Below are 271,878 nucleotides of genomic sequence, written 5' to 3' on the forward strand. Positions count from 1 at the left end.
GAACGAGTGCATCAAGTCACGTCACACGTGACACATGAGCGCTATCTGTCAGTTATCTTGGAAAATGAAGCGCGCGCGCCCTGCGCACCCGTCTCGGAGTTGATAAGGTGTAGAACGCAAGGCGACGGGTAGGTGCCACCACCGTGTCGTCTTAGCAAAGCGTTGGAAACACTTGCCTTTTCGTGCAAGCGTTGCATAGCCAGCGCAGCGTGATGAAGGCTACGATTTTTAAAATTACTTATGTATGCCCTTTCTAGTAAGAGACACACATACAGAATATTGACGTTTTATGGTGATTATGAGAGACGTCACAGTGGAGGGCTCCGGAAATTTCGACCACCTGGTGTTCTTTAACGTGCACTCAAATCTGAGCACACGGGCCTACAACATTTCCGCCTCCATCGGAAATGCAGCCGCCGCAGCCGGGATTTGATCCCGCGACCTGCGGGGTCAGCAGCCGAGTACCACTAGACCACCACTGCGGGGCATTTTTATAAATTTATTCACAAGACATTTGCAAAAGTGTCATGAAATATAGATATATCAAAGATCTAGTAGGAAGTGAAATGCCCGCCGTTTTCTAACGCCTTATTGACGCGTGTGGGCATTGACTCGTACACAAAGATTTAATAAAGTCCGGTCGACCACGCAGGCTTTCCCATTCTTGTGCGATCGCTTGCCACGGCCGTGCGGCCGCGGTTGGCGCATGTGGACACCCGTTTCTTCAACGTGCCCCAGACATTTTCGATGGGATTCAAGTCGGCGTCACATGGAGGCCACTGTTATGCCAGCGAGTCTTCGTCAAACGTCCGTGCCTCTGGAAAAGGCAATCTGGGTCAAGGCCAGTCCGCCTGGCGCGATCACCTCGACGGCGTGAACACGCGCGGCGCCCCTCTGGCCCAGGTGCAGTGAGTCAGCGGCGCACGTGACAGCGAGCCGGCGGCCGCGTGTCGGGTGGTCTGACGCATGGCGCGGCGACCCCCATTGGCGGAATCTGCCCGGACGACCAGCGGCGCTTCTGATTGGACATTTTGGTTGGACCCGGTGTAAATAAAAGAAGCCCTGCGGCGCGTCGCGATCGGGAGGTCCTACGAGAGAGGAGTCCCCGTGTCGGAGTGCCGACATGTGTGTGAGTCAGCGGTCTTAGGCGAAAGGCTGAACTATGTGTTAGAGAGAAGAGCTCGGCTCTTCGAGTCTCTGTCGGCCCCAGTGCCGAAATTGTAACGCCTCTGTATATATGCTGTACATAAACCTTGTTTGACTCACCGTCGTCTCGTCCGCTCGTCTGAACAGCTCTGCGCAGAAGCAGTCGCGAGCTGAGAAACATACGCTACCAAACGGCTGGTGACCTTCCCGGCGGAGTCGGAAGCAGTGGCGCCTCCGGGGCCGTGTTGGCGTCGCCGTCGTTCGCAACAGTGGTGGCTTCGGCGGGATCGATCCGTCGTTCTCAACAGTGGTTGGCAGCTGCGGGATCGGCCCTGCCTTCGCAACAGTGGTTGGCAGCTGCGGGATCGGCCGGCGTCAGCGACATCGATGCGGTGAGTGCCTGATGTTTTCCCCTCAGTTCACCAGACTACTCTAGCTCAGGTTGTAGTAGTTTAGAGAAGGGCTGTGTGAAGCATTGAAGTGAGCTTTGATCGTTTCAAGCCAAGTCGAAGCGCTTTGAAACCAAAGTTAATGCGGAGGGGGTAAACACGGGAGTGTGAAAAATTGCTTGCGCGTCTTGCTAGTAGGCTTATAGTGGGTACGGCAAGTAGATTCTTAACAGGGGCAAACAGCAAGAGGCTAGTGTGAACGATGGAGAACCTTAAAGTGAAGGAACTCATCGAAATTTGTGAGGAACTCGGCATTACTTTGGGCCGTGCGAAACGAAAGCAAGCGATCCTTGAGATCATGAAGGATGAGGGAGTGTCGGCTGAGGAAGTCGATGAGGCCTGGGTGGATATCAAAGCACGCCGTGAGGAGGCTGAAAGGCGAGAAGTAGAAGCTCGCGAACGTGAGGAGGCTGAAAGGCGCGAAGCTCGCGAACGTGAAGAGGCTGAAAGGCGAGAAGCTCGCGAACGTGAAGAAGCTGAAAGGCGCGAACGTCGCGAGCGCGAGGAGGCCGAGAGACAGGAGCGCCTCGAGATGAAACGAATAGAATTGGCAATCCTACAGTGTTCGCAGGCGCCTAGCGCAGCTTCTCCGACGATTCAGGTCAGCAGTATTAGAATTCGGGATCAACTGCCACCGTTCGTAGTAGGCGAGGACATGGCGAAGTATCTCGTCAAGTTTGAACACGTCTGTAAGCGAAATGCTTTGGAGCGGTCTCTTTGGGCGCAGAACCTGTTAGCTCTTCTTCCCGGCGAAGTGTCCGACGCGATAACTTGCTTGTCGAGGGAAGCGTTTGAGAGCTATGACGAGGTTAAGGAAGTGCTCTTGAGACGTTATAAGTTGTCACCCGAGGCTTTCAGGCAAAGGTTCCGGTATGCTGAAAAGGGGAATGAGTCACACGTTGACTTCGCGTTTCGTCTTAAAGCCGATTTGATTGAATGGCTTAAGGGCGAAGGTGTTTATGACGACCGCGATAAAGTGGTGGAATGCGTTGCATTGGAGCAATTCTACCGCTGCATCGAGGAGGATGTCAAACTTTGGCTGCAGGACAGACTTGGGGACGTACAGTTAAACAAGGCAGCTGAGTTAGCTGAGGAGTATTATACTCGCCGAAAGTTGCATAGCAGGGCAGCGCGCGTTGAAAAGGATGAAAGGAAAGAGGGCTTTTCAAGGAAACCTGATCAACGGAAACCCGCTCCGCACCGTAATTTCAAGAAGGACCCGTCTCTTACGAAGGACAGTGTAGGGGAAGGGCAAACAGAAGCGGAGAAATCGAGTGAGGTTTCTACCACACAGGCATTAGAACCGGAAAACAAACGGAAGTCGCTAATCTGCTACAACTGTAAAAAGGAAGGGCACATCGCGAGAAACTGTCAGGAAAAGTTTGCCTTCGCAACGATCCGAGAATCAGAAAAAAACATGCGGTTGTTGGAGCCGTATCTCCAAGAAATTAGGGTCAATGAGAAAACGTGCCGAGCACTTAGAGACTCAGCGGCAACCATGGACGTTGTCCATCCTTCATTGGTGTCTCCGGATGACTTCACAGGAGAATGCGCGTGGATCAGGCAAGTCGCCGAGGAGCAGAGTGTTCGCTTACCAATCGCCACCGTTGTCATTGAAGGCCCGTTCGGTAAGCTTTGCACCGAAGCGGCTGTGTCTGCCGCGCTGAATGGTCGTTTTTCTTATCTTTTCTCCAACAACTCGGAGCAGCTTCTCAAAGAGCAGGGCAAATCGTTCTTCCCCAACTTAGCGTGCATGGCTCTCACGCGATCGCAAGCGCGGAAGCTATCGCGGCAGCTTGACTTGGTTCCATGCGGTGAACTCTCAAGTGACCTTGTCGGCGGGTCGACGGAACCCCAGAAAGGAAATTTTCCGCATGAGTCATGTGAGCAGTCACGCGAGCGGCCCATCGCGGGAGCGGCCGGCGCGGTATGCGCTGGGGGAGACGACGTGGCGCCATTGAGTCAGAGCGAGAGGGTTGCAACGCTCTCGCCTGTAGCGGAAAGTTGGAGCGAGCTGCCGAGAGTTGATCGAGAGACGCTCATTCGAGGGCAGAGTGAGGATCTCTCGATTGAAGCGCTAGTGGAAAGCCAAATTGAAGCGCTCGTGGAAAGCCAGAAAAACGCGGCAAAAGTGCTGTCGAAGGAGCACTACGAGAAATCGGGGAAGAAGCGCGCTTTTGAAGTTGATAATCAGGTAATGCGGCTGCAGCCACCAAAAAGGAACAAGCTTGAGGTTGATTGGGAAGGGCCCGCCAAAGTATTATCGAAGCCTTGCGATACAACTTATGAGGTGCAAGTAGGAAGGCGGCAGAACAAAATTTACAACTTGATAAAACCCAATGTTCAACATCAAGCGGTCGTAAATCAGCTGTTGAAGGCTTCAGAGGAAGAGGAAGCAGAAAATTTGAGTTCTAGTGAGGTGATCGAAGGGGGATCGAAAGTAATCCGGGAGCAGATAAACCTAGAGCCTATCTTAAGTGAAGGAGGACCTGAGAAAGAGGACCTGAGAAAGATTGTTTCCGAGTTTGGGTATGTGTTGTCGGACCGTCCCGGAGACACGACGGTGATCGAACACGATATCGAGCTAAGCGGTGAGGAGTCAATCAGTAGCAAGCCGTATCGTTGTTCCCCTGTGCAACGTCGAAAGTGTGAGCCGCTCTTGGTGCCGCATAGGTATCGTCGCCTAAAAGTGGCCGGTTACTGAAGTGGAGCATGTTGCTCCACAGCGCAACTTTGACGTTCGCTATTAAAAAAAAAATAAAGGAAAGGTAAACGCTAAGGCAGGTGCATTGAGCAGTGAGTTCCAGCTAGTAACTTCTCAACCTTTCTATTTCTCGCTGGCGATTCGGGGCAAAATTTTTACCTCATCACGACCTGGGCTGAGCGCTCTCGTTCAGAGTGATCTCAAGGGGCCAACTTTGTGGTATTCTAATTCGTTACGTTGTTGTACGTGGGAAAAAAAAATTGAGTTGTCGTTTTAAGAGTCTTTTGTCCCACATGTGCCTCTTGATGTAGAGGGAACAAAATTCCGATAAACACGTAGATAGGTATATGTTGTACTATACTTTGTCTGGTGTTCTGTCGGGTGACCGAGGGCACTTGCTTGTGTCGTGTGTTGTCTGTTGTCGAACCGTTCTTAGCAAGTTGCAGAACCATCGACAAGTGCTGAAACCGAAGATGGTCAGAAGAGACGAGTGAAGCTGGTCGACAAGTTGTGGCGACAAGCCCGTGGAGCTGGGATCCGTCGTCAAAAATGGGATGTGTTCCCGGAACAGTTTGGAGCTGTATTCTCCACATGGCCCTGGAGGTGAACCTGGAGGGACCTGGCGAACGAGCGCACCTGACATCCGAGCCCCGTGGAAGCAGCTCGTCTTTCCGGTGCATTGTCTGGCGGCGGGGGTGCTGTTATGCCAGCGAGTCTTCGTCAAACGTCCGTGCCTCTGGAAAAGGCAATCTGGGTCAAGGCCAGTCCGCCTGGCGCGATCACCTCGACGGCGTGAACACGCGCGGCGCCCCTCTGGCCCAGGTGCAGTGAGTCAGCGGCGCACGTGACAGCGAGCCGGCGGCCGCGTGTCGGGTGGTCTGACGCATGGCGCGGCGACCCCCATTGGCGGAATCTGCCCGGACGACCAGCGGCGCTTCTGATTGGACATTTTGGTTGGACCCGGTGTAAATAAAAGAAGCCCTGCGGCGCGTCGCGATCGGGAGGTCCTACGAGAGAGGAGTCCCCGTGTCGGAGTGCCGACATGTGTGTGAGTCAGCGGTCTTAGGCGAAAGGCTGAACTATGTGTTAGAGAGAAGAGCTCGGCTCTTCGAGTCTCTGTCGGCCCCAGTGCCGAAATTGTAACGCCTCTGTATATATGCTGTACATAAACCTTGTTTGACTCACCGTCGTCTCGTCCGCTCGTCTGAACAGCTCTGCGCAGAAGCAGTCGCGAGCTGAGAAACATACGCTACCAAACGGCTGGTGACCTTCCCAGCGGAGTCGGAAGCAGTGGCGCCTCCGGGGCCGTGTTGGCGTCGCCGTCGTTCGCAACAGTGGTGGCTTCGGCGGGATCGATCCGTCGTTCTCAACAGTGGTTGGCAGCTGCGGGATCGGCCCTGCCTTCGCAACACCACTCAAGCTGACAAACAGCATGTTCTTCTAGCAATGACTGGACGACACGTGCTTTATGTACCGGGCTGTGGTCGTGTTGAAAAAAAGTAGCAGCCGTCGCTGAAGGGACCATCCAGCACATACGGAAGGAGGTGTCTGGTGATGACGTCGCAGTACCGTGATGCAGTGAAGGGCCCTTCCAGACGCACAAGGGGACCAAGGCCATCTTTGCTTATTGCTCCCCACACGCTCAGGGAACAGCGTCCACTGGATAGAACACTCTGTGTGTAATTAGGCAGATATCTGCAAGCAATAGCATACAACTAGGTTCCAGCGGTGCGTCTAAAACTGCTGATAGTCCCCTTGTGTGTGAACTTTATACTGCCATTATAAGTTTGCAGTAGAGAAACTGCGAACATCATTAGATGGACCCACTTAAACACTCACTCAGGACAATTCATAATAAGGTCATCTTTCAACCTGCTAGCCGTGTCGATACACTTAAGTATTCTTTATTCCCCATGGTGTTGTGACTGGGGGAATTTGTCGGGCCTTGAGCCATCCAAGGGTCAGGGCGAAGACGGGCCGAGGAGCCGGAGCTGATAACTTGAACGATTTATTTACACTATTTTACATGATGTTGAAGGTAGCGTGTTACATGGAGTAAGCATCATACTAGATGATGGAAGGAAGCTCTCTCCCCGAGCGTCCTGCGCTCGCGTTTTTATGCCCCCGAAGAGAGAAAGTCACACCGCCTCCTTCCCAACCTGGGAAGGGAGGAGAGGCCCGCCCAGTTCGCTGCCCGGCGAGGGTGTAACACACACAATACACGACACCACTGGCACAGTGCGAGAACGGGGAGTCGGACGCGCCGAGATGACTCTTCGAGGAAACATCGCTCGGGAAAGGCGCCATGGAACGTGAGGAATGTCCCCGAAGATGAATACAAAGCGCTCGGCTCATTGTCCGCTGAATGTTGACGACCCAAGCAATGACCACTCCCTCTAGGCAGCCCAGACAGCGAACAGCCCCCCCCCCGGTAATCTGTCGGTCGTGCGTGCCCAAAGGGCTTTTTGGCAAGACGAGCCGACGACTCCAAGGAATTCGCAGTACTACTGCTGTGTTGTTGCCGATTCTGGACGTCTCAGGACGCGCTGCGAAGCCGGAACCATTCCACGCGTCCAAGCGGCGCCCAGACATGGGGGCCGATCACAACAGCTCGTCCGCCGCCGGGAAAAAGGACTCGTAGATGGGCAGCCCAACGCTGCACCTTGAAGAGGCCTGGCAGCGCAGCAGCTCTGGAACGGCTGCGGCTCAGGTTTTCTCTCTCGCTCAAGTGGGGTCAGCAGGTCCGTAAGTAGTACTCTCCGTCGAAGGGGCCCCCGCAGGTCGAAGGCTGGGACTGACATTAGTGATCAAATCCGCACAGTACCCAAGCAGCGACAAGGCGGTACACCACCCCTCCCGAGATATGCCAGGCTACTGAACTCTTAGCCCGTTGTCGGCATAAAAGCAGCCACACTAGAACGTTGCCTGGAACGTCCCCAAACAAAGCAATATGGCAACGCTCCTAAAGTTTTGAAGAATTTACCTTAAATAAATTGCACTCAAGCCGCAAGTCGCATAGCCTTGAGGCAAATGGCGAGTGAGAAGTGAGAAGGTCGGGAAACTCAACTAACAAATTATATCCCTTTCTCAACGTCTGGCCGTGGCAGGCAGACTAAGTAACAGGTTCACCATGCAGTAAAGGTTAAAAAAAAATCCAAAACGAAAAGATACACGGAATGACATAACAAAATAAAAAACCCGGGCTGTCGTAACTCAATCGGAATGCGCTTGCTCCTTATCACAGGAAGCCTCGGCTGAGAGCATCAGCATTTCCATTATCCCGCCCCTTTTTGTAGCGGATCTCAAAATTATGTTCTTGCAGTGCCAAACTCCATCTCAGTAGGCGGCCATTTTTAGGCGACATATTCCGAAGCCATGACAAGGGACAGTGATCTGTCTCGACAAGAAAGGGCGAGCCGGCCAAGTAGCACCGAAGCTTGTAAATAGCCCACACTAAGCATGCACACTCTTTCTCTGAGGTGCTATAAGCCTCCTCACGTGTGGAAAGCTTACGACTAATGAAAAGCACGGGGTGCTCCTCTCTACTTTCATCTCGCTGACTCAGAACAGCCCCAAGACCCCTTTCACTAGCGTCGCACTGAAGTACAAAAGGTCGGTTATAATCCGGAGCTCGTAAAATCGGTTGAGACGTCAGTGCTGCTTTCAAAGCCTGGAACGAACTTTCCCTTAACTCGTCCCACTGGACTTTAACGGGCTCTCCCTTCCTTAAACTGTCGGTCAGAGGACTGGCGATCTGTGAATATTTGGGGATATAGTGTTGGTAATATCCAGTGAGGCCTAGAAAGGCCCTGATATCAGTTTTAGTGACAGGTCGGGGATAGTTCTCGATGGCGGCAAGTTTTACCTCGTGGGGCCGCCGGCATCCTCGCCCAACAATGTGCCCTAGATACTCTACTTCCGCCTGTCCCAATTGACACTTTTCTGCTTTAACAGTGAGGCCCGCGTTCCTTAAGCGCGTCAAGACGTCCCGCAAGTGGCTCAGGTGTTTTTCCCAGCTGTCCGAAAACACTGCAATATCATCTAGATAAGGAACAGCGTAGTTCTCTGCTCCCGCCAGCACACGATCCATGAGCCGTGAAAAGCAAAAGGGCGCGTTTTTGAGCCCAAAACTCATGACCAGGGGTCGGAAAGTGCCCAAGGGGGAGATAAACGCTGCGTATTTACTGGCTCGTTCGGTCATAGGCACCTGCCAGTAGCCGCGTGTGAGGTCTAGCGAGGAGACGTACTGAGCCCTGCTAACAGTTTCCACTCTCTCCTCTACGTTGGGAATAGGGTACAGCTGGTCTCGCGTGACGGCATTCAGTTTCCGATAATCGATGCAGGGTCTCGGTTCCTTCCCGGGTGCTTCCACCAGTATTAGAGGGGAGGTGTACTCACTCTCCGACGGGACGATGACACCAATTTCCAACATTCTTTGAATCTCGCGTGCGAGAATTTCCCTTTGCCTGGGTGACACGCGATAAGGCCGTGAAAGAATGGGTTCATTAGAAGTTAGTTCAATGTCGTGCTCAACTAAATCGGTTCTTCCTGGCCGGTCAACGAAAGCTCCCTCAAACTCGCGCAGTAGGTTCTCCAGTTCTCTTTTCTGTTCTGCATTCAAATTCGAGTTACTGGTGACCGTGTCTAGCAAGATGTCGAGGGACTGAGAATCAGAAGCCTGCCCGGGAAAAGGAAAATCTGTCTCTAATTCTTCCGGAACGTTAAGCGCGAGTTGAACTACTGCTGACCGCTGGTGGTAAGGTTTCATCAAGTTTGAATGGTAAATCTTTACCTCTTTCCGCCTTCCCGGTAGTTTGACCACATAATTGGTGTCCGACAACTTCTGCATAACCTTCGCAGGGCCCTCCCACTGAACCGCGAGCTTGTTCGCTTTAGATGATGCTAAAAGCATCACCTGATCTCCTTCTGAAAACGAACGTTGACGTGCGTTCTTATCGTACAGACGTTTTGCTTTAAGCTGCGCCATTGTCATGTTCGCCTCAACGAGTTCTCTGCAGGTCTGAAGTCGCCCGAGTAAGCCCAACACATACTCGATCACAGTGGGATCCTCACCCCTCCCTTCCCAAGATTCTCGCAGCATGCGAAGTGGGGTCCTTAGAGATCTCCCATACACTAGCTCAGCGGGACTAAAGCCGGTGGCCTCGTGCGGCACAGACCTCAGGGCAAACATGGTGGCTGGCAAGCATGCTTCCCAATCTTTCCGATTCTCGTAGCACAATGCCCGTAATACCCTTTTGAGAACCGAGTGCCATGCTTCTACTGAATTGCTCTGAGGATGTCTGACGGAACTGTGTATTATCCTAATGCCACACCTCTCCAAGAATGTGGTAGTTAGTGCGCTAGTAAACACACTGCCCTGGTCGCTCTGTAACTCTGACGGGAAGCCTACTCTCGAAAACACTGAAAGCAAAGCATCCACTATTTCTACAGATGACTGCTCCTTCAAGGGAACCGCCTCCGGGAATTTTGTGGCAGGACATATCAAGGTTAAGATGTAGCGGTACCCTGACTTTGTCACAGGCAGGGGGCCCACAACGTCCACGACAAGGCGGCGGAAAGGTTCACTAATGAGTGGCACCAACTTTAAGGGCGCTTTCTGCTGGTCGTGTGCTTTGCCTATTCTTTGGCACACATCGCAGGATTGCACATACCTCTCGGTATCCTTGAAACAATTGGGCCAATAAAACTCCCTAAGTAGACGAGTCTTCGTTTTCTTTTTGCCAAGATGGCCCGACCACCCGCCACCGTGACACAGCTCCAGTACTTTGGCTCGGTATTTCTGTGGAACCACTAATTGATCATAGTGCACCCCCTTCGAGTCTTTGTACTGACGGTACAAAATTCCGGCGCGGCGGTGCAAAAAGACGTTCTTCCGCGCCAACCCCTCCTCCACCATATCGCTCAACTTTTGCAGCGTTTTATCCTCGGCCTGTTCCGCAGCGATAACCTCCGGGCTTACTTTCGATAGCTCCAAGAACCCGCCCATGCAAGGTAGCACGGAAAGAAGGTTAACTTCCTCGCTGGCCTCACTGGAACTCTTAAAGCTGCTTTCGCCATCGCTCGGGACGTTCTCCTGATTCGCGTCTGCCCCTGTTTCGTCGGGGGCCTGTGCCTCTCTATTTTGGGAACTGCCGAGCTCCTTTGCGATCTCCTTTGCCTTAGACCGCGTTAGAGCATGTACAGTGTGTTCTCCAAAGCTCAGACCTTTCTTTCTTAACAGGTCCTCCGAGTGGTTAGAAAAAAGGTAACCGTACTGCTTCGGCAAACTTTGTGACACGGCAGCCTCTGTTTCCAGTTCTCCGAAGGGACCCTTGATGAGGACTTTGGCCACTGGCAGACACACACTGTCTTCCTGCGCTACCTGTCTGATCCACGCGCAGTCTCCGGTGAACCCATCCGCGGGCACGTAAGATGGGTGTATTACATCCATAGTGGCCGCAGAATCGCGTAGAACCCGGCAATTTTGCCCATTGACAGTCATCTCTCTTAAGTACGGTTCAAGTAACCTCATGTTCTCATCAGTATGGTTAAAAAGGGAGAAAACGAGTTTTTCCTTACGGCAACCCACTGCTAAGTGCCCCGGTTCATTACATCGATAGCACACAATGGGTTTCTTTGCCTCAAATGCTCTGTCGCGATTCTTATCCTGTTCTTTCTCTTTGCCAGCGCGTCCACTCATGGTCGATTCCCCGTGCGTGTCTTTTTCATTCGTCCCTCCTGGTGCAATAGGGGCATAACTGTTGCGCTCAGACTGCTTAGAATTCTCACGGTATGGTTTCTTTGCGGGTTTGTTGCGCTCTCTTATTTCCTCACGCCTCATGGTGTACTCTTCAGCCAGTTCTGCGGTACGCTCCAAATTCTTTTCCCCGGGCTGATCTAATACCCATAAGCGTGCTTCGTCACTTAGAACGTTCAGGAATTGCTCCGTGCAAATCAACTCGACTACCTTGTCATGGTCTCCAAAAGCTCCCTCGCCCTTAAGCCACTCGGTGAGATTGCACCTCAGACTGTATGCAAAATCGGCAAATGATTCACTGCTACGTTTGCTACTATTTCTGAAACGTCGTCGGAAAGCTTCAGCAGACAGCCGATACCTCTTTAGTAGCGCACGCTTTACAATATCGTAGTCATTCGCCTCATCTCGCGGCAAACGAGCCAGTACATCCGCTGCCTCGCATGGAAGCACGGTCAAGAGCATTTGTGCCCATAACTCACGCTCAAACTTGCCTTCGCAACTTCTCTCAAAATTGACCAAAAATAACCCGATATCCTCTCCCATCTTAAAAGGATTCAGGAGGTCTTTTATTTTTGGTGCCTTGCTTACTGGAGCATTGAGTGTTGCGCCTCCTGAGGTAGTTGCCCGAGCTATTTCTAAGTCTAGGCGCTTCTTATCCAGTTCGTGCTTGCGCTCGCGCTCGCGCACGCGTTCCTGCTCTTCTTTATGGCGCTCGCGCTCCTGATCTTCCCTTTTTTTTTTTATATCCTCCCACAACTCCACGATCTCCTCGTCATCTCTGCTTGCCTCCATAGCCCTGATGACTTCCGCCTTTTTAAGATGTTTCCCGCAATCAATCCCGAATTCCCCGCATATCACGTCTAGGTCCGATCTGTGCAACTTTCTCCAAGCCATGGCTGCTACTTTTCTGCCGACAAGTTTCTCAAGGGAAAGCGTTGAAGCAAGGTTCCCGTGAACAGGCTTCCAACACTCTTGTTACCAGGAAGAACTAATTTAAGCCTGGCAACTCTCAAGGAGAAAAGGTCGTGCACTCACCAAGCCGGAGTCGAATTCCTGCGCAGATCATCTCACCGCTGCCATCCACTGTTGTGACTGGGGGAATTTGTCGGGCCTTGAGCCATCCAAGGGTCAGGGCGAAGACGGGCCGAGGAGCCGGAGCTGATAACTTGAACGATTTATTTACACTATTTTACATGATGTTGAAGGTAGCGTGTTACATGGAGTAAGCATCATACTAGATGATGGAAGGAAGCTCTCTCCCCGAGCGTCCTGCGCTCGCGTTTTTATGCCCCCGAAGAGAGAAAGTCACACCGCCTCCTTCCCAACCTGGGAAGGGAGGAGAGGCCCGCCCAGTTCGCTGCCCGGCGAGGGTGTAACACACACAATACACGACACCACTGGCACAGTGCGAGAACGGGGAGTCGGACGCGCCGAGATGACTCTTCGAGGAAACATCGCTCGGGAAAGGCGCCATGGAACGTGAGGAATGTCCCCGAAGATGAATACAAAGCGCTCGGCTCATTGTCCGCTGAATGTTGACGACCCAAGCAATGACCACTCCCTCTAGGCAGCCCAGACAGCGAACAGCCCCCCCCCCGGTAATCTGTCGGTCGTGCGTGCCCAAAGGGCTTTTTGGCAAGACGAGCCGACGACTCCAAGGAATTCGCAGTACTACTGCTGTGTTGTTGCCGATTCTGGACGTCTCAGGACGCGCTGCGAAGCCGGAACCATTCCACGCGTCCAAGCGGCGCCCAGACATGGGGGCCGATCACAACAATGGCCATTAGTTTTTGGAATAGGCTGACAGCCAATGCTGTGAATTGTTCTACGCTGGAATCTTTTGTCAACTCTCTAGGATATTGATTTTTCTAAAAATGTATACATGTGAATCATGAAGTATTCTATGTGTATGAATACTTTCTTTCTTTTCTTTTTGTGGAACGTTATTATGCCTCATGTTACCTCTATGTATCCACTCCTGCATGGGCCCGATTAGGGCCTGCAGTATGTACAAATAAATAAATAAAAAAGATAGTATAACTAAAGACCCACTGGCAGCTTTTAGAGTGTAGTACTATGAAACAATTGTTAAATTAGTTGTTTCAAGGTTATACCTTTCAAGAAAAATCTCGTAATTTCCAAAACCTCATCTTACGTGAAAGATGTTGTGATGCAGAATCATCTGCACGAATTAATTGCGAATACACTGTAAACACGCCTGCAGTTTACTGGACGCCAAACCCGCTTTCGTTAGTCCCAGCGAGTGAGAAAAGTTGACTGGTCGCTAAAGATGACATTGCCCCATTTCTCTGTTGTCCAATCTTTCATTGATGTAGCGAACATGAGGCGTTCTTGTAGCTGGCTGTTTGAGAGGCATGACTTCTGAGCTGCTACGAAAGAGTGCAGGTCAAGCTCACTCAACCTTCTCAGAGTCTCAGACGATGCCGTGAGCGAGAGTGCTTCGCGGATGTCTTCTGCATTTTGAAAAGGACCAGCCACGATGGCGGCCATAATCAGGTGGTCTTCTTCCTCAGTCGTGGCCCTTGGACGCCCAATGCGCTCCATATCTGTGGATCTGCCGTCGTCACGGAAAGCCTGAATAATCCTATTGACGGCAGTGCGGCTCCTGTTGGTTCGACGGCAAACTTCGCGCTGAGGTACTCCCTCTACAAATAAACGCACAATGTGCCTTCTTTCGTCCGGTGGAACAAGGAGCGGCATCTTTCCAAATAGGCAATCACCACGTGCCCTGAAGCAAGCCTGCTACGTGTTCAGCATCTGATACGAAGATGCACCTATGTGTGCAAGAAAACTTTCTATGCATCCGCTTTTTCTTTATTTTTGATGACAGTGCAACATCTCCCATACAGTTTCTTCCAAGGCGCAGAAGCAGCAATGCTCATTGGATCAAGATGCTGCCTAACGAAAATGCGCCAGTAAACGTCACGTGAAAACATCGTCGCAGCGCTTCGTGAAACTTACCTACACACTGGCACACTAGTCGACAAAGGTTTCAGTGATTGCTCCGATACTGCTATGAAAGCAGATATGTGGCGGTCTTACCGCAGACAGTGCTCTGCGTTAAGACAGTGAACTAACAACGTCATGCACGGGAATAAAAAATTGACATGCAGGCGAGTACAACGAAGGCGCATATCCGGGAGAGCGCCCCTGTCGCCGCTAGGTGGCGTACTGCTAGGTGGCGTGGAAAGAATCTATGATAATACTCGGGGTAGTTCTCTACTGTTTGAGGCCAGGACGGGAGTATTGCGAACCAAGACAAATCGGGCCAAATACAAAGGGGTAGACACGGTATGCAGTGTGCGTGGAGAGGAAGAAGAAACTGCCGAACACTTGATAATGTTCTGTAAAGGGATTCACCCTATAGTTCAGGATGATGGCGTAGAGTTTTTCAAAGCACTGGGGTTTAGGGACAGGGAGGGAAGAATAGACTTTAAGCGGGTAGAATTAACTAGAAGGAGGTTATCTGATTGGTGGCTAAAGTCAAGGCATGAGTGAAAATTAAATCCTTTAGTGCAAAGTACGAATCCTAAAGCTCACTATTTAAAGAAAAAAATAAGTCTAGTTTTTGGTTCATTAAATATTACGGCTTGGTGGCGCCAGCCACCGCCCGATCTAAAGGGTACAGCCATATTCATCCATCCATCCGGATAGGCAGTTTGGCACGCGCTCGCGTGGTCCGCAAACTTTTGTGGTTGGCTGTATCTCCTTCGACGTTCAAACGGCAAGCTATTCGTATCCATAGAGTTTCTTAATATACACTAGAGGGAACTCTGGCGCTAGTGTCTTCTGGAGCTGCAACACACGGCGCTTCAGCGAGCATGGGAATGATGGGTAGTACACACATTTGTCTAATTTGCGTACTTTTGGCTTGCTTCTGGCTCCGTGTGTGTTCATGTGGCTTGGAGCTGTTTTTTCACGAAAACATAAATTATTAAATGTTCACCGCTTGCGCTTCACAACCTTATTACTTATTATTTTAGGCTTACCATTTCGAATCGGGTCACGAAGTTCAAAAGGGTTCTTTCTTTCTTTCAAAACAAAACCGTAACCAGCAATAAACGAAGCCGCAAGTACGATTCGCCAAGCGCAAGTACGAAGACTAGGCAAATGTGTGTACTAGCCATCATTCCCATGGTCACTAAACGATCGCAGCGCCAGAGTGCCCTCTAGTTAATTTTGGGAAACTCTATGTTCGTATCTACCACTAACCGCTCTTGGCGCGCATCTCGGGAAGGGGGGGGGGGGAGGGTAACCATCATGTTTTCTGCATTATCAGCAAGATGGTGCAGTGAGCACGCGGCGGCTGTCATTTCTCACGCGTACAGTTTGGCCCGCGTAAAGAATAAGGGGGTTTACGCTCAATCGCGCGCCCTTATCTTGCAGTGGGGAGAATCGTACGACTTGGCTATAGCCTTTGAGTTTTGGCGGAACGATTCTGTTGTAGTTACCAGGTGCACAAAGGTCACTGCAATTGTTGCACAGCCTCCGTTTGCGAAAAGGGCGCGCTTTTCAGACACAGCGAAGTAACAACTGAGACTCTTATTCACGTTCATCTGTACCTGTGCACGTTTTGTGCGTCATTTGTGCGTGAGAAACGCGGGGCATGTTTCGATCTGCTTGCCATTCTGCGCGTGACCTTCCAATTTGTTGCTATCGCGTTCATTGCTTCGCCTTTGCGGCAAAGCTGTGATTTTTGTTAGCATGTGGGACCGCCCTGTTTTGGAGCTAGGTTTGTCTTTTGTTCACGTGTGTTTAAAGTTATTCTATCAATGAAGGTGACACCAAATTGCTGACAGGTTCCCGAAGTGGATAGACCGTGTTTTGTACTGAACTGCCGTTATGGCTATCGGACTAGCGTGTGCTTCTCTTCAAAGTGCCATCTGAGAGAGAAAGTATGTGAATTCTCATAGTAACATCTAGACATGAACAACTCCACTGCTTTAGTGTGTTGTTTGTGAAATACTTTCGTAGTTCAAATATTTATACGGAGAAACAACTCCATTCCCTTGTGTCCTTGATATGAAATGATTGCGCGTTTCAAATAATTATTTATATCGCGCTCACATAAAACAAATGCAACTACGGTTCAACGATTTCCTGTGTGAATGATAGCAGCGATACGCATGAAGTTTGTTTCTGGTGCTGTAAATATTTCCTTTTGATAGAGCGTAATATTTATTTTTTTTGGGGTCCGCGTGTCAAAACCATGATTTTATTACGAGGGGTCTTGACTGATTTTGACCATCCGCGCCTGTTTAACATGCACATGCACCTAAGAACGCGGGAGTTCCTTGCATTTTTCCCCACAGGGAAACATTTTGATGGAGGATTAGCATGCTGGCTAACGTCGTTTTTTCAACTGTTTTTCTTTGCATCGAGGAATGCTGCGAACAGACAAAATACAGGTGCAGGCGAGCAGAACTTAGCTTTGAGTACTCCCCCATCGATCCGTGTTTACGATGCTCACAGCATGCACAAAGCATTTTCCTGCTAATGAATCCTTGAACCTGGTATGTGGCATGTAGCCATGTTTTACATGATATGTATGTCATGATTATCTCGTTTGGACATGTCATTTACCTTCGTCGTCTATTCACACCACGCGATACTAAATTTGGTATATGTAAAGGTAGCGAAATGGCCGTGAGCACGCTATGAGCGTACATGTAGACACGTTATACAGGACAGGCATGTCATGGTTATCGTGTTTGGACGTGTCATTTACCTTCGCAGTCTATTCACGTCACGTGATACCGAATTTGGTAAATCTGGAGCAAGTGAAATGACCACGAGCACGCTATGAGTGTAGCATGTAGTCATGTTTTACATGACACGCATGTCATGATTATCATGTTTACACATGTGATTTACTTTCGTCCTCCATTTACGTTACGTACCACCGAATTTCACATATGTAAAGCTAGCGAAAACAGCCACGAGCACGCTATGAGCATAGTATGTAGTCATGTTTTACATAACATGCATCTCATCATTATCATGTTTGCAGAAGTCATATACCTTGGTCATCCATTCATGTCCCGTAATACCAAATTTGGTATATGTGATGCTAGCGAAATGACCACGAGTGCACCGAGCGTGGCTTGTAGTCATGACACACATGAAATGCATATCATGATTTCCACGTTAGGGTCTGTCACTTATGTTCGCCATGCAGTCAGGTCATACCATACCAGTTTTGCATTATGTCATGTGAACGAAATCACCGCGAGAGCAGCAAGACCATGAAATGTAAATCATGAAATACACGTCATGATTTTCTTATGACTAGTCAATTATGCTCGTCATACAGTCATGTTATGGCGTACCAATTTTTGGTACAAATAACATTATCGAAACGGCCAGGAAAGCTAAAAGTCATAGATAGATAGATAGATAGATAGATAGATAGATAGATAGATAGATAGATAGATAGATAGATAGATAGATAGATAGATAGATAGATAGATAGATGTGGTCAAAGTCGCCGAAGTTCGCTATGAAATGCTTCGCGTTTAAAATTTTTCTAGGCATTCCAATTCAATCATTGTTGATGCGCCTGAGCCACCCAATCATACGTAATCCCTTAGAAATACACTCAATATGTGAACTCTAATTAAGATTTGCAGCGTGTAATAATTATACTCAAGTACTTTAATAAGTGTACTTGTGGAACAAAGTCCTGATTATATACATCAACTTGATTCGCACAGAACTCAATAGAAATGCTAGAAGAGCCCTTTTCTTAACATTAAGGGACATGCGCAAGTCACTAAACCGTACTTCAATGGCATTCAAATGACTTTAAAAAATACTGTACAACGAGTGTATGTAATTGCAAGCTGAAAACAATGCTATATTTCCTGCGTGTACATGCACTTGTACATTATCGGGAGCAGGGATAGAGTCTAATAATATATTGAATAAAATAGGGGAAACAAGGGATCCTTGAGGAACTACTTGTCACTTTGTATTGTTTGCTTTAATAACGCACATAAGACATGCCACCCGGATTCAATCGCATCACCTCGCCACCCTTCCTACTTCCAGGCCACGCTCTGCGTTCTGCACTATTATTGCTCCACATCGCACGGTGATTCCCGCGAACGTCACGCACGCAGCAAGACCGTCGTTACCATTGTGGTGTCTACATCCACTGGAAGCCTTACAACGATCCCCTGAGTGCAAAAGAAGAAAAACTTGTCAAATTTGGCCCTAAAACAAACAACATTACTGTTTCTGCAAGAGAAACACAGTGGACGCATTCACATTTACACGGGTGGGTCGGTTACTTCAGAAAGCTCAAGAGGCGCAGGGGTAATTCCGGAGAAATCCGTCACGATTAAGTTCAGAACTTGGCATCTGACATAATCCACGCCTGCAGAACTCGCCGCCATTCGTGCCGCCCTGGAGTTCCTATAGTTGAAGAACCGCAGCAGATATGGCCAATCTTCTGCGACTCCAAAGCAGCCCTCCAGGGCATTGCGTCGCCATATCGTCATGGGCCAAATGAACAGGTGGTTGTTGAAATAAGACTGCTTCATCACCAAGCTGTAGGGAAACAACATGACATAGCATATCAATCATTACCGGGCCACTGCAGCATCGATGGAAACAGCCCGATCTGCTCTTGATGATGCCCTTTTGTGCAGTTATGCCTTTATCAAGAACGGACGCCACTATAAGGCTTCGATCACTTGCAGGAGAAGCGACACTCGCTTTGTGGAATTCACCGGCATTCACCAACGTCCGCCTTCATGAATTGGACCCACACCTACAGCTCCGTCTTCCATCAGGAATAACTAGAGTTGAGGAGACACTTTTGTGCCGTCTGTGGATTGGGGTGGCCTTTACGAATGCTTATTTGTTTCGAATCGGAATGGCCAGCAGCTCGACATGCGACAACTGTGACAGCGCGGAGACACTCTCCATCTTCTCTGCGAGTGTCCTCGCTTAAGTTTGCAAGAAAAGAACTGTGGAAAGTTTTAGATACACTAGACAATCGCCAACTGTCGGAAGAAAGGGTATTAGGACACTGGCCAATACCATCCTCGGTACGCAATGCATTAGGAGCGTTGTTGCGCTTCCTGCGGGCAAGTGGTTTCATAGAGACAGACTGTAAACAGCGTCGTGGATCGTCTGTTGTCCTTCTTTTTTTTTCTCTCCTTCAACGTCTCTTTCCTGTCATCTTTTATTCCCCTTACTCCCTTCCCCAGCACAGAGTAGCCAGCCATTCTTAGAAGTGGCTAACATCTCTGTCTTTTCTCCTTCAATCCTCCTCCTCCTCCCTTTGAAGATGCCTAATTCTAGGAACAATAAAATGTACGTCCACGTCCGACATGGCGTCTTCATCTTTCTCGTCTTCTCTTTTGTAATTCTTCAGTTTTGCTTTGTTTTATTCGTACACAAATGCTGACTCGTCTCTACCGTTTCTTTCTTTGTATTGTTCTAATAATAATTCTCCGACTCCATGCGTCCCGGTATACGCCTCGAGGAGCAAAATCCACGACTCATTCCTAGCGCGCCTTGTCCCCTCTTGTAGCTCGTACGCTGAGCCTCCACCTTTACTCTCCACAGGCCGACAGGTCAATGCGCGTGCTAATTAAGCGAATGATTCATGCTGTTCACAATTCACATCGGGGGCCAGTAGGAAAGTCAGGCTCCAACAAGAAGCCCCGTGTCTGGCCCCGGTGCTTTGTATGACCAAGCATGCTATACGAGCCATTATTAGGCGCCAGTGAAACACCTCGCCTTACCTGCCGTCCGTAATGTACAAGCTTGAACCGCTGCCAGCACCGCCTGCTTCACCACCAATACCTATGTACGGCAGCAGCTGTTCGTGACTGATGGATTGGGGAACTCCAGTGTAAAGCTGTGCATTCACATATCATATTTTAATCCGATTTAAGCATGTATCGATTCGGTCGGTACGATGGCCTATATTATATTGCGGTCAAAGGAGTTCAATCGTGCTGAAAAGAATTGTGAGCTCCGTGGCGTCAGCTCAAAGTAATGTACATGAGATTCCCGACATCGTTGCTACCGCTATGTAGTTATGAGGGGCAAAAGAACCAATTAAGTGGTTAGAAATTCAGCGCTGTCGTTCTGTGAGAATTTTTTTGTAGCCTTGTGCTTCAAAAAAAGGTGTCTGTCAATATTCCCTTTCATAAACATTTGACCATTCTGTGGGGGTAGGCCGAATGGATTTACAATATCCGGTGCTCCGCTGTGTCCTCTTCATACAAAGGCCATGCCAGCCATTCCGAGCGGCGATAAATAAAGCCTGATGTATTTGTTTTACGACCAGACGCATTGTGGTAGTTCCGAAAAGTTATAAAACATTCGTTGTCTTTTGAGGATCTCTGATCACTGCACTCTCTCGGGTAGGCGAACATTTGAAAACCTGAGAGACGAGGTAGTGCGCGCCTAATTAAACGAACGGTTGGTAACTACATTTACCAACACAAACAAAATGTGTGTGTGTGTGTGTGTGTGTGTGTGTGTGTGTGTGTGTGTGTGTGTGTGTGTGTGTGTGTGTGTGTGTGTGTGTGTGTGTGTGTGTGTGTGTGTGTGTGTGTGTGTGTGTGTGTGTGTGTGTGTGTGTGTGTGTGTGTGTGTGTGTGTGTGTGTGTGTGTGTGTGTGTGTGTGTGTGTGTGTGTGTGTGTGTGTGTGTGTGTGTGTGTGTGTGTGTGTGTGTGTGTGTGTGTGTGTGTGTGTGTGTGTGTGTGTGTGTGTGTGTGTGTGTGTGTGTGTGTGTGTGTGTGTGTGTGTGTGTGTGTGTGTGTGTGTGTGTGTGTGTGTGTGTGTGTGTGTGTGTGTGTGTGTGTGTGTGTGTGTGTGTGTGTGTGTGTGTGTGTGTGTGTGTGTGTGTGTGTGTGTTGCAAAGTTTTATCGCAAAAAACTGAAGAATGATTTTTTTTTCACGCTGTCTAGTTCTGCCCCACGTAGCGTATAGTTTCGCCCCGCATGTTGGAGGGAAATGAGACATTTGGAGCATTATCTGTTTATTTTTAAAATAATGTTTTGAATGGTGGCAACATGCCAATATTCAAGTGGCACATACCTTGTACCCAAAGAAACGTTTGCATTTATGTTCAATTGTAAGGAGTGAAAAATAAGAATAAATGTTCACTATTTTAAATTTCTTTGTCGTCCCGCCGCGGTGGTCTAGTGGCTAAGGTACTCGGCTGCTGACCCGCAGGTCGCGGGATCGAATCCCGGCTGCGGCGGCTGCATTTCCGATGGAGGCGGAAATGTTGTAGGCCCGTGTGCTCAGATTTGGGTGCACGTTAAAGAACCCCAGGTGGTCGAAATTTCTGGAGCCCTCCACTACGGCGTCTCTCATAATCATGTGGTGGTTTTGGGACGTTAAACCCTTATATCAATCAATGAATCAATCAATCAAAATGTTTGTCACATTTCACCTCGCCTTACACTATATACCATATTTACCTTACCCTCCCAAGAGCCAACACACTTTGGACTAGGAGAGAGTGCACTTATACCGAAAAATTGTTCTGCCAGAAACGTTTGGTAGCGGTATTTCGGTGATCCCTTTCTTCAAAAATGACAGAGCAAGAGGACAGGTGTAAATGTGACTCTGTAAACAGCGTCGCGCGCACACATTTCTCGCGGGCAACTTATCTGATACGTAGTAATATCGATTATCCGAGCCCGGCTGACGGCGTCGCGTGTTCAGTCGCCGAACGACATTTGGCGCGTAGGCGCAGCTCGATCTCCGGTTGTTCCAACTGGCACCACCACCTGCTGTGACGACCAAGCAGTCGGCGAACGCATCCAGGCGTCTGTTCATTATCGGGTGTGCATGTGTGACGCAGAAAAAGTCCGCCCGCTGACGTGTGCGTATGCGGGCGTTTTAAATTGACTTTGTATTAGTTGAAAAGAGATTGACACGAGAGCCAGCAGCGTAAATAGAGAAAACTCGAAACATCGCCACACAAACATTCAAACCACGTTCGCGTGCTGGTTGGTCTCAGCATGGCTGGTGTCTATCACACATACTAATCGAATTCTCTGTACGCCATACAGAGGTATATTGCTGAGAGGGCGCTCAATGTTTCACTCTTAATTCACTCAATCTTTTTTGCGACTATCTGAGCCCTGCAAAGTCTATGTAGACGAGGTAAACACCCGCTGTTTTTAAACCGTAAATGTCTCTTGTATTGGTTGCTCGTGAAGATAATTTCGTAACCTGCTTCGAAAAGTTATCTTCGTGTATGAGGCCCATCGTGCCCTTGGATGTTTTTTTTTTGTTGCCCATACAAAAAAAAAAAGAGAAAGAAAATGTCCCAGCCATTCCTATCGCTGAGAGGAATTGCTGCATGAACAGAAGTGAGGTGAGAACAGACAGACCGAAACAGAGAAGGATAAACAGGTTGTTTGAACAGGAATAAGCACCTCTTAGATATATGCTCACCGACGCGTCTGCAGGCGGACCCATCTTCGTCAAATGCACAGATAGATCCACCTATCTAGCATGTCTGACGTCCTTGTTTGGACAACCTGAATACTGAATAGGAGTGGTGATCTCACACCTGCTGGCGTCGCTGCACGTCGAAATCATCTGGTGATGGCCGAGTATTGCAGTTCAGCCATATCAAACCTAACTTTAACACAAGTTTAGAGCTCGAAGCAAGCCGGGTTCGCTCTATTCATACAGTGAATTATGCCCACGGCAGGCCACTTCCCCTTCTTTACTCGTAATAAAGCAGGGGCCCACGAACACTGTCACTACGTGCGATTCGACGTCTCAGCATGCGGTAGCTGGACATTCTAACCACCGTCCCAGCCGTTGGATGCAAAATGGGTTTTCGTGAAGCAATGGTGCCCCAATATTTGTGTTGGCTTTTGCACTACTGCTACTTATCGTGTGATACTTAAGTAATCGCAGCAGATGATGGTGTATCAGAAGATGGCGACGATTGTTACATCACAGAAATATACCTGAAAGCGTCGGATTTTCCGGTATTCTTTACTGCTGTCTTTATCTCTTCTGTTCTTTTGTTATCGCACTGTTTACTGTAATGAGGCGTACAAACGACTGCCTGTCAAGAAGAAATGAAATAGCAACAGAGATTAGAAAATTCTTCTTGGGATCACAGTTCCTGCGGATTCAAGGTTATCTTGCCCCGCCGCAGTGGTCTAGTGGCTAAGGTACTCGGCTGCTGACCCGCAAGTCGCGTGCTCGAATCCCGGCTGCAGCGGCTGCATTTCCGATGGAGGCGGAAATGTTGTAGGCCCGTGTGCTCAGATTTCAGCGCACGTCAAAGAACCCCAGGTGGTCGAAACTTCCGGAGCCCTCCACTACGGCGTCTCTCATAATCATATGGTGGATTTGGGACGTTAAACCCCACGATAAATAAATAAATCAAGGTTATCTTAGGCACACTGTGCAGAATGAGTGAGTGGCCACATTAACGCGAAGCAAAGAGGTGCAGCGCACGCCATAAACGTAGGTGGCAATGCGGCAATCAACGACGCAGCAAAGCCAATTTCTGCCATGATTAGCGTTGCCACATCACATCATATCGCTTCGTTCGTTCGTACTTGTAACGTTCCTAACTGCAACAGTAGAAGTGCTTATCAAAGAAGGTTTCCAATGGCGATTGAAAGTATCGTAAGTGCTGTCGCTTCAGTTGATTGATTGATTGATATGTGGAGTTTAACGTTCCAAAACCACCATATAATTATGATAGACGCCGTAGTGGAGGGCCTCGGAAATTTCGACCACATGGTGTTCTTTAATGTGCACCCAAATCTGAGCACACGGGCCTACAGCATTTTCGCCTTAATCAAAAATGCAGCCGCCGCAGCCGGGATTCAAACCCACGACCTGCGGGTCAGTAGCCGAGTACCTTATCCGCCAGACCACCGCGGCGGGGCTCTGCTGTTCTAGGGTTTACCGAGCTCAAATGGCATTTCAGTATAACCACGTCATAGTTTCGTATATCTTGAGTGATTGCCGCAACATACAAATAAAGCCTATAATGAAGAAACACGAAGTATTACAAGCGAATTTTGCTGCAGTGTGGAATGAAGCCAGCAGTCACGGTGTCATACCTTACGCTCTCTAATAAAAACAAAAAAGCGCGAAAAAACGCGAAAGAAGACAAAGAAAACTACACGACAAGCACATACTGAAAAAGAACCCAAAGAACTTTGTTAGCCGAGTTGGTAAATCATGATGAAAAAGGGCTTGTGCTGTAGTTTTCAATGTCTTGTCCCGCACTTTTTTTCGCGCTTCTTTTTTTATCAAGATATACGAACTCGCTCAACAATCCATCTTTTTAATTTACATTCCCAACGGCTTCTTTGCATGTAGCAGTCTGTAAAACAAATGGCCTGCTCTATAGGACTTGTACAGTTCCAGAAATACGTCAATATGTCTCTATTCAGCTTTCACGCAGAAAACATTACGAGAAGATTTTCTATATTGCGGAGGCGTTCAACAGCAGACCCTCTGCTTAATAAACAATGCGCCACAAGGCAGCTCCAGACAGCTGCCACGGAGCTATCGCAATCCTTGAACAGCTCCCGCTGAGGATGTCTATGTACTCTGTGTAATTTGAATTTGGAGAAACCATATGTACTTTAATTTACGTCTAGTTTCTAAAGGCTTACGAAGACCTCGGTCATGTGCTTCGAAGGTAATATTTCTAGCGTGAAGGAATGGAAGAGAACATAAGAAAAATTATTTGCCTTTGGGTGACTTGTGCTGTGGTATATGGCTTCAGGACACATTACTATAGCAAGGAGCAGGCCTTTCTTAAAAGTTCGTGAGGGGACTTGGCCATATTACGTTTATTTTTTCTTATAAACGTGCTGGCGCATATTTGTTTTCGTTGATTGGTTGAGCTGTTTTGCTGTTGTTAGTTATGTCGTTTTCTTGGTGGTTTATAAGATACTCACGTGTGTGTGTGTGTGTGTGTGTGTGTGTGTGTGTGTGTGTGTGTGCGTGTGTGCCTGCGCGTGCGCATGGTGATAAGCTCTATTCCTTGCCACCATGCTTCATAGGAGTAAGAACAACCGTGCGCTCCGACATATGTGCGCGTTGAAGAAGCCCAGGTGATCTACACTATATCGGGATCCATGCCTCACAATAATATTCGTTATTTCAGCGCGCAAAACCCTAACAACAGTTATTACGTATGTATAACGAAGGTTTTTTTTAGTTTAGCTGTGTACAACGGCTGTTATCTTTCGTTTGGTGAAATTTCAGTTCAAATCTCATAAGAGGAGTGAAATAACGGCCCGCCTGCTTTACGACGCTGGTTTCGGTCGCACTGTCTTAAGCTTCCGAACACCCTGCGACGTCACCTGCTAAACCACGTGACTGCGGGCACAATTTCTCTATACATAAAACAATCCAGTTGGACTGACAGAATGTTAGACGAATGAAATTCAGAGTTAACCATCACATGGTAAAGAAAGAGCCAACAAAAACTGAAGGCTTGCAAGAACAAAGATGTCCGTTAAAGGCACACACGGGCGTAGCCAGAAACTACACGTACTGCTGTACGTCATACGAAACATTATGCACAAACAAAAATCCAAGAACACAAATCGCATTACACAAAAATAACTGTACAGAGAATTCAAAAGAGCGCACACGGTTGTGAGGTATCATACATGGGTCATCCAACAACCACAGCAGGCCTTCGACGCAAAATTCAGACCTTCGACGCAAAATTTTTGTCTGTATGTCTGTACATTTGTCTGTTTGTCCACCCTTTACAATACCTGGTACTCTGAGCGGCACTAGCCGGTACCCCAAACGGCCGACCGCATCCGTAGCGCCCACCAATGTTGCTCAAGATTCAGCGTTCATACTTGTGCAATTGTAAATTAAAACGCAATTATTGCGCATATCTGAGGCACCATAATAACACGTATATATTCTGTATGTGCGTCTTTTACTAGAAAAGGCATACATAAGTAATTCTAAAGACCAATCACGCTGCGCTGACCGTGCAACGCTTGCACAAAAAGGCGAGTGTTTCCAACGCTTTGGTAAGACGACATGGTGGTGTCACCTACCCGTCACCTTGCGTTCTACACCTTATCACCTCTGAAACGGGCGCGCACGCCCGAGTCAGAGCCACGTGCTTCGTTTTACGAGAAAACTGCCAGATAGCGCTCATGTCTCACGTGTGCCGTGACTTGATGCGCTCGTTTGCCTCCGCTGCACGCTCGAGGCACTCTAATGCAGTGCCTCCAGAATACCATTCACCAATTTTTGCGCAGAACGTCAAATAATTGTTTTGTTCACTCTCTCCACACGCAAGATTGTCGTCTTTCGACAACATTTGCAGATTAATATGCAGATACGGGGCCAATTTTCTTGCTTCTGTTCTTTTTCAATGCGCGAAAGATCATTTCTCTTCCTACACAGATTATTCAGCATTATATGTGACACACATGATTGATTTGATTGATTGATATGTGGGGTTTAACGTCCCAAAACCATCATATGATTATGAGAGACGCCGTAGTGGAGGGCTCCGGAAATTTCGACCACCCGGGGAGTCTTTGACGAGCACCAAAATCTGAGCACACGGGCCTACAACATTTCCGCCTCCGTCGGAAATGCAGCAGCCGCAGCCGGGATTCGATCCCGCGACCTGCGGGTCAGCAGCCGAGTACCTTAGCCACTAGACCATCGCGGCGGGGCTATATGTGATACACAGTTAGCTACCAATGAGACTAGGAGATTATACCTGTGCCCCATTTTGGCAGGCATGTCCTCAAGCCTTGGCATAGAGTCCAGTGTCAGTTGCCGAACGATTTAGAGGTGAGGCAGCTCTTTGACTAGCCTGTGTGACACTGTCCCTCCGTATGAACCTGCGCTTCAGGTGTTGGCGCCGTGCCAAGTTGACGTCACGCTCTCTTCGCAGTGGGCGCTGACGTCACTCTCTCCCTCGCTAGCCGCGCGCTCGCCGTGGTGCCCGCAGCTGCCGCCTCGTCTGTTCGCCCGCAACACCGCCGGCTCGTCGGTTCACACCCAATAAACCTGACATTCGCCTAACGTAGGCGCTGAAACATGCCTGTACATGTCACCTACAAGACCTACGCCAGCCATCGTTTTAAACGAATCGTCCACCACTCACCGCAGCACCCGCGTTAGCGCCGTTCAACCCGTGACGCCACCCGTGCGTAACGCTGCTGCTTCGCGTTCCACCAGGGTTCCCTTCGGAGAGATGATCCAAGTTTTTAATTTGGTTTGGCCTATCAAGAAACAGGGTAGAGTTGATTTGCGTCATAAGTTTCTTAACTACAACCTATACGTACGTAACTACTGTAGTCCCAAGGACAGAGGGAAATTTGAGGCCGCCTTGATCTAGTTTTGTGTTTAAAAAGTGACTGTCCTCTTCTGTTTCGAGCTCATTAGCAGTAATGACAAAGTGCTCTTGGCAACTCTTGCACATGTGAAATTTTATTTCAGCATGTGTACAGTAGCCAGCAACGTAACCAATCACTGGCATTTCAGCCCTGAGCTGATCGAGGTCAGCATCATGAACTTAAACAACTACAAGAAATGCCCACATCCTTTACATTAAGTACTTCTTCAATGCCATTGAGGTCGTCGCTGCTCATCCTTGGGAGGGCATTCCGAAGACGAATTTCGCCCTGTTTTGCTAAGCTGGGTAGTAGTAGTTCAATGAAGAAAGGAAAAAAATGGCCCCGTATCTGCATGTAATCTGCAAGTGTCGTCGAAAGACGATAGTCTCGCGTGTGGACAGAGTGAACAAGACATTTATTTGATGTTCTGCACAAAGAAATCGGTGAATGGTATTCTGGAGGCGCTGCGTTAGAGTGCCTCGAGCGTGCAGCGGAGGCGAACGAGCGCATCAAGTCACGTCACACGTGAAACATAAGTGCCATCTGGCAGTTGTCTTAGAAAACAAAGCGTGTGGCTTTGAGACGGGTGTGCGCACCCATCTCAGAGGTGATAAGGTGTAGAACGCAAGGCGACGGGTAGGTGCCACCACCGCTTCGTTTTAGCAAAGCGTTGGAAACACTCGTCTTTACGTGCAAGCGTTGCATGGTCAGCGCAGCGTGACAAGCGCTACGGTCCTTGAAATTACTTATGTATGCCTTTTTTAGTAAAAGATGCACATGCAGAATATATACGTGTTGTTAAGGTGCCCCAGACATGCGCAATTATTGCTTTTTAACTGACAATTGCACAAGCATGAACGCTGAATCTTCAGCAACATTGGTGGGCGCTGCGGATGGGGTCGGCCATTTCAAGTACCCGATGCCGTTAAGAGTGGACAAACAGATAATTGTACAGACAGACAGACAGACAAAAATTTTTGCGTTGAAGGTCCCCAAAAAGACTATCGTCTTTAAAAGACGCTTATTTCTGCAGCCCTTAAGGGAGCATGGTGCAGCGTCTTGTAGGGGAATGTGGGAAGGGCAATAAAGAAAAGGAAAGTAGAAGGCAGGGTTAGAAGCAGTCAGCAGAGGTCACAAGGCACAACACACAGAGGCAACTGCCACAGCATCAACAGCAGCCAGTGGTGGACGAGAGTCCTGTGGAGCGTCTCGATGTTAGTGAGGCACTTCTGCCCCGCAACAGGGCTCTTAGTTGAGCTGAGTGGTTCCGGACTGTCCGCTGAGCGCTGCCAGACACACAGCGCGCAACGGGTCATCCGGGGAAAGTGCGTCGCCAACCGCGCTCAGAGCAGCGAGCAGGGAAGCGATGAGGGCATCCCACGGGTCCAGTGCAGGCTCAGCAAGCAGGGCAGGGGTGGGCTCGTTGGAGAGGGGCTCAGCGGTGGCAGGATGAATCGGCGTGGCGATGGTGTCAGGCGCTGCAGGCGAGGATCCTTGGTGGGTCTCTCGGGAAGGTTGGCCCTGACCGCGGCAGCAGAGGAGCGAACCTCTCGGCACCACACGTGTACTGCGGCCTTGACTGCCCTTTTCGAGAGCGGCGTTGCAGCTGTGGCCAGCAGCGTGGTCACTCTCCGCTCCTCCTGCCAACGAGGACAGGTTGGCGTGTCAGCAGGATGCCCCCCTCCACAGTTGACACAGTAGGGACGGCATGTAGTGGCGGCCGGGCGTTGACGGCCGCATCTGATGCAGGCGCTGGCGCGCAGGTATGCCTCTGACACATGCCCGAAGCACCCGCACTGCCGGCACTGTAGCGGACGTGGCCTGGCGTGCCGCAACCGCAGCTCCTTTCGCACCCGGTGTTCCTTTTTAGTTGGAGCAATGAGTAACGTATTTAGTTACTTTTTCTCGGTAACTGATACAACACTGGTTTTGGCTGCTTAAGCCAGGAATGTTTTTTTTTAATTTTGAGGGGAAAGCACTCAAAGCATCCACATCGTTTTATTCTCCACCATCCGCGGGTTAACCTATTTGACAACAGTGCGTTCAGCGTCACCGATGTTTGAGTGCACGTAGTCTCAGGCACTGCCCCGCTGTGGGGCGCTAGTTTCTTTTGGTATTTAGAATGGTGTATCAAACTGACGCAAAATTGTTCGTAATTAACGACGCAGGCACAAATTATAGGATGTGTTGAGCATTTACGATACAATTTTGGTATACGCAAAGCCATAAATAACCAAAAAAAGTTGCAAACAAAACTTTCACTGTCAGGGTTTCTTTAAGTCGAGTGGAGTCTTACGACATTCTACAGTGGGAAAGAAGGGGTTCAGTCTTTCATTATTGAGTAAAAACACTGTTGTGCCAAGAATGACTGTATAGCAACAGAGCAGCTGGGTGCTTTCAAAGGATTAAAAAAAATGTTACCTATTACTCTTTTTGGGCGAGTCCTGACTTGCCAATAAGTGTCTCCCTTTGAAGATACACGTTAACTCTCTTTTGCAGAGCCCCCAAAAGAGAGTTAAGATGTATCTTTAAAAGGAGTTATGTACGTGACATGTCATAACTAGGCAAAAAGAGTTTTTTCCCCCTTTTCCTTACTTCAAAAGGCGTACGTGCAGCTTATACCATTGTTCCTTGATGCGTCCAAGAAAAGGCTTATTATTAAGGCAGGAGTACGCTACTGCACTTGAAACGCTTCAAAACAAGCGCGACATTTTTTTTTTCCTTTTTGATGAGTGAATACGTGAACGTGGCAGCTAAGCTATTCTCGTCAAGAAACGTTCCTTCTGTTTTCATTGCGCGCCTAGATATTTTTTTTGATGGCATACGGCGAGATTTTTTGGAGCGCAGTCAGATCAGGGTTTATAGACATTATAAGTTGTCTTCCCTCGAGGGAAAATCAATTGAGACGCTATGTATTGCGCTAGACGCCTCGCTGCGCGCACAGGAGGAAGCGACTTTTTCATGGTCTGCTGCCATTTTTCTTCAACAAGGGCGTAGCCAGAATTCTTTTTTTTTTTTTGCGGGGTGGGGTGGTTTTAATAATAACTTATATTTGTTCGTGCGTGCGTTTGCATTAGTGCGTGTATATATACGCAAGCTAAATTGAAAATTTCGGGAGATCTTAACCCCCCCCCCCCCCCCACCTACCTTGGCTATACGCCCATGTTTTTCAGCTAACTAAACTTGTTCGTCAGCGCTACGAGAGTGTTTAACTGCTCAAGTGTACTTGCATGTTTATGGTGCACCCGGGTTACTAATTGCGATGGCCGGATGTACGGCTAAGTGGGTCTCACAAAGCCTTCGCAACGACTGTGAACAATGTAAGAGGCATCACATTGCCTTGTGGGCATTAGTAAATAAGATTCTGAGAATGGGAGCCAATTTTCGCTTAATAGGTTTAGCACCCATCACCGTAAGTCAGCGGAAACATAAGCCTCTACCTTGCCTAAGGGACTACTGTCAAGTGCATAATTTTCTTTCTTTCTTTTTGTTATTCTTTATTTCTTTCTTTATAATTTCTTTGCTTTTTTTCTTTCTTTTTCTTTTCTTGTTTCTTTTTTTCTTGCGGTCCCGCTTCTTGAAAATTTCGTTCGACATGTTTACGATTAATACTGATGCGTAAACGAATATTTCTACAGCGTCATTTTTATGTATCCCCACATGGAACAGTAATCTATAATTGTTTGTCAAAATGCGTAGTGAACTTCAATCTTCCCATTGACTAAAATCTAGAGCTCTTTCTTGAATCATACTTTTCTGTTCGATACATTGATGCATCGTTTCGCGCTAATTCACGCTGTTTTAAAACAGTGAGGAATACGCTTGCATCATATTCACTTATATGCTGGCTAACAACATGCTGGCACGTTTTCCGTGTCATTACTTTCGGCCATGCACGGAAGTATATTTTTGGGCAGCAATATCTTCAACTTCTGTGTAATTCTGCGTTATATTGCCTTTCTTTGTTCTTTTTGTACATCAATATGTATCATGGGCAACAACTGATCGATATTTGTGTTATGTTCTGACCCATGTTGACCCCGTGTAACCATGTTGATCCAATGACTACAGAGCAGCCCATTTCCATGTAACAGTTTTTTTTAGTTTCTTCGTCATAGTGTCGTCTTTCACAATTTCCGGGAGGGCGATAGTGATGAATTGATCAATGTAAGCAATTCGAATTTGGCGCAGTGTGATTCGGCCATGATTTTTGGGGATAGAAAGGCGCATTATCTGTGGATTGAAACTATCATCCAGGTGATGGCGCACACCCTCCACACCAGCATTGCAGTTTCAACAATCAGGTACAGGCATTCGCATGCATTACACGCCTTGTAGTGGCAACACTATGGTACGAACACTCTATAAATGTGTACCATTGCAGTTCATGCCAAGAATCGTCGTTGCCGATAGCGAAGACACAAATTTCTGCAATATTAGCCAGCTTTAAAAAAGCGCTCCATGAAATGTGTTGGCAATTGAATTTCAAGGAGTAAGAAAATTATGGATCATCTCCCCGAAGGGAACCCTGATGGGATGCGAAGCAGCAGCGGTGCGCACGGCGTTGACCCGGTTGAAACGGGCATTGACACGGGTGCTGGAAGAACGGTTTGGAGCGACAGTTTGTGTAGCGGTTACTCGAGTAAACGCTTCTTTGAAACGCAAAGACAGTGGAGGCGGGTTGGGTTTCGTATAAGTTTCATCGCAGATAAACTACCCGAACGAGTGTTTCCACTCGACGTGCAATCGAGCGTTGCGAGCGGTGGAGCGGGTGAAAAGAGAGAGAAATGCGTTGCGAGCGGGTGGCGGAGCCGCCAGCTCCGGGTGCTGCGGTGAGCGTGCTGCGGGTTAGGGAGAGAGTGAGAGCACCGTGCACTTGCGAAGGGAGCGTGGCGTCGATACGCAGCTGTGGCGCGACCTACTTGGCACCACGCTAACACCAGCGGTGAGGAGAACGCGTTGCGGTGCGTTCGTATGGACGCACGTACGTACGGCGTTACACACGTGTGTCAAAGAGCTGCTTCCCATCTAAAAAAAGGGGGGGCGGTCACATGGCGAGTGCTGTCTGCATGAAAGATAAAGCACACATTCGGAAAAAGAGGAAGAAACTGCGCCTCAGGAGCTGGACTGATAGCTGAAAGCATCTCGCGATGTTCGCAAAACACTTTGCAATCGTATTGCTTCCTTTCAAATCTGTTGTACACCCTTCCAAAAAGAAGGAAATGTTCATAAACTGTGTTTTATAAAACGCCCTGTTTTATTACGAAAGAAGTACGGTTCGCGAAACTGCAACCAACAATACGACGACGAGCGTAGATTGTACTCCTTCAGAACGCCTTTCAATCCACATCTGCCGCAAGGACCAGAAACCCACCACGGTGCGTGCGGATTGTGTCGTACCGCTTATAAGAAAAGATAGAAGCACCCTCCTTCGACTGAATGCACTCTGCAGTAGTACATGATTCATATGTAGGGGTTAACGTTCCAAAACCACCATATTGATTACGAGAGACGTCGTAGTGGAGGGCTCCGGAAATTTCGACCCCCTGAGGTTCTTTAACGTGCACCCAAATCTGAGCACACAGGTCTACAGCATTTCCACCTCCATCGGAAATGCAGCTGCCACAGCCGGGATTCGATCCCGCGACCTGCGGGTGAGCAGCCGAGTACTTTAGCCACTATACCACCGCAGCGGGGTTCTGCAGTGGTACAAGACTCGGCTTATCCCGTTTCGTCAATTTGTTCTTCGTGCGCTCAGAAATAAACAAACAACGTTACAGAACGCAGTAAGGAAAAAAAAACGACAGCGAGAAAGTGGGCACAATCGAACTCTCGATTGATTGATTGATTGATATGTGGGGTTTGACGTCCCAAAACCACCTTATGATTATGAGAGACGCCGTAGTGGTGGACTCAGGAAATTTCGACCACCAGGGGTTCTTTAAGGTGCACTCAAATCTGAGCACACGGGCCTACAACATTTCTACCTCCATTGAAAATGCAGCCACCACAACCGGGATTCGATCCCGCGACCTGCGGGTCAGCAGCCGAGTACCTTAGCCACTAGACCTGCGTGGCGGGGCATAATCGAACTCTCTAAACCCTCTCGGGCTAAAACTGTTACTCAAGCTCGCGAGACATCAGCGCATGCGTCAAGCTCGCTGCAGCCTTAAACATAATTTTGTGCTTTATTGACGAAGCCTCGACGTCTGGTCTGAATGCGAAATCGAAAGTTGGAGTGACGTGGTGCGAAAAACAAGTTTATGACCGATGCCTAAAAGCCAGGGCGCTGCGAAGGTCACGAGGAGGAGCTATTCCAAAAATGCTACACGGTACGCAGTGTGGCTCGAAATTTGATGGCGCGCGCTATCTAGCACGTATATGCCAGCCTAGCCGGCCTGTCGAAACGAGAAGTCCTTGGCGCATCGTTTCTGCTTACTCAAACCGCGTTGCGTTTCGAAAGGAATGCTGGCGTGACGCGTTAGCGTGTCCTGTTACGATATAGAGCGTGTTTCGTGCAGCCGTGTTGTCTACTTTCGTCATCGTCCCGTTTTTATAGCCATGTTTTTTTTTTGAGAAAAACGCTTCTCGCAAAGACCTAAATGTCGTTATGTCACAAATGTGAACACATATATAGTCCAGTGCTCCCGAATCACATTTGCGCAAGTACTCACATTGGCTTAGGTTCGGTAAACGTTGTTACTTTAATTTACCACTGGACCGCGAACTTTTAATGTACACTTGATTAAAGCATATTTGGGTGCACGTTAAAGAACCCCAGGTGGTCTAAATTTCCGGAGCCCTCCACTACGGCGTCTCTCATAATCATATAGTGGGTTTGGGACGTTAAACCCCACATATCGATCGATTGATTAAAGCATGACAGGCTTCGTGGCACAGGGTGCGCGGAAGCGCGCTCACTCTACAAAGTAGAAGAGCTGGAAGTGCACGTTATATTAATTATTTCACCACGGCTACACTTTTTTCTATTCTGCACGCTGACCTATGATCACTTGATGGTTGTTTTTCTTCTGTTCTCTATCTTGACATAGACCTTTAATTCCCTCTGATACCTCTAATGGGCCTGTTGTGGTCTTTAACCAACGAGCATAAATAGAGCTCTTGTGCACTCGCTTTCTTCTTAACAGTTTATTTTTGTACCTGATATTCCCGCATTTTGAGTTTGTTTACACTAACGAAATATCATTTATGAGTAAGTGTTTACGCGCACAAAATTCATTACATTTATTTAGTGCCATCAACGCGATCACGTTTTGTGAGTGACCTAAAAGCAAGCGCGATACGTGATTCAGAAGAAAGTCGTAATCGCCTCACCGCACAGGGTTCGAGCGGAAACCTAATCAATGCATTCTGTGTGGCAGTAAAGTTTCATACGACAGTGGAACGCCAGTGTGTGAAATCGCTTTCAGAGAAGACTTGGGCGTCATATATACTCGACAAGTGACGGTATAGCGAGCGTAACTTGGAGTGGCGTTAACGCGGAAAAGCACCACGCCCAGCACAACATGTTAATTGCGTAACGAGTGAGTGGTAGGTTCCCACCTATGAGAAAGTGCTCAGTCATCATTCATCATCATCAGCCGAAGCATCAACAAAGTGTGCTGGTACTCATGTGAGATTGGTACGCAAGCGCGTTCGCTAACGTCTCTATACCATTGAAAAATACTTGCAAAGAGAAAATTGCTCGCATGAGGCGGTCAAAGAATAAGTTCAATGCAAAACGTATGCACTATAGTTGCATCATAGCAGCTGCAGGCCTCACTTGAAAGACGGCCAGCTTCACTGGGCCAAGTTTTGCACGACTTAGCCCGAACTTCTTCCCGTATCGCTTTCATTAGTGGTGTGTAAGAGGAGGTCTGTGCCAATGCGTGGCGCCGGTTACTCATATTTTCTTTCGCCTGATAGTTGCTGTCGCAAAGTAGGGAACAAGCACAAAGCTACACATATGCACATGATACAACATTCACACGCTCGGCTCCAGTTCTTCAATACAAGAAGAAGGTGCGCGCATCCCAAAAGTTCACGAAATACAGGTATTCACGTAATTAAAATGTCTACACGTAACTTAAAAGTTAGGGAATATGTTATCCTTACCGAAGACAAGTCTTGCCGCAGTTTTCGATTAGGAGGCGCCTTTTACCTGCAACAGTTATGTTTTCATAAAAAATTCTTTGCTAAAACGAAAACAAAATCCTTCAGCCAGATATCCTCGTTGATAGTAATGGGAACAAAACTTTATCAGGTTTATTAACTCTATGTTCTTGATTCCCCTGAGAACTGCGCCAGTTCGTGCGAAGCAATATCTTTAAATTTTTCTCTTGGATAGGAGCCGTAAATGTTTGCTATTAATGGGGGGACCCTTTGTCCAAACAGTCTTTGTAAATGTTTCTTACGAGCGGTATCACGGTTTTTGCATTGCATAAGATGGCACTGTATGTCTTCTTCAGTTTCTTCATACGATCATGTAGCACAGTCAGATTTTCTTACTCTGTGCAGGTGTGGCTTGCTCAGCGTTGTGCCTATAAATGACTGCTTCTACAGATCGGCCAATCATTATGGGAAAATAAATCCTACGCCTGGATCAATGCTACATAATTTGGAGTTCTGTGCTCCCCTTGCGAACCAAGTTTCGTCAGACTATCGACAGCACAGCTTGATACACAATGCATCACTCGTTGCTAGAGGTAGCAGTGATGGATCAGAGAGGGACTGCATGAGTTATGCGATCAGCTGTATTGTTTCCTATCATTTTACAGTGACTTAAACCTAGTGGCAAGTTACCCTGTGGCTTAAATTTCTCGCAATGGCGTATCCCTTCTGTTTTTGTATAACAGCGCATTACCTCTGTTTGCAATGCTGACCCTTTTTAAACAGAGCAATGAGGCTTGCGAGTCACGAAGCAGCAAAGAGGAGTTGGTTGTGTACATATGAAGCGCAAATTGCTTAAAGTTGTGCCGTTGTGGATGGTGTAAAGTGGCAGGACTCTCTTGATACGATGATATAAATAATTTCGGCGTAAAACATTGCTTCCATAATATCCATCGATACACACGTGAATATCGGCTACATAAAGGTGCGGCGAGGTTAATTGATTTATCACCACTATGGGCGCATAGAACGTCCGAGCTTATTCATGAAATGAAGTTACGATTTCTCACGTGCTAGACATATTCTAAACATCTTCATCTTTCCTTCCCTGGTCACGTGCGTTTTGTTAGTTTGGAGCCGACTATCCTAAGGCTGCGTAGTTTTTTTTAAAATCTGGATAATAAACTAGAGAGAGCGAATAAAATTCCACACATGCGCGGATACCTTGTGCACGTTAAGGGAGAACCGATTCAACGTCCAAAGTGATAGGATGTGTTTTTTAGCGCTCCGTGTTTCGCCGGTTCCTCTTCACTGTGAGCACAGCGCGCTTGCTTCGGCGGCGCGTTGTGTGCGTTCACGGCACGCTCTAGCGCGTCTGATTACTGCGGTTCATCGAGGGTAAGATGACCAAAAAGACGAAGCCAAAAGGGAAAACTAAAGCTCCTCCTTACCCATCTCGGCCGGCGGCCACCGCTCAGGCAGCGGCCACCGGGAACACCAGTCCAGCGAGCGCCTCGACTGCTAAACAACTGCTGTAGAAGCAGGCCGTCTTCGCAATCGGCAGCTGGCTTCAACAGCAAGCACAATAGGCCAACTCGACTGCTTCTGACCACGTCGCGCCTGCCTTCTCCACGACGGCCAGCAGCGACAACACGCCAGGCGTACTTGCCCTCGACACAACAGAGGACACCACCGCAGCCTCGCGAAAGTCACTACGCGAACAGAACGAGGAACCTAAAGCGGCGCCCGACACGTCCTGGCTTGCGCGGTACATCGCGGCGACTTCGCGAACCCTCGCAACACCTATCCCGACTGACCGCAGTTCGAAGGCCGCGCGGGAACCTCACCAAAGGCTCCCACCGCGACTGCCACTGCTCCGGCCCCGAGGAACAGGAAGCCGCAAGCTCGGAGCTCGCAGCGGAAGCAACACCACGCCTCCGAGACGCACACAGCAGAGGCCCCTGCAGCATCGGTGCCTCAGAGCTCTCCCGTCACCGCACCGCACCCGTGCCCTTCCCATGCCGAGGGAGACATCACCGCCGTCTCTAAGGTGGGACAGCGGAGGGCAAGGGCCCTGGAGGCCGCGGCTGTCGTGACGGATCCAGAAGTATTGGGCACAGCCCTCTACTGTGTATCTGCTCCCGGCGGCTTTTTTCGGAGGTCTCCACGCCTGGCGTTTGCTGGGTAGCCCGGTGTCATGGCGGTGCGTGTCAACCACCGGCGCAACATCGTGGCGGTGTCGCCCGAGTGCTTGCGCGAGCTCCTTACCATCGCGGAAGTCAACGGGATCCCCATAACCGTCCGAGAGCCTGTGGACCGTCACGTCAGCACCGGCTTCGGGTACGGCGTGGACGATGACTTTAACAACACGGAGGTGCTCCGAGGCATCGTATCAGCCGCTCCTGTTACTGCGGGAGGGAGGCACTGTGAAGCTACACTGCGCAAGCACCTCCCCCTCCGACCGCATCACCATCTTCGGGCTGCAGCTACGTGGGCGGCCTGCGAGACCGCGTCCACGACAGTGCCGGCAGTGAAGTCGCTTCGGCCACGTTACCGAGGCATGCCAGCGTGCTGGCGACTGCGTCCACTGTGGCCGCTGACACCCGGAGGCCGACCTCTGCAAACCCCACTGTGTGAACTGCGGTGAGGCTCACTTCGCAACCAATCCCACCTGCTTAAGGTGGCAGGAGGTACGGAGGCTGGCCACGCTCATAGCTACAACATGGACGCTGCTTTCGAGGCGTGCAGTCAGTGCGGCGGTCCGCGAGTAACGCCGCGAGGTGCGATCGTGTGCTGCCGTCCTGAAGGCAAGCCCACCTCCCAGCAGCCAAGCACCTGGCCAGCCGCGAACTCCCCCAGCGCCACGCCAGCTAAACCAGCCAGCAGCCCCCTTCCACCGAGGTGGAGTTGCCCGCTGATCACCCTGTCACGCCTGCAGGGGACGAGAGAGGCTCGTACATCTGCATCCTCGTGCACCGCCCTGCAGTACGTGCCCAACCACCTGCCCCAAGACCACCCTGCGCGGGATCTTTTCGCAATTACAGCCAACCCGCTACCTGGTGTACACTTCGGCGCGAGTAATCGCACCACAGCAAGGGCACACCTGCCCTCCTACATCGAAAAAATTTCCACAGGTATCTCATCACAAGTTTGGGATACTGTAGGCGACTTGCCGCGACAGACTGCTTTCTTCTGCTCCTTTCCTTCTCCACACCTGTTCGTCATTTATCCTGTTAATCCCCTTCCCCCATCCCCTACAAGGCACTGCGCATTGCTCCCTAAATGACTGCAGAAATTAGGTGCATTTTTCATTTTCTTCAAGAACCACTACCACCACCACCACACTACGTTGAGCGAGCGACCGCAAGTAACCTGCACCCACGCGCTGAATGGCCACCAAAGAGGACACAAAATCCGAAGTATCGGGCGTACTCGCCCGTACATGGGCATCGCCCATTAGAAGTGCACTCTGCCGCTAGATGCCAGAAATGTACCAGAGCAATGGGGCAGGATTATCACAGTGCAAATCAGACTATAGCCAGAGCCCGTTGCGTGTCTCGCACCACGGCGACAACATTTCACACCCTGATAGAGATATTTGCCGAGCGCAGATCCACGGGATAACACCCACGTTATTGTTTTATTTAAGTTGTCATTTGCTCTTTAGTATTTATTACATATCCCATATCGTTCGGACCATGGACGCATCGAGTATTGCGCAGACGTTTTTTTTTTTTCGGTGGTTCGCTCTGTTACAGGGCCGTTATACTGCCGTCCTCTGAGCAACGACCGCGACCAACGACTCGTGGAAACAATACCTCTCGCAACTGTGCCCACATAACACACGTGCAAGCGAACGCGAAATGGCAAGGTTTCTGTACTAACGGAAGCGCACGACGAATATTGATGATGGGGCATAATATGGATAGCACGACATGCTTGTCACGTACGTATAAAACCTGTTCGCACAGACCAGTGCGGTGAATACCCGCATAACACGCTCCACGGTATTCTATACCAGTAATTAGAAGCTACATTAGTTCACGACAGTGAAATTGGTTATTGAAAACGTTATAAGACACTCTGCATGGACTAAACAAGATATACATATCATCTCAATAAATAAATAAATTAATTATTTATTCGAAAATTACTTTTTCGAGAACAGAATAATGAAAATACAAGGATTATTTGGACCGATCGCCTAAAGTGGCTAGTGGCCGTTCTAATACAATATGCAACACGGAATGCACACGGCAGCTTTGAGCGAAAAAACAAAAAAAAACAATCGCATAAATACAGGCAATACATGTATGCATTTTCTCTTGTAAACGTTCGTGCTCATTAGCTTGTAATTAGCTTGCTATTCATAGGCACCTATTTTAAAAAGTACACAAAGAAAATGAACTCAAACAAAGTTAAACATTAGGCTTACATGTCTTGACTTGATAGAAAATTTGACTTGCATGCTAGGCCAAAATTACGTGTAGTTTTAATCTTCGTGGGACCGCGTTTCATATTTTTGTTCCATTGAACTTTATTAGTCTTTCTCCATAAACATTATAACATTTGGGCAGATAGAAATTGCTATTTGAATTGTGTGGCAGCTTGGGCTAGTTGGTATGGCATGACGATAGTTATAGCGCGAGAACAAAACGACGACACAGAGGTCCTTCTTGTCTCTTTGTCGTCGTTTTTTTCTCGCGCTATAACTATCGTCATGCTATTTGAAGCATGTGACGTATTGCGTATTCGCAACTACAAAAAACGTCCCGTATGCTGGCAACTTAGGTCGAAAAAAACAACAAAGATGACTGCGCCTAACAGGGTCAACGCGGAACTTTCGCATGGCGCTGTGTTGAAGTTTCTTGATTGTGGCGTCGGATCACATAGCTTCGTCGAAGGCGAAAAGGGGCTGGCCGAGGACCACCTCAAAATCATCGGCATAAAGGATTTCACGGGCGAAACAGCGGAAATAGTTGCGCTGTGCGCGCTAACATCGAGCCTCTTCAGCGAACCACATCAAATTTAGTTTAAGTTGAAGAACCTGCCTGGCGAGGCCGAGGTTGAAGAAGGCTCATGATAGTGGGACTCTCCAAAAGGCGCTAGTTGCGTTGTGTTGCTACACCGCTACAGGCAAGACGTTGCCAATTTTAGTGATAACTACGCTGCGACTCGTGCTGCTGATTGCATGTGTCCCATTTACTTGCGTTGTCCCGTAGAAATCCGAATACACATGTCGTTCACTTGATTGCGGAGCTATATGCCTGGGCCAGTGTATTTTAAAATAAGGCAAATTTTAGTTTAGTTTGTACTAGCGGTGCTCCTTTCTTTCGGTTCGCCGATTCATGTTACTAAGTATATAATGAATAAGGTCGTGTACTTCCGAACACTCGCTTGTTCATGTTCGCAGTAGTGTATATTGAAAGCACGCATGTTACGTGCACGGACATGATGTATATACGCACCAACATACGCCCGCGTGACGTCCGCGCCCGCGCGTTTGTATGCGTGTATATACACACATGCGAAATAAAAAAATGTTCGGGAGGAACAATTACAACCGCCGAATTTGAGAATGGGTAGCACTACGACTGGCGCAGAATACAAGCATATGCGAAAAAAAAATAGTCACGCACGTAACACATCGAATTTCCTAAAGCGCTTGCTTATACACGCACCGAGATGAAAAGGGAGTTTTCGAGGAGTAGTATTGCAACAGAACAATGATAATCATCTAACTTGTTCGCGTTTGCTTCGTTCAAAACCCGACGCTGGCCCCTTTCCTATCGAGAACTCTATGTCACACTGATAACGCGCGCGCCGTTCGTGAGCCGGAACTACCAGAACCGCGGTGATAACGCGATGAAAACATTCGAAGTACATGACGGTTATTGTTGTCTGACAGAAACACTCCCCAAATACTTCATTTTTTTAGAGTGTATAAACGGAACTATACTCTGCACTTAGAGGTGCCCGAATATTGATAAGAATACACGCACGCTAACTGATTGATTGATATGCGGGGTTTAAGGTCTCAAAAGCACCGTATGATGATATGCAGGGGTTCTTTAACGTGCACCGAAATCTAAGCTTACGGGTCCACATCATTTTCACCCCCATCAAAAATGCAGTTGCCGCAGCAGGAATTCGATCCCGTGACCTGTGGGTCAGCAGCCGAGTACCTTAGCCACTAGACCACCGCGGCGGGGCTGTGGCATTAAAAACGTTCGCAGGTATAACGTGGCAGCTGAAAGCACAAGACTGGGTTGATTGGCGGATCATTGGAAAGGCATCTGCCTTGATATGGGCGCAGTCAGGCTAAAGGTGATGATGATGATGATGAATGCGACAATGCAGTCATGTCATACAGTTGACTCGGAAAAAAACAAGTATACTCTACACAAGGCTATGCTGTCCTCTTATAGCGGACCCGGATAGCCTAGTGGTTACACGGGGGCACGCCGCTTCGTGAATAATTTTCTTTCAGCAAGAATTTCTCTATTTCTGTCCTTGCTGATGATATTTTTGGGTCACGACAGACATCTTACGGCGAGCTATACCAGCATCGCTATTGAATAGTGGACGTTCAATAAATAGAGCCAACTAAAACGCCAGAGTTTTGGTTATTTGGCTGCGCATACAAAACATCGTAGTTTCTAATGTCGGTCTGTAGAGCCCACAGCGTTGCGGTACGGAAAAAGCACTTGTTGAATGAACTTAGCTCGTATTAGCACGGCACATATGAAAATAAAAGGGGAAAGACGACACAAGCGTCTTGAAAGGTAGGCGCTAAACTTCAAACCGTAAGAATTTTCATATGCACCACGCTAATACGAGCTAAGTTCATGAATTACCAACTCGCCCGAGCCACCACACTTTTGCACTTGTCTCACTTTTTTTTCGCCTCCGTGGAAAATGCAGCCGCCGCAGCCGGCATTTGATTCGGCGACCTGCCGGTCAGCAGCCGAGTACCTTAGCCACTAGACCACCGCGGCGGAGCGAGCAGTATTATTAGCCAAGCCGTAATCGAAATAAAGCGCCCGCCTTCGTTGGCGACAAAGACTGACTGATAAGTATTCTTTGAAGGCGCAATCGCTTCCGGTCGCTGTAACACGGAGATCGCGGCCTACTGGGTCCCTGATCGAGCAAAACTACGATAAATGGTGTCTGCGGAACGGCTGGCGATCCGCGCGTTCCGTAGAGATTCGAAGTGATCGTCGCGGAAGCGAGACAGCACAGTGAGCTGATTACGGCTGCAGTATAAGCGCGTGCTCACCAACTAACTATACGTGCTGCTGTGACACATAAGTATACTCTTACAGCCTCGCTTCAGTTTTTCTTTTCGCGAAGGCAACTCATGGTGGCTGCGACGGCCCCCTGAGGTGCGAAAACACAGAAAGAACCATGTCGCGGTTCAGTCGCACAATCACAGTGACTTTCTCGCAAGTTTCGAGTCTTTTTTTTTAACTGCAGCAGCCCATTTGGGAAACGCGACCTGATCGTGACTCAAAGTGCTGCGGTAGCAATATGCCGCGTAGAAATTCGGCCTCGCGAGTCCATTTCAACCCCGTACAAACACAACTAGTGAATGTAGGATCTTAAAGTCGGAACCTGTCAATGTTCTCTTCTCACTCAGGTCATGACACTCCAATTTTTAGTCAAATTATTTAATCGGGAACGCATCAAAACCACGTGCTGCATGTCATAAAGGACAATTCATTCACGACATGCGTGCCACCTTTCACTGTCCCTTGGGAGAAAATGTACACACCATCACAACCATAGTTGTGCCTGCAGAGTCGGCACCAGGTATGGTGTTCGCGTTGTGGAACTCGGGCGCGTCAAGCAGTTGGTCAGCCAGCAATGGACGTATGTGTATACGTTGCGCAGCATCGAGCGAACCAGAATGCAAACCGTTCGGTTTTTGCGTGTAAAGAAAGTACTACGTATACCTTTGCGCTATTCTTGTTGGCCATGCTTTCAACAACGTTATCCTTATAATAGCAGCCTTATCTGGAGAATATGAATATTGCGATTTCATTTTCAGTTCCCTGCTGAGTATATATATAGATTCCGTTGAACACATGTAGAGCGCGAAAGGAGCTTTCGCATGATGGTTTCGACAGTGGAGGTGGTTGTTGACAAAATGTTGCGGTACGCGTCGGTCTATATGAAAACGAAATGGATTCTGTCTGCGTTGCCGAAATCGTGTATCCTCCGATAAGTAGGTAGCATGTATTGCGTAAGCTCCGACAAGCTCGACATCGAGAAAGAAGGGGAGAGGGGGGGTGCTGTATTCTGAATGCAGTCCCCACGAACACAATCCCCGAATAACACATCCAATCAAACCTCGCGGAAACGAATAAGCCGCTCCAGTTTCGACGGAAAGACGCGTTAGCCATCGTGCTTTGAAATCAGTCAACGCGACGCGGCCTCAGACAACACGTTTTTCTAACTTTTATGTGAACTTGTGCATTCAAAGATGCCACTGAAAAAACGCCCCGCCGCGGTGGTGTAGTGGCTATATAAGGTACTCGTCTGCTGACCCGCAATTCGCGGGATCGAATCCTGGCTGTGGCGGCTGCATTTCCGATGCAGGTGGAAATGTTGTGGGCCCGTGTGCTCAGATTTGGGTGCACGTTAAAGAACCCCAGGTGGTCGAAATTTCCGGAGCCCTCCACTAATGCATCTCTCATAATTATATGGTGGTTTTTGTGATGTTAAACTTCACATATCAATCAAGATGCCACTGAAAATTGGTACTGGGTAGTTGCGCAGTCACTACAGCCGCAAAAATGGCTCGATGATTACGTGATGTGACCACGAATAACAATCATTTGTAAGGCTTATCCAGTTCACGTCTGTTGCTCGGTTATGGAGTGGTTAAGGGCATTATTGAAAGTTGCGACAGCCACTTCGACTTTATAGCCGAATAAATTATGCTGTTTGGAGGTTGCATGCCCGGGAAATCCGGTAATCACAATATTGCGCAGGCGCACAGTGTCAATCATCCTGTGCACGTGCCGCGCGTGACAGGTACAGTGGCAACCGCATTCTGGAAAATGACTTTCCTCTCGACTCCATAAAAATTAGATCCAAGAACGTTCAGGCGGAACTGCACGTTTTGCCCTCCAGAAACGCGCAACACTCTGCGCCTTATGGTGATGGAGTGTCGCAACAATCAGGACATACCACCGTAATCACCGACAAGTGCAAACGCAAACGAACAGAAAGAAACGGATAAAGAGGAAGCATTCGAAGACCACTGGGAGGCTTTGCTGGTGACGCAAGACCCTGACAACCACCTACGATTGGTGAACCGGGCTCCAGCGGCGGCAGCGAGCCATGGCTACCTGGACTGAGGAGGCCACCAACCTTAGGGCTGAAATACAAAAAAGCTATAGTCCAAATAAAGTTCATTTCATTCATTCATTTCATGGGGATGCTATCTTTTTTACTTTCTAAAGTAAAAAAAGTGATTTCTAAAGTTGGTATTAGTCAGCTAGCTTGTGTCATTATGATGAGGTGTTTAATCTAATGTACTAAAGTATATTTTCTCTTACATTACTCATTAAACATCGTTCTATAAAGTAATCTTATAAACGACTGGCTGCAATGAGTCTCGTTCCGTTAATATCTTCATGCTTTTTTTTTTCATCAACATTACTAGCGTTTTTTGCTCATCTCAACTGCTGCTATAGGGTTGAGGCCTGGGAAAGTTGGTTCATGCCTGTAGTGCCTCCTTCATCTTGTGTCCTGTCTGAATTTTGCGCTGTTTTTCCCTCTTATGAGCTCGACCTCTGAACATTTTAATACTTCCATCCATGTTAACCCAGAGCCTCAAATATGGACGTTTTTCGCGGGTACTTTTGGGTTAATATTTTGGCATTATGTTAAAGTGTGTTCGTTTTCCCCCGTAATTATACTGCAGCACGTATTCCTCAAATTACCGAAATCACTTGCTCCCAAAAGTTATTGTTTTTTTAACATCCAGCTCCGGCTTCAGATAACAAAAATACTTTTCTTTATTTTATCATACAAATTTTCTCTTCAGATTTATTGTTTATCTGTAATTGCAAATCCCCCATGCCATACTTGTTTCTAACATTCGAATCGTATTTACAGTTTTTGTTTTTCTACTTGTTTTTGGGAACCTGACTGGCTGTCTATTTTAACCTCTCGATAGTCCTGTACTTGTTTGCCAGTTTTTTTTTTTTCTCCATTCCATGTCCACGATATTTAGGCGAAAGCATTTGGGCGATTCAGCCGCCTGTTCGTTTTTATGCGTATTTATTACTTTTTATTAAAAATTACTTGTTTTTCTGCGATTTTCTTACTTAGAGTAGAACCCCTTTGACAAAATCATGCAATGCCCAACTTGTGGTTTTTGCGTGCGGCCCCAGCGCCAATCGGCCGACTGATCCTTGGTCAACATACTGCGCCGACGAAACCTTCGATTTCAAGCGCACAACTACGTTCGCAATTGTTAGCGCTGATGCCATTATTCCATTCCTGTTTCTACACGCAACTTTACATTTATTCGTGCCCCAGTGTGTTCTGTATTTGACCATCGCTGCATTTAGTTTGAGTTCGTTTTGCGTCTTGGTGGGCGCTTACATAGGTTTTTTTCTTCATCGAAGTATGTAAGGGAATGAAACTTTATTATGGCGAAAGCCTTGCACGTCGCATGCGATGGTGGCCCCAATGAACGAAGGCCAGAGTGAGCAGGAATGACACAATAAACCACACTACGTTTCAAACGTGGTTCAAACCGTGCTAGCTTTGCGCTCACTTCGCATTTCCCAAATCGCGAAGCCGAGGCGATAAGGAAAGTTGAGAGGGCGCAGCAAACATCACGGAAACCGTCCATGGAGCGACGCCAGCCATTTCGAAATGGCACACACACACACGCACACACACACACACACACGCACATACACACACACGCACAAAAGAAGAGGCCACATAGTGCGGCAGTAATTACTGACTTCTAGGGGAGTGAAAGTCACAGAAAAGCGAGTCATTACTTCACTGCATATATGTGATAATAGTCAAAGCAAACTAGGTGATTTTCAAGTTAGTTACTGAGTGAAAGTTGCATTAGTTATACAGTTAGTTAGTGCTAGTTAACTAGTGAGCGGTGGACGTCGATATGTGATACAGTCAAATGACTTTCGCCTTTAGCGACTGCATAAAAAGGCACACGGTGATTTTTTTTTCTCAGTATGATTGTTATTAAGCATTACTCGAAAATATTTCAGACTGTACTTGCGCAATAACGCTGGGCCGATGTTGTACATCAGCCTCTGTATTTTACAGACTCTTTCGGTGCTTGGTATAAGTCAGTGCAAAGGAAGTGCGACAAACTGGAACGCACCACCAGCGTATAGGATATGCAAATCATTTTAGTCGGCCTTTGAGTGCGCATGCTACAATCGTAATTGCACTAGAACGCGATTGCATATAGAACGGTGGCCAAGCCCGCGCGTGGAGAAGCTAATTGGCCTTGTAACTGTTCTCCGCCACTCAAACAACTTATATGGCGCGGAAGAAAACCGCTGAACAATGGGCGAACCCTGCCCGAGAACAGAGAAGCGCACACGTTAGACCTCTCAAGTAGAATTCCCGCGCCGAGTCCATTAGAGCGGTTCGCCGGCGGGCCAGCTGTCGGCCATTAGCACGACCACCGCTTGCAGCGCAACTGGCGCTCTCCGGAACCTGTCGTATTGGCCAGCGCCTTTCCACTGAGACGTCCCCGAGCTATTTTATCTATGCCGGATGACATGTTTGCGTAGGCTATTAGCGTGTCTCTGCGGTGACGCCGGCGGCGCTGCATGGTGACGAGGTTGGCGTCGAAAACAGCTCCGGTGCACGTGCTCGTAACTCTAAACGTCAACACGGGTGTGTATGCGCCGGCGGCAGCTTTTATCGCACACGTTCAACTTGCGGCTGCGTGGTCTCATGGTTTTACCGAGACCTCATGTACAAGAAAGGGCGGGCCGCAGCCGTGCCGAGGTATGTGTGGTGCTGCACAAAGCAGACGCGCATGTCTGTCCCGTAAACGACCTCGACTCAACACCCCGCCACGGTGGTCTAGTGGCTTAGATACTCGGCTGCTTACCCGCAGGTCACGGGATCGATTCCCGGCTGCGGCGGCTGTATTTCCGATGGAGGCGGAATTGTTGTAGGCCCGTGTGCTCAGATTTGGGTGCACGTTAAAGAACCCCAGGTGATCTAAATTTCCGGAGCCCTCCACTACGGCGTCTATCATAATCATATGATGGTTTTGGGACGTTAAACCTCACATATCAATGAATCTATCGAGAGTTCGATTATGCCAACTTTCTCGCTGTCGTTTTTTTTCCTTACTGCGTTCTGTAACGTTGTTTGTTTATTTCTGAGCGCACGAAGAACAAATTCACGAAACGGGATAAGCCGAGTCTTGTACCACTGCAGAACCCCGCTGCGGTGGTCTAGTGGCTTAGGTACTCGGCTGCTGACCCGCACGTCGAGTGATCGAATCCCGGCTGCGGCGGCTGCATTTCCGATGGAGGCGGAAATGTTGTAGGCCCGTGTGCTCAGATTTGGGCGCACGTTAAAGAACCCCAGGTGGTCGAAATTTCTGGAGCCCTCCACTACGGCGTCTTTTATAATGATATGGTGGTTTTGGGACGTTAAAGAACACATATCAATCGACCTTGCCTCAACCAGTTAACACGGCGAAGTAGTGTATGAAATGAGTTGACCTGGGTGACACAAGTTTTCCTCAACAAAGCGCGTTGCGACGCCGGGTCACCCACGCACAGTAACGAAAGTGCGTACCCAAATGTCTACGTTATTGTTCGCGCTTTCGAGTCAATTGGGACATGTACACGATGTTCATGAATGTGCGAATTTTCGTTCCAAATCACCTGCTTATGCAGGTGATTGGAACGAAAATTTGGAACTGATTTTTATTGATATGTGGGGTTTAACGTGTCAAAACCACCATATGATTATTAGAAGCACCGTAGTGGAGGGCTCCAAAAATTTCGACCACCTGGGGTTCTTTAACATGCACCCAAATCTGAGCACACGGGCTTACAGCATTTCTGCCTCCATCGAAAAAGCAGCTGCCGCAGCCGGGATTCGATCTTGTGACCTGTGGGTCAGCAGCCGAGTACCTTAGCCACTAGACCACTAAGGCGGGGCTCTTATGAAGAACTGTGCGGGTGACCTTTGTTGGTACGGCTGCTTAAGGACGTTTCCTTGTGAAGCGAAGACCAAGATGAGTAAAGCACATAACTTGTCTGTCAATATGACGCTCGTATACGCAGAACAACGCTTGCAAAGTTATTTCCAAAACATACTCGTCCAGCGCGCAGGCCCGCACCTGAACGGGAACAAACGCGTACGCGTTTGTTCTCATTCGCTGTTGTCGCACTCGCATTCGCTTTTGCGGCGTTTCACGGTTTCATTTTCAATCAATATCTTTGTCCTTACCATCCCCACACAAAATTGTCTTCATAGCAGCGTCATCCTAAGCTCAGACTTTACGCTGACACAGAAGATGAACACAACCGCGGGGAAACGAGAGAACTATAGAGATGACGAAGAAAGCACGGGAACGGCAATATTACACAAGAGGCAGTTGCCAACATTACAGCTTCTACACAACCATTTTGTGTCAAGCGCATTGCGTTTGTTTCCGGTGACGTATATTATACATCAAGACATTTTTGTAATGAACAAATAGGTACCTCTCATTGATTGATCTATTATACAGCGCGTGGCGCTCTCTGCCATCGTCGTAGAGCTTTATAATTGCACAATTTCACAAGTAAAAGGGTTGGGTGCTGCGCGTGTGGAGAGAGAAAAAAATCGATGCGGAAAGGCAGAGTGGTTAACCCGGAAAGAGAAATATTTCTTTTGGACTGGGTAAGTAGTAAGGGGAGATAAGAAAGAGAGGATTGAGAGAGGACTATAAGAGACATTACGGATCTCTATATTGCTTATCGCTCTTTCTGGGTGAGTCAGACGGACGCACTCTTTCAACCCGCGCACTTTTAGATGAATCTTTTACATGCCCATTCTTCTTCAGATTTATCAAGAACGGTTCAGTGCCACCGTTTTTTTGATGATGTATAGGATCATATTCAGGTTGTTTCTAATCGCGCAAAGGGTTGTCCATTTTAAGGGGGACTATCTGAATACCACTCAAGTCAATTTCATCGGCATAATTGGCTGTTACTTGTTTGTTAAAATAAGTAAGCAAATGAAATAAATAAAATTCTGCTTTTGACTGATACATAGCGGTGTAGCATCAGTGTGTTGTGCACTTCCACTGTGCAGTTTAACCTTCAAATGAGAAATGTGGGCCAGAAACGAATTCAGACAAAGGGACACACTAACAGCACTGAGGAGTCGTTTTCCTGATCATCCGTTGTTAAAGAGACATCTTGAGTTAACTGTGAAGGAACACCAACTAGCCCGAATTTAAGTTTTAACAAACCTGTAGCTACAAAGTATTTACACCACTGTAAACCAGTGTTGTACTGCCACCATGCATGGTGATAAATCAAAGATACCCTTTGAGGCAAGGCTGGTGGCATATATAGGTCGTACATTTTTCGTGCCGATAATACCTGTACTAATTACCATGAGGTGCGATTAGTGCCGCTTACTAATCCTTAGAAAAAAAAGTAACTATCATTGCGCTGCGTGTACGTTCTATTGACATTCTTTATTCATAGAAAATGCAACATATTCGGAATGTATTTTGCTGACTAGAAGCTATAGGCTAACAATTAATAAAAAGTAACCCATCTGGTGGTCGAAATACAAAAAAGGAAATTGTGCCGACTCACCCATGCTCACTCAGTTGAAGCCGTGAGTCTCAGTGAGTGCGGCTGAGTAATAGGTTGTTGAGCTTGAGTCCGAGTTAGTATGGTGTGGAAGAAGTGCAGTGGGTCCGAGTGAGTCTTCAACGCAAAATATAAATCTTGAGTGAGTCTGAGTGAGCTCCGATTTCTTTGCCTACCAGTGTCTGTAAGAGAGGAGAAGTTCAAGAGAGCAATGACCACTTGGTGGCCGTTTTCTCTTCCACTAAAAAAATAATGGCCACATTGACGAACTGAACGTATGGAGTCTCTTCTAGTCATCTCTCTGTCTCCTTATCCTTAGCTCAAGAATAAACCACGAACGTTGGTGCTTGCAAGCAAACAGCTGCAAACTTTCAATATCGTGAAACATTCACTGATGTATCGAAGTGTTTTAAGGTGTAGAAATTGCAAGTATCATATCGGATGTGTAGTATCTTGTATCTGTATTTCAGTTACTTAATATCTCGGTACCTGGTATCGTATTTCGATACAGTTGCAAAATATCTTTGGCGAGCCTTGCGCAGCTGTATAATTTTTTAATACTGATGAGGTATCCTCAATGTTATACGGCCCGGTATGTTTATTTTCATTGACCCTCGAAGCTTGAGCCACACATCACTGTACTTTTCGTAAGAAACAAAGAAACTGTTCAATTTGATGCTTACACAATGTTTTGAACGCCTGCGCGCGCTGCTGGCAGCTGACATATCATCGTGTTCAATTTCACCATTGAGTTGCCCTGGCTTTTTCGTTTAGATCGTCTGTGCTACCCTATTTGGAGTAACTTTATTACGCCTTCGGTTTTGATCTCGAAGTCCGGAGAAAGATTACTAATATATTCGCGAATCTTAGCCAATAATAAACATAGCCGATAATAAATACCTCATTTCAACTCAGTTTTTTTTTTTGTGCATGAAAATTTTTGGCCCTGCATGCCCGCACTCTGGGTAAACATATTTAGAATTGCTCTGGGGAAACGTACCTAAAAGAAGACAATACTTCCGATGTGCTCACGCTTTAAATGTTGAGTCCTCGTATATGCCGGCACCTATTTCCTCGTAGTTAGTTCTACATCTTTCCCCACAAGGCGAAAAGAGAGAGACGTGGATATGGGTAGCACTAGGTAGGTTTGTGTGGCTGTTTGCGTGACCTGGCGTTTATGCAACTTTTGGAGGAACACTGTGCGGTTTCAAACTGCTAAACGGGTAGGTACGCGTATACCTTCATGCGGTGCACCGATCGAAGCATTCGAGGGCCTGTCCCATCAATAGTGCAGTCGAGGCTTCTCGCAGCTTATGACCAGTACTTCTGAAGGGCCTTGCAGCCCTATTAACTCGCTGTTTTCCCACAAAGCTTGTAGCAACAGGTTTCTACCACTCTTCACTTTCTTCATCCTTGAATCAGTGCCGAGCGAAATTCTTTATGCGTACAATATATTTTTTTTGTCACTGCGATATTCCGCGTAATGTTGTGAATTCTCTTAATCATATTTCTAGCTTCAAGTTATTCCAATTTAAAACCACATTCAGATATATATTAAATAAGCACCATGTAAATAAGTTAAAAGAATCTTCTACAGAAGAGATACCAGAAGTATTGTGTCGAAAAATCAATGCAATAAAAAATGACACCTTAATGAGCGCAAACGAATCGGTGCTCAAAGGATGATGTGGTGTTGAGGGAAAGTCCCACGTCGAGGGAGATGTAAAGACGAAGTTCTAAGACTGAGGACATGCAAGTCAATTGAAAAGGAACGTATGTAAGGAGATCAGGCGCGCACATGTATGATGTTTATAAAAGAGTAATAGTTCTGTCTCACTCTGACTAGTTGGTTGTATCCAGCGGAAGCATGCACGGATACTTATCTCCACATATTGCTCTGGCAACTGTATCCGCATCTGCCTTTGCGCCGCTTGCTCGTATACCGGTCACAGCGTCGCCGCGGCACTGCTCTTGAGATCAGTGACCCCAAACAATTTAACGAGTCGAAACGCGCCACCTTTCGCACAGCCCTATCGTTCCTTCGGTGAATAAGCAGCCTTGACGGTGTGACCTCGTAGGTGTTCTCCGGAAGCCGGAAGAGGAAGGGATGTGGCGTCATATATATATATATATATATATATATATATATATATATATATATATATATATATATATATATATATATATATATATATATATATATATACACATATATATATATATATATATATATATATATATATATATATATATATATATATATATATATATATATATATATATATATATATATATATATATATAAAAGCGTAGTGTCACCCGGATTTCTAACCTCTTCACTTTCTGTAAGAATGCTATACGTCATGGTGGCTATGGGGTTCGGCTGCTCACTGCGATTATATCGAAGCAAAATTCAAAAACGCTTGTGCTTATATATTAGTGGATATAAACAAATCGCAAGTAATGTAAGTTAAGCCTTCAAGTGTGATAACTCAAAGTCCACGTTCGAAGCACTCAGATCTGCAAGTTCCACGGTTTTTTTTTTATAACCGCGTCTGCCATAAATACCACTAATGTGGACGCTTTATATACTTCTTAAATGTACAGTTTAATTAAACCACTTTAAACGGCTCGTGGGATAAAAAGGAGTGAAAGATGTATCCCAAGCGTAATTACAGACGACTTGGTAGTTGTCCATGATTATGCTTGGCATACCACGAAAATGGTGCCTTTGGGTAAATGAAGTTCGCGCTATTTCTCCTCCTCCGTGCCTTTTTTTATCAAAAAAAATAGAACCAAAAAAATAGAACGTACGTACGTACATACTTTACATATACCTACCCACATACCGACCTACCCACCTACATACATACCTACCCACATACCCACCCACCCACCTACAAGTCAGAGGGAATATGGTGCTAGTCACGGTAAGTTGCAATGCATGGCATTTCAGTGATCATGGGAATAATGGGTAGTACAGGGATTTGCCCAAGCTTCGTTCTTTGAACTTCGTGTGACTTTGTATTGGCTAGAGTCGCTTTGTCACCAGTAGAAGTTCATCTTTACTGAGTTCAGCAAGACTATCATTATCCCACTTCACAAGCTCACCCTTTTAGGCTCACCAATTCGAATTGGCTTACAAGGCTCACAACGAACCATTCTTTTATTAGAAACAAAAATCAAAACAAGAATAAACCAAGCCACAAGAGTGTTCGAAGACTGAAGAATGAAGAATGGTCAATTTTGTGTACTACTCGTCATTCTTATTGTGGCTGAATGGCTGCAGTGCCGTAGTTTGCTCGAGTAAATATTGTATGCTCCATGCGTGAATTGTCTATTTTATCTTCCTTCCCATTATTCGTCAATATTCAATGTACATGTCATTTTTCGATCGACAGATCTCGCTGTACTCTGGAAGTGGCAGGAGAGAAATGCACCGTAACCGTCAAATTATTTTTCCCAAATGCGGAAAAGGAGCGTTGGGGGCTGGCAGCCCGAACTTAGAGTAGAAAAGTGCGGAATAGTTTTACGTTATAAAGCAACAAGATTCCGTCGCCTGTCACCTGTAGGAAACCAGCCCTTAAAAAATATTCAACAAATGAAAATATATCAAACCTACCAGCGATTTTATACGTTTACACCATATTTTTTGTTCCGATTGCTCATCTGGAACTATGAGAAATGATATGTGAGGTTTAACGTCCCAAAACTACCATATGATTATGAGAGACGCAGTGCTAGGAATAGTTTTATTGGTGGTAACATATTTCACGTACTCTGTCTGCCAAGTACAGGGTAAGTTCCCGAGGGCGAAGACTAAGTTACGGGGCATGTTAGCGTGACAACGGTGTTATATTCTGAAGAGCAAAATTTAAACTGCTTCGCTCACCTTCACTTCTTTGTATAGAGATTTACAGACCTGGTGGTCATGATGGTATGAAATACGAGCGCGATACGTATGCAGGGACAACTAAGATACGGAGAAGCGCTAGCTACCAACTGAAAGCAACGTTGTTCACAAGATCCCGTTTTCATGTGACGCAAAATGTATTGTACAAACTGGAAGATGTCTAAACGACATATTGCGGGACAATGCGAGCAACGTTCGCTACGGCAACAATGGCTTTCTGGGCCAAGATGTCATTAGATGTGGTAGCGAAGTTCAGTTTGACAGCACAGTTGTACACAAAGATGAGCATGCAAGATTTATCATTCAAGCTGCAAGCATAGTGCGTGATAACTTGACTTGAGTGAGTAAACCCTCAATAGCTCTGTCCGATAAGGAGCTTGCGTCTTAGTACAGAGGCAGATGCTGTAGACGTGAAAGATTGCTGTAAAGAAAGTGGGCTTTGGTAAGGTGGGACTGAATATATATATATATATATATATATATATATATATATATATATATATATATATATATATATATATATATATATATATATATATATATATTTTCGATTAAACTTTTGGTTGGAGTGAGCGCTTTTCCGTGTTTTAGCTGTTCCTTATCACGTCTCGCGCTCGTATTTCAAACCATCACATTCACCAACTTGCTCAATCAACCATTCTGACGTTCATACCTGTAGTGTGACGTAAAAAATTGCTCGACATTTATAATGGGTGTCAGAACATCGCTGTCATTTTGCGCTCCCATTCCCGTACCCATGCCGACGTGTCTCCCAGCACCCTCGTTTATTGTGGATGACGCACGCAGCCGCCTAAGTTTGTATTACATGCGATGGCGTGTTTCAAAGACAGCGCCCAGTATCTGTGTTCACGAAGTGAATTGAACTCGACTCCGATGCTACGGGCGGGAAACATGCGTTACAGCGTATCAAAGCAAGAGTACGAAAAAAAAGAAAGAAAGAAAGAAAGAAGGAAGGAAGGAAGGAAAGAAAGAAAAAAGTCGATGGAGTTGCCTAGTTTCTTTGCCACTGGAAGGCGCACACGAGCCGGCGAGCTGCTCTAGTTGAACTTGACACGCGGTCTTCATAATTGTTCCTTCGACGTTAATGCCCACCATATTTTCATAATACATAGTGGCGGTGAAGCCGAAACATTCCTTTTTTATGAGGAGGAAACGCGAAACATTTCTGTGCTATGTATAGTCAGGACGACGACTCGAAAACTCAGCGTCGTGCTAATGACTTGTTATGTCCTTTCCAGCTTTTCTGTCTTCAGTGCTGACCGCTTTCCTCGTTCCTCTTTCCTATGCGAATTAACGCTATAGGACGCACGTTCCTTGACTTCCTCGTATGTTTACAATTATGCGATATTGTGTCTGCCGTCTGTGAGAGCACGACGATGTGAGGCATCCCAAGTTCCAAGTTTAATGCTGTCGAGAACAATATTCCCCAATATCCCACAATCCTTGAATATCCCACAAGTGCCGACTGGAGGGAAATAGACCATTCAGCTTTCACGTCCTCGCATCACTGCTGGGGCAGCAAGATATATATATATATATATATATATATATATATATATATATATATATATATATATAGATATATAGAGTGTCAAATAGAGATCTCCGTTTAAAAGTGTGCACGTAATAGAGCCAACATGTTTTTTTCTTTATATTCCCTGTCAAGTATTTTCGCTTTTTTGTGAGTCCAATCAGAGGCGAAATTAGTAGACCATCATTTTCCCTGTTTATTGTAATTCTTTAAGATACCCCCCCCCCCCCTCCTCATGTATTAGAACTACGGCCGTGTACGTAAGTGACGCGCGAAAATCAAAGTGATCGCACGTTTCGAGTGAAACTGTCTTGGAAGAAACAAAGCAATTCACTTTGATTACCAGTGTATATACAGGTGATCTCTGGTTAGATGTCGGAGGCTGACGATATCCTGTAAAGTATTGCCAGCCTGCTTTATGGCAGTTGAGCAGAAGTCCTTGAGATACTGTTTGTGGAGATGCGAAAGAAAAAAGTGAATCCCCAGAGCACAGGAAATAGAAAACGACAACTATCCTATACCATTTCAGAAGTGCGACCTGAGTCAATAATTGAATCCCACCGTAATCTTATCCCGCCCAGAACACATTTGCATGTGTCCTCCCGGTGGCATGATGCCGACAGTCCCCAATTCTAGGCAATCGTCGCCGCTTTCCCGCCCCACTTGGATTTAGGCGAACCATGAGAGGAGGGCTGGGGAAGATGCTATTAGCCCAATTAGCCCAACTTTCCGCCTCGGAAATCGAGAAGAACCAATATATACTTGAAACTCTTCCTTCTTCAACAACTTCCACTGTCTGAAACCACGTTCGTCACGCTAAAGCTGATTTCCGGGATGCCACCATGTACTACAGAAAAGCCGTTACAATTGCCTGACAACATAGCAAAGAAACAAATAAACAAACTATCTGTATATTTGCCTCGTTTATTAGTTTATTTTCTATGTATTGCGGCAAACTTAACACACACAGATATATAAATAAATAGATAGATAGATAGAAAGACATATATATATATATATATATATATATATATATATATATATATATATATATATATATATATATAATGTGGATAGATAGATAATCTTATCGCGACAACTACAAAATATGCTGTAATATTTTTGATTACTTCAAATGTTCTCCCAAATATATACGGGCCAAGGGGATGTCAATAGCTCGGATCACTCCCTACTTTGGGATTACATGTCTCTCCCTTTCAGTTCCGAAAGCACTCATTTCCTAGATCCTTCTGTCCCAGATTTCAACGTTTCTTCCTTTCATTTTTAGATAAACACTTGTTTGTCTTCATTCGTGCCAGGAGTGTATACCTAATCACAATGAAAATTACATGCGATTCCCGCTGCTGCTCGTTGACTCTAAAACTTTGTTTTCATTTCGATGGAGATGCTTGTTCCCTCTCGGCGCTGAAATTTTAATGGGTACACCCGCTGCCAGAACTTGTGCATTGGTACAAAGAAAGCGGCAAATATAGTAATAAAGAAAAAGTGCTCATGATGGGCTTACTCACTTCCACCTCTTCAACTTGCGGTCGTTCTCGAAGCATCGACTACAATACTTCGCTGCCGCAAACACGGAGTTGGGGGGAGAGATTTGATTAAATAGGGTAAAAAAGGCGCGTCTGAATGAATACGACTCGATGGACGTGGCCATTTCCAGTCGTCCAAAATAAATGAAGTATTTGAAGAGCAGAGCACTTCAAATACTTCAAATACTTTGATCCACTGATCGCAGTAAAGGGCTCAATACAGGGGTTGATGTCCTCTTTCTAATTTTTATGGCGCAGTTTTCAAGACATATGAAAAGGAAAAGTATATGAATAAAACGTGCCTGCTCAAAATACATCACGTCAATGTCCATTTTTGTAAGGGACTTCATAGTCCGTAGACGTGGTGGTTATAGCTAGCCAACTTTGTAGATGGTTTTTGCAGGCGGCAGACGTTTTACCTCCAGCTTTAAGAGCTTTGATCTTATGGGTGAGGGTGGGGGAGGGGGAGAGGGGTGTTATATGGCTACGTCATTGTGCGCAATATTACCTTGATTCAGGCAAGTTAGTGCACTTTGTGAGTGTTCACTAATCACGAAAACGACACAGATGAGAGGAGTAGATAGAAGAGCACTGGTCCTTACTCTATTGGACAAACGGCACTCCTGTTGTGTCTTCCGTCTGTGTAGATTGCGCACTTTATCGATGAACACTGCGTTTCGGTTGCATTACTTTACTTCCTGCTTCGATTCATTACTAGATCCGCAAGCAGCTAGTAGTAAGAGCCTTGCTTGTATCAGGGTGGGTAATGTATACTGACAATATAAGCAAAACTACCCGAAAATGTTGTGCATTCGTAGCCTTGTTTATAGCACCCCTAACATAAGGATGTAAATGGGGCGTTTTAAAGGTGTTTGATTTACGAACACCCTTATTTTGAAAATAAGAGTGTAAAAAAGTTGTTTACAAATATACATTACCATGTTACGCAAAGGACGGCAACGCGACTACAGAATAGTGTGTCATCATTCTAAGCAGTAGTATACCAGCATTTAAACGAGGAAAACCTTCAAAACTCAGCGTTATCTCAGCGTTATCTGTGCGTTATCTGTGAAATACAAGGCTAACGGAAAAAACCAGTCATCGCGCTTGTAGTTGCGGCACAGATGGTACTTCATCATTTTCATATAATGCACAATAAAAAACGAAGATATATACATAATGATCATGCACTGAAGAAGCGTCAGCCTGTGCGTTCTTTATACCTGAAATTCAAGAAAAGAGAATGTACAAATTATCGCACAAGTCTTCATCAACGACAGTTGAATTGTTGGCTATCTTTGAAGCGGTTAAGCTTATCTGCGAGAATTCCGAGCCACGAAAGCGGGTGATATGCACGGATAGCAAACCATACCTTCAGCTAATCAAAAATGCGAGATCATTTTACAAAAAATGGCGCAATAGCACAATGTATTCCAGAAAATGTGGAATATGCCTTAGCGCGGGGTCACAACATTGTACTTCATTGGATACCCAGTCTCATTGGAACAAAAGGAAATGAAGGGGCTGACAGCCTCGCCAAGAAAGCATTGAACGAAGGACGGAATTGCGCAATAACTATGTCTGGGGCATATATTCGACACTTTATAACGCAAGGAGCTAACCATCGTTCGATGGAGAAGTGGTTTGGTAGCCATAAATTAAGGAATCAATACTTTATGAAGTTGATCCGCACAGAAATTTTTGAATAGCGACAGATCTCCCACGACCCTTAGAGACGTTAATCCAGAGACTTCGATTGGAAGTAGCATACACAAACAGCTTTCTGCACAAAATACATTGATCTAACTTCCTGGAATGCCATTGGGGTCATGCAGAAGAAAATGTTCGCCATATTCTTTTAGAGTGCGTCAAATACGCGAATGAAATAAAACAACTAAGGAACAAACTAGCAAGCTTGGACAGACGGTCCCTCACATTAAAGAAATTACTCGGACTATGGCCTGAGATTCGTCTTCAGAAAAAGGCGAACATCTTTCTGACAAATTTCTTAGTGGGACCGCGCTGGATAAGGGTCTGTGACAGACAGCCAGGGGTTGAAATGTATGAAATTATGTGTTAGTGCCTATACTGACATAAGAAAGAAAGGTGTGCTTGTGAACAGTGTGAACATATTATAACTGTGTCAACTGCTGCAAGAAACGTGTACATTGGCATGATATTTCAACTGGTTTCAATGTGCTATTATGTTTTTCTGTTTGTTCATAATTGAGTACCGATCAGTATTATTCTTCAATTTTTTTCGCTGCACAACTTATTGATACGGAATAGCCGAGGCAATATCGACCTCAACCTCTCCACAGTAAAACAGAACAGAACAGGGTGCAATTTGTTTTTTTTTTTGCAGTGTGGGTAAAACCATGTTGGTTGTTGTGCTCACGATTGTTGACTCAGAGATTGTTTAATGAATGTGGCTCAGGTGATTCAAACAATTGGAGTATTTGGCTCATTTTTTATTAGAAACTCTCTTTTGGGCTTCACTTTACAGTCATTAATTGTCCCGATATGGTTCCAACTGTTTTAGAAGTTGAAGATACTTAGGCACGCTTTTGAAATCCGGCTCAGTTAAAGTTTCTACATTGCGCTCTTGAGAAAAAAAACGCCCGATGTGTAGGCTATCATATGGGAGAGTATGACCACTAACGGGACATTGAAATCGGGCTTCTGTTTCTATCGTTTCAGAAGTGCACCACAAGCGTCGAGCTGGGGTAAAGGTATATATTCAGAATTATCACTAAAAAATCATGGCTCCCGTTCTCTTTGCAACACCATGCATGGGACGCAGTGGCTTTTGAAAACACATCTTTATTGCGATATGCAAGAAAAAAGCCAACAGCATATCGCAATAACGACTGAAAAGAGCCATGCAAACGCATTTGGAACGGAGCTCGGCAAAAGCATGCCGATTCCATTGTTTAAGCAAAGGAAAATAAGGCTGGCGGAAACTCGCTGCCGAACAATTGTATAGGGCGTAGAATTCTAGACTGTTACTTAGCAGGATAATACAGAACGTTTTCAACCAACAACAAGACGACTAGACTCGGGGACTCGTGGGAAACAGACAGACAGACAGACAGACAGACAGACAGACAGACAGACAGACAGACAGACAGACAGACAGACAGACAGACAGACAGACAGACAGACAGACAGACAGACAGACAGACAATACCACCTCTAATAAGCGCATCAGTATTCAGGGTGTGGATTTCGGTGACGTTTTGAAGTGTAACAAGAGGTAGAACGTGTGCAGGCTACGGTTGACTTTTGACATGCTATGTTTTTTTCATTGCGATAGCAATTATATGGACACTCTCGGCTGGTTTTCGCCGCCGGCGTCGATGTCATGCACCGTGTATGCATACGTATCTATATACATGAGAATGCAAGAAAGAAAAAATCAAGAAAAAAAGCCTCTGGCGCGCAAAATCGAACGTGGGACCTCCGCATTGTGAATGCGAGGCGTTAACCATTAAGTCACTGAGAGGTACCTCCTCCAACATTCAAATGGCAAGCTATTTATATCTACCACATACTGCTGTTGGCGGGCATCTCAGGGAGGGAACTATCGTGTTTTCAGCATTATCAGCAAGATGGCGTAATGCGCGCGCGGCGGCTCTAATCTCTGACGCGTACTTTGGCCCGTGGAGAGGAGGGGAGCGGACGATCTCTCTTGCGCCCTTATCTCCCAGTGGGGAGGATCATACGTCTTAGCTGGCGTTGGACTTCCACTGGAATGATTCTGTTGTAGTTACGGGGTGCACAAAGGTCACTGCAGTCGTTGCACAGCCTCCGTTTGTGAAAAGGGCACGCTTTTTACACACAGTGAAGTAACGACTGAAACGCTTATTTGCGTTCATCTGTACCTGTGAGTACGTTTTGTGCGTCATTTGTGCGTGAGAAACGCGAGGTACGTTTCGATCTGCTTGCCATTCTGCGCGTGACCTTCCGCTTTGTCGCTATCGCGTTCATTGCTTCGCCTTTGAGGCAAAGCTGCGACTTTATTTTTAAATGACCACATAATTTTTTCTGGCATTTCACGCTGCAAAACCACAATACGGTTATGAGACCCACAATATGATTCTGAGACAGGCCGTGGTGGAGGGCTCCGGGACTTTCGGCCAACTGGCGTACTTTAATGTGCACTGATATCGCACAGCACCGAAATGCGATAACGTGCATCTAGTAAGCCATGCATGCACGATAATTTTCACGAATCCACTCATAGACGTCAGTAGAAATCAAGCTCGCGACCTTATGATGGTAACTGTAGCACAATATACGTAAACGAGGTGATCGACGAGCCAAGTTGCGCTGCCAAGTTGTCACAATATATGTATTGCATTGAAGCGTGATGAAGTAGAGGAGAAAGTGGCTCACATACATTATAATCTCGAAGCTTGTAAAAGTGACGATTGTGGCGACTGTCAAGGTCTCGGAACTACTCAGAGCCGCGTCCGTATCCTAGTTTCCCGCAGTCATAATGGCTCTGTTATCAGTGCTCAGTATGAAAGTCAAATAGACCACGTTTAGCGAAGTCAACTTGCAGGTATAGAAACGGCTCACCGCCATGACATTGTTTATTTCGACTGCGCCTACGCTGGGCTTTCATGCTTCATCATTGAAGAAGTGTTGTGTTGCGTCTCGAAATGTGTGAAAGGTATCCTGATCCTCCCCTCAAGCTTGGTAAAAAAATGAACATTCTGCGAACATCAAGCACTTCTGTGAAGAGTTCTGCCAAATGTTGTAGTCATGCGCGGCCCGTGCAGTTTAGAAGCAGAGCGTGAAGTTGCCACTTTCCCAAGCGCTCTCTTCCGTATACCGAGGCCCGTCATCATTCACATCGGTGGGCGGGCGCCAGCTGTACGTCGTTGAACAGAAGATTGCTGCTGTTGGCGAAAAGCCACTCTAACGATGACGGGATGACTTCCTGCTCCGGTGACGAAACCTCAGTTGTTGGCGTGCAAATGCACTTTCCGTTTCCAAAGAACACCTGCAAGGTACACGCATATGAACTTTTTACTCTCTCTCTCTCTCTCTCTCTCGAAATGCGCCTCCCGCTAAATAAAGGGTGTCCAGTCTTACGTAATAAACACCTGCATCACGCAGGCGTTCCATGATTTGCAGACAGTTGCTACCATGCGATCTACGTGTCGCGCTTGCGTGCAAATTTAGTGATTGGGGCCATTTAAAGGCGTTTAATTGCCCCTGACGGGTCATGTGCCTGTGGAGTAACGGTTAGGACGTTGGACTCCAGAACTAGATAAAATAATGTCGTTGAAACAATGTTATTAAAATTGGTAATAACTTGCTCTGCTCTGAAGTCACTCGCGCACTCGCATATGCATGACGTTGGGTGTGAAGCTGGTTTGTCCACTGACTTTCAATGCGTCGTGCTAGCTGAAGACATACTATTCGCCCTTTCAATGAAATCCTTGAAATCCATTGATGTAGACCAGTGCTGAAGTTTACAAATAAAAGGGTTGGTTTGCAGTTATTTCGTCTATGGTAACAGGAATATTTAGAATAGGACATTCAAATATTTGCGTACGTTATCGCTTACGTTTGTTTTCACTGTGCATGCGTCACTCGGAAGCTTCTTGTGTAGGCACATTTTTCGAAAGTAGCGGCACCGGAAAGCTTACGTACCCAATTATGAAACTCAACAAGAAGCATTTCTCTGTTGGCAAGTTGTGATGAATATTTCATCATGATCAGTACAGAAGGCGTCGTAATAAAGCTGATCACAAATAATAATCGCTGGGGTTTCACTTCCAAAGCCACCATGTGAATATGAAGCACGTCGTAGGAGGAGTTCTGGATTAATTTTAGACCACCAGTCCATGGTTCTTTGAAATATACCCAAATCTATATACACGGCTGTTATTTGTTATTTGCATAGCCCATCGAAAGGCGGCTGCCGTGGCCGGGAATGGAACCGGCGAGCTTACCAAATGCGCGCAAAAAGGGGCCACCACGCATAAGGGACACCTAAAACGGATTTAAGCGTACCTATATAGCCAGCTACAAGCGTTTCACAATTATTTTCGACTGCGTATTTGTCAAAAAGCAACAGCTTCAAATTCGAGTCAGCTTTGTTGTCTAGACATTCAAAAGGTCAGCCGCACATGGGTTTATACGCTCAACTGGCGCCTTGTCAAAGCTTTCATAACAAATGAGCCCACCTCTTTCGAAGCAGGTTGCGATGAAAGCGTACAATCTGGACAGTTCGAAGGCGCACCCGCCGGTCCGAGAACTGGGGACAGCTCGTTTCTTGTGTGGTGGGAGCTTTTGTAAACAACAATGCGATTACTAATTAAGCATGGTGCATCGGGCTGTGCGCACATTGTGTGCCGGTGAACACAAAGCACATACGGAAAGTGCTAGTGCGATAAAGCCCGGCCGTACGCCCTGCAAACCGCTAGAAACAAGTTTTGCCTCTGTTTCCACTTCTTTCGTTAATTGGTTTCGGCCGATAGCTAATCCATTAATCTGCCGACAAAAAGTGCCCACGTTCGTGTCTATAAGGAGTGAACGTGAACTCGTTAGTTGGTGCCAGGTAAATAATTCCCGTAGCCCTCGGAAACGATCAGTATTGGCTGCTTCTTGGCCGCATCCATAGATACAAATCGTGCCACGCACGCTGAACGTTGGGTACGGAAATTGAGGGCGTAGTGCGCTAACAATCACGTGCCTGCTGTTTCGTCGTTTCGCTTTTGTAGCAACCATGGACAAATCTCGAGAGGGACGCAGTGCCAGAGGAATCTCTGTGCACGCACCGTTGACTTCGGTGAAATTGCGGCTCTTTCTCACAGCGCACGCTGCAACACCCGTGCACTGTTTTAGGTGCGAAGCAGCTCTTTGACTAGACTGTGTAGCGCTGTCCCTCCTTCTACACCACTCTCCCCGGGCCGCAGGTGTTGGGGCAGTGCCAAGTAGGTCACGCCTTCTCTCGCAGTCTGCACGCGATGACGTCACTCGCTCCCTAGCCTGTCGCAGCGTGTCATCTCCCTCGCTTCACCCTCTCCACCGTTCGGAACGTTAGAGCGCACATCGAGCGAACAGTCTTTCTCGTTTAGAAATTCTCTACTCTCAGGAGTGGCGCGCCGCACGACGGGTGCTTGGTGCGACAGCTGCATAGTCCGCTTGGGGTGCCACGGCGGTTCCACGGTATAAAATCACGGAGCGCGTGCGCCGCCGTCTCTCCTGCACAACGCCGCGAATAACGCCAGCATCTACGCCGCCGCCAGTGTGAGCGTTAGCGCCAGCACAAGCTCTTAATAAAGGTACACCATCTGCATCTCAAACGAACAATCTCCCCACTTCTTCGCATCCACGCATGGTTCCCTTTAGCGGGAGATGGTTTAATTTTATTGAGATCACGGTGGCGCAAATCACAATGCTGTGCCACCATCTCACGACGTATTCGCAGTTTATTGCAACGAAGCCTGATTCGGTGTGCGCAAGTACGCAAGAAATTGAAATAACTATGCATGCATACTATATATTCATAAGAGACTGAAGACACAAATGATCCCCCCCTCTCCGCTAGCATACTTCATGATGGATTAAAAAAATAAATGAAGCGATGATGTGATTCTCACAATGGCCTGCTTTTGTTCCCTGGCTTAAATACATCTGGGAATATACAACAACCTCGCGCTGTTAAATGTGGCGTCCCGCAAGGCAGCGTCTTGTCACCGCTTCTCTTTAACAGCGTACTTGCTGGACTTCCAGACCGATTACCGCAAGAATGTGACTTCCCTATAGGCATAGCGCTTTATGCTGATGACATCGCACTCTGGGTCAGTGGTCCGTCACACCATGGTCCATGTCTTCGTGGTATATTGCAGCTAGCTCTGAATGCAACTTCAGAACACTTGGTGGAAGTTGGCCTGCAGGTTTCACCTGCGAAGTCAGCTGCCATCGCGTATCATCCAAGGCAATGCGCTCATCGAAGCCTTAGCAGGCTTTACCTCGAAAACACACCGATACAGTGGATACACCAACATCGCTACCTGGGTGTACCATCGATGATCGCCTTTCTTGGCGCCCTGCTGTTAAAACTGTGAGGCGAAAAGCGCTGTCCCTGTTCAAGTATGTAGCCGCCTTGACTGCTAGGGGGGAGGGCATTGATCAGAAGGCGGCACTACAGGTTTACCAATCAACTGTACCTTCTTGCGTGATGCCTTTGCCAGTTTTGAATGTGCCGCCTGCTTTAATGTCCCAGCTGGAACGGGATCATAGTGTTGCCCTCCGAGTACTGTTTGGCTTACCTCGTGAAGCACAATCCATCCCACTACTGACTGAAGCACACCAGTTGCCGCTAAAGCTGCAAGATGACCAGAGAGCGCTACATCATATTGAGCGTCTGAACCGAGCCCCACATGGCAAGACACTCCTTAACAGGCTGTTACAGTGCCCACTTTCTCAAATGGGTAAAATGGCGGCTTTGTTCAATGACATTACTGGCGATTCCGGCGAAACTATTCAGTTGCCAACATCGACAGAGCACAGGCCATGTACCTTCCCTACCCATCTGTCAATTCCAGGAATACGCAAAAAGTGTAGCCAACCTGTTTCGGAACTATACCAATTAGTCCATTCACACGTATTTGACAACTTTGAAGACTATGAAAAAGTATTTACGGACGCTTCTGTACGCAGCGATGGCCTGAGCGCATCTGCAGCTTTCTTCTGCCCTTCAACCGATATCAGACGGCTGTTTGAAATACCGCACCCCTCATCGTCGGTGACGGCCGAGCTAGCAGCGATTGATGTCGCCCTTAAGTACGTACAAGAAGGGTTACCAGCATCGAAGGTTGTCATCCTCACCGACTCTCGTGGTGCCCTTAGCACACTCACCTGCAAGGAGACCGACAGCCCTATTCTGAGCAGCATCATGGAATCCATTAACAATATTCTGTCACGTGAGGTATGCCTAGCTGCACAGTGGGTACCTTCGCACGTGGGTATCGCGGGCAATGAATACGCGGATCGCCTTGCTTCGTCATGCAATGCATGATGAATGTGACTGTCCGGGAATTCTATGTACGATGGACAACGCTCGTCTGCTTAAGCGCCGACACCTCCTAAAGCAGCACCCAGACCAGCGTGTGGCGAATGGATCGTTCCCTCCCCGTGATCGTGGCCGTGGCTTGCCTCGTAGTTCCCGAGCACAATTCTACAAACAAAGAGTGGGCTCTGTGCTGGTGCGTGAACGATTACACCGTCAAGGGCGTGTGGACTGCCCGTTGTGCGCACCTTCTGGCTCCTGCGAAACACTTGAGCATCTCGTAGTGCACTGTCCCACATTTTCTACGCAGCGGTCTTTGATGAAGGAAAATAAATTCCTAGGACTCAAGTGCGCGACCCTAGACGGCTACCTCTTTCCGAGTGGTAGTGCTTCCCGACGCGACCAGGCCCGCCCAGCTCTCCTTACATTTATGAACCAAACGGACCGGGCCACCCGTTTATAGACAGTCTTTTTTATTATTCTTTTTTCTTTATTATTTTTTTCTTCTTTATTATTTTTCATTTTTTACTCATACTTGTCGAAGTATACGTCATTTTTTTCTCTCTTCCTCATCTTCTTTCCCTTTTTTCCCATCTAATCTTTGTTTCCTGTTTCTCTCCTCCACCCGAAAGAGTGAGCAGGCGTTGTGACACTCCAGGTGGCAGTTGCCAGCTTGCTCTCTCCCTCTTTCTTCTGTGTCCTTGTGTATCTGCGTATGCAAGTCAAATAAATATACAACATCAAGGGCTTCCGGTAGCCATTATTGTAAAAACCTGATCTTTGAGCTGCTTCAAGACTAGCATGGTTGTTCATATTCAAGCATACGCCCTCACAACGTTCATCGTCAACAACATTTTTAATAACATTAGAATTCAACATATGTTCATGATTCTCTGCTTTCTACAGCCTCATTGTACAATGGCTTTAGCAATAATCAGGTACTAAATTTCTCATCTCGTTCATTCCTTAATGAGTGTAACGAAAAGAAGCATAATAACCGAAATAAGTTTAAAAATCACAATGTCATACTTCTTTTTATGAGGAATCCTGTGATTATATTCGCGTGGTGTGATTTGAGGAAAGTTAGGAGAGGACTTGCTTTTTTTGCCTTCCACGTAACCTGAGAAAGCAGACGTTAGTAAGGAGATGATGCCTGTTTATAACTGGGGCTAAAACGGTGAGCATTCGATATAATTTGGATGTATGTATTATCATTGGTGTTGAGACAGCTTAGACTCAATCTTGCTTCTTTAACGTATTTTTGCTAACTATTTTGACAAATGTAGCTTATGATGGTACATAGCAATCATATATAAAATAATGTTCATAATGCACGACGTTACACAATGCCCCGTGGTGCTCGTACGTGAAAAAGTTCACAAGATTGCCCATGAAACTCGCATAAATACATGGGATCCGGTCCTACATGAAACGCAATTAATGTCACAGAATGCCACAAAAGTTCAGCTTGCGTAAATTGCATGAAGCCAGCTAACAACGTTTCAAATACTGACCCAGACTGTCATCTTTCATCTTACGCGATGAAAATGAAGGAATTTAACTCAGAATATCGACTAAAGTCAAGGGCTCGGCACCTTACTAGTGCTCTAACATCTCCTTGTATACATGTCATATCAATAAAGAAGTTTGAGTCGTAAAATCGTGTTTATAGTTTGGTTTCGTCTTTCGCTGCTGTGATGTCCTGGCCGTAGTTCAGCTTCGAATCATTGCAGCCTCGCAATGTAGTGCTTACCGCCGTTCATATAAAGTATCCTCCTGCTCTATCACGTAGTTTTGTGTTGAAGCTGCCACATTAACAGAGATACGACAGGCGTTTTCTCTTCGCGCAGAAGGTGAGAGGAGATATAGGAGAAAGAACAAGACCATGATTATGAAAAACTAAGCTTAGATGACGGCAGAGACGGCGTATGGCAGTGAGAATGACCGACTAAAAACTATTTGGTCCACAATATACGAGATTGAACTCAACAACACCTGGTTCGGCCAAATCGGGGATGGTCAGGTTAAACCTGACCACCCTCGCACGGGCGCGGCAGTTTGACCAAAGAGAGTGCAGGTCGCGCTAATGAACAAAGGTAAAAAACCCGAAATATTGTGCGCGGTATCTTCAATTAGATGGGAATAAATCAGCCATAATGCAGCATATTTAAATTACACGCAGCTATTCGGCAGCTGCCGGGCTTGTACGATCATTTCGTCCAGAGCGTTCATTCCGCAGGATCTATCGTGGCCTAAACAACGTTATTGTGGTATAAATTATCCAAATTATTTCTTTTACAAGCTATGTTCATTCGGTGTATCAAAATCAAAGCACTGTAAGCGTTTTTACAGCCTGCCGCCATCGGCAATTCGACTGTCGCCGCGGGAAGTCGAACCTGTGGCCCCCACACAAGAGGGCATGGAAAATTTCCTGATCTTGCGGGCCGTCAGACGCCTGCTACAGCTGTATATGTTACACGGGCATTCAATAAACAGCGCCCGTTCGCTAAGCAGCCGTCGGCATTAGCCGGCCTCTTTTCTATGCGCGGCGCACGAGCAGCTATAGGGTTTTTCGTGGTTGCCTCAGCCGCCGAGCGCTGACAAATCCGGCACCCGCCGGGCTGCAGCGGGTGAATGAAGATCAGTTACACTTTCGCAACGCACCCAGGGCCAAACATCCGACGCCGCTGGTGAAGGGCGTCGCTTGATGTTCCGCCAGCATGCCCCGGCTTGGGCAGAGCAGCCGCAACGGCGCATACTCGATTTCCAGTGCTTCGGAGCCCCGGCGGTGTTTCCGAGAATGCGCGCGCCATGCTCCTCGCGAGGAGACGGCCTGGAGTGTGTAGCGTCGCCACTGCAGTTTCCGCGGTGCGTGCATGGTACGTGCTCGTTTCACGCTCTTGCTTTTTTTTTTTTTTTTTTGAGGCGCCGAGAGGCGACGCACGACTTTCCTCTGCGTCGATTTCTGACGCTTTGTAGCGCAGCCAGTTGCATTTTTATGCACTCGCCGCGCGCATCTAACGGGCGAGGCACGCACTTCGCACCGAGACGTCGCTTACGTGTGCAGAGCGTTATCGGGGTCTAGGTCGGTTTGGCGCGGTCTCGTACACCGGCATAATCGCCGTGCTAGCCTCGATACGGTTAGGAAGCCCATCCTAATTGATCTGCCCGTCATGGCGGCGTGCTTATGAGAGTCTGACTTTAGCTTCGAGACGTTGGGCATCAGCGATAACATCCTGATTGGACTGATTTCCCATTAGTTTCGCTGCTCCAGTTTCACACTTCTCATGCGGGTAGAAGATGAGGAACACATTAGGATACTTCGCAATCGTTGTTCGGAGTGGCATTAGGATATTGAGGGCTCGAGTAAGCTACTCTTTAAAAATCATCAGCCTTTCAAGAAGTGAAGACAAATGAAATATGAAGGAACTTGCTGGGTATATCAAACAAATTTTGTGTTTGGGGGCACATAATTCTTCAGAGCCTACAAGTGTGCGCATCATGTGTTGCCGTTTAATGTAACTAAAGTGCCAAGTTACACATGTTCTCAGTGACCATTAATCACTGAAATTTCCTAGAGCTCATGGCGTTCGCAGTAAGACCGTTTACCCTCCCGGTACAACAGTGTTCATGAATGCGTTCATGGTGGCAGTTTGCGCATGCAAGAGTTACAACAAGTGTCTGCATCCCACTTTATTATGCCGCCGCATACAGTGTGGTTGCACCTGCCTGAACAGAGAGAAGCTAAAGTAACGTATAACTAGAGCTCCACGTTTTCCAATTAATCCGAAAGAATTTGATAAACATGCGCCTGTAAATATTTCGGCAATTCAGATTTCTTCAATTTACTTCGACTTTAAGAGGGCATTTGCAAACGTTCAAAGGGCACTTTCAAAGCTGAGAAGCATCATTCCAAAGGAGGGCAGATCCATCAGTAACTTCGTAAAGTACGCTTGCGTCTATCACAACAAGCTTTGATGTAAGGAGAACAAACGCATGTTTTTTGTATTGAAGTATTTGTACTTACGTGTATACATGTTTGTGTGGTCAAACCTTCCAGACATGTTCCCATAAGTTTGTGGTCAGATACCATGTCATCAAAGGTTTTGTACTACTATTTTTATTATTATTTTTATTATTATTATTATTATTATTATTATTATTATTATTATTATTATTATTATTATTATTATTATTATTATTATTATTATTATAGGTACTATCAAAAAGAAGATGAGGGAGACCGGGCGAAAAAAGCTGAGGCGCAGTTTTACAAGCACCTGTCCCCCAAAGAAGACTTTGGCGATTATACAGCAGAGCACATATACAGTCTATTAACAGGGTAAATAAACAGCAAGTGAGAAAAAAATGAAATAATGGAGAAGCAGAATCATCACAATGAATACATGAATAGAAAGCAATCCATTTGGAAATAATTATCAGTAAGATCACATTGCAGCAACTTATAATGCAAAATTAAATGCCGAATTTTAGAGCATTCGGGATTTACGAGAAATAAACGCCGTTCCCCCCCCGCCCCTCCTAAAAGAACCTCCGAAAAGCACCTTCTGACTATCGAGAAAAATAAACTCGGAAAACGCGGAGTTATCACGAGGGCATTCATTAAAGTGGTGCGTGCGGACGTGTAAGAGTTACACTGGTTAACTATGCTCAAATGTGTGTTGACCATCTCCGCCTCTCCCCTCCTATCACGCTAACGACGTGACGCTCATCGAACCCGTCAGTTAGCAGACATTTTCGAAAGATTCACCGATGTACTCGCAGCTTGTACCCGCATCACGCAACTTGCCTATGCACGCCAACTGTGACTGCTCGAGTTCAACATGACTTTCCTCCACAACAACGTCTGCTGAATATGGGCGCAACTATAGAAAACTATGCACTGAATGACAGAGAGCTGAGCTATAGTTGGCACGCATTCATTCTGGAAGAGGCGGGCCGGGCGTGCAAACACGGACCGAAGAAGAAAGTCAGAACACCACAAACACTAACAACCGAAGAAGCGCTCTACGGCGGAAAAGAAAGAGGGCATGGCAACTTATCTGCGCATGCTCAAGCAATACTCGAAGCTATCAATCTGGCATGCAAGGTGGTATACGTAAAAGATGACCGATTTTATTTTTATGCAAGTTAATTGATGGCTGGCTCACACATGCGCAACCACTTGTACAGAGTAACACCTGAGCGGGCCAGCGGAGTAGCGGAAGGGCATGTGGAGCGCCAGATAGAAGGAAGAATAATAGCCGAGCCAATGATCCGCTTGTTTATGCGCAGACAGAGCAGTAGAGTTACTGTACCTAAAGGTAGCATATGCAGTAACTCTACAGCGAAGCGCTTTGCTGCGCCACCTGTTGAAGACTCTTGAAGATACCGTCGATCGAGCAGACGCTTTACCTGGAGAACGCTCGCACGCTAGTCCGCTCCGCACGCTCTGCTGAGGAGACGAAATGAGCGGACGAGTGGCCTGCTTCGTAATATCGCTGGCTCGCTCAGCGTGCTGCGCACGCGCAGTTGGCGTTCCACTCGTTCGCTGGGCCCGCTCGGCTATATTACGCTCTGTTATCGATATGCCATGCCTCAATCTTTGGACGCATTTTCTCAGTCCTCCGTCGGAACAAAATTGTGAATTCATGGCAATTTGGCGTGCACTTGCACTCTCGAGAATGTAAAGAAAGATTAGAAGGTGAGCCTCCGGTTAGCGGTCTCTGATGTTCCAATAACCTCTGGTTACTGCAGCGGCCCATCTGTCCAGAAAGATACCCTAAATATTAACACTTCTACGGCAGTCAGTGAAATTCTTGGCGTTTTTACGAAACAAATATGGGTCCGCTTCTTGTATTTTACTCATTCTTTCTCTGCATAGTGACGCAAACCTTACATATAGCTTATTAACAGCCCTAACAACAACCTTATCTGCTTCCAATACTTATTTTCTTGTCGGTGAGATGCGCAATGAACGCACGGAATACCTGCAATACGTATTATTTCTATAGTTTTAATGCCTCTTTCCTACCCGCCGTTGTGCGCACCTTCTGTTGCTTCTATAGGCGTTTGTGGTGTCCCGACTTCCTTCTGGTGTCCGTGTTTGCACGCCCTGTTTCTGTCAGCATGACAAGCGGACTTGTCTTCCTCAAGGATAGAACAGACCTGATAGCCTCTGTTAGCTTTGAGGAAGACAAACGTTCGCTCGACACAACGCCCCCTATACGAATTTTTTGTCATCGCAAGCTTCCATTTTCTCCTTCCTGCCATTTTTTGTAGTACTTGCTGCCTTGAGAGCCACAAGCACTCATCAATTTTTTTTTTGAACCAGTGGTACCAACCCAAGGTTGAGTCAATCTTCATTATACCCACGAAGACAAAAATTCTGACTTCTATGAAAGTTTGCTTTAGGGCTTCTACAAAACTTTCCCACTTTTGCTTCACCGGTTATTGCACAGGTCGTTTCCTACATCCACTGCGTTTCGCATCAAATCAAGAAGGCCGCTGAAAGAGTGAGCGTTGAAGTTGTATTGTGAGCGCCCAGCGAGCTGACAAGTTTTTGTATAGGGTGCGTTATACCATGGCACGAGGAGTCAAAAATACGGTTAACAAAATATGATAATATACGATAGTGCAGACAAAGGACATGAACAAGATCAGGTACATTCAAGACAACACAGCGCTAACTTTCAACAACCTAACTATCAACCACTAACTTAACAAAAACCTAACTTTCAACCGCTAACTTAACAAAAACATAACTTTCAATCGCTAACTTTGTTGAAAGTTAGCGCTGTGTTATCTTGATTGTGCCTGCTATTGTTCATGTCCCTTGTCTGCGCTACCATATATTATCATGCTACCATACCAACAAGCCCAAATAGCCATGCACCCTCGTATACGGTTAACAAAATGTAATTACGGGGTTTTGCGTGCCAAGAATGGTGTGTTATTTATTGTGGTGCATACCGTAACAGGCAACAACCATAACGCCGTAACAGCGATTGACTTTGATTAGCTGGGTTTACTTAGCGTACACCAAAGATTAACAGGTTGACAAGTCCGGCTATAGCATGGTTAAGGTTCATGCGTGAACGAATGTTGAAGCGCACAGGTGCGCATGCAAAATGTATTAGAAACGTGCTGTCTAGCCTGCTTGTTTTGTTCGCTTTAGCAGTGTGCTTCAAGATCCGTTAACATATGCGTTCCTAAGTCTACGCACCTGGGTGTTTGCCTTTCGCCCCCATCAAAATACAGCCGCCTTCGCCGAGAATCGAGGTTGGATATTCAAGTTTAGCAGCAACACATCAGTTAGGTATACGGCAGTTGGTTCAAGAATGTATGCGTCGTTTATGCCAGGCAGGCGCATCAAAGACCTTCGTGAATCGTGCTCTCATGCAGTCTCTCTCTCTATCCCCCCCCTCCTTCCTATACTGTGAAAAATGCCTACCTTTGGCAGACGGGTCGTTGTTGAAACCAGCGGCTCTCTAAACGTGCCAACAACTGTCGCCTCAAAATGTAGCAACATGCTTGGCTCGTCACTGTAGTGCCTGAGGGTGTGCGGCAAACGTCAGAAGGTCTCAGGTGGCATGGCGCTATCATAACACATATGCTGACCTAATCATCCACGTGTGTACGCTGTCAAGGCAATGAAAAAAAAAAGATGACGATGCATGCAAGTGCGAGCACTTTATCGTAAATTCTAACAAAACGTAAACATTATAGTGATCGTGACACGGATCGTGCACTTGGCACCTCGCATATTCTTCATCGTACAATCGTTTTGTCTTTCGACATTTATTCTTGCAGTAGCATGTGTTTCTTTTTTTTTATTGTGGTCTCTGCGATAAAACATTCAAGTTATTAATTAGTCAGCACCTATTCTTGAAGGTTTTCTCTTTACGAATTTTGTCATCGTCTTTGGCACTGTTTTAACGATATATAGTATAAGGATCGAGGTCAAACCAACTGGTCTTGCAGTATTTCACGCCTCTGTGACGCCATGTTGTTGCAGAAACACCAGGCATTTGGACGTGATTAAATTCAATAAACCCATATTATTCAAGGCTATTTTTGTCATTTCAATGCACAATTTCGCACCACTTATTTGCCATGTGAACGCTGTGATTGGAACCCGTATAGCCAGACGTGGAATATCAACATCGGTTCGCGGGAGTGCCACTAAAGAACGCGAGCCTCCCGTCTGACCGTTCCGAATTAGAGCAGAAGAAATAGCTACCGACGCGTAATGCTTGGTGGACGCCAATTAATTGTGTTCCGCCGTTAACGAGGCGCTTCTCCAAAGAGCGCCGCTCCGGAGGGCCTTCTGTGTTGCGCAAATCGATATGGCCAGCGGGGATAGGCGGAAGCCAACAGGTGCCCGTCTTACGCCCGGAAAGAGCCAAAAAAAACCTATCTGAATGCCACCCGGGTCTAAAAAGGAGAGGACGCCACGTTCGGAACACAGCCAGTGTTTGCGCATCGAACACACGCGCGCCGGAACGAAGTGGGTCCAGCGGCTCGTTTGCGCGACGCACGTCGTCTTGGCTTTCAGAGGGCGAGCCTCCTGTTTTCTTTCAACGTTTGCGTTGGCCGCTCCTTACAGCGCTCGCTGCTGGAGCGCGGTGTTTCACCGGCCGCCTCCCAACTTTCATCAGACGAGCTCCTTTTCCCCCCAACTCTTTCAAAACTAGCGCGGTCGCGGCTTGTTTGGAAACGAAGCGCCTTGTGTCCTTCTCAAGCTCGCGCTGCATGAACTAAGCCACCTTATTATCTGTCTATGGAAGGCCGTAGAGACCGAGATATTTGAATGTGTTTGCGCACTATATACGTCTGTGCTATAGCCGCACAGATATTTTGAAGCGTAGGTGAAGTTCTAATGGTCGACATGACCCGGCTCCTTTCCACGTTAAGGCTGCGTGATCAAGGCATGGTACACAATAGGGCATGGCATTCGGCGTACTTGAACACCTATATGGTTGGTAAAATACCCACCGCGGTGGACAGTGATTACTCCGCCACTGAGCGGCAGATCCAGATACTCTTACTTGGTTTTCTTGTACTTGAATTCCACTCGGCACGTGGTGAAAAACAAAAACAAAATTATGAATTTTAGTATTCACTGCATAGATACACGTTTAATGTCACCAGGTGGCCAAGATTAAGCCGGACTTCCAACTATGGCACCGCTCATAGCCCACATCATAGCTTAGAGGCGCTGAACTACGCAACCTGTTGAAAACGGCATGATTCATAATTCAAATAATTTCTTTAGAATGCGCGTAATCATGCTTAGCAATGCGTCGCGTGCTGAATAGCGATATAGTTAAAGACCATTCTTTCAGCTATCGTGCTGGATAAAGTTTCGCAGGTCATCAGAAGTTTGCACTTTACATGATGTTTATAGAGCTCCCTGCGTAGAGAGCGTGAACATCGATCGTTAGCATGTTAAGCGTATTGCTGGCGACGACATACTAGGGTTTGCTTTTTACGCTAATTCTTCTTAGAAAGGAAATAACGAAGGTATGTTTCTTTATTTTGGAAGGGCAATCCACGAGGCGAATTAAACTGCTGGGCTGTGAGCGTTTACATTATCCTATGGGCTTGCTTGCTAAGCACACGTGGGACGATGTAGCGTAGTTTACAACATGCGATATGGCATGGCGTATCTTCTTATTGATCCTCGCGCTTGCCATGGGAACCACGCCACGCTGCTTTTTGTTGCCGAAACGCCTTACTAAATACTTCAACGTATGATCACGAAAACATAATCTCTGTGCCTGCATAAATAATCTAATACTCTTTTCTAAGCGGAGATTACAAGTGGAGCTTGATAGATATGTGGGGTTTAACGTCCCAAAAACACCATATGACTATGAGAGACGCCGTAGTGGAGGGCTCCGGAAATGTCAACCACCTGGGGTTCTTTAACGTGCACCAAAATCTACAAGTGAAGCTTACCATTCTTCGATAAGAAACCGCCATGATATGACGTGCGAGTCCCTGCAGGGTGGCGAGAAGTGTTGCTTTCTTATCATTTCGTACTGATTCTTGATTGCTGCAGGACTGATTTGCTGCAATACGAATTGAGATAATTTTAGAATAAATTGAAGAATAAAGAAGTTCTGAGAATAAACGTACTCGGTTACGATCCGCAAGATACTCGCCCCTCGGCTGCGACACGTGCTTATTATGAGAGTGTTGTCAGGAGTGTCGCAGACTCTCTTGATTTATGCAACGACGTCGCTTCGTCAACACTTTATGCAATGCCCTACACTTTACGCAACGACAGTGGCGGTGATTCTAGAGCCGATGCGTTCTGGAAATACTGTTGAATCGCTGTTACGTGTTGAAGTAGTTACGTACGCCGTCTGCTTGACTATCCCATCAACGGATTCTGTATATGTCCACTCATAAGCCTCTCTGCTCCAGGAAAGCATGCAGCCTCGGGGTGTGAGTCGATCGATCGGCGTTACCTCATCCTCTCGAGCCACGTGGTGGTCGCTCATATCGCGTGCTTCTCAGCATCGCAGTAACGAGGAAAAATGAAGTTGATGAATGCACCGCCCAGTCGCCTCCCTCAGTAGATGCTCACTTAAATTGTGGATGATTTGGTCGTCGAGTATTTGGTGTGCTGATTCGAAGGGACACTAAAGGCAAATAGCAGTTTATGACAACGTGAAAATTGAGTACTTGAGAACGACTAAAGTGTCGATATACTGCCCCGCAGCGCTTTGGTGAAATTAAGTTCCAAAAAAATGAGAGAAAAGCTCGAGAAAAAAAAAGGGCAGATCCCACGTGCCTGGGAATCGACGTTATGCGAAACATGCGGAGGGAAGGTGACTGCGTTGCAGTTTCTTTTTATTGAGCGACACGTCATGAAATGACGCTAAATATATGTACGAATGTTGCACGCACAGACATATGTTGACGAGTTGCAGATGTTCATATTACCAGCTCTCTGATCTTGCGCTACGATGCCAACTGGAACATGCGTATTGGCAACACCAGAAGCTAATAAGAAGCTCTGATGCTCGCGAAGATGCTGGCCCTGGGCACTTCTATATAATAGACTTCAGCGCATGGCATTTAACCACAATTGACGTTAACCCGACGTGACGGTTGTATCAAAGAAATACATATGTAATGTCTATACACTTGGGTAGGCAGCGCTGCAACCACTATTCAAGTTTCATGAGCGGCTATTTGAAAAGTAGTTCTGAGACCTGGCGTAGCTCTGTGGTATAATGCTTCATCGCCACGCAGAATGATTTGGTTCTATTTCACCTGAAACCCTGACATTTATTCTGTATTCAACATGTTGACGCTACCGATGTCGGGTATTGCTTAACGCTCACGCGTTAAAATTGCCCATGTGTGTTCTCGCCGTTCCTAGGTAGATACTAAGGATTGTGACAATATTCATGTCATGACTAACGAGTCATATTCGTCAAACCATCCTACCCTCCCATACAAATTTGGGTTCAGCAAGGAGGTGATCACGAGAGCACCCAAACGTAAGCGGTTAGATAGATAAATAGATAGATAGATAGATAGATAGATAGATAGATAGATAGATAGATAGATAGATAGATAGATAGATAGATAGATAGATAGATAGATAGATAGATAGATAGATAGATAGATAGATAGATAGATAGATAGATAGATAGATAGATAGATAGATAGATAGATAGATGGATGGATGGATGGATGGATGGATGGATGGATGGACGGACGGACGGACGGACGGACGGACGGGTGGGTGGATGGATGGATGGATGGATGAGTGGATACGCTCAAAGTCACAGAAGTTTGCTAAGAAAAGCTTCACATTTAAAATTGAGAAATTAAGCTAAATGTCTAAATAATAATAATTTTTAGATTTTAACGTCCCGAAACCACCATATGAATATGAGAGACGCAGTAATGAAGGACTCCGGAGATTTAGACCACCTGGACTTCTTTAATGTGTACCTAAATCTAAGTACACGGGTATTCGGCATTTTCGCTTCCATGTGAAATGCGGCTGCCACGGTCGGGATTCGATCCCGTGACCTGCGGATCAGCAGCCGAATGCCTTAGCACCACCGTAGCAGGTGAAGCTGAATGTAGGACCAGATTTTCCGCTACGAGTGGGGCAATCTGGTATTGGCTATATTAAGCAGTAGGACCTCTGTACACTTGATCACTGGCAATCAAGCTACTATTGCCTTGCATGATATGCTGGAGTAAAATGGTGCTTCTGACTTTGTGTTTGGTTGGTGGAAAAAACCAAGGTCGTGGGTTCGATCCCGGCAGCAGCGCTTGGTTCTCGATGGGGCCGAAATGCTAGAGACTCGGTTACCGAGTGACGTCAGCGCACGTTGAAGAACACAGGTTAGTCGAAATTTCCGGAGCCCTCTCCTAGGGCGTCACTCATAATCATATCATTGTTGTGGAAAGTAACACGCCATCTGATAATATTATACTATCATGAAAAAACAACTTGAAGGCGTTATTTTTCAGAAGGACCCATGTGGTACACAGTGTGACCGCATGTCAGCTATAGTTTTGTTATCGCCTGCTGCTGCGTGTGCTTTGCTCGATCATGAAACTACACCGACCTCTTCTGGAAGGGCTCCCTCTCCAAGCGGAATTTCAAGAAGAAACTCGCCTATCTAAGCGGAAGTTCAAGAAGTTGACGTGTGCAGGTGACACTGTCGGACTCTTGAAGGGTGCACGCCGCTTGACCAACAGTGGATGCAATATTTTCCCCCCTTTAACTAGCCCTAAAGATCGGTTGGTTTGTAGGGTCAGAGACAGCGTAGGGCTCTGCATAATTTCGGCCACTTGAGTATTTAACGTACACTGACGTCACACTACAAGTGCCCCTTCGAAATACGATCGCCGCGGCCGGTGTCGAACATGTGCGTTTCGGGTCTGCAGCCGAGCCCCACAACCTCTGGGCTACTGCGGCTGGAAACTTGCCCTAAAGATATTCGTTGTCTATTCAAAGCTACTATGGCGTTTTGAAGGAACGTTTTTGCGCGTTTCCAAGCCCATTTCATGTTTGTCATTTCTTAAAACTATTTACGTGGTTGAATGGAGCATTTTATCCTTCTTAGTACATGCGAAGCGTTTCTTTGCGTACTGTAGGTACATCTATCTATCTATCTATCTATCTATCTATCTATCTATCTATCTATCTATCTATCTATCTATCTATCTATCTATCTATCTATCTATCTATCTATCTATCTATCTATCTATCTATCTATCTATCTCGACGAAAAGCTCAACCACTTTCGCAAATACTTGCAGATTGGCACCCCGTGAAGACACCGGCCGAGGAACAGAGTATCGCACCGTAGCTGGGGCAGGCTGCGGCGCTTATCCTGGGACCCTCGACAACAAGGCATCACGTACGTCAGAACACATCAAATTGACATCTGCGCCTGCGCTGACCACCACCAGCCGGGGCCGGAGCCTATAAATTCTTTAAGCACCATACTATCGCTGTTTGAACAGCGAGCGATCCAGGCAACCACGCCTCGACGAAAAGCTCCACCACTTTCGCAAATACTTGCAGGTGTGTAGCGTTTTTTTCGTACTCTCACACATTTTAAGTTTGGATCACTCGCTGTTCACAATGGGTAAAAAGTTGCCCACTACAATCAAAGAACTCTTCAGATATGCGTGTGACGTGGATGCAAATCAGAAAAAAATAGATAGCCTCAAAGAAAGCATACAATGCACGAATGAATCATTTGAAGAAATGCGCGCAACGAAAGAAGAACTAGCAATGTTAAAGAAAGAGCATGTCTGCTGAAAAAAAGAAAAGGCCGAACTAGAACGGGCACTTTCTTCCACACAAAAAGAACTTACTGAACTTAAGCAATACAGCAGGAACAATAATCTGGACATCAAAAGTATTCCTCAATTGCCTGACGAGAAACTGGTCGAAGTAGTTCAGAGAATCGGTAACAAAGTTGGAACACAGATCGCGCCAAGTGACATTGACGTAGTGCATCGGGTGCCCACAAAGGAAAAAGAAAAAAGGAACATGGTCGTTAAATCCTTATCTAGAGCTACACGGGACTAAGGGCTTCAAGAAGCAAAAAAGAAAAAGTTCACAAGCAATGAAATCGGCTTTCCCGACACCAGTTCTGTGTAGGTCAACGAGCACCTTTCCCAGAGAACAAAGCATTGCTAGGCATGACAATTGCCAGAAAGAAAGAAAACGGCTGGAAGTTTGTATGGGTTTCCCAGTCCAAAATACTGGCTAGGAAAGCAGAAAATGCTAGTGTAATTCACGTAGCCTCTTGTGCGGACCTGTCTAAGATCATCTAGTTTGATTGAATACTCTTTACTGGGAGTAACTGCGCATGACGATTGCCAGAAAGAAAGAAAACGGCTGGAAGTTTGTATGGGTTTCCAACTCCAAAATACTGGCTAGGAAAGCAGAAAATGCTAGTGTAATTCACGTAGCCTCTTGTGCGGACCAGTCTAAGATCATCTAGTTTGACTGAATACTCTTTACTGGGAGGAACTGCGTGCTCATGGGCACGATTACGTGTAATCCGACTAAATATGACAGCCCCACCATTCTACGCCTGTTGCATTGCAATGTAAGAAGTTTGAACCAAAATTATGACGCAATTATAGCTCTTATCAGTCGTCAAAATGTAAAATACGATGTTATAGCACTATCTGACACATGGCTGAAAGATGGTGAATTCATAAACATGGCTGGGTACCAATTTGTTTCTCTTCCAAGACAATTTGTTTCCCGAGGCAGTCGCGTGGCACTGTACATATCATCCTGGATTACTTTTACAAAACTAGAGAAAGTTACGGGAACACAATTAGGAGAGCTAGAGGTGCTGTTTGTTTGAGAGGCAAAATAACGTAATAGTGGGCGTCTTATACCGACCACCAGACGCGAAAAATTAGAACACATTTTAGAGCACTTTACAAGTGAAAAAAAAATTGTATTAAGCGGTGATTTTAATATAGACACAAGCAAACCAACAAGCGTGGAGTATGTAGACTTAGTTTTAAGTTATGGTTTTAGAAATCCTATTGTGGCACTAACAAGAGTTACACCAACAACGATTGACCACTTTTTGTCAAACATTGACAGTGAAGCTATCACTGCCGGAGTGATAGCAGAAAACGTGTCAGACCATTTCCCGTTTTTCATTTATGTGTTTGGCATATATCTATAATGAGCAAAACAGACTAACACGCAATCATTCATGATTGATTACGAAAAAAGTAAACGGCCAATCAAAGAAACGCAGTGTTTATGTTCAAATAGTACAGGTGCGAACGCAGCTTACGCAGATTTGTTATCACTGTTGCAGTCACGATGCATAAAAAGAGAGTGCGAATCTCGCAGATCAGCGTACTTGTCCACACCGATTTGCTCTTCGATGACCGAAGAAACACTCAAAGTTGTTAGACTAAGGGAACACCGGCTAACCAAAATGAAGCAAAATAAGGACAACGGTTAATATAAAGAATCGTACAGAAACACGCGCAATATGTCGTTATCAATGATGAGAAAACGAAAAAAAGGAATTACAGTAGTCTCATCACGTAAGCGAACGGTGACATAAAGAAAATTTCGCGTATAATAAAGGCGGTAGTAAATCCGGAGCCTCGACAACCTGTTTTACCCAATTTAGATGTCGTGGGTTGTAATGAACAAGAGATAGTGGAACTTTTTAATGATTATTTCGTAACCGTAGCAAAGCACTCGGCAACAAGTACAAACGAAAAACATAACTCGCCATTCCCTGCTGTTCACGAGGATACCTCCTTTTTTAGTGAAATTACTGAAGCTGAAATTATTGTAGTTGTACGCTAGATGTCATCACACAAGGCCATGGGACATGATGGAGTACCAGTTAAAATATTGGAGGACAATATCGAAACCTTAAGCACACCTCTAGCTGTTGTTTTCAACCTGTCCTTCACGACAGGCGTGTACCCCGAGCAGCTTAAGATAGGGAGGGTGACTCCAATCCACAAAAGTGAATGCTCTGACAACATAGCAAATTACCTGCCTGTAACAATTCTATCATGTGTGAACACTGTTTTTGAAAAGCTTGTAGCCATAATAATGATAGACATCGTTACAAAATACAATATCCTAACTCCGAATCAACATGGCTTTAGGAAAGAACACAGTACGGCTACTGTGATAAGCTTTGTGGCAGAAACAGTAAACCAAGCATTAAGCAATAACCAATTCGTCCTCGGCATCTTCTTTGACATAAAAAAAGCTTTTGATACTATTGCTAAACAAACTTGAACGTCATGGATTTAGAGGTATAACTTCAAAGTTCTTTCGTACTTATTTGTCCGAACGGACTCAGTATGTACAGATACTTGGTAACTAATCAAACAGGAAGCTCGTCGAAACTGGCGTGCCGCATGGTTCGGTACTTAGACCAGTTTTGTTTTCTCTCTTCATTAATGATTATCCTCTTTCCTTAACCCATATGCAAGCAGCTCTGTATGCAGATGACACTGCTTTACTCATAGCACATCACTCTCTCCAGGAAGCCGAATAACTAGCCAATAAAAAGCTACAAGTGACTTCTCAGTGGTTTCGACCAAACAACCTATTACTAAATACCAAAAAAAAACCAAGTACATAGTTTTCGCCTCTAACTGAAAAGTGATACCCCAAACACATGGTCTATTTATCGGGGAAACTACCATTGATAAGCGAATCTTGGTGTGGCATTGGATCTTTCATTTCACTGGGCATCGCATATAGACAATTTGCGCAGAAAACTAAGCTTTGCATGCTTTACATTACTTAGGGCTAGAAAATATTTTAGCGCACACATACTCCGTATTTTATACTTCAACGTATTCCACTCTCACCTAACTTATTGCATTGAATCACGGAGCTACACATATGCCTCATATTGCTGAGTCATAACCATCTTACAAAAAAGAGCTGTTCGGACAATTGCGGCAGCCCCCAAGAATGCGCCACGGGCTGAACTTTTCAGAAATCTCCACATAATGCCTCTTAATATGGTTAGGCGATTCAAAAGCGCAGTATTAGTACACAAAATAATGATTAAGAATGTAAGCTTTCATGTATCAATTTTATTAAAACCTAGAGGCCACACTCAGCAGGCCGAACAACAAAATATTAATCTGCCAGTAGTACACAATGTCTACAGCCGTCGAACAATACCTTTTGTTGCTGCTAAAATTAGAAACAGTATCCCTACCCTAATTAAACGTCTATCAAATATGATTCAGTCACTCAGGAAACTCTTTCTATCGGAGAGTTACCGGTTGTCATGCAAATATTGTGGAAATATATGTACATGTCGCATTATTTCTGTTTTTGCTACATGTTCGCATATGATTTTTTCAGTCTGTGATTGAATTTTCTGTGGAAAGATTTTACACGCTAATTAAACAAAATGCCTTGTCTATAACGGATCCTTAACTTTCCATGTCGGCTAGCGATACGGATGTTTTCGCACAAATGTTTGTAAGCAATTTCATTGAAAAATAAAGCATCCTTCTTCTTTTTCATCTATCTATCTATCTATCTATCTATCTATCTATCTATCTATCCATATATCTATCTATCTATCTATCTATCTATCCGTCTGGGTAATCTCTTGATCGCCTCCTACCCTCCCATACTAAATTAGTATGCGAGGGTAAGAGGGCTTGACGAATATGTAAGGCTGGTCATGACATGAATAACGTGGAAATCCTGCCACATGCGTCGCCAAGCCCTTTCCTTTACACACGAGGGGCACATACGCCTGTATACCACGGGACGTGGCAAGCGGCTATACGCCACACGTGATTGACAGTTTATGTCTACCCAGGAACGGCGACAACGAACATTGGTAATCTAATTGAGCCAGCTTTAAGAAAAACTGACATCAGTAGCATTGAACCGCCGACGAATGCGAAGAATAAAAACATATATCAGGGTCTCATGATCCCAGGGAAAATCGAACCGAATCCATCTGCGTTTTAATCATGTATTCGACCAAACAGCCACGTTAAGCCTCGAAACTGCTTTGTAAAAAGACCCTATTCAGGCGTTAGGTTGGTGAAACGTCAATTGCTCTTTCTGTACTGGGCTATCTAATTTTATAAACATTACGTGTATGCTGCTTGACACAAGCGCCACGCCAGGCTAGCGTCCTCTGTATACAAAGGCGCCATCTGCTGAAGTTGGTTTACGTATAGCACTAGCCGGGGCTACTAACCTCGCAAGCACAAGCGGTGCATAACAGCTCGCCGCTTCTTGGGTTGGTAAATCTGATGTTGTTGTTATCATTCATACGCAGCTTTCAACAACTTGTCATATAAAACATATGTAAGTGTTCAACATAAGATTGTAAGTAATGGCGCTATTTAGTAATTTTCAAAAGGAAATTACACCACAGTCACCTTCCCTCCGCATGCTTCGCATAACATTGGTTCCCATGCTACGAGGGATATGCCGATTTTTTATTTTTTTCGATGGACAGCGGGAATTAGCGCACGAGGCACCTCTTGCATCGAGGCATCACTGCACTTTATGCTAAATATGCACTGTAGGCGATGCCACCTGTCATTTTTGTTGTTAATGGCTACAGCAAAGGAAAAGTAGGGCGGAAGATGGCGTGTTTCCGCCTATTTGTTGAGCAGACATGCGGGGTAAACTTCTTTATCAGTCTCGACAAAGGACGGACGCCGGCTCGTCCACGTAGGACGCCGCCACCAGCTGGTCCCCAGTGTTCACGATCGCGACGGACCCGTAACGCTTTCCACGAGGCCGACGCAAGCGAATGCGTGCCAAATACCACATCCGCCTAAGCTCTCTTTTGTCTCTCGTGAGACCATTCTTTACTTTTGTTTTCTTTCTCTTGCTTTGCGCTGCTCCCTAATCGACAAGACAAGTAAACATCGATAGAGGCGAGAGTATGGCGTGTTATTATAAAGCAACGGTTTGTTATCAAGCTAAGGGGCGAGGCTAGATAAATACGCCATCGTCTCGAACCTCAGAGCGCTGGCGCTGATAAAGCGAAATGAGTTTCATTTGAACTAATCGTCTAGGAGCTATCTTACGGCTTCGTAAAGATTTTGTGGAATAACACTGATTGCGCTAGTCTATCAGCACACAATACAGCGCATGTATTTAGACAAGCTAGCAGTAGTACGTGCCAAAAACAACAATGCACGCAAGGCCCCGCGGCGTAACGACTGGCAGAAAAAGAGAAATACAAATAGAACGTCGCTATTTCTCGTTGCGTGCGTTGCTGTCATCTGAATAGAAGGGCCTCGGAACGTGGCAATGATAGCAATGGCATAGTCGTGAACGCCGGCGCGTCTTCCCCGCTTGATCCCTGGCGCCCGGGGTAGCACCTCGACTGTGATTCGCTGGCCTCGTTTAGAGCGCGCCGCAGGCGTTACGTCACGCTGAAACTCATGTGCCCTGGTAATCGCTCAATCAGGCAGTTCGCCGCGCTGTTACGTTGCACGCGCTGATCTAGCAGAGTGGTGATCGATGGACACCCGTTGAAGTCACTGATCGTTCTCGCCCGTCGTTCGTGACCACCGTAGAAAGACGGTCGCCGCGTTTTTCGGAACGTATAGCGAGGGCTCGCTACGAGCGCCCTCGCTTGGTCGACCAACGTAGTTTGGCCAGTGATGCATGCGCGCAAGAAATTCCCTCCCACCCGAAGGAAAGTTCAGCTCGAGCTGCAATGGGCACGACCGCCCTGCACTTCTCGAACAGCGAGGGTGACTGCAGCTTGGTGAACAGCCTCGCCAACGACAGCGCTACTCGCTGCTTGCTCGCTAGAAGCCTTGAAGACTGCGACGCTGGCCGTGCGATTCTGCCGTACGTGGATTTCCTGTACTGCAGAGGAGACCAGGGTGCGAGCTTTCCCTCGCTGCTGCTTTTGGTCCTGTGGCTCGCGACCTTGTTTGTGGCGCTGGGGTCAACGGCCAGCTCCTACCTGTGTCCAGCACTCGTGCACATTTCAAAGGCCCTTCAACTCTCGCAGGGTGTCGCCGGCGTCACTTTTCTGGCATTCGGTAATGGAGCGCCGGACACCATCGCAACGATCGCCAGCATCCGGCGTGACCGCACGGCATTGGCTATCGGTGAGCTGTTCGGAGGAGGCACCTACGTCGCGACCATCGTCGTTGGCCTTATCTTCATCAACAACGACTTCGAGCTGATCCAGTCATCCCTCCTGAGAGACGTCATCTTTTATCTGGGGGCTTCCTTTTGGGCCTTCACGCTTTATTTCAACAGATGTATCAGACTAGCTGACGCAGTTGGCTTCATCGCACTTTACTTATTCTACATAACGGTTGCGGTCTGGGGCCAGAAGTTGATTGCCAGACTGAGCAGGATTCAATTCCGCCGGGAAGTCTCTGCGAGCAGGCGCGTCTCCCGAGTCAGCTTCAGCAACGTTGATAAAGAAATCAGCCAGTCTTTGAACAGCAGTTCTCTTGCCAGGAGCGACAAAGGTGATGAAGAAAGTCAAGATCTGGCTTCTCTGGCCGAAGCGAACGACGTGGTCAGCACGCCACCGCCGTTTCTGACCAGACCCCGCTTGCGTCGATCGTCCTCAGGTATCAGTCTGCACCACCATCACGAAAATGCAATCTACTACTTCACTGCCTCAGTCGAAGAAGACCAAGAAGAGGCTCCAGAAGTGGTGGATCCACGGCGTGCGTCACGATGGAGCCAGGCCTCGTTCAATTTCGTCGCGTCGTCTGTGTTCCCTGGCGAGGCAACACCGCTGCTCGGCCCGTCGACTGACGAGAAGATGCCCCCGACATACAGTGAGTGGATCGAGTTTCTTCTGCACGTTTCCCCCGTGGAACCTGGCGAGTGGAAAGACAAGCGTCTCTGCTACAAAATCTACGACGTACTGACCCTGCCCATTTCGCTGGTGCTTGTGCTGACCATACCGGTGGTGGACCACGAGAACCGTCATGCCAATTGGTCCCGACCGCTTAATTCTCTGCACTGCGTCACTGGTCCGATCGTGGCCCTAAGCATTTCTGGAATTTTAACTGTACGCATTGGCGACATGGTGCCTGCCTGGTGCGTAGCTCTTACGTTAGGCGTCGCATTGGCCTGCCTCGTCTGGTTCACATCGTCGGTGCATGAGCCACCGCGTTACCACCTTGTATTTGCCTACGCTGGCTTTGCCATGTCTATCGTTTGGATCTACGGCGTCGCCACTGAGATAGTGGCACTCCTCAAGGCATTCGGCGCTCTGTACGGCATCAGTGACGTCATTCTTGGTATGACCGTTCTCGCGTGGGGCAACAACATTGGGGACCTGGTGACCAACCTGCAGCTGTCGCGCCAGGGCTTTCCGCAGATGGCCATGGCAGCTTGCTTCGCCGGACCCGTACTAGCACTGCTACTAGGTATCGGTGTTGCTTTCAGTATGAACCTCGTATCGAGATCCGTGTCAAGCATAGAGCTGCACTACAGCGAGCTGCTCCCGCTGATATACGGGGCGCTCGTAATTGTCCTGTTTGTGCTTCTTCTGTCGGCGCTTGTGACGTGGTTCCGTTCGTCTCGCGTTGTCGGGGCAATCCTCATACTCTTCTATGTACTCTTTCTTCTCTCTACTGCGCTTGTTGAGATATTCCTTATCCAAAAGAAATAACATACGCAGCGTGTTGCCAATCTAGAATTGCATATGACAGCTATCTGCATGCGTTTCTCGATTGCATGCTTGTGGCCATTGATTAAAACGCTAATAGCTTGAAAGGCCCGAGTGCTCAGGGTTTTTCTCTCTTTTTTTGCTGAAAGTATAGTCTACAGTGATTTTCCGCGAGAAAGTTTTGACTGGGTTTGTGGCACTGGGGCTTCTGTTCTAGCTCTCAGCGTCGTTTTAGTTCAGCAGTGTCGCCATTTTTATGTGTTTTTATGTTTTCGGAAGCCATACAATACTGCTTGCTCCAATTTGAGTCTTGAAAAGCACAGATCGGGCCATCAGTGTTTGGCCCGTATGAGCGAGCGGCAGAGTACGACTCTCATTGTTTTAAGCTATTCTCGTCATTTGCTGCGCGCTAAAGGGGTTTGTTGTGTAGGTTGTACACGCATGTTCATTTTAATATTTTTGTCGCGCATTTGACTTACGCATCACCTGAAGCGAACGTTGATTAAACTTTTTTCAACACTGCGTTGTCACCGAAAGCTTGCTTTTTTGCACACTTTTTTTTATTTTATACGCGATTTTCAGCTCTCTACATGCACTTCTAGCGCTTTGTCCAATAACAGCACGAGCTTATTTTGTCTACCTTATTGTAGCCACACCCGTTTGTTTGTTACAGCGAATTTTCGGAGCATTTTCTGATAGCTTTCGTTGTTGCTTTCTTTTTTTTTACGCAAGGTTCAAAAGTTATGGCATTACTGGGTTTTCAGCTATATAGCGCGACTGGCAGGTGAAGTACGGAGGCAATCCTTTCGATGCACTCTCGTTTGACGTCACTCATAGCTGGAATCGGGCTGCGCAATGGCCAAATGTCTTTCAAGCGTCCTGGCAGCTGCTCTATCTTGATTACTACCGCTTCTGTTTCGGCCGGGCTCGATCAGCCTCGGGCAGCGCGCTACCGAGCAAAAACAAACTGGCTCTCATTCGCCCTTCGTTGATACCCACATGTCGAACCCATTTTAATATTGCTTGAAGCCAGTTGCTTATTTTCTTCAGAATAGTGCCTCATAAAACAACCTTGTGTTGTGTGGAATATTTCAGTAAGCAGGCCAATTCCGATCACCGTCACTCTCCCGCATGTGATGGGGACCTGAACGTTTGCTGCTGCGATATTTTATATAGGGTATAGAAACGCCAAGGTGAGTCTCTAGAAGTATCTCAAGTACTGGTCTTTTATCTGACTGTTTCAATTTTTTGTTCGTGTTAGTGGTATTTGTCAATGCGCTGCAACAAGTGTTTTTTATTGTTTATCATAAAGTGCTAGTTAAACCAGGAGGAAGCACCAATAATTTTGAGTATATGACGTTCGTCGTTCCTGCTACTTCCTTCTACTTTTTATGGGGAGTCGACCTCATATTCTCTTCGTTCGCACTGTTTCTAGCTGCTCAAACCGACCGATATGTGCATTGCCTGATAAAGTAAAGCCGATCGTAAGTAAGTGTAAATAACAACTAATTGGCAATTCGGTTCATAGGTTAGCGCGGAACTTCCGTGTATTCACAAGTAGCGGCACGTTACACGGGAAAAAACCGAAGTGCGTGCCAGCTGTTGCGCACTTATTTCGTCACTTGTTGTTTAGCTTCAAAATACCCACGGAAAAGTGACGAAACGGAGAGTCGCCAGAGGAACTGTTGAAGGTATACGCAAGGCGTGCTAGCAGTGTCCTCGTGTGTCCTTTCATCCGTCCGTGTTAAGTTTGTTGCAACCATATATAGGCGTGTACAGGGTTTCCCTTAAGTGGGGCGAAGGTTCGTCTCGGCACACCCCCCCCCCCCCTCCCTATTAGGTCAATGTACGGCTGCTTTGTTCCCCTCTCCCTTTTAGGTGACTCGGAGGCGGGCGACTCCCCGGCTCCCCCCCCCCCCCCACGCGCTTGTCTATGGCTGCAACTACTCGCCATACGCATTTGTAGCGAGTGCATGCTTTTTCGTGCATGCAGCAAAATGAGAAAGTGGCATCCACCCATTGCATCTTTTTTTAACCTCCTATCAAGGGGCATTTTTTTTTCTATATTTCCTATCACAATTATTAGAATACTCCTATTACGGCCTGACGTTTGAAAAGAATGATGTGACCACGCTCAGGTGTGTCTACGATCGAGGTTATAAACGTTCACGGGTTTAGGCTCGATGAAGTTATCTACTCAACGCACACTAGCAATGAGGCACGGAACCTCTGTTATCTTGATCATAGGGCGACGTGTCTTCTTCGCTTGAGAGATAAACAGAAACGTCTTTCAGGTAGTGCGAGGCGCAGGGGTGCAAATGTTAACCCTTTGTGCGGCAGCGGGCCACATACGTCCCACTTTTCCATATGCAGAAAACATTTTCTCCCACATCCATAATGGAATAATTGCAAGCGCAAACCAACGGGACACAAGAGAAGAGACAAACAAGCGCAGTTTGGAGATTAGTTTTCCTAATACGTGTGAGCGTAGCGCAATTCGCCAATTCATAGGGCACTGCATACATGGCCTTCGGCGACAGTGGCCTGTTTTTGCAGTGTGCTTGACTTCTTTTTCTTTGATTGCGATAGCAATTATATGAACAGTCTCGACTGGTTGTTTGCCGACGCTGCCGCCGCCGTCATTGACGTACATGTATACGTGTGTATATATGCAGGGAAGCATGCGCTAGCCTCCTATTTCTGCCGAACGATGATCGCCTTTCCGGCCGTGATCGTCTGCGCGCGCGCTTATCTCGTGAATGAACAAGGGGTGTGTGATGGGGTTCTTCAGAATAATACAGATATAAGAACAAGTTGCGTTGGGGACAGCAACGCGCGAAAGGAACTGGCGAGGCTGGTTTCTGATTCTTTCCACTTTATGAATACGCTTACAAAAAGGACACACAACAAGCATGTTATATGACGACAGAACACGTTATAACACGGAAACGAAAAAAAACTCCAGAAGCGACACAAAAGCCCAAGCTAAATCTTAACACGAGGACATCTCACCGGCGAGTGGCTGAGACGTTTGCCGGGAACGTCTGCGTAGGCGTGATTTAACTCTGGGATGCCGGTACCGCAGGAGTTCGGTGAAGAACCGAGCGACGCAGAAGTAGATGCGCCGATGGAGCGGGTCGGTGCCGAAGACCGAGGTCGACGGGGCCACGCAGAATTTTCTCTTCGGACGCATGCACCAGGGACCGTCCACGCTTGAGGCCGAGCGAAGCAAGCCGCTCCGACCCTAGAACCAGGCACTCAGGACAAAACCATGGCCGTGACCCTGGTGAACCAACTTCATCGCTGCCACCAGAACCAAGCACACTCTGCCCAGTGTGCCGGACTCCTCGGGCAATCTTCTCGCGCTTCACCCCCCCCCCCCCCCGTGGCCTCGTGTCACCACACAGTGTCCTCTTTCTCTTCGCGCCAGTCTTGCCATACCGCTTCTGCCTGACTACTTCATATCCACTATGTTCATGCCGGCGTTCTCGCAACACCAAACACAACACTAGCACACTTTTCCCATAACGGGGGGGGGGGGGGCAACGATCAGCTTGCGCCTAGTGCTCCCACAGCAGGCGGGAGCTTCTACGGAATGCGCTCTCAACACGAAAAAAACGGTGCCAAGAGTGTAGCTGAAGCGGCCGTGTTCTCTTACACTAGCGTATTATAGAGTTACGTGAAATCGGATCTAAATGAGTTGACTGCCAGCCTCACTTCGTATAACGTTGCAGTATGTTGCTATCACATTCATCGCTTAACCTTTTAGGTGAAACTGATTGATTGATTGATTGATTGATTGATTGATTGATTGATTGATTGATATGTGGGGTTAAACGTCCCAAAACCACCATATGATTATGAGAGACGCCGTAGTGGAGGGCTCCGGAAATTTCGACCACCTGTGGTTCTTTAACGTGCACCCAAATCTGAGCAAACGGGCCTACAACATTTCCGCCTCCATCGAAAATGCAGCCGGGATTACAACCCGCGACCTGCGGGTCAGCACCCGAGTACCTCAGCCACTACACTACTGCGGCGGGGCTTTCGGTGAAACTGATTTTGTGCAATCATCCCAGGCCACAGTCGCAACTGCACGTGACAACATGCACAAGAGTATACTTAACTATCGAGAAAGATTCTTGAGCCACAGCTAGGTATCCAGCGGCTATGCACATTTTGCAGGTTCTGTACCGTTTGTCATAAGTTATTCGCGTTCATCTCTACCTGTGATTACGTTACCCCGCCGAGGTGGTCTGGTGGTTAAGGTGTGATTTCCGAGGGTCTAGTGTGTATGTGTGTGTGATTTCCAAATGGCTGGCGTCACTCCATGGACAGTTTCCGTGACGTTCGCTGTGCCTTCTCAACTTTCCTTATCGCCTCGGCTTCGCGATTTGGGAAATGCGAAGTGAGCGCAAAGCTAGCACGGTTTGAACCACGTTTGGAAGGTAGTGTGGTTTATTGTGCCATTCCTGCTCACTCTGGCTTTCGTTCATTGGGGCCACCATCGCATGCGACGTGCAAGGCTTTCGCCATAATAAGGTTTCATTCGTTTACTTATATACTTCAATGAAGGAAAAAAAAACCTATGTAAGCGTCCGCCAAGATTTACGAGAACAGACGCAAAACGAACTCAAACTAAATGCAGCGGTAATCAAATACAGAACACACTGGGGCAAGAATAAATGTAAAGTTTTGTGTACAAAAGGAATGGAGTAATGGCACCAGGGCTAACAATTTGCTTGAAATCGAAGGTTTCGTCGGCGCAGAATGTTGACCAAGGATCAGTTGGCCGATCGGCGCCGGGGGCGCACGAAAAAACCCCAAGTGAGGCATTCTACGGTTATATCGAATGGATTCCACTCCAAGTGAAAAAATCACAAAAAAGTAACTTTGAATAAAGTATTAAATACACATAAAAAATAAGAGTCGGCTGAATCCCCCAAATGCTTGCGCTTAAATACAGTGGACATGGAATGGAGAAAAAAAAGAAGAAAACTGGCAAACAAGTACAGGACTATCGAAAGGTTAAAATAGACAGCCAGTCAGGTTCCCAAAAACAAGTAGAAAAACAAAAACTGTAAATAAGATTCGAATGTTAGAAACAAGTATGGCATGGGGGATTTGCAATTACAGATAAACAATAAATCTGAAGAGAACATTTGTATGATAAAATAAAGGGAAGTTTTTTTTTTTGTTATCTGAAGCCGGAGCTGGATGTTAAAAGACAAGAACATATAGGAGCAAGTGATTTCGGTAATATGAGGAATACGTGCTGCAGTATAAATATGGGGAAAGGCGAACACACTTTAACCTAATGCCAAAATATTCATTCGAAAACACCCGCAGAAGCCGTCCATCTTTGAGGCTTTGGGTTTCAACGTGGATGGAAGTATTAAAATGGTCAGAGGTCGAGCTCATAAGAGGGAAAAACAGCGCGAAATTCAGACAGCACACAAGATGAAGAAGACACGACAGGCATGAACCAACTTTCCCAAGCCTCAACCCTATAGCAGCAGTTGAGATAAGCAAAAAACGCATGTAATGTTGATGAAAAAAAAGCACGAAGAGATTAACGGAACGAGACTCATTGCAGCCAGTCGTTTATAAGATTACATTATAGAACGATGTTTAATGAATAATGTAAGAGACAATATGCTTTAGTACATTAGATTAAACACCTCATCATAATGACACAAGCTAGCTGACTAATAATCACTTTAGAAATCAATTTTTACTTTAGAAAGTAAAAAAGATAGCATCCCCATGAAATGAATGAATGAAATGAACTTTGTTTGGACTATAGCTGTTTTGTATTTCAGCCCGAAGATGGGTGGCCTCCTCAGTCCAGGTAGCCATGGCTCGCTGCTGCCGCTTGAGCCCGGTTCACCAATCGTAATTGGTTGTTAGGGTGTTGCATCACCAGCAAAGCCTCCCAGTGGTCTTCGAATGCTTCCTCTTTATCCGTTTCTTTCGGTTCGTTTGCGTTTGCACGTGTTGGTGATTACGGTGGTATGTCCTGATTGTTGCGACACTCAATCACCATGTGACGCAGAGTGTTGCGCGTTTCTGGAAGGCAAAACGTGCAGTACCGCCTGAACGTTCCTGGATCTAATTTTGATGGAGTCGAAATAGAAGTCATTTTCCAGAATGCGCTTGGCACTGTACCTGTAACGCAGGGCACGTGCACAAGATGATTGACAATATTGCCTGTGCAATATTATGATTACCGAATTTGCCGGGCATGCAATTTCCGAACAGCATAATTTCTTCGACTATAAATACAAGTGATTGTTCCAACTTTCATCAATGCCCTTAACCACTCCATAACCGAGCAACAGACGTGAACTGGATAAGCCTTACCAATGATTGTTATTCCTGGTCACATCACGTAATCATCGAGCCATTTTTGTGGCTGTAGTAACTGTGCAATTACCGAGTACCACTTTTCAGTGGCATCTTGATTGATATGTGGGGTTTAACGTCCAAAAAACCACCATATGGTTATAAGAGACACCGTAGTGGAGGGCTCCGGAAATTTCGACCACCTGGGGTTCTTTAACGTGCACCCAAATCTGAGCACACGGGCCCAACACATTTCCGCCTCCATCGGAAATGCAGCCACCGCAGCCAGGATTTGATCCCGCGACCCGTGGTTGAGCAGCCGAGTACCTTAGCCACTAGACGTTTTTGAGTGGCATATTGAAATACACAAGTTCACACAAAAATTAGAGAAGCGTGTTGTCAGAGACCGCACTGCGTTGACTGATTTCAAAGCACGATGGCCAGTGCGTCGTTTCGTCGAAGCTGGAGCGGCTTATTCGTTTCCGCGAAGTTTGATTGGATGTGTTATTCGGGGATTGCGTTCGTGGAGACTGCATTCAGAATACAGCACCCCCCTCCCCCCTACTTTCTCGACGCCGAGCTTGTCGGAGCTTGCGCAATATATCCTACCTACTTACACGATTTCGGCAACGCAGACAGAATCAATTTCGTTTTCAGATAGATCGACGCGTACCACAACATTTTGTCAACAGCCATTTCCACTGTTCGCGCTCTACCAGTGTGCAGCGGAATCTATATATACACTCTGCTGGGAACTGAAAACGAAATCGCAATATCCATATTCTCAAGATAAGGCTGCTATCTTAATGATAACATCGTTGAAAGTATCACCAACAAGAAGAGCACAAAGGTGCTTAGTACTCTCTTTACGCGCAAAAACCGAACGGTCTGCATTCTGGTTCGCTCGATGCTGCGCAACGTATACACATACGTCCACTGCTGGCTGACCGACTGCTTGACGCACCCGAGTTCCACAGCGCGAACACCGTACTTGGTGCCGACTCTGCTGGCACAACTATGGTTATGTTGGTGTGTACATTTTCTCCCAAGGGACAGTGAAGGCTGGCACGCATGTCGTGAATTAATTGTCCTTTATGACATGCAGCACGTGGTTTTGATGCGTTCCCCATTAAATAATTTGACTAAAAATTGGAGTGTCATGACCTGAGTGAATAGAGCACATCGACAGGTTCCGACTTTAAGATCCTACATTCACTAGTTGTGTTTGTACGGGGTCGAAATGGACTCGCGATGCCGAATTCCTACGCGACATATTGCTACCGCAGCACTTTCAGTCATGATCAGGTCGCGTTTCACAAATGGGCTGCTCCAGTTAAAAGAAAAGACTTGAAACTTTCGAGAAAGTCACTATGATTGTGCGACTGAACCGCGACATGGTTCTTTCTGTGTTTCCGCGCCTCAGGGGGCCGTCGCAGCCACCATGAGTTGCCTTCGCGAAAATAAAAACTGAAGCGAGGCTGTAAGACTACTTATGTGTCACAGCAGCACGTATAGTTAGTTGGTGAGCATGCGCTTATACTGCAGCCGTAATCAGCTCACTGTGCTGTCTCGCTTCCGCGACGCTTACTTCGAATCTCTGCGGAACGCGCGGATCGCCAGCCGTTACGCAGACACCATTCATCGTAGTTTTGCTCGATCAGGGACCCAGTAGGGCCACTATCTCCGTGTTACAGCGACCGCAAGCGATCGTGCCTTCAAAGAATACTTATCAGTCAGTCTTGGTCACCAACGAAGGCGGGCGCTTTATTTAGATTACGGCTCGGGAAATATTTTTCAATCAACATCAAGAATAATTGATGCATTGATGCAACAATCACTCTTACGATGATCCACACTTCATTCTATCGCTACTGTAACATTCGATCACTGCTGAATAACACCACATAAAGCATAATCATAGTCCAAGCTGTCCACTTAACAGAACTCAATCTAAATAAAGACGTTCTCGGTTTTGATCATTACATGGACACTGACTCATCGCATGCATCTTGCCCCTGCGAAGGGCGATACTGACTGCGTCAACAAAGTTGCACTCTGTGCAGTGAAATCCACGAACAGCAGATGTTTCCGCACAGTGTCTGCGTGTAGCGTGGACCATACACGGCTAAAAGCAATTGCCGATGCTGCCGTTCCTTATCGCCCCTCCGCGGTGGTGGGTAATGTACTCGGCTGCTGAGCCGCTGGTCGCGGGATCGAATCCCGGCTGCGGTGGCTGAATTTTCGATGGAGACACAAAAAAAAAAAGAAACAAGTGCTTTTTCCGTACCGGAACGCTGTGGGATAAACAGACCGTCAATAGAAGCGCCGATGTTTTCTACGCAGCCAAATTCCCAGAATTCTGGCGTATTAGTTGGCTCTATCTCTTCAACGTCCTCTATTTAACAGCGAAGCTGTTATATCATCAGAAAAGACAGAAAGAAAGAAAAAGTGAAATTCTTGCCGAAAGAAAATTATTCACGAAGCCGCGTGCCCCCGGATAACCACTCAGCTATCCGGACCCGCTATAAAAGGACAGCATAGCCCTGCGAGAACAGTGCGACAAGGGGGTTGGAAAGGAAAGTGAACGTGAGGAGAAGAGATGTAATGTTGAGGAGAGTGAGAAAAACATTGTACAAACAGATTCAGAAAGCGAAAGTTATAGAGAGAGAGGGAGTGTGGAATACATAAAGTAAACTAAATACAAAAGACTTAGAACAACAGAAAGAATAAGAAAGAACTAAGGGAGAAAGAAATAAAACAATTGCAAAGCTTATCAATAGCCGGGACTACATAGGTGCCCATCAGCTCCGCTATCTCTTCAGCATTACGCCTTCAGTACAAGCTATGCTATGCTTGTACGCGTACGTAGAAGAATTGGTCGAAGCATTTAACGGTGATGTAGATTTTTCAGAATAGTTCCCCGTGCTACGTGGGCGCTACGATGAGGACGACGGTCGGGATGAAGACGACCACTGCGGAATGTGTGTGCCATGAATACAAGGCTCTAACTTTACTCATCTGGCTAGTGTGAATTGAACTGGTCTGCCATTGACAAAACAAAAAAAACACGTGGGAAGTTTGCACTAAGTTGCACAATGCTTGGCGCAGCGAAGGCGGCCTATTATCAAGCAAAACCTACTCACAACATAGAAAAACCTAGTTGCAACATACCTAATCTTGTTACAACATAGTGAAATCTGCTTAGAACGTACCAAATCTAGCACGAACAGGTTACATCATAGCAGCTGCAGGCCTCACTTGAGAAACGACGAGCTTGACTGGGCCAAGCTTTCCATGACTTAGCACGAACTTCCCGTATCGCTTTCATTATTGTGTGTGTGTGTGTGTGTGTGTGTGTGTGTGTGTGTGTGTGTGTGTGTGTGTGTGTGTGTGTGTGTGTGTGTGTGTGTGTGTGTGTGTGTGTGTGTGTGTGTGTGTGTGTGTGTGTGAGAGAGAGAGAGAGAGAGAGAGAGAGAGAAAGAGACAGTGAACGCTGGTGTGAAAATTTTCTATCGTTTAGTGCACGGTAGAAACCACCAGACGCAGCAGAAAACGTAAAGCGTACGTAAACACAGGCCACGCAGTTGCCTAGCAAAAGCCAAACAACGTAGCATATCTTTAATCTAGTTTAAGCTTGAAGCCATACTTCTTCTCGTTTTAGGAAAATGCGCGAGAAGGTTGAAATGGCAGGGTTATAGAGTACAAATTGATTCGCATAGTGCAAATAAAGGAACGGCCTTGCCAGCCAAACGAAAAGAGTAAGTGCTGCCTCGGCCGTTTGTTTCCTGCGCTGTTTTTGTTCAGAAATGACAAACCAGCTTGCCCAATCTTGAACATTGGATATATTGTAATGGGCCGCCGTGACAGCTCAGTGGTAGAGCATCAAACGCGTTATTTGGATATATTGTATTGGCTTCAATTTATTCGTTAGAATATATAACATTAACAAGTATGTTATATCAATTTACAGTTCACGTGAATTTATTAAATGTTTACAATACTTTTGCACAGTCTTACAAATTATGGTTCTTTTTTCTTTTCAGCGGAGTGTGTCTGCCCTAACTTTGACGGCTTTGTCTACGTTCCTTTACGCTTGCCGAGATCGAGTTTGTACTGGAATGAACAGAGACACCAAAACAAAGAGGCATTCTGGCTTGCACCTGTTTTGTTTAGTTCATTCCCGGCAGAACTGGCCATACACCGATACGCTCCTATACACTATCGTGTGCAAACTTGCTTTTTGTTGCTTATCACGTGTGTTATCGCTTGTTTCTGATCGGATACCTTTATAACAATGTGATTCGCAGTATATAGTCAGGTATATGCTCACGATCCATTCCACAAGAAAAAAAATGAAAACCGAGCAGAAGGTTGTGAAGAGTTTTTCTTGGCGAGGAGCTGTATGCGAAGTAATTTTTCGCGTATTGCGGCTTCGTGCTTAGTGGAATAGCAGCACAGATTAGCTTTTGCGAATGCATGCGCTAATATGAAAAATTGGGCAGCTTCAACCAAAGTTACAGTTTGTGGTCCTCGCTTTAATCATGTGACTATACTTCATGGGACTTCCACATAATTTTATTGTGAATACGCTCTGGCTAATTATTTCACCGTTTTTTGACTATATTCATAAGTAAAAAAAGCCTCTTGCTATATTTGAATCGGAGGCACATTTGTAAATTTTCACTGTTTCATCTTTTAGCACCTTTGTGTGCAACAAACACGACGAAATAAAATCACTTAAAAGCCGTTGCGCTTGTCCACGAACAACGCGAGCGAAAAACACTAAAAGACCAACACGATGTTCTTTTCATTCGTTCTTTGTTTGTTGCGCGCAAAGATGCTAAAAGATAAATTTGTTCCAACTAGGCCTTCTAGCAGCTTTGTTTCACTGTGTCGCCCCGCCGCGGTGGTCTGGTGGCTAAGGTACTCGGCTGCTGACCCGCAGGTCGCGGGTTCGAATCCCGGCTGCGACGGCTGCATTTCCGATGGAGGCGGAAATGTTGTAGGCCCGTGTGCTCAGATTTGGGTGCACGTTAAAGAACCCCAGGTGGTCTAAATTTCCGGAGCCCTCCACTACGGCGTCTCTCATAATCATATGGTGGTTTTGGGACGTTAAACCCCACAAATCAATCAATCAATGTTTCACTGTGTCTTGCCCTTAGTTATATGTAATGTACGCGCTCGGTCAACAAGTGAGAAAACTACGCTTAGGTTCATAGTACAGCGCATTGTTTCGTATGCGAGATGTTGTAGTTAACGTTAACCAAGCCACAAAAAAACTTTGAAGTTTAGTTTGAAAGCAAGCTTTAAAACAAGACAATTCTGGTAGCAAATACTGCTGTGCGAGCTTTACTGTAATTAGTCATTCCTTCGTGTGTGTTTTTTTTTCGTTTCCAGTAACACAGCTGTTAGCCGTTTATTTGGCTAATTAGAAAGCTAAGTGAAGTGCACTAGCCTGAATAACGTTGGGTGGGTCACATCAGGCACCAAGTTTTTCTAAAGTGTGGAGCACTTCAGGGGAGGCAGGCTGTGGTACGCTGTCATCGTCGTTTGGTGTAACGTAGGCGAAACTACATATAGCATAGTCATGGCTGTGGCATACTTAGCGCGCGCTCGTGCCAAAGAGACGCCCCTCTTTCTCTTGTTTGTCGAGTGCCTTGGAGATAATATAAAGTGCGGACAGTACTACTATGACTAAGAAAGCACAACACAAACCACGTATGAAAATTATCATTATTATTGATATCATTATTATTTTATTTTACCCTCAGGCCTTTACAACATTGCAGATGGAAAGCGCAAGCAGCAAAACACCTAAAAAAATAGCCAAAGCACAGAAAGTGCGAAAAATTCAATAATAAGAAAAACGAGTCAAGAATGTGTCATGAAATGCAAGTCATGAAAACAATGTGGTACTATCGCATGAGCAACGTTCAATGCATTTACATGGAAGATGTTAAGGCCTGGCGGTCTTTTTTCATCTCATTTAATTATTGTCCATTTTTTCTCATAAATACTACATTACAGATAGAGCTACAAATAATGACCCGATGAACACCCTTGGATTGGTTGACTGTTGGTTTAGTTAGGTCGTGTTAAACTGAGAAACTGTCCCTTATCCCTCTTTCGTTCTGTTGCGAAAAGGTACGCTACAAGGAAAAAAATGTTTTCTTACTCTTTCTTTTGTGACTTTGTGCTCGTTTATGGCTCGCTTTAAAGAGAACTCTGTTACAAAATAATTCTACTCTCGTCGGAGAGTATTGGGACCTGAAAGAGAGTTAGCGTGTCTCTTTACAGGGAGTCACATACGTGGCAAGCCAGAACAACCCTGAGGGGCTTTTACCTTGTACGTATACACTTTAACGTTACCGTGTTACCGCGATACCGGATTGCGTTTACCATATTGCGGAAATGCATGTTTTAGAAAAGTTTTAGTTCCCCATTTGTAAAACTTTACGTACAGAGGGTAAATGTATACCTTTACGTTCGCGCAAAGGTCACTAAAAGATGAAGTTAAGTTCATTCAAACTATATTTAATTTAGATCATATATGAACATCGTTCCATCAAGATCACATAAAAGAGGTTTTTAGTGCGTGCAGTAACCCGGTACACGCAGAAGGATGCAAAAATACCGGGCATGATACCGCGTTACCGAACGATGGCGTCGACATCTTGTGACGCTTTGTGTAACCTTAATAATGGACACATTAGTTGAAACCTAGTGTTTATGAGGGACAATATCAAAAAAAAAGCAACTCATTCGTAACTAAGCCGCTTAAAGGTACTTACAAGTGAAGTAAGTATCTAACAAACGTAAAACAAGAAACGACAACATAGACATAGAGTAAAAAGGAGAGAGAGTAAACAGTGCTCTTTACTCTCTGTCCGTGTCGTCTCTACTAGTTTCACGCGCCCTTAAATATGTTGAAATGAACCAACTAACCCAGTCAACAGCCATCCGTAATTGATACAATGCTTGCGCATGACCCCTCAAACGTTTAACTAGACGTTTGCAGTGCAGAAAAAAAAACATTCTGGTAACCAGCTTACAGGGAACGCTCACAAAAAGGTAATAGTAAAAATGAAGAAAAGAGTGCAACATAGTTAAAGTAGTTCAAAACTTTTTTGCTTAGCTTCAGTGCGTAGCAAACAATGTACAAATGGGATAGCGAGTAACATGAGCGTGCTACTAAAGCTATGCAAGTTCGATTCAACGAAAGTACACACACACATAAAGGGGAGACGCGGATAGCTGCGAGACGCTATAGCGCCAACTAGGCGCCACTGCGAGAGTTCTTTACAGTCCAGTCCTGGCTTTCGTGGCACTTTCGGGCAAGTATAGTTACCCGTATAATCGAGGCTTTCTAAAGCAGTCTGATGACAGCGCCATAGACAGCCCACGCGTTCATGTGCTTCCCTTCCCAAAAGCGTTTTCTGCATGGTTTAAGTCTATTCATTTAATGTTTGCTGTCAAATCTGGTACGCTGTCATATTATGGGGTCAGTGCAAAAAAAAAAAAACGAACGAAGTAAAATACACGGGAATGGGAAAAACGTGGTACACAAAACACTGCATGTCCCCGTCCTCTGCACCCTTCATTTCTTTAACGCGCGCGGATTCGTACTTGTTTTCGCGTTTGTTTGTTTGTTTGTTTGTATGTATGTATGTATGTATGTATGTATGTATGTATGTATGTATGTATGTATGTATGTATGTATGTATGTGTGTATGTATGTATGTATGTATGTATGTATGTATGTATGTATGTATGTATGTATGTATGTATGTATGTATGTATGTATGTATGTATGTATGTATGTATGTATGTATGTATGTATGTATGTAGGAGTGAGTGCATGTTTGTACGTGTGTGTCGTGTTTCTACGTTTTGTCCCGTTGTCCGTCTCCTTTTGGTAACAAGTCCCTAGTTTTCTCATAACATCGTGCATCGATTGCAATACTGTGACGCCACATGTATTCGTGCAAGTCTGTGGTTGCCCGTACCACTATAATCTGCTTAGCCGTTCGTTGGTAACGGGGCCCCGACGAAGTGCATTTCGAGCCCATGGACGCTAGAAGCACTGGTGACAACGCTGTAATACGTGATGACCATGGTGACCGTTTATAATTTAAAGTGATGCTTGGCCAGCCAGGTTGATGCTCTTCGATGACGACGCCGTAGTGCACGAGTAGGTTTCTGTTAAAATATTGGCAAGGCTGTTTATGACAGGAAAAATGACAGACAGAGGAGGGTGCTTTATTGTTCGGAAACTCCAGAGCTCGTGTGGTTTCCTCTAAGAGCCGTCAAGGCCACTATTCTGGTTCAATATTTTTCTCGCTGGGTTCCGTTCTTTTCCTAATGTCTACTTTCTCAATCCGCCAGTTTCAGTGATAACGATAAGGCAGAGTGACAACGTGAGCTGCGCATTACGTTCTAAGAGGGCGGGGATGTTAATGCACTATAATTAAAATCGATAACAAAGTTTTGTGCACCCAAACAACGTTCTGATATGAGAAACGCCGTGGCGCAAAACTCCAGATTCATTTCAACCACCTACAACTCATTTAACTAACGTGCATAAAAATAGATTGATGATTGATATTTAGGGTTTAACGGCTGCATTTCCACCTGTATCGGAAATGCAGCCGCCGCAGCCGGGATTCGATCCCGCGACCTGCGGGTCAGCAGCCCAGTACCTTAGCCACTAGACCACCGCGGCGGGGCGTGCATAAAAATAAATCTAAGTATGCGAGATTTTTTTGCGTTTAGTGCCAATCAAAATACTGTCACCGAGGTCGAACGCACAACCTCGTCCTTAGCATGCAGAGCAATGTGGTTCAGCCACTTTTCTACCACATTGAAGCATCGTCATTATTCTAGCCTTGAATTTTTTGTTCGGCTAAGAGCTTGGCGCGACATTTCTGCGAAGGGAAGCGTTATTGTGCTACAGAAAGGGGGCGTGTAGAAGAAAGACGCTGACTTTCGAATGGCTATTGTAGAAGCACAAAAAAGGATTGGGCGTAAACACGAATCATACATTCACAGCGCCTGACAGACTTTCAGCGCCGTAAAGTGACAAGAAAACGAAGAAGATATCAGCAGGAAAGAAAACACGTGCAACGCCATTGTTCAAGGCTTTAGGGACCTCATATTTTATTTAGTTGTGGGGAAGCATATATGCAGGGCAAACAGGCTGCTGTCTGAATGACAGACTAACCCCCGTATTCTAGAACGTTCCTTCACTCAACGCTTCACCTTAACTTGAGAAAGCCGATGGAAGCGCCCTCTCTAGGCATGCCAAGTCGGTGCATATCAGCGATAATATGGCGTGATTCTCGAGCAGCGCAGCGTCATTTTCAGCCGAGCAGTGGCGCAGTGCTCAACTTTGTCAAGTGAAGGGTGAAAGTTGAGTCGAGGAGCGTTTGCGAATACGGGGATAAGAGAGCTTTTGACGTGTCTGAAAGCGCTGAGCACCGAGTGCGTGCACCTTGCGGTGCACCGCAGTGAGCCCGGCTATAGTATACTGTGCATATTTAGAAGACGCTGACCCGCTATAGGCAGAGTTCACACGGACTGGAACGGGAAACGCCTGGTATTTGCCAGAGTGGCTCACTTGCACAACACTGTGACGGTGTACTGTCAATGCGTTCTCCGGCGCATAGAAGACCTCCTGCACGTGTACTGCAAGACATCCGTTGCCTCTGTTCTTTTTCCGCCTTTTTTTTTTGCATTTAGTGCCATCTACTGTCATATTTAGGTGTGATAAAAAATTGTTACAGGTAAAACAACCTTTCATTTAAATCCAACATAAGTAAGGGGGAATTTCTTTCTGTAGATTTTGCAGCCATGTAATATTCTTCAAATTTTATTTCTTTACTTATTTATATAAACCATTAATATTTGTTTGTTTAGTTCTTTTGTTTTTCTTGCTCTTTATTTCTGCGTCAAGACAGACCGATTACATAATGTCGGTGCGTTGAAGAGGCTCAGAAAGATGTTATTCGAATGGTTGTCCTATCTGTCTAACTACTTGCCGAACGTAGCCCCGACTTTGCACGTGTTTTTTTTTTCTCCAATTATGGGCATTTCATAAAACAAGCGAACGGGTGTCATCGCACGCACAAGGAAAAGCCCTTGCGAACATTCTGCTTCCATAAAATGCAGTTAGAGGCGAGCCTTTTTGTTGTACCCGTTCCTCTCTGTCGAGTTGGGGCGCTGCAATTGAAGAAAATACAGCCCGATTGCCCTGCTCAGAGCAAGGACACACACGCTTTCGTGGCAAGTGTCGTGTTGGACTTGAAAGACTCCTGTTGGTCTTGTTTTCGATTCAGTTACTATTCCTATACGATAAGCATTGGTTTAGTGATTGCCTGGGGACTTTCAACTGCATTTGGCCAAATTATCGAATCTATGACTCTAAACCTTGTGAGCAATGTAGCTGCGAACGAGGCTGCAGTGATTGATTGATATGAGGGGCTCAACGCCCCACAACCACCATATGATTATGAGAGACGCCGTAGTGGAGGGCTCCGGAAATTTCGACCACCTGGAATTCTTTAACGTGCACCCAAATCTGAGCACATGGGCCTACAATATGTCCGCCTCCATCGGAAATGCAGCTGCCGCAGCCGGGATGTGAACCCACTACTACCTGCGGGTCAGCAGCCGAGTACCTTAGCCACTAAACCACTGCGGAATGCGAAATATACAGCCTCATTAACTGTTTCACATATTCCCATATACCAGTAAAATTTTTTTCAGCATGATAAAAGGTGGTCGGAAGTTGACCGTATACGCATTATTAGTAATATATATATATATATATATATATATATATATATATATATATATATATATATATATATATATATATATATATATATATATATATATATATATATATATATATATATATATATATATATATATATATATATATATATATATATATATATATTAAGTCCTCCCAAATAATGTGTATCCGGTCAATTTGCGACCACCTTTATCATGCTGAAAAAATTTTTACAAGTATATGGGAATATGGGAAGCAATTATTGAGGCGGTATATTTCGCAAAACAAATTGTGTTGCCTAGAGGGCACTTAAAACTTTGGGCACCCAAGTGAAACTGTCACGATATATACTTTATATTATATTACTGATTAGAATAAATAATAAGAAACATTTTTCATTATTTTCAAGGGGTTGTTCTTTCATGACTATACTATCTTATTGTTTGATGTTTTATTTTCTTTATTTTTCACTTTGATGAAAAATTGCAAGAGGCTGCATGTCGACCAATTTTTACAAAAAGCAAAAATTTTTTCACCAATAACATCTTTATATTTTATGCTTTCTATATTTCTATATTAAATTATTAGACTACTTCCGGGGCAAATGAGGCAAAAAATTGCCAAAGTAGTGTGGCAAAGTTGAGAAAAGGAGCATTTCGACTCATATTGCGGCTTAATTTTCTAAATGTAGTGGTTCAAGTAAAAGTGTGGCTTTTATATTTTCGCATAGTATAGCTTGTAAGTGAAATAAGCACAAAGCTTCAAAAGGGTAGTTCTTGTCTTAAGGGACAAAAAAGTTTTCCAACTGAACAACCACAAGGTAGTAGGAGACCTGCCTTTGCCTCACCTTCACTGCATAGCACGTCAGCGGGAGGTTCAAGCGGGCGCTTTTCCGCAGCGAATAATGTATTTCATACAACTGCTTGTTACGGTTTTAAGTAATACTGCTGTATGCAATGAAACAGTATCTTTCCTTTTGGACCATCAAAGGGAAGCTGAGACAAAGGCAGGCTACCTGCTACCTTGGTGTTGTTCAGTTGGGATTTTTCTTTCTGCCTTGACATAAACTCTACTATTCTAAATTATATTGGTGTCTAAAAAATGTGTGCTTTTTATAGACAAATTTTAAACATGCAGCGTACTGCAATTTCCTGCCAAAGCGAAAAAGAAAGTAAATAAAATAAATAGTAATAAATAATAAAAAAGTAAATAATAAAAATCTGTAAATTATCATAGTCGTGAAAAAGTAGGTTCTTGAGAACAATGAAAAAAGTTATTTCGCATTAATTACTCAAAGCAATAATAATTTAAAAATTGTCTATCTAGCCTGGCACAGGTCGACTTGGGTGTCCAAAGTTTGAAGCGCCTTCTATGCAACACAACTTTTGCAAAATATAACGCTGAGTATACTTCTCACTTTCACGCTTTCAGCATGATCAGTGGGGTGGTCGTAAACTGACTGGGCACACTTGATACGAAATGGACCATATATATATATATATATATATATATATATATATATATATATATATATATATATATATATATATATATATATATATATATATATATATATATATATAAAGGAGAGAGAGAGAGAGAGAATGGGCGAGCCCTTTTTATTTTTCCTTCTTTTTCAAACGTGAATAACGCTGGATACATACTGTTCAGCACACATCTTATCATTCGTCACTAGCGCTTTCAGCCTTGCCTGAATTAACGTTTAGCCTCGCGTCACTTGACAGGTATTTTAAAGCAGTGTCGTTCATATATCATTTCAATTTTTATTCATCAGAGGCATGAATTGCTCAGCCCCCGCAACTCTTCTGGAATGTTCTAGATAAGTACGTTATATAATTGCCTCTTCCAAAAAAATGATCGAACTGGTTTGCGAGCACTCATTACTCGTATTCGGAGGCACTACATCAAACGGCGCCAAGAAGAGCACAGATTATGTTGGATATTGGTGTTAAAGAGCATTGACACTTTGGTCCAAAAGCTGATTCCAGGCTAACTGACTCATGAGTCAATTCACTCGTACTCACTCAGTAGTGAGTCTGAGTCGAGCAGTGAGTCTGAGTCTGAGTGAGTTTTAGTTACTATCAGTTTGGTGAGGTTGAGTCCCAGTGAGCTCGTTTGAAGAAAAGTTTCATGAGTGTGAGTCCGAATGAGTCTGGCTTGGGAAATTATTGGTGAGTGTAAGTCGGAGAGAGTGCAAAGCTCAAAATGTATTTCAGGAGTGAGTCTAATCAACTGAGCTCTACAGATTTTGCAGACTTGGATATATAAAAGCGTTGCAGGCCTTCGAGAAAACCGCAACAACTTTTTTCAGCTATGACGCATCTTACAACTCATACTACATATCGTTTAAGATGAAAAAAAAATTCTTCTCAGATTACATGCCTGTCATAGTTTTCGGTCCTGTTATATATGAGCCTCTGGGCAAACCATATTTCGCACCTATGCACATTTCATTCAGAAGACGCTGTAGCCTGCAATCGAATCTTTCGTTAGACTATCCAGATTTGTCGGCGCAAACTTCAGCTACACATCTTTAGTTTGCCGTTCCCTTAGTACGAGGGACATGGTATTCCGTATGGTTCCTTACTCTGATAGGCTCCTAGCACCTCAGATATGACTATTGGTGTAGCGGTGCGAGTGAAGGTCATGGATGTGTTTCAATTTAATTGAAATATTTCAATTTGAAATAGCTATGAGTGTAGACGATATAAAGCGATGGGCCATGTAACAGAGCGCCAGATATGCCTTTTTTTTGCTAGCATAGAGGTATAAAAGTTACTTTTTCTCTATACAAGACCCGTCACAATGGTCCAGTGGTTGTGACACTCGACCACCTACCCGAAGATCGCGGAATTGAATGTCGGTCGCGGCGACTGCATTTCAGTGCTATAGACTCCCGTTTGCAAATGCTATAGACTCCCGTTTGCATTGATTTAGGTGCAATTAAAGCAACCGCTGGTGGTATAAATTTTCGGAGCCCTGCACTACGGCTTCTTTCATATCATATCATGGTTTTGGCATGTAATCTTCAACAATTAACACATATAGGCTAAGTACAAATGCCGCAATTTAACGGTGGTGCCTGAAACACTTAAGCTTCATGCAGAATTGGAGGTCAGGACGTGACGGGTAATGCTGTCGAATTTCTTTGGGAAATAAATGGCTACTAATTCGATGAATTAACGTGCCGTCTATCACTTCTCTCTCCACGCATGCAGGAACTAGTGTCAGTGATGACGGTTAGAAGACGCACTTCTAGGACGCTGTGCGCAAGGACTTGCGCCGTGCTCCATCTGGGCTGCTGAGAGAGAATTCGAGCAGCTGACCGAAGAATCCCGAAGGGTAGCGAATCGCCGCCCGCACGGTACTGGCGAACACACCACCCTGGCCGGCGTCTACGCCGGCGGGCTCCGACTGCAGAGGGGCGGCGCTAGAGTCGTGGTGTGCTGCACTCTCTTCCCAAGGTGGTTGGTGAGTACGAAACCTACTGCGGAGATTATCCGTACAAGTCGATTATGACGTACGAACTTGAAGGGCGGCATCCATCACTGCACTAGTTTTAAACTCGGCATTCTTTAAATTTGCGAACCGTTGCGCTTTCTTCATGCAAAATGTTGGCTTAAATAATCGCCCAGTATGAAACGAGAACTGTGTGAACCGTGTGGCTTGTCAGTGTACTACGTGTCTGATAACCAACCTACTGAGGGTTGCGTACTTGTGTACTGCTGACTGGGTTAGTTGGTGCATGATAAGAAGATATTGCTTTAACGCAGCTCAGTTTGAGTGTGAAGAAAAGATGCTATGCATGTCAAGAAGGAGAAAAAATAGACGACAGTGTGAGCGCTAACTTCCAACTCTTGTTTATTGCGTACCCTTACAACGCATTATATAGCTCATTCCACGTGACGCTGCACACATGACAAAACCGTACGCGTGTGGCCCACGCTACCAGGGAAACCTTTCGCTTCATCTCTCAGTCCACATGAAATGGCCACATGAAGTTGGCATTCTATACCGATTTGTCAAGCTGGTGATCTGCCCACTCTGCAATGGCGGTTATCGGACAGAATCTCCGAGCTATTTCCACCAGCCATAGGCAACGTTATCCTTCAGCTCGTAATGTACCTTGCAGCTCATTCCCGGCGCATTCAAAAGTGGGCGGCTTATTGATTTGGCGCCAGTATTTGGCACATGAGTCTAAGCGCTAATTAGTGAGTAAAGTGCACGCGTACCAACAGCACCAGCGCGTGTTTACTCATTTCCGCGCTGCTTTTCTGTCTCCAATCGATGCACGATTGCCAGTCGTTCCTCTATTCACTTTTCTTACACAATTTGGGTCGACTAGCAGTTGCGGAAACGTGCCCCCCCCCCCCCCCCCCTGCGGAAAAGCTGACAAATGATCGACACTTGAGCGTGAATTTACAGTGTTTTTCACTCAAGCAAGCGTCGCGAAACAAGGGGCTGACATTCAGACAGGCAGACAGAAACTATTTCGCGTCTAATGAGCTGCCGTAAATCTCTGTTCCACCCTCTTACCTCGTGGCTCTTCAACTGGTTCTGGTTGTATACATCGCGCACAACACGGCTGCAGCACATACGTTAAGGGCGTGACAGCGGATTTTCCGGCACGGCAGACCCTCAGCCATTGCGCCAGGGTTTTTTTTTTTTTTTTTGTTCTTTCAACAGTCAGAATACTTATAGCGCGTCGGTAACAGTGCTGGGGTATATGCCGGATGGAAACGTAAACTCAACTCCCACGACTAGCACTCGCTTTTTGTACGCAGTTACGAAAAAAAGTAGTAAGCTTAAGAAACGTACGAATGAATCCACTTTAGAAATATGTAGTATGGTGCCTTAATTTATTATGGTAAAAGTTGGGCGAGTAAATGTGTAATTGCAAAATAGCACGCAATAAAATTCGGCAGATTCCACGTACCTGGGAATCAATGTTATGCGATGCATGCGGATAGAAGGTGACTTTGTTACAAGTTTTTCGTTGAGCGAAAGGTTACGGTGTGACGCTAAATATATGTACAAATGAGTGCACAGGCATATTTTGAACAACCTCATACGTTTGATTTAACCCGTTGTTTAGAGTTAAGTAATGATGCCAACAACAACATGGGTATTCGCGTATTCGCGGCAGCAGAAGCGGTATGCTCATATGCGTAGCGCTTGTGCTCGCGACGGCTCCTACATTAATCAACTTCAGTTCAATAGATGGCGCTTAACCCCGATTGGCGTAAACCTGACGTGAAGTCTCTATCATGGGAGTACATTTGTAATGTTTATAAAACTAGATAGCCAGAACCACAATTCACGTTTCACGAGCAAGCAATCCCGGAACCTGGCGTTGCTTTATCATGGAATACTTGCTTTCGACGCAAAAGGCAGGTTCAATTTCTGCTGGGAGCCTAACGTTTATTCTTCCCATTCAGCGGGTCACCGCGGCCGATGTCACCTTTTTTGTTAACGAAAGTGTTAAAATTATGAGTCTGTTATTGCCATTCCGGCATAGATATACTGTCAATCACCTGGGGCACATACCCGCATACCTGTGGCGCATACCCACCCGAGGTATAAAGCTATGGGCCACCCGTTTTTGGTGGAAAGAGCTTCACGACGTACGCGACGGTATTGTCACATTGTTCATGTCATAACCACCGAGTCATATTCGTCAAACCATCTTGCCCTCTCACATAGATAGATAGATAGATAGATAGATAGATAGATAGATAGATAGATAGATAGATAGATAGATAGATAGATAGATAGATAGATAGATAGATAGATAGATAGATAGATAGATAGATAGATAGATAGATAGATAGATAGATAGATAGATAGATAGATAGATAGATAGATAGATAGATAGATAGATAGATAGATAGATAGATAGATAGATAGATAGATAGATAGATAGATAGATGAAAAGTACCTGCAGTACGCAAAGAAATTCTTTGCATTGGGAACTTGTGGTAACGTACGCGCATGGCGCACTAATTAAGCATTATTACTGCTATCTCTAGCCGGTGGTATTGCGAGTGGATGTTGTGTTGCAGTCCAATTTCCAGAAGGACTTCAATGTTTTCCAGAACAATTCACTAAGACGACAGGAAAAAATATTGGCCCCGTATCTGCATTTATTCTGCTAATGTCGTCGAAAGACGATAGTCTTGCGTGTGGAGAGAGTGAACAAAACATTTATTTGATGTTCTGCTCAAGAAAATCGGTGAATGGTATTCTCTAGGCGCTGCGTTAGAGTGCCTCGAGTGTGCAGCGTAGGCGAACGAGCGCATCAAGTCACGTCACACGTGAGACATGAGCGCCACCTGGCAGTTCTTTTCAAAAGCAAAGCGCGTGGCTCTGAGACGTGTGTGCGCGCCCGTCTCAGAGGTGATAAGGTGTTAGAACGAAAGGCGACGGGTAGGTGCTTCCACCGTCTCGTTTTAGCAAAGCGTTGGAAACACTCACCTTTCCGTGCAAGCCTTGCATGATCAGCGCAGCGTGATAAGCGCTACGGTCCTTAGAATTACTTATGTATGCCTTTTCTAATGAGAGGCGAACATGCAGAATATGTACGTGTTCTTATGGTGCACCAGACGTGAGCAATAACTGCTTTTTAATCGACAATCGCACAAGTATGAACGTTGAATCGCGAGCAACATAGGTGGGCGCTGCGGATGGGATCGGCCGTTTCGAATACCCGGTGCTGTCAAGAGTTGACAAACAAATTCACAGACAGACAGACAGACCAAAATTTTTGCGTCGAAAGTCCCCAAGAAAGACTATCGTCTTTAATACACTCGCAGCGCTTGCTTCCTCGCTTTCGGAGAGTCCTTGGCAGCTCCCACCCTAGACACTGGTAACGACAGTGCCGCGTTTCAAGAGCAAGGGAAACAACCCCCCTGTACCAGCTGGACCGGACATAATTTGCTATTATTAGTTTTAACCGCCCTTACATTTACACTCATGGCTCCGTTACAGGTATACATAGAGCTGTAAGTCTGTGGCCACGGTATCCAGAGGTCCGTGCCGCCAAAGCTTTGGCTGAGCACCACAGCGGGGGAATCCCGCCGTTAGTGCCGCCGAAGCAGAAAATCATTGCCGCCGCAGAGACATACAACTCGTGTCTCTCCCGAATTCTTACCTTAAAGGATCTCAATATTCGAAAAACCTAAACAGCGGCGCTAAAGTTTACTCACCATCCTGTCAGCTATCAGCCCCGAGAACGAACACTGGCGGCGCGGCAGTCGGGGCGAAGTGACGTCACGGCAAGGTCTCGCTTGCTCCGCGGCGTATTGCCTTTTTCCGCGCCCGCTGTGTGCCGCGATGCGGTGGTCATAACTCCTCATTGTGGCGATGCAAGTTTACCTAGGTGGAAAGCGGCTGTTTACACTGCTAAAGTTAAGTGAGCTGCAGAAATTCCCACTAATCCATTGCGAAAATCCCCGTCTGAACAGGAGGTCACTTTGAAAATAGCGGCGCATCGCGCCAAGGCATCCGTTGTTCTAACCGCTTACGCGAAGAAATCGGTGCTAAAAAGCTTCACGCTGATGATTCTGTTTTCATTACAACTTGGCGTATATACACTCCGGGGTTCGAATATGTGTCCCGACGAATTACACATAAAATAAATTTTGTCAGATTCACTACACTGTCAGCGTCGTAGATTCTCAAGGCCGAGAATGAGCGTCGGCCACGGTCAACGCACTCAATTCAGACGCCGCAGAACAATCGGCAATCGCTTTGGCAACCACAACATGTACAGTCGCCGTGGTGGTTTTCACCGACTCACAAGCCGCCTGCAGGAATTTCGCTAAGGGCCGTATCTCAGCCAATTCCATCAATATTCTCAATCGACGAAGCACTCCACTCCCCTTCACTTGTGTATTAAGGGTGCCAGGACACGAGGGTCTGCAGGGAAATGAAGCGGCCCACGCCGCTGCCCGCGAGCATGTCAGCCGGGCTGTCCCCTGCCCACAGGACATTCGACCCATCGTTGAAGAGACGGAAGTTGTTCAATACACCTACTCATCGTTACTCCGGGATTACAGGCTGGAGCGACGAGTATACCCTCCACCACACCCAAAACTGACAAAAGAGGAAAGCGTGATACTGAGACGCCTGCAAAGTAACACATACACACATGGGGCCCTAATACACCGTCTCTACCCAACGAGATATAGCCCTATGTGCCCGCTTTGCAACGTACCAGACACCATGGCGCACTTGCTTCTTGCATACCAGTGTATTGCCAGACGTAACCTGCAACAACACATGACTGATAATGAAGCGGGACGGACGAACGAAGACCTAACCGGAACGTGGGAGGCGAAGCTCGCCCTCGAGGACCTGGAAGGCCAACAACAACTAGTCGCCAGAGCAAAGAGGGCAGTAGAAGTCAGAGGGTTCCTAGACCCTCTGTCACCCTCCCACCTCAAGGTGACACCTAACATTGCTCGGGGCACTGTTTCAAAAATAAACGTTCACTTCTCCCTCTCTCACTAAAAATATCGCGGTTTTCATGCAAATTATTCAGATGATATAATAAAGTTGAGCTTTTAACTAAAGATAGCCGTTAGATTAATTTACCTTAAAATATTTTAATGAATGCATAATCTTGAACAAAATTTTATGACCACACAGAAAACGTTCCAGGAAATGCTGAGCTGTTAGTGTACTCGAATTCCATTATTATTTATTCTAAACAACTAGTCACCAGGAATTATGGGGCGATATATTCCGATTTCCGTGAACTGCTGTTCCGATCAAACGCCACGTCAAAAGCGGTAGCTGTTTAATTCACGTGGGAGCACTATCGATAACAATCGTTTGCAAAGCAAACAATTGTTAACCTATCACCTATCTTACACCTATCTTTCGTGAAACAAAAATTATATCGACACACACACAGATCAAACCACACGAGAAATAATTGAAGCATATATTATCAAAAAAGAAGCGAACAATGCAGTAGCATGCCTTTTATAGCCCTACATAATAGCGAGCTTAGGTTCCTAGATAGCACAATATCTTAACTTTATGCTGTTAGAGAGTACACATGGGATGTATCAAGTTTTTTTTTTCATTATTTAAAATGTCAGCTGATCTGCTTTTTCTTGCCATGGTGTGGTCACATGGTTGTGAAGGTCGAAGTGTTTTTTTTTTTCAATGCGAAGCATCATTTTTTAGCGAACTTCGGTGAGTTTAAGCGTGTCTATCTATCTATCTATCTATCTATCTATCTATCTATCTATCTATCTATCTATCTATCTATCTATCTATCTATCTATCTATCTATCTATCTATGACTTTTATCTCTCCTGGCCGTTTCTACAGTGGTATCGATAACGAAATTGGTATTGCATAACATGACATTATGAAGAGCATAACAGACTAGTCATGACATGTAAATCATGGCATGTATGACATGAATGTTATGATTTACATTTCATGGTTTTGCTCCTTTTTCGGTAGTTTCGTACACATGCCATATTGCAAAGCTGGCATTGTATGACATGACTGCATTGTGAACATAAGTGACGGACTCTAACGTGTAAATCATGACATGCGTGTCATGTAAGAACATGTCTACATTCCACGCTCATGGTGCACTCGCGGCTGTTTCGCTACCTCCACATGCACCAAATCTGGTATCGTGTGACGTGAATAGACCATGAAGGTAAATTATTTGTCCAAACATGTTAACCATGGCATGGAAGTCATGTACGGCATAATTTACGTTCACTTCGTAACGTAGTGTTCATTTCAAAGTGACATATCAACGTTTTTCATTCATGCTTCGCATATAATTGATTCCCACTGTACGTGGAATCTGCCGATTTTTTCGTTCATGTTTTTCTAATAAAATTTAGTTGCGAGTCAGCACTACGGTTTGTCTCTTCCCTTGTGTCCGCGTAGTCGTGCGCTGTGTTAACATATGTTCAAGAATAAACTAGAGCTCATCAAATATGATTACTGCACTTTTAATCTATGGGCCTATTTTCCGTGGAATATGCTTGTTTCTTTGTTTCCATCGCTTTTTTTTTCGTGTCACTTTTTCGTTTTTGTGTGAATGACAGTCATGAGGGCAGTTGTTCGCAACGTCCCAAGTACATGACGATAGTTTAGCGCGAGAACAAAACGACGACACAGAGACAAAAAGGACACAAAAGACAAGTCCTTCTAGTCTCTGTGTCGTCGTTTTGTTCTCGCGCTGTAACTATCGTCATGCCATACCAACTAGCCCAAGCTGCCACACTTCTAAGTCCCAAGTACAATTGTATATTCATAAGTTTGAAGCTTATGTCACTGCAACTTTTTCTCATCACAAATTCAATTGCCTTTCAGTGTTAAGGTTGCCAATTGTTCGAAATAGCTCGACATTATTTGAGGAATTGTCCAACGGCAGTTCTGTAAGTCTTGTTGATTTTTCGCGGTGAGTATAGTTAGTGTACAAAAAGAGGCAGATAATTTTTACTCGGGTTACAAGGCTTCGAAACAAACAAAAAAACATCTGTGTGTATTATCAACAATAATTCTGCGATGCGAGAAACGACGCGTTTAATTTTTTGTTTTAAAGATACTATAGGCGAATTGTGGTGTGGAATAAGGGGCCTTCATTTAAAATCCTAGAGACTATCGTTTCAAGCACGCGGCATTAAAAGGCCTGATCCCGCACTTCTATGGCGCACTCGAGGTCTGAACCAGGGTTTATCTTACCTCGACTGCTGTGGCCGAGGCTTAAACTAAGGAACTATTGAACGAATTAGGGGGGAATATATACGGACATGGGTCGTCGCTACGGATTAAATACTATGTGAATTGATTCCGGCAGTTCTATTATAATATGCACCCCATACTTATTTATTAATAGATTTTTGCTGTCTGGTGTTAATTAGCAAGATGGCCTCCTCGAAGTTTGACCCAAATGCACTTGCCATATCCCGCCTGAAAAGTTGAAAGAGTGCAAGTGAGATATCTCTTGCAGAACTTTTTTTAAAATGAAATTATCCAGCACGTGAAGCGATGACGCGCTTTTCGAGAGAAACGCGCGTGTATAGGCTTCCAAAAATGGGAGAAAATTGATCTCCCCTTTAGAGCACTTAGGTTGCTTTATCGTCGGTCGCTGCCCGTCTATTTGCGCAGATGTCTTCAGCACAGTAACCTGACTGACGTTTATCGCCCGGGCCCAAGTGGCATGATGCGAATAGCAATAACTCTATCAAATCACTGAAAACCTTGCCTCGTGAAGCCTTTCCGAGGTATAGACTCGATGCAGTGTGCTAAATCTGGGAATATATTCATGAACAGTAACGATTGCACGCTTCCTCACACCTTTTAATACAGGTTCACGGACGTGTCCTCTCTTCATTCATCATCTGCGTGTCCTCTTTACAAGCCAGCTGATTCTCCCATCTGTTCCGGGGTGTCGGCGTCACTGGCGGTCACCCAGGGAACTTGTGCCGAACCCGGCGAAGACAACCATCCGGGTCTTGGCGAAATTGCATACCCGTCGGCGCATGGTTTCCAGCGGGTGTCGTCGTGTCGCCTGCAGCCGTCTCCGACTCGAGAACCGATCGTCGCGGCCTTGAAGTGCGATGACGGCGAAGAATTCGAAAGCTGCTGCTCAGAGGGCCAAGACAGCTCGGCAACCTTCCTCCAGTCCGCTATGTCGGCGGCGACCGCACCTCGTTTCGGTGATACTGACTGTCTGGACCCTGTCAACGGTCGCCATATTGACGGCGGGCTTGAGCCCATCGGCGAAGCGCCTCCTGCTGCCACAAAAGCGTCCTATCGGGCGATGGTGCCGTCCGGAAAGCCGTCGAAGGTTGTCGCCACTCAAGAGTGCCATGAACCTAATTCCGTAGCATACCTGCATACGTCAGAATCATTGCATCAGATTAAAAAAGGCCAACGTTTTCTTTCTAAAGAAGATGCTCAACATACTAAAGCTCTGCTGGAAAGTGCGGGGCATGAGGTTGATCTCGGTACAGACGAGGACTTCACGAGGTGGGTATACCACAGGTGATTGTAACAGAGTGTATACGTTAAGTCCCTAGTGTATTTCCTTGACCACAAGCAATGAGCAATGATTTCCTTGACCACAAGCAATGAGATTTCTTCAAAAATAGAGGCTGCATAAAGTCTTATAGTGCCACACTGATTCAGTGCCCAATCCAGCAGTTTTGTAATCACCTCATCTGAGTAAAAGCTGTTAAATACTGACCATTTCACTAAGGTCCGATCATTTATCCCACGCTGTGCCCTTCCACACTAGTAAAGTTTTGCCTTGTTGTATTTTTTCTTCAAAGTGAAAAAAAGAAAAGAAAACATTTACTGAAAAATTTTGTACTGACAAATCAGAAATCAACAAATTATATTTTGATGTCTTACGATTATGGTGTCATTATGGGACCCGCCCGTGGCGGCAGACTCCGTATTAATTTGCGCCTCCTGGGCTCTTTAACACCCACCTAAACCTAGGTACAGAAGCATTTATAGCATTTCGCTCCTATTTAAATTCAGCAGGTGTCACTGTAAGTCGCACCCATGACCTCGTGCTTAGAAACACAATGTCGGGACCGCTAAGCCTACACGGCGCGGGCTGATAACAACTGAGTTGCATTTAGCGAATGTGTAATCATGCGATGCAAGCGCTGAGATTTTACTCGATGTTACAATTGAAATATTAGACGTGTAGCGTATGGCCTTGTTTTACTGATCGGTTTTTTTTTATGTGAGATAATATTTTTTCAGGCAATGCAACACGATACTTCGCCAACCCTCTGTAGTCAACATGCACCATAGGACGAAATAACGCAAGCTTTATTGTCTCTCATATATTCCTTATGATCGCTTTTTTGTATTCTAATCTAGTTCATTTAGCCTTCTTTTGTTCTTGTTTCTTAAATGCGATGCAGCTAATCACGGAGTCCAATCCGTTGTGTGGCGTGACCATTCTAACTTCGCATGCATGTTCCCTATCCTTCTCTCTCTTCTCCTACGCTCCCTCTCTCTCCCTTCCCGCGGCGTGCATAACCCTACAGCACATGTGCGTCCCCTCCCTCCTTCATCTCCTCTCATATGCTCCCTCCCACTCTGGCCTGTAAAAACGCACGCCCGAACACGTTAGCGCGTGCGGGCCTGCGTAGGTAGCTGCGTAACAAGCTGTGGCCTCTCCCCCTTACACTCTCTCAGTAATCACGTGAACGCATGAGGAAATGAGATTCTGCAGACGCGTGACAAACCCACGTGCTCCCTCTCGCGTGGCGTGGCGATGAACCCGCGTGGCATGTTCCAACAAGAGTTCGATAGAGTAACAGCAACAGAAAACACAGTGAATTCATGGTGTGCTCCACTTGCAAGGACGCTTTAACATCGGTCAAGGTGCCCGTCACGAACCCATGGGATGTTTCGCATGCTACCCATGGTTCCCTTTAGTGAGAAATGTTGTAATGCTTTTTTCTCACCACCACTCGATCACAGCGAGGTGATGATTTTTCTGTCTCATTGACCGCGTAACAAGAAACAACAACACCAACCTGCTCGTTGTTTACACCTATAGACAGCGACCACAACCTCCCTTGCAGCGATTCAGGCACTGTTTTAATCAGGCAACGAACACTGAAGTGGGCCTGGCTTCAAGCCGTTTATTCTCGGAGAGCTTTGCGCTCGCAGGTTGGTCTGCAATGGTGCCGAGGCGCTGCCGGCCAAGATCGTGCGCGGCCCAGAAAGCGTCGTCGCAGTCGTCGGTGGCCACGTTCACCTCGCCGTCGTCTTCGTCGGAACGCCCGCCCCACGGGTCACCTGGACCAAAGGCGTGAGTTTATGGGAGAACTTTTTTTTTTCAAAGGCGGAGCATTTCTTAGTCGCACGAGGTCACGCATCCGGCGTCGGTAGCGCCATCAACACTCAAACTGCGCATGCTCGCGGCTCGTGCCAACTGTCGCTCCTCTCCCCCTCTCTCACCTCGCAAGGCTGCCTCGGGCAGTGTCTGCAAGTAAAAAACTGACTGCTGGCGCTAGATGACTGATTGATTGATTTGTGGGGTTTAACGTCCCAAAACCACCATATGATTATGAGAGACACCGTAGTGGAGAGCTCCGGAAATTTCGACCACCTGGGGTTCTTTAACGTGCGCCCAAATCTGAGCACACGGGCCTACAACGTTTCCGCCTCCATCGTAAATGCAGCCGCCGCAGCCGGGAACTCAAACCCGCCACCTGCGGGTCAGCAGCCGAGTACCTTAGCCAGTAGACCACCGCGGCGGGGCCTGCTGGCGCTAGACAACCATTCGCCAGCACCCCGCATATGTAGGCACTGAATCGAGCGTTCGGAATAGGTGACCAGTAAAAGAGCGAGGTATTGCGTGATGCACCGTCTGCAGACGCTTCCGGTTCGAGAAGAGTAGACGACGGCGAAGCGCTCCGCCGCAAGCTTCATATTATTTGGGATTCGCGCACGCCGTCGCCCGTTTATCTTCGTCCTTATAAACCACGGTTGGCTGTTCAGCCGTTGGCTGCTCCAATGTGAGCGTGAGAGGCAAACGCAGGTATTGATTTTCATGGAATGAAAAAGAAAATTTAGTTGGGTCGTGGCTGTCAAAAGAACTACAGCAACAGGTAGCCTTTGGGTACCGAATGTTGAAGCCAGAGTGTGCGAAGAACATTTTATCACAAGTACGTGTATATTCCGCACTAATAAAAAGCTTACGCTTGAATTTGCTGCGAATATTATATCGAGAAATAAACTGTCGTGCAGGGGCGCATAGCAAATATATTACGGGAACGCGCGGGCGAAATCTACCTGCCATACGAGATGAGCGCCGGCCACTGCACCATATATATAAAAAAAACGCCAAAGCTTCACTCAATTAAGAGTAAGTTTACACGAAGCGCTGGACTGGTCCATTGACGTTTATCTGGGTCAAACTGTGCGGCAGGACGGCACACAAAAGAAGTGCGTTAAACAAGCTCAGGGTTTCAATTATCCGGCGCCGTCTATGTCTGACTGCATTGTTAATGTGCCACCGGGCTGCGCAGCTTGACCAAGATCAGCGCTCGAATAAGCATGTGGCTTCCACTAAGAAATGCATCTTATAGCGCGCTGAAGGCTAGAAAAAAAACCAGAAAAATATCGCAACTTGCTCAATAAGTGCTGCGCTTCAAGCCGATAGACTGACATTGACGGCCGAAGCAGCGATCCGGAAAGTTATCTTTTCACCCACTTTTCTTTCTTCACATTTACATTAAAGTTGGCCTAATAACTTTCCCTATATTTTCCTTGGCATTATTATCTGTTAGATCCCATGTTTATTGTGTCTAAACATGAAAAAACGAGCCCTTAGGCATACAGCCCTTATATATATATATATATATATATATATATATATATATATATATATATATATATATATATATATATTAAAAGGAAGTGATCGTTCAAGTTGTTTTTGTTTTGTATATCATACGTCATATATCGGAGCTTAAGTTTAGGAAACATCAGTGGTAATGAACTGTGAAAGCAGTTATTGAAATTTACTGTCATGTGATTATCAACGTTTTTCTCATCTTTTTTTTTTTTTCAATTGACTGTAACCACAGCCGCCACGGTGGTGCAGGGCTGCTGACCCGCAGGTCGCGGGATTGATCGAATCACGCCCGCGACCGTCGTGTTTTGAAGGAGGCTAATTTGTTTGAGGCCGGTGTACTTTAATTTAGGTGCACGTTAAAGAACGCCAGGTAGTCGAAATCTCTGAAACTCATACTCATATCCTGGATTTGACACGTAAAAAATGAGATATTTTTATTAATTAACACATAAAGCGCAAAATCAAAAGTAGTGCATGTTTAAACAAACTGCAGTGTGGGCCAAAACATGGCGGACGTGTGAGGCGAGGCCATCGTTTATACATACTGTGACCTAAGCGGGGACTCTAGCATATGCTCTAAGCTGGAAGGGGTGATCACGAGGGAGGCGAGTGGCTGCGGCAGGCGTTTGGTGATGCGCTTGGGCGATGCGTCGTTAACGTTACTTCAACGCTAATAGAAGTAACGTTGACCGTTATCCAGAGACAGTATCCGGTGGACTTTAGGTTTCTTATTATTTATTCTCTTCACGAGTAAGTGAAAGCAATCTCACCGAATCAAATTATCAGCTGCTCTTTCGCATGAAGGAACATAACCGCCACTCTTTGATTCCACCGGGGTGATGATTGATATGTGGAGTTTAACGTCCCAAAACCACCATATGATTATGAGAGACGCCGTAGTGGAGGGCTCCGGAAATTTCGACCACCTGGGGTTCTTTAACGTGCACCCAAATCTGAGCACACGGGCCTACAACATTTCCGCCTCCATCGGAAATGCAGCAGCCGCAGCCGGGATTCGAACCCGCGACCTGCGGGTCAGTAGCCGAGTACCTTAGCCACTAGACCACCGCGGCGGGGCTTCCACCGGGGTGTTTCTTTCGAAATTACATTATGTGATATTTACTAAGCGGACATCGCTCAAAGCTCGATGATTTGGGGAAAGAAAAGGTGAACGCGTTGAGAAGAGAAAACACATCGTCTTTCATTGCTGCGCAATAATTCACAGTATAGAAATGCTGGAAAAATTGTGCACACACAGAATAAACATTACCTCAAAGTGTAAATAAGCTAAAAAAATGTTTGTTGCCTGGGTATTTGCGACGGAGCATATTTGGCAAGAACTTCAAAATATAAGTCAAAAATGACAACACAGTGCTCTTTGTTCTCTTAACGTCTTATCCTTTTTTTTCCCTCTACATGCCAAATCATGCCGAAAAACACAGAGCTGGCGACCGCTGGCTGTGCACGGTGGTAGAGATTCTTAATTTTAGTTACCGAGTGGCGCTTGAGGGCTAAAATCGCGAGTAGGCATGTGCTTACGTTCCTATATGTGAGCCACAGAGGCTGATCTCATTCAGAAGCCGCTACAGTCCATTTTATATCCCACAAAGGACCTTTGCAACGTTATTCATCAAATAAAAAGCAAATATTCTTATTCAATTTTTTTTCAAGGTTAACGACACATCCACGATTCCTTGTGTCATTTATTGTGTTATTTACTTAGACAATACAAGCTACTGTGACTTCTTCATCTAGAAGGTCCTTTCAGGGGACTTTACAGTTGATCACATGAGGTTGAAGATGTAGATAGAAGCTTTCACAGGCTTTTGTATGAAGGAGTAGCTGTGGGTGGACACAACAGAACGCGCCAAACAGGGCTGGTGTACCCACTAGGAAATAACGCACTATAGGCCGATGCTGCCACCAGAATAGATCGTCACAGTCTGGTGTTAACACTAAAACACGCCAAAATACTCCGAAACACACTCTGGTGGGTTCTTCAACTGGGTTGCTGTCTTTAAATGGAAAACCAAGGCTTGAATGCGACCCACACGTTGCTGACCGTTTCTTGTTCTGTGAGCTCAGGTTAACTGTTTTTTGCATCCATTTATTTTTTAACAAAATGCTCGCCTGCTCCCTTTCGCGGCACTTTGCTTCTCTGCTCTAATCGTTCGCCTGGTCACCGTTCAGGCTTCAGAAGGCTCCGTGCAGACGTAACTCATGAAGGCGCCTCCAGCTGCAACAGGCGCAGATTTGGAAAGATCTTCTCAGCCGTTCGCACAGGGGAGCAATCGCGGAATGACGCCTTTTTTTCCGATGTCAATGCTGTTCGTGCTTTTCGCGCTTAGTAATAGTGACAATTTATCCTAGTAATATCAACGCGATCAGCCTGCAGCGAGTGTTGTTGGACGATAAGAATTGTATAGCGTAAGGCATAATGCATCGCTCTGTGATAGCGCCCTTGCAGCGGCTGTGACAGTGCGATCGCGGCTGTCGTCTGTTTCGAGCTGCTGGCGAGTTTGCTGCCGCGTTAGCCCGAGGGTGATAAGTTGTGATCGTTTTAGTGAACGAAGCGGCCCGCGCAACACGTGTGCAGCTTCGCTCAACGTGCCCGTCGCCTCCGTTGTGGTTTTCGCCAGGAATTGGATCTGACAGCACTCATAGTTAGTCGGCTCACCTATCATCTTCCTTTTCACAATCTCACGCTAGCTCAAATCAAAAAGATGGACATCCTTCTACGGACAGCTGTGAAGGCGGCTCTCGGCTTGCCTTCACACGCATCTGCACAACGCCTCCATCAATTAAGAGTCCACAACACCGTAATCGAACTCATCGAGGCCCAGCACAACAGTCAGCTCTAACGGCTCAGGCAGACCCGTCAGGGCTGCGCCATCCTGTCTCGTCTTGGCTACCCGATTCCCAAAAAACGCGCACAAGTACCGCGACATAAACTTGCGTCTACTGTCCGCGCACTCATCAAAGTGCCTCCGATTCCACGCAATATGAATCCCTGCCGCCACGCCAGTCGTCGACGTGCCCGAGTTCAGGCTATGACACGCGTCTTTGGTGATGGTACCTCAGACTTACAAGTACTTTACACTGATGCAGCACGCTACCCAGAGAAGTCAGCCATGTGTTTAGCCGTGACAGATGACACAGACGCCCTTGTGGCGTCTGCCACACTTCGCACTACAGACAGTGGTCGGGCAGAGGAGGGAGCTCTTGCTCTGGCATCGTTCACGCTACGACACTGTCACGTGACTCCCCTGTCACTATTGTAACAGATTCAAAAGTTGCTTGCCGAGTTTTCGCTCAAGGACTTGTGGCTGCACATACACACAATATCCTCTCTTCTGTCTCACCGTCCGCATTACGTCCTGTGCGTATCGTCTGGACTCCTGGACACGCCTCTCTCCATGGTAATGAACGCGTTCATGCGGTTGCCAGAGAGCTGACCGGCCGGGCTCCATTGGAAGAGCTGTCCAATCCAGACGACGCATCGACAGAACCACTAAACTACAACGCTACGCTGGAGTATACTACCGACAGAGCCGTTATACGTATCCTCTACCTCATCCTTCACTTAACAGAACAGATTCTGTCGCTTGGCGGTAACTACAGACCAATTATTTCCTTGCCTTTATATGCTAAATCGCTTTCATCCGACTCTCTCCCTCTCCTACTGCCCCTTCTGTGGATCCATACCGACTGTGTACCACTCCACGTGGGAATGCTCTGCCCCACAGGGCGTTCCTCCCATTCCCAACCCTACCCCTTCTTCTTGGAAGTCTGCACTGCTCAGCTTACGCCGGCAGGAACAGCAGCAGCTGGTCCAGCGCGCTCGCAGGGTCGCGCAATGCAATGGAGCCCTGGACTGAGGGCCTCACCCAAAGAAGGCTCAGTGTGCATTTGTTATTAATAAAAGTTTATTCTCTCTCTCTCTCTCTCTCTGAACTTGTTCCCTGAGGGGGCATAAAGTCTGGCGAAAAAAAGCCCATGGCGCCAGCACTATAGTGTTGGCGCCGTGTGGTTCTTTTTTTTTTTTTTTTGCCGTGAGATAACCGTACATGGTATACGGTTCTCTCACGGTTGCTAACCATTTGCTGTCTTCTGAAATCAAATGGAAACAAAAACACTTTGTTTGAAGCGCCAAAGCATGGTGAAATGGCATGTCACTGCTTGCGCATTTTGCTTCCGTATATATCCTTAGGAAAAGTACCAACAATCCTAGTTGAAACAATCTCATGGAAGTACCTTGCCCCGAACAAACAGGGACGAAGAAAGGAGACGCACGGACAAACGTAATCTAACAACTGATTTATTTTTAAAAGAAAGCGTTTGCTTACACCTAACGCGATCTGTGCGATTACACCAGAAAGAACACCATCCCCGCATACAACAATCACTCTAGAATACAATGCCCCAAATCATTGAGTTCACACCCACGACACACACAAAAACACATAAAAGGCAGTACACTCCCCAAATTGAAATAAAACGTCATTAAAGGTACGCAGACAGCAGCGCAATCTCTTTAATAGAGTAACAGAAGGATGTCTGATGCACTTGCTTTTTAGCGGAATAATCCAAAAGGCTTGTACTATTTCCCTTGCAGTATTGTGCTGGTGTCTGAACAAAATACGAGTGCCTCCAGGCTGAGGTGTGCACCAACATTGCTTACAATGCATGGTCAAATGTGTGTAGTGTATAACATTCCAATGACCTGTGACAATGCGTACATCGGGCAGACTGGACGTTACTGCAACACTATAGACTTAGGGAAGACTTGTGCTTGGAAGGTCCCCCCAGTGCGCCTTTGGCCCTGCATTGTAAAGAATGTGAATGCACACCTTAGCCTGGAGGCACTGATATTTTGGCACAAAACCGCGAGGGAAATAGAAGCTTTTTGGATTGATCGCATAAAAGCCAAATGCGTGATCTTTCTGATGCTTTATTTGATAAAGAGATTTCGCTGTTGTCAGCGTATTTTTAATGACGTTTTCTTTTTTTTATTTGGTCAGTGTACGTGCCTTTTATGAGGATTGTGTGTGTGTGTATGGGGGGGGGGAATGGACTTGATGATCTGGGGCATTGTAATCTATAGAGTGATTGTTATTTATATGCACCGATGGTGTGCTGTCTCGCGGAATCTTGCTGATCACCCCTTAGTTTTAAGCAAATGTTTTCTTTCAAACTAAATCAGTTGTTAGATTTCGCTGGTCGGTGTGTCTCCCTTCTTCCTTCTCGTTTGTTCAGCTCAAAATACTTCCATGAAGTATGTATCCTGCGAAATCTGCTGCCATGGCCGCTTTGGCGCTGAAGGCTGCATGCGCACGACTGTGGCGGCTCCTAAAGTATGCATGATGCCTGGCTTCAGACAGTCACAGTGCACCCAGCAGTAAAATCCCCTTCCTCTGTTTGTACATATATGTTTCCACGAATACACAACCTATGTACATTTCAGCCAGGCCTCGAAAACGCTGCGTATATCTGAATGCGAGGGGAAGGTATAGGAAGACATTCGCCAATGACGACAGTTCTTGCGCTGGGCCCGACGCGGGAACCAAAGGGACATGTTCTGTTAGCATGCAGTTGTGAATGAAACACATACCTTAGTGAGGGAATCCGGGCGAATTTCGGATCACCTTTTTAACGTGCACGTCAGTGCACAGGGGCCCATAACATTTTGCCTCCACGGCAATGCGGCCGCCACGGCGAGGTTTCGGTCCCGGGGTGTTTGAGTCAGCAGTCGAGCATGCACCACGATCATTACTAGAGGCCAGATTTTTAGGCACTAAAAAGTGTGTTTTAGGCGCCAAAGACAGGCAGGTAAAACACTGTTTTAGGCCCTCAAAATTATACTTATAGGCAAAATAAATTTCCACAAAAATTGAAATAACCGAAAACAATGACGTCGGTGACTTGTATCTACGGCAAGAAGCAAAAAAGATGATACTGTTTAAGATAACAGACAGGTATCAACGATTCAACTTAAGCATGTATTTCCTTTGCGATTCGCAGTATGCGGCCTTTTGTTTTATTGTCTAGCATTGTGCGTCAAGTGTCCACCATTCAATTAACACTCTCCTGGAACTATTTTGTTTTGTTGTGGCTGGGAAGGGCAGCGCAGGAGCAAATAACCAAGCCAGTGATACCCCAGAAGACAGCCCAAAACAACGACGTCGGTGACTTGTATCTACGGCAAGAAGCAAAAAAAAAGATTCTGTTTAAGATACGAGAAAGATATCAACGATTGAACATAAGCATGCGTTTCCTGCGCGATTCGCAGTGTGTGGTCTTTTGTTTTATTGTCTAGCATTGTGCGTCAAGTGTGCATCATTCAATGAACACTTTCCTGGGTCTATTTTGTTTTGTTGTGGCTGGGAAGGGCAGCGCAGGAGCAAATAACCAGGCCACTGATACCCCATAAGAGAGGAATGCCAGGTCTAATCACGTAGGACCAATTTCTTCCCTGTCGGTGAACACCGTAAATGACTCCTCACTAGGTTTGGGCATTTCGAGCTGACAAGCGTAATGGTGCACTGGGCACTCCGGATTATTCCTGTTAAGATTCGCAATATTACATATCGCGAAAAGACGCTCAATTTCTAAGAATGCCACTTGCCCTTCTCGTGGGCGTGCGCCCCAAGATCTAGGGAGTGACGTACAAAAAGGAATGGTCCAGTTTTTACGTCGCTCCTTTACGTTGACATTGGTGGGCTGACGTCGCATACCATAAGCTCTTCCTGAGAACTTCGTTAAATGATAGCTGTATGTAGAAAAACAGACGAAAGATGTCCCGCTTCCTGATTATATCCTGCATTTTAAACGGTAGCTCACTAAGAGCGTTCCACGTGAAATTGGTCTACTTGGCATGTACAATTTGTGTGTTCTGTTGTGTAGCAGGAATGAGGGCCGGGTACTTTGGTTTGGGCTGGCTGCTTCACATCATTTTGAAAGGGTAGCGCAAAGACAAAGGGAAAAGAAAGACGGCACTCTTTGTCTCTATGTCTTTTCATTTCCCTGTGTCTTTGCACTGCCCTTTGAAAATCAGTATAATTCATTTCATTTCATTTATTGATACTGTGAGCCCTTTGCGGGCTAATACAGCAGTGGAGGTGACTCATATAAAACAGAAATGTGCATAAGAGAAACATAAGAGAAAGAACCTTCACTACTGTAACACATCATTTCAGAGCACATGCAACAAATATATCATCATGGCTAAGCATATAGTTTAAAAAGAGAAGTGGGGGAAAAATAAGAAAAGAGAGCATCACTGCCGAAATACACATCATATTTTGCGCATAATAAAACACATAATAAATATCATAGCCTAGTTACAAAGCACGTAATTCACACATATTTTTTTAGCGCATGGTATCAGAGTGCACTATGTTTTATTGCTTCTAAAAAGTCAGTAAGCGATTTGATTTTCACAACCGAATCTGGTGACGGATTCCACTGCTGGATCGCCCTGGGGAAGAAGCTGTACCCGAAACAGTCATTATGAACTTTGGAGGGCGGTATGTACATACTGTGTCTGTGTCTTGACGTCTCTTGTGTTTTGACTTCAAAGTACCTGTCGTTCCTTATTTTAACGTGATTATGAACTATTATGAAAAGGAATTTCAGCCTTTCATATTCGGTGCGTTTTTGTAGAGGTAAGAGCTCTGCCAGTTTGCATAATAAATGAAAGTTGAAAAAAAATAATAAAAAACGCAAACGGAATCTCAGCTTGTTATTATTTTGTTTTGAATAGCCTCTAGATGCTATTCACTAATCGGCCCTCGTTTCGCGTTCGCCACGGTGTACCAGTCGCTATACGATGCTCCACTGCTGACCCTAATGCCGCGCGTTCTGATTGTGGCCTCGGCGGTCACATCTAAATTGAGGCGAGAAAGTAGATGCCCGTGGACTGCATGATGTCAGTGCACTTTAAAAAAACAATAGATGGTCAAAATTTGCGGATACTTCCACTACAGCAACCCTCATACTCATATCGTGGTTTCTTTTTTTACGTAGAACCACACATACTACTACTACTACTACTACTACTACTACTACTACTACTACTACTACTACTACTACTACTACTACTACTACTACTACTACTACTACCCCATTTCCCTGGCTTTCGTCTACTCCTCGTTCCTGCATTGTGCCTTCGCCAACCCTGACAACGCTTTGCTTGTGTTTGGTGCGTCGTCTCTGAACGCAGTTTCAGCGGAATGACGTGGTGTATCGCGATCACAATACATGATCCTTGCCAGCCTCTCCCAGAGTACACGCACTGACGGATCGGTCCCACATAAACGGGTAATGCACAACAGAAAACGCCGAAACGACACAACATCGATGGCATACGTGCACAAGTATATGGGGCACGTCATGCGAGCGTGACCTTGCTCCCGCATGTTGTTCTCGTTGCAAATGCGTCATGTGATTTTCCAGCCCTTATACCGAAGGGAACAGGGAAGGATTGAGGCTCGCGATGGCCTCGTGGGACGACAGGCAAGGGATTCAAGCTTGCTTCTTCGCATCATTCTTTGGTGGCTCGTAGCGAACCGATTTGAAAAATCGCCGTGGTAGAACGCTTTTCATTAGGCATGCAAGACCTTCTAATGTCTAACTACAACTTATTATGTCACCTAGAGAGGTACGCCTTAAAAAGTAAATTACAAACAAAACAAAAGCCGCGTGCACATCACACTTTTTACTCGAGTGCGCTGCAGCAGATGGGTTACAATGTCAAAGAAAACACGGCTTCATTGGCACAACACACTTTGTTCCCTTTATAAGCCATTCGATTCTGTCATGAAACTACCAAAAAACGAATTCATAGAAATAATACAGCTGATACCACATTCTAAAGTATTAATTATCATTGCGCGAAGAGGACTGTTTAGGTACCTTCATTTTCGAATGCGAGTTTTACTATGAAAAGCTTCAAATAGGAGCTTTAACCGCAGTTTAATTTGATGTGATGATGGTAAATCCCATCATAGTTCATTTTTTATATTGTTAAAGCTGTCATTTCTGAATAATAGCTTAGAACAGACCTCGAAGTCCTTTTCCATGTATTTTTTTCATGTTTGTCACTTAAAGACATATGACAAGGGATCTCACACAGAACAAGCGTATTCAAGCATGCGGAGAATGTATGCTAAATACACCATTGATTTTAAACATGCCGGTGCCTATCTCATACGCTGTATAATGTATTACGATTTTGCGACCTTCGCCACCACTGAATCAACAGGAGCATTCCATGAGTGGGCCTTCATGGTTTTTCATTCGTTCTTCACCTACCCGTGGTGGTCCAGACAAAACCTGCTCTTCCATTCTCACCACAATACCAGGTTTTCAGGGCGGTTCTTCAGTTCCTTCAGGTCACTGGACAGCCATCTGTAGAAGGCGGTCGCCGCGTCTTCGGCCATAGACGTCACTTTTATTTTCTTACCCGATCTTTAATTCTCCCTCCTCCTACCCCTGCAGACACGGAGACGTGCTTTCACTTAGTGCTGCAGAAATACTTTTCACTCCTTGTGTTTAGTCTTTTTCACTCCTTATACTCATCTTCTAATCGCTCGCAACTTGTCAGCTTTGTGTTTGTTGAACCTTATAGTGTTTGGAAATATCAATGTTGCCCTTTTTTACATAGATAACGGCTTCACACTACGCTAGAAAACAAAATTTGAGCTTGAATAGCGCTCATATATGCGCTCATTTGAAAAATAGGCACTTATAGGCACTTAGAGGCATTTAGGCATGAACACTTAAAATAAGCATTTATAGAAACTATAAAAACATCATAAAAGCCCTTTTTAACTTCTAATTCATGCTCATATATCAAAATGGCACGATAGAAGCACAAGGAACAAAATAGGCATTTGCCTATAATCCGGTCTCTAATCATTACATTTCGTTGCGTACACTTGTCGTGATATGAGTGTCTTTGGCGTTACGCTGTTGTGGTCGCTGGTGCGATTCCCGGATCTGGCTGCAGCACTTCGATTAAATTAACGTAACAGCTATTCATGCATGCCTTCGTTTTTGCGTGCAAATTGACACAGAATTGAGAAAAAAAGAACTATAACATGCGCATCATTGGAAGGTGGTTCTGGTACTTGAAACGAGCTGCCACAAAGGAAAAAAAATGACTATATCCTTTTACAGAATCTGCGCATGATTCCTCAGTGTGCAGAATGCGTACGTGACAAACAGCACACACAATGTAGTTCATATAGAGTGCAGTTCCTTTTAAATCCCTGCTTTGGAGATTATCCATCCACTATTGGTTGCGCATGTGCGCTCTGACGTCAATACGCGGGCTGCGCACTTACGTTAGAAATTGCTCCGTAAAATCTGATGCTTGGTTTCAAACAGGGCCTTCACGTATACGGTAGCCTATATAGATGTTCGACTGTGGTAGATTTATTATTTCATATTATTATTATTATTATTATTATTATTATTATTATTATTATTATTATTATTATTATTATTATTATTATTAAAAGCTAAGTAAAACACTTTTGTAATTGTTCATTATGTGAGGCAGCGCTTTGCAACGCTTGAAGTGTTCGTTATGTCGTGTAGCAAGTGTTGGTACGAAATTAGCGCGCGTACCTTCCAGCTGATTATGAATAAGAAGTTGCGAGAGGCGTTCTTCCCAAAGTGCACTACTAAATCTAGCGGCGGCAGAATCAATTCAGGGCGCCGTCTTAGATATTCTAGAATCCTGATGCCTATATACGATCACTCGATTTCAAAATTTCTATATACGGCAGGAACGCACGAGCTCTTCTGCTCTAAATGGCGCAGATTTTCAGCACCCTAAGTTTCAGTGGTACTGCTCATGGTGTGCAACAACACAATTTTAAGTGGCATTTACTAAGTTGCGACGCAGAATTCCACCTTTAAACTTTTATTTTTACAGACCTGTTTTTGTTTCTCCCCCCCCCCCCCCCCCATCGTCACTATTGTACACAAACAGGAGCTATAGAGCACTTTTTTCACAGAATACCGCCGGTATTAACAGAATTCCACCAGCTTTCCGAAAACACGGGCTTGAGCTGTCTGAAACGGTACTACTCTCCCTAGGGCCTTCGACACTGGGGCATTGCAACATGAACTTATGTAAAGCGATATATAACTATACTAAAGAATCAAAACGGCTACCATGCTAATCTCACAAGTACATACTCTATATTTATTTTCGTCATTAGTCTATTTCATATACTTTTACTATAACATTTACTATTTTAATTATTTTTATATTTGTTTGTTTTCTATTACAATTGACAATAGTTTGTTAGCACAACTAAGCTTTTTGTTTATCTAAAAAAATTGAGGCATTCTTCCCCAATCCTCCGTGGTGGGTTGAGCCATTCCTCTTGGGTAAAACCAACTGCGCGGCATCCGTCGCGCAGTGACCTGTTAACAAGAGGTAAGGCCCATTGTTTCTGGTGATTGAGTGCGTTTTTATTACTTATACCGGAAACTTTCCCTTGCTCCGGGAGGACTGAAATATGCGTCGCGTCGCTAGGCCTAATGCGACACTGCCTTGCTGGCTCGAGAAAGCCTTATTGTTCTCTAAATCTTGCTTCTTTCTTTCTTTTTTTTTTCACCACCATTTTTTTTTATCTACCACTTTGATGTTCAGGGGCTGTGGCAACGCCGTTGCTTAGATCGGGCTTCGGTTATCGGTTGGGCATGTATACTGAAGCCGAGTGCTAAAACGTAACGCGTAGCCCCTTGACGCGGCATACTTTGTGAACTTTTATTGAGTGTAAATAATCGACCGTTCTGCTCTTTTTCTTCCCACGAGTATGCCCAGTGCAATCTGGCCGACGATATGGTGCCTGCGTGCACACTTCTTGGCCTGGACACTGTCCGGCCGGACTTGTATTGCCTCCTTGGCGGCACTCGGGGAAGTTGCAACGGAGATAGCTAACGCAGTTTCGTTCACTGCCTATTCCTCGTGGCCACATGGGTAAAGAAGTGACACATCGAGGCTGTGTGACGCATAGCGCATGTGCGGCCCTGCTTGCTGTATCTGATGATTCGTATCGCAGGGCAAGCGCCTGCTGCCAGCCGGCGATCGCGTGAGCATCTCCGGCGAGCGACCCTTCCGCTGTGAGCTGCACATCCAGGACGCCTGCTGCGACGACAGCGGAAAGTACCAAGTGGTCGTGGAGAACGCTCTTGGAAGCGACTCGGGCTTCGCCTCCGTCAAGGTGGAAGGCAAGTGCAGCCGATGTGGTGCTTATGCACTTTTAGTAAACTTCACATTGGCCTCAGTTGTACGCGACGGGTCGGGTGGGCCACCCCCTGGCTACGCCACTGGTGCTAGCGTACGCATAGAGCGACTCGCGTGGCTAAAACCTTCCCTTAGCAAAACATTAAACACAGAACAATAATACGGTACCGTAAACGGCAAGGTATTAGGGAGTTTTAGAATAACGCTTGCAGGTGTTGCGGGCGTTGCTTTAGTTGCGGGCGCCATGCGAGCTTTAGAATAGTGTTTGCTCACCCTAGGGAAAAGTCTAGGGACTTTCGCCCCGACCGCAAACCCAAATGCACGGAAGCTACAGACAGCACTTCGCGGGCCGCGATCGCCGCACGCTATTCCAAATTTTCTGCTGGCGAGCCGCGAACGCGGTTCGCGTTCCGACGCATGCGCAGTGGCAGCGACCGCCCTTACGAAAATCTTATATATGCGCGCACCGCAAGGGCTCGAGGGGCGCTATTCTAAAGCTCCCTATTACTATCACTGCTACGGTGGGTAACGTAGCGTTTCAGTTTCACTTTATTAATAATTTAAGTTACAGTGACTGGTACAAGAAAATATGAAGAAGAGGGCCCCAAAGTCAATGAATGCGAACGGGACTCTGCGTACCAAGAAAATCATGCTGTAGGTAAAGGCAGCGCTGTAAAGTTGAGAACAGGGATAAACTCGACTACGTATTTTTACTTTACTGTCGGTGTAGTCCAGTTTTTTTTCCACTTCTCAACTATTCAGCGCTGCATTTAACTAGCCTCAACACAAGCTTTTCTGAAAAAAATCGTAACTCACCATCCACTACTTCCTTTTAAGGTTTACTTTCTGGGGGAGGCTGCTATTACGCTTTCAAAACGCCGGTACATTCATTTGGAGCGTTTCTCGCTGCATTGACGCAGAAAGCTCAAAATTTTGTCAAATATGCGTTACAGTGTTACTCTGCTGTTGACCCGCAGGTCACGGGTTCGAATCCCAGCTGCGGCGGTTGCTTTTTTGATGGAGGCGAAAATGCTGTAAGCCCGTGTACTCAGATTTGGGTGCACGTTAAAGAACTCCAAGTGGTCGAAATTTCCGAAGCCCCCCACTCCGGCGTCTCTTGTAATCGTATGATGGTTCCGGGACGTTAAAGCGCCCATATTATTAAAACCAACCTGCTGCTTCGGTAACCTTGATGGTACTGATCTGATGTCTTGCCCCGGCGGCCACATTTCAATGGCGCGAAACGCAGAGAATCCTCTGGGTGTTTTTGATTGAAACACCCGTTGTAAAAACACCAAGTGTTCAAGAGTGGGCCCAACAGTGATACTATTTCATGCACACATCAATTACATGCGAAGCATTTCTTTTCGTACTGCAAGCACTTTTGGCGTCTATCGATCGATCGTACGTCTGAGTGCTCTCATGATCACTCCCTTGACTTGGGTACATCAAAATTAGTAGGGGAGGGTAAGATGGTTTGACGAATATGACATGGAGATTGTTACATGGGTAATGTAACAATCTCGTCACGTACATTGTCACTTCAAAAAAAAATAGTAGCACATACCCGGGGGCGGGTATGTGCCACTAGTATGCGGTAATGTGCCACAGGTGATAGACATCTCATATCTAGCTAGGAAGGGCGAGAACACACTTGGGTAATTTTAGCGCTTGCGTGTTAAGAAAAAAAAAAGCTGACATAGGCAGCGTTCACCGTACGAATACGAAGAATAAATGTCAGTGTCCCAACAAGAATCAAACCTTAGCATTCTGTGTGGCAAGTATGCTACCACAGAGCCAGGCCAGGTCTCGGAAATACCTTGCACCCTAATGTTCGTGAAACGTCAATTCTGGTAGCTGTACCATCCCGGCTGTGGCGGCTGCATTTCCGATGGAGGCGGAAATGTTCTAGGCCCGTGTGCTCAGATTTGGGTGCACGTTAAAGAACCCCGGGTGGTCGAAATTTCTGGAGCCCTCCACTATGGCGTCTCTCATATACATATGGTGGATTTGGCACGTTAAACCCCACATATCAATCAATCTGGTAGCTGTACTGGCTATGAAATTTTATAAACATTACTTATGTACTCCGATGATACAGCCGTCATGTCGGGTTAACGTCAATTGTAGTTAGGCGCCATACGCTGAGGTTGATTTGTGTAGCAGTGTTGAGAGCTACCATCCCTGGGAAAAAAAAAGTGAATGGGGCAGAATAGCAGGTAAACAATTGACATTATTTCACTGACACTAGGGCGAAATTTGATATCAAATTAGTTTTTCTGGGCCCCTGATTACTAAGGACTTGCGCTAAGGTGATTGCCGGCGAGTCATCCACGAGAGCGCTTCAAGTCAACGCCAGCTAATTGAAAATATCGACTAATGACTACATCGTGATGTTTGAGGGTACTACCGTTTAATTCGCCTCGGTTTTACTAGGAATACTATTATTTGGCGTTCGTGGCATCTTCCCCAAATATATTGAAGCGCAAGCAACAGCGCATCTTTCATATTTACAGCGTTGCTTATTTTGCTTCGCACATGCGGAGGATTTTTAGTGGGCACATTGCTTGTGTTCTTCAGTTCTAACAAGAAGAAATTACGCCTATAGTCGCACCAGAATTAGGACGTTCCAGTTGTATTCAATGGTCGCAGTAAGTGAATATCATCACATTGCACACAATGGGCACCTAGTGTGGCGATACGCACAAAATGTGTGCGGACATGTGCGCTCTGTTTCTTACGCTCCAATAAATAACGGTCAATTATGCGAATGCAGGCGTGCCAACTGTAACGCGACAGATAACTAAGTGACAGGCTCCCCGATAACACGAATAATAGTAGGCACTGCGCGTTTAAGAAAGAAACCGGGCTGCAGGAATACTAACGCATGGAAGTCCAGCGACCACAGTGCTCCGAACCGTTGCCCTCGGTTTTTTTTTGTTTTTTTTTATCTAAAGACATGGGTCGCCAGGCATACGCGTGTTGCTACTACACACTTGCACATCACATTGTTTCCGCAAGTTTCGAGGCAAGCACTTCGCGCATAGCATAACTTAAACTTTCACCACAAGAATTCGCGGAATGCAAGCAAGTGCGGTACACTAGTGAGGGGGTGAGCAACTACAGACGAAATTTTCAGGGTGAGCCTTTCCGTGTAGCGCAAGGGCTGCACTGAGTAATAGTGGCTTGCGCAGAGGACGCCAAGAAAAATATTTTTTTTCGTAATAATAGGACGATGCCATAAATTCTTTGCTTGATTTATTGATTGGTGGGGTTTAACGTCCCAAAACCACTATTTGATTATGAGAGACGCCGTAGTGGAGGGCTCTGGAAATTTTGACCACCTGGGGTTCTTTAACGTGCACCCAAATCTGAGTACACGGGCCTACAACATTTCCGCCTCCATCGGAAATGCAGCCGCCGCAGCCGGGATTTGATCCCGCGACCTGCGGGTCAGCAGCCGAGTACCCACTAGACCACCGTGGCGGGGCTAAATTCTTCGCTCGTTGCACCTATATAATATTGTTGGGGAAATAAGTGTCACCTGTGAAGCATGACTGATTCGCCTTTGAAAAAAACTTGGTTTTTTCACTATTAGTGTTTGTTCCTTCTAAACATAGTCGCGCTTCAATAGCGGCCCCCATAGCAAGCCATGCTGATGTCGCCGGCAATAGCTGATGAGCCGCTTTTTGCGTGAAGTTTCGCAACCATAGAGTTAATATACAGTCTGTATATTAACTCTATGTTCGCGATCTCTTGGATAGGCCTTGCACGAGTGCTGCGTAGACGTGATGCGCACGAAAAGAAAAAACCTCTCCTCGCGCATGCGCCCAGATGCGGTGACGTGTCGTCATCTGACGGCGCTGGCAGTAAAGCAAGACTAAAATCACTGTATATGCTACCTTTAGGTAGCATATACAGTAACTGTATATGCTACCTAAAGCTGGCATCTATAGTAACTCTAAGCCTGTCCATGGAAACTCGGCGTATAGTTTTGGTTTCAAGACACGTGTGCGCTCGTGGCGGTTGCTGGGCATCTTAATTACCTGTTTGAACGAAGTGAGGTTAACGTGGATGTTCGAAATTATTGTCTTTCACCCGTTTTTACGTGTAAATATATTTGATTGAACTGTAAAGAACTCATCTTTTCTTTTTTGTATTTATTCTTATTTTGTGAATTTCGACTCGCGCGAAGCGCGGGAGTACTTGGTTTAGCGCTTGCCTCCGCTCCCCCTTGCCACTTGCTCAGCTATATAACATGTTAGATTGCACTCAGTTGTCTCGCTCGGTAAGCGTGCCGAATATTAGGGCAAAGATAAGACATTTTCTGCGGCGTGCAACGAACGGAAGTCGAAGTTAGCCACGTCATCAGGTCAACCACGCACTGGACGAAGATGGCTGAATCGGGGCATCACATATTTTGTTTGGCTCCGCAGTGTGCTATTCCACGGCTTTCCAGGTCTGCGAATGTCTTCGAGATTCCTTAAAGACAACGGGTGAGCACAAGTATTTGTATTCGGTATTTGAACAGCGGGGTATTCATTTTGCAGGAGTACAAGAGTGAACCTAGTGCTCTGTAATTTTGACAGGACTGACATTAGCGCAGTGTCACTAGACTAATTTGCGAGGACGAGAGCCTACCTGCTGCTCACAAAATGTCTCATAAAAGGCTTGAATGCGTGTTCACTTGGCTACAGAGTTTGTTCATCCCTTACTTTTGGCACGTAGTTGAAACGATGTGAATCAAATATAGCCTGCTTCTGTTCGTGGAAACGCATGTAGCCAGTGTAAAACTTCATGGGACTTTACTTCCAATGCTGTCAATGAAATACATGCAACAGCCCCGCCACGGTGGTCTAGTTGCTCAGCTACTCGACTGCTGACCCGCAGGTCACGGATTCGAATCCCGGCTGTGGCGGCTGCATTTTCGATGGAGGCGGAAATGTTGTAGGTCCGTGTGTTCAGATTTGGGTGCACGTTAAAGAACCCCAGGTGGTCAAAATTTCCTGAGCCCTTCACCATGGCGTCTGTCAAAATCGTATATTGGTTTTAAGACGTAAATTATAAGTGGGGTTTAACGTACCAAACCCACCAAATGACTATGAGAGACGCCGTAGTGAAGGGCTCAGGAAATTTCGACCACCTGTGGTTCTTTAACGTGCACCCAAATCTGAACACACGGACCTACATTTCCGCCTCCATCGTAAATGCAGCCGCCGCAGCCGGGATTTGAACCCGCGACCTGCGGGTCAGCACTCGAGTACCTCAGCCACCTTCGATTTCAAGCGCACAACTACGCTCGCAATTGTTAGCGCTGCTACCATTATTCCATTCCGGTTTCTACGCTAAACTTTACACTTATTCTTGTCCCAGTGTGTACTGTATTTGATTATTGCTGCATTTAGTTTGAGTTCGTTTTGCGTCTTGGTGGGCGCTTACATAGGTTTTTTCCTTCATTGAAGTATATAAGTGAACGAATGAAACTTTATTATGGCGAAAGCCTTGCACGTCGCATGCGATGGTGGCCCCAATGAACGAAAGTCAGAGTGAGCAGGAATGGCACAATAAACCACAGTATACATATACCTTCCAAACGTGGTTCAAACCGTGCTAGCTTTGCGCTCACTTCGCATTTCCCAAATCGTGAAGCCGAGGCAATAATGAAGGTTGAGAAGGCACAGTGAACGCCACGGAAACTGTCCATGGAGTGACGCCAGCCATTTGGAAATCACACACACACACTATACCCTCGGAAATCACACCTTAATCACTAGACCACTTCGGCGGGGTAACGTAATCACAGGTAGAGATGAACGCGAATAACTTATGACAAACGGTACAGAACCTGCAAAATGTGCATAGCCGCTGGATACCTAGCTGTGGCTCAAAAATCTTTCTCGATGGCTAAGTAACTCCTGTGCATCTTGTCAAGCGCAGTTGCGACTGTGGCCGGGATGATTGCACGAAATCAGTTTCACCGAAAGCCCCGCCGCGGTGGTGTAGTGGCTGAGATACTCGGGTACTGACTCGCAGGTCGCGGGATCGAATCCCGGCTGTGGCGGCTCCATTTTCGATTGAGGCGAAAATGCTGTAGGCCCGTTTGCTCAGATTTGGGTGCACGTTACAAGAACCCCGGGTGATCAATATTTACGGAGCCTTCTGCTACGGCGTCTCTCATAATCAGATGGTGGTTTTGGGACGATACACCTAACATATCAATCTATCAACTCATTATTTCTAGTGGGCGTCCCATCATCACTCTCTTTTACACAGAAATTGGTAGGAAATAGGTGGTTTTACGATCATAAAGTATCTTTATTGACATTGGGTGAGACACCTGCATGGGTTTGCTCTCTAAATAAATATTGTTCAAATGTAAAAATGAAGAAAAAAAGTTATGATGGCAATTAGAAAAAAAAACTGCTTAAAGCAGTAGCATTTCATTAGTATATATTCTTCGATATTCGTTTCAATGGACTTCGTGTCCATGCGGTGTAGATAAGGGCTGCAGCTCGGTAATCCATGACCTTTGTTTCCAAATTCCTGAGAAGGTGTCCAAAAAACATTCTCTTATATTACACTGAACATCTCAGTTACATTACTCTCATGCTTTCTGCATGATCGAGCAAGAATACAATCTACCAGCCCATCTGCACCTGCCAGAGCTCGCTCCATATAGTGATCCTATGACGTCTCCATAATTCTTGTCTGTTAAGTGTCAGTAAAAGAAGCCACAGGCATCGAACACTGCGCACCACTTCAGACTCCTGCACCCGCGTCTAAGCGCACCTCTATGTCCTGTTCTACATCCTCCGCATTTCGTCTAATTCGATCAAAACAGACGGTTGGATGATCGCTATTCGGTAGTTGCGAGCGGCCGCTATAAGGAGAGGCACGATGTTATGAACAACCGGATCACTTGCCCGGATCACTTGAGCTAAGCCAAGGAAGAAAGCAACAAAGACGTTTGGAGAGATGCTTATAACTTTGTGTATATGATGCATGTATAGCATGAATGCGCCTATCTATAGAGCACCTGATGTGTACAATGTCTATGGTGCTTATATATATATATATATATATATATATATATATATATATATATATATATATATATATATATATATATATATATATATAATATAATTTCACGCTATCGTTGCACCTTCGAAGGCAGCGCTGATTCTGATTTTCTTTCGCAACCGACACTCACCCACATCGCTGTTCCTCTACGAAACACTGTATTCTTGCGAAGCTGTATTCTTGCATTCTCTCTGTATCTTCTTCTGCTTCAGAGGCTCGCATTTCACGTAGGCTGCACTTCATCTGTATAGCGATGGCGTTATGCAAGTGGTGGGTGCTATCGTCTGAGCAGCACATCTTTGGCTCAACGCAGGCTTCCTCTCTCGACTGTATCGCGGTCATGCTTTCCCAACGTCACTACACTTATAAAAACGCGAACGGCTCAGTTATTCTTGGACCTTACTGTATGTTATTCCTGGCACACGCTATATGTGGACACTTGATTAGTTTCAGGTTTAACGCCTCCAAGCCACTCAGGTTATGAAAGGAGCCACGCTTCGGATAATTTTGACCACGTGGGATTTTTTTTGGCGTGCACCGAGGTTGCAAAATACGTGGGCTTCTTTTTAAATGCGACCACAATTGAACTCGCATCTTATGTTTCAGCAGCCGAGTACCGTAACGATTAGGCCACCGTGAAGGCTAAATATAGGTCGAAGCGCGCGCTGCTTTCTCATCACTCGTTGAATAAGTTATCCGCCTCAGTTCGGATCCGATGCTTACGCAACTCACATGAACGATCAAGCAATCATTGGCACTAAAATGTCGAAAGAACTATATAATCTTGACTATCCTGTCGACATTAGTGCTCGCGTCCTGGCTTCGTCAATAACTCTTGGAGATGCGCTCCGAATGTTGCTGCTTTCAGCGATCGCGCAGCGCCGCATCACCCGCTGGTCCTTTGCTGTGTGTGCGAACCTATATCGAACTGTGGCTCGCTGTGTCAGCCGCCTGTCACCGTTGCGGCCAGCTCTGGCCGATAAGGTATACAGGCGGCCGGTCCCCCAGCAGCCCGATGGCCCTCGCGAGACTCGTATGGCGTATAACGAGTCTCTCACACGCTTCTCCGGATTGCGGCCCACGTTTACGAAGGAGGTGATCGAGCGGCCGACCGGGCACCGCCGGCGATGCCTGCGCGTACGGATACGAGTGTGCTTACCTGAGGTTGTTGACCAGAGTATCATGTACATGCGCGCTGTATTAAGTGAGAGCTGTTCAATTGCCACTGTTCACAAGTCTGTGTTGCGCCATTTGCACTATAAATAGCGGACACCTTTCAGCCCCTCCTTAGCTGCACCTTTGTCATCATCATCATCATCATCATCATCATCATCATCATCATCAGCAGCAGCAGCAGCAACAGCAGCAGCAGCAGCAGCAGCAGCAGCCTGACTGCGTTTACTGCAGGACAAAGGCCTCTTCCATGTTCCGCCAGTCAACTCGGTCCTGAGCTTGCTGCTGCCACTTTATACCCGCAATCTTCCTAATCTCATCTGCCCGCCTAACTTTCTGTCTCCCCCTCACCCGCTTGCCTTCTCTGGGAATCCAGTCAGTTACCCTTAATGACCAGCGGTTATCCTGCCTACACGCTACATGCCCGGCCCACCATTGTACATACACTTCTATGTGATGGTCTTTGCAACGGACCATGGCACGACCACGTGGTTTGCACGAGTAGATTTGAATAGAACAATCTATCGAGAGCGACCTTTCTAAAGTTGGCATCTTTGCATCAGAAATACTCGTTCTGAAACGTTGCAAGTTGGAAACCGCAACCATGCTTGGTCACGCTTTATAACTTGCGTACACTGAGAAAGTTTTGCGTAGTACACGTTTTGTATTTGTATCGTGCAATGTACAAGTTGAGGTAGACAACATTCTAGGCGAAGGACTGGAACAATTTAAACACTTGTACACCCATCAATTACCCGTTTTTCTCGTAGGAAACGCTTCGAATCCTCCTTTTACTTTTATAACATGCGCATATCTCAAAACCAATCTATGCATTAAAGTGTATATTTAAATGCAATGGCGGTAAGGTTGAATAATCGGCAAGATTGACGGACAAACTGAAAGGGGGCGTCATCAGAGTGAATGCTACTTTGTTCCATCATGTTTGTGTGCACACTGCAATATGTATGTATATTCTACAGTAAATTCTCAGTTGATACTTATAACTTGGTGTCGTCTGTAAAAATTGCAGAGGTTTTACGTGTCATGACCACGACTTGAGAGGGTGACTCCGTATTAATTTTGATCACCTCGGGTCTTCTTAAGATGCACGTATATTTATGCACATGGGTGTTTTTTATTTTGTCCTCATCAAAATGGGACCATCATTGCAGAGAGTCGATCCCGCACCCTTGAGCTTCGCATGCGCCACACTTTGCTTGCTTAGCTACCGTGGTGGGTGGGCCCTCTCTGTTTGTGTTCTCTTCTTTTTCTTATCAATTGATTGATTGATTGATATGGGGGGTTTAACGTCCTAAAACCACTTTATGATTATTAGAGACGCTATAGTGGAGGGCTTCGGAAATTTCGACCACCTGGGGTTCTTTAACGTGCATCCAAATTTGAGCACATGGGCGTATACACCACGTCAATCATGTCTTATCTATCATATCATTCTTATCAATCATGTCTCTCTTTTCACGTGATAATTCGATACGTTTCATAATCAGGCTACACGTGAGCAACGCCGCCATGCGCGTTGCGCGATGGTTAAGGAAATACAATGGCAAAATCGCGCCAGTAAAGTCAGTCATCATCATCAGCCTGTCTACGCCCACTGCAGGGCAAAGGCCTCTCTCATGATCCGCCAATCAACCCAGTCAAGTGCTTTCCGTCGCCACGTTATTCCTGCGAACGTTTTAATCTCATCAGCCCACCTAAATTACTGTCTCCCTCTTCGTGCGTTTGTCTGTCAAGTCAGTCAAGTTGGATCATATGTGAAAGATAGCGCACTCCGCTCACCAAATGCTGTTTTGCAGGTATCCGCAGTTTTCGGTTCCATTACTTTGTGTATAGGAAAACGTATTTAATGAAAGAAGGTTTTTAGTCTCTATATTTGCTTTTCATAACTGCGATTCCAAATAACTTTTCCGGATGTCTTTTATGAGAACATTCTTGAAGCAATGGCCAATCGGCTGCAATATATTTTGCAAGATAAAATAATTTTGCAGCTTGAAACGTCTTCTCAACGGAGGCCACCGGTGCTCCCAACTGTTCACAGACTCTGAGGACACGAATTTGTGTATGGCCTTACTTGTTCTCGTTATCATGTTTCTTTCGTCCGCAACCCAAAGGAGTGAAATTTTATCCTACAGGGTGACGTTATTTTACTGCGCGGCAGAGTAGCCAGTTCTACGTACATTAAGCGGATTTTGGCTATTTTTTTTAGTTTCTTGTGGAGTTTTCCTGTCGCATGTCGCGTTTTTTTTTTTTTTCGTTTGCAATGTCCTAGCAAATAGAGCTATTTTCGTGATCATAATGTTCACTAGTGGCGTGTTTGTCGATGACTTTGAATAGCCGAGTGTATAGGCGCGTGTGTATTGTTCTCCATAAAAGGAGGTGAAGGTTCATAGCACTGCATCCCGCCCTACAAAGTCAATGTGTGGATCAGATTCTGCGCGCTCCCCCAACTCCCCTCCTCCCCCTTGGGAACGCTTATTGATGAGTGTTGAAATCAAACATACGTTGGGGGAATCAACAACAAATGCTCAAACGCTGGCAAACGTGCCTTCAACGGAAGAGAGACTGCCCTAGAGACAATATTAAAAGGTGGCTATGTTCTTTCGTTCATAGTTGCGCGTAATTTTGCTGTACACAATAATTAAGTGATCTTTGAAGCTCTCCTACGTGTTGGAGTGATATTTTCTATTTGTTTTTAAACATATAATTAAGAATCGGAAAATTAATTGTTCGCGCTTCTTTTGGGCTCAATTGTTTTGTGGTGACTATTGGCTTGTTTGCTCGGTCACCTTCTGGCAAAAATTGCTGCGCGAGATAAGAAAGGGTCGTAAGGCTTCTGTATACGTACGCAGGCCAATATAAATTATCGAAACCTTCGACAAAGCTCTTCCCATGGTGCAGGCAGTATTTTTTTTCTCTCTTTCTCTATCTCTCTTTCGCAGATTTTTTTTTTTTTTTTTGCGCTTGAACGTATGTTTGCAGGTATACATATTTGGTATTTGTGGCAGTCAGTGACAGTGGAACTGGTAATGTATACTGTGCGCTGAAATTATATGGTCAGCCTTCTCACGCCACTACACGGATTGTTTAACACCCACTCAATCGTTATGAAAAGAGAGATAAAAAAATTAGTTTGCGAAACTCTACCATTAGCTTCATTTGCTTTGTTATGGTTTGAATTCACTGCTAAGAGTAATTGTCGCTAATGAAACTTGATTGTTCGTGTAGATGCAACCTGTGTATGGGAGCGAAAGCAAAGTCATTGTAGCTATATTTATTTGCGCGCTTGCATCTTTGAAAACATCTTTAGTGCACGTTTTCACGGGTGCTCGACGTGGAGGGATAACGGCAACGTTTTCTATGCTTTAGATTCCCAGGGGTAAAAGGAAGGTAGTTGACGTTTATTCGCCGTACAAACTCGTTTTTGACCACTTTTGCTGGCAGCGAGACAACAAGAAACCACTGCATACGTTTCCGAGCAGTCAGCAACACCTGCATACGTCAGCGCAGCGCTGATATCGTTTTACCTTTCCTTTCTTTTTTTTTTTTCAACGTGCGTCACCGTATCAAGCACTTGTGTGGCTCGCAGAATCGTCCACACTGACGCACGCTGCCTGTGTGCCGGCACTATTTGCAGCCTGTTAGCGTTCACCTCGTGGGCCAATTCTACCTCGGCACGCCGTTGGCTAATTCCGCTGTGACGTGCTTGGCGGTCCGATGTTTCCCTTAGCTGCTTTGCATTTATTTGGTGCGCCCTGCTTGGCTCTTTGCCCGCAGCACTCGTAGCAGCGAAAGTTTTTATTCACCGTTTAAGGTGCGTACGATTATGCGTACTTATTCTCTATACGTGTGTGGGGGCATGGGGGATGGATGTAGGTGTGTGGGTGTGTTGTGTGGGTTGGTAGTAGGGTGGGGAGGGGGGGAAGACTTTACGTTTGCGTGAGCGAGCAAGCGTACTGGCTAATTTTTTTTGTTTAATCGCTGAGTTTACGTTTACGTGGTCTTCAGAAGGTTTGACTAACACGTTTCGCTCGATAAAAAGCAGGAACTAGGTGAAGTGGACGCAAATAGGGCTTCGAGAACCATGTGTGGATCGCTTGCATGTGACGTCATGGACGGGCAACTCGGTTCTAAAATGGCGGCTTAGATGACGTAAAGCCAGTATAATCACGCTACGATCAGCCTGCTTCGGCGTGCAAGCGACGTCGCTGGAACGTTAGCGGGCCACCATGAAAAAACAAACAAGTGACCGACATACCATGTTCTGATAACGCTAACGTGAAGACGCAAAGTTTGTGTCTCACAGTATTGGTTGCCCCGCCGTGGTGGTCTAGTGGCTAAGGTACTCGGTTGCTGACCCACAGGTCGCGGGATCGAATCCCGGCTGCGGCTGCTGCATTTATGATTTAGGTGGAAATGTTGTAGGCCCGTGTGCTCAGATTTGGGTGCATGTTAAAGAACCCCAGGTGGTCAATATTTCCGGAGCCCTCCACTATGGCGTCTCTCATAATCATATGTTGGTTTTGGGATATGTTGGTTTGGATATGTTGGTTTGGAAATGCTCTGCTCTGCACAGCAATGCAGAGCATTGCTGTGCAGTATTCTGCAGTACGCAGAATACTCTTGTGCTGCTAATGTTTTAAAGATTTACAAATCTTTACAGTGACAATGACGTGTGTAGATGCTGTGGAAAAAGTTTTATGCAAGTAGACGAGAAATAATGAAAGCGGGGAGACCTGATACAGACTTTTTCGAACATTGGCGCTGCAACCTATGGATAGGCACCATGCATGGTCATTCCGTTTGTTGGTCTGATTACATCGCATACAAACGTTGTTTTGTTCATGCGTAGTTTGTGCAGCACCTTTGACCCTAATGCGACTTCGTCTACGTAGTAACGTGCACATAAACACGTCGTATATGCACATAAACACATGTTGCAACCAGTGGGAGGCGAGCATTGTTCGTTTATGTGCGTGGTAGCCTTCTGCAGCATGTGTGCGCTGCGCGAACATGCGCCACTGATCGGCGTGTTCCATTATACTTGCCGCAAAGGCAGTGCCGCTTTTCGCCGTGAACTTTTTTAAATATGGTAAGCAACACGGAATAGAGCGGTGGTAGATGGTAATATACGTGCTCTAATTTTTAGTACTGATTGTGGTGCGCGTAAAAGCAACTGACTAAGCAGAGCGAATAGAACGACTTTATAATCCAGCTTCAAGACTTCTAGGCTGCGTGACATACCAGATTTTGTTTGTTTGTTTGTGTGACTCTTAAATGCGATTGAATAATACGAATACAACTCAGATTGCATAAAAAGGTTTGAGACGGCCACTATATTGATCTTCTAATTTCCACAAGGGTCTAATCACTCGTTCTTGCTAGCTGTGGGTCTCTTTAACTTATTGGGCCAAATATCTTGCCTTAGTTTTATTATTTATGAATTTCTTGGCTTTTCGGTTGTTGCGTGATCATGAGCCACGCTGTGAGAGTTAATTGCGGATTAGCTTTGACCACCTGTTGTTTTCTTGCAAGTATACACCGATGTTCTTGAACCTCACGCCCATCAATGTGCGGCTGTCGTGGCTCAGTATCGAACTCGCGACCTCGATTTCAGTGGCAGCACTTTTTAACCACTAAAGCACAACGGCAAGTATTTCATGAATTTCTTCCTGTATTCTGCTAGCGCGATAAACACGAGACAAACATTTTTCAAGTGCGTAGCAACAGAAATCGGATGTGAACTAACTCAAGCAATGAAAAATGAAGGTCGTCATTCTATGACGGCATGAAATTAACCCACAAGGGAGCTACACGACGCGGTTGTATCTGATACGTTTCATTAATGTGCAGAATACGTAAATGGATAACCTGGGTCGCGCTGTAGACAAAGCGTGGTACGTGTATTGCATTATGGGTGAATAGCAGGCATGTTTTAGTGGTGGAGTGCGGATCAAGTGGTTTCGGTAATGAATACTTTTGACGCGTAAACGGAGCAACTGCTTTGTGTCCTCACTTTTTTTTACTCCAACCTTGTATTGTTAGCGATGTTCCCATCGTTCAATAGCATACTCCTGCGAGCATTTTATCATTTATTTTACATATTGTTTTAGTATGTTTCACTGAACAAATATCAGCTTGCATTTTAAAGTGTTACTTCATCTTTTCATGAGCAACAGGGTAATTACACGCTCGTCCTTAAAAAGCGAGCATATCCTGCACAAAATATTTTTCTGGTATCATCTGGCTTGCACACATGGCAGAGAATGGCACGTTAAAAATGGCTTTCGTTACCGGCCTATTCAGAGAACGATATGACAGCGTAAAAAAAAGTGGGCGGGGGTGGGAGAGTAAGAGTTTTTTTCGTCTGCATGGCAGAATTTTGTGCCCAGACTTGAGTTTTAGCCAGTGGCAGCAAGAGCTGTAAGCAAAAAAACTGCTGCATGGTCAGTATAAAAATAATGAAGTAAACGCACGCATAGGAACCGTGGTGCAAACGCGGGATTCTAAAGACATAACATTATCATCATCATCATTAGCAGCAGCCTGACTACGCCCACTGCTAGGCAAAGACTTCTCCCATGATCCACCAATCAATCCGCTCTTGTACTGTGTGACTGAGGGCCAAGTGTTAATTGGTACATTCACAGGGGAGGTAATGGCCAAGTACTGCACCAGGGTGGCCAATCCTGCTCGGGTGAGGGAGTTCATTACCGGCAGGTGATCGCCAGTGAGGCCGCACCCCACACCTTTTATTTCTTTTTTTAATGATTCCTTTATCGCGTGTTTCAAGTGTACAGTTAGGAATGATCCGGAATTCGCATTGGAACCAAATTTTGTCATTGCATGTTAGTAAGGGGTTCTGTTTCATTTTCCTAGCATTGTATAATACTACCTGACCGGCTGTCAGCTCCAAACTCCACATGACTCGTAGTTTTTCTGGCCTTTTCCTAACTGTTTGGAAGTTCATTCTTGTTTTTAAAAAGTCACAGCTTTGCCGCAAAGGCGAAGCAATGAACGCGATAGCGAAAAAATTGGAAGGTCACGCGCAGAAAGGCAAGTAGATCGAAACTTGCTCCGCGTTTCTCCCGCACAAATGACGCACGAAACGTGCACAGGTACAGATGAACGTGAATAAGTGCCTCAGTTCTTACTTTGTTGTGTCTGAAAAGCGCGCCCTTTTCGCAAACGGAGGCTGGGCAACGATTGCAGTGACCTTCCATTAATTTTCGATGCAGGCGGAAATGTTGTGGGCTGTTGTGCTCAGATTTGGGTGCATGTTAAAGAACCCCAGGTGGTGGAAATTTTCGGAGCCCTCCACTACGGCCTCTCTGGTTTCGGAACATTAAACTCCACATATCAATCAATCAAATCGAGTATAGAATATAAGGTACCGAATCAGGCGCTAAGCGTTGTTCGAACGTTGGAAAGACTGGCTCCATGGTTGGACTTCTCGCACTACACTGGCTTTGCCTTAACTCATTTGTAGAAAAAAGGAAAACCCCTGGAACAAGTTATCCAGGACTTCTTAGCCGTGCAAGAAAAATATAACACTAACTCTGAATACTACATTAGTCGATCAAAAATACAAGAACATACAGGATGTGCCGTCATATGAAAACACTGAGAAACATGCATAAAACTGCCGCCATTTGTATCCGTCTTTACAGCAGAAGTATGTGCTCTTTGCTCTTTATAAAGTTTTATCTAGAAACCATAAACAATCTTTCATAAACACTGACTCTCTTAGCGCATTAAAAACCTTCCATTCAAGGTCGGAAAGTGTACCGTTTTTTGGGGACATTTCAGAGATGCTAGACAGAGCTGAGAAAAATGGCAAGACAATTCGTCTTGTATGGGTGCCGAGCCATGTTGTTATCCCAGGAAGCGAAAAAGCAGACAGGGTAGAAACAAGGGCAAGTCATCAAAGCGTAACAAAAATGAAGGTATCATTCAGAGATTGTTTTACCAGGTGCCGGACAGCCTTTAGAGCAAAATGGCAAGAAGAGTGGCAGGCTCAAGTGCATAACAAGCTTCAAACTATCCAGCCTATTTTGCGAAAATTCATGTCATTTATTCACCAAAAGCACTTCATCGAAGTAATACTATGCCGCCTCCCGATAGGTCATACTCAGCTAACCCACAACTTTTTACGGCGCGGAGATCAGCCAGAATGCGAACATAGCAAGGAACCTCTGATCATATTTTATTAACATGCCCAGTTTTGGAAAAAAAGAAGACGCGATTATTACAAAGAATTCTACAGAACACAAACACCTTTACACCCAATGTTACTACTATCAGAAAATGCAATCATCCCCATAGAAGACGTTTTTTTGGTTTCTAGAGGCCGAAGGTCTTCTAAAGAAACTGGAAACAAAAATCTGTTTTTCACCTCACATCTTAACCCTGTCATTAAAATCACCTAGTGTCTGGCACATCATAGCTATTATTGCTTTTGCACGCAAAAACCCAACATAACTAACCTTTAGTTCTCTTATCAAACAATTTGTCGTCCAATCAGACATTGTTTTTGAGCTTGAAAAACAAAACCTTCTTTTCACAATGTTCGTAATTTCAAGCGTGCAGTTCTGTCCGCTTATACGAGCAGCATAATCTAAAAGCGCAGTTACGGATCCGGGCCCTTGATATGGCAAAGCACCAACACGCTTCGCAGTCCAAACGCCTGTCTATGGGATTCTAGAATGAGTACGACGGCAGCAACAAAGGAACTGAGCTTTTGAGAAAATAAAAAAAAAATCGTCTGCCTTCGTTTTTACTGTATGTCGGTGCACAGACACCACGCGCTGGACGTGGGTCGTTTGCTTTCCCAACTGTCGGTCAACCTCCGCGTGACACAGACGGCAATTCGAGACCGACCGTCCGTCGCTTCCCACAAAAGACGGAGAGGGGGGGAGGGAGGGCAAAGCTTTTGTAAATGGAATCGTTGTCGACTGCAACGCGCGCTCGGCTTGCGGCACACTGATGCCGTTGGCCTCTGTGAGCCTGCAGGAAGTTGGGCGAGTAACAATGTTAGCCACATCGGGCTCAGGATAAGTGGGAACCGCGATGGGTAGTCGCTTTCGAACTATCAATAGAGCTGTACCCGGGCAGCGTTCTTTTACCTTCCTTTCCTCTTAGTCATTGTTCGTGATCGCTCCCTCGTGGACACGCTTCAGACCGCCTATGGAAGGTGAGCATTCCTGATACATCGTGTTGCCTCTTTTAAGCTTTCGGAGCGGGAGTGAGACGCTGAAGTACCGCTAAACAATTAAAAACAGCGACAACCTTATTAGCACATGTCCGCTTCTGATGTTTACAATTTAGGCTATTTGAACCAGAACGTCATGGGTGACTGACGTCATCGCTTCGCGATGTTCGGCCCAGACCACTTAACCTCGCGAGTCGGGCCGCTTACGGCTCGCCACTTACGGCTCGCGGGCCGGGCCGTGTAAGGAATTCTTGGCTCGTGCCCGGGTCGGGCACAAGCCCGTGAGCTTCGGGCTCGGGTCGGGCCCGAGTCAGACTCGTATTAGGTCCGGATCTCATACACGTGGCATGGCGGCGTGTGTACGCTGTTTGGCTTTGTTTTGGGAACTTGTTAGTCAACGCATTTTGTCGAGTGAAAAAGCTCACGCCTTCTGAACTGAAGCCTTTTGAAGCAATAGAATATGCCTGATACCCGTGAAGTGACCTCTCTCACGGGTGCTAGCACGGTTGGAAGTTGGCTTCTTTTTTGTCTTCCAGCTTTTTCCCCCAGCATAGTTGCCGTTTTTTTTTTTCCTTTCTGCCACACATTTCATTCTCCTCCATTGTCGCTGCCACGAATTGCAAGCCTGCAACCACAACCGCGAACCACAGGGAGTTACCAGGCTGCACTCCCGTGCTCTTACAGAGTCCTTCGTCCATCGGTGACTAGCAACCCACTCTCGTGTGTTAGGTTTCAGCGGGGGATCGCGCTCCGGGCTCCCGACGCGCCCTGTTCGATGGGGAGCGCTAAAGTAGCTGCCGGCTGGTTCACTTCAATGCTCTAATAAACAGTTGTTTTGGAAGCAGTCCTTAGCCCGGTCTTGCTTTAGGACATATTTCAAAGATTGAAGGCTGTTACACGATGACGTCGAGATAGGCATCTCCTGGGAACAACGAGGACGGCGGATCGCTCGCTGACGGATGTGGCTCGCTTTGATATATATGTGGTGGCGCCGACTTGGGAAAGGAGGGTGGGTCAGAGAACTTTTTTGTTTTGAGCTTGAAAACGCAGTGTACGTTGGGGCGAGTTGCCTGCCATCAAGTCGATCACGACAACTTTGATTTATGTAACGCTGCCCAGCCTGGTGTATTTCTCCCAAAAGCAGCTAGAGCGCGTTTTGTTCGTTTTTTTTTTCATGACATTGTGCAATAAATCAGGCTTGCAAGACTTGATAGGTTTACTCAACAGAACCAGCATGTATGCAATTCATGTAGACTCAAGTGATCAATTTCTATGATTTTTTCCACTCTGTGGAAGCATTATATTTTGTAGTCGTTCTTTGAAATGCAAAAATAGGGCTCTCTGGTTAGCACTGCGTGCGTGGGACAGCCACCAATAACTCCACGCATAATTTATTGCCCTGCAAATATTTCGCGAAAGTGTCACGGGCATAATTAACCGAAAGTATACACAGTGCCAGTGAAAGTTGTGACACTGAAAGAAGTTCTCGAAACCCTCTAGAAAATATCCTGCGTGTGGCTTTGTATTCACAGTACCCGAAGATCGTACAGTGCCTCGTTTATGCTAAAGGCATGATTGGCTAAAACGGACCGGACCCGAACCTTTTGGGACCGGGCCGGGTACGGGCCATATTTAAAAACACCAGCCCGGGCTCGGGCGGGCCGGACCATGGCGTTTTCGGGCCGGGACATAAGAATTGCGTCGTGCAGTGGCCTAGTTCCGCCTCTTGCTTTATACAGCGTGCAGGCTAGGAGAACACTCAGAACAGCTTTTAGTTGCATGTAATCATAGTTTAACAGCAGTGTAATAACATTTCCTGTTTCTCGGTTTGAAGTGAAGAAACAGACGCATTCAAAGAAGCTTAGTGATGCTATAGGACAAAATAAAAAAAAACTATATAGCTCTCACAAATATCTCTAATGTTTGATGTATATGCGGAGCTGAGACAGGATTTTAAAAGTGTATAGACAGAGTGAGAGAGAGAGAGAAAATAGAAAAAAAGGAAGGCAGGAAGGTTAACGAGATGCTAGGTATGCTACCCTACACTTCGGTTCGGGAATAGGGGTTTGAAAGAGAGGGAGATGAAAAATAAATACGAGTGAAACACGGACACACACTAAATTCACTCATACTCATAGTCGTTCAGACAAGCCAGTAGTTCGCAAGAAGGCCAGTAGCGCTTGGAGGGCCTTCGATGTTGAGTCTAGACGATGGCGTAGTATACTTTCCTCTCACACAGGCTGGTCATATAACTTTTTGAGCGTATTAGAAAGATGTTGCCTTTGTATGCTATATTCCGGGCAATCGCACAGGACGGGTCGAATCGTCTCTTCATCTCCGCAGTGTAGGCAGGTAGGTGATGTCGGCCATCCCAATGTGGTTCGCGTACGCGAACCGCATAACCATAGTCTGCACAGAATAGTAGCGTCACCTCGTCGGAGCCTTATTGGAAGCCGTAGGATTAAAGTAGGGTTCAAACGATAGTAAACTTGCATGCGTAAAAAGAGACTCATTCCAAAGCGACATGGAGCATTGGCGAGCAAGCATGCGGAGCTTCGTAGCAGCGTCGGTCCTAGAGAGATGTATTGACAGGTCGTGGTCATATGGGCTGAACGGGCAGCTTGATCAGCCTGGTCATGACCGATAGTTTCACAGGGACTTGGCCTGGTAGTAATAATATTTTTTCAGCTGCTCAGAGAAGACCACGCTGCTGCTTCCGTCAGTACTGAAAATTCTCTGGAGTTCGTTCTATGAACGTTAAGACATAGTAAATGCGTGCACAGGCTGCATGTACAAGCTATGAAGAAAAGAAAGAAGAAACAGTCTGCCATTGCCGACGATGGCCCTCTGGACGTTCTTTATTTGTACTTTGGTAAAAAAAATGTCCAGCTGTTCTTGTTGGACTGCTACCTTATCACTGCTTCAAAAAGCAAGAAAGAGAAAAACAGTGCATGAATGGCAACTTAGTAATATGTTCTGCTTACGAAGCAAACAACTTCTGGGGGCAAATCATTGTGTCAATATTCTATTTAGTCTGTTGTCAGTAAAAATAAGTGAACTGTAACTGATAATGCAGACTCGAATAACCACTACATTGTGTCACTAGTGCCAATAACGCATCATTATTCGCTTGTATTTCGAAAGCACTGCGCTTGTGAACTGACCGTTAGAAGTACACAAGACTTCGTCCAAACGGAGCAATAGTTATTTGCAACTGCATGTTACTACCTCTGCGTGTTTAACGTAAACAGACATTCCAGTAACCGGGCATGTCGTTTCTGCATTCGTTCGTGCTTAGGAGAGCTCGCACGAAACGGCATGTGTTTACACTTTTTCGACGCGAACATGCTGAAGTGACAGGGAGTGGCGACATGTTCTGTAAGATTTTTTTTTTCTGGCTTGTAGTTGCTGTCCTAAAAGAAAACAATACAGTGTCATCTATGGCTCAAAAAACTCTAGTTGTGTACAGCAAATGCTGTCCAAGCGAGAAATAAAGGTGCAATGTTGACGGACTAGTCGCATAATATGATCGACGGCTTTTGCTTGTTTAACTCTAAACTCCGTAATCAATCCTAGTCTTCGTGGTACTGGGTTTCTGTAACCCGTGTCACACTTCTCCCTTGGCGTGTTTAGGTTTCTGTCGATTTGCCGTCGTTTTTTGCAACATCTGTTTTTTTTTCTCCCCCTGCTTATCGCCACTCATTTTGTGTTTGACTGACTGATGACTGCGTGCATAGGATCTGGCGCCAGATTCCCTAATGACTTGTTTACTTGTAGCATCTTGTTCCTTTTTTCCGGTCTGTGTACTTAATGCTGTTCGACGTACGTCATGTTCGAGTGCCCAACGCACAGCACGGAACTCTTTTCCGCGTAAACCAGCAAATCGCTGCTGAATGTTCGAGCGCGAATGCTTGTTTGGATACTTAGGACCAACCTGCACTTAATTACTGACTGACGAGCTTCTGTGCAATACGGCGCCCTGTTCAGTGATGCTAATTGCAAGCACAGTTTTTTTTTGTGCTTTCATTCAAGCTTCTATCTACAGAATATATCGACATCAAGTTTGCATGACATCAAGTTTCCTCTCGTATAGGGTGAATTAAAGTGCGCGCTTGCGGTATTTCGCCGAGGGACGCTTGCGCGGTCACCTTTCGTGCAAACTTCTGACCGAGCATATGGTGCCAACGGGCACCAGAGCTTTTTCGACACGTGCCTTATGACGTCAGCGAAGGTGTGCCCAGCTTGCGAACGAGTAGTAATGACAGTTCCTACCTGAAAAGACACGAGAACATAGCCGCATGTTTGTATTTGTTAACTCCTAGTAACGGACTTCTTAAGAGAGAGAGAGAGAGAGAGAAGGAATGTAGGAAAAGTAGAGAGGTTAACTAGACTATGCGTCCAGTTTGCTACCCTACACATGGGGAGGGGGAGAGGAGAGTAAATTATCAATAACTGACACCAGGCTGATCGCAACGGCGAAACAGACGTGCTGCTTGAGTCCATGTCAGGATTTCAAACGCATTACCGAACGACGGATGCCATCTATCGACGTGCTGGCTTGGCTGTGAAAATAAAAAAAAATACGTAGCGTAATAATACAGTGCGTCATCGTGCGGGCACGGCAAAGAAATTACCGAAGGCAGAGGCACAGAACTTTAATGTTGCAGGACACAACTTCGGCTATCTCAAAATTTACGTACTTCAAACTTCTGGTCTGCAAGAGACGAAAAATGGGGTGTCGTACCTTAGTCATTAAATCAGTACACTCCAGCCAGCAGGGGCTTTCGAACCATTTCAAAATCATTTTGGACGTTTCTGAAGGGGCTCTTGAATCCATTTGATATGGTACATACACAAAGGAAACCAACGACAGTTAACCCCTCCTCCTAGAAAATTTAAACCTACCATTGTTCAGCGAAACGTCTACACCCACATCCACCACACCCCTCGCTTTTTTCCCTTTCGTTTATGTCTTCTTCTCCTCCCCCCCCTCATTCCACCCACAGCTCCGTATCCACAGTTGCCCTTTCCTCTCTGCTTTGTTAGTATGGACAGAGTCCACTCTGGTATGGAGAATAGAGTGCGAAGCATATCCACGCTAGCGCTAAGGAAGTCAGCTCTAGTATCGACGAAGTCAAGCCCGCTTTTCGAAACGTAAATTGGCTCAAGCACGCAAACCCTGCTTACGGATTTCTTCATTCTAAGCTTCCGTCTCCAACTTCCTGCTGTTTTTTTTTTTTTGAATAACATAATACACAAGGTGCGTTGGAGATATACACGTTGGTGTTGCCTAATTGCTGAACTGCTGTGAATTTCATAGTGTCCTGTAATCCATGAGCGCTGTTGGATCCCTAGTCATGCTAGCTGCATTACATTGAAGGTGCATCACATGAACGCCACTGTGCTTAGTTTCGGGTGTATGTTAAAGAACTCCGGGTAATAGAAGTCAATCCTCACTACGCCATGCCTCATTATCTTTTTTTTTTTGCACTTACGGACCCAGAATTCAAGCTGCAACGCTGAAAAAGGGGTCAACAAGCATGACACGTTTCTTCTTATTGGTGTGATGGATACTGTACGTTTGATTGCTGCAGGAATGCACGTTGTTGTTTGTTTTTTTTAAATCAAATAGTGCGGACTCGTAGTCCAATAAGGGAGGGCAATAAAATCGTACAACAGTGAACATGTTGAAAAAATGTACAAGTAAAACAAAAAGTTTTATTATAGTTCAAAACGCTAAGGGCTTCGATTTCCGAACCACTAGAAGAGAGCACCCCGTACCACGCTGCCATTAGAGGAGAGCTTTTCTATGCGGTTTGTAGGAGAAGCCACGCTGTGGCTCAGCCATTCTTCCTTAATTGGCCACTGTGAGACCCGTTAGGCGCGCTTGTATACACAGCATGTCATATATAATACACAGAACAGGTATATCTTCAACCAAGTTCATCTTAGTGTCATCTTTCGGTTGTTTAAAACGTACGCTACGCTTTTCAGCAGTTACCATGGAACGATAACGATCAGCGGTGTCAACTTTTTCTTTTTTTTTTCTCGACAGCGTTACTGCGACCCACTTCTTCGAGCAGAGATCTGTGTGTGTAGACCAGGGTGCCCTGCCATGCAGCCACTCGACCATTGACTTAAGGCTAGAGATGCAATATTTCCGAAAATTTTGAAAAATAGAAAAAAAAGCTTCACGTTTTTTTTCGACATTTTGGAAAAAAAGGAAAATGTTCAATTTTCTTTAGCATATAGCAATAGGTTATTGCCACGGTAATCATTTATTGCCAAGTGTCAAAAGCACTAACTTTTATTATATAAACATCAGAAATTAAATGCTTTCTCTCGTTTCACAAACGAATGAGGCATTTAGCAGATCGAAGGCAGCCAGAAGCTTCACCGCGAATTATTTAGCTCTTTGTGAGTGGGTGTGGCTTCTGAGAATTGTTACGGCAGTTATAACGAAGAACGCAGAAATGGCTATTGCGTCGTGGCTTCGACTGGCGAAACATTGATCAAGATGGTAAAATAAGACGAAGTTTTTATTTATTTATTTATTCAATACTGCCAGCCACCCTTTGGCAGCCAGGGCAGAAGTGGTACAGTGCAGAGTTTGAACACAAAGTTTTCACGCGACCAGTAACACGGTCCGCGGTACACAGGGAAGCAATAATGCAGTAAGCTTACAGATTGTCACGACACACAAGCGCACGCAATCAGTAACACGGCCCACGATTCGCAAAGCAGCAGTAATTCTCGTTACAAATAGCTACATGAATACACAAAAAAACCGGCAATGCTAGTCTAATGCAAAACACACGAAATACACTACGCGCATTGACCAGGAAGCGTGAAAAAAAAAAAGCAAGCAGTGTGCGTTGTGGTATGGTAGCAAGATAACACGTGAAATACGTTAGTTCAATAGGACAGGGGAACAAGACCAGCACTTCCAATTATACACAATTTTGAAGTTCAAACTCTTACGAAGAGTTAGTATCACTGGCTTTACGTGTAGCTTTCTTCATCATGTTAAGATGAAGGAAGCTATCAAGCTAGTGATATACTGGGAAAAGTGGAGCTGCTGTTGCAGTGCTTACAAACAATGAGTGCCCCTTTTCTCGCCTACGATCTCCCCGACCGCGGAGTGTATCCACACGTTGAAAATTAACCCAGCCATCGCAGATTCTGCCTGCACACGTAGGCGGACTTACGCCACACGTCGCAGTATACGAGGAAAAGTCAAAACAATAACGGGTACCACAACATTAGAAACCGCCCCCAGCATGTCCACACCCTATAACGTCAAGGTTATGCTATAAACTCAAGCTAAGCTGACGCTGACTTTATGGGGTGCCGATGGCGAGTGGTCAGCCGTCGTTTGGTGTTTTGCTATCATGTGCGACGTTTTGGTTTGACGTCCAACGCTGCGTGTTGCCTAAGTTTCATTTCTGGTAAGCTTTACAGCACGAAAATGTTGGTCAATTTTTCCGATTGTGCCGAAAACAGAAAAAGTCTTTTTTCGGGAGCTTTCATGTTGTTTTTTTTCGCACTTCCCATCTCTACTTACGGCTTGCGGCCCGCACATGGCAGTCATCGTCTCATGTTTATTTTATGAATTTTTAACTGTTGGCAACGTTGTTAAATAGTGTTCACATTATTTTTTTGCCTATTGTGATTAACAAAGCTTAGTGCGGATAAGCCACACAAAAATGAATTGTCTTCAGCATTTTTTTTCGTGAGGCACACCAAGCTTTCACATTGTGTTGAAACACAACCGCGAAATAACGTCTTTTCTGGATCGACGTGTACATTTATTCGTAGGTCGGTATCGATATGCTTCTCGAAACATGACGCCAAATCTATTTTAAAAGTGACCAATATATCAAAATGGGGAAGACCTTCTTTCACGCCTCCCCCCCTCTTAATTTATTCACTATCCTAGCCCTTTGCGTTTGAGACCTATGGTGTAGAGGAATACTTATAAAATAGGGCGAATTTTTGAATGGTGCGAAAAGCCCAAAATATCGCAATGCCTTGCTAAGAAAAAAAGCCGTAAACAGCTAGGATGTGTGTGAGCTGAAGTTTTGACACGTGGACTTGTCTTCTTGCAGGCGCCTTGTTTCTACAAGAGGAGCCTATGTTCTGCAGGAGCCGATGTTTCTACAAGATTCACTTGTAGAAACATCGGCTCGAGCACACACCTCTTAGCGTATTTTTTCCTAGCAACTTTTCATTTTGCCCATTCCTGTCGGTTTTTGGAATGACTTGCTTAAGGTCACTCAAGCACATGATGTATTTCACTATACATTGGGTCATTGTGACTTTCCAGTAAAAATGCGTGGTTGATAGACCAGCGTGACGACAACGTCAAGAAAGTATGGTCCCTGTAATCTATCTAAAAATACTCGTCTACCGATTATATTACAGGAACATCGTCGGGCAGAAAATGAAACTCGCGCTTTAATGACATTAATCTCCTTACTGAATTTGTGGGGTCTTTCAACAAGATCACCGCTCTTGGGACACCCGGACTCAGCAGATGCGGTCGGACCAAGCTAAACAACACATTTATTTAACTACTTTTACATCGACGATATCGTCAGCAGAATCAAATACACCACTAGTGATCAACAGGCTACAGCAAACGTGTACAGTATTCAATTCACTCAATCAACATAACAAACACTAGGTAGCGCCAAAGCAGCGTCGCCAACGCTCGACTCACCACGAGGGCCCACGGGAAACGGTCCGTGGCACCGTCCCCACGGACCCGCCGCGGGAAGGCGACCGTTCGCGCTAGCAGCCACACGCCAAAGAGACTCGCCAATCTCTCTCCGGCCACCTGAATTCGCCGCCAGGCGTGACTGCTGGCGCCACCGCGCTAACCCTAATGATGATAGTGGAGGTTGGATGAATGGATAGATGGATGTGGCTGTACCCTTCAGAATGGGCGGCGGCTAACGCAACTTAATGAACCAAAAACTAGATTTATTTTTTCCCTTAAATAGTGAGGTTGAGGATTCGTACTTTGCAGTGAAGGGTTTAATTTTCACTCGTGCCTTGACTTTACCCACCAATCAGATGACCTCCTTCTAGTTAGGTCTACCCGCTTAAAGTCCATTTTGCCCTCACTGTCTCTAAACCGCAGTGCTTTGAAAAACTCCGCGCCATCATCCTCAACTATAGGGAGAAGCCCTCTATAGAACATTATCAAGTGTTCGGCAGTTTTTTCTTCCTCTCCACACGCACTGCATACTGTGTCTACCCCTTCGTATTTGGCCCGATATATCTTGGTTCACAATACTCCCGTCCTGGCCTCAAACAGTAGAGAACTACCCCGAGTATTATCATACATCCTTTCCTTGGCAATTTTCTGCTTAAAAGTTCGATAGATCTCTAGTGCGGACTTCTTAATCATGCCCATTCTCCACATGTCAGTCTCCGTTTCCTTCACTTCCTTCTTAACCGATAGTTCTTTTTGGTTTGGCCACCTGCTGTTTTCTAAGTATTTACCAGTCAATTTCCTGGTTCGCTTCCTCCATTTTGCATTGACATTATTCATATACAAGTAGCTGAAAACCTTTCTAGCCCAACAGTCCTCCCCCATTTCTCTCAATCGCTTCTCAAATTTTATCTTGCTGCTAGCTTCCCTGCCCTCAAATGATGTCCATCCCATATCACCTTGTACTCCCTGATTTGGTGTATTCCCGTGAGCTCCTAAAGCAAGCCTACATATTCCACGTTGCTTAATTTCTAATCTTGCTTGAACTTCTGATCTCATGCACAAGACCGCATTGCCGAACGTCAGCCCAGGAACCATGACCCCTTTCTATATTCCTCTCACAACATCATACCTATTGTAATTCCACAGTGCCCTATTTTTCATCACTGCTGCATTCCTGTTATCTTTAGTCGTCACATATATTTCGTGTTCCCTCAGGTACTCGGTCCCATTGCTTATCCATACGCCCAGATATTTGTATTTATCTGTTATCTCTAGCGTGACCTCCTGTATTCTAAGCTCACTACCCTCGTTGTCATTGAAAATCATCACTGCTGATTTTTCCTTACTGAATCTAAAATCTAACCTATCTCCCTCATTACCGCAGATGTCCATCAATCTCTGCAAATCTTCCTTGTTGTTGGCCATTAGCACTATATCATCTGCGTACATTAATGCTGGTAGTGCCTGATCAATAAGTTTTCCTTGTTTGACTAAACAGAGGTGGAAGCCCAGTCCACTTCCCTCTAATTTGGCCTCTAATCCATGTAGGTACATCATGAATAATAAGAGTGACAGGGGACACCCCTGCCTAAGCCCCCGTTTGACCTCTGCAGGCTTGGATACCTGTTTTTCCCACTTTACAACTACCTTCTTACCTTTATAGATATCCTTTAAAAGATTAGTGACTACATTTTCCACGCCTAGTGAGTCCAGTATTCCCCACGATTCCTCTTAACCACGCTATCGTACGCTCCCTTGATATAAAAAAAATGCTAGCCACAGAGGCCTGTGTTCCTTTTCTGCTATTTCGATGCACTGCGTCAGCGCGAGCGCAGCGCCACCTACTGATCAGCGGTCGTTAACCCTAACTGCGGCCTATTCGCGGGACACGTGTGCGGCACGAGACACGAACTTTACAGCAGGCGATAACACCCTCGCTCTAAATTTCATAGACAGGTTGTGCTGAACGCAAGTGCGCTGGCATATAAACTTTTTTTTTTACCGTTCGTGACCACCCGCACAGAACAGTTTTTATATAACCTTAGCAAAAGTCATCATTTTAAATGTGACAACTCAAAGGAGAACGTTGAACATACGACGCACATGTTAACCGAGAAGCCACCTGGGGTACAAACTGAACTTCACCGGAAAGGAAACAAACAAATAAGTTGTTTGTTCCGAAGCCAGAAACTTCTTTATAAAGGTTCACTCGTCGCCCTAAAATAAGATTTACACGGAATTCATATCGACGAGCATTATCAAGCCAGAAAGAAACAGTCAATCAGAATCATAAATAGTTTTATTTAGTCATCGAATCAGTTACAAAACGTGTGCATGCAGAAGGAGGTACCTCAGTCAGACTGAATCGGAACCTCCTACAGCAGTTAAAAAACATCGCAATTGATGCAGTAAACGGTTGTACAAAAAACAACCAATAAAATACATCGCAGTCATTTTATTGCTTGTTTCTTGTACAACTGTGGTTATGTGTACAATCATTTCTCCCCGTGTGACATTTTAAGTATTTGCAGTCACTTTATTCTTTGTTCTTTTTTCGCACACAATGTTCTGCGACCCACGACTTGTTTATACTTTTATCCCGTCACAATAAGCAGGTCTGTATCCTTATACCAAATTGTCTATAATTATCATTGTAAGCGATAGGATGCAAACGTTGTGTTAATCCAAAAAGCTACAATAATCAATTACTGTTCTTGTTTCGTAAGTGAATTATTTGTACAGTGATTCTTCAGATATGATTTAAAGTGCCCGTGATGTCTCTCAAAAAGAAAATGTGAGAAGATGTCAATGCGAAGTAGGACTGTAGAGCTCGCACCAATTGGCTCCGTACTATCCGTGACACGACGTGTTTGAAGAGAAAGCCAAGGGACGATGCACTGTGACACATTTTTCGTTATTGCCTGCGACAAAGGGAATATGAGAACAAAAAAAAGTCACAAATGGCTTGGTCGTTGTAATTACAATTCCTGCGCATTTTGTAAGCGTGTCAGGAACATGGAGACGGATGTCTGTTGAAATTCCGTTTCGATTCTGGAACGCTTACTCTACTGAAGAAGAGGTAACTTAACAACAATGTGACTGATTGGGTCGAAGCATGTGCCATTCTATCGGGGGTCTTTTTTCCCAAAGAAGCTTCATTCATGGGGCGTAGCGTAGTCTACATACTGAAGCTAGACTACCTAATTACTTTTGTTTGAGCACAGCTTTGTGTTACACTACAATATGGACATCCTACTGATGTTGCTCGGGTAATCACTCGAAAAAAACTTCATATTTTGAAAATTTTCACCTACAATCGTGAAACTTCGCCCGACTTTGAGATGGTGTAATAACTCGAGGTAGGTCAAACACTTAATTTGATGCTTTGTTTCCATTCAGTGCTTCTGTTTCAGATTAAGAAAAGCCGGCTGAAAACGCCTGCTGAAGAATCGGCTAGGGCGTGAAAGACAATGCTTGCTTTTGTACAGCAAGTGTTTCACAGCTATAGCTTGTAGCACTGTCGAAACGGCGAGGAGTACACGGGCAGTATCAAATGCGAAGCATTTCTTAGCGAACTTGGTGACTTTGAGCGAATCTATCTATCTATCTATCTATCTATCTATCTATCTATCTATCTATCTATCTATCTATCTATCTATATCTATCTATCTATCTATCTATCTATCTATCTATCTATCTATCTATCTATATATCTATATATCTATATATATATCTATATATCTATCTATCTATCTATATCTATCTATCTATCTATATCTATCTATCTATCTATATCTATCTATCTATCTATCTATCTATATCTATCTATCTATATCTATCTATATCTATATCTATCTATATCTATATCTCTATCTATATCTATATCTATCTATCTATATCTATATCTATCTATCTATATCTATCTAATCTTACGCCTACGACATTTAGCTCTCCTGGCCGTTTCGTTGATGGTACCGATACTAAATTTGGTATGGCATAACATGACTTTATGACGAGCATAATTGACTAGTCTTAACATGACTATCATGACACGTATGTCATAAATGTTATGGTTTATGATTTACATTTCATGGTATTGCTGCTCTTGCAGGGGTTTCGTTCACATAGCATGTTGCAAAACTTGTATGGTATGATATGACTGCATGGCGAACACAAGTCACAGACTCTAACGTGAAAATTATGACATGCATGCCATGCAAGTCATTAGTCATGACTACACGCCACGCTTATCATGCGCTCGCGGCCGTTTCACTAGCTTCACATATGCCAAATTTGGTATTACGTTATTACGTGACATGTATGAATGAAGAAGGTAAATAACAAGTCCAAACATGATTATCTTGACATGCGTGCCATTTAACAGCATGACTACATGCCAAATTCACGAAGCAACCGCAGTCGTTTCGCTAGCTTCACATATACCCAATCTGGTATTACGGGACGTGAATGGATGCCCCGCCGTGGTGGTCTAGTGGCTAAGGTACTCGGCTGCTGACCCGCAGGTCGCGGGATCAAATCTCTGCTGCTGCGGCGGCTGCATTTCCGATGGAGGCGGAAATGTTGTAGGCCCTTGTGCTCAGATTTGGGTGCACGTTAAAGAACCCCAGGTGGTCTAAATTTCCGGAGCCCTCCACTACGGCGTCTCTCATAATCATATGGTGGTTTTGGGACGTTAAACCCCACATATCTATCAATCAATGGGACGTGAATGGATGACGAACGTATGTGACTGGTGCAAGCATGATAGTCATGAGATGCGTGTCATGTAACAACATGACAACATGCGTCGCTCATGATGCGCTCGTGACTGTTTAGTTAGCTTCACATATACAAAGTTGGGTATCACGTGGCGCGAACGGACAGCGAAGGTAAATAACACGTTCAAACATAATATTCATGATACGCGTGCCATGTACAACACGACTAGTGCTACGCTCATAGAGCGCTCGCCGCCGTTTCGCTAGCTCAACATATACCAAATTTGGTATCGCGTGACGTGAACAGGTGACGAAGGTAAATGAGACGTCCAAATATGATGATCGTGACAAGGAAGTAATTTACGGCGATATTTACGTCCGCCTCTTAAAGTTTTGTTGATGTTAAAGTGACATATCAACCGTCCTCATTGGTGCTTCGAATATCATCGATTCCCACTGTACGTGGGATCTGCCAACTTTTCTTGCACAGTATATAAATTAGTTCTTGGCGTAACTGTTTCACTATTAAGATACAAGAATTTTAGTTTTACGGCGATACATGGTACGTCAAGCCCTCCGCGCGTGCATTTCGCATTCTCTTAATTATTGCCGCGATTACTGGCTGGCCGCCGCAATAGCCATGGATGCGATGACGTACAGCGACATGGCAGCCCCCATACAGCCCAGGCCGTTCCCTTCATCCAAATTCGTGTTTTCACTAGCTCTCTGGCCAGACAGCAAGAAATAGGCGGTATAATCTGCCATCTTTGTGTCGTATGATGTTGATGCATGCAAAAGCACCAGGTGTCTTTTCTCGCTGTTATTGAGATCGCTCGTTTGTTTTAATGCTGCTAGAACAATCCAGGTGGTACCTAGCTGTGAAGGTAGTGTTATATCAACTGAGCATATGATATTAATACTACATTAGCGCCAGTGATGCATTGACGATGCGTAACATCCTGGCATGTATGCCTATAATGTTTTTTTTATCAGTAATTTCCTATTCCACTGAAGGACGGTATACGTGATGACCGCTGAAAGGCCGTCAACTGAATATCCGGAGCGCTACAGGTCAAATATCCAGTATTTTTTGAAGCAGCAAGGTTAGTAGCACTTAATGAGTTTGATACTTCTAAAATAAATGGGTACACCGCTATGTAGTACTAGCGCTCGTATAGAAAAAAAAACTGCGTTCGCCACAAACGCCAGCGAACGCGCCCTGTACAAGTGGGGTACTGAAAATCAAAGAAATGGCGAGCTGCTGTTCCCAAGAAAGCTTTTGCTTGTAGTATTAGTGACAGGAAGCAAGTCCTGACAAAATAAACGAGTAAACGCCAAAAAAAAAAACTACATGCAGATCACGCGATGCGGGTCAACACGCCATGAGGGCCTTTCCTATTGGCTCACAAGCTTAGCAGCTTCCACTAAGCTGCAAGGTATATACTACTGAGACTGAGGTATTAGTTATCGTTTCATTGAAAGACTTATGGCTTAAATGTTTAATCTTAAATGCTTTGTGTAGCACTGCTTTTCGAACCTTGGCTCCTGGCTATGGCTCGACATATTCTCTGAAACCATGCATAATATCCCGCTCTTACGCTCCATATCTATTCATGAGCGCTGGCTTTTCCCGATGCCGGCACGCAGACTTGATGCATTGTGGTCAGTAACTGAGGGGGTACTCAATGTATCCAGGTGATTGGACGCACTCAAGACATCCTGATATGCACGATGACGTTCTTTCTATCGGACAAGGATAGAATGACACACGAGTTAACATCATGATCATTCAGTTAGAGAGATAAAAAGTATACAGTAAAAAGTTTGTCTCTCGTGGAATTCTTTTCTTCAACGTGGTTCACTCGAACGAGTTCTGGACGACGGCCAAAGTGACATCATCGTTGCGATGACCGTATAGCACCGGGCACGTGGCGTCGAGTTTGTCGTGGTAGCTTCCATGGTGCGAACACGCCTTGTCGTGTGCCTTGCTGGCTCGAGCTTGATGACTTTGTGTCACACCATGACGTTTAGGTTGCGTCCAGGTCACGCTAGACCGAAGCGAGTGCCCTGGGCACGGAGGCCAAAGCCCTGATGGCGATTGAAGCCGGCTGCACGTGGCTCCGTGATGATGATGATGATGATGATGATGATGATGATGATGTCTGAACCATGGCTTATGCCCACTCAGGGGGATTGGCCAAGAAGAAGAGCCTGGAAACTGTGGCACACACCCACGTGGGGGGATCAGCCAAGTACCGGGCAGTTCTAACGAAATACTTTATTTTGATAGCTTACGGCTTTTAAAATAATGAGGGGATCACGAAAAAAACTAAGTATTAGAAATTGATGAATAGAATTACAGGTACAGAAAATGAAGCAGATAATTTTAGTAACAACAAATAAATAAATTAAAGCAATTTTTGAACAGTAATTTAGGAGTAATAATTGGTGCTACCAGCGCCTCCTCTATTTCATCAATGTCAGCCAGATATGCCTGATCCAGCCGTTCACCACACTCTCCTCTAGCCCTTCCCTGCTCTCGCCAATCACCTAGCCTTCGCGCGTGGGCTTTGCGGTCATGGGGAAGAAAGCATCTCATGCAGTGACTCGCATAATAGAAAGTAATTTTTTGTTCAGTTGTGCACATATCCGTGGGGCGGCGTCTTGTATTCCTCGTGATCACAATGTTGGCGGTCACGCTGGCTCTGTAAGCGAGTACGGTGTTTTGAAATAGTGTGTCGCCGTTCGTGGCGCTATGCGGGCAACCAATGGGAAAGCGTCCCTGCAACGCTACTTCATGCGCTGACTTTAAGAGCACTGTGATGCAGCGGCGGCACTGCTTCGAGCCACAAAGAAGGAGCCCGAAGGGACAAATCTGACAGACGTGTATATGATATTGGAGTGAGAAGCACGTCTATCGCATCGTCGGGGGAAAGCGTTCAACCGCGGGCTTTAGCGTTACCCTTCATGTGGCGCCGCATCTCGACTACTACCTGCACTAAGGTGGACGAACGGCTCTGGTTGAGAAGCGCGCGTTTGCACTGGCTTCGAAAGAAATAAAGGAGGCGCTGGTTCTACAGTCTAAATTTCTTTGAACATTTAATGAACTCCTGCAATGCATCGGCAACTTTCCCGTCACTGAATTCTAGGGAGAAAACCTGCAAAGTACATTAGGAGTGTTTAACTCCAATCTTATGAGACGGAAGGCGACACCTAATGTAATTTTGCGCAATGTGGCGTATTTTTTACGAGATATTAGATAATGGTCTGTTGTCTCATGGACTCCACAAAACCAACAATTAGGGTAAGCCAATTAAGGGAAGCAGCCAGACCAGCTCTGTGTAGATAAAAATGGAGATGACGAGTTTGACACCGCAGCCTATAGTCGTTAACACTTCAACTGCGAGCGTGCAACGTATTTTACGGTTCCAACTATGATTTAAGTGTTCAAATTCTACTGTGTTTACTATGGATGGTAGGAAAAATTCTTTTAACACCATTTTCCTCCTAAGTCTAGCCCCTATAATGCATTATATGCTGGTAAAAAGTGAATAACCCGGCCATTTAACGATGGGTTAGCTAACGCATCCGCCATTTCATTGAGAAAAAGTCCCTGATGTCCTGGTTCCCAAACCAATTTAACCCAAAGTATATGTAGTTGAACTAATAATTTGAAAACACTCAACACTTGTCAGTTCTCATTTGCAGTGAGAGAAGAACACACCGACAGTGAATCAGTTAATATTATAACTGAACTAGTTAATACTGTTAATTTTCGGAGAGCTAAAATTATCTCGAAAATAATCTGCTACAAAAAAGGGTACAAAATGTTGGACTCATTGAGAAACAGGCCAATCTAAAGAAAGAGCGAAGATCCCAGTTCTACATTTTTCTTCACTTCGCGAAGCATCCGTCGCAATGACTGTCTTTACTGATAAATGAACCTGATAATCGCTAAGAATAGAATTGGTTATATGAACCACGAACCCTTCTTTTTTCTCTTCTCTTCAGTTGCGCGATCCTGGCTGTTTTGCGCATGGCGCTGTCATCGCTATCGTCACGGTGACTACAGTGATGATCTGACATTGCACCCAACTAGGCTACAACGCCTCAGTAGGCATTCTTTTTCACAAGAAAGTTACACGCCAACTCAGATCATCCACTATACTTTCTGGCATTCAACCTTTGTTTGCAGCTGCGTTGAGTCAGCGTGAAGCCTGGATATAGGCATAAAAAACGGATGGCTCCAATGTTGAATTTTGCGTGCGTTGTGCCTCAAAGATTCCAAGTGACCAAACTAGGTATCTTACGGAATTGAGCCCCCGTGAAAAGTTTGAATTCAGACGAACATTGATATTGCAGCTTGTTCCTCGCTGCGGTGGCCCTGTCATGGTGCGCTGATGATCACAAGGTCGCAGGTTAGAATCCTGGCCGTGTAGGTTGCATTATGATGAATCGGAGGTAAACAAAAAAAAAAGCTCATTCCGCTTGACTGTGTCCACGTGATTTAACATACTTAATCGACGTAGCGCGTTTTGAAACATAGGACAAGAGAAGGGACAGAAGGCAGCCCTTCTGTCCCTTCCCTTGTTCTATGTTTCAAAACGCGCTACGTCGATTAAGTATGTCTTACCAACATGCCCAACTTTATACTCTAGTGATTTAACAATTTCTTATTATTTTTTAATGCATTGTTGTGTACTGCAATACCTGTTCCAACGCAGTTTCGGCATGATGAACCTCACAATTTGACTTTGTTTCCAAGTCGTTGCTGCAGCTTCATATGGCGTCATGCACGGTCGCTCGTGAATGCACCGGCTAGCTAACGCAACAGGTTCGCTCCTGGGCGCGCCGGTCCCATTTCGATGGAGGGAAAATGGCAGAGTCCCGTGTGCTATGGGATGTCAGAGCGCGGTAAAGGTTGATTGATTGATTTGTGGGGTTTAACGTCCCCCCCCCCCCAAAAAAAAAAGCGCGGTAAAGCGCGGTAAAGGTCACCCGATGGTCATAATTTCTGCATCCCTTTCACTACGACGTGCCTAATGTGCTTTTCTCACGTGAAACCCCAGATATTGTTGTTGTTGTTGTTGTTGTTGTTGTTGTTGTTGTTGTTGTTGTTGTTGTTGTTGTTGTTGTTGTTGTTGTTGTTGTTGTTGTTGTTGTTGTTGTTGTTGTTGTTGTTGTTTCTGCTTGCTGACGCAGATAGTGCCTCCCGCTTTGCAAGGGAGTGCCAAACATTTCTTACCATTTTTCGTTAGGCAACATTCCGCCACTTGTCAACAGAAATGCTGTATACGTGAATCCCCACTATTCTACAGGGTGCATGGGAAGAAGGCTGTAAAAAATAAATGCCATGCTGTAGTGAAACACAAGCCACACTACATAAGCCTCTAGCCAAAGTTTTTATTAGTGCTTGACAATTTTATGTTCATTCGTTGACGAGATTTAAGGAAAGCTTCGGTATTATATTCTTGCCAGTTATGTATCGTCCTTCCCTGTCAGTTATGAGAATGTAAGAAATTGAGCAATGTTTTTCATTTTAATGTATCTGGTACTTCTCGTCAAGCTATGCAGTTTTTAGTTAAGTCATCTTTGGTAACCCGATACTACTTTTACATTAGCTTTACGAAATGAGAATCAGCCCCATCCGTCGAGGCACACTGCACGTGAGGGAGCTGTTGTAATTACTTTCTCTCTTTAGTTTGCCGCTTGATTATATATGTGAGCGAAAATTTAAGGTCTGCATACCGCAGCACCGTGCCAGCGAGTATTCGGAAGGAATCGAAAATCGCGAAATGGCCCACCGATGCAGACTAAAAGGTATACCACTAAGGCTGCTATTTTAGCTTGTTGGTATGTGATTATAATGTATGGCGTTGCGCTTGAAAAAGACTCAAACAGAAGGATGAACGAAACAAGTTTTAAGTCCAGCGTGTTTTATCGTTCCTCCTTCTATACCGCGTCTTTCAGGCGCAACGTTATACATTCTAAAAGAGGCTGTTGCTATATAGGTAACATTTGTATACAGGAAGCCACACAACTACAGGGAGTTTCTTCGCCGTTGCATTTAGGCTTAGTTTTTCCAGGTAAGCTGTATATACCTATGGCCCCAAGTATGTTTATATGCGTACATCAATAAAACAAAAGAGACGAGCGAGGGACGGCCCCAGAGATAAAGCAATACCAGGCCGGCCTGCGGCAACGGTGAAGCGGGCTTCGAGCACTCCGCCCATAATAATTACAAAGTTCAAGACTATGCGCAATAAATGGTCTATGCCCTTCACCATACGTCCCCACCCCCGAAATGAGGTGACGTCACTCTACAACTTTTTATGTATAGAACTACTTTTCGTCAAGAATCTCTCTCCAAAGTTGTAACGGATCCAGTCAGTGTATACATAGCAGTGATAGCATAGCTATCGTCGCTGCCGTTACCAAGTCACGGCAACAAATACTTGTACCATAGTCTAACCATGGGTGTTGTAGTATATAGGTTCGCTCATCATCTGCCTCCGAGTATAGAATAGCTCATCAAGTGTGTTTCGATTGCGACTTCCTGACGCTGACGGTGAAACCTCGGAGCGGTCCGATCGAGTCTAAGGTTCTTTCCTTTCGCTGGGAAAAAAAACAAAACTTGGCGTAACACTATACTCTAAAAATACCGAGCGTGCCCAAAGGCTGGGCCGCTTCCATGCTGACAAAAGCTGGCCCATTACTGGGAAATTCTCGTACTTCAAGGATAAATCTGCTGCAATATCTCGCAGATCAAGAACACTTCCTTGACTGTACGCGAAGATTATTCCGCACGTGTGCGCCTATAGCCAAGCGTATAAGCTCTAGCAATACGTGCAAGAGAGGAGCTTATCTTTCAAAATCAGGTTTTACAAGCTCATTGTTAGAAACAAGCTATGTATTTACGATTCAGATACTGATGCTCGAATTAAACTCGAATCCTCCTACACGCTTCCTTTTCCCGAACGTTTTTAATGATTTCCCTGTGCCTGCAAAGACAAACCATTATCGCTTATTTGTTGTTCTTTACAACATTCGCAGTTTTTGCCAAAAAAATGTCATTGAGGGTTTCCTTTCTGATAATCACAGTGAGATCGCAAATCTTCACAGAATCATGGCTTAGTTCTGCACATCTACAACCACGAACTTTTACATGACGCGTCCAGCTTCTCTATATAGAGGTGGGTAGGAGCACAAGTAACAGAGGTGGTGTGCTGATATTTATCCGGTCCTGTTTCACCTCATGCCAGATTGTCGTCTAGAGCACTCAATAAATTGTTTTCATGAAGTTGTCATTTATAACCGGCTATACGGTCTTCCTCATTGCATGTTACCGTCCCCCTGACGGCGATCCATCTTTCACTGACGACCTTCACTCGGCACTCAGTCACCTCACCTCGCGGTTTCCCAATGCCAAATTCCTTCTTTGCGGTGACTTAAGCTTTCTTGATATTGACTACACAAAACTGAAAGCATCTTCTAGACTTTCTAGCGATTTCCTCCAGCTCACTCTGCGCTTGAACCTGGTTCAAACTGTTCATCTGCCCACTCGACGAAGTGCCCCGCCGTGGTGGTCTATAGTGGCTAAGGTACTCGGCTGCTGACCCGCAGGTCGCGGGATCGAATCCCGGCTGCTGCAGCTGCACTTTCGATGGAGGCAAAAATGCTGTAGGCCCGTTTGCTCAGACATGGGTGCAGGTTAAAGAACCTTAGGTGGTCGAAATTTGAGGAGCCCTCTACTACGGCGTCTTTCATAAGCATATGGTGGTTTTGAGATGTTAAACCCCACATATCAATCAATGATACTAATATGCATAATATCCAGTGTAATCCAAAACAAAAAAAAACACTAGAAACTACTGAAACCTAAAAACCGGTCCCACAATATCACGCTCATCTTCCCAGGTGGCGCTGACGTGCCAATGGCTTAGAGAGCAAGCGTTATGAACTCTTATTTTCTTCTGTTTTTGCCCTTGAGTTCTCCCATAATGAACCATAACTCCCCCGTCAATGTTTCAGCGGTATGGCGCTGATCGTTATATCAGCTCAGGTAATTTCTAAACTCATCGACAACTTAAAAGCGTCAAGTGCTCTAGGACACGTGAACATACCATATAAATATCTACAAACTACGAAAGATGCCTCGAGAAACTTTTTGCTCATTATTTTCACCCAGTCACTCTTAGAGGGCCAAATTCCTGGGAACTGGAAGATGACAAAAGGCACGCCGGTAATCAAAAAAGGTAACCACTCCGACCCACCCATTTACCACCCCATATCACTGACAGGCCTATCATGCAAAGTAAAAGAGCACATATTTGCTCACATCACCCTTCATCTTGAAGATAACTCTTTCTTTTACAGCAAGCAGCACGGTTTTCGCCCCGGCGTATCATTTGAAACGCAGTTGACAGAATTCACAACTGATTGATTTATATGTGGGATTTAACGTCCCAAAACCGCGATATAATTATGAGTGACGCCGTAGTGGAGGGCTCTTGAAATTTCGACCACCTGGGATTCTTTAACGTTCACCCAAATCTGAGCACACGGGCCTACAACAATTCCGCCTCCATCGGAAATGCAGCCGCCGCAGCCGGGATTCGATTCCAAATTCACAACCGACCTGCACTTACTTTTCTATTCATCTTATCAGGCTGATACCATCTTTATCGACTCCTCAAACGTACGAACACGTAGCCCACCGTCGTCTCACAATTCTCTGCACACTAAATCAAGGCCCACTTACACTGTCATGGTTAATTTTTCGACAGCTTCCATTGGCGGGGATTCTTTCCCCAAACCATATGTGCTGTGCGCGGTTCCTCAAGGATCTGTCCTTGGCCTTCTTTTGTTGCTAATATTCATCAACGACTTGCCATTTGGAATTACCCCGTCTATCCGTATTTTCGCTGACGACTGTTGTGTATCGCAGGATAATCAAGAGTACGGATCAATCATCACTGCAGCAAGACCTTGACATCATTGAAGCATGGTGCTCGCGCTGGCTCATGGAACCAAACACCTCATTTCTCGCGAAGAACCCTACCTTTTTTTTCAGTACGCCTTAAACTTCATTGTGATATATCAAGAGGATTAACCACTACTACCTGGGTGTCCTCATAAACAGTACCCTGACCTAGTCAGATCACATCATCAAACTTGAGCAGACGCGTCCAGCATCCTTGGATTCCTCAAACGATCTCTGCGTCCCTCCCCTCCCTCCATCAAAAAACTTGCGTATGGAACGTTCGTAAGGACAAAGGTAGAATTTCCTTCCGCCATTTGGAGCCCCCATAAAGATTACCGCATCTCTTCCTTAAGTCAGCTCAGAATTGTGCCACCTGGTTCATGTCATCTCAGTACAGTAAATATGCAAGCGTCACTCAGATCAAATCATCTCTTTAGCTTACACCTTTAGCTGATCGCAGAAAAACTGCACATATCAAACTCGAGCTTTAACAAGTCATTCCAGCCTTCAGCAATTTAACACTGGAACAGTCTTCCTGAACTTGTTGTTCAGGAGTGTGACCCAGACAAATTCAAAGTGTTGTTGTCTCCTCTTTTTAGTCGCCTCTCCCGCCATTCAGCTCGTCAATTAGCTTCTCCTCAACAATAAAGTTTTTGTTCTCTTTAAGGTATTCATTGGTGTTCGCGTCCTACTACCTAGAATGTTTATTAGTTACACTATTCCAATTTTTTCAGCCTTTTTTTGTAAATCTGCTGTGTAATTACTTTGCTTCTTACTTGCTATTCAAACATTGCATTTGTGTGATGACATGTCCCTGATATTATCCCCCTTCATGTTATGATTTGCATGGGCATTTAAGGGTGAATAAACGATTACTCAAAGCGAGAGGACGTTACGAATGTGTTTCCTTGCATGGATACTTTTCTGGATAGTTTTCTCGCAAGGATTATTTTGTTCTCAACATTTTATTCACGCACACTAACTAAATAGATGAACAGCGCCTACGCTGTTACGCTAGCTTCACCCACATGCAGCTCTTTCGTGCTGATTTGGCAATCTGCTTTGCCTTGAGGGTTGTCAGGGTTATGGACCCAAAAACAGAGAGAAAAGTTGAAGCAGGGACCATTATTCGTGGCGTTTGGTTTCGAGATCATATATATTCTTCATGGCATCAACTACGTGTTTGTGCGCCTCCACCTACTTCGGCAACCTTTGATATACTAATCAAATTGTCAACAATGTCCACTGCAATTTAAAGCTGCCTAGAGAGAGAAGCATGGAGAACAAAAGCATGGAGAAGGAGGGCAAGGGAGGAACCCCTAGTCCGGGGTCCCTAGGACGACTCCAGCGACGAGCCGGGCCCGCTGTATCAGAGCTCGGAGGACCTCGGGAGGTCCATCGAGGAGAGCATCATCCCACAGCTCCTCGTTACGTAAAGGGCTAAGTTTATTTCAGCGCTGATTTCTAAACTCTCGACAATAGATCAGGATAAGCAAAGTAACTTATTTACTGAAGTAATGAATTTCTAGGTACACCTGCGGTAAAACTTCCGGGTGATAGGAGTCAGGTTTCTTCGTTGTTGGCAGTGAGCCACTCAATCTCTAACCCGTGCATGTAACGGGATCGCCTTATCTCTAAATACCCCACCATCGAGCGTCCTCACGCTTCTGTCCTCTGCGCAGGTCCCCCTGACCCACCGGCTGAGGCCCCGCGAGCGGTCGCTCTTCCAGGCGGCGCGATCGAGGTGACTTGGTCGTGCTCGCCGTTCGACGGCGGCTGTCGCATCCAGCGCTACCTGGTGGACGCGTCTCCGGAGGCGGCGGAGCCCCGCGCCTGGAGCCGCGTAGCCGCGGTGCTTAGCACCTGCTGCCGGCTCGACGACCTGCCGCCGGCCACCGCGTACGTGTTTGTCGTGCGCGCGCAGAACGCGCGCGGTCTGAGCATGGCGAGCGCCGAGTCGCCGCCCGTTGTGCCTATGCCGCCCGACGGACTGCCCGGAGCAGAAGGCGATGAGGAGCTGGACGAAGGTGAGGACACTTCTCGACGATGCTCCCGAAGGCGCGCCGCTCAAAGCCCGATCCCCCATCGAATCGGGTGTATCGCACATGCTACATCTTCAACACGAGGAAAATCCGGCATACGTGAATCCGAACCGTTTCATAGCTGCGGAAGTAATGTTCTCGTCATTACGGCTTTCTTTTTACTTTTGTTTTGTTTTCTCTGAGAATTTACCACCGTAAATAGCTTCTCAAACAGATAGAATTTTTGCAGAATCATTGCACTTCAAAGCATCTAAACAAAAAATGAGGCCAGACGTATTTGTCTTGTCTACCAACGTACTGTGAACGAATGGTACGGGGGATGCTACGAGTCAAGCATTAATTGTTGTGACACAGCGTGCAGTAATTGCTAGGGAGATTTAAGTCGTTTAGTGCCGACAGAACAAGCTTGCAAGCAAGATGAGTTTGTACGAGCGGTGCTGATCTTTACCCCCTTGCTGTAATGGCTGTGCACGTCAGAATGTGGTAAAACGCACCTGTGTTTTTCATAGCTTCATTCATACAAATAAAGGCAAAGAGAAACGCTCGTAAAATGCTGCATTAGACAATACGGTCTGTATGTAAGCGTTGCGACCTAGAAAATTTGTGATGGCTTGATCAAAACTGGATACAGGGTTTGCGTCACAACATCGAAGAATGCACTGCATGCGCCGAAGTGAACTCCAAAGACACGTTTGTTTTGAAGTAGTGAGAAGTAGTGTTCACGGCCATGTTTCCATATTCAATCTCTTCTCGCAGTTTTTCCGCATTTCAAATTAATTTATCTATTGGCATGTGCATGTACCCGTATGCGTGCGATGTTCATAAATGACATATGCGAGAATTCGCATGGTTGAACTCGCAACTATTTTTTTTAGAAATTGGTGTTTTATTTATTCTGGCCGACGCAAGGGTCTGTTAAATTGTTTCACGAGAAAGATAAATGTTGTGGTATAAAGACAAACTTAATTTATGTGACTTCGCTGTGGTACCGACGGTCAGCAGCGGAAACTAAGCGCTCGTTTACAACTTATCGGTCGCATTTCGAGACATGCGTAAAGATAAGCCGTGTTTGAAGACAATGCACGTGCGGGTGCTATCAGCGTACGGGCACTGCCGTGATATCTAAAACGTATTTTGCCTTCTAGGCACAACAAAGTTGGGAGCGCAATGTTCCCTTGCTTACTTAGAGTGATTTCAAATCCAGAACTGGGGCTAGCAGGATACCCAGGCAGCGCAGACGCGCTCCCAGCCGCTTTACGCACCGACAATTGTGGCGGCGTTGCACCATGGCTCCGCAATCAAGCTGATAAAACTTACTAGGTAGATATAAAGCGCCGGATGAATGGGCCTCCCAACCTCGGCCAGGGGGCGCTGCGCCGCGCGCGTTTCACCACCTTTCTAGCAAAAGCCGGTCGCTCGACACCCTGCTCCCGCTTTCTGCCTGCGCTCTCTCAGCACGTTCACGCGCTCTGCACGCGCTGTTATCTGGTTGCCCTCCACGTGCAGCGTCACCTGTGACTTGCTCCGAGGGTTTAAAAGGAATATACAAACGCTTTCACGGTGGGAATCTTATCAGAATTCGGAGCGATTCATTGACAACCTTTGGGGTACCAAGCAAGTCAAACCCGATGTTTTTGAGCGAGTGGTATGTGAATGTCGATGGTGAACAGCTGCCTTTTTTATGACATCAAAAGCGAGGTGATGGCGCGAATTCTTTATCTATGTTACCGGTAAAATGTGCATTTGCTGCGGCACTTGTGTCTTTTCAGAGGTGTCGGCAAACTACCAGCACGCTTTGGCGAGCATTTGTATATAGCGTTCGGATTTATATTGCTTGAATGCCAAGTTTGTCACGCGGCTGTCAATTTATTAGGAGGTCAGTGTGAAGAGACTAAACTTACGACTGCCCTATTCAGTACCTGGCACTATTTCAATGCGCAGTGTTCAGTTTTATAAGAGTTTCACTTTCGCCGAGGTTCTCATCACATGTTAACAAGATCGTATCGTAAGCTCAATAACACCTTTTATTTTTCGCTGCTCCTTTGAAAGTATAATGATGCGCACAAAAAAAAGTGTTTTGTGTTCACTTCAACCATACATGTTTCTTGCAGCGCAAGTTTCATTTCGTATAATATCCACGCCTTATTACGCAGCGTGTTCACAGATTCGAATGCCGATTCGAAACTGTGAGTTAGACACCTCGCTTGGTTGTCGTCGCATCACTACCCACTAGGATCGAGCATATTTTAATTACGCCCAGATTTCCTCCTGTTAACAGCGTCGAATTTCGCGAACCCATTGAAAATTTTATATCTGCCTTGGTTCTTTCTTTTAACTCGTTTTCATAGCGGCAGCTGTATATCACCCGCGGCTCGGGCGCATGCAAGGACATTACATTTTACTTGCCAAAACCATCATATCATTAGGAGGCAAGCCCGAGACTCCAGATTAATTCCGGCCACGAGAGTTTTTTCTTTAACGTGCTCCTAGAATTATTTGAAGAATATACAGTGCGACGACAATGGACAGAGGGTGCACACACACCCAGCGTCACTTCTGTTTACATTGAGCGTTTACATTGAGCGTTTACATTGAGCGTCATACGCGTGAAATATGCAACACCAACACGCCCTGTCTGTCATTCTCGCACCAAAATCTAAGTGCACTGTTACTGCGTTTCACTCCCGTGGAAATGCAGCTGGCGTATGCAGGAATAGAGAATAGAACTTATGACTTCGATCCTAGCATAACAACACCTCATCATGCTAACTTGATGGGTGCTGATTGCAAGGCCTGTACGTATAAACGCTCAGTGCCAAACCGCAACACAAATTTGTTTACACTGAGCGGCGACGAGAAGTCCACAGCCATCAGCTGAATAAAACACTTGCAGGACTCACAGCACGGTATTTTAAGTGTATTAGGCTAGCAAGCTCCACCGCTTTCGCACTACCAATGGTTAACTCGGAGAGCCAGAGCCCAATCGCGAAATGCACAGTAGTTGTCTATTTGCTGTTCTGTGTGTGTGTTTTTTTTTTCAGTTCACAAACACGCTTTTTTATTATGAGTCTGGCCATCGCGTTTCTTTCAGTTAATTCTTAGTTTGTAGCATTGTGCACGACAAAAAAATGTCAAAGTAACGAGACCGCGGAGTATCTGCGAACTGCCATAATCCACTCTTGACGCCTTTCCTTCTCGCTTCTCGCACTGCTTGTATTGGAAGCAGTGTACCTTGACGGGTAGTTTTCAATTATTCGCCATGTTTAGACTTTCGTAGCGGCTCACAATGCAGCAGTAGTGCGTGCCTGCTTTCCAGAACGACGAAGGAGCGCTGCCCATGGCGTGCGAAATGCGAGATAAGCGCTCCACGAAACCCGATTTCTGTACGCGCAATGGGAAAACCCAGCAAGCACGACCCGTTCGAGTGACCGGAACTTTGCCCTGTTTCCACTAGGGTGACGAATGGCGCTGCGTAAACTTGAGCCTGTGCTCCCTATGGGCGAACACTTCTTTGCTCTTATCTCTCTGAAAAATTGAAGTCGCCATTAATAGCTCGAGAAGTCCGCTCTTCAATGTACGAACACTGTGCCATCCAGCGCATTTACATCATATGGCTGTCTCATCCATGAGCTCATAAAATGTGGCATTCCCACCCACTGCAAATGCATGCGAGAGCAGTCGCTGCGATCAGCGTGTAAGCAGTGATCATTCAGATGTAACTTGTCGCGTACTTTAAACAATCAACTCATGAGTTATACGTAGCAAAATTGGAAATATTTTCTGACTGTAATATTGCTTACTTTTTCATGTAAGCAGTAAAGCTCGACAAACGTCTTTCGAAAGCCTAAATATTTAAAGTAGTGGATTCATCTTACAACTTTTCCTTTATTTACATCTGCCAAGATTTGGGGAGATATAGACAGGTTCTTTATTATTTTCAGTTTTTTTTTATTCGCTGGAGCAGCCGCACGCTTTTACTGGCACGTAAAACACTTGACGTGCGGGGCGACTTCATCGCCTTTGAACTCTATGCGGCATCCCATGGCGACGCCCTACGTCGATGATGAATGTTAGCCCAGTCTGTCCGTGGGAATTCTATTGCAATAAAATGACCATAGCTATAGGAAAAGTCGGTGTTGCAAACCACAGACATTGCTAGTGAGCTTTGCACGCGTGAGTGCTCTCTGTTTGCCCATAGAGTCATGTTGATGTGAAGCCACATCATCTGTTCATCATTTACTCGGCACTTGCTTCTCCTGCATAAACAGGGCTCGTGAACTGCGAGGAATGCATTCACGGCTTGATATTGCAAAATAGAATACTATATAAAAAGAAACATGTAGTGATGTGCATTAGATGTACATGCGGGCCTGGGCCCCGCAGGTCGCCGGATCGAATCCCGGCTGCGGCGGCTGCATTTCTGATGGAGGCAGAAATGTTGTAGGCCTGTGTGCTCAGATTCGGGTGCACGTTAAAGAACCCCTGGTGGTCGAAATTTCCGGAGCCCTCCACTACGGCATCTCTCATAATCATATGGTGGTTTTGGGACGTTAAACCCCACATATCAATCTATTACATGTGGGCCTGGGTATTTGGAATGAACCATGCCTGAGTATCTAGACAATGCACAATGTTACGCACTAAAATGTCGTTAGTAGCACAAAAATCAAAGGGAACCCTGTTGAAGGAGTAGCATTGCGCATGGGAGGAGTTACGGGTTGAACGGTGCTAACGCGGGTGCTGCGGTGAGCGCTGGAAGATTCGTTTTAAGTGATGGTTGAGTTAGGCCTAATCGCTTCGGTGGATGTTTCGACGGGCGAAAGAGCGTCGTCTTCCGGGATTCTCTCCACCGCAGATAAATGAGCCCATAGAGTGTGTCCACTCGATGCGCGCTCGAGCGTTGTGAGCGGTGGAGAAGGCGAAGCTTGAGAGAGGTGACATGTACAGACATTTTTCAACACGTATACGTTAGGCGCGCGTCAGGGTTACTGCGCGTGAACCGACGAGTCGGCGGTGTAGCGAGTGGTGGTCGCGATAGCGGAGCGAGTCGCGGAAGCGGCAGGTGTTGCGTGCGAACGGGCGAGGTGGCAGCTGCGGGTGCTGTGGCGAGCGCGCACTGCAAGGGAAGCGTGACGTCAACGCGCACCTGCGGCGTCACCCACTTGGCACTGCTCCAACACCTGTGGCGAAGAGAGCGCGTTGCGGCACGTTGGCACGGACACACTGAGGGACAGCGTCACACAGGCTAGTCTAAGAGCTGCCTCGCATTAAAAAAAAACAGGTCAGAAGCGTGCGTCAGAACAGGATTCTCGGTGTTATCTATACGTTCACAAAGACTCCCAGGTTGCAAATAGCTCGAGAGAATGTCTCGAACCTACTTATAAGTTAATGGCACAAAGAGCAGCTTTGTTTCAATGGAAGCTTGATGCACGAGGCTGCATGAACTTTAGTAAAACACAAATAATAAAAAGTGACATAGTGGAATGAATGATGATAATGTTCTCAGCCGAGCACATTAGAGGAGATAGTGCTAATCATTTCAATGTTTGTTCCTGTTGCTTAAACACTTCTTTTAGGTTTTGCATTGCCCGTAGAAACATGGCCAGGGCAATCCTCCCGGTTAGTCATTTCGAACAGCAATGGACTCAAAACTATGCAACTTATCTTAAATATTGGAACTACCGCGTGCGAAATGCATTGTTTGCAACGTGCTCGACGACCTGCCGGCTGAAAGCCGTGGCGCTTTCACGGCGAAAACCCATCTTCTCTTCTCACACTGAGCGGCACGACACGTGGAAGAATGCCGTGTGGGGTCACAGTCGGTGACCTTTCTTTTCAGGGCCCACATCTGCTGCACGCGCGTCGATCCTGTAGTGAGTGCATATACTTCGTACCATACTTTGTGCCAGCAAAACGTTACACAAGGACGACAGGAAAAAAGACATCGACGTAAATGTTTGCTGTCGTAGCTGTAAAATTCCTCGTTGGCCGAGGCAGTCTGTCAGCTTGCCGTCAAAGGGCAAATTTGCTTCGGTACGTACTCGCCTGCGAATTTTTATTTTGACAAGTGGGAGTGTACTCGTCTGCCCTAGTTTTAAGTGGTTGTCTGACATTTTGAGAGTGCGGGTCACTACAAAGAGGACAACGTGTATGTTATGTCATAGAATTGGCAACTTTTTTTTGCATGCTAGTAAAAACAGATTTCCCATTTCATACAGTGTGGTACTAAGTGCGCGTGTGTGCAGTCACTGTTGTGCGAGCCAGCTTGATTTAATTGCTAAATGTAGTGGTGCTGCCTTATTCTGAGATGAAAGCTCGTATACGCTGCGTTTCAGTGCTGTTTTACATCAATGCCACGTGTGCGGCTCTTTGTTCGTTGACATCTGACGCTCAGGATATCGGTTAGAGGATCAAAGCACTCCTGCCCATCTGCATAGTTCTTATTTTTAGGAAGTAAGTAATGACGTGTTTCACTTTGTTTTACACTATAGTTGCAACTAAATAATCTGGAATGTGCAGAGCACACAATAGGTTCCCTTCCACTAAAGCTTACCTACTGCAACTAAAGCATCGTATTACTCAGCCGGGCACCGCCATTTAATCGAGCCAATACATTTTTCATCCAATACTCAGCCCAGCATATATATTGATTGATTTATTGATTGATTGATATGTGGGGTTTAACGTCCCAAAAACCACCATTTGATTATGAGAGATGCCGTAGTGGAGGGCTCCGGAAATTTCGACCACTTGGAGTTCTTTAACGTGCACCCAAATCTGAGCACACGGGCCTACAACATTTCCGCCTGCATCGAAAATGCAGCTGCCACAGCCGGGATTTGAGCCTGCGACCTGTGGGTCAGCAGCCGAGTACCTTAGGCACAAGACCACTACGGCGGGGCAACAAGCGGGAGTTCAAAGTTACGTGCGTTATTAAATGTGCAGCGCCTTATGGCTGGTGCACACCGGCTGCTACCAGCGGTCGAGCGACCATTTGCGACTGGCGGCCAAGAAGCGACTGATGTTCAGACCGGCAGAGGCTGCATGCGAGCGACCGGAAGTCGCAAAATCGGAGAATCACATCCGGATCTCGTTATCAGCGAGAACTCTGGAGACTGGCGCCGATCAGCTGATCGCCGCCAGCTGCGTGAGCGGAGCAAACCGAGCGCACCGCACTTATTGTTTTCGTCCGTTATCGCATAGCGTTCCCAGCAGCGTCAAGGAGTTCAATTCAAGCGAAGAACAAGAGACTATCATGGCGCTGGGGCGCTATGTCATGGTGTCAGCGCTGGCAGCATAGATGCCTCTAAAGAAAAAAAAAAGCCGGTGATGGGTGTGACCGTCCCTTCACTCGCCAGAGTTGGGCGGCCATGCAAGCCGCCCACCTCCCAAGCTACGTTGAGACGACTAGGAGTATTTCCGAGAGTGTTACGTATTCAGAAACGCCCCTTCAACTTAAGGTGGCTTGTCATAGCATCCAATGTAGCACAAACGCGTCGCGAACACTGTGTCTTCAGGCGGTGCCATTGCATGAAGCACAAACGCGTTCCAAACGCGCTGCATTGAAAGCGGGGACAAGTCAAGTTCAAGACAAAAAACGATTCTGAATACGGGGCAAAAATGGTGCACAATTTATTTCCTCTTTATTTTGACGATGTTTAGCTTCTTTCGAATGCTGCTACGTATATCCGACACTTTTCTCGAGTTGCTGTGCCCCGCCGTCTCAAGTCAAATATTCCGAGTGGCCACAGTGCCACAGTCTCAGAGAAACGATCTCGTTTGTGTGTAGCGGCAGGAGGCCAGCGCAATGAAAAAAACAAAAAAAATATGAGCCTGCATATAAAAAAATGCTGGTGTCACTTCTGAGCCTCGCTGATTGGTTCCAACAGCTTTGCGACTGCAGTGGCGCGGCTGAAAAATCGGTCAGGAAGCGACAAGCCCAAGCAGTCACTTTGCGACCATTTGCAACCGTTCGTGACTGTTTGCGACCACTTTCGAATTGCCGCACGACCGCTGCTAGTCGCCGGTGTGAACCAACCATTAGAGAGACTCAAATGGGGGACGAAAGCACTCCCCCATGTAATAACAGTTTGTTACGGCAAGATTATACGACACTCCAAAAAACAGACTGGATTCTATAAATGACAACGCACTTTAGTTCCAAAATCGTATTAGGTCATATGAAATTCTACTTGTTGTGTACGTGGTGGTTACAAATTTAATTCCACTTGGTTTGTAGACGGAGGAATGACGGCCACCGTAGCACAGTGGCAGAGCATGGGACGCGTTATTCGAAGGTCGCAGGTTCGGATCTTGCCAGTGGAAAGTTTTTTCATCCACTTTTTTTTCTTCACATTTACATTACAATTAGTTCTGTCATAACATTCTCTATATACTTTTCTTGGCATTATTTTCTCTTATTTCTCATTATTATTGTGTTCTAACAATGAAAATGAGCACTTTTTAAGTTACCTTCCATTAGACAGGTTTGTCATGAAGGGTGAGACGCAGCTCCCCGAACAGTCAAGGCACAAAGACAACGCAAACGCAATAAACCCGAGAATTGCGCTGAAGTCATGGTTGCCTATATTCAGCGTTAGTAATATTTTTGTGTGTATTTCACTCCTCTTCGCCATTATAGTGTTCCCTGCCGACGTGGTACTTCTTCAGTCGCTGAACTATAAACTCGAGTTCAGCGTATGAAGCCATCGGATAACGCCGCCAAGGAACCTTTTTATTTGTTGGCTATGTGCACTTGAGTCCGACAAAAACAGGGCCCTTCGATCATTTCCCCTTCTGTGACGGAAATCAGTCATAACTCTCGTTTTAACGACAGACGATTTGACAACGCACAGTTACTCAAGTCAGCACGCCGTCCTATCGCAATTCCCACCATCACGCATTCACACTCGCTCCCTGTTGGATGTTGGCTTTGTAAGAGTTCGGTTCACTGAATGATGAAAAGCGTGTGTTTTTGCTTTGTGTACAGAATGCACTCGAGAAACACGCCATTGCAAGCTCACCTCTGAACAAACTATCTATTTCACTGAGGGGCTTGCGAACTACAGTATATATGATGCTGTCTGTGAAGTCTGGGTGGTGATGGCTTTACGGAGCTATGCAACGTTATAGTTTCTGTGAAGGAGGAACTTTCTTCGCATATGTACATTGCCCCGCCGCGATGGTCTAGTGGCTAAGGTACTCGGTTGCTGACCTGCAGGTCGCGGGATCAAATCCCGGCTGCGGCGGCTGCATTTCCTATGGAGGCAGAAATGCTGTAGGCCCGTGAGCTCAGATTTGAGTACACGTCAAAGAACCCCAGGTGGTCAAAATTTCCAGAGCCCTCCACTACGGCGTCTCTCATAATCACATAGTGGTTTTGAGACGTTAAACCACACATATCAATCAATCGCATATGTAGATACTCCATGAGTGAATGAAATGTCAGCAAACACTGGCAAACCACTGGTCAGCCAACATACGAGAAAAAGCGCATTTTAAAAACTCGACACTTCGTCGAACAGTATGGGCACGCCGTTTCACGACATTGTTTCTTCAACCAGCTCTTCTTCAGACAATTCGTGGGGAGCTGCCTTCTTTTGAGGCGTTTTTCCTTAACTTAGACTTCGACTTGCATTTTAAACGCTGAATGCATTTATACAAAAAGCATTTAGTTTCGAAGAATCATACAGCTCCCTTAACTTACTTCCACAAAGCAAATAACGACTGCTTAAGGTATAATAAAGATAAATGCGGGTAATAATTTGCAACACACTATAGGTATATGTATATGCTGCATTGAGTTATGGTGCAACAGTCAGCAGCGTTTTTTTTTAACCTTCACGATGATTTGGCATACAATGAACGCTTCTGCGAAGATGTAGAGTCAGTCATTTTTTTTTTTGAAGTAATGACACGGTATACTATTCTGATGAGTGACTTTGATGCTAAAGTAGGCAACAAACAGACCGGGAACCATGTAGTGGGGGAGTATGCATCGGCTCTAGAAGTTACGGAGGGTATAGTTATTAGCATAGTTCGCAGAACGTAATATTTTACGGATATTGAATACCTTCTTCAGAAAGCGGGCTTACCGTAAGTGCACGGAGCGAAGTCCTAATGGTGAAACTTAAAATGAAATAGACTGCATTCTGCGTGCCTACCTAGGCATCGTACAGGACGTAGAAGTAGTTGGCAAGGTTTGATGCAGTGATCGTAGAATAGTAAGAGCTCGTATTCAACTAGCTTTTAAAAAGCAAAGGCATAAACGGATACCGAAGAAGTCAAATAATGAACTAGTGGCGAGAGGAAAAGTACAGGAATTCAGAGCTTCGCTTCAGAATCGATTCGAGGCTCTAGACGAGGCAACCTACGTTAGCGTTAACACAATGAACATTAATCTTCCTAGTATCATCAAAGAGTATGCAATGGACGTCGGAGGTAGAGTCTGTAGACAAGACACTGGCAAGCTATCTCAAGAGACGGAAAATCTCACCAAGAGACGACAAATCATGAAAGCTTTAAATGCTACCGACAAAATTGAGCTGCTAGAGCTTTCGAAGTTAATTGGCTTAAGGTATAGTCGACATCAGAAGGTATAACATCAGAACGTAAAAAGCGGTAGAAGCCTGAAAGTTGAGAAGCCAAACTTGTAGGCAAAAGTCGGATGTATGCACTAAGCGACAAGGAAGGCAATGTAACCAATATGAATAGGATAGTTGAGGTGGCGGAGGAGTTCTACAAAGAGCTGTAAAGAAGCGAGAACAACCAGGATGATATCGTGAGAAGCAATAATAGCCCAGAAAAATTCGACATCCTACCAGTAACGACAGGGGAAGTATAAAGGAAAGCCCTAGAAGGAATGTAAAGAGGCAAAGCCGCTGGTGAGGGTAGTGTACCAATGGGCCTGCTGAAAGATGGCGGAAAAGTTGTGTTAGAAAAACTGGCCACCTTATATACGAAGTGTGTCTTGACGGGAAGGGTACCAAAATTTTGGAAGAATGCCATCATTTTAAGCCATAAGAAAGGGGACGTCAATAACTTGAAAAATTACAGGCCAATCAGCTTACTGTCTGTTCTCTGCGAAATATTCACAAAAATATCTAATAGAATTACGGTGACATTAGCACTCAATCATCCAAAGTACCAAGCAGGATTTCGTACAGGCTACTCCACAATAGACCATATTCATACTATCAATCAGGTAATAGATATGAAGCGTGAAAACTTAGCCATGTTGGTAAGACATAACTGAATATACGAACAGCGTAACCTAGAAGTAGTTACAGCGTAACCAAGGAAGCGATAAACAAGGACAGAGAAGGACGCTGACCTTCAACAGTCAGCGCTCTTTTCTGTCCTTGATTATTGCTTCCGTAGGTACGCTGTAACTACTTCTAGGTTGTGCTATTCGTATATTCAGGTACTAGAGAAATGCGCGGAATACAACCAACCCCTATACATAGCTCTCATAGGTTACGAGAAGGCGTTTGACTAAGTCCAGACATCAGCAGTAATGCAGGCACTACGGAATCAAGGCCCCGCAGGTCGCGGGTTCGAATCCTGGCTGCGGCGGCTGCATTTCCGATGGAGGCGGAAATGTTGTAGGCCCGTGTGCTCAGATTTGGGTGCACGTTAAAGAACCCTAGATGGTCGAAATTTCCGGAGTCCTCCACTACGGCGTCTCTCATAATCATATGGTGGTTCTGGGACGTTAAACCCCACATATCAATCAATACGGAATCAAGGCATTGATGAACTCTACATAATCACACCGGAAGACATCTACAGTGGATCCACAGCCACCATAGTTCTCCATAAAGAAAGCGACAAAATCACAATAAAGCAGTGTGTAAGCAGGGAGACACGATCTTTCCAATGCTATTCACCGCGCATTTACAGGAAGCTCTCAGGGTTCTAGATTGGGAAGAGTTCGGGATCAAAGTTAATAAAGACTATCTTAATAACCTGTTATTCGCTGATGGCATTGCCTCGATGAGTGACTCAGGGAACGAATTGCAGCTCATTATTACTGAACTGGACACGGAAAGCAGAATAGGCCTGAAAATAATATCCACAGAACTAAAGTAATGTGCAACAATCTCGGTAGAAAACAGCATTTTGCCATAGGTAGAGAGGCGCTGTAAGTTGTAAGGAATATGTCTACTTAGAACAGGTAGTAACCACGGAGCCGGTGCGTGAAGTATCTAGAAGAATAAGAATTGGGTGGATCACATTCTGCAAGCGTTTTCAAATCATGAATGGTAATCTGCCACTAACCCTCAAGAGGAGGGTATACAACAGCTCAGTCTCGCCGGTATTTACCTACGGAGTGGAAACCTGGAGGCTTACAACGAGGGTTCAGCTTAAATTGAGGACGATGCAGCGAGCGATGAAAAGGGAAATGATAGGTGTAGACAAGAAGAGAGCAGAGTGGGTCAGGGAACAAACAGGGGTTAAGGATATTATAGTTGAAATCGAGAAGAAGAAGAAATGGCCGTGGGCCTGGCACGTAGCACGTAGGCAGAACAACCGCTGGTCGTTGAAGCTGACTGGATTCCCAGAAAAGGCAAGCGCACGAAGGGGAGACAGAGAGTTAGGCGGACCAATGAGGTTACAAAGTTCGCAGGTTTAACGGGGATGCAGAAAGCACAAGACAGGTTGTTTAGCGGATCATGGGAGAGGCCTTCGCCTGCAGTGGGCTGATGATGATGATGATGATGATGATGATGATGATGATGATAAGGAGCAAGGAGGGGGACATTGTCTGGACTTATTCGATTCCGCATAATCGCGGCTGCATGCTTCTGTGTGAAGATACTCACGACATGATTTGGCCGCAAATAATACACACACAAAGTAAAGAAACACTCAACGACAAGCACAAGCGGCACTTCCAACTAAAGTATGACTCTTGCCAATCAAAAATAGTCAAGAGTGCTATTGCTACTCTCTGCCTGGTATCTTCTCTCAAAAAATCGTGCACACACATGATGCAGGCATCATTCGAGAACCAGATCCAGCGACTTGAGGCTGCGAAGTTCCCTGACTCGTTATTGACAGCTGTCTTCGAAGCGCTTTTGCGGAAAAGAAAAAGGGAAGGTGCTAGATCTGCCACGGGAGAACAAGGAACTGAAACCGTAAGACCTGCAGTGGTTTCTTATGTTCATAAGGTTTCCCACAACCTGAAAAAGGTACCTGTCGCCTTTTCCGCGCCCGTAAAACTGGTTCAGCTGTGCCCGAGAACTGCTCGGGGGGTGAAGGCGAGCCATCAGGGATGCGGCAAGAAACGTGGCACGATGTATGGGAAATGTGCCAAGGGCGTTGTTTATGAGATTTCCTTTTCTTGTGGCAACTCGTACATCGGGACTACTGGGCGCTGTATTAATGAATGGGTTAGGGAGCATGAATTAAATTTAATGAAAGATGGCTTGGCGCATTTGCGTATGCATTGTAAAGCCTGCGGGTGTGTGCCACGTTTTGACGAGGTTAAGATTCTAGGTATAAGTAGGCATAAAACTGCGCGTGAGTTGATGGAAGCATATTATATTAAAAAGAAAGGTGATAATTGCATCAGCGAATCGTCGGTGACATTGTACTTATCGGAAGAGAGATTGTTCGATAGCTGGATAGCGTAAGGCTGTGTGAAGACTGCGCATGTCTGTATGTTGTTACTTAAGCCTGGATTTTCGCGCGATCTACTTTAGTTGGAAGTGCCACTTGTGCTTGTCGTTGAGTGTTTCTTTACTTTGTGTGTGTATTATTTGCGGCCGAATCATGTCAGTAAGCAAGTGCCAACTAGGCCAACAATCAGTATTGAAGATACTCGCAGTGCTACGCCATGGAATAATATAACGGCAATCTTTATTCATAATGTTGAGCGGACGTAGCTGTACGAAGAGTCGCAACCATGGGCGTTGCCAGGGGGTGCGAAATAGCACTTGCCCCGTCAAGCAAAACCAGCTCTTACTTCTTACCCAAGCCACATCAGCGACCCTTTCACCCAGCCTCGATGTAACACGGGTTTGTACATTGTGAATAATTGAACGGTTGGAGTGTTTGCGCACTAAGAGACATATCCGACGTACGTGCAGCGCAAACAATTGCAGCACAATTAACGCAAAGTATCGTCAAGTTGCTTCTAATGAATCCTTCTGCTTATACGTGCATCTGTTTTCGCGTGATTTGCAGAGACATCGGAACCGGGTCCTCCTGTTACGATGCGGCCTGGACATGAGTTCAACCAACACTACCACGTGCACGAAGCTGTGGGCAGGTCGGTATACCCAAGATGGCGCTTTTTGCAGTGAAGCTGGACGTCACTAAGTTCTGGCGGACGGCGTCTGTTGCAAACATGCTCTCAGACCAATTTTCGGCGCCCCTCACTCATGGCCCCACTCGCCACAGGCGCCCCTCGCCATCGCCGATGCCGCTTTCACAGGTATCGCGTTATTCGGCGGTGGCACCTCCCATCAATCGTTGTGCCCCTATGCTATATGAGGACGATATGACGATAGGTATAGCGCGAGGACAAAACGACGACACAGAGACAAGAACACTGTGTCGTCGTTTTTGTTCTCGCGCTATAACTATCATCATGCCATACCAACTAGCCCAAGCTGCCACACTTCCAAGCTATATGAGGGTCGCGCAGGATACACGGTATCATCGAAAAACGTCTGGAACTTCGCCCACCTCACCATCATCCGCTCCGTGGTTATGCTGAAATTTTTTTATTGCGACAGCAATCATACGGACACTCCCAGCTGGCCTCACCGTATATATATATATATATATATATATATATATATATATATATATATATATATATATATATATTGTGAAGAAGAAAACGCATCGTTGGCAAACAACATCGCCACCGCTTGGGTACTGGGTGCTTGGCTTCGCTCGCTCGGCTCGTGCTGATCATCGCCAGCATCTGCTCGACCGTTGCTCTTGCCCGATCGTGTTTCATCGTAGGACCACCGTCGCAACAGTCGCCAATAAACCCTTTTTCAATTGGTGGAGGGTGCTGACATTCCCCGTCGCCTGAACCTGGGTGCTGCCATTCGCCGTCGCCTCAACCTGGAGCTGTGCAACCGAACGCTACCTACCATCATGGCTACCAACAACGCGCAACCTGGCTCTTCCACTCCATCCCCCAGCAACCCCGGCGTTCTTCGTTTGCGAGAGCCCAAAGTCTTTAGCGGAGCTGATGAGACTGACGTGGAAGACTGGTTCGCTAACTACGAACTGGTGAGCGCAAACAACAAGTGGGATGACGCGGACAAATTGACTAACGTCATCTTTTACCTCACTGACGTGGCCGAAATGTGGTATAACAACCACAAAAACGACACTACCACGTGGTCCATCTTCAAAACGTTGTTTGCTGACGTTTTTGGCCGACCCGCTGTCCGCAAGTCTAGAGCCGAACAACGCTTGCGGACTCGCGCACAAAAACCAACGGAATCTTTCACAAGCTACATTGAAGACATCATTGGACTTTGCAACCGACTGAACACCACCATGCCCGAGTCGGGGAAGATTCAACACATCCTCAAAGGGATAAATGACGGTGCATATCAGCTGCTCCTCGCCCGTAATCCTGCCACCGTTGCGGAACTTGTTACTTTGTGTCAAAGTTTCGACGAGTTGAGCAAGCAGCGCGCCCTGACTCGGCCATTTTCCTCACACGCCGACTCGCTCTCCAGTCTCACTTCCGTTCCCGACCACGCACCAACCCTGCAAGAGATTAAAGACTTCGTGCGTGAAGAAGTAGCTCGGCAACTGTCGTTGATTCCCTTCACGCAGCAGCCGCCGTCCTCTCGTCTGCCCTCACCACTCCGCGACGTTATTGCCGAAGAGGTAGCTCAGGCTGTTCCCGTCACTGCCCACCAGCAGCCTGTGGCCGTGACTGTTCCCCATGCGCCGGCTATGCAGCCCGTGGCCGTGCCTCTTACTTATGCCCAGGTGGTACGCAGCAGACCCCGCCAGCAGCTTTTGCCACCCATGCCTGCAGTTGCTCCCCACTCTACCCCTCTTTCGACACCTTGGGCTGCACCGCGAGTCAGCAATTCCTGGCGCACTGCTGACAATCGACCGATCTGCTACGCCTGCGGTACTCCAGGACACGTGGCACGATATTGTCGTCGTCGTTTCCAATCGCAACACAACGCTACTTAGCCGTTACCGTATGACCCGCCGCCCACGCACCTACCTGCTCCCTATCCTTCACCGCAGTATGGCTACACTAATCTTCCCGGGTCTCAGTCACCCCAGTGCCCAGCTCCGACTCACTCTTCCCGCTCGCCGTCTCCTCGCAGGCGATCTCTGTCCCCAATGTGTCCCCGACCCGCTTCCTCCAACCGGGAAAACTGAACGCCGCAGTTCCAGAGGCAAGAGCTGCGCCGTCATCGAAATGCCCAAGTCCTCGCACTTCACCTGCTAACGTCGTCGCCATATCTGTCGATGGTGTTTCTACCTTTGCCCTCATCGACACAGGTGCTGCCGTTTCTGTTGTAGCCGCCCAGCTCTGCCGCTCCCTACGCAAAGTGGCCACGCCGCTCTCTGGACTATCGCTTCGTACGGCTAGCGCACAGCCAGTCAGACCTCTCGGCACCTGTACAGCCCGCATTTTCATCCAAGGCTCTATGTGCGTTGTCGAGTTCATCGTCCTTTCGGTGTGCTCGCATGACGTTATCCTCGGGTGGGACTTCCCGTCACAACATCATGCCGTCATCGACTGCGCACGCGCTGAAGTTCAATTTTCGCACCTGTCTGACGAACCTTTGCACGAAACTCTTGAGCGGTCTCCAAAACTCGTCGTACGTGAAGACACTGAAATTCCGCCAGCCTCTCTTGCCGTTGTCCCTGTTTGCTGCGATGACCATAACGACGCTACAGTAATGTTTACACTTTCCGACATTTTCATGAGCCGCAGAGCCGTTTCCTTGCCTTTCGCTACACTCGACGTCACTGCGGGCCGAAGCAATATTTTCGTCCACAACCCCCTTTCTGCACCGCTTACGCTACTTGCCGGCGAATGTCTCGGTCGAGTGGAGTACCTCGATTCCTCTTTATTCCTTAACATGCCAGACGAATCGTGCAGTAGCGCCTCGACCGAACTTCATGCCCTTTCCCCACTGGAATGCTCATCGAGTGACACCTTCTCGAGTTCCATCGCCGACACCTTAAGTGCCCATGAACGCGCCGAGCTTCTTAATCTTCTCCAGCACTTCGCGAATTCATTCGACGTTTCTCAGCCGCAATTGGGTCGGACTTCCGCAGTGCACCACTACATTGACACCAGTTCGCACCACAGCCATTGCGTCAAAGACCGTACCGTGTCTCTGCAGCAGAACGTCACGTCATCAACGACCAGGTCGAAGAGATGCTACGCCGTCGCGTTATTCAACCATCGCACAGTCCTTGGGCATCTCCTGTCGTTCTAGTTCGAAAGAAGGATGGATCGATTCGATTTTGCGTCGACTACCGACGATTAAACAAGGTGACGCGGAAAGACGTCTATCCATTACCGCGCATCGACGACGCCCTTGACAGCCTCCAAGGAGCCAAATTCTTCTCCTCCTTAGACTTACGATCTGGATACTGGCAGGTTCCTATGGCAGAAGCTGATCGCCAGAAAACTGCGTTCATTACACCAGATGGCCTGTACGAATTTAACGTAATGCCATTTGGGCTTTGTAATGCTCCTGCCACGTTTGAACGACTCATGGACAACACACTGCGTGGACTGAAGTGGCCTGTGTGTCTATGCTACCTCGACGACATTGTCGTTTTCTCTCCCGATTTTCCTACACATCTGCGTCGGCTCCAACTGGTGCTGACGTGTTTAACCAACGCTGGGCTCCAACTGAACCTTAAAAAGTGCCGCTTCGCCGCGCGAGAGCTGTCCATCTTAGGGCACATCGTGTCCAAGGATGGTGTTCGACCCGACCCTGCAAAACTGCGAGCAGTCGCTGAGTTCCCGAAACCTACTACACTGAAAGAATTACGCAGTTTTGTCGGACTATGCTCGTACTTCCGGCGCTTCGTGCGAAATTTTGCGTCGATCATGTCACCACTGACCAACCTCCTACACGGTGATGCAGACCTTTCATCCTGGTCTTCTGACTGCGACGCCGCGTTTGCCACGCTCCGTAGTCTGCTAACATCTCCTCCAATTCTTCGGCATTTCGACCCAACAGCTGCAACGGAAGTTCACACAGACGCTAGTGGGGTTGGTCTAGGCGCCGTCCTCGCCCAACGCAAGCCGGGCTACTCCGAATACGTCGTCGCCTATGCGAGTCGCACACTTACTAAAGCTGAAGCCAATTACAGCGTCACTGAAAAAGAGTGCTTGGCGCTAGTGTGGGCGCTTCGCAAGTTCCGCCCTTATTTGTACGGTCGCCCATTCGACCCGGTAACGGACCACCATGCACTTTGTTGGCTCGCCACATTGAAAGATCCTTCTGGCCGCCTAGCTCGGTGGGCACTGCAAATCCAGGAGTACGACATTCGTGTCATCTATCGCAGCGGACGCAAGCATTCTGACGCCGACGCCCTGTCGCGTTCGCCTTTACCTCCCGACTCGGCCTGCGAAACCACTGGTACCAACTCCGTCGCATCTCTCGACCTCGACTCCTTTACCAGTGAACAACACAAGGACCCGTGGATCGCTTCCCTTTTTAACTGTCTCTCTGGATCGTCAACCACTGCGGTACCACGATCTCTCCGACGTCAAGCTGCTCATTTCGCCATTCGTGATCGGCTGGTACACCGACGCAACTACGCCCCCGAAGGTCGTAAGTGGCTCTTGGTTGTCCCGCGCAGCTTGCGATCACAAATCTGCGCCTCCTTTCACGACGATCCCCAATGTGGTCATGCCGGAGTTTTCAAAACTTACGAACGCATTCGCCATCGCTTCTACTGGCGCGGAATGTATAATTTCGTTCGAAAATTCGTTATGGGCTGCCCTGACTGTCAACGCCGCAAATCACCGCCTTTCCACTCGTCCGGTGCGCTTCAACCGCTTCCGTGCCCTGCCAAAGCTTTCGATCGGATCGGAATTGATCTCTATGGCCCTCTACCGACAACATCAGATGAAAATCGGTGGATCATAGTCGCTGTGGACCATTTAACACGCTACGCTGAGACCGCCGCCCTTCCAAGTGCCACTGCGCGGGACGTAGCATCCTTCATCCTTCATCGCTTCATACTAAGACATGGTGCACCTCGAGAGCTACTAAGCGACCGAGGTCGAGCTTTCCTATCAGAAGTCGTCACGTCTCTGCTTTCTGAATGCCATGTTGTTCATCGCAAGACCACTGCATACCACCCGCAAACTAACGGGCTCACGGAAAGATTTAACCGCACCCTTGGCGATATGCTCGCCTTGTATGTGACATCCGATCATACTAACTGGGATCGCATTCTTCCATTCATCACGTTCGCATATAACACCGCGGCACAGTCTACCACTGGATTTTCACCTTTCTTTCTTCTTTATAGACGCGAACCATCCCACACCATCGACACTCTCCTTCCATACCATCCTGACGCATCCGAATGCCCATCTGTGTCCGAAGCTGCCCGTAATGCGGAAGAGTGCCGTGAACTCGCACGCACCTTTACGTCACAAGAACAACAGCGCCAGAAAGAAAACAACGCCGACTCTTCACAAAGCCCCAGCTATTCCCAGGGATCACTTGTATGGCTGGCTGTTCCTTACCAAACCCCCGGCATATCCTCAAAACTCGTTCCAAAGTACGAGGGCCCATACCGCGTTTTGGAGCAAACCTCGCCGGTGAATTTTCTCATCGAGCCACTTTCTCCATCTGACGACATGCGCCGGCGTGGACGTGACATCGTCCACATCGCCCGCCTTAAGCCATATCATAGCCCTCTGCCTCCAGACTCTTAGGTCGCCAGGATGGCTCTTTTTCGGTGGGGGCAAATTGTGAAGAAGAAAACGCATCGTTGGCAAACAACATCGCCACCGCTTGGGTACTGGGTGCTTGGCTTCGCTCGCTCGGCTCGTGCTGATCATCGCCGGCATCTGCTCGACCGTTGCTCTTGCCCGATCGTGTTTCATCGTAGGACCACCGTCGCAACAGTCGCCAATAAACCCTTTTTCAATATATATATATATATATATATATATATATATATATATATATATATATATATATATATATATATATATATATATATATAATATTATGAAAATGCAAGAAAGACAAATAATTCAGAAAAAGACTCCGGTGCACGGAATCGAACATGGGACCTTTGAATTGTGAATCGTCAGCCGCTTAGCCATGAAGGAGCACCTACTTCAACGTTCAAACGGCAAACTAATAATATTTACCACTTACAGCTGGTGACAGGCGTCTCGGGGGGAACTATCGTGTTTCCAGCATTACCAGCAAGATGGCGCAATGAGCGCGCGTCGCCAGGTTATGACGACGTGGTGGCGCGCGCTATCATCGCCCACGCGTACTTTGCTCCGTGAAAAAAGGGCAGGGTGGACGCTCACGCATGTGCTTATCTAGCGGTGGGGACAATCGTACGTCTTGGCTAGCCTTCGCCTTTCACCGGAGCGATTCTGTTGCAGTTACCGGGCGCACAAAGGTCACTGCAATCATTGCACAGTCCCCGTTTGCGAAAAGGGCGAGCTTTTCAGACACAGCGAAGTAACAACTGAGACGCTTATTCACGTTTATTCGTACCTGTAAGTACGTTTCGTACGTCATGTGTGCGTGAGAAACGTGGGGCAGGTTTCAATCTGCTTGTCATTTTGCGTGTCACTTTCCAATTAGTTGCTATCGCGTTCATTGCTTCGCCTTTGCGACAAATTTGTGACTTATTTATTGCGATAGCAAATATGTCAAACAATCTCGGCTGGTTGTTTGCTGTCGCCGCCGCCACTGTCATCATTCACCGTATAGGTATACGTATCTATGTAATGAAAGTCGCCCACGCGTGGCGCCCAGCTCATCGTGATGCACCGAGGCGCGCTTATCCCACGTGTACTTCGCCTTTCAAATGGGGTGGGGTGAGGTGGTAGATGCTTGTGCGCGCGCTTATCCTTTGGTAGGGAGAATCGTGTGCCTTCGGCTTTCACCGGAACGATTTCGTTAGTTGCCCGGCCCACAAAGGACACATCGGTCGTTGCACAGGCCCCGTTTGCGAAATTAGCATGCTTTTCATGAGCGAGGTGTAACAACTGGCCCACTAGTTAGTTTGCACTCACATGTACCTGTGATTATGTCTCGTGCGTCGTTTTTGTTTAAACAGTGCCTTACGTGTCGAGCGGTAAACGTTGTTAGTTCGCTCTCGTCCTGTGCGTGTTGTTTTCGCGCGTCATTTGTGTGTGAGCAGCGCGCTGCACGATTCAATCTGCTTGCCATTCTCAGCGTTACGTTCCAAGTTGTTGCATTCGCGTTAATTTCTTCGTCCTTGCGACAAAAGTGTGGCTTTTCTATATAGCAGCTCGGCTTGATTCGTGGGCTGTGCATTTTCAGAGGATACGCTCCGTCGTTGCTTGCAACACCAGATGGTCGAAATTTCCGGAGCCCACCACCACGGCGTCCCTCATAATCATATCGTGGTTTCGGCACGTTAAACCCCCCTCCCACCCTCACCCCATTTTATGGGCTAATCTCCTTAGGACTGCGCTTTGTTGGAGTGTACAGGAACCGCTTTGAGTGGGCTAAACTAGGGGTTGAATGTGAGGCGCCGGGCGCCGACAGAAGGGAGGGCGCTGCGATCTAGGAGAAATAGTTTTGTAGCGTTGGCTACACTGGCCGAGCCAAAGTGGTTTCGCGTGCACGTACTAGAGGCGTGCTGCTTGTTGAAAGATTTATTAAAACCTTTATTTTCATTATTTTCAATAAAATACGCGTTTTCACCCAAATTTCAGGGGAGGGCGTGCCTAAACTGTGGGCCAGACCCTTTCCCTTTTGAACGTGTTCACGAAAAGAAGTGGCGGATTCCATGCACTGTGTAAATCTGTTTAGCTGTTTACTTCCCACTATTGTCAACACTGATGATACTCTTTAAAAAGTTTTCCGGGGGAACTGCACAGTTACCCCGAAAAGGCTTCTTCGCTCCTCCAAAAAAGTAACTGCGCAAAAGATTACACATGGCATGACAAGGAGGGGCATTTTTCTCCTTGTGGAGTAAAGCACTCGTTTTTTTTTTATTGACAGCAGGAATGTTCGCACCGTGTGCAAATAACCCATCGGTGCCTACATAAGCCTGTTTTCTTTCAGACGGTGCCGTAGTGTGGTGTGGTGCAGTGCTTAGTGTACGCGCATGCTGAGTGAATTTTCATCAGTTCGAATCCCATGTGTTTGCTGCAAATGCTTTCTGAAATGTATTTCTTAATGTGATGCTTGCACATCGATTGTACATCTAATCAAATGCCTGCATGCACTTCGAAAGGCTGGTTAAGTCAACCAAAATCTGATTTCTCGTTTGCGCAAAATAACTGTTGCTCCTTTGAGCAGTAACCGCGAGAGCGTGGTTACTCCTTTGGAGTTACTTCCAAAATGGTTCAAAGAGTGTGAAAGGTTAGTTACTCCTCTAAAAGATCAACCTCGATACCCACTTTCCTCCTTTACTACTTAGAGTGTAGATTATGTAGACTTCGTGCGCGCACCTACGTCTTATGCGCATAAAATAGCAGAAATACTATGGAGAGAAATGCGAAAGAGGGCGTCATACTTTCTTGGCACGATCGGGAATTGTTGGGACTCTCTAACTGTTCGCTTACACCACAAAAATGTCTTGCCGCGATTTTTTTTTCTTCCACACTGCAGACTGAATCTACACAACTCGGGTCGCTGTCTTGAAAGGCGACTGTCTGCAAAGGCGTGACTTATGCGCTACTCTGACGGTGCCCTATATTGCTTCGCGTTCCCCTGGCTGGATGAAATTTCACGCTGAATCTGGTGCGCGCCTCGTATAACTTCTACAAGCAGTCTGGGCAATTTTGTCCTTTCGACAGTACGTGTTGTAGCGGTTAGGTGATTTCGCACTGCGGAGTATCAAACTGCAGAAAGTGGGTCGCAGACACGCTATACGAGGTAAACACGGCCGGTTTCAAAATGTCCCGTCTCGTCTGCAGCTGCACTGTGACCTTTCTGACCTCAAAGGTTCACTGTGGGTTTGCAACGGATCGCGAGCCGCGCAATGTATAAGGACAACGGCGTACTAAACTGACTCTTTGATGTCGAAAATGATCAGTGTTGTGCCCCAACGACAAAACCAATGCACCTAGCTTCTCTCGCCGTTAACTTCCTCGATTTTTCCTAGATTCACATTTCTCAATAAGCGCCGCTATATAGGCTAGCGCGTTTTTCCACGCTTTTCTTTTTCTTTGCTACCGTTTGAGCTGGACTCGAATCACAAATGCAAATAATCTGGAGCGTCGTTTGTCAATAATAATAATAATAATAAATTATCGAAGATGGTTGTGGCGAGAGCATTGCATGCTCCGCGTTATCCTGCTTTCAGCTGAAGGCGCACGTTCTACAGAGCCTGCAAATTATTCAAGAAAACGACATAACGAGACATTGTAACGTCAAACTTTGAAAAGGGAAACAATTATGCACATAGCTGTCGCCGGACTAGAGAAATGTCTAGTTCAGGAGATTAAGTTGTAGGTTTTATAGTCGCCTTTAGTTAATATGGTACGCATTACAACATATATTAACACTTTGCAAGTGGAGGCTTCGTTCCAATGGATGACTCAAAATCAATAGAAAATTATAAAGAACCACCACGGTGGTCTAATAATGGTCGTTTATTGTATTTTCAATGTACGATTTAGTTGTTACTCTGTGCGGTTGTAAGCGCGGCGCAAGTTTGAGCCACCTGTAGCAAAAATACGTCTTTGTTACATAAATTAGTCAAAACACGCCTGCTCTCGGTGAAATGTTATTGACGCCTGTGTGCTTAAGGAAAAACTTTTTTGTATTCTTCGAAAAGCACATCGCTCTTTCGCCAGCTTCCGATGGAGGCGGAAATGTTGTAGGCCCATGTGCTCAGATTTGGGTGCACGTTAAAGAACCCCAGGTAGTCGAAATTTCCGGAGCCCTCCACTACGGCGTCTCTCATAATCATATGGTGGTTTTGGGACGTTAAACCCCACAAATCAATCAATAAAATCTTTCGTCACCATTGATTATCACGCGATTAAGTCCCGCCGTGTAGTTTAAAGAAACACTTAGATAAGCTTATTACGCCCGCAGCTAGGTCATGCATACTGAACACGTACCGCGTGAAAGTACGCTTTCGCGTAATAAGCAAGCACGACAAATTTTGAATCACACAATTTTTTTCATAGCTTTTTGTTCATATTGCCTAACGTATTTTTTTAGTTACACTTATTCGTAATGCTTTACGGTGCGAGCATTTACATTAACCCAACTAGCGTTTGCACTTCGCCCCCGATTGTAATGTAGCCGTTGTAGTGGCCTGTAAGCTGAAGATTGAGGTGACAGTTGTCGCCATCTACTATCACGGGGTCATGACATTGACGAAGGCGTTCTTTTATTTTAAGTAATACGTTTGTTCGTTTTCTTAAAGCAGTAAGTATTTAGCGATACTGCAGCGCTATATTTCTTTACTCCCGGGCCTAAGTAAATTATGCATACACGAAAGCCTGTATGGATATATAACCTTAAATTAATATCGTTCGAAAATACGGATTTTTTATTTAGTTCTGCCCAAGTGTTTTGCTTCACAAGGGTACAGAAACCCCCTAACGGCAGAATTCACTAACTCTCGATATAATGTGCTGTAAGCCTCGGTGGATCAGTGGCAAGGGAGCTGGGCTGCGGGCTTCAGGGTCGTGGTTTCGATCACGGTCGTGGTGTTCACATTTCGATGGAGGCGAAATGGCAGAGGCCCGGGAACTGTGCGATGTGAGCGCACGTTACAGAACACCAGATGGTGAAAATCGGCGCAGTCCTCCACTACGGCGTCTCCGATAATGATATCGTGAGTTATAGATGTAAAACCCCACATATTATTATATTATTATTATTATTATTATTATTATTATTATTATTATTATTATTATTATTATTATTATTATTATTATTATTATTATTATTATTATTATTATTATTAGAACTTTCATGATCTTGATGTCTTTCACAGTCGACTATCATTGTTTTTGTTTCAGCTCTGCACTGTCTTAAAATATTTTTTCAGAACGTACAGAGTCTTCCCTTTTCTATCGTTCAGGAAGGTTTCCACGTAGTTGTGTATATTCACGTTTATTTTTCACTTCCTTTCCACGATTATGATCTTCTCTTTTTATTCTTCCCATTTTGCGCAGGTTTTTGTGTGTGTGTTTTCACTCATTTGATTTTTCTGAAGTGGTGCCTGTATTGTATTGTTGTTTGTATTGTTTTACTTTTGCGTGTGCCTGCATTTTACGTGCCCTGGAATAACCTCATGGGTCTTCCAGGGCACGTAAAATAAATCTGATTGATTGATTGATGATTATTATGTGTTCCTAAGACTGTTTAATCTCTAATGCGTTGCTTCAGCAGTAAAATTGGTTTAAAGACATTTTATACAAAATGTACAGAATCTTTGCGAACACTGATTTGCATGCGCAAATCTGAGTTCTTTTCAGGGCTTCACAAACGAGTGGCCCCTCTATCAGCGACATGTTTAGACACAGCATTAGCCCTTACTTTAGGTCGGAGATATAATTGCGTTTTCTGGCGGCATGTGTTTCTCGGCATCGGCACGGGCGTTTCTTTGCGCACCAAGCCCGTTGTCAGGCCGACCGACATTGGTTTGGTGCCGTTATCGACTTTAAGCTGTATACAGCTTTTGCGTAGTGCCTACCTATACCATCTTACTCGAGTGGTAATCACGAAGCCGGGAATGGTCGCGCCGACGCTAGAGAGGACACTGTGCCGTTGGGAAGGCGTCCCTTCTGGTCACCGCTCTAATGGCGAATACCATTGGGAGAGTAGGAGAACTCAAAAGCACGCTTAAAGTGCTCTCTTCAGAGCCGGCGTGTTTCAGTGGTTCGAACAGGTGCGGGAGCACTGTCATCGATTGTAAAGAGCGAGAGTGCTTTTGCTGCGCCGAGAGCAGCCAGGAGCAGTTTGCAGTGCTCTCGCCTGAAAATCGGTGTAGGCGCAGTACGACGAGTCACGTGGTGCTTGAATGTCACAGCTTTCGAATTTTTCTTTACCTGGCGAGCGCGGCGGCAATGGGAGCAACCATGTGTAGTTTGACACCGCTGTTTTGTACGGATGGCTACGATGAGAGCTGGACGCTTGCCGATCGAATGAGTCATTGAACAAGCCCACTAGGTATTAAGATAATGAAGAATATGTGGCTGACTGATTTCACGCGTATTTTGCTGCTGCGCCACAAAGAATATGCCGGAGCTTGGAATATTTCAGTCGCATGGTCTCCCTACTGGTCACCTTCTCACCTGCCCCCAGGAGCGCGGCGCATTCCAGTGGCAGGTTGAGTGGTCCTGCTCTCAGTGCTCTGCCCCGCACTCCTGAGTGCCCTGCCTCTCCTGTTCTCTCAATGGTATTCGCTCTATGTGAAATATGAGCGTAGTGGAAGAAAGCGTAGTGGCAACAGACGAAAGACGTGCACGCCTGCAAGAGTCGAGAGTTGACCAAACCGAGTGCCTTTTCGTGTTGTCTTCTGTGGAGCGCAGGGGTCGCTTCGGCGTCGTACACCGGTGCACGCGGCTCGCGGACGGCACCGACGCGGCGGCCAAGATGGTTCGCTGCACGCGCGCCGCCGAGCGGGACAGGATGCGTCACGAGCTGGCCATCTTGAACCTGCTCCGGGGACATCCGCGACTCCTGATGCTGCTGGCCGCCTACGAGAAGCCGCGGGAGGTCGTCCTTGTCACCGAATAGTGCGTACCCCATGTGCCTGCGTGGCTTTTATTCTATCATCATCATCATCATCATCATCATCAGCCTGACGACGTCTACTGCAGGACAAAGGCCTCTCCCATGTTCCAGCAGTTGTTTTATTCCATACCTTACGTTCATTCGCCACGTAACACTTCTTCCGTTCAATGTAATGCACCAGACTCCGCTAGACTGAACTCCAGACCAGAAGTGTGGGAGCTTGGGCTAGTTGGTATGACATGACGACAGTTATAGCGCGAGAACAGAACGACGACAAGGAGACAAGGACAGCTCGTGTCCTTCGTGTGCTTCTTGTCTCTTTGTCGTCGTTCTGTTCTCGTGTTGTAACTATGGTCCAGGCCAGAGTTGCCGTTCGGTGGATTTTAAAAGGAGTCAGAATTCACGCCAAAAGTAGCCAAAGTGGTTGCGCCATCTAACTATATTGCCTAATCTGTAGCCAAATAGAACAGAAGCCATAATGTGAGAAAATGTTTTAGTCTTCTACGATAATTAAACTGATAAACAAGAAAATAGAAATAAGATTATGTAAAGATTTTCCCCTTTCATTTCGTCTTCAACCCAGCGATGAATTGCTAATAAGTGAATTCTTTATTATGAATTTTTGCACTGGTATGTAGTTATGTAAAACACATACAGTTAGTTCCAGCTGACACGGAGTGATACTGAAAAATTCAGGCCAAAAAGCAAGGAGGAAAATAAACACTGGATACTTTTTTTAAGCCACACAGAACTTGATTAGCAGTGTGTACATAATATTAGTTCAACAGATGGTGTAATCTGGTTGGGCGTACAGCTCAGACTCAATTTTGTTCCGGACCTCTGTTTTTGTAGAGTTCACAGCACACCATGCGTGTGCATCAAATTAGGTACTTGCGTGTAGCGTGAGCATCCATAGAGGGCAGCGTGGCAATTATGCGTTAGGTAACTTCGCCACTCCTTATTTGAAAACACGCTGCATGTTGCTTTGGGCTGTCTCGATGCTCAATAGCCTGCTGAATTTGGGAGAAGCACTCCACGTACATCGGCTGATACGAACGAAAACCTTAGAATGCGTGCATTTTTTTTATTTAACTAATAAGAAAGATTAGATGTTTTATTGATCTAACACGGAACTTCAAGAGTAGCCAGAAAGTAGCCAGTGCGCCAGTCTGACATCTTCGCCACCAGACGGGGTCGTAAAGTAGCCAATTTGTCGCTAATTAGCCGCCAATGACAACCTTGCTCCAGGCTAACGGCATCGAGTACCGTGAAAAAATCGTGCCAGTACTTCGCAGTGTCAGGAAACGTTTAAGGCCTTATTTCCCATTCTCAAGGTGCTGGTACAAACATGAAGCCGACCTGTAGGTTTGTGCGTCCGAGATTCTTGGTGCACTCGACTGAAATGCAAAGTCGTCGTTTCTTGCAGCCTGAAAAAAGGGTTAACTATCTGCCATATAGACGTGGAAGGTCCGGGAAAAATACAATTATCTTTATGATTGCAATGAATGCGCGTTGAGCAAAAAAAAGAAGCTAAATGGAATACATGTACTAAGGTTACGAAAGGGCGCCTTGCAATTTCAACATTGTGGGGTGCGAATGTAGCGCCTATGGCGGTAACGCATACATGTAACATATACGTAGTAAAGCACTGGGTTTCCAGCTCTAGCTCGGCAGCCATGGTATTGACCCTGCCTGAAGCTGCGTCCTTTTACGCAGCTGCAGGCAGGGTCAAGTCAGGGCACCGTCTTTAACCGTATATATATTCGGACTCGCTCATTGCCTGGCGTAGAGCCGCGTATCAAATGTCGATCGTGGAATGTCTAGGAAGCTGGGCATGCAGGGATCTAAAGAGTTTCGATTTACCGGTTGCTGAGCTATGTCAAACAAGAATGTATCGGCTATCTCAGCAAATTGTTTTTGGGCACTAATTCCCCATTACAGGGAAAACTGGTATAGATGTAATGTTAAGATGGAAAGGGATATCAAATCAGCTAGGAATAAGATTATATATATATATATATATATATATTCAGTAGGAAGTTTCAAGGGGTCTGGTACGTATAAAGAACACAAGCGAGTACACGTACGAAAGAGCAATACTTTTATGCCAACGTTTCAGCCGTGGCACGGCCTTCGTCAGGGAATAAAGAGTAGACAAGCAGATGCCCCTTTTAAGGGCCGTTGAAATCACACAATTGATCAGAATAGTGATTAGAAAGTGCGAAAGCAATACCAAAACAACATTGTCAGTATAATTTGATACGAGTATTGAGCAACAATATCGCTGTGGATAACTCAAGATATGAGCGCATAGCTTCAGCGTAGGGCAAATTTTTATGCGTAGGGCAAATTTTTAAAGCAATAAAGCACTTCATAAGCCAAGCGAATATCATGAGCACATGTCACGCACACTGTAAGATACCCGAGGGACAGTAAACAAAATTCAACTGGTAACTGAAGCGTCAAGTTTGATGCCAAACTACTGCATGCGCACATATAATAAATGGAAGCACACACAAAAAATATATATAATCAAACAAATGAGAGAAGAAACGGTGGCATGGGTTGGGGGGCATCTAACGCATTCCTGTGATGGACAATGCTACATAGAAAGGAAAGTAACGCGTCCAACGCTTTCGTTGATGCCTGAGTGCAAAGTGTTGAACTTGTTAATGAGATAGGACTCGCGAACTTCTCGGTCATGATGAGTTTTAAACCCGGATTGTAATATTGTGGCTTTGATGTTTTCGAAAGAGTGCCCTGGCATCTGGACATGTTTTGACAGTGGAAGATGAGGAAGGTTAGAAGCATGGGCTCTGTGGTTGTTAAAACGTAACCTGAATGATGTTTCGGTATGCCCAATGTATTGCATACGGCAAGTGGAGCACTCAAGCATGTAGATAACATTAGCGCTGTCGCAAGTGAAGTCTCCGTTGATTTTTAAGGAAAAGTTTGATGCGGTGCTAGTTGCGGTATGAGTACTTGACATGTGCGGGCAAACCTTGCAGCGGGGCTTATTGCAAGGATGGCAACCACTGCAGTTGGACCGATTAATTATTTTCGATGATGTTAATGTATCATGCAGGTTGCGTGATCTGCGGTAAACTACCCTCGATGGTTCCGTAAAAATGTCTTTTAAGTGATCACTTTGTTGCAAGATATTGTGGTGTTTTCTTAGAATATTGGCCACATTAGGAACCGAAGCTGAGTGCGTAAGGATGAGGTTAACACTGTTACGTGAAGTGTTTGCAGATCGTTTGTTGCTTGTGAGCAACTCTTTACGGTCAATGTTGTTAGCCTTCTTGAGGGCGTCGTCTATGATTCCCGATGGGTATCCTTGCCTCGTAAGAGCACCTCGTAGGTCTTCGCAGTTGCGAGCGAAATCATTGTTATCAGAGCAGATGCGTTTAAAGCGAATGGCCTGACTATATGGAATACTGGTTTTGCAGTGTTTTGTGTGACTACTATGGAAGTGAAGATACTGATGTCTATCGGTTGGTTTCCTATATAGTTTGGTCGTCAATTTTCGATTGCACAGTGTCACTGTGACGTCAAGAAAGTTGACACTGGTGTCCGAGTATGAGTGCGAGAATGATATATTTGGATGGGCATTATTATAATCGCTGATGAAAGAAAGAAGCTGGGATTCACCATGATGCCATACTAAAAAAATGTCATCGATAAAACGCTTGTAATAAAAAGGCTTCAAATCGCGGCTGGCAAGAAAATCGCGTTCTAGAGAGCCCATAAAAATATTTGCGTAATTCGGGCCTATTCGTGTGCCCATGGAAGTGCCGCTAACTTGAATGAAGTGTTGTCCGTTGAACTCGAAATTGTTTAGTTCGAGAATTAATTTGAGAAGCGTAGCTAGTGTAGAGGAGTCTATCGATTTGTCGAGGTCAGACTCGTTATACGCTTTTACAACAGCGCGGATACCATCAGAATGGGGAATGTTGGTGTACAAAGAACAAACATCGAGGATCACCAAAAATGACCCATCAGGAATGTCTAAATCAATGATATCATTTAAAAAGTGATTGGTGTCTTTAATGTACGAGGGAAGTGAAACCGGAATAGAAGAAATGAGGGTATCAACGTAGCGTGACAAATTTTCTGTCACCGTACCTATACCAGACACTATCGGTCTACCGGGAATGTTTTCTTTGTGAATTTTGGGTAGGGTGTAGAACCTACCAGCCACCGGGCTTAGTGGAATCAGCGTACGTAATGCAGACTGAGCGATTTTGTTTTCTTTTACAAGATCTGTAACAACATCACTGACAATGCGTTTAAATTCCGCTGTCGGGTCGTCATTTAGACGCCTGTAGTATGTGGTGTCATCAAGTTGTCTCTGGGCTTCACCTATATAGCTGTCAGCATTCAATACCACTACTGCACCACCTTTATCTGCTGGCTTAATTACTATATCATTGCGGCTAGCCAATGCTTTGATAGCCTGAGCCTCTTTAAAGGTGACGTTATGGCGGAAGGGAAAACGTGTTTTGTACGCTTGAAGTACATCATCCTGTACAGCTCGTATATATAAATCGAGGCATTTATCCCGTTGAGTGGGTGGTGTCCAGTGTTTACCAGATGGTAACGCGGAGTTGGTTTGTTCACTTGGTTGGCGGTTGAAAAAGTACTCGCGCAATCGCATGTTTCTTTCAAAGTTATGAAGATCGGCAATGAGCGTGAATTCATTGTAGCCGCCAGTTGCGGGACAAAAGTTTAAACCTAGCGACAAAACCTTAGATTCTTCAAGACTTAATTGATGACTAGATAAATTCACTATATTAGTAAGTTGCCCGGTATGCTTAGCAGGGTCGGAAACACTTCCATGCGCTTCGGAATACAAAGCAACGGGTATGTTATCCCGAACCATTTTCCTCCGCTTGACATGGTTAATTTCATTCAGCTTTTTCTGCCTGTACAAGTGGAGCTCCTTGTTTTCTTCACTGCTTAGGACATGTGTGGCACGCAGCTGTTTCTCCTTATTAGCTAGAACCTTCGCGGACGATTCATAATGCTTTGAAATGATCTCGGTCAATTCAATAGAAGCTCGTGCTAGCGTGTTGTTCCATTTAGTCAAATGTACACTCGACATTTCAGAAACCGCAGGTTTCAAGGACAGGCATAAGCCTTTAGGCGCAGTGGAAGTAGCAACATACATTTTCATAGTAGATGCATGCAATTCACAGCGCGTACGCTTCTCAATAACTTTACGAATTTTCATGAAATGAACGGATGCATTTAGATAAGCACTCTTACCGAACCTGGTGGTTCCTAGTCAGTTCATTTCATGGGATGGAACATCACGGTGTCCTCGTAAGTTGTACCTCGACTGAGGCATCGTGGCATTTCTGTTGATTGATGTGGGAGCTGGTCCGCGCGGCCCAGAATGTTGCGGCGGGTCGGATGATGTGTCGCGGTCAGGTAAATTCCGCAATCTTGTTCGGCCATTTTGGATCGTTGCAGCACCAGGCATCCTCCGGGGCTGTACGGTAGACGGTCTTTTAGGGCCGCTTGTAGTGGAAGTGCGATGTGAGGACACATTCGGCGCACAGTCAGTCCACATAGACGACCCCATATCTTTGGGGTTGTTGAAACATAATTGTCTAATATGGCATGCTAGCAGTGCGACACCCTCGAAACTTAGATGAAGTCCATCGGCTGCTAGAACATGGCTCGGAGGTAGCCATTCAAACTGGTGGTCCAAATAGGACACAAGTCTAGATCTTCGGCAAAAAACTCGAAGAAGGTGGTTGAAGTGACCCGCCTCCTTGTTGCAGTGACGAACCAAAGGTAGGTTAAAGCTCCCTCGACGACGATTCGTGGACCTTGGTAAAATCAAGCTTGCGTATATCCGCTTTATACATGGACGGGTGCTGGCGATGAAGCCAAGCACGTCCCTGTATCTTTCAAACGCAACACGTCCTGAGCACGAAGTCAAGTCATTTGTGCCCACATGAAGGATAAGGGTTTCTGTTGATTGTGGGACGAAGTCCAACAGCGAAAGAATGTCGTTGATCAAGGCACCACTTTGAGTGACGAAAGCGGGCGTTCCATCGATGAGCGGATCAAAATACTGGTGAAGATATTTGGCTTGGGAATCGCCCAATAAAACAGTGGATACGGATCCCTTGGGGAATTTCCCCACGATGCTCTTCGTCGTGACTTTTCCAGAACCCATAGTCGTGAATATTCAGTAGGAAGTTTCAAGGGGTCTGGTACGTATAAAGAACACAAGCGAGTACACGTACGAAAGAGCAATACTTTTATGCCAACGTTTCAGCCGTGGCACGGCCTTCGTCAGGGAATAAAGAGTAGACAAGCAGATGCCCCTTTTAAGGGCCGTTGAAATCACACAATTGATCAGAATAGTGATTAGAAAGTGCGAAAGCAATACCAAAACAACATTGTCAGTATAATTTGATACGAGTATTGAGCAACAATATCGCTGTGGATAACTCAAGATATGAGCGCATAGCTTCAGCGTAGGGCAAATTTTTATGCGTAGGGCAAATTTTTAAAGCAATAAAGCACTTCATAAGCCGAGCGAATATCATGAGCACATGTCACGCACACTGTAAGATACCCGAGGGACAGTAAACAAAATTCAACTGGTAACTGAAGCGTCAAGTTTGATGCCAAACTACTGCATGCGCACATATAATAAATGGAAGCACACACAAAAAATATATATAATCAAACAAATGAGAGAAGAAACGATGGCATGGGTTGGGGGGCATCTAACGCATTCCTGTGATGGACAATGCTACATAGAAAGGAAAGTAACGCGTCCAACGCTTTCGTTGATGCCTGAGTGCAAAGTGTTGAACTTGTTAATGAGATAGGACTCGCGAACTTCTCGGTCATGATGAGTTTTAAACCCGGATTGTAATATTGTGGCTTTGATGTTTTCGAAAGAGTGCCCTGGCATCTGGACATGTTTTGACAGTGGAAGATGAGGAAGGTTAGAAGCATGGGCTCTGTGGTTGTTAAAACGTAACCTGAATGATGTTTCGGTATGCCCAATGTATTGCATACGGCAAGTGGAGCACTCAAGCATGTAGATAACATTAGCGCTGTCGCAAGTGAAGTCTCCGTTGATTTTTAAGGAAAAGTTTGATGCGGTGCTAGTTGCGGTATGAGTACTTGACATGTGCGGGCAAACCTTGCAGCGGGGCTTATTGCAAGGATGGCAACCACTGCAGTTGGACCGATTAATTATTTTCGATGATGTTAATGTATCATGCAGGTTGCGTGATCTGCGGTAAACTACCCTCGATGGTTCCGTAAAAATGTCTTTTAAGTGATCACTTTGTTGCAAGATATTGTGGTGTTTTCTTAGAATATTGGCCACATTAGGAACCGAAGCTGAGTGCGTAAGGATGAGGTTAACACTGTTACGTGAAGTGTTTGCAGATCGTTTGTTGCTTGTGAGCAACTCTTTACGGTCAATGTTGTTAGCCTTCTTGAGGGCGTCGTCTATGATTCCCGATGGGTATCCTTGCCTCGTAAGAGCACCTCGTAGGTCTTCGCAGTTGCGAGCGAAATCATTGTTATCAGAGCAGATGCGTTTAAAGCGAATGGCCTGACTATATGGAATACTGGTTTTGCAGTGTTTTGTGTGACTACTATGGAAGTGAAGATACTGATGTCTATCGGTTGGTTTCCTATATAGTTTGGTCGTCAATTTTCGATTGCACAGTGTCACTGTGACGTCAAGAAAGTTGACACTGGTGTCCGAGTATGAGTGCGAGAATGATATATTTGGATGGGCATTATTATAATCGCTGATGAAAGAAAGAAGCTGGGATTCACCATGATGCCATACTAAAAAAATGTCATCGATAAAACGCTTGTAATAAAAAGGCTTCAAATCGCGGCTGGCAAGAAAATCGCGTTCTAGAGAGCCCATAAAAATATTTGCGTAATTCGGGCCTATTCGTGTGCCCATGGAAGTGCCGCTAACTTGAATGAAGTGTTGTCCGTTGAACTCGAAATTGTTTAGTTCGAGAATTAATTTGAGAAGCGTAGCTAGTGTAGAGGAGTCTATCGATTTGTCGAGGTCAGACTCGTTATACGCTTTTACAACAGCGCGGATACCATCAGAATGGGGAATGTTGGTGTACAAAGAACAAACATCGAGGATCACCAAAAATGACCCATCAGGAATGTCTAAATCAATGATATCATTTAAAAAGTGATTGGTGTCTTTAATGTACGAGGGAAGTGAAACCGGAATAGAAGAAATGAGGGTATCAACGTAGCGTGACAAATTTTCTGTCACCGTACCTATACCAGACACTATCGGTCTACCGGGAATGTTTTCTTTGTGAATTTTGGGTAGGGTGTAGAACCTACCAGCCACCGGGCTTAGTGGAATCAGCGTACGTAATGCAGACTGAGCGATTTTGTTTTCTTTTACAAGATCTGTAACAACATCACTGACAATGCGTTTAAATTCCGCTGTCGGGTCGTCATTTAGACGCCTGTAGTATGTGGTGTCATCAAGTTGTCTCTGGGCTTCACCTATATAGCTGTCAGCATTCAATACCACTACTGCACCACCTTTATCTGCTGGCTTAATTACTATATCATTGCGGCTAGCCAATGCTTTGATAGCCTGAGCCTCTTTAAAGGTGACGTTATGGCGGAAGGGAAAACGTGTTTTGTACGCTTGAAGTACATCATCCTGTACAGCTCGTATATATAAATCGAGGCATTTATCCCGTTGAGTGGGTGGTGTCCAGTGTTTACCAGATGGTAACGCGGAGTTGGTTTGTTCACTTGGTTGGCGGTTGAAAAAGTACTCGCGCAATCGCATGTTTCTTTCAAAGTTATGAAGATCGGCAATGAGCGTGAATTCATTGTAGCCGCCAGTTGCGGGACAAAAGTTTAAACCTAGCGACAAAACCTTAGATTCTTCAAGACTTAATTGATGACTAGATAAATTCACTATATTAGTAAGTTGCCCGGTATGCTTAGCAGGGTCGGAAACACTTCCATGCGCTTCGGAATACAAAGCAACGGGTATGTTATCCCGAACCATTTTCCTCCGCTTGACATGGTTAATTTCATTCAGCTTTTTCTGCCTGTACAAGTGGAGCTCCTTGTTTTCTTCACTGCTTAGGACATGTGTGGCACGCAGCTGTTTCTCCTTATTAGCTAGAACCTTCGCGGACGATTCATAATGCTTTGAAATGATCTCGGTCAATTCAATAGAAGCTCGTGCTAGCGTGTTGTTCCATTTAGTCAAATGTACACTCGACATTTCAGAAACCGCAGGTTTCAAGGACAGGCATAAGCCTTTAGGCGCAGTGGAAGTAGCAACATACATTTTCATAGTAGATGCATGCAATTCACAGCGCGTACGCTTCTCAATAACTTTACGAATTTTCATGAAATGAACGGATGCATTTAGATAAGCACTCTTACCGAACCTGGTGGTTCCTAGTCAGTTCATTTCATGGGATGGAACATCACGGTGTCCTCGTAAGTTGTACCTCGACTGAGGCATCGTGGCATTTCTGTTGATTGATGTGGGAGCTGGTCCGCGCGGCCCAGAATGTTGCGGCGGGTCGGATGATGTGTCGCGGTCAGGTAAATTCCGCAATCTTGTTCGGCCATTTTGGATCGTTGCAGCACCAGGCATCCTCCGGGGCTGTACGGTAGACGGTCTTTTAGGGCCGCTTGTAGTGGAAGTGCGATGTGAGGACACATTCGGCGCTTGAGGTCGAATGTGAAGAATTTAAACGCATTGTCAGTGATGTTGTTACAGATCTTGTAAAAGAAAACAAAATCGCTCAGTCTGCATTACGTACGCTGATTCCACTAAGCCCGGTGGCTGGTAGGTTCTACACCCTACCCAAAATTCACAAAGAAAACATTCCCGGTAGACCGATAGTGTCTGGTATAGGTACGGTGACAGAAAATTTGTCACGCTACGTTGATACCCTCATTTCTTCTATTCCGGTTTCACTTCCCTCGTACATTAAAGACACCAATCACTTTTTAAATGATATCATTGATTTAGACATTCCTGATGGGTCATTTTTGGTGATCCTCGATGTTTGTTCTTTGTACACCAACATTCCCCATTCTGATGGTATCCGCGCTGTTGTAAAAGCGTATAACGAGTCTGACCTCGACAAATCGATAGACTCCTCTACACTAGCTACGCTTCTCAAATTAATTCTCGAACTAAACAATTTCGAGTTCAACGGACAACACTTCATTCAAGTTAGCGGCACTTCCATGGGCACACGAATAGGCCCGAATTACGCAAATATTTTTATGGGCTCTCTAGAACGCGATTTTCTTGCCAGCCGCGATTTGAAGCCTTTTTATTACAAGCGTTTTATCGATGACATTTTTTTAGTATGGCATCATGGTGAATCCCAGCTTCTTTCTTTCATCAGCGATTATAATAATGCCCATCCAAATATATCATTCTCGCACTCATACTCGGACACCAGTGTCAACTTTCTTGACGTCACAGTGACACTGTGCAATCGAAAATTGACGACCAAACTATATAGGAAACCAACCGATAGACATCAGTATCTTCACTTCCATAGTAGTCACACAAAACACTGCAAAACCAGTATTCCATATAGTCAGGCCATTCGCTTTAAACGCATCTGCTCTGATAACAATGATTTCGCTCGCAACTGCGAAGACCTACGAGGTGCTCTTACGAGGCAAGGATACCCATCGGGAATCATAGACGACGCCCTCAAGAAGGCTAACAACATTGACCGTAAAGAGTTGCTCACAAGCAACAAACGATCTGCAAACACTTCACGTAACAGTGTTAACCTCATCCTTACGCACTCAGCTTCGGTTCCTAATGTGGCCAATATTCTAAGAAAACACCACAATATCTTGCAACAAAGTGATCACTTAAAAGACATTTTTACGGAACCATCGAGGGTAGTTTACCGCAGATCACGCAACCTGCATGATACATTAACATCATCGAAAATAATTAATCGGTCCAACTGCAGTGGTTGCCATCCTTGCAATAAGCCCCGCTGCAAGGTTTGCCCGCACATGTCAAGTACTCATACCGCAACTAGCACCGCATCAAACTTTTCCTTAAAAATCAACGGAGACTTCACTTGCGACAGCGCTAATGTTATCTACATGCTTGAGTGCTCCACTTGCCGTATGCAATACATTGGGCATACCGAAACATCATTCAGGTTACGTTTTAACAACCACAGAGCCCATGCTTCTAACCTTCCTCATCTTCCACTGTCAAAACATGTCCAGATGCCAGGGCACTCTTTCGAAAACATCAAAGCCACAATATTACAATCCGGGTTTAAAACTCATCATGACCGAGAAGTTCGCGAGTCCTATCTCATTAACAAGTTCAACACTTTGCACTCAGGCATCAACGAAAGCGTTGGACGCGTTACTTTCCTTTCTATGTAGCATTGTCCATCACAGGAATGCGTTAGATGCCCCCCAACCCATGCCATCGTTTCTTCTCTCATTTGTTTGATTATATATATTTTTTGTGTGTGCTTCCATTTATTATATGTGCGCATGCAGTAGTTTGGCATCAAACTTGACGCTTCAGTTACCAGTTGAATTTTGTTTACTGTCCCTCGGGTATCTTACAGTGTGCGTGACATGTGCTCATGATATTCGCTCGGCTTATGAAGTGCTTTATTGCTTTAAAAATTTGCCCTACGCATAAAAATTTGCCCTACGCTGAAGCTATGCGCTCATATCTTGAGTTATCCACAGCGATATTGTTGCTCAATACTCGTATCAAATTATACTGACAATGTTGTTTTGGTATTGCTTTCGCACTTTCTAATCACTATTCTGATCAATTGTGTGATTTCAACGGCCCTTAAAAGGGGCATCTGCTTGTCTACTCTTTATTCCCTGACGAAGGCCGTGCCACGGCTGAAACGTTGGCATAAAAGTATTGCTCTTTCGTACGTGTACTCGCTTGTGTTCTTTATATATATATATATATATATATATATATATATATATATATACATATACATATATGGAGGGGGGGCAGTGACCGAGGAACTCGATTTCTTTCCGTTGGACATAGTCACGTAGGTCGCAATAATCGATGCACCCTTTTTCCATCCGATATTCTCAATATTTGTGTACTTCACACCCTGGCAGTTTTTTCGCCAGTGCCACCACGCAGTCGAGGCCATGTTGGTGCATACGGGACATACTATCTGCCGCTGACGTCGGCTTGCATGAACATTTCAGGTGTGGGCAAATTCGAGCCAAAAAAAAAAAATCCACTCCGGCGCTGCGGCGTCTCTGTTGACAGCAGCATAATGCGAAGACGTGGGTTCCCATATTCTTCTGCTTCGAGTTGTTTTTCGTAGGCATTCCTCGTCCCCTTTGCTTTATCGTTTCTTTATCAAAGCCACCGCCGCATATTGTAAACCACTTAGCTATGTTCCGCCAGTTTTACATCAATACCCCAGTTTCCGAGGTCGCGTCTTCTGAGTAGATTTTCGGTCCATAAGGCAAATAGGTAAAGGATACAACCTTGAATGGCGCAATATCGAGCGTTGAGCCAGGCTCTGCTATTGACTATTCACTTAACGAGCGCTTCTTATCCTTAGCATCAATGTAAAATATTCGGTAATATACCCAATTTCCTAAGGTAGGCCCGGATGGTGCAACGGAGTCAGTAGCCTTGCTTTTGATAGGAGATTACAAGAGTTTTTGGTATTTACGTTTCCGTCAACCATCTCAAAATGCGGCGTGGTCTCTCATGCCGCACCCTCTTAAACTTTCTTCATCCGTATCTATTTCCTTTTTTTTTGTAGACTAGAATTTTCTGCAATACTTTGACGAGTAATTTACTAACATGACATGTTAACTGTTCAATATTTTGAGCATTCCACCGCTTTCCTTATTATGCAGCGGGATAGCGAGAAGTGGGATGTTATAGGATGCTATAGGAAATGGGATGCTGCTAGCACAGGCACTCGCTTAATTAAACTATTACGGTTATTTCCAGTGGGAATAATATTGTGGATGATAAAACTGCACCACATCACAACTGAACTGGTGCGTATTATTTGAAGACGCGGCTTCGCATCCCGTCTGAGGCAGACTTTGGTCCACTTTCACTTGCGCGGTACTTTGATTTCTATGTTTAAATCAAAAGTTTTCAGCAGTGTTCATACGATTGAAACACGAACCCCTGATTCCCCCCCCCCCCGTTCGTTATTGTTTCAGTGTGTTCTGAAAATTTGCCCTGCACTGTTGCTGCAGAAATTTGTACTGCAACACTTGCCTTGTTTCACATGAGATGAGTACAAAAAAAGTTTTGACGATAAATGCATGCAAACAAAAGTTATTCAACTTACAAACTCAGAATAAATGTGGAAGAAAAGCAGAATTTCAAAGAGAAAAAAACCGAATGAAATGCGCGTGCCCTTTCGTATTTTGCTCACCCATTGACGTCACTCTGTTTTGTCCTGGTTTCTAACTAAACGTGCCTTACACCTACAGCTTTACCGTAACCGTGCAGCAAGCACAGGGAGGGCTTCTGAATGCAAGCGATCGCCGAACGTTCTATGGCTTCGGGGCCGCACAAGTTTGAAAACGACTCTATGCTGACAAATGAGAGGTCAAAACAGGCCTCAGAAACGATAAGTACCAGGAAAGTTCGTGGTTTGCTATAGAGGAATGAATTGTTTTTTTTTCTTCTCGCAAAAACACAAAGTTCGGCGTAATGATGAATGCTTTTTTTTCCTTCGCGAAGTTTGTTCGACAGCGCCATCTGCGTCAGTTAACCAGAAACTGAAATCTGGAGGCAAAGGCTGGCGTTTTTTTTTTTCGCAGCTCTAACGAGCGTTAAGTTAAAATTATTCATTTCCTCACACTCAGTAAATCGCAAGCGTTCGCCGTACATTCTTTATCCCCAACCAATTAAAATGCGTATCGCGTATGCCCAGCATGTACTTCACTTTCAGCAGTAGAAATTGTTGATGTACGACGCATACACCTCGGAAACCCACTTCAAAAAACAAAATATCAAACACTTTACTTTAGGAGCTTTCACTGGTGCTTTACAGCAATCATCCAGACTCATAACAAGCAAACAGCCGACGAAACTAACGTGTGCAATTTGAGGTGCAACGCCCCTTCAATGAGCTATAGAAACAGGCTGTATTTTTTTCTTCAATGCCCATCTATTCTTCATTAAAACACCTGTGTTGATATTGGTGCACCCAATGGTTCAATTTTAAAGGGAGCATCGAAGGCGTGTTTCAGCTGCAACTTTCACGCAGTCACAGTGAGCTCCGCGTGCTGCACTCATCGCGTAACAGCCTGCTTCGTGACGATTCGAAGTGCCACACCAGCCGGTAGCAGACGATGCATCCCAACTATAGCGTTATATATTTGCAGTTCTCCCGGCGACTGTTCGAAACTCGTTGCGGTCGCCTGGCAGTGGTGGCGCTAAGTGCGACACACACGCCGATGTTTTCCCTAATTATAGAACCACTGTGTAGCCCTGCACTTAATTAGCGTCAAAGATTTTGAAATCAGGCAACAATACTTGTCTATGCTTCTTAAGAAAGACGTGCACTAAATATCGTAGTTACAGACCGAGGTAAACTCGTCATATAATGCGAGTTTCGGTCATGATAGTAATATATATATTCAAAGCGGGACGCCGTGGTACTGGCGTACAGTCATACCGTATACGGACTACCTTGAATATATGTCACGGCATGTTCAGTCCAACGTGCTCGCAGCTTCGTTTGGTTAGCCTTCAAGTTGTGCATGCACTCTCATTACGTACGCACTGCACATGTGTGCAAGGTTTCAGGACGCAGTTTCCTAGCTATAGATATTTTTTCGAGGGGGGGGGGGGGGGTTCAATCATTTTTACGTGTGTTCGTGCATGCGTTTTATGTGTGCGTCTATATTTATAAACAAGCAAAGTTTAAAACTTTCGGGTAGCTTGAACCTCCCGCCCCCTCGTCTATGCCCCTACCTGTCAGGACGACACAAAACAGCGCTATAGTGTGCCCTGTTTTCCTGTTGCCGTACAGGACCCACACAGCAGCACTGTGTATGCTGGTGGGTTCAGCAATACGCTGAGCTGGCGAGAGCGAAATCGACCGCGACAGTGTATATAGCTTGGACGCAGACACAACAGCGACCATGCCTCATGCCTTATGCATCGCAAGCCCCTCCCACCGCCCGACCTAGAGATCTACTCACAACCGCGAAAGGCTAATGCAGGTGCTTCGAATTCGTGTTGTATCATGGATAGCAATTCAGCTGTAACGTAGACAAAACACGCAAATAATTTGCACGTTTCGTCGCGTGTCAAGCCACAGTTTGTGGTCAAGCCATCTACAGAGACACGACTTTAAATGTCATGCTTAGCCCGGGCCATTACTTACGCAAGGATACTGATGGAACTGGCCCTTCATGGTATCAACTTTCTCTGCCCCAGAAGGGATAAAAGTTACCTACTCGTAACTACAGCTTTTTTGTCAATCTGCCAAGCAAGTACGAAGCAGCTTAAACACAGCGTGTCTTGTCGAGGGATGTGCAGTTGAAACAGCGGAAAGCGTACTATTAGGGGAGAAGCTCCCTAGGGCCTAGGCTTGTCCGGAATCCGTCGATGTACTCCACACTCGCATCACACCACCTGCTACACTGCTGTGAAAAAAGTGCCTGCACCATAAGAAAAGGGTAAAAGAACAAACAAAACGGCATCTAAAACACTTAGAAGAGCGAACCTTTTAAACTAGTCGGCAAATTCAACGTACACAATATGAAATTTACCTACCTTCGTCAACAATGCTCAATGTCCTGTATCATGGTGGTTAGAAAATTGTTGCAATGTAGGTGGCACATGTCTGTGCTTGACTAAAAATAAGTTTAAAGCAGATGAACAACAATAATAATTTTGACAGTATGGTATAGAACACCTACAAGCACAGACCCTTTATACTAGCCGGTGACTTCAACGCAGACATTATAGACCATAGCACCGAGCTTTGTCGTTGACTCTTTATGCCACTTTATGTCATTCAATTTACCTTATCTGAGGTAACTTTCGGGTAGCATATCTGAGACACAAAAAAAAAGCTTTAACAGTACACTCATATCAATCATAAATGGGACGGAAGAATATAAAACGCCTACAGCCCCGCCACGGTGGTCTAGTCGCTAAGGTACTCGTCCGCTGACCCGCAGGTCGCGGGTTCAAATCCCGGCTGCGGCGGCTGCATTTCCGATGGAGGCGGAAATGTTGTAGGCCCGTGTACTCAGATTTGGGTGCACGTTAAAGAACCCCAGGCGGTCAAAATTTCCGGAGCCCTCCACTACGGCGTCTCACATAATCATATGGTGGTTTTGGGACGTTAAACTCCACATACCAATCATAAAACGCCTACAGGCACACACGCTATATACTACTCGGCGTCTTCAATGTACACACATTTTGAACCTTTGGACCGATAGCTTCGCCCGCTTGTCGTCAGTCACCTCATGGAAGTGCGTGAGTTTGTTTTCCTTATAACTTGGCTTAATTTGTGAACGCACGACTTGCAGCCTCCGAGAAAGTCTGGATCTCTCAAAGAGGATAGATCTTCACACGTTTCGACATTGCGGGAGCAGTAATCATTGTTATCTCACGAGAAACTGAGAGCTAGGCGTTATCTAAGAGGCGTCCTGGTGAACTGCTCAATGCAAATAGCACGCGCTACTTTTTTTAGCTACACTTTCTCGTCTTTAGCTGTCACTAATTATTTTTCTCCTCTTCTGCAATGAAGAATTTTCAAATCTCTTAGATTGACAACCGCTGTGCTGGGCTCTAAGACCTCATCGACGAGGTCACTAGGCATGTGCTTAGTGCAAAATTATAATAATAATAATAATAATATTAATAATAATAATAATAATAATATAAAGTATCGCGTTGCAGTTTTGAGAAGCTGCAACTGAAGTCTACACTCTAAAACAAAAAGGAGTCATTTGACTCATTTCGGCTAGTCTTGACGTCCATCGTATACGCCTCTCTTTAAAGAGGTACGGCGACTCTCTGGTTTGGGGGTCATTATATTCCCTCCATCGGAGAGTCGCCCGACCCACAAGTGATTCAATGTGCCACCTTTCAAGGAACTACTCACCAGGTGACATAACGAATCTTAGTTGTGTACACTGGAAGTCATCGCGCGCCCAATAAAAAGCGTTCTGCCACAATAAGTTTTTTTTTCTAACCGGTTCATTAGAAGCTGATATAACCAATGTTCTGAGTGGTATTCACCCGAAACGGTATTCTCTGAACGGTATCGAAGTGCGGATTGCCCCACCTGCGGACTGTTAAAAACATTCAACCATGTGTTGTTGAATCGGCTCCGCCCTCAGCGAGGACAGGTGGGCTGCGCTCTTACGCAGCCCCGAACTTAACGATCAAACCCTGGCCGCCCAGAGTGTCCATGAACGGGCCGCCAAGCTCGGCTTGACGGTCCCAACGTGGGACTAGCCGGGTGGCGCGGGGTCCCCCCGCGTCTTCTCAGGACAAAAATAAAGTTTTAATCAATCTATCTATCAATGTTCTGAGGTGGTGCATTAATATGATGTGAGGAGGCGAGCTTAAAACCCTTGCTGCTCGCCCCATGCCACCTTCGCAAGCCCGATTCATTCCCTGTCTCCTTCGGCACGCAAGTGGGAGGATCACGTGATATTTACAAGTGGGCCGCAAACAATGTGTCACGAGCTCGTGACGTGCCCGAAGCAGCCCGAGACACCGAGACGCGATCGGTGTCGTGGCGGCGATCTCTGCGCTTCGTGTCTGCAAGCTATGCCGAATGCACCCTCGCCGATCACTTGCGCCCTCGCCGATCGCTTTCAACTTATTATTGGGCATAAAGTCTGCCATGTTTCTTCGGACGTGAGACTAGCGCTGTGTCGCAAGAACAGTTAATTAAACGCGGAAGGATAAATGAGCCTTAATGGCCTCTCGAACGTGGTAGAAAATCAGTTTCGTTCTACGGTAGGCGTCTGCACGATGAGCAAAGCTCGAAACGGATTTAGGTTAGTATCGCGTCTCGCAGCGATTCACAGTCAAAATCAAAAACGAGAATGCACACGTTCTGAAGGTGTATTTTATTATTGCTTTCAAGTTTTGTTATCTATTCAATCAACAAATTACGCAAACTACACGTCTTGGGAAATAATTATTTCCTTGTCACGTGCTACTAGGTATACGAAGTGGGAGATGTCTCTAAATGTTTCGAAATGTTCAATCATCACCTTCACAAGGAAACGCTCACATGGGGCAATGAGTACAAATTAAATAACGTTACGTTACGCAGCGCTACGGAATAAAAACACTTAGGGGTTGTTTTAGGGGCGAAGCTCCTTATGGCGTGGGCTGTGCGTCCCCTGTAGCCTGTATGTAGCCACCTCTAGTTTAGTTCTTGCAGTGTTCACTAGATGGCGGTACCGTCCCCTGTATGTAGCCACCTCTAGTTTAGTTCTTGCAGTGTTCACTAGATGGCGGTACCGTCTCTTGTATGTAGCCACCTCTCGTTTAGTTCTTGTAGTGTTTACTAGATGGTGGTACTTGTAGCTGATGATGAAAAGATGCAAGATGTTATAAACTAGAAAGCGGTACTTGTAGTTGATGAAAGACGTGAGATCTTATAAAATAGGAATGATGTCACATATGGCGCGTGTCATTGGTTGAAGGCAATCGTTCGATTTAGTGCGGCGACGTACGCTAGGGGGAGCGATGTAATAAAATCGAGTGGGCAAAATGTACAGAGGATTCATGGTTTACCAGGTTTACCTCCGGAGCTTCACCCACTCATCATCATTCACTTCGTGGATATGGCGGAATTCTTTTTACTTCGGATTTAAGGTGGAATAGACATGTACAGGAAATACGAAAAAAGGCAACACGTGAATTAGGCTTCCTACGTCGAAATTTTGCACAATTACCTGGTATCTTGAAAGAACGGCTGTATTTCATTCACATACGTTTGATATACCTGAGTACGCATGTGCCAGCTGGGATTCCCATGCTCAACAGTTAGTAAATTTACTAGCGATAATTCAGAATAGGGCTGTTGGATTTGTTTTGGGAAATTGCGACAATTATCTCAGTGTTTCTGAAGGTAAGCATGCAGTTCATTGGCAGGGCTTAAAGGACAGGCGGTAAGCACTGAGTCTCCAATTTTTTTCACAGAATTTTTTATTCAAAAACTGGCATTGACAGAAACAAATATATCGCATTGCCATCATATATTTCTCGTAGAAGGGACCACGTTTTAAAAGTTCTTGAATTTCCCTTCAAAGGTGACACTTTACGTAATTTTTTTGTAGAACTGCGAGTGAGTGGAATGCTCTTTCGTCAAATATTGCAGATATTCAATGTAATGGTCATTTTTACCACGCTTTGTGTTGCAGAACTGAATGACAATTTGATCTAGTGGTGTAAACACCCCCCCCCCCCCCTCCTGCTGCCATGCCTGCAAAGCCAATGCAGGTACCGAAGAAATAAATAAATACTGTTGACGACGTCAGAGCACATTCGTCTACCTAGAGGTGCGACGTCAGAGCACGATACCACGATATACCATATAATTCCATCATATACGTCATCCCCTCATTCTGTCGACGCACGCCCGCGAGAACGGCAAGCAGCGTTCATCTTGAAGTTTGACCCATTTCTGCGCGCCTAGAGTTGCAAGTTTCGGCAGACGTGATCGTGCACGTTCAATGCGTGCATTGCGCTCGTCAGCTCAATGCTGTCAAACCTGGTGAATTGCCTTCTTAAGAGAGTCGCATACGTGGCACGTCAGGACTACTCTAAAAGGGTCGCACATACTCCATACTACTTTTTTTCAATGGTATACGTGTTTTCAGCGTTTTATCTGCGTCATCGCAACTCGCTTGTTTTTTTTTTTCTACCTCGGTCGCTTCGGCAGGGCGTTCCTTGCTATTCAGTGCACGCGAGAACTTGCGCAACACGTGAGAACGTGCGTGAGATGCGGCAGCGCCTGCCCGGTGATTGCTTTGTTATATTGACGCCGCCCCTGTGCCGCGTGCTACGGCGCACTCTTTGGTCATTGTCTGTATCACAATTTTCAATGTAGACCGGCGCAGTATAGTCGATTTTTTTCTGAGACGAAAGGCAGTGAACTTCAATGACTTCTTTCTCACATTTTATGAGGGCTGCATTCGGACTGCATGATGATTTTATGCACTTTACACTTGAGCTCGCGCGGTTTAGTGACCGACGGTTGAAACATCCGGTGCAGAACGTTGCAGCGCCCATACACATTGGCTGTGCAACCTTCGAAGCACGAAGAAGTCGTTCTCTGTTCGGCGCCACATCTAGCAGTCTGCAGCTTCTATAAATATGCCTCTGAACTTTGACCCACGACGTGATGAGGCATGAACCAATCAAGCGAATAGAAAATTGACAGGAACAATTTTCCAGCCAGCGACATGTTTTATTCAGGAAAACACTTGGCGAGGTGAACTGAGCTTAAAAGAACTAGGAAGAAATGGCGGAAGCAGTACACGGTGGTCGTAGTGACGACAGTCGTGGGTGGTGGTGACGCCTGTACCGTTTCCGATCTGCGAGTGCCCCCAAACATGAAAGCCTCGACTAAGATCAGCTTCGTTGTTAAAATAATAAATGAATGAGAAGTGATGAAACCAAGCTATAGACTCCGTAATAACTTCATGTGTCGTCTAGGGAAAGCAGCCTCAGCTTCCTGTAGATTCAGTGAAGGATGGCTTGTGCAACCATACCTCCCCCGGCTAAGTGTAAAACACCTTCATTGTCTCGCTGGTTGTCTTGTCCTGTTTATTGTTGTTTTTTTTTATTTTTGACAATACGTTTTATCACTTTATCAATACATTTTTGTTTGTCTGAAAGAAGCTCTCAACTACTCTCCTTGCAGTGCAAGGATGGATGCGTGAACAGCTTTCCAACCAAAAGTGCTGCTGTGCTGTCGTAGACATATGCTTAGGAAACTTCAGGTTTCCCCACGTAAAACTCTCCGCCTTTTTATGTCAGTAGCCAAAATCAACTCCCCCTGTTTGCCCCCGAGCACGTAAAACTCTCCGCACTTTGCACGTTATTAGCTAAAACCAACTACCCCAACTTCTCATGGTGCTGAAGTTTTGAACGAGTTTTAACATTTATACATCCATCCAGATGGGTGAAAAATTTTGCTTACATGTGTATATTAATAGACAATCAGGTACTAGCCTGGACCCTACAACTAACTGTGCGGTAAATCGATAGGCGGAATTCCCCCTTGGGTTTGCGTATCTTATCTGGGATGTATCAGACTTCCCAAACTGCGTTATGTGATCACGTTGCCTTTATAGCGGAATGATTATTTCAAAATTCCTTTCGAGGGTTCAGGGGTGGAACTTTGCATGTTTTTGCAGGGCATGTGTATTCGCTTCAAATCCTGGATTGCACTGACTTTCCATTCTCAGTTACTGGTAAACAATAACGCCATCCATTTTCGTCTTCTAATGTGTGTAGATTGATTCACATTGTTACAGCTTGCGTGCGTTGAGTTCAAAGGCAAAATAGTGAGTATGTTGGATAAGGCAAAGAGATTCGAAATAACCATGGCACCACACCACATGTTTTTTTTTGACCACCTCGACATCCTTGTTACAGCCTCAGATCGCTTTCGCGTCAAAGACTCCTAGTGGGTTACAGTTTAATCATACAGAACTCTTTTGTCGAGTAGCTCCTATGCTGACAAAAACCAACGTCACGTTTTGCGCGTACATTTTACAGAGCCGCGTTCTACGAAGGTCTTACTTGCACGTGGGGCTTCTCTGTAGAACAATTAAAAAATACAACGATTCGACAAATGAGCAAAGATGCGGAAGTGGTAAGCCCTTGAAGTAAAATAAGTTATGCTCAATGACTCTTCACTGGCTTCATGCAACTGAGCTTGAAATTACGAAATTGATTCCTGGCCGGAACACCATAGAGCTATATGTCAGAGAGGCCCCACAAGAAACCCTATAGTCACTCGTTATGAAACCCCAGTCGGTCAAGGTTAATCTGTGCTTCCTAGCCCAGCTATTCCTAGACTCCAGCGTCGTTTAATGAATGAATGAATGGATCTGTTAAATTTACTCATTTTTCGCTCATTTATTTTCCTCCTCGTGATGACACGCCGTTCTCAACCCAGCCTATGCATAAGTGGAAATCTAATATATCCGCAAGTCAGTTTGTTGGCTTCGGCTACAGCTTCTGCCATATTTCATAGGTTCCAACTGAACAAGGTCAGTCACAAAATCAATGTTTTAGGAACTTTTTACGAAATTTCTTATTGGCACGATGGCATAATTTCTTTCTCAAGCTACTGCAAATGGTCCAGATCACTACGGCTCAGTTTCTTTTAACAAGTGTCGCTCTGAAGTTATGCTGGACGCCTTTTGCGTATTTCACAATCGGCAGCAATCAACCTAATTGGCTTTGGCTGTCGTTGTACCGGATATTACAGCAAGGCTTCAGGAATGTTGCTAGGCCCGACTTCTTTCTGCTATTCACATTTACACCCTATAGTCCGCCATTTCGAAAACTTGATTAAAGTGAAACTCGGGTGAATGTTCTCCTTCACTTTTTGACTTCATAATGCGCTGCTTCTACTTGTTGCTTCAGAGAGGGCAGCAAATGAAGTGGTCCGCACTGAGAAGAGTTTTTTTTTTTTTGTCGCTCTCTTGATGCTCTCTCTTGATGCTGTTGTAAGAAACGAAAACTTAATTTCAACTGTATTTCGAGACGCTAGTTCGCCATCCGCTAGGCTGTGTTGTTCCATTACATAGGCGCCACGTAGTATTCCTGCACACAGAAGAACGGCTCCATTCGGATGATCGTATTATCTGCGCGACACCTTTTTCAGAAAATTGGGCACCTGAAAAAGCAATTTAAGGCTCTCTGATAACAACAGTATAGGCACGTGTGAGCACAATTGAGTTTTGTCTTATATTTCTCATAATGTGCTGTAACTTGCTTACAATACATTTACCTGCTGTATAACAGTGTTTCCATCCTGTATCAAGGAATACTACATCCAATTGTCGAAAGCATTTAAATATAGGCTTGCCGAGTGAACTATACGCCTTAATTAAAGCTTAAATAGCTGGGAAAAAAAGTGATCAATATTCTAAAAATGATCAAAATGAAAACAAAAATGAAATGAAAGTGATCAAAAAAAGAGTGATCAATATTGCACCTTTTCCTATTCAACACTCTCGCAGTGTTTTCATATCTTCTTGACTGCTACCGGTCAATGGGTGAAAACATTTTCCTTCGGTTGTTCCTTCTCTTCTTTGCCCTCTGTGGATCATGCGTATGCCATAACATTGCTTGGACAGCTAGAGCAGGTGGTTTCACTAATAAGTGCGTACTTTGTCGTAGTCTATCTATGGCCAATGTAAATAAGTGTTTTAAGTTACAGCGAAAAAAAAAACAACAGGACAGCAGATAACAACGCATACAGTTATTCCCCAAACATGTGAAGAATTTTCGAGAGGAAGTGAGCCTTCTTCTGTCCCCTTTTGCGCTGCTCCTTGGAGCATGTACTATATACCAAAAGTCTCCCTTATCCGGCCTTTTAAGTAAGCGTTGTTACTTGCAAATCATCCGTTGATTAGCCGTATTAGCAGAAAAGTTGACATGCTGAGCAGTGTTGGTCGCACAGGAGAACATTCCTGATTGACTATATACGCGTGAACTGAACCGAGCCCTCGAAGTGTGCTCCTAGTGTTTACGATTTAGGCAAAGCGTATAGCAATACTTGGCACGCACGAAGGCTGCAGTGCATTCGCAGTTTCGGCCTTCCGTTTCTCGCAGCGTGTCCGGTGGAGAGCTTTTCGAGCGGGTTATAGCCGACGACTTCGTGCTCACGGAATGGGACTGCGTCTTGTTCCTGCGGCAGATCTGCGCGGGCATGTCCTACATGCACAGCAGACACGTCATCCATCTCGACCTCAAGCCTGAGAACATCCTCTGCCAGAGCCAAGTTGGACACAAGGTGCGCATACCGGCGCATGCTCTTGAGCTTGGGGTAGTTTCGACGAGACGCACGTCCGGCTGCTATGCGGCACGAGAATGGCGCAACCCTATTGAAACGATCCATATGCGATGTCCAATGATTCCGTATGTTGCCGTAAGAATACATATGTTTCCTATATATTTTCCATATATTTCCGTAAGATTCTTACGGAAACATACGGAATTATTGGACATCGCATACGGATCATTTCAATACGGAAAGTTGAAAAAAAAGAAAGGGCGGCAAAATTCTCGTAGAAGTAAACAATATAAAACCACCAAAGACTAGACACTGTACCAAAAGCTCATTTCGGCTCCGTGTCTATACAAGTATGCCATTCTCGTTGGTGCAGGCCTAGTATTTATTAATCTTTTTCAATTTAAAGATGCCGCTTGTGAGCTGTGTGCCTATTCAGCCTGTAGATTAGGGCAAACCAGGGTTTACATTATGCGAGGTAGTCTGGGTTAGCAAATATTGACGAGGTTGTCTCGCTAAAAGGTTACATCCAAAATAATTTATGAGTACACGCCACCAGTCAAGCTCATAGCTTCTTGAGAAATAGCGCTTGGCGATAGTTATTTTTTTTCATACTGTAAACAAATTGATTCAGCCCTGCTTTCAGGCTTGTGTGCTGAACTGAGTCTGAAAATATGCTCAAAAAGAGAAATAAAACATGCTGGAAGCTATGCAGAGGAACAACGATAGCATATATAGTCTCGAACTGCTTCATCTTCCTAACGTATGCCATGCAGAACTAACCACGTCAAGTTTCGGACCACGCTGGCTTATTTTATTTAGCGCTTAATAATACAGTCATGCCTCGAAATGGAGCTCAACATGTGGGTCTAAACTTCTCGTTCTTTGATGCGCTTCTTCAATAACTACCCCGTCTAGCTGCCGCAACGTTATGCTATGAGCGACGTCGTTCTTGTCGGAAGCTGGCGTGCTAACCGTGTATCCCCGCTGTACCGACGCACGTCCGACGTGCACATGCTTTTAAAGCTAACGACAGTGGTAACACGGCAGACCGTTGACGTCGCGCCGTCCCTGGTTGGACTGCCCGCCTCGACGTTGCTGCCGCCAGCGGCACTCATAACGTCACGGCCGTCTGAGTGCGCTGCAGCCACGGTGCGCTTATAACGGCGCTATAAAATGTGCAGCAGCCCGTTTTAAATAATAGGTGAAATGAGCATGGTGTGTCGGGAGAGTGAAGTGTTCCAAGCCGGATTTTGATGTTCCCCTGATTCATTGATATTTTTAATCAGTACCCATTTACACTTAACTTATGGTCCGCAATGGATCATTATCGTCATCATCATCAGCCGGACTACTCCCACTGCCGGGCAAAGGCCCCTGCCGTGTTCTGCCAATCAGCTTGGTCCTCTGCTTTCTATCGGCCACGTCATACCTGCAAAATTTTATTGCGATATCAATTATGTTGACACTATCGGCTGGATTTCGCCGCCGGCGCCGGCGTCAGCCTTGATGTCGATGTATCTCTATATGTAAAAACGCAAGAAAACAGCCCTGAAAAAAAAACTCCGGCGCGCGGCATTAAACGTGGAACCACCGAGGCGTGAATACGAGGCGTTAACCACTAAGCTGCGGAGAACCACGGTCTTGAGTACTCAAACGGCAAGCCATATATATCTATCATTTACCGCTAGTGGTGGGCATCTCGGAGGGGAACTATCGTGTTTTCAGCATTAACTGCAAGATGGCGCAGTGAGCACGCGGCGGCGCGCACCCTTATCTCCCACGCGTACTTTGCCTCGCGGAGGGGAAATTAGGTGGTCGTAAAACCCCTGAACGCACACACTCGCGTGCCATTATCTCGCAGTTGGGAGCATCTTATGTCTTGGCCGTCCTGAAGCTTTCGCCGGAACGATTCTGTTGTAGTTACCGGGCGCACAAAGGTCACTGCAAGCGTGCACAGTCTCCATTCGCAAAAAGAGCGCGGTTTTCAGACACAATGAAGTAACAGTTTAGACGCTTATTCGCGTTCATCTGTACCTGTGAACGCGTTTCGTGCGTTATTTGTGCGTGAAAAACGGGGGTTGCGTTTCGATCTGCTTGCCATTCAGCGCCTGACCTCCCAATTTGTTGCTATCACGTTCATTGCTTCGCCTTTGCGGCAAAGCTGTGACTTTTTAATCCCATATGCCCATGTAACTTTCTATCTCCCCCTCAGGCGTTTGCCATATCTTGGAATTCAGTCAGTTACCCTAAATGACAAGCGGTTATTCTGCCTACGCGCTACGTGCCCGGCCCATGCCCATTTTTTTTATGATTCGCAACTATGATATCCTCCCACTCTGCTCCCTTCCGGTCTGTTAAGTCTACATCTATCATTTTACTTTCCATCACTCACTGCGTCGTACTCAACTTAAGTTGCACCACCTTTGTAAGCCTCGAGGTTTATGCTCCGTAGGTAAATAGGTTGCCGGCAACACGCACGCGGGGAAGGCAGAAAGTTAGGTGGGCCGATGAGATTCGCAGGTGTAACGTGGCAGCAGAAAGCACAAGACCGGGTTGATTGGCAGATCATGGGAGAGGCCTTTGCCCTGCAGTAGGTGTAGTCAGGCTGACGATGATCATGATGATGGTGCTGCTGATGGTGATGATGAAGAGGCAGCTGTTAAATACCTTCTTCTTGAGGGATAGTGGTAGACTGCTATTCGTGATCTGAGAATGCTTGCTGAATGAGCTCCACCCAATCCTTAATATTCTAGTTATTTCACTCACATGGTTCGGCTCTGCGGTTACCACCTGGCCGAAGAAGACATTTTCGGATGAATGCAAAACTTTATTAAGCCCGACTGCCGTATCGGGGGCCCTCTGGACAGCCAATAGTTGAACCCGACACCGGGGCTCTTGACAGTTGACAGCCAGTTGTCTTCATTGATTTGGTCGGTGCGTCGGAACGAGGGTCAATGCCAGAGAGTACATTTGAAACTAGCAAATTCATCGCAGTGCCTGCAACAGCTAGTGAGATAAGTGACGGGATAAATTTTATGCAATGACGCCGGGCTGGGATACGAACCACTCTGCAATAGCCTGACAGTCAACGTCAGCGCTCTTTTTAACTTTTTTTGTAAAGAAGAGAAAAGTCTCTTCTGCCAAGATAAAAGTGCTGCGTAATTTCGTTATATACTATCGGGTGATCTAATGCTCATTTCTCGTAAGTTCCAGTGACAGTAGATATTCATTAGCTACGAAGTATGACACGTATACCAAGTGTGTTATGTCTATGTGCCTTCCCTGCCAACTTCGAGTGCCAGTGTTCACGTTTTTCTTCTGGATTTGTACTAGGAATAACGTGGTCTGCGTTGTTCTCCATCATGACAGCATCACACCTCTAGCTCAAGGAGGGTCACTTGTATGCATGAATTCGCTGGTCAACCTATATTCAACGGATCATTATACTGTGCCGTTTGATGCATGCGGCGGATCATGAAAGTGGTTGCAACGGGACTCACATTAGCAGAGATACGAATGGCATAGTGCGTTTCATATGATTTTACAGATCAAAGCTGTGCTCTGGTCAGCGTATTAAAACCTAAGCTTGCATGTGCTCACTGATTTTCAGAGAAATTAAGATAATGGGCAGGAGCGGTTACATGACAGCCCGCGAACTGATAGAATCCTTTTACATTTCTGCAAGAGGCACTGGTTGTGTTAGCGACACGTCAGTATCCTTATTTGATAGTGAGCGTAATTTTTTGCTCGGCTTCTTGTAAGCGGTTTGTTTCTGACCATGTAACCACCTGACTATGTTTTTACATGAGTATATATTTGAAGGGCGACGAATGATAAAATTAGGTTGAAAGTTTGCGCTTGTCCCCGTCCCATCTTTTCTGTGTCATTGTCCTTATTTGCGCCCACCAGTTCACCTTGAGGTATTACTGATTTTTTTACGGAAATACATCCATCTTTCTACAAATAACAAGAACTCTTACACGTGACAAGAATCTGTTGTTAAAGATTATGTTCGGGCGCACACTGGTTCAAAGTTCAGAAAAGATTTCAAGAGAGGTCTTATTCTTTCTTCAGTTTTCTGAAACTAATTATATACGTAAAATATGTGCTCTGTAACTAGTAATAATTATTGCTTGGATTTAACGTGCCAAAACCACCACATGATTATCACAGACATCGTAGTGGAGAGCTCTGAAATCACGACGGTACGGGGTTAACTCTCACGTGCACCCAAATCTAAGCACATGGGCCTCGGCATTTTCACCCTTGTCGAAAATGCAGCCGCCGCGGCCGGCATGCGATTTCGTACTCGAGCACCGTGACTACTATACCACTGATTTCGAACACAGTTAGGCAGAGTCAAATAAGAGTGCAGAAATTAGGCACAAAGGTGACCAATTTACGGTATTCAGGCGAGGCTACTTGGTAGGAAGGATATTATAGAAGTACAAATCGCACATTGTGGAAGTGAAATAAAAAAAAACTGAAAACGTTTGTCTCATTATAAACGTAAATAAAGCTGAAGCTATGTCAACGGGTGAAGAACAGTCGATGAATGTTAATGCATAAATAGGATTCTTAGAAATCAGGAGACTGTTCTGGAATCCAGAAAAAGATGGAAGAGTTACTAAATCAGTCCGCAATCGGCACTCGGTGAAAATGTGTAATGCCGCCAGAGCACAGACTCCCAGATTGATCAGCGTTCTGTCAGAAAGAAGTCGAAGTGGACGACCCGCTAGAAGGCGCTGGAGCGGGCGACCCATTACGCAGCTCCAAGGGTTAGCTACACAGGGAAAAATAGCCAGCACTAGTAAAGTAACCAATGGCCAGGGCTTTCAATTCTTTCGAAAGCCAGATACATCAGCCTTACAACTAAAGCCTGTTATTTTTTAACCACCTAGTCTTTCCTGTGGTCATGCATGGGTAAAAATAGTGGCTGTTGTGGAAAACTATGAAAAAAAAACGTTTTTTGGCCCAGGGGGCTAACATAGATTTTTGAAAAATCATCTGGTCTCTCAAGCTAACCAATTGTTCTCAGAAGTGAAAGTAAAACACGATGCTCTCACGAAATTAACGCCCTAAAGCTTTCCTATTATTCGGTTATACTGTGGTTCAGTAAAGCTTAACAAGTGCTAGTTTATATAATGTTTTTCAAAACAAGTATGGCGGCTTTATAAAGAAATGTGCGCACATAAATTGTTATCATTGAATTGAAAGGTTTGAAAAAATAACGGTGTAAGTTCAAACAAATTTTGGGAAAAGGCTGCCTTTAGTTACTGTAAATTTCCTTGTAATTTGAGGTGCTGCAAACTGTCTGAAAGTTGAGGACTTAATAATATTTCACCACCTTTTATGCGTTCAAGCTACATCGTCTGCTTGCTCGCATTTAATGGTTAGCATTTTTTGCGCATGACTACACTTACACACTTAATGTGCGCCTTGTCCCAGGCAGAAGATATTACGTGTCTTTTTTTTCTTTTTTTTGATACACTACTGCATTTTTCATCCATTTTTTTTAAAACAGCTACTGTGGCTATTATTGTAAAGATATACGCATTTTTAAAAACTTCGATGTGCTGCGATTCACGCAACCAACACAGCCTGCAAGAATGGCGAATGATCCTACAGTGTGCTGCTCGATAATCACGCGTTATCATGATCTCAATAATAGACTTCTTTATTACAGAGGGCTACCGATGGTTCACTGACACAGCCTGGTCCTGCTTTTTTTTTTCCTAGGCTTCATCAGTTTTCATGGGTCAATTGGACTATGTGGCGAAACAAGCTTCTAGTTAAAAAGGGATACGCTGTACACTCGCCATCCAGGCAATGAATTGCCCATTTGCCTTTTCGTTAGGTTTTAAAAATGCAATATCATCAGCACGTGTTGCTTCCAAAAAAACTCCCGATCACTTCAAAATTCGCTCTTTAACATCGAAGCAGAAAGCTTGATGTTTGTTACTTGTTACGATACAGTTTTTACTTATTCTAAAGTAAAAACTCTTTCCGCCTTCAGGCAAAGGGAAGGCGTCTAAAGTGAAGTACTTTCTTCTAATGTTGGGTGTCGCTTGGTACAAAACATATTTGAAATAGTTAACCAGTTACAGAAAGAGAAGTGTTGGAAATGGGCGGGCTACTCGCTAAGGCTTTTGTTCCCCGCCAATGCTACGCCGGCGCACAAAACCGGAAGCCGTCCGGGACTTATGTTTATAAACAGCCAAAAAGTCTTTAGTGGTGAGAAGGCCAGGCGTTTCAGAGTATTTTCGGCAGTTCTAAAGAGCATGTTAACGTGAAGCCAGGACGTACGCTAGGCCACACGTGGGTATAATTCTATAGCATTAGCGCAAGGCTAATGCTATAGAATTCTAATGCTATAAAAATCATAGGCATGTCTCTCACAGCTCAACCTTCTTTAGCGCACCAATAGGCTCGTGCCTTTCACTTCAGCAGTTCGCCACAACTCTGACAACGATTGCTCAACCTGAGTATTTTGCCCTTGAGCCGGGCATGTGCCGTTAAGGGCGTGCAAACCTGCTATTTCAGTGGAGCTCTCAGATGAAGAAAAAGCGTCACTTTCGCCGTGTTCACTCTCGGTCCTTTTGTTTTGGAGCACTGTTTTTGTCAGCCATGGATAAACTAGTCGTTTGCACTTTCCAACGGTAGTTCGCCGTGTGCGAGAACGTGTATACGCAGGCACTTGAGTGAGTTAATGCAATGTAAGTGTAACATGTAGCGTGTTACTTATACCTAATCCCGGGAAACATGTATGCTGGTTTGAGGTAGCAAGAGAAAATTTTCACTTTTTTCGGCGGAGATTCAAAAAAATTTGCAGCAATACTGACTTGCAGAGTTCGTTGTTAAATTTTTATTTTGTTCACTGGGCTCTCCGTTTCATAAATGTGTTGTAGGATACACAAATACAATGTTCTAGTCGTAGTTTTGGTATTGATTGCGTCCTAGTGGAAACCGAGAGCGCCCGAGCGGGGCTGGCGTTTGAGGCAGACAGCCGTGACGTCTGCGCAGATCAAGCTGATCGACTTCGGCCTGGCCCAGCTGTACGAGCCGAACTCTGGCCTTCGCGTGATGTTTGGAACGCCAGAGTTCGTGGCCCCCGAGGTCGTCAGCTACGAGCCGGTCAGCCCTGCCACAGACATGTGGAGCATCGGCGTCATCTGCTACGTCCTGTGAGTGTTTTTCCTCAGTACGACGCAGTTCAATTTCCTCCCAAAAGAGGAGGATGTAGAAACACTTCGCTCATGAATTGTTCCCTGGCAAAAAAAAAAAGATATTTAAAAGCTACTCCTGCGGTGCGTTTTATATTGCAGAGCTTGATGGAAAAATGTCAACGTACGCACCATCAGAAAGTAGGCATAAAACAAATACATGCTACCGTTTAACAGGCCAGGTTTACGCTACAATGCACTTTGTCTCACAGTCAGAACAGTTAGCATAGAAAGCAGGTTCATGCGTGTAGTCGTATATTTGTAACAGGCTTTTTTCGAAGGGCCAAACGTACTTGGGAAGACGGAGATACAACTTAGTGGTTAAAGCCTCTGGCAAATAACAAAAGCCTTCTGGCAATGCACCTTCTTCGGGAGTTATAGAAGTGCCCTGCCGCGGTGGTCTAGTGGCTAAGGTACTCAGCTGCTGACCCGCAGGTCGTGGGTTCGAATCCCGGCTGCGGCGGCTGCATTTCCGATGGAGGCGGAAATGTTGTAGGCCCGTGTGCTCAGATTTGGGTGCATGTTAAAGAACCCCAGGTGGTCGAAATTTCTGGAGCCCTCCACTACGGCGTTTCTCATAATCATATGGTGGTTTTGGGACGTTAAACCCCACATATCAATCAATCAGTTATAGAAGCTGCGTGAGGGTATATCTACTGGCGTTTTTTTTTTTTGCTGAATTCCTTTCAGGTTTGGCAAGAACGTTTGCGAAGCACGTGATGAGCGACAGAAAGTGAGATCGGGTGTTTTACAGGTTCATGTGCCGTGTCTTCATTCACACATTTGTTCCGAGCGTAATACTTGTGAAACTTACTAATTAATATTCATAACTATGTAATTATGTGAGCTACCAAATTCTGACTTGCTCCAAGTGACGGTAAACACCGCGGCCTTCTTTTTGTGGCAGCTGCATGGTACTGACACACTTTGAAATCTTCGCACAAGTTACTTGAGACGCCTTATATATTCTTCGCCAGCACGATTCATTGCGCTTAATTAAAACGAAAGGTCATCGTGGCTGTGCAATAGACGTAAACAAAAACAGCGGAAATCTATACTTTGGTAACTCTTCAAGCCAGCTTAATTGCATGCCTATCTATAGCACGCCAAGACGAGTGCAAATTGATGTGGACACACTCCACACGTCGGTGTGTGTGTGCGTGGATTAGGACGTTTGCCAATTTGGCTCATGTTGCTCCAGAAAGTTGACTGCGCATGCTGCAACTGCATAGAAGCGAAGCAAAGAATAACATGCATTTCAGGGTGGATGAGCTGGGAAAAGCAAACTAGGTCAACTGGGCCAATTAGTGCAGTTGTCGCTGAGTCCTATATCATATCTGAAGAAGGAATGGGGCACGGAATTGTTTTTTTTTTTTTTGGGCGGGAGATTTTTACCTGGACTTGAAATCGGAAGCGAGGTTGGGATGAGAGGGGTTTAGCGAGGTACGGTCGGCTTCTCCGTCTCATTCCGTCGTCATTAAATCCATGGCGTGAGCACTCTTTATATGATACCATTAACGGGGCACTTCGCAGTGACATTCCTTCTAGTGCTGTTGCGATGCCGAGAGCTTTGTAGGGCTGTGTTGTATGAACACGCGACATCACTGTTACTCTGCGTAACTGAAGCTAAATGATAACCAACTAGCCCGTCTTGGTACTTCACTTACCCGAAGCTACCGGGTTCGCGTACTGCTACTATTTTGTCTGCGGTGCATCACATAAATGCGCAACTTGCGAGTGTCTTCAACAAACTTTACAATGCTTCTGTTTTGTAATATTTACATGCGAAGCAGACCTTTCACTAGCACTATTGAGTTGCATGTTCATCAATGAATAACTGTCGTGGCTTGAACGCACCATCGTCTTTCATATTGTGACGATTATTAGCCGTCAGCACAACAAAGGAAAGCGAAGCGAGCACCACGAGTGGTGGTTCCTGGCGTTTTCGAGAAAGACGACGTTAGATGTCGGCTCTTGCGTTGTGTTCTTGTGTGCGAATACAGCCTTGCTATTCTCGTCGAAGTGAAGCCTTGTATCCTGCTCTTCTTACGTTGCGACAATATTCATGTAGCAATGGTGCGTCACTACTCTGACAGTCGGCAGATGTCACTATTTTTTTTGCGATCATTGGACAAAAAAAAAATTCGCGGCTGCAAAGGCTACGCTAGAGATCACTGTGCACGTTATGCTTATTACACAACGTTGGACGCACACTCTAACAGTAGTTGCACTTTTAGAGGAGCATTTTCATCTGTCAGTATATAGTAATCTACGCTGCGCGTATCGCCTCTTGTTCCCCGCCTGGCGCCCAGTGTTTACAGGTCACGAATGGTGTATGTGCTGACAGCGGAACGTATCATTATTGATGGCGACCGCAGAGTTTCCAAGCAAGGAAACTCAAGAGAGCCGAGTGTTGGTTGTTTCTGTGGGGCGACAAAAGACTCCCCAGAGGTTGCGAACACTGTTGATAGTTTTGTGCCATACTGCTCTCATCTTAATTCGAACTAATTAGCCGTCTAATGCTGGCTCCTCATTCCATGGGCTGTTTTGCGTATGGTTGCACAGTCACACCCGATCATATCGAACACGAGTAAATTTATTTATTCATTACATGAAACTACTTTCGACTGTGACAATGATTTAACGTTCACTTATAGGAAAACTTGTGTCTACATCGAACGAAAATAGCTGGAAGGCTTCAAGTATGAAACATCGAGCAGCGCGGAACACCCCAAGAAGTCTGCTTTTCCTTGTTTGGCTTTATCTCGCGAAAGGGGTCTTTCCTGCGTGCGCTTAGGCGAAGGAGGAGGACTAGGAAGGCGCTGGCACGGAGTGGACAGAAATGGCCGCTCGCCATCGCATGCTTTTCCTCTCGTGAGTCCATCTCGTCGTCGTCGTCGTGCGTGGTTGCCGTTCGCTTATAGCGAAAAGACCATACACCATCGGAGACCGCATGCTCCACGCTATGTGCTTGCAGCGCCGGCTAAAAAGCTGCTTCGTAAAAAATGCCGTATTTATTGCGATGCCTTATTTTATGGTCTACAACCCTTCATTGCGTATATTCCGCATCCTAAACTAAACTAGAAAAAAAAAGCGCGTATTGTCACTAAGGCACCTTCTTTGCAATATTGAAATGCAGTGCGGAAAATTCAACTTGCGCTCCAAAAGCTAAAAGTTGTATATCGAATTATACAATATATTGAAGAAATTCTTGGCTTACTTTTTTTGTGAGTTATATATAAGCGGTTTCGTCTTATATATTGTAGAGCATATGTCTGCAAAACTTGTGGCGCTCCCTAAGACTCACTTATCAAATAGATTTTTAAGCTTTGGACTCACTCACACTCACGAACGTTTTCTTCAGTCGGACTCAAACTCACCAAAACATAACTCACTCTGTCTCACGCAGACACGGATTCGCAGCTTGATCTAAGTCTGAATCAGTCCTAGTGAGTCGACTCACGAGTCCGTCAGTCAAGAATCAGCTTCTTCGACCATGGTGTCATTGCTCTTATATCTCACCTATACCTCACGTAATCGGGGCTCTTTTTAGTGATGTTTTGCATAGCCTCTTCGAAAACGACTTCTGGGTTCTTCCAAAGTGGTAAGGTATTTTTTTCTTGGAATAGATGATAGCATAGGATATAATAATCAAGAAATTTTCTAGAAGAGTTGGTGGGAAGAATTCAACGCCACCCCCCCCCCTCCGCTACGTAACTCTCCCCTCTAGTTAATAAATATTGAAACGGTGTGTAAATGACACTGTTTGGAATACATGCGAGCAGGTGTGAATATAAACGTGAATCCAGCAAGACTGATAGTAATGCTGAAGATGAGTAGATAGGGCCATAAGTCGCCAAAGGTAAGTGGAACTCACTGACACTCACTCAAGAAATATAGCTTGCGCTTTGGACTCACTCGGACTCAGACTCACACACACTAAAATTATCTTCAACCAAACTCACTCGGATTCAAACTCACCAAAATATTACTCACCCGGACTCAGACTCGGGGCTTGATCTAAGTCTGAGTTCGCCGACCTATGTTGTGGACGAAAGGAAGGCGTAGTTATTAAAGCATTCGCATCCAGTTTTCAGTGTATACCAGTTTTACAGTGCTCTTCTAGTATTTGGCTATTCATAGCCCCTGTAAATTTTATTACACTTGTGTACAAGTACCTAAACTTTTCCCCGTGTAATATGCTACGCGCGTAAACGGACTTCTCTTTACACCCGACTTGGGACTATAGCAAGTTCATCACAGTGGGTCAAGCGCTATCGAATTCTGTCTTTTAGCACAGAGTAACCTTACTGAATGCTGGCTAGATGGCCTTGTTATAATGAATGTGCAATTCAGACAAGGCTGGAAATTTCTAGAAATTTATATGGGAGTTGCATTACGCTAGTTGGTGAAAATCAGTCTAATAAAGTTTCAATATGTCTTCTTCCCTCCCATGTTTGGTACGTTAGTGTGATTTGAAAAACAGCCGATATTATCGGTGGCGTCCTTATAGAGTGCGACCCCTTCCCAGGTATTTGCCCGTTTTCCTGAGCACCACCTGTTGCTGATATCAATGTTGCTCGTTTATCTTGATCATGACACCAGATTGTGGTTATTAGTTTCAGAGTAGCACCATTTGTCTGCATCGTTCGAGAGATTTCAGTATGGTGCTCGCCTTTTCTACGGTTGTATGTTCTGTATGCGAACACCGCATTGTGCTAAGAGCAGAATTATGCAATTTCTAGTAACCGTTGGCCGGAAGGAACATGTGATTCTTGCTCTTAACTCACGTAAGTGGTTGAATTAATAAACATGCGTCAGTAGAAAAAAATAAATGTTAATTTGCTGCAGTAATGCAGTAATAGCAGCACTCACTACGCAGCTCGCAATTCAGCTCAATCACGCGACAACTTTCAACCTTCAATAAAGCACACGTTTCAGTGTCATATACGGCAATACAAGAAGCTTTTATTGCGTTGTTTATCGACTCGTAGGGAGAGTGTAGTGAATAATGGAGCTGTGAGAGTAGCCTTTAACGTTTAGAAAACATTTTATTTATCATCATGAGTGTTACGAAATCATCCTCTTCGTACAAGGTTTCTGAAAGAGAATAATAATTAAAATGCACTCAGATTAAGTTATACGTACGAAAAGAAAGAGCACGCTAATGGCACACCTCGGGCATACTTTGTTTGACAACATCATGTCAGTGCGTCACTTACGGGTTACGAAAAACCGTCATAAAGCTTAAGTTCGTCGCGGCCCGAGAATTCAACTGAGAACTGAAATACGTACTCTGCATCTTCGTTTTGAAATTTGTATTGCGAAATGGTGACTTGTAGCCTTCAAACAAGATTATTTATGGGACGTATGAAGTGATGGTTGTTAGACGTAGAAGAAGAAGAAGCAGAATGGAATAAACATGGCGTATGAGCCAGGCCACGTCGCCCATTCATCATAGCATCACAATTATTTATTTATTTATTTATTTATTTATTTATTTATTTATTTATTTATTTATTTATTTATTTTATTCGTTTATACTGCTTTTGATTTCTCGGCCTCGAAATTCTGTGAGCAGCTATTGGGATGCTTCGGGCAGCCTTTTGCGCCAGCGTTCATTTTGTAGCGTCGTAAAACCGCAGCCGCGCTCCAGAAGTGTCGTCCCCGTCTGGCATGCCGCCGCCCACCTTCATTCCGTTCGTCGTAAAGTTGCTCCCTAAATCGCCATGGTGTCGTTACGATCCCATCTGCTCAGCGCCGACACCATTAGCGAGATATTGTTGCGCGTGACGCACGCGCACCGCCCACCTCAGCTGTCGCGTGAAAACCCTTACCTTGTACTGCAGACTATCCGGGTTGTCGCCGTTCATGGGCGACTCGGACACGGACACCTTCAACAACATCGTCAGGGTGGACTTCGACTTCGATGACCCAGTCTTCGAGACCATCTCTTCTGTAGCCAAGGACTTCATGTGCCAACTCATCGTGAAGAACCCCAGGTATGTGTTCTCTGAGCGTGTCCAAACGCGTGCATTCATTTTTGGCGCAACAGCGTACTTAAGTTGTAGGACAGCAATTTGAATTAGAGTAATGCCCTACTGTAAAAAGAAACTGCGTTTAGCTCAGATTCACTGTAGGCATTTTGTATATCACATAACCCTTCTATCGCGTTCATTTCGCTATTGAAAGTATATGAATGGTCGCCTAGACAAAACAACCCTATTACTTTAGGTCAGTTTGCGTTCATAAAAATTTAAACGACATTGCTTTCAAAATAATTATGCACGTTATTTTAGAAGGTAGGCGCCCGAACAAAATTAATAAAATTTCGTTGGAATTTTGTTGAAATTTCGTGCCTTCGTTGCTCTGTAGCTGGGGAACCTTCATCGAACAAGCTGCCATTTTGCACCTCGAGCAGCGCCCATTGTGGACATTTCAAATCAGTTGTTTGAAGCAATTCTTTCACTCCGATTTCTCGGAGCTTTATTTCTGATAAGTTCACGCTGATTAGACGGTGCAATTTGGAGTTAAACGGGAAATTTCCTGGTACATCGTTTTTCGAGGCGAGAATGTACCGAAATAGGCAGTCCTATACGCGCTTTCGCTCCGCACTTCCAAGTAATCGGCATGCAACACTAGGGGCCACAGCTTTGTGTACGTATAGCGTCTAATGAAGTTTGCTTCCAGGAACTAAATTTAAAAGATTTTTTTGTCCTTAAGAGTCGTTCATAATTGACCAGCTATCTTCGCAAATATAGTGTCTCTCGCGATTCGGTGGCACGTAATGCCTATGCGAACCCTTCCACCGTACTGTCAATACGAGTTCAATAGTTGACTCGCCGCTCCATAGAAACATGCTGTATCGACAATATCCGTCGCGTCTAGCATTCTGTTACATGAATGGAACATCGACGGTCTTGTATGCGTTTTTGTACGTTTTTGTTTGTGATGGACTCTCAAAGAAATAGAGGAGGAGGAGGGGTGTTGAGGTTGCTTTTTTAGAAGAGTAACTAACTTGTCACACCCGATTCGCCATTTTTGTGAGGAACTACAAGGTAGTAACTGCACTCTCGTGGTTACTCCACAAAGGAGCAACAGTCAATCCGCGGTAAAGAGAAATCAGGTTTCGTGGCGGCCTTTCGAAGTGCGTGCAGGCATCTGATTAGCTGTACAACCGATGTGCAAGCATCACATTAATAAATTTCGGAAAGTTTGCAGCAAACAAGTGAAATTCGAACTCACGATTACTCTGTCAGCATGCGCGTACACTAACCATTACACCACACCACTCTACGGCACCGTCTGAAAGGAAACAGTATTGTGTAGGCACCGACTGGTCGTTTGCACACGGCACGAACATTCCTGCACATACTCCAAAAATGGGCCCTTTATTCTACAAAGAGGAAAGTGCCCCACCTTGTCGTGCCGTGTGCAATCTTTTGTGCACATTTTGTATTTTGGAGGAGCTAAGAACCCTTTTCGAGGTAACTGCGCAGCTCCTCCGGAAAACGTTTTAGATTGTATATTGCGATTTATGGTAAAGTAAAAAAGAAAACTAGGAACAAGCTAATTTAACCTGTCTATTGTATTCTTAAGCCATTTGCCAATGAATGCCTGCTCTTTGCTTATGTCACGACTGAATATATAGCACGCATTCTTTTCCCAAAGGGAAAGAGAGTGCGAGCCAGTGTCACTGGTTTAAAGTATATCTACAGGCGAATTGAAATGACGTGTACGCATAATTTGGTTAGGCAAGTGATAATAGATTATGTGCACCATGTGATTCGCTTTCGAAAGCACCCAGTTACATTTGCGACTTCCGTGTTTGGTTGTCATTCTTACCAGGAAACGGATGTCTGCGGAACAGTGCTTGGAACACGAGTGGCTGTGTGTGGTGCCCAGGCGCGGCGCCAGCTCATTACCGCTGCCCACGGACAAGCTCAAGAAGTTCGTCGTCCGCAGGAAGTGGCTGGTGCGGTCATTTTGCCTTTCATCGAGTGTTTCTATCATTTCGCTTTTGAGTATATACCGTGTAGTGAATGATACCCTACTCTGTAGATGACAGCGAGCGCTGTTTCAGATACTTGGCGCAAATACTACTGTAAGCACATGCCTTACATGTGTCTACTTGCATGGCAAAACAGGTCTTCTTATGTGATTCTCAAAGAGAAAAGAAGAGAAAACTGAGCACCGTAACTGTCTGCATCAGAGTGCGACCCCTCAGCAGAAGCCCACGAGAAATGGGTGTAAGGAGGGATTAAAATGATAAGATTAAAAAGTAAGTAGATAGAGCGAGGAAGGGGAGGTATTGCCAAGCAATACTGAAGCCTTGTGTTCGTCACAGGTGGCGTGCGTAACGAGTTGGTGCGATCGATATCCACGAGCCTTGTTACACGAAGCAAACGATTGTAGTGCGTCGACGTATTTTTTACCGCTTCTTTGGGAGCCGTCCTTGCCCATTCACATTTTTGTTAAACCTGGTACTCTTTACGCTGTGTCGAGGCATAGCCAACATTCAGTGCCCTGTATTCTTACGAAAAACGGGAGCACCGTAGCTACCAGCCGCAATGCCATCGCTTGAATGACATGCGAAAACGCGGAGCTTGAACTCTGTACAGCATTTGTCAGCATTTGTCGCCCGACTGTCAATGGTGGTAATACCATTACACTGTCGAAATAATCACGCTCATTGCGCCGCAGTTCAACCTGTTTGCATGTAGATCGCAGGGTCGCTGTCAGCAAAGGCAGAATAAATACGTGTCCTAGAGAGGAGGTTAAGTCGAGGCCTTCCTTTTTTGGCCAACTCTGTGATCAATTCATTCTCCCGAGAGCACTTCGTCCTCCTTTGTGGTGTGGTGGCAGTCGGTATGCTCGAACGTGTTGTAATGCAAGCAGCATAGGCGCGCTCAGGGTTCTTCGGTGAGTCTAGGGAAGGGGAGGGGGGAGGTCGTAGATTTATTGTAGCACTCTGGTCCCTCGTTGTTTGTGTCCAAATGACCACATGCTTCAAAATGTATGAAAAAATTCAAAATGAAGCCATGGCGGGTTTCTCACAATGGCCTGTCTTTGGTCCCTGGCATTCCGGTAGTAGAGACTAGAATTAAACTGTTCTCCGAGTGCAACATCAGAGGCCTTCAGCTGCCACTATGGTCAAAAACATTCATGGCCATTACCCTGACTGGTTACTTTAAAGTTATGGGGAAGGCTTTGCGCACTCCTCTCGGGTAATTAAAGTGGCGGACGCCGCTCCTGCAGCCCCCACCCACTCTCCATGTACATGACTATGCCAAGCAGGTTCCCAAAACACCTTCAAATGCAAATCAGCTTTTCTTTACGATGGAGTGAATACCTGTACATTCTTTAAAGCCCCAATCTCTGTTGACTCGAATACAACCTTGCCTTTCGCAGAAGAGCGGCAACGCGCTGAAGGCGCTTAGCCGCATGACACACATGAGCGGCCAACGGCCAGCAACCCAAGGCGACGAAGCTTCCGTCCTGCTGGCCTGCGAGGAAGACGTTTCGATCTCACCGCCGCCTTCGGACACGGCAACCGCCACCGCAGAAGACTCGCCTTCCGCCGATAACTGAGCGGCCGCCGACCCCTCCTACGCCCCACAGGGCCCCTGAGAGAACACAGGCGCCCTTCTCAATCTTCTCAAACACCCAACTGTGTCCCACCAGTGTTTGTCCTCCTCTTGCCACTTCTTCTTTAACTGTGAATCACTCGATGTGTAACACTGTCCTTAAGTACTACATGTGTCATGTTGCATGCGTCATAACTCTTGTTGTTTGCTCACCTTTGCCTACTTACCACTTACCATGTGCGAATAACTTTGTTTCCTGTGATTGTGCTCGGGCCGCGAAATTGAACAGTTCCTCAGAGCTTGACCAAATTTTATTCGCGTGCAGAAAGCCGATGAGATTCTACAGGAAGTACAATGTTTTATTTTTGTCCAAATGTTTCATTTTTATCATGTTTTATGACTTCTATGACTATTTTATATTTTGCGATTTATGGCTGTAAGCTTTATTGAAGATGAAATAAATGCTGAAGACACGTGTTTGCATTGAAATCCGAAGTATATACATTTACACTGTGGACATTAATTACTAAATAGCAACCAAGGGATAGTCTCTCACTTATTGTGTACATCGCTACTATAACACAAATACTCAGTACGTCTCCAATGGTGTGCATTGACAACATATTATCATGAATAATTCCTATTTTTCAGTCAGCATACGCTGTTTTTAGATCATCAGTGCTCATTATACCCACGAGCTTCGCCCCTTCCAAGAAATACTTTTCAGATATCTTACTCTGGTGAATGGCCTCTGGAAGGCCTGCATGACAACAGAACAAAGTCAGAGTGCGACATACCTTACGTATGCACGTACAGGGGCGGCCGGGAAAACCTATACAGCTCTTAGGGTCCGTTCTCACGGAGCATTCTGACCACCGAAAGTGCGCCGAATCCGATTTGGCGGCGGCGAGATCCGCTGGAAGGGCCCTCGCCGCGCCGTTCGCTCTCGCACCTATTTTTGCGGCGTCCGCCGCCGAATCGGTTGCCGCGGTCCAATAGGCCCGCTACCCAAGAAATTCCGAAAAATGGCGGCCAAGCCGTACCCGCTTGTCATGTCGCAGTGCACGTAACTGAATGTTTTAACCAGCGGAATTTAAACTCACTCTGTGCTATACTTTACGTCCCTATTTTGTGGAAGAGCTAGTAACCGAGCTTGTCGTTGGCGTGACCGAGCTTGTTGCGGTCTTGCATAGACAAACCCACCAACGCCGCTGGTGTCGGCGGTTTTCTCTGCTCTTCATGCATTACAAGACAGATACTTGCCGGAAAAGGTAAGTAGTACTGCTTCTTCTTGCTTCCTGCGGAAGAGAATCATCGAAGACTAGACCACCGGATAGCCTAGTGGCGTTTGCAAGCCACGACAAGAACCGGGTGACAGCGCATCCATCCCGCGTTTGCCCCGTGGTAGATGGCATATTGGGCGGCGCGGGGCGCGTCCAGTGAACAACGCTGCGTTTCGGCGGCAGGACCATTTCGGTCGCTGTAGAAAGTGGATGCTTCAGTGTGAACTATGCGTTACGGTGTCCTATCGACCAGTTGCTCTACCCTTCCACTGCTTGTTAATAAATAAAACGCAGTGATTACTGAAGCGGTGTCTCTTCGTGGAGAGTCCCTGCAAAAATGATGCCGTACGTACAATCCGCAAGAAACATGGCGGTGTGTAGGCCTTCGTTTTCTAAGCGGTTGATTATAGAAAAACGTAAAACTTGCTTGACGCTTGAGCTTCCTCATCAAAAGTAGGAACGTATAATCGGCTCTCTTGCACGTCGCCTTCGACCGTTCCCCAGAGAAACGGAACGTTTGTGCGAGTAACGCTCACCGTTTCAATGTACTCTAGAATGCCCACTGAATGTACACGTCACTAAAGGCCCACTGCGCCATAATTGTTCATTTTGCAAATTGACGACGTACCCACTGCTCGTCTATAAGGTGCCCTGTGGCCCTCAGAACTGGTTGGTTGGTACTGTCCTGAAAGGGTGGTACTAGTGGAATCCTCCTACAGTTGGTAGAGCAATTAAATTCTACTGCTGCAAAGGGGAACGGTTTAGCGACATCCGCCAGAGTCGTAGCAGTGCTCTAGGCAGTTTTGATGTTCGCCATTTTGACGGTCATTGTCGTGGCTGCTGATGCTGCACTCACTCGGCCCATAGAATGTATGGAATGGAACAGGAGGGAAAAGAAAGGCAGGGATGTTAACCAGTCTAGAACGACTGGTATGCTAACCTACACTGGGGACAGGAATGATGGAGTTTGAAAGATGGAGAGAGAGAGAGAGAGAGAGGGGAGAGCACGCACACTCAATGTCACACGCCACAGTGATCCTGACACTATTAGTCTATAACCAACGGTCCAAGTTAATTGCCTTCAAGAAGCTGAGGCCTGCTTTCGTCGCCTTCAATCGTCGGCTCTCTAAACGACATTCCATGAATGGTGTCCGCCGTCATCGATCTGCGATTTATGCGAGCTAGCGCAGCAGCAAGTTATTTTCTTTGCGCATTGTAGCGAGGACAGTCGCAGAAAATGTGCAGTAATGTCTCCCCGCTACCGCAGTTGTCGCAGAAGGGGTCGTCAGCCATTCCAATAGGAAATTAGAATGACTTCATGAAAGCCACTCTTAGTCATAAACGGCAAAGTATAGAGTGGTATCATTTCGGCATAGACCAGTAGGCGTCTGTGGAAATTTCAACAGCTTGGTATAGAACTTTATGTATGGCATTTCTGATAATTGGGGGAGCTTGAGCTTGAACTGGGAAATTCAGTTAAATATTCTCAGACAGAAGGCTGTAGAAGACAATTTCGTGGGACTCCTTGAAGGGACAACGAGCCAATTCTTTAGCCTAAACTATAAAGTAAAGGATAGGGTTCCTAATCCACAAAAACATAGTATTGAAGACAACGTTGCGACATTCTACTGCATTGATGAAAGTGTATCATGCAGTATGATAAAGCTAAAGAGATGTAAACAGAAAGTAGTAGAAGGGTATGCTCCAATTGTCCATCTATGATTGGAAGAAAGTGTAACCCTTCTTTCTACGAGGATGTGAAATTATCAGTTTCGCACCAAGTACACCATAGTTATGGGCAACTTCACTGAGAAAGTGGGTAGAAAGTAAAACTGTCAACAAGTAATAGGGGATTACGGCATCGTCTTTAAGAATAGCAGATGAGGAAGGCTAGCAGAATTCGGGAAAAAAATCAAGTGCGTATGACTAACACCTTCTTTCAAATAAATGGGTACCATTTATTAAACGTCTGGCAAGGTTCTTTCGGATGCAAGGAACTAGGAAGTGGACGTGGTTGTAGCCTCAACGCAGATACGCGAAAAAACTGAGAAAGCTTATGCTTCGACTTTAGGAGTACAACGCGATAGTGTAATCTGGTCCAGCTCGTGTCACCTTCGCAAACGTTAGCCTGGCTTCGCCAAAGGAGCATGCTTACGCGTAACGTTGGCTGTTTCAAACTATTCTAAAATGGCAACTTTTCTAGAATGGCAAACTATTTTAGAATGGCAAACTATTCTAGAATGGCAACAAACTATTCTAGAATGGCAAAACGCCATAAATCTTCTTTTTGCCAATTGGCGAAGTATTAGTAGACGCCCTTATTCAAACACAACTTCGCAGCTGCACGCCTTGCTGGTACTGTTGCTGTTGCTGATGACGACAAATCATTCTTGGGTGCTTTTTAATGGGTGTGCCTTTAAATCGCCAACTCGTTTCGCGATTGACACGTTTCGATGCTGGGGCGATTGTTCGCTTCCAACACGCACTATTGCATGTAATTAACGGACTCCTCACTCCACATTACATTCAAATAAGGTTTGTTTTTTGTTTTGTTTTTTGCGATAGTTTTCAAGCATTATCGGCTTTGCCCTGGGGTAGAACACTTTCTCGGCACGTGCAAGATATGGATTCAATTCCCACTCGAGCCGAGCCGAAAATATTTATTCATTTATTTATTTGGGTCTTTCTTAAGTTTTCGCTCACAACTAACGACGCCGACGCCTGCACCGCAATTTCAGCGAAACGAGGTCTCGAACGCTGTCGCGGTACAAAATGGCATCGACTTCAGAATGTGTGGGAAATTAGGCATAGTTCAGGACATGAAACTGGTGAACAAAGTAAAGTGTAGGCTAGTGAGGACGAGGATAGCCATCAAGAGCAAAATTAACCATACAATAACAGGCCGACATAAATGGAGTTCGAGAAAAAGACTAAGGACTTTATCATTGCTCTTGCAAACATACACGATGCCTTTGAACATGGAGAATCAAGGGACATAGAGGGGATGAACGAAACAACCTAATTGGCTGATTTTTGAATCAGTGCCATGTGGCCGTTTCGATAGCTTTGCGGCCGTGGTGGTTGATCATTGCGGTCGCGCACTCAACTCCGCTTCCACGAAGAAGTTGTCTGGCTCCGTAGCAGAAAAGGTAGCAATTGCTATAGCGATAAAGGATCCTTCGCGTCCTCAGATATTTACTGACTTCAGGTCCACCGTCCGGGCCTTTGCCTCGGGAGTTATCTCCAGGGAGGCTTCCGCTATTTTCATGTGAAGGGGTCTTGTAGGATTTCACATAATGGCCAGGTTTTGGCACACATGGACTTGGGGGTTCTTTCAACAGTTTCGAACATCAATGAACTTGCCCATAACTGTACGCTAGAAATCACGTGCCGCTGTGGTCTGGGCGTGTCTGGATGTGAGTTCACGGAGAGCATCAGGGACCTGCTTGGCATCTTTGATGAAGTAAATTTTCAGTGCCAATTAACTGTCAAGGTGGAGGTACCTCATCCCAGATTCCAAGCTTACTAACCCGCCATTGTCGCCTCTCCGCATGTTGCAGGCAGGTTCGTCCCCGTCTCGTAGCACGTTCAGTCATTTTGCTGAATGCATAAAACCAGGATGCTCTGGTGGTGTGGCGAATAATTTCACACTCACACACTATCTGGCAGTGCCCGGCGTTACGTAGCGTTAAGTTGGGCCCAGAACAGGACTGGGAGAAGGCCCTTAGGAGCCCCGAACTCTCAGTTCATTTATCAGCACTCCAGGAGGCCTGCGAACGTGCGGGGGGCTACGGTCTTCCGTTACCGGCATGGGCACGGCGACGCCAAATAAAGTTGATTTCACTTCAGTGATGGAAGTTAGAGGTAAAGCGCCAAGACAAGAAGTAGCCAAGCTCGTTCAACCCACTAAAATACAACCTATAAAAATAAAGAGCACGTGGCGTGCGAGGAGCCGAAAATAATAGGCATGCTTTAGTGCTAGGAAGAGAGGCGAGTGGATTAGAGAACGAACTGGAGTAGCCAACATCCTTGCCAACAGCAATAAAAAAACGCACATGAGTGACGAATGTAATGCGTAGACGCAGTCGAGCACGGCAGAGATTTAGGCAGGGGGGAGGAAGGGGCTGCCATTAAGAAACTCGCAAGAACAAAGTGCAATCAGCTCGTGCAGGACAATATAAGCGTGCGCACGAGGGGGCATGTTGGTGGAAGGGGAGAGGGGCCTTCCCTACGCTCTAATCGAAAGTGGGGGAGGGAGGGGAGGGGCTAAGTTTTCCCATACTTTAATCAGTCGGACCTTTTCCCTCATCGTTTAAAGTGCAAGGTTATGGCCACACAATTCTTCGACGATCATGGCGGCTGAGGACCAATGAAGCCGCATTCTAAGAACTGTTAATTTCACATTTTTTTCTCCTCTGAAAGCCGGGGACCAAAGACAGGACATTGTGAAAACCACGACATAGCTTCATTTCTATTTTTGCATCCTGTACAACATTCCTGCCTTTCTTCTCTCTCTCTCTCCCTCCTGTTTCCCTTCCATCTTCATTGCTATCATCTCGAAGCTTGTTTACTTTAGAAATCCACCAACGAGGAAAGAGGGCGTTGCACTTCACCCCTAATAGGATTCCTGCACACTACTATGCTGGAGTAGGTAAGCATGATACAATTCTAAGAGGCCGTCGTCCTGCCGTGGCTATAAATCAGAATGATGATGATTATTATGATCATATGTTAAGCCACGCATGTCCAACAATGAGCTGTCAAGTGCATTTGGTGAGGTAAAAAATAGTATTTACTTGATTTTTGTGTCGCGGTTGAACCACAAAGCAGTCTGGCCACAATCATTTGTGCCGAAATAAATTGGTGCTTGTGAAACTCGATCTCGAAGGTCATGCGTTTCTACACTGATGAGACTAGATGTTACTACAGGGGCTGGAATCATCACGGTTATCACGCCCCATTTTCTTTTGCTTCAGTGTTTCAATGGTTCGCTCCTGCTCGTTACTGCTGCAGTGAAGGAAGTGCGTACACGAATGAAGGAAGGAAGGAAGTGCGGCCACGCTGGCGACGCCAAAGCAAGAGAACTGTCCCAAAGCAGACGATGCACTAGTGGCCCTTGATTCTCTGACTGCACGCACTGATGCCCAAATGGGTGTGATCATTTTCATGAGAGCACGGCATAGGTCGGCGAACTCATTCATAAGTCGACTCACTCGGACTCACACATAGACTCAGATTGGGCCGTCAGTCGGAGTCTAAGAAAGTCTGGGTGAGTAATATTTTGGTGAGCTTGAGTTCAGGTGAGTCCGAAGCGCGAAACGCACGTCTTGTGTGAGTGTGAGCAGGTTCCACTTACTTTTGTCGACCTATTTTTCTGCCTACTCATATTCAGCATTACTGTCAGTCTTTACTGAATTCACGTTTATACTCACGTCTACTCACACGTATTCCAAAGATGTATACACCAGAACACAGCGAGCTCAGTGCTTGCTGTCATATTCAAAAGCGCGTGGCGCCGTCTGTTGCAAGCGCGGCGAAGCAACACTCTCAACCGCCTGGTGAGCAGACGCTCTGCAAATCACACGTGAAACTTCACAGCTCGAGTCCGGCTGTAAAGATGTTTCGCGCTGTTCCTGTGCTGGAAGTTTATGCTGATTTCGTGTGAAACGTCGAGGAAACCTTCCTCGACAGTCCGAAATGTCTGCAGCACGTGCATTGCAGACTACGGAAGCATCTTCATAAGGTACGTACTATTGCGAATGCAAGAAACGGGAACAGCGGAAAGCGTTGCTTTCGACACAGTCGAACTGCGGCGTGCCTTGGCTGTGACAAGGCAGAGTTTCTGCTGTAAGCCAGCGTTTACGTAGTGCTAGAATCTGGTTCGAGGTAGGCGTGCTCTCGTCTATTATTCATACACCATTTCTGTATTTATTGATCAGAGACATTCATTACGTAGGAGGTGCCTTGGCCCCCCGTCAACTCTTCTAGGGAAGTACTTGATAAATATATCTTATGCAGCCCTCATTTCAAGAACAAAATCCCTTTTCTCGTTGCAACCACTCATAACTCTTATTCCGAGGTACTACATCAAAAGGTGCTAAGAGTACTGATTGCACGAGATATCCGTGTTGCATAGCAGTGACACCATGTTTGACGAAGCTAACTATAGGCTAATGGACTCATGAGTCGACTCATTTGGACTCACTCAGACTCGAATCGAGCCGTGAGTTTGAGTCCTGAGCCTGAGTGCGTCCGGGTGAATAATATTTTGGTGAGTCTTAATCAAAATATATAACACAATAAATAAGCACTCTACTGGAGGCTGTTTATGAACCATATGTTTTTACATCACCGTTATGCATCAAGCATCGCAACTGGATGATCGCGTAGCATAACGAGATGGAAATGCCAGCTACGCGTACGCATTATTAACATGTCGAAATAATAGTTTAAGAACGCGAAAAGCAGACTTTTATCACTCAACACTCACTGTGTAAGCCAGTACATTGCACCCGAGCAAGCCTCTCTTCAATTTTCACTTTGTAATGTAACCACTTTTCTTCTTCAATTGTGATTCCTTCTCGTTATACGCTATTCACGACCGGTCATTCTCGGAGGTATCCATGTTTATCCTCGTCTTGGTGTTCAGGAGAAGGCTACACAGAGGATTTTACTGTATTGGCATATTCGGGCTGTTTGCGAAGACGCCTGATTCGACGAATCAAATGTATAATGTCGCGAGTCTGCCAGGATGCTTGGGATTGCGTTTGATACAATTTGTTGGAATGTAATCAGTGATACATCAGCCAACAATTCCATCAAAACGGATCACTAGTACATCGACATGGTAATGGCTGGAACTAGTTAAAAACTCATCAAAAGAGAATGGAAGTATCACGATTATGGACTTATCAATATGCTCGTTGTTCACAACAGTCTCGTGTAAAGAAAGATGATGTACAGTCACTAAGTTAAAATCAACTACGACACCCTTGTGATCTGACAGGCCTTCGACCTCTCACTGTGATAAACTGATAACCATATTCTTTATTATGCTCATGAATGAAAGCAATATCGACATTTGCGTTTTCAAGGGTTGCAGAAGAAACAATTTGCGTCAGGTCAAAAGAAATAGCTAAGTCAATCAAGTAGTCACAGCTAACCTTGTTTTTGTGATGTGCTGATAGCGTCTTCCAGTCTAGGGCGGGGGTATTACAGTCCTCAGTGATTAGCACTTCGCAACTGCTTTATTTTTGTTTGGCTATATAATCCATGAGATCAGAAAAGACATCAAAACCCTCGTCAGGTGAACTATAGACAGCTTCAATAGCCAGCGGGAAACCAGAAATTCTAATTTTACACCAAATAGATTCACATTCGGTGACATCGGGAAGAACAGTAAACTCACAGACTTTTTTTCGCAAAGAGCGCAGCTGCGACACTACGACGGCCACATTTATGTTTTCTCAGAACATTGTAACCTGGTGGTAAAAGTTTTGAGTCCATGATACGTTCATTAGGTGAAATTTCTATGACGCATATTACACGAGGAGGATAGCATGCAACGAAGTGATAAAAGTCTTGAATCTTGTTAGGAAAGCTTCGGGCATTATATTTGCTAACGAAAAGTTATTAGAGCGGAGTCAAGTTCGGGGAGGCTGAAACGATTGCTTCTTGGCTTGAATGATAGAGTTGCCCGCTTCGCTTAGCACATAACCTACGTACATTATCTATCAGTAGGGAATCATACTGCAGACGGCATCCGGTGGCATGTTTTCTTTGGTTAGCTGAAAGCTTCCGAAGGGTGATGCGTACCTTTCTATAACGTGCTCTGAGAAGTCTTACATATATTTGCGTTCCTTCTAGCTTTCGGGCGTTTTTTAACGGCAAGTTTAGATCTGTAGTCCAAAAATTTAAATATTGTACAGTGGGGCTTTCGCCCTCCACGTGCTTCAAGCCTGTGCCATCGTTCGATGTCGGTACATTCAAGACCAAGTTTATCAGACATTAGGCTCGTGGACAAATCAAGCAGCTGCCCAGGGAACTCGGACTGGTGTTCAGACAGTCCGTAGACAGTAATATTTTTTTTCTGCGGGACCTATTTTCAAGTTCGCCAGGGCGGTTGTGTAACTTCGACATTAAGTTGATTGATTTGTGGGGTTTAACGTCCCAAAACCACCATATGATTATGAGAGACGCCGTAGTGGAGGGCTCCGGAAATTTCGACCACCTGGGGTTCTTTAACGTGCGCCCAAATCTGAGCACACGGGCTTACAACATTTCCGCCTCCATCGGTTCGACATTAAGTTAGCAAGATGAATTAGTTTTTTTTTTTTTTTAGGTTGGTCAACACGTGTAATTGCTTTCTTGGTTGATAATGTCGAGGCCTCAAGGAGAAGCGAACTTGGCTGTCCATGAAGAGAGCTCAGGACGAATTTTTTTTTTCTTGTCCCTCTTGCAGCCGCGACAATTTTTTGTTGAACTCGTTGCGACTAGGATTGCTCTTGTATCGTTGCGCTAGTGGCGGCCAGACGGCTAGATAAAAAGATGACAAGCGCCGGTGGCTCGTGGCGCGTGGCGCCTAGAACATTCGTTGCTTCTGGCTGGCTGGACTCCACGGCCGCTGCTCTATTTCGGCAGCTCGCTTCCTGTACGTCTCGCCCTTCCATCAAACCAGTGATGACGACGGCACGTCTATGTCGGACGCCATCCCGTCGCTACACTCTCAACATTACCTGATAATAACAAAATTCTACTGACAGAGAAAAACAATAATGCCGTCATCAGTGGGTCAGGAAGCAGCGCTAGCCATCTAAGGTCATTCCTATAGCAAGGGAAATCACATTTTGGCTCTACCTGTAAGACAGTGCAGACAAGCTTGAACCAAGAGCACATCGTGCTTCCGCAAGACCCGCTCAAGAGCACATCATTCGTTATCAGCTTTATAGCAGGCCAGAAGTGACCATTTAGTGACGCAGAGGTAGTACACCATGAGCTGATGGGCTCTCAAGAGTCCAAATTGCGCAAGTCAGGTGGCTCGATCAGTCCATAGATCATGCGAATCCGGTATCAGACCATCCCATCTGGCGGGAATGGGTAGCTGCTTGAAGGGTGTCCATACAAGATCATGCGCCGAAGTGGATTTCCGAAGATGACTGGATTCAGTGCAAGCGACAATCTGTAAGACAGTGCAGACAAGCTTGAACTTGAACCAAGTGCAGATCGTGCCACCGCAAGACCCCATTGTTCAACATTCCTTGTAGCTCTGTCGTAAAATATCTGCTCGCCACACAGGTGACCTCGGTTTGATTCACACTCGTAGCCGGTGAATTTTATTCATTATTTTTTGCATGCATGTTTCCCGATTCGTCAGTCCGGGGAAGATGATTTTTCACTCCCACCCAATGACGCCGACATCAACCCTAACGCCGGAATTTCTACTAAACGCCCCTTTGCGACAACACCTGACGTCTATCCAGGACAAACTACGGCCTACAGCCCAGATTTTATCTGAATCATTCTACTTGGATGACCTTCTCTTCGGAGCTCTAACTGAGGAAGAAGCTCAGAAAATCTACCCAGAAACTAATGATATTATGTATTCAGCAGGTACGCTTCTCAGAAAACGGGTGTCAAACTTGAAAACTTTACGTGAGCTGTTTGCTGTGACTGAGAAAACCGACGTTTCTTCGTACTCCGTGAAAGGGCTTGTACTTATATGAAACTCATTGACAGATGTTAAAGAGGGTGCTTCAAAGTCGGCGCTTGGATTTTTGCAGACAGAGCAGAAACCATTCAAGAGATCTGTCCTGCAAATGGTATCAAGAACATTTGAACAGATGGGGTTGATGACACCTTTCATGATACAAGCGAAGCTGCTATTTCAAGAACTGTGGAAAATGAAAGTTGATCGGGACGAGGAGCTCCTAGAAGACCTTGGTGTACACTGAAATAAATGATGGTCAAAATTATATCAAATTCAAGGGACGGCAATAAATCGTTGGGTAGATGCTTTTCCAGGAGATATAACTACGCAACTACACCTGTTTTGTGATGCCAGTCAGAAAGCTTATGGAGCCTGCGCGTTCTTGAGATATGTTGGAAAGAACAAGAACGTCTCTGCAGCCCCCCTATTGGCTAAATTAAGGGTAGCACCTTTGCAGGAAGTTCCGCTGCCCAAACTCGAACTTCAGCAAGTGGTGATTGCAACTAGGTTGGCGACGTTTCTTATGAAATCCCTCAAGACATTTTAACAGAATACAAACGTTACCTTCTGGGCCGATTACACCGTCGTGCTACATTGAACCCGAAGAGCGCCATCGCAACAGCAACAGTTTGTTGGCAACAGAGTGAAAGAAATTTAGCGTGGCTTTGACAAAACTCGATGGCGACATTGTCCTGGCACTGATAATCCCGCAGATTATTTTACACGGGGCACGTCATTGAAATTTTTGAACGACAACAAACCATGGTGGCAAGGTCCATCCTTGTTAAGAGAAGATGCACAAACATGGCCGACAAACACGCTCAATTCACCGGGTGATGAAGCATGCAGAGTTGATCGAGTCGGTCGTGCAAGTCTTATATGCCGAAGCACTCGGGCTGATTTTGGACCTGGGAAGATACTCGAAGCTCACAAGAGTCCTGCGAATTACAGCATGGGTCTTTTTACTCGTACAGAACTGTGGAAACGCACGCCCTCTAGGGAAATCATCTAGCATAACAGATAAGAACATGAACAAAGCTAAAGACTATTGGATCAAAATAGTACTAGAACAGGTATACTTGGCAGAGATTGACGAACTCGAGAAAGGGAAATTGTTAAATCAACAGTCGAGTGCCAAGACGCTCCATCCTTTGCTAGATGCGAAAAGGCGACGGCGTGTATGAGGCAGACTACACCTAACTCAAAAAGAGCAGAAAGAGTTAAGCATCCTTATTCTCTTGCGTCCACGTCATGACTTGACTAAACTTCTAGCACGTGATTAAAATCGGCGAGTTCTTCATGGAGGTGTACAAGGGACGCTTACTGAAGTTTGAGAAAACTATTGGATATCTCGCGGCAGACAGGTTGTCAAGAAATTTATTGGTGGATGTATTGCATGTAACAGAGGAAAGAAAACATTAGAATTCAATCAACCAAAGGAACAAGCAGTATTTCGAACAGGCTACTCAACAATCGACCACATTCATACTATCAATCAGGTAATTGAGAAATGCTCAGAATATAAGCAACCACTATACATAGCCTTCATAGATTACGAGAAGGCGTTTGATTCAGTAGAAATATTAGCCGTCATGCAGACACTGCGGAATCAGGGCGTCAATGAAGTATATATAAACATCCTGGAAGAAATCTACAGGGGATCAACTGCTATATACATAGTGCTTCATAAAGAAAGCAACAGAATACCAATCAAGAAGGGTGTAAGGCAGGGGGACACAATCTCCCCGATGCTATTTACCGCGTGCTTACAGGAGGTTTTCAGATGCCTAGAACAGGAACAGTTAGGGATAAGAGTTAATGGATAGTACCTTAGTATCCTGCGCTTCGCCGATGACATTGCATTGCTGAGTAACTCAGGGGATGAATTGCAACTCATGATTACGGAGTTAGACAAGGAGAGCACAAAGGCGGGTTTTAAAATAAATCTACAGAAAACGAAAGTAATGTACAACAACCTCGGAAAAGAGCAGCACTTCCAGATAGGTAATAGTGCACTTCAAGTTGTAAAAGACTATGTCTACTTAGGGCAGGTAATAACCGCGGAGCCTAACCACGAGATAGAAGTGACTAGAAGAATAAGAATGGGGTGGAGCACATTTGGCAAGCACTCTCAAATTATGACAGGTAGATTGCCACTATCCCTCAAGAGGAAGGTATATAACAGCTGTATCAGGCCGGTACTTAGACGGAGCAGAAACCTGGAGACTTACAAATGGTGTTCAGCTTAAATTGAGGACGACGCAGCGAGCAATGGAAAGAAAAATGGTATATAGGTGTAACCTTAAAAGACAAGAAGAGAGCAGAGTGGATTAGGGAACAAACGGGGGTTAAGGATATCATTGTTAAAATCAAGAAGAGGAAATGAACATGGGTCGGGCATGTAGCGCGTAGACATGATAACCACTGGTCATTAAGGGTAACTAACTGGATTCCCAGAGAAGGCAAGCGGATTAGGGGGAGACAGAAGAGTAGGTGGGCAGATCAGATTAGGAAGTTTGCGGGTATAAATTGGCAGCAGCAAGCACAGGACCGGGTTGACTGGCGGAACATGGGAGAGGCCTTTGTCCTGCAGTGGACGTAGTTGGGCTGATGATGATGACAATGATGACGATGATGATGATGATGATGATGATGATGATGATGATGATGATGATGAAACTGTCAAGACTTGGCGTTTAATATCAAGTGGCACGGGCGTTGAGATATATGCCACCAGACTCGTGCTAAAAATGCACTTTTGTTTCCGTTTTGTGCACTGAAGCATGAACACATGCCTGTGAGTATCCTATAGAAGATAGGAATGAATGTTTCAAAACTACAATGTCACCTCAAAATTCCGTACAATGTGGGATTACCCTGTAACCTCGTCCACTATAAAGCGTCCTCTGTAATTTATATCATAATGCATGTAACTGTATATTTGTAGAGTGAAATTTTTCTTGATCAGTGTGATTTTTCCACTCATCGATGCTTGCCTCACTGCTGCTGCCTCCTCTTCAGTGAACTTATGGAAGAATGCTGCACAATTATTATGGATGGGTATGAAGGCACAGTGCTGATGCTTCTGATACATGTTCCTGGCACGACCACATCGAAAGAGAGCTTGTCAGGTGACCGATGTATGCGCAGCAGGCGACGTGGTTTAGAAAATCGCTCGCACTGGGCCCGAATACAGCAGTTCACGACACGGCTGCGGCAAGCCTCTATAGGAGCCTGCCGCAGCCGCAGCCTCAGTGCCGCAGCCTCAGTGCCACAGCCTCAGTGCCACAGCCTCAGTGCCACAGCCTCAGTGCCACAGCCTCAGTGCCGCAGCCTCAGTGCCACAGCCTCAGTGCCGCCGCCTCAATGACACTATAGTGTCATTGAGAGTCGAAATGCAATGTGTGTTCCATAATCCACCGCAATGGCGAACGAGAGCAATGCCTAAACGATGATTGCAGAATGATCTTAATACACCGTAGGAGAGTCCGAGCAGAAGTCGATGGGGTAACGCAAATGCGAGTTGAGAAAACTCCAACGTCTTAAGTGTGATGCACTGAGCAAATGGACGTTCTGGACACCACCGCGAGACTGCGGTTCGGGGCTGGCTGCAGTACCTTTGTGCAGCGTTTCTCGAGAGCGTGAATGTTGCAATATATGCAGTTCTTCATGAACGAAGGTACTTTCAAAAGCCCTCCGAGAGCCCGCATCACTTCACGGTCTACCACATACACCGTTAGTTTGGATTATTCCTACGATTTGGTACCATCAAAAAGTATATTTAAGTAATTCAATGCTTGACAGTCTCGTAATATATGTATTTCATTTTTTTTTCTAAAGAAAAAAAGAATACATATATTCGAGACTATATATGTAACCACATCCTTTCGTGAGACAAGGAAGCTGATTCGATACATTTATCCGGGAACTTTGCTTGACAAGGACCATGGTGATAGAAAAAAAGAAACTAGACGGGGAAGCAGATCGTTTTTCAGCGAAGCGGTTCTTTCGCTTATTGTCTCTTCACAAAGAAAAGATGAAAATGAGTAGTGTTTCCGGTGATACGTCACACACAAAAATAAACGACTTCACTCTTGCCATTGCATATTGTATTTCGGCCCCCTCCATATGGCGCACCGGAGGCCTACGCGTGGGGAACAAACAGCTGGTGGTGCATTGCCTCATCAGCGGCAACAAGGAATTCTGAGCTTTCGAAAACAGTGAAGCCTGAGCCATCCACAGCACAGCACTTGGAGCAGAGTGAGTATATGCAGCATTATCTGACGGCCATGAGTGGGAAGAGGGGCAAAGTACGCTCTCGTAGACTCGTAACAAAAGTTGACTCGTTTAACCAACCATCTATTCTCCGCAATTTGGTATTGCCACATTGAAAGGGTTTTCTGTGTATAGGGCTGTTTGAAAGATTGGGTTCTAACATTATTGGGTGAATCGTTGTGCGAATTGTGTGAACTGTATTATCTTTCAAATGTATTGTTGTTATACGTCTTGTATTTCTCGCTTTAGCTTTTCAAGAATATTTGTTTTGTACATTATATGTGCTCCTTTCCTGCAAGACCTTTATTGCCACCTATGGTCTGTAGTATGTTAAAAATAACAAAATACTACATCAATGCGAGACCTGATACGGAGTGTGTGTGGGGAGGGGGGGGGGAGGAGACGTCCACAGGATTGTAGGATATGAGGTGCCAGTAACTTTAGGTCGACAAACTTCCTTATGAGTTGGCTCACTCAGACTGAGATCGGACCGTGTGTCTGAGTCCGGACCGTGAGTCTGAGTGAATATGGCGTGAAATTAATTCCAGACACGTGCCAGCTCTACAGCAAGTACACTACTATTTTTGTCTCCTCCCCCTTTGGGAAGGGGGGGGGGGCGGGGGGGGGGTGTATCCAGTCAGTTCTTTTTAATGTTCAGTGGTTATCTTGCTAAATGCAGGCCATGTATGCCTCCTCTTCTTGATTTTGACTCCTTAACCCCCGCCTGTTCCCGCACCCACTTTGCTCTCCTCTATCGTTTTCCTTCAATTCTATGCCACTCTTAAAATCACCGTTCACGGTCACCTGACCCATTCACATTAAGCTGTTTATAAAACATCGCATATTCAAAGCGTTGCAAGTTTAATAATACAGCTTTGTTTAAAGAAAAGCAGGCTTTCCTTCTAATACTCGGCACTATGCACATTTATCTCCCGAGTAAACAAAGACATCAAGTGCGTACTGGCTATAAAGAAAAGGCTCGTTGAGAGAGGAAATTACTATCTCATGCCTTCCTTTCTGAGTATCTTTTTCTTTGTTGGTCTATGTGCTGATTTGTACTTTTTTATTTTGTCTGAATATGTCACGGAAAGCCTCGTAATGAATGTTTTGCACACGCCCAGTACAGTTGCCATGACATTTTTTGCGTTTATGTTTACAAATTTTTTGCTGTCCTTTACGTTCATATTTTCTTATATTAAATAGCTCTGCGAAGAACAGATAACAGATATTCAATGAGGGTGACTAAATGGATCTCAATGGATGGGAAACGCAGCCTAGAACGGCAAAGGGCTAAATGGGGGAATGAGATTTTAAAAATTGGGTGCACAAAGGGCCGCTCACAAAGGGAAGGGTATAATTGAGGGAATTAGGAGATGCCTCCGCCTTGCCGTGGACATAATATTAGCACTTTTTGAAAAATATATTATTTTTTTATGTTTCTCAGCTTATATCATACCTTGTAGTGAAGCCACGTAAGGCAGCGTGGCCCTTAGCTTAGCAGCGATTAACTGGGTAATTCCGCCAAGCTATGCACAAACCATTTATTCATTCAGATTGAGCGAGGCACAGGCAGTGGTGTGGGCGGGGCGAAAAGGAATAAAATTTCAGAGGCCATCGCTTGACCACATGCTGTCGTCCCGTTGCCCAACGCACTATACACCTTGCAAGCAGACACCTTGCAAGCAGACTGAGTGGTCGGGAAAAATAATGGTCAGGAGACGCAAGGAAACCAGGAAGATTTTTTTTTTTGCATTGAGATAACCGAAACGCCAGCTGTCCGATCTTTAATGAGGAGATTCCGCAGGGAACTGCGAAGCGATCCTGAGAACAAATCCGAGAACGAACAGACAAGAGCCTACCGTCTTAATATGAACTGCTACCGTGAGAGACATATACAGAGTTCCAGCTTAGAGCTGATATAGGAACGTTCAATTGTTGCCATGGTTGAGGAAAAAAAGTACAAGAAAGCATCGCGTTTTGTAAATGGCTGCTTGAGCATAGTATACTCTTGTCATTATCTTTCAATTCAAAATATAAGAATTTAGCTTTATTTATGGGACAGGTGCATTGAAGGTCAGAATGTGCAGAGTTGGCTACATGTATGTATTATGCGGGCACATTCGACTGCCTACGAGTGTCGAGAGTTTGCTGAATTTCACGAGTGCTCGTACAGCTCTAAAAAAAAAAAAGACGAGGAGTTTTTTTCACATTAGTTTTTTTTTTTTTTGTGTAACTACCTGACTTCATGGTCTGCACAAGAGGGTACTGCGCATGCATCTCCGTTTTTCCACTGCCTAAGTTATCTCGTCAACGTGTGCACGACCTTCGATAGCACGAACCCTCGCCAAGCGTCGGCACAATCGACAATGTCGGCGCTTATGACAAATGTCCACGATTAATTAAATGTTCCGCGGTCAAAGGGGCTGGCAATAAGTACTCATATATCAGTTGTAGTGCGCTTTGACCTACTGATTCGATAACCACAGGCCGACGTGGAACGTGCATTGTACGGCGTCTGATACCATACTGTCTAGCGGCTTTGATTGCCGGCAACACCGTTCGATGGAGGCGAAATTCATTAGGGCCATGTATAAAGATTCAGGTGAGCGTTGAAAAACATTCGCAGTCCCTCACCACTATTGCTATCCCAATTCTGACACGTAAGATCCCCAAGTACGATTTCATTTGAATTTAGAGGACCGTGTCAGTGTTTATTATTTCTTTTATTGTTTTGGCGCATTACTAAAAAATAGCGAAGGCTCATGCGTCACTAACTATCTTTGCTCATGCATGTACTGATAGCACTGAGGCCCCCATTCTCTGCTGCGGCTTAGTGACATCCACCGATATATCTGTTATCAGATCGGCAGCCACAAAATTCATTTACACCGCGGAGGGCTTATCACCTTTGCGGCGAAACGCTGGCTGGCCATTTGCGTTCCCCCTTGCGTTTTCGCACCTGTTCTCACTCCGCAGCTATCGTCCACACTGATACGGCATGAATGCGGAGAATGACTTATCTGAGTGATAAGGGCTATATGTCGCGGCTGAAAAGGTGGTAATGGAGACTACTGATACTGTTTAACACGGACATGGCGAGGTGCAGTTTCTCTCTAAAGGTAAATTCGCAAATTCGTCCCCATGAACTTGGACGGTGTTGTAATTATTATCAATATTATTATTATCATTGTTGCTGCTGTTGTTGTTAGTAGTAGTAGTAGTAGTAGTAGTAGTAGTCGTTGTTGTTGTTGTTGTTGTTGTTGTTGTTGTTGTTGTTGTTGTTGTTGTTGTTGTTGTTGTTGTAATACATCTCAAAAATGGCGAGTTACTTGCGTTGCTGCCTTTTATATATAAAAAGTCTCGGTGACGCGACTCGCACAGCAAGCTGCGTTAGCGTTTTTCAATAGAACACGTCAGTGAATAATCGCTGTGCAGTGGAATGAAGTTGCGAAGCCCGTGTAGTAGAAACTTGCTAAACGTTGCGCGTGCAAGTGTTTCGTCGCGTCGTACACCGCCTGAATGTTGGAGGTCCAGCTTCGCGCCGTCGTTACAAGTCACACTGATCGCTACTTTCGCGACCCTGTCATTACCTGGTTTTCCATATCTGCGTGCTTTGTTACATATATACAATGTTGCGCAATAGTGCTACAATGCAATGTTGCATAACGTAACTTTACTAACGTTCGCGCACACTGCATCACGTGAAAGCGTCTTCGTCGAGGGCGGTCACCGAAAACGCGATGCGCACAGTAGGGAAAAAATGCCGTCGCAAACGAATTGCACATGTGTTTGGAGGCCCCTGCATAAACTTATGGGAACAAGAGAATTGTGTCTCTCGCCATCTGCATCAAGTTTGATTAGGTTTGTTACATTTAGAAGTTGACGAAAGTGTAGCGATTGTGTGTAGATTTTTTTTTCATTCAAGCCACCACTTTCAATTGTTATTATTGAAAGAAGTCTTGAAAAAGTAAACTAATACGTTTACATCTCCATGACTGAGCGAGGAAAATGTTCGAACAGTAGGCCTGCCTTAAGAAAGATGCCGCTCATTTGTGCGCGTCACTTCACTGTACTGTAACGAATTCACGTAAGCTGCGGAAACTGGTACAACAAGTTTGTCGGCTTTGAATTCTTCTAATGGATGCCGTTTGCCCATGTAGAATGTCTTTTGGTACAGAATTGTCAATTTGCAAGCTTCTTTGTTTTGTGTTTCTTTTTCTGTTTTTTTTTCAAGGTCGGCGATCTCCGAAAGTGTTAGTAAAATTTTGCAAAACTTATATCAACATTCTAAAATCCCTAGAATGTCATTTTCTGAATCAAGTGCAATACACTATATTAAAAAATGTGTTCCAGCGCTCCGCTCATAAAGAGATTTTAACATTTTGTGTGTGTTCATTCGTATAGGTAAATCTGAATTTGGCCGCTTGCTGAAGCTTTCTTTTGCGCGTAATTCAAACTCGTGCTCACAAACCAGCTCTATCCGTATAACTTCTCTTTCTTGTCATATTTGTCCCTTTAATTGTCATTATAAACAACCCAGGCTCGCGTTCACAAACCTGCCTCACAGTTACCTTTGGCCCTGATGACCGTTTCTGCGTTCAAAATGTCCGTTTATTGAATAAGGCCCAAAAAAAATCATCACAAAAAGTAAGAAATAAGAATAAAGATGATTTTTGTCTCAGGACCTTAAGTGGCGTTTCGACACGGGTATAAGACACGCCATTTATTTTTTTTTTCGTGGACATTACTGAAGGCCGTGTAGGCAAGGAATCGGCGAACCTATTTTTCACCGTCGAAGAGGCGCGAAAACCACGCGCCCACCCGGTAGTCAGGCGGGCGCTGCCAACACCTTTTCGCCGGCCGTCGTGATTGAAAAAGAGGAAGATGGGGGCAGGCTCGGTGGAGCGCACAGTACGTGCCCATTGGCAAGCTTATTTTTCCCCGCCACTATCTCCCCTGTCATCGTTGCGCGCAAGTGCGGGCGGCGAGGAACGAGTCTACCGCCGCGCAGTGGTGGTCGCCGCGGCACGACAGGCCGAAACAGGTTGCACTGCACTAAGCTGACCGGCCGTCGTCTTCCGCCCCGTGCAGCATTCAAAGTGACGGCCGAGAGGTTCCGCCAGGTAAGTGTCCTAAGACGCGCGACCCTGCATGCCCAATGATTGCACGCCGTGTCAGAGAAGACCTATTTGGCCGTGTTTTCCCCACTAAAGCAAACGACCTTGGTGCCGGGCGGTGCGACGCGAGGAGGAGCGCGTCTCGGTTTTTTTTTTTTTTTTTTTTTTTTTTTTTTTTTTTTTTTTGTTACGTCGGCCAGCCTTCGCCGCTTCAGCTGGCCGGCTCGGCCCCGCAGATGCACAGCGCGCGTGATCGGAGGCAGCGCACTTTTCGGTCACTTCAGGGGACGACGATGATCCTTCCCAGGTGGTGGCGATGAGCGGCGCTGCCAGGCTGCTTGTGCTGTGCTTCCTGACGAGCGCCGAGCAGGGCGTGCTTGCCAAGCCGCAGCATGCAGCAGCGGAAGGCCTGGTCGCTGTGCGCGACCTCCTGTCCGCGCTCGAGACGACGCCGTTGCAGAACGTGGCACTCCAGGACCGCACGTTGCGCGTCGGCATCGGCCCGTTCAGCGGCGACGCCTCTCTCTCCAACGGGACCCTGCTCAGCGTCTCCGGTGTGCGAGCCGTCAACCTGACGCCAGCCGAAGATTCCGGGCCTTCGGTTATCCACGCCGACGTGCTGCTCAGCGAGGTGGTCATCCGCTACGACGCCAACGTTACGTTCAACTCGCGCAGCGAGCTGGCCGAAATGTACGTCGACGTGGACTCCCTTGTGCTGGTCGTGGAACTGAGCCACGAGGGCAAGGCACAGCTGGAGCTGCAGTCTGTCGAGGCCCGCGACACGGCTGAGATGCGCGTCAGGTTCATCGGCCTTCGCGTGTTTCAAGCACACAGTGATCTGCTCTCGGTGCTTTTCCGTGGTGCGTTTAGCTTCGACATCGAGGACGAAGTAGTGGCCATCCTCGAGGAGCTTTTGCGTGAGCTCGTTGACTCCCACAACATCAACAAACTGTGACGCAGATACCCTTGCCGAATAGCAGCTCGGCAGTGAAAACTACTTGGTAGGCAATGTCGTGTTCCTATACCACTGTGCTGGTCATGCGCCCATCATTGGGGCGATTCTCATTGGTCTATTTCATACGAGACGCCTTGTTCTTAAAAGTGGATATATCTGTCCATAAAGTGTACATTTCATTTGCCTTGAAGCTTGTACAAGTGCAGCCAGACTTAGGCATCAAACATTTGCTGTGGTTAAAAAGCGTGATTTAGAGTATGCGTGTTGCGTGGCGGGTATAACGCGTAGGCGCAATCACTTTCGTATACAGCAGTGACTTACGTTCTTTCGATGCGTAAACCTTCCCGCTTACATGCGGTGTATGTTTCACGCATGTGCAGCTATATAAATAGACTTGTAAACCTCCTGTTGCAATAACTGCTAAATTGTTTTTACTCGGCGATGGTAACCTTAGTTGAAAAAGCAACTATTGAGCAAGCCTTTTTTTTTTTTGGTAAACGCAACTTTTTCCTGGGTTTAACGTGTCTTTTTTTTTATGGTTTAGCGTGTCTAAACATCTGATCACGGGCCTCTGTACATCGGTCTTTTCGTTCTATTCAGTGATCTTAAAGCAACGCAGTTTCACAGAGAAAATGTTTGCGAGAAGGTACTGGCCGAACACATTGACGTGGCAGTGGGAATCACGAAAACTCTAGACAAGAAGGAACACAGGACAGCGCTGTCCCGTATTTCTTCCTCCTTTACGTCTTCTGTGCTGCCCCATCGAAAGTTTGACAAAGGTGACACACTGTAGGTGCTAGTCCTCGCTTGAGTTCCTAGCCTTTGTTGCGTGCTCCCGCCTTCAGTGCTGCTTATGGATAGTTTATTTCGAAGCTTGCGTATGACGCAGCGAAAACTCAACTTTCATATGGATCAATTGAAGTGATAACAGCGTTTGTCATTGCCCGTAAGTTGCAGTGCCGTATTAGTACGCAGGGCCGACATTTTGGCTCGACAAAGCGTTTGCGGCAACCTGTTCTGCGTGACAGAAACATCGCCCTTGATGTTGCTAGGAGTGTCAACGCTGGCTTAATGTGATTCTGTAAAACGCAATACTAGCAAATTAAAAATAAGGGACCTAAAAATAACTTCATTGTCATTATTTTGTCTGCTGTACAGTGCCCTGTTCATCTCGTGAAGCAAGGCCCCGCCGTGGTGGTCTAGTGGTCTTAGTACTCGGCTGCTGGTCGCGGGATCGAATCCCGGCTGCGGCGGCTGCATTTCCGATGGAGGCGGAAATTGAGCAACGGAGGCTCAGATTTCAGTGCACGTTAAATAACCACAGGTGGTCGAAATTTCCGGAGCCCTCCTCTACGGCGTCTCTCATATCCATGTGGAGGTTTCGGGACGTTAAACCCCACTTATCAATCAATTAATCTCGTGAAGCAAGCTTGCGTGCTTGTAATGACGCATTGCGCTGACTCGATAACTTGACACTCAGGACATTGCTGGCGCATACTGTTGGTGCAAGACGGATGTCATCGCATATCCAAGATTATATCTACGTCAAGATAGGGTTCGCACGGAAGCGGTCTATATACCAGCGTGCTACCTCTTCTCCTTTTTTGTTTATCCTAGCTTCTTGCGAAACTTCTCGTTTTGTTGCCGTTATGGTGAGGGTATACATAATTGTTTTCTAGCAAGCACTTCTAGCTGCTTATTTCGTTCAGCACTCGAAATATGAGTTCATTCATGTGTAAATGATTCCGAAGCTAAGTTGTTTCTTTTATTTATTTACGACTACGTATAGGTTATTAGAACATAGAGCAGCCAGAAAACTAAAATGTAGTGGTGGTGCCGAAGGTACCTCCGTGAAGTTCGCTTTAGACAAAGAAAAAAAAACGTACAAAAATACAGCGCAAAATGTTGCTAAGTAATTTTCTTTTTTCGATGGAGGCGGAAATGTTGTAGGCCCGTGTGTTCAGATTCGGGTGCACGTTAAAGAACCCCAGATGGTCGAAATTTCCGGAGCCCTCCACTACGGCGCCTCTCATAATCATATGGTGGTTTCGAGACGCTAAATCCCACGTATCAATCGAGTAATTTTCTTTCTTTAATGTATACATATCGACGCAAAGTAGACAGGCCCACTGCTCCGTCAACGGCGTAACAAACGTTGCAAACAAACCTCCGCGTTTGCTTTGTGAAATTTACGCTTGCGTCTCAGCTCTGATTGTAAAGTCGGTGGTAGTTGCTGCTTGCTCTTACGCACTCTCTGTCTTCCTCTAAATTCTTCTTTCCTCGTCGTCTGGCGACTTGACCGTTTTTTTTTTTCCTCGTGCACTCCATCCCGTTGTTATTTCAGCTGCACGACATGCGCGGCTGAAGGTGGTTCCCGGCGGCAGAAAACGTATGCATGGTCTGTTCGCGAGGAAAGCTGACGTAGCACAAAACTCTGGTGTCCCGTTGACAATGTTTTATTATGGGTCCGAAATAACGTCTGCCAGCGGCAACGACGCGCGACTGTTCCGGTTGCCAGCAAGTGCTGCACGCGAGGCGCTTTTAGTAAAGCTTCAAACCTTCTTTTGCTTCCTTTGGTAAAGCTTCAAACCCTCATGTCATTAGTTGTGTCTGTTTTATGCGCGCGGCGTGATTGGCTGTTTGTTTATCAAGTGTTGATAAATCGTTTGTATATACTACGCGTCCACCGCCTCCCTGGACCTTTGCTTGTGTGTGTGTGTTTTTATGTCGTATATAAAACGAGTGAAATAAAGATTGTACTGTGATATTTATGTAAAATCAGAACTTTACCACTTGTCTTTGTTGTTCTGATGGAGGCGGAAATGTTGTAGGCCCGTGTGCTCAGGTTTGGGCGCACGTTAAAGAACCCCAGGTGGTCAAAATTTCCGGAGCCCTCCACTACGGCGTCTCTCATAATCATATCGTGGTTTTGGGACATTAAACCCCACAAATCAATCAATGCCTTTGTTGTTCGCTTTATCAGTCAATCAGGTGCTACCTTAATAGCACATCTGCTGGCTCTGCCATTTTAGGCCGCTCGGCTTAGCTAAGACAAAAAAAAATGGTGATGCGGGCTTCTACGCGTGGCTTTTTTCCTTCCTGTGCGCAAAAGCATCTTTCTTTCTTTGAACTGTACAAACTACCGCGTCTAGATAAGCAAGTGGCGGATATTACGCGCGAATAATGACGTAAATAGCACATCTCTGTTTATAAATAAGACGCTAAGCACGTTGAGGCTCGCGAGTCGCGCAAAGTAGCTTTCGACTGGGTCACGTATTGCGCGGTTTCCTACGACATTGTTATTATAATGTCCTTACTGTTCTTTGAAGCAAACCATATATTCGATATCGTGTTTTTATTTCTTCGTCGTTTGTTTAAGTGTGCGTTTTGACCTGACACAGCTATATGAAATTAGATAACATGGAAAAAACTTGTTTTGCAAAAAAAAAAGAGAAAAGTAGAGAAAGACTGAAGCAAAGCACTTGCTTGGATCCGCACTTCACTTGACGCTGCATTTTAGTACTGCTCGACCTGTTACAAGACCATTTCGAAGCATAATACTAGATGCATCATCAAATTCCGACTGAGAATAATCGGCTGCAGCACATTTGGAGCATTGTCAGAAAACGTTGCCAATCCGTAGTCGAAGCCCTTGAAAACACGTGAGGCCAAAAGCGCAGCACGCGGCCTGTAATTTGCAATTATTACTCAGTCTCCTCGAAATCACTCGGTCTTCTCTCAACAAATGGTGCCATATACCCGAATTACACAGCCATTCGCAGATTTCAGCATCGTGAACTGCATGATTACTCTGGCCACCGCGGGATGCCGCCACGATCCCGCTCGCGATCACACTGAAAGTCGAAGAAAAAAAAGTTGAAATGCTCAAGATTATGACGCCTGCAGACGAATGGGCGTTGCTGCTTGACTCCTTGTCATACCATTTCCTGCTTAACTTTCAGTGCGCTTACCGGCACGAAAGGAGAGGAAAGCGTTAAGTGCGTGGCAATTCTCTATAACTCTTATCGTACTCCAAGTATTCTTAAACAATTTTGCAACAATTTGTTAAGAAAGATGGGCTTTTGACGCACCTATGGCGGTCGAAATCATCTGGAGCCCTGCACTATAAACAACCTCGCAAATCTTGGCTCTCTTCGCACGTTAAACCTAATAAAACAAAAACAAACCTCAATCCCACTGCTTACAATTTCATTCGAAAAACAGTCACTACCTTGCTAAATTTCGAAAATTGCAAAATCAATGTTTTATTGTTATGTGCTTGTTTGATTGTTTGAAACATATAAAGGATGTGTTTACAAGGCATAAAAGACACAGTCAAAACTGTACAAGTGGCCGTCCAACACATACGTGCACCACCAGCCAGATTCTCCCACTCTTGTTTCACTTCATCTTTCATTTCTACGTGTTGCAACGTGACAGCGTCCAACGTGGACTTGCTGCAGTCGCTCGTTTATTGCAGCGAAAAAGGAGAACGACTGACAGAAGAGACGAGATCTCAAAAAGAAGCGCTTGTAGTGGCGTCAAATTAGCCGAATATGGAGTAAATAAAAAAAATCACCGCATATCCACGGACAGAATGATGATGAGTGTCCGAAGCGTGCTCTAGTGTGATAGGAGCGCACAACAGACAGACAGACAGACAGACAGACAGACAGACAGACAGATAGATAGATAGATAGATAGATAGATAGATAGATAGATAGATAGATAGATAGATAGATAGATAGATAGATAGATAGATAGATAGATAGATAGATAGATAGATAGATAGATAGATAGATAGATAGATAGATAGATAGATAGATAGATAGATAGATAGATAGATAGATAGATAGATAGATAGATAGATAGATAGATAGATGGATGGATGGATGGATGGATGGATGGATGGATGGATGGATGGATGGATGGATGGATGGATGGATGGATGGATGGATGGATGGATGGATGGATGGATGGATGGATGGATGGATGGATGGATGGATGGATGGATGGATGGATGGATCTTTATTCTTAGCTTGTCACCGACTGTATTATGATCGGAGCAGACAGACAGACAGACGCACGCTTCTTCCTACTCATCATCATTCACTCCATGGATATGCTGTTTTTTTTTATGGCTGGGCTTCAACATTTTCACGTGGTACTTCCTCTTAGCTTTTTTCTTACATGCAGGAGACGTCCCCGAGCGTTGTAACTGCAGCCTCATGCCACGAGCCACCGCATGCCGTCTTCGTTTTCTCCAGCTGGCTAGCCGCCACTGACGTGGCGCTAAATCCGTAATAATACGTTATTTACTTATCTAAAAAATATTATTTTCTATCTAATTTCGATGCTTTTGTAACCAACCACGCTATATATGATAAAATTATTACTGACTAAAAACTAAATAAAGTCTTCCGTACCATACCATACGATAAAAACGCCTGCTTCTTCGTCTTCCCTCGTGTTGCGGCCTTGATGCCAGAAAACGATAATGGCGAAACACAATTGATTCATTTATTGATTGGTTGATTGATTGATTGATTGATATGTGGGGTTTCACGTCCTGAAACCACCATATGATTACGAGAGACGCCGTAGTGGAGGGCTCCGGAAGTTATGACCACCTGGGATTCTTTAACGTGCACCCAAATCTGAGCACACGGGCCTACAACATTGCCGCCTCCATCGGAAATGCAGCCGCTGCAGCCGAGATTAGAACCGTGACCTGCGGGTCAGCAGCCGAGTACCTTAGCCACTAGATCACCGCTGCGAGTGGCGAAACACAAGTCTCCTGCGTCACTCTACCGTCTCTGCGTTGCCTATGTGTCCGACAACATCCACTCTCGGTGCCCGGCGAACGAGGATATGTTCGCCAGTGCCTTCCCTCTGGGCGTGAGTAAGGAATTAGTGGTGCAGTCGCTGAAGCAGCAAAACTTCACTTCCTTGTACCTCCTGCTCGAGCACCACTTGAGTGGTGATGGGCTCCGCTCATTGAGCACCGCCTCCCCGTGGCCATTCTCTCGCGGCTGCCGAGACTTGTTCGTGAGACCCCAGACTACCTCAAACACCTAGTCGAGCTCTCTCTCGACGGCGTTGTGAACCAAGACGACGAGAGAATGGTAGAGATGCTCTACCAACAGGCTTACCTGCGGTTGGTGATGCAACGTCCACGCAACATCCCAGACCACAATCAGGTACAAGTCACCGAGGACTGTAACCATCTCTGCAAGTTGCTGCTCTCCCTTTCACTGGTCGCAGATGACAGGCTCTACCACCTGATGATCCAGCAGAATTTGCTAGAGAGCGAGATGTGTGTGGTTCGTCGCATCACCATGTGGTCGCCATTCGACCTTCTTCATTGGCTACCTTGCGAGCAGAGGGTGAGAGTTCTATTTCTACCCAAGCTACTGCTTCCTTGTCCTGAGGACTGCAAACTTAACTTTACCGACTACACCCCGTGCAGCGTACGCCGAATGCTGCAGTCATCTACAGCCCTGCTGCCCACCTGATCTGCCAGCAACTTCCATATGCAAAACCGTATCAGCCTCGTCTTGACAGGCCAAAAAAGCATCCTGCCATCCGGCCTACTGAGAGAATTCAAGGACCATGCCCTGAGCGTCTCTTCAGCCACTTTGAAAATATTCTCCCTGAAGCAAGATGAGCCTGGCCTCCGAGTGGTTGAAATCGGGCTAAACACACTAACTTTGTGCATGTTTCACCTGTATGCTGCTGCCGTCAGCGAGGCGTGCCTGGTTTTTAGAAAGCGGGAGCGTGAAGACGTGTAGACACTCATCCCATCAAATAAACTATCGCTTTAGCAAGACACCCACTTCATGTGGCTTTTGATGCTCAAGTTCTCACTTAACAAGACCCAAAAGATCGGGCAGGAGCAACTTCTTCGGCTGCTGCTAAACCGGTACAAACTGACTGAAGTGCCCCTTGAAATTTGTCAACTGACCGGCACCTCTCCTGAAGTTGCTTTTGCGACCTTCTCAAAGCTCCATGAACTTGAGCTGGACCAAGTGGAGTTCACGTCAGGCACGTGACTGAAATCGCTTACGAGAGTTGTGCGCCTATAATAGAGATCATCCGTTGAACAAAGTGCCACATAGGCTGTCCTATTTTCAAAAATAATTACTGTTGTCTTGATTTGCGGGAGAAATATCTTCTATCGTGAAACTGGGAGGGTACCAGTGATGTTTAGGAAAGAGCCCCTTCTCTTCCGTTTTCAAAGGTCAGTATCCCTGCTGGTAGATCCCTGTACAGTGCCCAGGCACGTAGTGCCGTTTGCAGGCAAGGTTGGCAAAAGTTCTGACAGGGTCTTTATGATAACGTGGTGCATTTGAACAGTCTTTTTGATAGGTAACTCTAATAGCCTTTACACTGTGGTCCACAGCCCCAGTTGCACTCGACTGTGTTATTACCTCGCTGTGATGCTAAGAGCCCACTGCAGCATTCTGTCACACTTTTTATGACAGGTTCCATCAGTTTAGACAGAGCAGTTTCTAAACAGCTACTGCAACAACTTGTTTCATACTTGCGTGAATAATTGTCTAGAGTCACGCAGCTATAGCTCATCTATGTTTTTTTGCTTTCACCATGGAAATATCTCTACACGTGAGCAACTAGCCTAAGCTATAACCTCTTACGCTTGGACTTCTTGAGCTCTAACCCGCTGTCTTGGCGATTCAGACTTGCGGACATCCCGACACAGGCAACTGAGCATAGCTGTCGTTTTAGGAATAGTTCTCTCCACAAATACAGCTGCGTATCTCAGATTTGCAATCACCCAAACCACGTCCAAAGCTCCACCAGTTGCCTCGAGAGTGTCAGTTGAAGGAGAAATGAACTTTATTTAGTTCTGCCACCCGGATCAAACACCCACCGAAGG

The 271,878-nt window shown here is 45.7% G+C and overlaps 3 protein-coding genes and 1 long non-coding RNA gene across 8 annotated transcripts; 3 read left to right on the forward strand and 1 right to left on the reverse strand.

The window, feature by feature from the left end:
* Positions 1-66,907: 66,907 nt before the first annotated feature.
* Positions 66,908-74,447, reverse strand: LOC142774972 (uncharacterized). Its single transcript, XR_012886600.1, has 2 exons — positions 73,892-74,447; positions 66,908-67,147 (listed from the first exon to the last, which is right to left on the reverse strand). It is a non-coding gene; the product is annotated as an uncharacterized LOC142774972 (long non-coding RNA).
* An 11,241-nt stretch (positions 74,448-85,688) lies between these two features.
* Positions 85,689-88,625, forward strand: LOC119175760 (mitochondrial sodium/calcium exchanger protein). The gene has a single exon (XM_037426719.2). It carries the CDS (start codon positions 86,172-86,174, stop codon positions 88,104-88,106), a length of 1,935 nt encoding a protein of 644 aa, XP_037282616.1. The 5' UTR covers positions 85,689-86,171; the 3' UTR covers positions 88,107-88,625.
* A 28,313-nt stretch (positions 88,626-116,938) lies between these two features.
* On the forward strand, positions 116,939-243,134 carry LOC119175759 (myosin light chain kinase, smooth muscle). 2 transcript variants are annotated; one of them, XM_075876121.1, is made up of 12 exons: positions 116,939-117,279; positions 118,948-119,089; positions 132,721-132,889; positions 137,342-137,401; positions 174,496-174,840; positions 189,046-189,130; positions 201,566-201,772; positions 225,655-225,835; positions 232,859-233,019; positions 238,908-239,060; positions 240,907-241,033; positions 242,470-243,134. In XM_075876121.1, exons 1-12 carry the CDS (start codon positions 116,939-116,941, stop codon positions 242,647-242,649), a joined length of 2,151 nt encoding a protein of 716 aa, XP_075732236.1. In that variant the 3' UTR covers positions 242,650-243,134. The 2 variants fall into 2 exon arrangements, with proteins under 2 accessions (XP_075732236.1, XP_037282615.2); XM_037426718.2 differs by lacking the exon at positions 137,342-137,401.
* A 14,681-nt stretch (positions 243,135-257,815) lies between these two features.
* On the forward strand, positions 257,816-269,401 carry LOC119175761 (uncharacterized). Of its 4 annotated transcripts, XM_075876125.1 has the most exons (3): positions 260,853-261,028; positions 263,334-264,027; positions 269,178-269,401. In XM_075876125.1, exons 1-2 carry the CDS (start codon positions 261,002-261,004, stop codon positions 263,979-263,981), a joined length of 675 nt encoding a protein of 224 aa, XP_075732240.1. In that variant the 5' UTR covers positions 260,853-261,001; the 3' UTR covers positions 263,982-264,027; positions 269,178-269,401. The 4 variants fall into 4 exon arrangements, with proteins under 4 accessions (XP_075732242.1, XP_075732240.1, XP_037282617.2 ...); XM_075876127.1 differs by lacking the exons at positions 260,853-261,028; positions 269,178-269,401 and adding an exon at positions 257,816-257,894 and having other exon boundaries at positions 263,334-266,765; XM_037426720.2 differs by lacking the exon at positions 269,178-269,401 and having other exon boundaries at positions 260,874-261,028; positions 263,334-266,765.
* The last annotated feature ends 2,477 nt before the right edge of the window (positions 269,402-271,878 follow it).

This window comes from Rhipicephalus microplus, chromosome X (genome assembly GCF_043290135.1).
Source record: "Rhipicephalus microplus isolate Deutch F79 chromosome X, USDA_Rmic, whole genome shotgun sequence".
NCBI lineage: Eukaryota > Metazoa > Arthropoda > Arachnida > Ixodida > Ixodidae > Rhipicephalus > Rhipicephalus microplus.

Coding starts and splice junctions, on each gene's coding strand:
- LOC119175760 (XM_037426719.2), top strand. CDS start 86,172: ATGGGCACGACCGCCCTGCACTTCTCGAACAGCGAGGGTGACTGCAGC.
- LOC119175759 (XM_075876121.1), top strand. CDS start 116,939: ATGTCGGCGGCGACCGCACCTCGTTTCGGTGATACTGACTGTCTGGAC. Junction 132,890..137,341: donor CGCCTCCGTCAAGGTGGAAG/GCAAGTGCAGCC, acceptor TTGGCTCCGCAG/TGTGCTATTCCACGGCTTTC. Junction 241,034..242,469: donor TCGTCCGCAGGAAGTGGCTG/GTGCGGTCATTT, acceptor TGCCTTTCGCAG/AAGAGCGGCAACGCGCTGAA.
- LOC119175761 (XM_075876125.1), top strand. CDS start 261,002: ATGGCGAGGTGCAGTTTCTCTCTAAAG. Junction 261,029..263,333: donor GGTGCAGTTTCTCTCTAAAG/GTAAATTCGCAA, acceptor GATCCTTCCCAG/GTGGTGGCGATGAGCGGCGC.